Raw genomic sequence first — 243,793 nt, 5'->3', positions numbered from 1 at the left:
GCAGAAATCATGCACTCCACCTTCTCATCAGTAGCTTCTTGTTTTGCATGTAGCCAGTTCTGCTCCTTGAGGCATGTGGGCACATCCCGGGCTATGGAGCTGTAGCCATCCATGTGAGGTTTGGATGGCAGCCCAAGGGCAATGCCCCCCTGATATACTGGGCACCAGGCCTCTTGCGTTGTTGTGGTGCTCAGGCCTGATGCTGTGGTGTGGGCAGTGGCATCTGATGGTGCTCCAGGTTGTGCCTCCTGGGGGTATGAGCTTGGGATGAGTGGGGAATGTGGGTTTCTGGGATCTTGGGCTGGCAGGGGAGGGGATGGGTGGCACACCAGCTGGCTTCTTGTCCTGTGTGTGTGGCTCTGTGTGCCTTCCTCCATGCGTCTTCATCCTATTGGGGGATCGGGCAGGGTCTGGGGTGGGGGTCCAGGGGCTCACCCATCCAATCTTACCTGGGAGGCAAGCTTTTTTTTTTTTTTAATAAGAGGTGGTATTATGACCTGGGGGATGGACGGACTTGCATCATTGTGAAGTTAGCAAGGTGGGAGGAGTGTTGCTCACTTTCATTGTGATGGAGCAAAATTGCTGGGAAACCCTCTCAGCATATCTGGTGATGCAGGACTGAAATCTTTTATTGCCATACATATTAAAAAAAAAAATCTCATCAGGATTTGGAGGAATAGAGAGACTTTCTATTTGCATGTTGCTGTTCTTTTTATAATAAAAAGATATAATATATAAAATATTTGTATATAAGATGTAATAGAAATTTATCATAATAAAAATAAAATCTTGATTTTATTGTTTGCTCTTCTTATGTATTTATCAGTTTCTATTTTTTATAATGTGAACCACCTTTGCATAAATAAAACTCTGTTATGACCTTTAACAGAAATTGCCTTTGTTAAATTAAAAAAATGACAACGCAAATATTAATTATTAAGAAGATTTATATATCCTTTCTTTTGATAGACTAGTCACAAAGCAGTTTACATAGTTGATAAATGGTTCTCTGCCCTCAAAGGGCTCACATTCTAACAAAAAAGAAAACAGAATAGCTACTGGGGGGAAAAGGCCATGACTGAGGGTGAAGAGGGACAGTGCTCTCCCCCTGCTTTAAAAGGTGCCCCTATGCGAGAGCCACCAAAAGGAATTTTATCAGGGGTACATGGTTTCTTTTGGGCCCCTTCCCAAGGGGGAGAGGAAGGGTGGAATAGAGCAGGGAAAAGACAGCTGGAAAAGTCTCTGGAGCCCAGGGCTATTGGGCTTCCTAATGAGGAGTCCAGGTCTAACCCCCCCTCCCCCAGCAGCGGTGTCAGCAGCTAGGTACAGTAATATGGAAAACCACTTTTAAGTCTTTCTAAAATCTTTTAGTTATAGAAAACTGCAGAAAATTAGCATCATCGTATTTAGGCTCACACTAGAATGGAAAGTGTCCTGTGTGCACCAAAAATTCCTTTTGCAAAAGCTGTAACCCCACAGCTATGTCTCTGACCTTCTATACACTCCTTCATGGCAAGTGGATCCACAAGCCAAAGAGCTACTGTAGCAGACCCAGTTTTCTCCCAGATTGGGAGAAATTTGATGCTGTGTTGAGGAGGGTCAGGTATGCATTCCATGGCCTGGCGCATGTGGCTTGTGGCAGAAGATGCAGCTGCACACCTGCTTAGTGTACCCAGCATCCTACGCAGGCAGTGATTCTGGGTGAGATGGGAAAATGTAAGATCCCAGGAAATTTCTGAGCCCCCTTCCTTGGTCTCCTGGGCCTTACCTTTTTACCCAGAGGGTACAAATTACCCCCTACATCCTCCTCTCAGGGGCCCTGCTCTTTGCCCAATTAGCAAGGGTAAGTAGCAGGTGTATCTCGTGCATGTTTGTTCATGTGGTGTAGATGCCACTGATTTTAGTGGGCCTGACTTCCAAGTAAGTAGATAACTTTTTGAAAGAGAAGAAAGATTCATTAGGCAGACAGTCCATCAATCAGTCTCTCTCCAGGCACTTAGAAAGGCTTCACTTCAAGCCACCAACCCCCTCCCTTCACCCAGAGCAAAGTGATTATCTTTCTTTCACATGCTCAGGGGGAATTGAGAGGTCACTTGCCTTGGATTGAAGCTGTTCTAATGTCTGGAGAGAGAATGATTGATGGATTGTTAGCCTACTGCCTTCTCCCGTTATTCTTAAACAACTGTTTTCCTTTAGTTGAAAGGGGCCTTCTCTTTGCATTGAGATAAAAAAATCAACGGGTGAAAAATCCATGGATAATTAGGTTATACCTATAATTGTTTGCATTATTGTCTCTCTACAACAATAAGAAAATAAGTTTTTTTTAAACTGTGATTTTAAAGGGTTGCATTGTTACCTTGCACATGCCTGATCTTAGAAGCTAAGCAAGGTCAGGCCTGGTTAATAATTGGATGAAAGACCACCTGGCAATACCGGGTGCTGTAGGCTTATGCCATAGTCTTTTGAGACTCAAGGTTGCCAACCGATTTTCCCCTTCTCCAGAGATCAGCACATTCCTTCTCATTTGCAGTGGCCATTGTGTTGAGTCAAATTATTGTATAAAAATCCATGTATAACAAGGTTGGATCTGTAGTTCAAATTAAACCACAGGACAGAGCCTTTCTTGTGGTGGCAGGAAGATGCTAGAATGCCCTACCACTTTTCAGTGGGCATTCATTTTTCAATATGGTTTTTTCAATGGGATCCTGATGGCTATTGTTTGAATGTTAAATTTATTTTTTGACTTGTGTAATGCCATTTTAGTGCATTTTAAATTGATAATTTTGTTTGATTTTTTTACACAGTATAATCCCACACATGTTTACTCAGAAGCCTGTCTCACTGGATTCAAAGTAGGGATTTACTCCCAAGAAAGTATGCACAGGATTGCACTACTAATGCAATTTAAATGCAATAAATTTGTCACTTGGAATTTTTTTAATTAAAAAAGCAAGACAAATATGTTCAAAAAAAGTAAACACACACAAAAACCTTACAGTTAACTGCAATGAATACTGCCGCAGGATGTGGTGACAGCATCTGGCCAAGATGCCTTTAAAGGCAGTTTGGACAGATTCCTGGAGGAAAAATCAGTCACATCATTGGCCATCATGAATTGGCTGTGGATGGCAGTTTTTTCCACCTACCCCAGAATGGCAAGGGAGGGAAGGTGTGGTCAGTCGGCTTCATGCATTAAAAATTGATCATTTGTGTTAAATAAAGTGGCCCAAGTTAAACTCAAGTGCAGTCTGGTGTCTTTGTTGGGGGGTGGGGGTCAATAGAATGCCAGATGTAGGGGAGTGGCTGCAAAATGCAGGTCTCTTGTGGTCTTGTGTGCTCCCTGAGGCATCTGATGGGCCACTGTGAGATACAGGGAACTAGACTAGATGGGCTCTGGGCCTGATCCAGAAGGACTTATGTTCCTATGACTCTGCATTTAGTTTAAAACTGGTTCTCTTCTGCTTTCTACCCTACAGGTACAACCAGGAGCATCTGAAAAGTCCAAAGTTTCTTTTATCGAGTCTGTATCAAGTCATGCATCCGAACTGCATCACTCGTTCTGGTGAACTGCAGCTGAATGAGCCATTTACACCCTAAGCAGCATTCATAATTATCTATCATCTGCACGGCTAAGTTAAGTGTAAATGGCACATCCGCCTCTGAAGAGCAAGCCATGCAGGCGGGTGATCCATTTCATTTCCATTAGCAAATGCACTCCTTCAGGGCCTCTGAGAGGAATTTTATCAGGGAGTACAAAGTTTCTTTTGGGCCCCTCTGCAAAGGCAGAGGGGTGAAACACAGCAGAGGAGGGTGGTGACAGAATGGAGGAGGGGAACAGAATGGGGGCAGGGAGGGGCAAAACAGGGTGGGAGGGAGGGTGGAGAGTGGAGACAGCTGGAAAAGTCTTTGGAGCCAGGTCTACCCACCCATGTGGCATCAGCAGCTAGCTACAGTAATATGGAAAACCAAACATGCGCCTAAGTCTCTCTAAAATCTTTTAAATATAGAAAATCATGCAGAAAATTAGCATCATCGTGTTTAGGCTCAAACTAGAATGGAAAGTGTCCTGCGCGAACCAAAAATTGCTTCTTCAGCAGCTGTAGTCTTGCAGCTTTGTCCCTGAGATCCTATACACTCCTTTATGTATATACATGGGGATGGTGGCACGGGGGCAAGCCTTCTCTGTAATGGTGGCACAATTATGAAACTCCCTACAGGGAGAATTAAGATCTACCCCCTCCCTCATGGTGTTTTGGTGAGGGCTTAAAACATTTTTATTTCATTTTGCATTTGGGATGTCTGCCTCCTGTGCCTCTGTCGTAGTTCCTTGAGTATTTGTTTGCCCTCCTCCAATTGCTGTTTTGTCCCCCCTATTTTATTTATAATTTATTTTCTATTGTTATATTGTATTTTTTATTCTATTGTATCTGCTTCAGCAGACGAAAGGTGGGGTATAAATCTTTTAAATAAATAAATAATGGTAAGCAGATCCAAAAGCCAAAGAGCTACTGTAGCAGGTCAGTTTCCTCCCAGATTTGACACTGTGTTATGCATTCCTTGGTCTAGCACAGGGGTGCTCAAACCCTGGCCCTGGGGCCACCTGCAGCCCTCAAGAACAACCAATCTGCCCCACAGAGAGCACCCAGTCTCCATTGAGCCTCTGGACCTCCTGTGACTTGCTGGAGCCTGCACTAGATTGATGCAACTGCTCTCAGCTTGATGGTCAACTGTTTGACCTCTTGTGTGAGCTGTGGGACGAGGGCTCCCTCCACTGCTTTCTGTTTCATGTCTGTGATGTAGCAGTAGCAGCATAGGAAAGGCTGGCTTTGCTTTGTGCAGGGCCTTTGATTTCATAGGCCTTGAGCTATTGCAAGACCTTAATTCATTCAGATAAGTTCCATCTCTAATATATTCATTCATGTAAATTTATTCAAATTTGAAATGCAAATTAATTTTTTTCCCCTTGGCCCCTGAAACAATATCAGAGAGATGATGTGGCCCTCCTGCCAAAAAGTTTGGACACCCCTGGTCGAGTATATATGTCTTGCCAGTAGCTGCAGTAGGTGCAGCTGCAAGCTTGTGGTAGTGTTCCCAGCATCCCGTTTGGGCAACAAGCCTGAGCAGATAGGAAAATGTAAGATCCCAGCAAATTTCTGGGCCCTCTCCTTTGGCTCCTGGGCCCCCTTTTTTGACCCTGGGACTGGGTACAAATCAGGAATGTGTGGTGGGTGAGGAGGCAGGTGAGGCAGTGCCTCCCTATGGGAGTGCTTCAAAGCAGCACTGCTGCCTGTGAGATGCTGAAGCACTCTCAACCCACAAGAGTTGGGTGGGGAGGCAGATGAGGCAATACCTCCTTGCAGGAGTCCTTCAAAAAGCAGTGCCCCTGCCCTGTGAAATGCTCAAGCCTTCTCAACCCATGTGCAGTGGGTGGAGAGGCAGGTGAGGCAGTGCCTCCTTATGGGAATCCTTTGAAAAGCAGCACCACTGCCCTGTGAGTTGCCCAAGCACTCTCAAACCACGTGCTCCAGCATCTCCCAGGGCGGCGGCGCTGCTTTTCGAAGGACCTCCTTGGAGAGGCACTGCCTCACCTGCCTCCCCACCATGGCAGGCCCCTGGTGCAAATGGCCCCCTTCGCCCACCTGACTTGGGCCCTGCACTCCTTAGGGGCTGTGGCAGCCAGAGCGCGCCTGGCACGGCTTCGAGCGCCCCGATGGGAGTCGGGCTGTTCTGTTTGCGCCTCCTGCGCGCGCGCCACGGTGCGCGGACGAAGGGCGGCTGCTGCTGCTGCGCGCCCTCCTCCTCCCCCCGCCGCTTGCTCCAGGATTTATATTCCGGGCTGGCTGGTGCCTCGCCCGCCGTCCCTCCCTGGAGCAAGGAGGCTGTCCGAGCCGCAGAGCAGGAGAGGGAGCCCGGGAAGCGGGGGCCAGTCCTCTTTCCTCCTTGGCGCAGCCTGCCGGGCGCGCTGGGCTGGCCAAGGCTTCTCCTCCTCGGCAGCCCAAGGGCGGCCAGTGCCAGCGGAGCGGCAGGCTCAAGGCGCGCCAGCATGTCCGGCAAGGGCAAGAGGGGCAAGGAGCAGGGGGGAGTCGCCTTCCCCCCGCAGGAGGAGGACGAGGGGGCGGCGGAGCAGCAGCAGCAGCAGCCCCCACGCCGGGGCTGGAGGGGAGTCAACGGGGGGCTGGAGCCCCCCCAGCTGCAGCAGAGGGCGGTGAAGACCCAGCGGGAAACCTACGGCTGCTACCCGCCCTCGCCCATGCTGGGCAGCATGTACGTGTGAAAGGGGGCCCCCTGGGGTTGGGTCAGTGTGGGACTGGGCGGTGGGCGGGCAGCTCCACTCCTGGGAGGGGAGATGGAGACCCGTCGTGGCATCTCTGCAGGTGCGCCTCGAAGTTTGGGCTCTTCCTTCCTGGCTGGGTAGCCAACAGTTAGTTGGTGGTGGCATCGTGGGAATCTGGCTGAGGAGGGCAAGGCACAGTTGGGAGGGGGGTTCAGCTGCAGCTTTAGTGCTGGGAAGCCAGGGAGGTGACACAATCAAGATGTGTACACGCGCACACAGAGGAAAGGGTTAGGACTGAGACTAAAGGTGCAGGGATTCATGCTAAAGTTTTCTAGCTTTTTCCATAACTGTTCACTACCAGTACTTGTAACGGTTTGCTGTTGTCTGCCATCTGGTGTGCCATCCCGAGCAACTGATACCAGTGGGAGTGTGGCCATTGGTATGTGGCTTCCTTTGCCAGTTAGGGTGCCTAGGAGTTCAACTGGGTGTGCCTGCCTCCTGTTGTGCTGAAACAAACCTTCCTGCATTTCATGCAGGTACGCGCCTCTTTCACCCAGGATGGCTGGCTCCACTTTGAAATGTTTTCTTAATAAAGCAGCACATTTGCCCTTTTCGGCGTATCCCTGCCCTAAGTTTGTTCCAGTGTGCTTGTGTGAAAATCTTGAAATGGGCCATGAGGTCAGCAGCTGAGTTCAGTTTCTGCCAAAATAAATTAGTAGGAAATAGTAGGAAAATGTCCCTGTACATGGGGACAAATTCACTAAAAGAATAAGAAAAAAGCTGCTGATAGTGAGTGAGGAGAGGGAGGAAGATTGCCAGGAATCAGGAAAGTGTACAGTTTTTTAGGGTGCATCCAGATGGGCTTTTCTCATTGACTGACATGGCAACCGAACAGCGAACCTGAAATGGGTGGAAAGTTTTAAAGAGGCACTTGTTAGCCTGGCTGGTTGTAATCATGTGATTGTTTAGGTGCTATAGTTGCTGTCTCCCCATCTTGATTCTGCTAATCAACCCAAATTAGTAATTGGTCCCTGTGTAATTGTGAATACTGTATCTGGTGCACTGGTCAGAATGCCAAGTGATCACCCACACTTCATTTGGAAATGCTTGTGGATCAGCCAAAGGGAAGTATGTATCTTCTTAGTGGGTGATAGGAAGGAAAACCAGGACATGGAGTGCTCAGTGCTCAACAGGAACTAAGCGTAACACACTGTGGAGTGTGGTGCAGGCTGGCCACATCCTTGCATGAGTTCCTGTAACTAATAGTGCATGATGAAAGACAGTTGATCTGGATGTACTTTCCAACTCTGACGTCTACTTTTCGTGAAAGTGAAGGATACCGCTGAGAGGGCTGTAGAGGCAGTAAAGGCAGTTCCTGAATAATGGTGATGGAATTGGTGATCTTTCCTGGGAGTTGAATCATGGTTTAGAGTAGATGCCACTTGGTGGAATGAAAAACTGGTTTCCACTTCATCTGAATTGATGTGAGGCGGAAAAATATTGAGACCTGAGTTGGTCAACGTGTAATAAATAGAAGTGCGAGGCTTGAGATTCGGGTAGAAATTGCTGAGCCCTGGAACATGTAGAAAAATAGTTGAGAATTCCTCCATGATAAAACAGTTGCCTGATGCCTTTTACCTCACCACTGAGTCACCACATCCAGTTCCCACACCTTAGATTTCTGGGCATACAGGCTTCAGAAATTTGCCACCAATTGGTGCCTGTTTTCTGCTTTAAATATATTGCAGACTGAGAGCTGGTGTGATGTAGTTGTTAGCATATGGGGGTGGAATTGGGAAGACTGGTTCAAAGACCTCTGCAGACTTGAGGCTCACTGACCTTGGGCTAGTTACACTTGCAGCTTAACCTTCTTCACAGATTTGTTGTGAGGAGAAAATGGGCAGGGGGAGGCCTTTGTAAGCCACCCTGGAAGAAAAATGGGAGGAATAAGCTTGTGATGGTAGCTTATCTCAAACAGAAGACATAAGGCAGTATTTTAAAATTCCTAAACCCCACAGCCCACCTGCCCACCGCAATAAAATGTGTGGGGAATGATTCTGCAGCACCCCTTGGTGTCCTCCATTATCTTACAAACCTCTGTTTGCAGGTCAGCCACTGATCTACTTTTTTTTTTTTTTTTAACATTTTAAGTGCTAGGTCACAGAATTGGGAACATTCAGGCTCGGGTACTGGGAGCCTAGTGATGGCTGACCTGTTTACACAGAAGCATCTTTTCTCCTCTGCTTCTATTCATTTTGAAGAGGCTGTTTCTTCCTTTTAAATAGATATGATACAATTCTTGTGAAAGAGCTGTTTAATATGCCCAAGTGAGATTTTCTTGCCTATCGTTGTGGTTTGATATGTTTCATGAAAATGTAAGAGTGCATCAGTCTTGCAAGTTTTAATATCCTGGTCAATATGTTTAATTGACATTGAAAGCATTTATTTAATGGCAATGGATAAGTCAGGGGAGTTTCTCTCAAACCACTAAAATAGCTGCTGAGAAGCTCTAATTCCTCTGTCAGCCCAGGTCTTGGGAGCTGGTGCATCATTTTGCTCTGTTGCCAATGGGAAAAAAAATAGCTTTCCTCTGAACTTTCTTTATATTTTAACATGGTCAGATTTGTCAGAATCAAGGAATGACATGTGGAAGAAGAGAGATTGGAGGACATTTTTAGGTACATCTTAATCTGTGCCATTTGGCTGTCATAAATGGAACTTTCAAATACCAGTTTCACTGGCATAGCTAGAGGTGGTAAATATTAAGCCTTTTGTTTTATGGTATATACCAGAGGTTCCCAAACTTTCTTGGTTCACAGTGTCCTTAGCATCTCAGTAATTTTTTCACAGAACCCTTAGGCAAAAAAGAGAAAAGGGGAAAAAAAACCCCTAACAGTTCTGTTTATTAAGTAGTTAGGTCCAAACAATTAAAAATATCCCATGGCCAGACCCAGCTTTTCTGGCCCATAACTTACCAACCCCATTTGGTTCCCCTACAACAGTACCTTATATAACAAGTTTCAGGCTGATACATGAAGCCATGACTTCTTTCCTTCTAATGTAGGAGTTGGTACCTAGAAAGAGGCTAGAAGCATTGCTTCTGTATGTATGTCAGACATGCCGAAAACACTACTTCTCTCATCTCTTGGTCATGTTGGCGTAACCAAGACAGGAAGTAGTTTTTCTTCTTTAAACATAAGTGAAAGTGTTGTACATCACTGCAAATGCCACTTGCACATCATAACAGCAGCTGTTGGTTCAGCATTTATCTGGTTGTGCACATGGGCTGCTCTCTTTAAAAATGACTGTAGAAAGGTATTGTAACTTATGGTCTTGTAACTTTTTTTGTTGCCCCTGAAGATGAAAGTTGAAATGCTCAGAGTCTGCAGACTATTTCAGAAGCATCACAGGGACAAAGTACTCATGACGTATCTGGTTGATCATGAAAATAATAGCATTTCCAGGTCACAGTAAGCCGAATGCATGCAAAACTATCAAATAAGATGTGGGTGGGCAAAAGGGAAAAAGCATTGGAAAAAGCAGAAGCGAATCTATTTTTAATTCCTAATATAGCAGTATATGAGCAACATAATGCTTGCTACTCATTGCACTCCCAGTTAGCCCTCTCCTTCATTCCAACTCTTGCTCACGCCGGTTTCCTTGCACATAATTGCGTATTCTCTCAAACAACTCCTTTACACCCACTCCAACCACTTCCTGTGCCACGCCATCTCATACCCAAGGGAGATAAAGATTGTGATTATATGAATGTTTATATGCCAGGCAATACATTCTTTTTCCTTTTTTTGTTTCATTTGTGGAACAATAATTTCTCCCCAGGCTTTCTGTCAACTATAGAATGTTAGAGAGAAGGTTTTTCCTCTGTGTGTGAGAATACAAGAAAATGAACTATCTGAAATTATTCTAAAACCTGTGGTCACATCTCAGTTTTTTTCAAGTATATCCCAGGTATTTTACAGTTTTAGCATATTTTTTCACATTTTTTCATGCTGTCCTTCCTTCAAGGAAATCAGGGTTGTGTGCAAAGTTCCTGTTCTCCTTCTTTTGTCCTTGCTACAACCCTATAAAGTAGGTGAGGTTGAGATATAGTGACTGGCCCAAGGCCACCCAGGAAACCTCATGGCTGAGCTGGGATTTGAATCTGGATCTTCTGAGTCCTACTCCTGAATCATGATTACACCATCCTGGCTCTCATACACTTTTAGTTCTTAATGTTATAATAAAAACTTTCTGACAGTTGAGTTCCTTCAATATCGTTTGTAAGCTAGTGTGCTTCTAAAGAAGCAATTAATTAAACTGAGGCTGGTGACAAATCCTGAATATGAAATTAGTTCAGGGGTTCTCAGACATTATCACTGTGAGTCTTAAGGATGTTGGAGGAGGAAAACCCTGTTTGAATCTTCCCAAGTACAACTAAGACCAAATCAATAAAGGCAGCCTTTGTTATCTGATATTTTGTAGTTAGTGTGCAGTGGGATCTATGAGAAACTAATAACACAAGCACAATTACATGTCTGTTACTGGGTTGTATCTAAAGAAAGTTTCTCACTACAAAGTTCCACTGAAATTAATGGTTCTTAAGATATGGCTCAATCCTGTTCAGGCACCATGCTTGTGGTGCATGGATGCTGGCATGACATCTGTCCTATCCTAAGCCTGTCATGGCAACACCACACCAATGGTGCCCCAATACAAGGGCCAGAAACCAAACCTGTCATAGCAAAACATTGCTGGTGCAGTCCTTCCCAGTACACATCCGCCACATAAAAGTGGAACACAGAGTTCATCACCATGAATCACTGAGCTTTCAGCAATCCTCAGAAACTGAAACAACTATAATGGTTTCACAGCCAATTGCATATTTGGTCTCTTTCCAACCCGCATCCCTAAATAAATGCACATTATTTGTAATTCTCTTTAAATGTCCTGGACAATAAGACCCACACTAACCCTACACAATTGAGTGTGGCCCTTCTCTCAATGTGAGAAGGCATGCAGCTACTTGTTGCTCAATTAAGAATGAGACTGATCCCTTATACTTCTTATAGGAGTTTCATTCACTGTAGCACATCCAGGTCATGTTTACAAAGGCATTTTGGTACATTGCAGCTGTGTATTTGACAGTTGACTATACTAATAGTTATACATTGGCTTCATACCAATTCAGCTTTGTGGGATCTGCACTGTATCTGGGCTCCCAGCCACAGGATCCAAACACATCAGCTACTTCAGTTGTTCTCTTGGGATCTGCATGCCTGAAGGGTGGTATTGGTGCAAAGTCAACACTCCAGGGACAGTGTCAGCTATTGCAGCATATTGCTGTTGCTTTTAGACAGACTAGTTAGTTGTAACTCATTCTCCCATGATGGAGCACCAAGAAATTACTGTAAAATGCAAACCTAACCTAAGAATTGAGCATTAATTTGGAGCGCTAGTGCAACGTGGTGACTGAGGCTGCAGTCCTAGGTGAACCTGGGTGTAAGCCCTGTTGAACTTGCTTCCAAGTCGATGTTCTTAAGATTGTGCTGTAAGATTATGCTCTGTAAACCAGAAGTTTCAGATCATGATATTTGAGACAGACATGGGCAAGTAACTATTTTGTCAGCTTTAGCCCACCATTTGTAAAATGAAGACAGTAAAACGGACCTACCTTACAAGAATTGTCATAAAGCTTACTGAAATGTTCCTATGGAACGAATGGTGCTGGCGTACTATTTACTCCACAGTATGGTTTTCTGTAGGAGACCTTTGACTATTGGAGTTTGCTTAATGAAATGTATTTTCTGCAGTCTGTCCCACTGTGGCGTACCACAGCAGCAGATGTGACTGTTGTCTAGGCTGTTTCTAGTGCTCAATTAATCTAACAGGATGTGCTCAAGCAATAGGACATCAGAGACCATGGGGCTATGGGCACGTGTGCATTAATTTGCTGTGTTCCTAACTCATCTATACATCTGTAAATTATGATAACATGTTACGAGGCAGATGCTTTCCTCTTGGATTGGGTTTTTAAAATTCGTAGCTCATGTGCTCAGCATTGTACAGCATGTGCTAATGAATTTTGTGTGGCAAAAGGTAATACTAAATCCTGTACTAATTAAGTTGCGATTAAGGCCTTCCTGATTGTGCTGTGTGCTGCTCTTGATGTAAATGCATGAAAGTGATCGTGGCAAGGTGAACAAATTACTGCCACCCTGGAAACATTTTCCTGATGTCGTTGTACCATGTTCACTGAAAACACCTACTCAGTGTTCTACAGTAATTCTGCAGCTCAGTCCTGTACCTTGCAGTTCTGGGAGGCTTTACGCTGGCGCGAGTCCTGGCATGGCTTCTAGTGCTAAAGTTACACAGATCTTAAGTTTTCACATTTATGTACTTCTTTCAAAGAACTCTGGCCTGGATATGTGCTCCTTCTCTTTCTTTTATCCTTGCAACAGTCCTGACAGATTGATTAAGCTGAGAGATAGCAAGTAGATCAACATCATTACTTGCTCATGAGGCTCCCTCGTTTTCCTGGTTCCAGTCCAGTTCTGTAAGCGCTATGTTTCACTGGTCGTCAATGATAGCTACTGGAATTGTGCAAATATTGGTGTGTGTTCATGAATTTTCTAGCATTGCCAGCTTTGTGTCATGAGACAGAAACAAAGATGGGAGGGGGGGAGTTTGAGTGAGGGTCTCTTCTTTCTTCTCCTGACTTTCTATTGCTTTAGGAGACTACCAGTCACTAGCAGATGACCAGGGACATGCAGAGAATTTAATTAAAAGCCTTGTTAGTGAGAAAAGACAAACCAAGGGATTATGTTTTTTTATTTTTGAACCAAGCTAATTATTCTAAAATAGAATAACATGGCTTTGTGCATGTGACCTAGATTTAACAGAATGACACTTCCACTTTTCAAAGACCTTCATGTAATGCCTCCTCTAAGCCAGTGAAGCATAGAACCAGGGGAGTGGGAAATCGCATAATTGAGGCATGCAGTATAGTAGCACAGAGCAGGTACTTGCATGCCTTCTCCCTCTCCCAGGTCACAGAATAAGGACCAAATCCAAACATTTGATCCGGTGCAGGCCTCCTGCACCAGCTTCCAAGTGTTGCAGACATGCCAGCTTGGGAATCGGCTGCCCAGTGTGGAAGCCTGAGCTGGCTGTTCAAAGTAAATTTGTGACATGAGGTGGGAGAGGGTGGCGGAAGGGTATTTCTGGTGTGAGGAGGGGCATTTCGAGTTAGGGGAGGGTGGAACAGAAGGTGGATCGGACTCAGGAGTGGGTGGGATCAGTGGCAGCCTTAGACTTACACAGGCTGCTCAGATTTGCACCAGCTAAATAGCCCCATAGGGCAGGCTGGGGATCAACATGTGGTAAGGGGAAAAAATATCCCCTTACCCCAAGATCTGAGGTTCTCAAACTGGGGCATTACAATGTTCCTGCCTGAGAGCCTAAGCCTCTGGCCCCTTAAGGGGCAGGGGAAGGCAGCAATGTGATCCACAGGATTGCATTGCTACCGGGGGGGGGGGGTTACTTACAAGGGGCTGCTGCAATGTCTGGGAGGTGCGGGAAACCCCGTGTAGCCCTCCACAGGGCTTCCCGAGTCTTAGAATATTAGAAATAAGCGATAGCAAACCAAATCGGAAGTGGTTTGTGATAGCTTATTTTCAGTATACGAAGACTCGAGGAGCCCTGCAGAGGGCCGTGTGGGGCTCCCCGCACCTCCCAGATGTTTCAGTAGCCCCCTGTGAGTTAAAAGAAACAGCACCCCTTCTTCCCCATTAGTGACATGATCCTGGGGATTGCGTTGCTGCCTCCCCCTCTCCCCCAAAGACATACCTCAGGAGTTTTACTCTCAAGAAGTTGAGAACCTCTGACAAGGTGACCTCCTGCAGCCTCCTAACCTGTGCTGGATACAGCGCAAGGCATTGCTGCCTGTCTGTAACAGCATAGATTCGGATTGGGCTGCCTATGTTGAACTGAGATCATGGAAAGCTATCAGCTGATATACAATAAAGGCATGTTCAGAAAAGATAGTTCTCAAGCAGTCACATATTTGGAGGTCAGAACTCATAAGTAAGAAACGAAGCAAAGGTATATTTCAAACACTAAAGGTTTAATGCTAAATAGCAGAAAAGCTCAGAAATTTTGTTGTATTAGTTAGAAGAATGTTCTCCAGTGATTGCATTTCTATTTTCCTGAATGTAAAAGTGCAAAGGTATTTATTTTGTTTGAAAGGAGGCTAAAATTATTCAAATATGTTTTTGAGTATCAGCAGCTCTTCATCAGAGGAAAGAATAATCAGTGCCCCTGTTTGTGGATTTCTACTACTTTTTTCATTTGTGAAATGGTGCACCTCTCCTTCTGATTGATTTCTGTTTTCTCTTCCATCTTCTCCTAAGCCCTGCTCTAAACTAAGTGCAATGACATACTTTCTTATAATGATTTCCTTTGAGGAGAAATGTTTAATTTAATTAAAAATGAAAATCCTTGCTGAAAAAATAACTTTAAAAAAGTAACTTGTGCAATTTTGTGTAAGTCCCTTTGAAATGAATGGAAATTTTGCAACAGAAGCAGCTGTTTGGATGTGTTCATATTGCTGAGAGGCAGAATCGGGGTGAATGTCTTCATTCTGTACTGTATCCTTGTTCTTATGTGAGTTCATGAATTCTCATGTATGAGTTTGCCTATACAATTTGTGGTGTACATTTTCCCATGTATCCTGACCCTGCCTTTTTTCGACAATCCTTCCCCCCATAACAAATAATTGCTAAAAAATAAGCAAGTAAAATGCAGAAAATGCAGCAAATGAAATACAGAAGCACTCATCTTTTTATATATATATATATATATATATATAAAGCATACCAACTTGCCTGTTTTGTAGAGCCATGTTTGCAGAATATGCTTTACTGCAGAATTTGAAAGGCATCTAATGCTCTCATATAATATCCTGGTGAAAACAAGTTTCATTTAAGGCCATCTTTAGATCAACTTGGAAAGGAGACGTATGTCATCAAGAAGAAAACAGTAGGAGTTTATTCCTTATGAAATCGAAACAGATTTGTCTGCTGCTGTGACATTTGGTATGGAAGTTTGCTTGTGTGAGGGGTACAAACTGGCAAGCTGTCAGAGAAATGGGATGAAATATAAGAGAATTACAGCAGTGGTTTAAAATGGAAGGGAGAGGGTTACGGTGGGGGGGTATGTGGTTTCCAACATTTTGTGCTGCATGGGATAGTTTTGAATTTCACTTTCTGGGAGTGCAGATATTTTTGTCCCAATCCTATACTCCACCATCCTATGCAATGCTGTCGTGCTGCTGGAGCTCAAACTGCATCTGGTGGGGGGGAATGACCAGGTAGTCTGCAAAAGGTAAGTTAAAAAAAATTCACTTATCTTTCCATAGGCTGCCTGGCTGTCAGTGGGTCTCCTTGGACCTATCCCAACTCTTTTGCTTGCATAGGTTCAAGGAGAGTTAGGTCGTGGGGTACAGACCAGGAATGTGGCATCGGATCCTGGCATGCAGTGCTGCTGCTGAGATCCACCTCCAAACTACCCCTTGCCTTAAACCTACTGCCTGCACTTATCCCCCCAAGATCGCCCACATCACGTCCTCACTACCTCTGCATCAGTGTGGGCTGAGTGGGCTGTTAGCTGGCATGGAGCCTCTGCCCATTTGCTGCAGCGGCTTTGGAGTGCACAACAGTGGTGCACCTTTCAAGCTGTTTTAACAGGGCTTATAATGGCAGATCAGGAGATCTGCTGCCGTAAACCCTCGATAAGATTGGGCTGTTAGAAAAGTCCTGAGGTTTGTTGGTGCCCTGAACTGTGTCTTTCATTTAGTTTTTGAAAATGTGCGGTATACTTTTTCATTGTGATGTTTTCCATTTCTGTGCTTAGGTTGCATTTGTTCTGAAATAGTAGCTTTTAGACTGCAGTCTTGGTGTCCAATCCTGCAGGCCTCATGCCCACAAACTTTTTATTTAACATTAAAGCCTCAGCTTTCAATACTTGATTCAGTTGAGTTGGAATTATAGTATGTGTTGATTACAGCATGCATCCTCTTCAGACATATATTCCGGTGAACTAGTACCATAAAAAATTCCAGCCATGTTTTAGAAATGTCAACTTAAAGTTTAGTAATTAAAGTGCTAGCTGCTTCCATAGTAATATATTTTTGAAGACATCTCAGGCTTATCAGATTGATGACTCTGGCACAAGATATTTAGTGGGCGGTTTACTTATTACAGGCTAAAGATTGTATCTTTGGAAGGATTTGCTTTATCTGCTCCTATAGACACCAAATTTCATCTACTGAAACTCACCCTCCTTTCTTCTATATGCTAAGTGGAATGGGGGATAAGAATCTTACTTCGCAAAGGGAAGAAGGGAGAGAAGCCGGTGGCTTGTGAGTTTATTGCATGGCCTTGAATACACAGTTCATCCTCTTCCTCCTTCCCCATCACATTTGGCCATGGAGGTCTCTGGTAGGAAAACCCATGAAACTTTGACGGGTTTGCTGTAATGGGGTATAAAAAATGACATATTGAAAGTGTGTTAAAATTTGGTCCATTTGGGTGAGCAATAGTTATTGAGATTGGAGTTTACAGCCCAATCCTACTCCCCCCCACCACATAACTAGCATTCTGGTGGCAATGTGCGCTGTTTGACCATCGCAAATGGCCTTTCAAAAGCGAATGGAGCTGGATGCAGCACAACCCATGTTGGTGCAGCTGCATTGGCAGGGGAAACATTGGGTTGGACTGGTAATAATATGTCAGGTGCACAACTATCAGAATCTCATTTTAATAAAAATATTTTTATCCCTACAATTCGCTGAGTCATAGTGTGTTGTAATATTGTACTGGAAAAGTAATAAATGCAATTTCACTATGTTAAAATGTGTGTTTAAGTTTATAATTTTGAGAATGAATTGAAATAGACTTTTAATATGACAGTGGGACTGGTTTCTAAGTGTGTGTGAGTCTTTCTCAACGATGCATGGAAGGTTACTGAAGAAGGCGCATGTTCTTTCCTGGTATTTCTCAAACTGCTTGTTTTGTACGGAGCCTGCAAGCAGAATGGTGACTTTGCCTATCCTATTCATTATTTGTTTGTCTTCTTAGGTGATACATGAAGTCACGGACAGCAGGGAGGCCATACGCACCTGACATCCATGCATTCCCTGTTAGACCTGAACTAGCCTTCTTTTCTCCATGTAACTGAGAACCCTACTTCCCACTCCATGCATTCTTTTTATGTGCTTACAATAGAACACACCCAATGGACCTATGCTACTTCAGTGGCACCTCCACGGAGATGAACATATGGTTTAAAACCCATGTGGTGATGGTGTCTAGATACAAGGGGAGCAGTAGATACTAGGAACCATTGGGATGGAACATATTTGGCTTATAGTTTAATTGTCCGTGAATCACAGGAAGGGAGGGAATTTGCAAAGCGAGGGCCTGGATCTTTTGGGTATTATGGATGGAAAAGGCCTAGTACTGCTTTTTGCACAAGGCATTAGGCCTTGTATTGAGTATCTTGCTAGTCTAGTAGCACCTACTCTAGTTGTCAGTAGCTCCTGGGTGACTCAGCAGGAGGTTTCTCCAACCTTGCCCCATGCAACTGGAGGTGTTAGGTGCATCAGGTCCTAGGCATGAACTCACCACTGAGCTGTGACTCCTTTGAGTCTAGGTGATGTGATTGGTAGTCCAGCTTTTCAGTACAAGGGCCACATTGTATATTTTACACATTTTCAAAAAACAGTTTATAAATGAATAAACATCACAAAAAAAAACAGTCTATAAATGAATGAATGAATTTTAAATGAACAATCTTGGAAACTTTGAGTTTCCATCAAGGAAATTCCTATTAAATGTCCCACAATATTCTTCCAATAAAACATCCCACAATAATTGCTTCTTTTCATAGGTCCATTGATGGAAGCCCTTCTTTGCGGCGCATGACTGTGATGAGAGAAAAGGGTAGGCGGCAAGCAATTAGAGGTCCAGCCTTTATGTTCAATGAGAGGGGCACAAGTCTCACTGCGGAGGAAGAGCGCTTCTTAGATGCAGCAGAATATGGGAACATCCCGGTGGTGCGCAAGATGTTGGAAGAGTCAAAAACATTGAATGTCAACTGCGTTGACTATATGGGCCAAAATGCCTTGCAATTGGCTGTGGGGAATGAACATTTGGAAGTAACAGAACTTCTGCTAAAGAAGGAAAATCTGGCACGGATTGGGGACGCCTTGCTGCTTGCAATCAGCAAAGGGTATGTCCGGATCGTGGAAGCAATTTTGAATCATCCTGGGTTTGCAGCTAGTAAGCGACTGACTCTGAGCCCCTGTGAGCAGGAGCTCCAGGACGATGACTTTTATTCTTATGATGAAGACGGCACCCGCTTCTCCCCAGATATCACCCCCATCATATTAGCAGCCCATTGTCAGAAGTATGAGGTGGTGCACATGTTATTACTGAAAGGAGCAAGGATAGAGAGACCTCATGATTATTTCTGCAAATGCAATGACTGCACTGAGAAACAAAAGCATGATTCTTTCAGTCACTCCAGATCAAGGATAAATGCCTATAAGGGACTGGCCAGTCCTGCCTACTTGTCCCTGTCTAGTGAAGATCCAGTTCTCACTGCTCTAGAGCTCAGTAATGAGCTTGCCAAGCTTGCCAACATTGAAAAAGAATTCAAGGTAAGGCTTCTCTTTCTGTCCCTTCTCTATCTATTGCTTTGTACTTGATTTTATTTACTTGTATTTTATTTGTTCCCTCTTGGGGTTTTTCCTGTGATACCTCTACCTTTCAGAAATGTAGCTTTGCTTAAATGAAAATTCTCTGGTGCTTAATATGCCCTCAGTGTAATAAGAGAAATACATTACTCCCCTTGGAATAGATGAAAAGTTTTGTTCACTGTAAAAGAAAATTGCTGTTTTTATTGAAGTGCATTCAATTGAAATAATGCAATCTGAGCAACTGGCAAAATCATAAATTTTTTTTAAGTTCTAGTTCCTAAATGAATATTCTTGTTTCTCTTCACACCTTTTGAATACTGTTGTTTACAAGTTATGAAAGCTACGTGCATTTGTCATTTCCTTATTAGATCAACTCGATACTCATTTATCTCCTGGAAATGTGCTTCTGTGCTGTGGCCAGCCGTTAAAATCTGAGCAGATGTCCCACTTTTCATTCTGTTTTTCATTTATACCCATTACAGTGTCACAGAATGCTGATTATTCTTCCTTTTCCTCTGATTATTCATTAATGAGACTCTGATAAATAGCACTTGGTCCTGCATACTCTATCCAGGTTCTTTATAGTACCTTGTACAGTTCTAAAGAAGAGCCCTATCTGATGTCAAAACTTCCTCTGTAAAAGAAATTGGGTCAGAGGATACAGGTTGTAAACAAAAACAGCTATACAAATGGCATGCTTCTCCAGCAAACATTTGAACAGGGTTCTTCTGGGTCACTGTTGGATTCTGCTTCTTCGTTAACTTTTCTCTGAATCACTGTGAGGAGGCAAAAGATACATAAATCTTTGTAGCTTGTCCTGAGCTGATAGAGCAAAGAGAGATAAATGTGTGTATTTGAGTGTGAGCCGTGGGGTGGTGGTGGTGTACATTATGTATATTTCCTAGCAACAAGGGATCACTGGAGTGCTACATAATGTGCAGCTCAAAATTGACCAAAGCCCAACTGTAATGCAATTCAGCTCCTTCAGTGGTTCTTCAAATGGAGAGTCTCATTATGGTGAACAGTTTAAACCTAACATTATTACCAGTTGGTATTTGTATGCATGGCATTATATTTGATTTAAAATAGTGTGGTATTTAAGTTTTTTCTTTAATTGATTCTTTTGTGCATATGGTATACAGTCATATGAAACAGTTTTGTTGTTGAGATTTGCCCAGCAACACAGTAGTTTTATGTGTATTATGTTAAAAGCTTTGTGAATCTTCCATGTTTTATAGATAGTGATCCCTTGTTACACTGTATTGTGCTGTGTATGTAGAACTGGAAATCACCTGTCTTCCATGCTAGTCATTCTGTGTGGTAATTCTATTAATAGAATTGGAATGATATGGTTGAAAGGAAGACTACTGTACAATGCTGAGAATCCCAAAATAAATGCAGCTATAATGCAGGACACTTGGATGAACCTCTGTCAAGGCCAGACTCTGGTATCCACCAGACAAACAATCCTTTCAGAAAGATGAAACCAATTTACAGTCAGGCGAATTCAGTGTTTGTGTTTGGAGGAAGGGCCATGAGCACTACCTTAACTCCAGAGCCCAGGTCAACAAGGTGAGTAGACCTGGGCTCCCACCCAGACTTGGAGCTCTGATCTACCTGTTGGTTAAACCTGGGCTCCCATTTCCATTCAGAGTACCCTCTGGAGCCACCTCTTCCAGTGGGGTAGACCTCGGCTCCCAGCTGAACTGGCCTCTGTGGCAGAGGTTTGCTGGGCTGGCAGACCTGGGCTCCTTCCCTTACTTGGAACCCAGATCTACCTGCCAGGTAGACTTGGGCTCCCATTCTGCTTCTTCAGGGTGGGCAGATCTGAGCTACTGGCCATGCTTGGGCTACTCCCCATCCCAGCAGGCGCCCCTCCCCATTGGTGCAACAGTTTGGGGATCTGCCATGGGATCCCCCGTGGATCTGCCTCTGTTTTCAGCCCAGTCCTAACTGAATTCTCTCTGTAGCTGGGGTGGGCCAGCCTAGTCTCCTGGAAAGGGAACATTTGTTCCCTTACCTTGAGGCAGTTTTCAGATCTGAGCCAGCTATTTGGCTTATGTGTAGGTCCAAGGAGAGAGGCAACAGGATTAGGATCCTGGCAGACCCCAGTGCCACTGGGATCCACCACTCCCACTCCTTTCCACCTCTAGCCCTTTTGACCCAGAAACCCCTCCATTCCTTCCAACCCCATTCGGCCCAGCCCCTCCCCTGCTCCTGCTGCCAACTTACCTTCGTTGCTGGAGTTAGCCCATTGTGGAAGTGGGCCTCTGGAACGATTGCTGTTTGTGGCAGCAGCCCCAAAATGGCTGCTGGTGGTGCACCCCGTGATTGCAGCAAACAGAATTCTGCTGTCATAAAGGGATGCATAGCCCTTGTTAGGATTGGGCTGTTACTTAATAGAATAATAATTCTATTATTAATAGAATAAAAATGTATGGTAAGAATAGTCTAGAATAACTATAGACCAAAGCAAATAGTGACTCCACTTCGGAGGAGTATTAAGCTGTTGGCTTTAACTTGCGCTCAGAAAATTCACTGAAAAAATGTTTGATGAAGGTTATAGGATTAGGCTTTGTAATCTTGTTGTAGTGGTGCATCATAGAAACTCCTTTCTTTGTCCTCCTGAATGTTTAGAAAATAATGAAGGAATAATGTAACTTAGGGCGCAATCCAGAGGCAGTAAAGCACGTTTGCGCCTTCTTGGAAATCGGCAAGGCTGGCGTGCAGAGGCTGACACAAGCCTTCACGCTGATGGAGGCACCAAGCCTTGCATCAGTCCAGCTGGGTCGATGCAAAGCTCTGGGGTGGGCAGGGAGGAGGCGGGGAGGAGGCGGGAGGAAGGTGTTGCAGGGTGGGGGGAAGGTGGGCAGTGGATGGCCGGGGGGCGGGCGGGTGGGGAGCGGGAGGCAGGGCTGGAACTCGGCTGTTATGCTAAATCCCTACCTCCATTCCCAGGGAGCTGAGAACGACTTGAAGCCATTCTGCTCTCCTTGGACTTGCGTCACCTCAGGAGGTGGCGCAAGTCCAAGGAGACTCATAGGGGCCAGGGTGCCTTACCCGGAGGTAAGGAAAAAAGTTTTCCCTTACCTCTGGCTGAGCCACTTTGGGCCCCTATCCTGTGCTGGATACAGCGCAAGCCTCTTGGCTTACCTTTTCCAGTGCAGGATAAGATTGTGCCCTTAGTATTCTAAATTCCAAAAATCCCAATCCATAAAATAAGACACTGATAAGGGCCAATGTGATAGAGATGTGTGAATGCCTCTCTGCTCTCATTCAGTGTTTGCAAACAGTTGTTCTAGAGACTGCTATCCAGATTGGGATCATAGCATGAGGAGAGAGGTAGTTAACCCTTTCCCTCGCATCACTTTCCTGGTGAAACTGTGAGCACACGAGCACCCGCGTGTGCACACAAAGCCACTATTCGCATGTATGCTTTTCCTAATGGACCCATGATCATCACCATGTCTTGTTTAGTTCTCAGATTCATAGTTATGTTGGTTCGGTATGTTATTGAAGACATTGGTATATCTTCAAGACATACAGAGCATGTTAAAAGAAATCTTGATTAACAAACAGGAATAATTTCTGTAATGCATACATTTTACATTAATCAGAAAAAAGCATTTAGAAGCTCTATTGCTGATTAAGCACTTAAAGGCGAGAATGGGATTTAATGACTTGGGCCTAATCCTTTCTAACTTTCCAGTGCTGATGCAGCTGCAATGCAGCCCTGAGGTAAGGGAACAAACATTTCCTTATCTTGAGGAAGCCTCTGTGATTCCCCCCCCCCACACACACACATACTGTGGAATGCTGCACATGTCCCGTTGTGCATCCAGCTGCATCCGAGCTAGAACATTGGATAGGACTGGTCCCTTAGTATGATGGCTGAATACTATGGAAGCTGAGAGAGCTGTCTCTCATTACTTCTTGGATTATGTCAGAGTGCCCCTCAAGATCTAAGAATGGTGTGGAAGGCTAGAATTGGATTAAATGACCTTTGAAAGAGCTAGCTATATCCGTGCCTAGTTGTAAGTGAGGAAGACACTTGGTAGGTATAGCTTCTTTCTGCCTTGTGGCATTGGGATGCAAAAAGCTGTAGCAGAAGGATTTCCCTGTCATGCCTCCCAGCTATTAAAGTCACTTGAGTTAAAAGCGTTGGCAGTCGGCAACCCTCGTTAGTGGTGAAGCAGTGAAGATGCCTTTGGGTAATACAATCAGTCCATCAGTGCAATGAACCAAAAAAGAAAATGCAACACATTGACACTACTGCAGCATCACCTGAGAAGAAAGAACAACCAGTCTGCTCCATATAAACATTCATAGCATATAAAGTAGGTCTAATACCAGGGGATGCAGACTATCCCATGCAGGTAGTCACATTTTCCATCCTTGAGCAAACAGTAACTCCCTGAGAGTCTGTGTGGCTCCTTTTGTCAGAATACCAAGTATTTCTATCATCTTACCTCCCCTGGTTTGCCTCCTTCCCTGCCCTCATTCCACTCCTCCAGTCTCCCGTTCTACTCTCTCCCCACTGCTGTTGCACCTATCTTTGTAGGTCCAGTGGTGGACTTCCATTAGGTAGACTGAATGGTGTACAACTCCTGCTGTAAAGCCCTCTATGGACCAACCCAATCCATGATAGGATTGGCCAATAGCTATGGGGCCTTCTATCCAATCTGTGTGAGGAGTTTTTTAATCATTTTCTCCTCTGCCCTCTATCTACCAAGAACTACCCCCCACCCCCAATGGCTATTTTCTTCCCAAGTGGATATTTGCTTCAGAGTTTTTGGAATACCAAAGCTTTGAACTGAAGTACAGGTTGTGCCTCATTATCCACTGATTTGGCATCAAGGGATACCACTGTTACTGAGGTCCACCTTTAAATGCCTTTTAACATGGAAAAAAAGCACCAAAATCCAGTTTCTTGCCGTTGTGCTGTTAAACTGTGCTGGTTGCAAGCTTCTCGGGGTTAAAGATAGCTTTAAATACCCACTTATGGGTTTCTTGCTCCTCCATTGTCATCCCAGAATGCATTGGTATAGAATAAACCAGCAATTTTCAACCTTTTTCATTTTATGGCACACTGACAAGGCGCTAAAATTATCAAGGGACACCAACAATTTTTTGACAATTGGCCAAGGCACACCCATTGGCAGCAGGGGCTTAAATCCCCCAGTGGCCCTTCTAACAAATGATCCTACCCCAAACTCTCCCGGCACATCTGAGAACCATCTGCGGCACACCAGTGTGTCATGGCACAGTGGTTGAAAATGGCTGGAGTAAACTCTATACTGTATTCAGCCCCTAGAATAATGGAATAATTCCACTCCATTAGAGCAGTGATTCTCAAACTGTGGGTTGGGACCCACTTGGTGGGTTGCAATGCAATTTCTGGTGAGTTGCAAGAAGCTGGCGGCTGCCATCTTGGAAGATGGCAAAAGACCTGGGCGTTGCCATTTTAAACTTCCCGGCATTGCGAAGTAACTAAGAGTGGCTTGCACATGCACAAAGAAAGCAGCGTGCTGCTGCCTTCCAGCTGGACCTTCCTCTGCACTCGGAGGCTTCCCGGGGGGGGGGGATTGCAGAACGTGGGCAAAGAAGGACAGGGAGAGACTTGGAAGAGCCAGCCAGGCTTCTCCCCACCAACCTCTGTCAGCTCAGCTGCCTGGACGGGATGGGCTGCCTCGGGGTTGCAAGATAGAGCAGCTTTCTCCCCCCCCCCCAGCTGGACTGGGGCAGACCCGTGTGGTCTCCCCTCTTGAAAGCAGCATCGCCACCGCCACCACCCCATTGCTGTTTGCACCCCTTGTGGTACTGCGCTCTCCCCTCTCTCCCAGCATTTCTTCTAGGGCTCTTTGCAGGAGTCTCCTCCTCTGCATCATCTCTCCCTCTCTGGGAGCTGGTCCTTTCCTACCCTGCTAGCACATCCTCTTTTTACATCTTTGCTGGGGTGAGGCGGGATCCCTGATTGCCTGGCTGCCAAGAGAGCAGCTGGGGGGGAGGGGCAAGCCTGGCACGTGGGGAGTAAGCCCCATTGCTTACCTGGGAGTAAGCCCCATTGCCAATAATGGGAGCTAATTCTAAGTAGGCATGCTTAGGTGAGCAGCTGAGAGGGGGAGGTGTCTCTCCTTATCTTCCTTCTGAGGGGGATACTACTGTTCTTATTTCCTTTATTTACAAAAGCTCAAGCTACTTCTTGTATTGAGGTGCATGTGTAGGGTGCACTTGCTTCTGACCAGTACTGAGCACAGTATCAACATCCACATCAGTGTCAGTTTCAAGTGTAATACAAGAAGTTTTATTATTATTAACATTATTAACAGTATTTATATACTGCTTTTCAACAAAAAGTTCACAAAGCACTTTAAGTAGCTAGAGATTTTGTAAATAAAGACAGAAATAAAAATAGTAGTAAATACACAAATATTTTGTTCCAGATGTTGTTTTATTTTTATTCTTTTTGCTTGATAGCAATAGTAGTGAGAGCAGGGAGAATTGGAAGAAGCTTCTGAGCTGGAATACTTTCACTTGTCATTTACAGTTTGAGTTCCTAGGCAAGAACTTTTTGCTTGACGACATCACTTCCAGCTCTGACATCATAGTGATGTCACTTCCTGTTTGATGATGTCATTTCTGGCTATGAAGCTGCTACTCATTATATTCTCTTGTCAAGGAAATATTGTCTTTTTTTTTTTTTTTAAAGACAGCTTTAGCATGATTAGCAGAAAAAGTAACACTGAGGAAACAGAGTGATTAACAATCCAATGTTAGTCCCACCTCCTTCCATTGGAACTACTATAGTGTTCTGACAGTGTGGAGCGCTTTGCAGCTGTTGCAAACAGCCTGCCAGTAGTTTGTGGAGCTGCTCACTACTGGCTCATCAGTGGTGTGGCATAAGCAGCCCCACACAGAGTGATGGCCAGGGAAAGGACCACTGATGAAGATGTGAACAGTGGAGGCAGGATGGGGCAGAGGAGAGTGGAATGAGGGCAGAACAAAGGTGGAACAGGGCAGTGACAGGGGGGAGGATGGATTGAGTCCAGGAAGGAGGCAGGTTTGGTGGCAACTTTTGTATTGTATTGGCAACCTTCAGTCTTGAAAGACTATGGTATTGCGCTCTGAATGGTGGTTCTGGAACAGCGTCTAGTGTGGCTGAAAAGGCCAATCCGGGAGTGACAATCCCTTCCACACCGAGAGCAAGTGCAGTCTGTCCCTGGTCTGTCTCCCTGGCTATGGGCCTTCCTTCTTTGCCTCTTAGCCTCAGACTGTTGGCCAAGTGTCTCTTCAAACTGGGAAAGGCCATGCTGCACAGCCTGCCTCCAAGCGGACCGCTCAGAGGCCAGGGTTTCCCACTTGTTGAGGTCCATTCCTAAGTCCTTCAGATCCCTCTTGCAGATGTCCTTGTATCGCAGCTGTGGTCTACCTGTAGGGCGCTTTCCTTGCACAAGTTCTCCACAGAGGAGATCCTTTAGGATCCGGCCATCATCCATTCTCACGACATGACTGAGCCAACGCAGGCGTCTCTGTTTCAGCAGTGCATACATGCTAGGGATTCCAGCTTGTTCCAGGACTGTGTTGTTTGGAACTTTGTCCTGCCAGGTGATGCCGAGAATGCGTCGGAGGCAATGCATGTGGAAAGCGTTCAGTTTCCTCTCCTGTTGTGAGCGGAGAGTCCATGACTAGCTGCAGAACAGGAGAAGTGTACTCAGGACACAAGCTCTGTAGACCTGGATCTTGGTATGTTCTGTCAGCTTCTTGTTGGACCAGACTCTCTTTGTGAGTGGCTGCCAAATCTTATCTTCCTTGCCCAGTCCTACAGCCTGGGCCCTTGCAGACCTGCACGAGCAATTTTGTGAGTACAGGTTTGAGTAGAACGCTCCACACCTCTGAGGCTTACCCCTGAGTAAGGAAACAAATGTTCCCTTACCCAGGGGAAACCTCCTGGACTACTACCCTCCACGCACAGGATGCAGCACCAGCCATTTTAGTGAGCTTATACCGGCTTGGGGAGAGGGAACATAGAATTGGTCAATAAAAGGCAGTACCAATGAATTGTGAATTTTTCATTGGCTTCTGCCAAACTTGATGCTTGAGAAGCCCTTTTTAGAACTAGTCAAGAAGAGTTTTTATAAGTACTATCATTTTTAAAGCAATAATAAATCTACCAGCTGAAGTTGAAGCCTTTGCTAGAGGAATAAAAAATAGATGTCTCTGCAGCTGCTGGAACACGAAATTCTTTCCTCATAGTCTCTCCCCCCCCCCATTGTTAAGATGAAAACAAGTACACACTATTTCATTTGTGTGTGTTGGAAGCATGTGTCCCCATTTACTGTTTGTGTTTACTAGGGGCCAGTTCTATATTAGAGGTACAGCAGATCTAACTTGGTCACAAAGGTTTCAGAAGAGGGAGAATTGCTTTCAAACAGCTTTCTAGGAAAAGAAACTGTCAGGTCTGGGGTCAGGATGCCCTGCTATGGATGCAGGCTGACCACTACGAAAAAGATAAGAAAAAAATATTTGGCTTGCTGACAACTCTACAGAACTGCTATGCTTACAACAGAACTTTCAGAGGTTCTGTTTAGGGACTGTCACAGTTGCTATAATTTTGGGTTTATTTACTTCTTGCAGCTGTGATGCAAAGAATGTTTTGTTCTACTGTGTGTCAAACAACATGCTGTGCTACACAAGCAGGCAGAGCTGCACAGATCTCTTGCTTTGAGAACTCTTTCAAAACTCCTGTGTTTCTCATTAGTACTGTGGATTGCTAGTGCAACTTTAACATCAGAACAGCCCCACTGGATCAGGCCATAGGCCCATCTAGTCCAGCTTCCTGTATCTCACAGCGGCCCACCAAATGCCCCAGGGAGCACACCAGATAACAAGAAACTTCATCCTGGTGCCCTCCCTTGCATCTGGCATTCTGACATAGCCCATTTCTAAAATCAGGAGGTTGTACATACACATCATGGCATGTAACCCATAATGGATTTTTCCTCCAGAAACTTGTCCAATCCCCTTTTAAAGGCGTCCAGGCCAGATGCCATCACCACATCCTGTGGCAAAGAGTTTCACAGACCAACCACACGCTGAGTAAAGAAATATTTTCTTTTGTCTGTTCTGACTCTCCCAACACTCAATTTTAGTGGATGTCCCTTGGTTCTGGTGTTATGTAAAGACCATCTCTCTATCCACTCTGTCCATCCCCTGCATAATTTTGTATGTCTCAATCATGTCCCCCCTCAGGCGCCTCTTTTCTAGGCTGAAGAGGCCCAAACGCCGTAGCCTTTTCTCATAAGGAAGGTGCCCCAGCCCAGTAATCATCTTAGTCGCTCTCTTTTACACCTTTTCCATTTCCACTATGTCTTTTTTGAGATGTGGTGACCAGAACTGGACACAATACTCCAGGTGTGGCCTTACCATAGATTTGTACAATGGCATTATAATATTAGTCGTTTTGTTCTCAATACCTTTTCTAATGATCCCAAGCATAGAATTGGCCTTCTTTACTGCTGCCGCACACTGGGTCGACACTTTCATTGAGCTGTCCACCACCGCCCCAAGATCTCTCTCCTGATCTGTCACAGACAGCTCAGAACCCATCAGCCTATATGTGAAGTTTTGATTTTTTGCCCCAATGTGCATGACTTTACACTTACTGACATTGAAGTGCATCTGCCATTTTGCTGCCCATTCTGCCAGTCTGGAGAGATCCATCTGGAGCTCCTCACAATCACTTCTGGTCTTCACCACTCAGAAAAGTTTGGTGTTGTCTGCAAACTTAGCCATCTCACTGCTCAACCCTGTCTCCAGGTCATTTATGAATAGGTTGAAAAGCACTGGTCCCAGGAAAGATCCTTGGGGCACACCGCTTTTCACCTCTCTCCATTGTGAAAATTGCCCATTGACACCCACTCTCTGTTTCCTGGTTTTTAACCAGTTCTCAATCCATGAGAGGACCTGCCCTCTAATTCCCTGACTGTGGAGTTTTTTTAGTAGCCTTTGGTAAGGGACCGTGTTGAACGCCTTCTGAAAGTCCAGATATATAATGTCTACGGGTTCTCCTGCATCCACATGCCTGTTGACCTTTTCAAAGAATTCTGTAAGGTTTGTGAGGCAAGACTTACCCTTACAGAAGCCATGCTGATTCTCCCTCAGCAAGGCTTGTTCGTCTGTGTGTATTGAGATTCTATCTTTGATGAGGCATTCCACCATCTTACCCAGTATAGATGTTAGATTGACCAGTCTATAGTTTCCCGGGTCTCCCCTCTTTTCCTTTTTAAAGATCAGTGTAACATTTGCTATCCTCCAATCTTCTGGCACCGTGGCCGTTTTGAGGGACAAGTTGCATATTTTAGTTAAGAGATCAGCAACTTCATTCTTCAATTCCTTAATAACTCTTGGGTGGATGCCATCAGGGCCCGGTGACTTATTGATCTTTAATTTATCAATGAGGTCTGAAACATCTTCTCTTTTAACCTTTATCTGACTTAATTCCTTGGTCAGGAGGGGCCGTTCGGGCAGCGGTATCTGCCCGAGGTCTTCTGCCGTGAAGACAGATGCAAAGAACTCATTTAATTTCTCTGCCATCTCTAAGTCTCCTTTTATCTCCCCTTTCCCTCCCTCACCATCCAGAGGGCCAACCGCTTCTCTGGTGGGTTTCCTGCTTCTAAAATATTTGAAGAAGCTTTTATTATTCCCCTTAATGCTGCTGGCCATATGTTCCTCATAGTCTCTCTTGGCCTCCCGTATCACCTTCTTACATTTCTTTTGCCACAGTTTATGTTCTTTTTTATTCTCCTCATTAGGGCAAGACTTCTATTTACGGAAGGAAGCTTCCTCGCCCTTTACGGCCTCTAACTTGGCTGGTTAGCCATGCAGGCACCCTCCTGGACTTAGTTGAGCCCTTCTTCCTTTGCGGTATACACTTCCGTTGGGCCTCTATTACTGTTGTTTTAAGCAGCTTCCATGCACTCTGGAGAGATTGGACTCTTTTTAACCTTCCCTTTCAACCTAACCAGCCTCCTCATTTGAGGGAAGTCCGCCCGTTGGAAGTCAAGGGTTTTTGTCAGAGATTTGTCTGGTATTCTTCCCCGTAACATTGACATCTCTAACCAGGTCCTGAGTACCGCACAATATTAAATCCAGAGTCACCTGTCCTCTGGTGGGCTCCATGACTAGCTGCTCTAAGGCACAGTCATTTAACATTTCAAGGAATCTGGTCTCCTTTTCGTGACCAGAACACAAATTGACCCAGTCTATATGAGGGTAATTGAAGTCCCCCATGATTACAACCCTGTCCCTCCTTCTCACCTCCCTGATCTGTTTCCTCATTTCAAGTTCCCCTTCTGGTTTCTGGTCTGGAGGACGATAGTACGCCCCCAGTATTACATTGGTCCTGAGGCCTGATAATTTAATGCACAGAGATTCTATGGTGGAGTCGGACCCGCCTTCAATCTCTACTTCGCTGGATTCTATCCCCTCCTTAACATAAACGGCCACCCACCTCCAACACGCCCTTGCCTGTCCCTCCTGTAGAGTTTATAGCCTGGGATTGCGGTATCCCACTGATTCTCCGCATTCCACTAGGTTTCCGTTATGCCTACTGTGTCAATGTTTTCCCTTGTCACCAGACATTCCAGTTCTCCCATCTTTGCTCGGAGACTTCGGGCATTCGCATAAAAGCATTTGTACATGGAATGCCCCAGGATGGGCTGCTTATTAGCTCCTTTGTCTCCGCATCCTCTCACTGTGCCAAACCGTCTATCACATCCCATCACGCTACCATTCCCAGTTTCTTCTCCTACTCTGCCTTTGTCTTGTTGTTCTCTAACCTCCCCATCCTCGTCCCATAGGGATGAGGAGTCCCGAACCAGATGCCCCTCAGCTCCTGTTGGCCTTCCCCCAGGGATCAGTTTAAAAAAGCTGCTCTGCCACCTTTTTAATGTTATGCACCAGCAGTCTGGTTTCATTCTGGTTCAAGTGGAGCCCGTCCCTCTTGTACAGGCCCCGCTTGTCCCTAAACGTCCCCTAGTACCTAACAAATCTAAACCCCTCCTCCCTACACCACCGTCTCATCCACGCATTGAAACCCCTGATCTCCGCCTGCCTAGCTGGCCCTGCGCGTGGAACAGGTAGCACTTCAGAGAACACTACCTTTGAGGCCCTGGCTTTCAGCTTCCTACCTAATAGCCTAAATTTGGCCTCCAGGACCTCCCGGCTACACTTGCCCACGTCGTTGGTTCCGACATGCACCATAACCACTACCTCCTCCCCAGCACTATTTACTTCACTCATGTGTGGGAGAGCCAGGATCTTGTCAGCCTTTGGCTCCTATGCAAAGGGATATTGGTAGACCCACTTTTTAAAGTAGTATCCTCTTGTATTTAGTGGGTGAGAACAACCCAAAATGATTTTAAAATGTTAAAAAAAACAGTGAGTTTTGATGCAGAGAACTTGCAAATAGAAAAATGCTGTCCTGTCATTGAAATGAATGGAGCTTGCCCAGCAGTGATATATGGCAGACTGCATCTGAAAAGTCCAGTGCTGAATCATACTGAATCATGAGTCCTATTGATTTTAATAATAAATTCCAAAAACAGACTACAGGATTGTGCCTGTTTGGTTAAATTTTATTTTCTACTGACGTTCTTGAGGAATCTGTTTCATTGGAGCTAAAAATGGTTGGCAACCTTCAGTCTCCAAAGACTATGGTATAAGCCTACAGCACCCAGTATTCCCAGGCGGTCTCCCATCTAAGTACTAACCAGGCCTGACCCTGCTTGGCTTCCAAAATGAGACGAGATCAGGCATGTACAGGGTAACAGTTATTGGAGCTACAATTTAACTGAAATAAGCGATAATTGTAGGAATATACCAAGACCTACAACAGCAGTTATAGAATAAGAAGCGTTACTTATTTAGCAGTCCAATCCTATTTTGGACTGGCCCAGAGTGTGCAGCGGCTCTGGTACATCCTCCAGTGCATGCTGTACATCCTCCAATCCATGCTGTGGATTGGCTGAGGACCTGGCAGTGACAGAGAGATAAATAAAATAAATTGTAAAGTTAGGTAAGTAAAACATTTTTACTTCTGTGCCATACTATGGTTCCCAATAGGCCTACTCAGAACTAAGCCACTTCTTTGACTGGTATAAATCAGAATGGGTTGGGGGGGGTTTGAGGCTGGCCTCTACTGCCAATATCTACTCCCAGCCTCCCCTTAACATGTCCCTGGCTAGTCCCAATCACTGCCCTGATCCTCCCCCAGAATGCCTCCCTGCTGACTTTCCTGCTCTGGTGGGGGCTGGATACTCTGTTGGCATGTGCCATTTGCACTGGTGGCCCTGGCCCATGTGCCATTGCTGCAGCTGCTGCACGAGAGTTCTGTCAGTGTAAGGCCCCGATAGGGTTGGTATGTTTGCAGACGACACCAAACTTTTCCGAGTGGTAAAGACCAGAAGTGATTGTGAGGAGCTCCAGAAGGATCTCTCCAGACTGGCAGAATGGGCAGCAAAATGGCAGATGTGCTTCAATGTCAGTAAGTGTAAAGTCATGCACATTGGGGCAAAAAATCAAAACTTTAGATATAGGCTGATGGGTTCCGAGCTGTCTGTGACAGATCAGGAGAGAGATCTTGGGGTGGTGGTGGACAGGTCGATGAAAGTGTCGACCCAATGTGCGGCGGCAGTGAAGAAGGCCAATTCTATGCTTGGGATCATTAGGAAGGGTATTGAGAACAAAACGGCTAGTATTATAATGCCGTTGTACAAATCGATGGTAAGGCCACACCTGGAGTATTGTGTCCAGTTCTGGTCGCCGCATCTCAAAAAAGACATAGTGGAAATGGAAAAGGTGCAAAAGAGAGCGACTAAGCTGATTACGGGGCTGGGGCACCTTCCTTATGAGGAAAGGCTACGGCGTTTGGGCCTCTTCAGCCTAGAAAAGAGACGCTTGAGGGGGGACATGATTGAGACATACAAAATTATGCAGGGGATGGACAGAGTGGATAGGGAGATGCTCTTTACACTCTCACATAATACCAGAACCAGGGGACATCCACTAAAATTGAGTGTTGGGCGGGTTAGGACAGACAAAAGAAAATATTTCTTTACTCAGCGCGTGGTCAGTCTGTGGAACTCCTTGCCACAGGATGTGGTGCTGGCGTCTAGCCTAGACGCCTTTAAAAGGGGATTGGACGAGTTTCTGGAGGAAAAATCCATTATGGGGTACAAGCCATGATGTGTATGCGCAACCTCCTGATTTTAGGAATGGGTTAAGTCAGAATGCCAGATGTAGGGGAGAGCACCAGGATGAGGTCTCTTGTTATCTGGTGTGCTCCCTGGGGCATTTGGTGGGCTGCTGTGAGATACAGGAAGCTGGACTAGATGGGCCTATGGCCTGATCCAGTGGGGCTGTTCTTATGTTCTTATGTAAGTGTAGGGGCGCAATCCTGGAAATGCACTAACATGGCTTCCTCCTGAGGGGTTGCAAACGTGCCATAGTTTGCGATCCTCCTGGGCCGGCGCAAGAGACTTGTGCTGCCCCAGGAAGATCGCAAACTATGGCGCGTTTGCAACCCCTCACGAGGAAGCTGCGTCAGCGCATGGAAATGTGCCGACACACGGAGGCTGAAACCATGGTGGCTTCCTTGCCGAGGCTTGAGTCACCCTGGCTGGGCTGATGCAAGCAGCAAAGGTAGGTGGGGAGGAGGTGGGAGGGAGGCGTTCCTGGGCGGGTGGAGGGTGAGTGGTGGGTGGCCCCGGGGGCAGGCGGGGAGCGGGAGGCGGGGAGAACGGAGGAGTTCCCAGGGAAAACAGAGCGGCTTCAAGCCTCTCCACTCTCCTCGGACTTGTGCCACCTTAAGTGATAAATTGATAAATTGAGATGCAGGAAGAGAGACATTCTGTGAAGAGAAACACGAACTAAGAAAAATAATGAAAGGCATTGATGCATATGAGCAGTGAAGTGCAAAGTGTGTAAATCTTAGCATTGTAGCTAAGGGCAGCATTAACTAGACTAGAAACAGTATTTGATGTAAAAAACAGTGCTCAGTATGGTTGTGCTACTTCCTGAAGGCTGAATATCATACTCAAAAGAGCAATTTGAGCACCTTGGAAGGGAGAGACTTGCACAAATGTATGGATCAGAAGGAAAGACTGTCAAAGGATGCATTAAAGCTAACAATGGGTAAAGTATAAAAATTGTCCCACGCCTGCGAAAATGACTTGGGATGACATAAGGGCAATGCAGCTCTGAAGTAAGGGAACAAACATTTTCTTACTTTGAGGAGGTCCCCGTGACTGCCACCCAACTGCAGGACGCAGCACACGCCCCATTGGCACTGCTATGCCAGTGCTGGAAAGTGGGTTAGGATTTGGGCCTTAAGCTGTCATTAAACTGTTAACAGCTGAATCAGCTAACAAAAAATGTCCCCACTGAGGCAGCAGCACCAAGGAGGCTTGTGCTGTATTCGGTGGTGGTGACATGACAGGTGAAGCAAGTCAAGCAACGTTTTACTTACCCTACTCTGCCATGCTTCCTATGGGTTTACTTGGACCTGAACCAGCCCTTTGAATGGTGCAAGTCTGAGTGACTTGAGGAGGTGCTGTGAGGCCGTGCAGGAGGTGCAAGCTGTTTGTAGCGCTATTGCTGCCAATATCAGCCCCTGGCCCACGCTTGACATGTTCCCCAAAGCCCTCAACCCCCACCTGTCCACACACCACCACCACCCCCCCCGCTGCCAGCCTACCTTGCTTGCAGACGCAGTGGAATCTTTCGGTGAGCCACAAAAACCTTTGCACTTTGCAACAGTAATTCTAAGATGGCCACCAACAGCATGCTGTGCGTGACTCTGGAGGCTGGTTTATTATAGTGAAAGGCTCTTCGACTGTCGTTAATCCCTTCACACAGCAGTCCAGTCCTGGTTAGAATTGAGCTGTTAAACTGATTTAATCCATTTATTTCAGTATGAACCAGTAATTTGTGAATTATAGCTTTTATTTGCAAACAGAGAAATTTTTTGCAGAAAAAAAATAGGAAAGATGCTTCCTTGTTTTTGCAGCAGAAAAACCCTTCAGTGGCGATTGTGTAAGTAACAACTTGCAAGATCTGATAAAGAGTGTTTCCATCTCATCATTTTATCAGAAGTGTCATAGTTGTTTTTTTTTTTTTTTTTCTTGAAACTTCAGTTCCTGCAATCAATCAACTAGAGACAGTTCTCATGTTGAATTTTGGCTGAATGAAACCTACCATAAAGATTTGGTGTATGGTAGGGCAGTTGTGATCTTGTTTTACTAAGTACCCTGCTTGTAAAATGTGCTTGCTGAAGCACATTTACTGAGCCACTCTTTTGAACTGACTTTTGCTAAGCTTGTGGTTGTGTGGGTTTGATACAAGCCTCGTGATTTTAGCACAGAATTGCTTCAAACATTCAGAACCAGACTTGTCTCCATTGCCATCCCTTTTAGCCTACCTGATTGATTACTTTTTGTGCAAATGTAAATTGCTGTTCCTCTTTTGTTTGTTTTGCTTTGTTGTCAAAGAAAAAATGCTTGGTAAAAACAAAGTTTAAAAAAAAGACTAGAGATGCTGTTGACACTAAGGTTAAGACAGTGGGGACAAATAGGAACTTGACATATAAAGCACAGTTCTAAAATGTCTGGGCAAAAAAGAATCACTTTTCAACACTGTTTAGAATTGCTTGAGCAAAAGTAAGTAAGCTCAAGTACTATTTAAATTCCCAATGAGAACAGCATTCTAAAGAGTGCCTGAACAAAAGGACAAATGTTTAAAGGTGACAGACAGTAATAACAGATTTATGGGGAACTGTGGAAGGTAAGAGACAGGGATCACTGACAACTGTAGTAACGGGAATGAAAGGTGAGATCATAGGCAGTCAAGTTTGCAAAGGACCAACTTCTAGCCAAGGTATCAAGCATGCTTTGGTAGGGCAGCTTGTGTTTGCTGTTCAGAAGCCTCTGGGGATATAAAACACGGTGGTCTGAATGCTAGTGTTGTCAGAAGCACATCAAGACCAGTGCTCTAGCACAGCCTTGCTCAATGTTGGTCTCTCTTTGTACCAATTCACATGATCCACTTGTTGGAAGTACCACCGGAAGAAGCTGGTGATGATGTAATTGCAGTGGCATCACTAGGATTCACGTCACCTGGTGCAGGAGGCCTGCGCGTGACCCCATGCAGTGGGTGGGGCAATGCTCCAGGTGGTGGGTGTGGTGATGTACCATCGCCCTGCCCCCACTGGTTTTTTGGCTGTACCTTTTGTTAGAACACAGATATTTCAATGTGGTTTGATTTATTGCATTCTGCATGAAATTACGCATTGATTGATATATAACATGATGGTTTTATTCCTCCAAATTCTGATTTTAGTGATTTTGAAAACTTGTAGTCTCTCTCTCTCTCTCTCTCTCTCTCTCTCTCTCTCTCACTCACACACACACACACACACACACACACACACACACACACACCCCGTGTCAACTTACTAACACCTTATTGCAGCAGTTCTCAAACTTTTAGCACTGGGACCCACTTTTTAGAATGACAGTCTGTCCAGGACCCATTGGAAATGATGTCATGGCCAGAAGTGGCATCATCAAGCAAATTAAAATAAATAATTATAAATAGTTAAATTAAAATAAAAGAAATAATTAAATAAGGGGGAGCCAGTCCTGTTCCACCAAGTGAATCTACTCTGAAGTAAATCCTATTATGGTCAATGGGGCTTACTCTCAGGAAAGTGTGGGTAGAATTGCAGCCTATGATTGTCTACTCTGAAGTAAGTCCCACAGTAGTCAATGGGGCTTACTCTGTAGTCTGCCTGCAATAACAACCCCCGAAAAAGAACCAGTGAGATTTCCAGCCCTCCCCAGTGCCCAGTTTAAAGTTCTTCTTTTTCAGGCATATCAAGATAAAGACCCACCTAGCTTTGCAAGTGCAAAATAGAAGACATTCCCCTTACCAGTTGAAGCCTCTTTCTTTGTCCTTTTTAGTGGAGGGGAGGAGCCTGCCTTCTGGAGCATTTGTTGCACTCCAGCTCCATTGGATCGGGACCATTCTGGTGTCTTCACATTCCCCTTTGCCTGATCTGACCACCAGCCAAGGCAGGTCTGCCTACTCACGAGTAAACACGACCATGAAGCTGCTTTGCTTTCCATAGGGCTCAATAGACTCGCAGCTGGGAGGGAGGGACCTCCTTCTCAGGTGTTTTTGGGGGCTGCATTCATTGGATCAGGACCACTCTGAAGTCCTTGGAGTCCTCTCAGCCTGCCCTTTCTGACGGACTAAGGCAAGTTTGCCTACTCGCGAATAAATGCGGCCACATGGTATCATTTTGGGCTCAACACACTGGGATGGGACCTCCTTCTCGGGTGTTTTTGGGGGGCTACATTCATTGGATCAGGACCATTCAGGTGTTGTTGGATTCCTCTCAGCCTGCCCTTGCCGTCGGACTATGGCAAGTACACCTACTCGCAAATAAACATGCGATACGGCTCACTTTCACTTTCCATAGGGATTCATTCATTTTTTCTTCCCAGTTTTTTGGCCATAACATTTGAAGGAAAGGAGCTATTTCAATTCTGTTTTTTGCATTGCACCCCGCTGAGAATTCCACATCCAACGGTGTATGGCATGATGGGGTAGCACTTAATGCTGCAATTTTAGTGCATCATCCCCCCAGGGCATGTCACCCCCCAGCGCATTACCCCGTGTGGTCCGCACCCCTGCATGCCCCTAGCGACGCCACTGTGTCATTGCCAGTTACTTTCAGATTGGGAGGCCAGACGCAATACAACAAACACTGGTAAGAGGCTGAAGGCAGATGGGAGGGCTTTTTCGAGCATGCGAAAAGTGCATACTTGAGCTCTGCTTGCCAAGACAAGCCTCCTACTGCTGCTTGATATGTTGCACTGCTAGTCTGTCTGCCAGGTAGTGAGGGTCTGAAGGTCCTGTGTGTGTAACACCGGACACCACCTCAAGTACTACTGGTTGAGAAATGCTGCACTTACAACAGTCTTTCAGACATGGTCACAGTGCCACTTTTTAAGGCTTTCACGACCTGAGCCATGCATGCCTTTAGAAACTGTCTCTTCCTGTGTCTCCCAGATAAATCAAGACTTCTGACTGTTACAATCTCTGCAGCATCAGGAAAAGGAAGTGTAGCTGATAACTCCTTCCTAGCTCTGGAATTCTCATCATCTTGAGATATGCTAAAGTTTTGAGCCTGAGGCTGCAATCCTGTACATGCTTTCTTGGGAGTAAGCTCCAATGAATACAATGGGACTTACTTCTGAGTAGGCATGCATGGGATTGCACTGTAAGTATCTCCCAGAAGTGACTGAGGATAAGAGCTGTTTTTCAAACAGAGAATATCTGGATCATATATTTTAATATTCTGTTACAGTTTTTACTGGTTCCTGCTACTCACAAAGTCTTTGTAGATAAGACAGGCTGTTGCTCACATGTTGGGGCCCAGACCCCCCCCCCAAAGCATTATATCAGGTAAACAAAATATGAACACAGACACGCACATGTGCATGCAACAGGTGAGTCAGAACTTAGAAGTGAGATGTGACCTGACCTCAGGTCAGTTATGGCACTGCTGCTGCCATCATTTTGTTCTGAGTCTTAGGGCACAATCCTAACCAGGTCTACTATGAAGTAAGTCCTATTTTGTTGAATGGGACTTACTCTCAGGAAAGTGCGGTTAGGATTGCAGCCTCAGACTTGCACCACTTTGAATGTTCTTAGATGAGGTAAATTCCACTGGAGATTTTGACCAGCCCCTAGTCTCTACCCATCCACCAACTCTCCTCTGCTGCTGCACTCCCTCTGGTTTCTGGTGTGCCTCGCCTCACTTCCTTTTTCTCTCCCACTGAATTGAGAGCCTTTCCACTCTCTGCCTTTCTCTCTTTTCAATTGGGCTGGAAGGAAAGAGAGGGCAAAATGACACAGTAGTGACGCACACTGATTGGTCACCGCTGAGTGGGATAATGAGGAGAAAAGAAAAGGGAAAAGGAGCCACACACTTTCCTACCCCTTTTGAATGTCCGTTCTTGCAAGTGGGTGTGATGTTACAGGTTAGGGCTTGAGGTGCCAAGGTTGCCAGCTGTTGGCAAGTCAAAGACTTCTGATTTGCGCAATCTAAATTAAGAATACATGGTGTCTGACTATCTGTGCACTGCACAGAAAGCACTGAAACAAGTTTTCACTATGCACTGAAACAAACATTGGGAAATATGGTAAACTTCCAGGATGAAGTATTTGTCATTGACTGGTGCCAGTTGAGAGCGGACGTGTCTGCCTGATGCTTCAGTTGCCTACAAAGGGGATTAATTTGGGCTGTGTTAATCTGGGCATCATTTCAGGACCAATTTTCTGTTCCCGGATCTAGCCCTGGAGCATGCTAAGAACTAATTAAGACTACGTGCTTCTCAAAGTGCTTTCACTTACCCTCACTAGAGCGTAAGTACCTTGTCTCACAACAAAGGGGAAGGATCAGATGATATAACTACTAGGCTGGTTTGAGCTCCATTGCTCTCATTCTAGAAGTTAAGAATTTCTTAAGGTGTTAGTGCTGATTGGTAGCATTACTGTACTTCCTGCATACCCCTTCCTTCAGTGCCTTGCTCATTCCTTTCCTGACTCAAATGTTCAGACTGAACTTCTGGAACTCTACAAGGCAGCTCTGGGTATTTTCTTCTGGAAAACTGCAGGTGAAGCAAACTCTTGGAATAAATCCCAAATCCTGGGGGGGAAAACTTGAGTCAGTGGTAAACAGTCAGATGAGAGTTATGATAGAGATAGCAAGGACTATGACTGGCGTTGGTATTGACTTTGAACGTAAAACAATGAATCTTTTTTTCTATATCCCAAAAGATAAACATTGTAGAGTGTTTATGGGATGGCAAAAATGAGAGGAATTTTATGGCTTCAGATACTCATTTTGGTAACTCAGAACTGCACAGTATTTCTTGTAAGTATTCTGCTGTTTTGCAGCTGGCCTCCTAGATTAGTCTCAGATTGGTCTTTATTTCTCTTGTTGGCTTCTGTTAGCTGTATTTAATTTAAATTACTGTCTAATGTTTTTGTGAGCTACTTTAGGGACCTTCTGCCAAAAAGCAGCATAGATATGTCAAAATAAATGATATTGTCCCTACTTATATGTTCTCAGCAATTTAACAGATGCTGGATTATCCATCATTTCCTGTCTCAAACTGTGTGTAGATCTCTGTATCTACCCTTTGTTAAGCATTGTTTGAATATAGCAACAGAAAAGGAGGACAAAAGTCCATACATACGCAGTGTGTGTTGTGTCCTGGAATACAGAATCCAAGAATATAGAATATAGAAACTTGAAAGTACATTGAGATTGAGTACATTGAATGTCCACATGTTAAAAGCATGTTATTGTGTTACCAAATTGATAATGTACTTGAACTGGTGGCGTAGCTAAGCCATTTGCTGCCCAGTGCAAAGAGCATTTTGTAGTCCCCCCAACGTAATCAAATTTAATTAATTAAATTGGGTCTTTTTTATTAATTAAAGTAAGTGAGAAATATTAACTAACATTTTGAAAAAGCAAGCATTTGTTGAAAGTTAGGATTGGGCCACAAGTAGTATGAATTAAAACTAAGTTGAGTTATTTATTTACCTATTTAATTTTTCATCCCACTCTCTTCTGAGGGGCATCCAAAATGGCTTACAACAATTTGAACATATATACATCTAAAATAAAACTGTTAAATGCAATGTAGAAAATTAGCAAACAATCACAGGCATTATGGATGAACACAAAAGCACATAAAATACAATAAATCATAAAACCATCAATAAAAGTAGCAGGTGTCAGGTGCTGGAGAAGACTGAAATTAAAAGGCTTGCTGAAATAGAAATGTTCTTAGAGATCACTGGAGGCTTCTAAAAAGGGAGGAAACCAAAGGGGCCCTCTTTCAAACCACCACCCCTCTTACTTCCACAAATCCAAAAGGCATATCTAATTTAGAGCCCAAACCTGTGCTTTTCTACTCAGAAGTAAGTCCCATTATAGCCAATGGAGCTTACTCCCAGGAAAGTGTGCATATACAGTTTGAGAGGTGCAGGGAGCTGGAGAAAATCGTAAGAGCCAGCAGCTTACCTTTAGGAACTGGAATAGAATAGGGATCCATTAATTACAAATAAATGATGAGATGATGATGATTACTAAGAGGCCAGGCCAGGCCTGCTCTGAGTGCCAGGTGCTGCCCAGTGCTCCTGCAGCTTGCCTGGCATGCCTTGCCTTGTGTGCTCTCCTCTTCAGGTTCCTGTGCAGGGAACTCATCGCAGCCAGCCAGCCAACTGAGAGCTCAATCCTATGCATGCCTACTTGGAAGTCAGTCCCATTATTTATTTATTTTTATTTATTTATTTATACAGGTATTTATATACCGCCTTTCTTTGGTCGTCAGATTTCTCCTCAGACTTTCATCCAAGGCGGTTTACGTAGGCAGGCTGTTCTAAACCCCCATAGGGATTTTTACAATTGAATAGTTCTAGTTTTTCATAGAACTCCTCATTCCAGCTGGATTCCTTCCTGGTCTGGCCTCTCTCTGACCCTTCACCTCCCATGCTCCACTTGACTGTAACTCTTCTCTGCCACCAAGGGTCAGCTCATCAGTATATCAGCATGTTGTCAGTTCTCGGGTACTTCCTGTTGTTTCGAACTGGCAGCAAAAGTCAATGGAGCTTACTCCCAGGAAAGTGTGAATAAGATTGCAACCCTGGTGAGCAACTTAGATTGGGCTGCAGTTGTAGGCACGCACTGGCTAAACTTTTGACCCCCTCCCTCGCGCTGGTCCCAGCACCGAGTGTCTGGTTGCCAGCTCTTCCCTCCCACCTGACAAAGTTTGGAGGGGAAGATCATGGCGCCGGAGCCCAGTGGCACGGGCGAGATCGCAGCCAGGAAGGCAGGGAGGAGGGAAGGCGAGGGGAGAATGGAGGAGGAGCAACATCAAGCAGTTCCCTCTTGGCTGCCAGTCAGCACCTGCAGCTGAACCTAGGCTACAGTCCTATGCGGTTTCCTGGGAGTAAGCCCCATTGACTGTAATGGGACTTACTTCTGAGTAGACGTGCCTGGGCTGGGCTCTCAGGATCCTCTCCTAGCCCCACTTTCCTGGGAGTAAGCCCCATTGACTATAATGGGACTTACTTCTGAGTAGACATGCATAGGGCTGGGCTTCTAAGTCTCTCCTTTCTCCTTTATGCTTCCCTCCTGTGTGACTGTCTGGAGCTAAATTGTTGCCCCCCCCCCAGCAGGCAGCAGAGATCAGTCTTCTTGCTGGACATCACAACAGTCGCGGAGGGCAAGCAGCAGCAGACCACACAGTCCCTAGCTGCTGCTGCTGCCACCACCACCATCTCAGCTACTGGGCTGGCTGCTATGCCCCTGCCAGCACCTGCAGCCCAATCTAAGTCACTGGGGGTGGGGAATGGCAGCGAGGAGCGAGTGCGTTGACTGTTGCCCCCCCAATCTCCTCTCTCCTGCTGCGTGCCTGCAGCAGCCTCTCTCCTCCTATGTATGCCTTGCAGCAGCCTGATAGGCGTGTGGGCATAAGAACATAAGAACAGCCCCACTGGATCAGGCCATAGGCCCATCTAGTCCAGCTTCCTGTATCTCACAGCGGCCCACCAAATGCCCCAGGGAGCACACCAGATAACAAGAGACCTCATCCTGGTGCCCTCCCCTGCATCTGGCATTCTGACATAACCCATTTCTAAAATCAGGAGGTTGCGCATACACATCATGGCTTGTACCCCATAATGGATTTTTCCTCCAGAAACTTGTCCAATCCCCTTTTAAAGGCGTCTAGGCTAGACGCCAGCACCACATCCTGTGGCAAGGAGTTCCACAGACCGACCACGCGCTGAGTAAAGAAATATTTTCTTTTGTCTGTCCTAACCCGCCCAACACTCAATTTTAGTGGATGTCCCCTGGTTCTGGTATTATGTGAGAGTGTAAAGAGCATCTCCCTATCCACTCTGTCCATCCCCTGCATAATTTTGTATGTCTCAATCATGTCCCCCCTCAGGCGTCTTTTTTCTTGGCTGAAGAGGCCCAAACGCTGTAGCCTTTCCTCATAAGGAAGGTGCCCCAGCCCAGTAATCATCTTAGTCGCTCTCTTTTGCACCTTTTCCATTTCCACTATGTCTTTTTTGAGATGCGGCGACCAGAACTGGACACAATACTCCAGGTGTGGCCTTACCATAGATTTGTACAACGGCATTATAATACTAGCCGTTTTGTTCTCAATACCCTTCCTAATGATCCCAAGCATAGAATTGGCCTTCTTCACTGCCGCCGCACATTGGGTCGACACTTTCATCGACCTGTCCACCACCACCCCAAGATCTCTCTCCTGATCTGTCACAGACAGCTCAGAACCCATCAGCCTATATGTGAAGTTTTGATTTTTTGCCCCAATGTGCATGACTTTACACTTACTGACATTGAAGCGCATCTGCCATTTTGCTGCCCATTCTGCCAGTCTGGAGAGATCCTTCTGGAGCTCCTCACAATCACTTCTGGTCTTTACCACTCAGAAAAGTTTGGTGTCATCTGCAAACTTAGCCACTTCACTGCTCAACCCTGTCTCCAGGTCATTTATGAAGAGGTTGAAAAGCACCGGTCCCAGGACAGATCCTTGGGGCACACCACTTTTCACCTCTCTCCATTGTGAAAATTGCCCATTGACACCCACTCTCTGCTTCCTGGCCTCCAACCAGTTCTCAATCCACAAGAGGACCTGTCCTCTAGTTCCCTGACTGTGGAGTTTTTTCAGTAGCCTTTGGTGAGGGACCGTGTCAAACGCCTTCTGAAAGTCCAGATATATAATGTCCACGGGTTCTCCCGCATCCACATGCCTGTTGACCTTTTCAAAGAATTCTATAAGGTTTGTGAGGCAAGACTTACCCTTACATTGTTGCCCGCGCAGTGTTACAACGCATTGTTGCCCACGCGTTGTAGCCCCGCCCACCCTGTAGCCCCGCCCACCCTGTAGCCTGCATGCTGTAGCCCCTCCCACCCAGTAGCCCGGTGCATTTGCTACCCCCTGCACCGCCTTAGCTACGCTACTGACTTGAACTGTACTTTTCGCTGCCTGTTGAGTACATCTGTCTGATATGAATCAAGAGCCATTCTCTTCACATTTCTGCCTTTTAGAATGACTATCGCAAGCTGTCTATGCAGTGCAAGGACTTTGTGGTTGGCGTCCTTGATCTCTGCCGAGACTCTGAAGAGGTAGAAGCTATTCTGAATGGAGATTTGGAGGCTGAGCCACCTGAAGCACAAAGGCACAGAGCATCGCTGAGTCGTGTCAAAATGGCAATTAAATACGAAGTCAAAAAGGTAACTAGCTAGCGCTTACAGGCAGTATATTTGATGGATTGCGTTATAAACTGCACCTATTAGCAATATTAAAATGTTCTAATAAAGCTGTAAAGTAAATCCTTCACAAGCCTAGTCTTCTGCTGTCATGATTCATTGTTGTCAACCTGATGTCGTAGCAAAACAGCTGAGAACCTGGTAATTTTAATGGAAAAGTAATTTGAATCATTGTGCATGAATTAATTTATGTGAACATGTATGCACATTCTTGTCTATAATAGCTTGTAAAGACCAATTAAGGTAACAGTGTGTCATGCTCCCATTCAACATAAATAAGAGACAATTATTGTTCAGTGAGCAGAAGTGATGTTGCATGCTTTTGTTGCTCCTGACTGTACTGACACACCACTACTCGAAAACAAAGATCATGATCGAGCCAAAGTTCAGCATTTCTGTGCCCATTGATTTAAGTGGGATAAAGTGCCATACAGTACTCTGCCATTGAAATCAGTGGTGTTGCAAATTAAAAGTGTTGCATTTTGACTGAATCATGCAAAAGATCAAAGCAGGGCAGATCTGGCTTGTAGATGGGCACCAGAGTGCATCCATAGTGGAAAGCCCTTAGTGCCCTTATCGCCATCAAAGGCAATAGGCTGTTGTTTGTAGATCGGAAGTTCTGATGCTGTGCAAATATCTTGTTCATGCAGAATTATTATCTTCCTAATTTCTGTTGACTGCTAGAGGCAGATTTTGAACCTAAAACAAGGCGGTCTGGCTCCAGTGTGTGAAAAGGTTTCTGCTACCTGCTACCTGTTTCATCCAGGTATTCAAAGATGTGTAGTTTATTTTCGGTGGATTCCACTAACAAAACAATTTTTTTTTAACCAACAATAAAGCATTCTTTATCATTATTATTTTACAATTGGTTGCTTTTTATTTATGGAAGATAATCTTGAATTGTACCCTCTGAGAATTCATAAAAACACCTTAACAGTAGACTACAGGACATGCAGTGACACCTACATTTATTGATATCTGAATTGATCTTCATGGTCACATTTTCGATGACAGCAAGATTTTTCAATGCTTTGGTTATAAATTTGTGTTTAAATAGGACCGCTATTAAAGCCAATTTACTGAATTACAATGATGAGCATAAATTAAGTGTGAGTTGGATGGTTAACTTTTTTTATACTTATTCCCTCATTAATGACTACTTTTTAGAAGCTTGATATATATTTTACATATATATTGTAAAAGTGTTGTAAAGGTGCAGCTGAGTTGTCTGGTCCTTATTCTGGGAGCAGCTGTACTCATGCAATGCCTGTGTTTCCTGGGGCTTCATCTTGTACCTGTTCACATGATTGATGGAAACAATTAACTTGTTGGTCCAGCACAGGCTCTGTGGTGCTGGCATCCCAGTGCTGGTGTTTCTGAGGAGAAAATACTCTTACTTTTTGTGGGGAAATGTCTTGATGGTTTCAAACTACCATTAAGGAGGGTGCCAAGCTGAGAGTGTGGGATGTTACTTTGTGGATGTTTCCAAACGTGAAGGCAGCATGCAGAACATCCCTGGGAAGCTACAAATGTGCTTTTGGTCTTGTAAAAACAATCATCTGGACTGAATTAGATTCAGTCCTTTTCCTGTTTGGCCCATGTGTGTGGAAAGGGTTCATATGTGCCCCTACCCTGTCTCCAGTGTTAATGGTTTTCCAGACAGGGATAAACATATGTGGCTGCCTTATACCACATCAGTCCATTGTATCACCCAGCTCAGTAATTGGCGCTGACTGTCCAGAATTTCAGGTGGTCTTTTCTCATTCCAACCATAAGGTGGCAAGGATTAAATCTGGGAGCATCTGCATGCAAAGCAGTTCCCTTATCTGCTTTACATGTAGGTGCACACATATACATATATTTGGGTGCTACTTAGGTTTATACTCTCTCTACGATTTCTGTACAGAGTCTTCACCTATTAAATGTTTATGTCTAATAAAGGTTTTGTTGACTGTTGACTGCTGCAGTTCCCTTATCCCAGAGCTATTCTTTCCCACAGTACATTTAAATATGATTGGCACGCATAAAATTCAGCACATATTGGCCAATTTTGTATGGTCAATTTCCTGAATAAAATCTGGTAAGTGACTGGATGCATGTTGGATTTAGTGCTCATAGGCCAAATATTATGACACTGTGTGGATGGCTGGGGATGCCAGATGGTGGATGTAAAGGGCAGGTGTGCTCTCATTTTCCTCTACCTGTATAACCAAGATTGCAAAGAGGAATAATCTGATCTGGCCCTCTTAGCTTTTCTAAGTAGGTGGCCTTTAACTCAAGCCCATGAAAATGGTCTCCTGTTGTTTTCCTCTGGTATTACCATAAAGGACCTCTAAGTTTATCACTGTTGGGCAATGTGACCCATATATCAGTTTTAAAATGATCCACATTATGTATTCTGCCAAGGGCACTCAGTGTGAAGAATTCTGCATATATGTGCTGCTTATCCTAGGTGCTGTTGTTAAAAATAATTGGCCTCTGTAGCAATGGATTGTGTGAATGAGGAGGAATCTGAAGAAAGTTTTTAGTGCTGAGACTTTGCTTCATCATTCTAGACACATTATTGCTTTGAATCTCTACATTGTGTGTTTCACCATCTCTCTTTCAAAGTTGCTATCAGAATTACGGAAACCTGCTGAATGAGCTGTTTTTTGCTGCAGCGCCAGAGCAGAATTAGAGTTGCAGGAATAAGGATTTCAGGATATGATTTATTTATATTTTTCAGATAGAAAATATGGATAGCACTGAAAGAATATGCTAATATTCTTCTATTCAGAGGGCATTTTCTCTTTGTGTTTTAACATAACTGAAATTATGTAGAGATTTGCTGCTAGCCATAAAGGAAAATAAAGTAGCCTTTGGGTTGTGAGACTGAGAGAACTATTTGATTCTTCAGATGGAAAATTTGGCTGTTTATCAGTCTATAAAAAGTTAAGATCTCTTGTATTCTGAGAGTGACTGTGTAAAACCAAATTTGGTCTTACTAAATGGATCTGTTCACTGAACATATTCTGAATGAAATGGAAGCTAGTTTATGCTTCACATGATTAGCTTAATAAATGATAGGAGTTACTAGTTAAGGGTGTCTTTATTTGAGAAATTCTGTAGATGCCAGTGGTATAGGTGTTGACTGGAAGACTATTTGACTTGTAGTCTTTTAAAAAGTCTGAGTGAAAGGAAAGCCAGGCTGTAGTCATTGAGGATAGTGATGAGATATGGTTGTTTAAAAAGTCTGTTTGGAGAGGAAAAATGCAACTTTTGATTGTACAAGTCAGCTATAATATGGTTAGGGTTCTTTTCTGAACTGTTGCCAAAACTCAGCTGAATATTCATTGACAAATCTTTTACTTTTTATGTGAATCTCTTCCACTAAGATCCTCTATCTGTAAATGCACAAATTGGGGGGGGGGGGGGGAATGGATAAATGAAAATGTTGCTAGTTTATTTTTTCTCATTTGTCAGTCTGGCATTCTACAATGCTTTGCATTCCTTGGGTTGTACTACGTTAAAATCAGAATTAGCATGTTGCTGTTAGATCAGTTCATGGATTTCATTCATTTTAATTCAGATGAATAGTTATTAGCCATGAGAGCAAGAGTCAGCCCCCACCAATGAGGAAAGATGAAATGGCTACTTCGAATGGCAGGTGGGCACCTACACCCAATGGCTACCTCCACAGCTGCCTCTCCTTGTCCTGTTTGCCCATGCTTATCTCTTCCTCCTAGCTTTAGAGTTTTAAAATAGAGCAGCAGAGTGAAGTTGGAACAAGGAAGCTGGGAGAATCACTGCCCCACTTCCAAAAAAAACTTACAGAAGTGGAGCGGTGCTTCTCCCAGGTTGCTTGTTCTGGTCCTGCTCTGCTACTCTATTTCGAAACAGAATGAGGAACAAGGTAGAGACAAAAGGTGGGCAGGCTGCTGGGGGAGGGGCTGCCTCTGGCATTGCTGCCAAAGATTGAAGCCTGGTTCTACTCTTGTTATGTTCTCTTTAAGTTACATCCCTAAAAGTGACTTTGTTCCCATTGGTATTGTTGCAACCTCTTGACTGTACCTGTACAAGCCACACCTAATGTGTGGCTTGATATTACCTATTGATATTACCTTGATATTACCTATTTCCTCTTTTAACAGCAACAGTGAATGTCGAATCAAGATGGTCAAAATGAATATTGTGTGTACTCCATGTTGCTTAGCTTTGGATCAACTTGCCTTGTTCGTTCTTCCTGTCATAGCCTTATCTCTTTATCCTGCCTTCTGGATATGAAGGCAAGCAGGCAATAGAGCATTATCTTCACAAAGACAAAAACAGCCAATTAGAGAATATTTACAAGCAGAGGCAATTAGTACATAAAGCATTAATTTGTTTCTTAAGAGCTTCTTAATGGAGATTAGTCCATTCTGATCCTTAATTCTTAAATGCACATTTTGATTACATAAGTGATTACTCTTGCTTTTTTATCTGCCATCCCACTTTAGGTCCAAAGTGCATTAAGAAATGATCTTAGTACACTTATGACTCACGCACACGTCAGCATATTTGGATAATTTTTTTTTATGCTACGGAGATTAAAAAGGGAAAGAACACATCCCTGTTTTAAAATCACTCAACAAATTTAAATCCTTCTTGCTGGGAGACTGAAGATTTCATTAATTGCTTGATGTGATTTTTTTTTTTTGAGGTGCTAAACTAAAATTGTGAGCAATTTAAAAAAAATGAGATTAACAATCTAAATGTTATTTTGTTGGCAGCAGTTGTGACAATGGAAAGCATATTGTGCTTTATATTGATTGAAAAACCATTGGAACATATTTAGACTGTAATATCTTACAAACGTGTACTTAATTAAAAACTCTAAAATGAAATCTAAAAACAATTATATATTGTAAGATGTTTGTATCAGGGCTGACTCAGACCTACACATTGATTTCAACGTTACTTCATGTTATGAAATGTGTATGTATACCGTTATAGTTATTTCAAAACCATATTACTTATTTAGCAGCCAATATTAGCTAACTCAACAATTTTACAGTATCTCTATTACTTTAATCAATAACATATTTCAAATGGTTAGCTAATCTGTATTGAATTGTAACCCATAATTTGGCATTTTAAAGATCATTTGTACTTTATTGTGCTATTAATATTGACATCACCTGCTCTGCCTGAATGTTAAAAACTCTTGAAATCAGCTGTTAGTACTCTCATGTTCAGCCTTCTTGGCTTCCATGTACAGTTAGTTCTTGCTATCCACTAGGGTTAGGTTCCAGGAAATCCTACAGCAGTGTTTTCCAAACTTCTTCTCAGAAATTGGGAACCATACAAGTCTTTACAGAGGTGGGGGGATAGCAGCGACACAACTCCCAGGATTGCACCACTGCCAGGGACAGAAGGATTTTCTTTTAAACTGACCTAAGCTAGCACCAACCTCAGAATGACTAAAAATAGTGAGACAAGTGGATTCCAATCACTACTTTTAGTCATTCTGAGGCTTGGGATAGCCCTGCAGAGGTGTCTGCGGGGCTCCCTGCACCCTCTGGAGGCAGACGCTGGCCTAAGCACACACACACAAAGAGTTCTGTCCCTGGCAGTGGTCCGATCCTGGGGATCATGTGACTGTCATCCCTTGCTCCGTCCCTTAAGGGATGAAAGGCACATGCTTTGCAGGCTGGTGGGTCTCGACCCACCACTTAGGGAACCACTGCCCTAGGATAGTGAATTCGCACATAACAAACTATTGATCCTGTAGGATCAGTGGAGTTAGGTACAGGGGCTAGGACTAGGAGTGCCTTAGCTGTAATAAATGCCTTACCTGTAGTAAGCAAGCTGTACTGGTGGGAAGGCCTGTGCCGTCCCACTGGCACTGAATCCAAAGCTGCAGCTGTCAGAGCAGGTAAGAACAGATTGTGTAGCTCAGGGTTGGGGGAGGGCAGAAGGGGGCAGGGAAGCGGTGTTTCTGGGCAGCAGGAGGGTAGAACAGGGGCAGATCGGGTCCAGGAGGAGGGTGGGACCACTGAAGCAGGCTTATGCCATATCTTATGCCCCCTTGAGGCTTCTTGATTTTGTGCCAGCTATTTTGCTGACACAGATCCAAGTAGCCCCATTGGACAGACTGGGGCTTTACATGGGGTAAGGAAACAAAAAAAGAGCAATTGTTAATCTTTTTAGTTTCTGAAAATACATCTCTCCAATCTCATTTTATCCTCTGGAGGTGTTACTGTGATGTTAGCAGCTCAGCTACATGTCAAATAAACAAACCTAAAAATAGCATAAAATTGTATGGCGATAACAAGCTGTACATTCAGGAACCTTTGGAAGTTTAAAATAGCTCATGAGGAAACACCATTTGAGGTGGATTGTCATTTAATCTTTCCTTCTTGAGTGAAAGGCATTGTATTTAAGAACAGTGGCAACATGCAAATAGACTGTTAATATATAATTTTAGTAACTGATAATTTAGTTGGTAAAACAATTGGTGGAGTTATGTTGGCAGTGTCATAATCGAAACGAGATATTTGGTACCATAAATAATCCCCAGGAAGTGCCTGAATGGAAATACAGATGCTTGATGCACCTTCAGAGCCTGAGGGGTCGAATCCTGCTAGCTTTCACACTCTGTAGGTGCCTCCAGTTCAGAGATGTAAATGGGGATGTAATTTATGAGAGAAATCAAAAGTGTGAAAGAGGGTAACTGTTCATTAGGAATGTGCAAAAATATTTGTTCTGGGTTTTCATTGCGTCGTCTGTACCCATGGGTGGCCAGGGGAATTTGATTCTAACGACAAGACTCTGACTGAATGCTATAAGGCAGTGCTTCTCAAACTGTGGGTTGGAAACCACTAGATGGGTCGCGAGCCAATTTCAGGTGGGTCCCCATTCATTTCAATATTTTATTTTTAATATGTTAGACTTGATGGGATGCGGCTGCATTTGGTTACAGACCTGTACTTTTAACAAGCTACTATGTGTATTCTTTTAACAATGATAGTCAATGGGACTTACTCCTGGGTAAGTGTGGGTAGGATTGCAGCCTAGGATTCCTAAAAATTTTACTGCTTGATGATGTCACTTCCGACTATGACATCGCTTCCTGTGGGTCCTGACAGATTCTCATTCTAAAAGTGGGTCCCTGTGCTAAATGTGTGAGAACCACTGCCATAGGGTCAAGGGACCCCCAGGACAGGTCATAGCTGAGTTACAGCATACGTTGAGGAACTCTGATGGATTGACGATGAATAATCCATTAGTTTTGTTATGTCTCAGTGAGGATACCTTTTCATTTGGACAATAACCCAAATAAAGACCACTGGAAGCTGTACATGGTCTCTTAGACTGTTTATCATGTCATTCCCACAGTCCCACAAAATGGCCCTGATGTCTTGGGATGGGGGGACGAATGGTGGCAACACACTCCCACTTCAGAATTTCATTCTATGTGAAAACAGTGGTTCCATGACAAATCATCATAACATCTTTCACCACCTATTTTATTTGTTTGTTTCTTTATCTAAAGTACTGATGTTTGCAAAGAGCATCAGTGTATGGAGCAGATATGCAGGAGAGGCTGATGATTACACATGAAAGAAAAGGAACACTTCATGTGTTTCATGGTAACTTATTTTTTTCTAGCGAGCAACAAGATTTGCAACGTGTTATTGCTCAGGCTGAGCAGGGATTAGCTTTAATGGCTTTGACAAATTTATTCATAGATCTATAGGAGGTCTGGTCTAGAGGGTAGAGCCTCCGTCTGCCTGAAGATAACATCCACAAGGCCGCCAGTTCGAGGCCACCGGCACCGTGCGACCTTGAAGCAGCTGACAAGCTGAAGCCGAGCAATTCCATCTGCTCTGAGCGTGGGAGGATGGAGGCCAGAATGTGAAGCCAGATCGGATTGAAACACCTGAATGTAGTCGTTCTTGAAAGAAAGAACCTTCTTTGAAATTGTAAAAATCCCTATTTAAAATAGGGATTTAGATAAAGCCTGCCTATGTAAACCGCCTTGAATAAAGTCTTGAATAAAGACCAAGAAAGGCGGTATATAAATACCTGTTATTATTATCTGTAAAGGTTTTCGTATAAGTTCTCATTGAGAGTTTGAATCCTCAAGTGAAATATCTGTTTTATTCAGCTAAGTATTTTGTTTGCTTTGCCCACGTTCTTTGGAAAGACGGTAGTTTGCAAGAAGTATAGATCAATTATGTGTACTGCAGTGCCTGTGTAACATATTTTTCTTTTCTTTTTCCTATAGTTTGTGGCCCATCCAAACTGTCAGCAACAGCTATTGACTATCTGGTATGAAAATCTCTCAGGATTACGGGAACAGGCCATAGCTATCAAATGTCTGGTTGTGTTGGTGGTTGCATTGGGTCTTCCATTCCTTGCCGTTGGTTACTGGATTGCACCGTGTAGTAGGGTATGAGTCTTTTTGTCTTTATTTATGTCTTCGTTTATCTCTTTCAATGCTTGTGGCTTCAATTAGGGTTTAAGACTTTTGAAATAAAAACTTTATGGTACTTGTAGGTGGCCTTAGGGTGGTCATCATGGCACAGTCTCAAAGCAGGCCGGGTGGTAGAGTCAGAGGATTATGGTGTTCTGGGGGATTCAAGAAAAGAGCCCAGCATCAAACCCTGTGGATTGTACATATCTATAGAAAGTTGATTCTGGTCAAAAGCTATTGAAATCAATGTGACAAGTTAGTTATGGGTCAAGTAGCTCCCATTGCTTGCATGATTCTTAGCCAGGATTTTCTTTCTCTCTTTCTTTGGATGTGTATTTTTCTCTAAGATATATGACTTGATAAAATGACTTAGGGTGCAGTCCTATCCAATTTTCCAGCACCGGTGCAGCTGCAATGCAGCCAGACCTTGAGGAGGCCTCTGTGACTGCCTCCTCATCTCAGGATGCAGCACATGCCCCATTGGCATTGTTGCACCAGTTGCATGCCTACCAAAGACCTACCTGGGGCAAATGCCCCAGGCGCCGGCTGCTGGGACACCACAGAAGTCTCTCTGAGGCTCCCGATAGGGGCAGAAACTGTGCTTCCAGTTTGCTGGAAGCACAGTTTATAGTGCCAGGGAACCTCACACACCCTGGCGTGGGAGTAGGTTGCGCGAGGCTCCGTGAGCCTCTGGTGAGTAGGGCAGCTGATTCCTGCCGGGGGTGGTGGTGATAGCCCGCGTGGGGGCGTCATTGCGGAGCTTTGCCCTGGGCACGGGGCTGCGGAGGTCCGTGGCTGGGTTGCACTGGCACTGGAAAATTGGATAGAATTGGGCCCTTTCTCTTTTTTGAAAACAGGATAAGAAACAAGCAAGCAACCATGGTGGGTTTTGTAGTGGTTGTTTCTGGTCAGACATGAGTATCGAGGGAAAAATTAACAACATAAATGGAAACTCAATGACATTAATTAATGGTCTTGAATAGTCCAGTGTACTTTAAATCTCCTAATTTTTTGTGGTGTTTGCCTATTTTTGGCTGTGCTGGAAAATGAAATTGGGATTGGTTTGAAAACCATTTTCAAGATTTCTGGCACTGAAACCAGCTTTGGTGCGCTTCAAACTCCTAGCATAGTATTCCCTCTAGGGGTGGTTTTCAAAACTCATTTAGAGGAATGATTATGGCTGTTCAGTGCATATGGAAAAGTATTCCAAAACCGATATATGGCAGTGGATATATGTATTTTCTACCTCCAGGATATGAGTGGAAGCATGCATAGCTGAGAACAAGAACCATGCATGCTGTTTTGTTTTCACAGCTTGGAAAAATTCTTCGAAGTCCATTTATGAAATTTGTAGCACATGCTGCCTCCTTCATTATTTTCCTGGGCTTGCTGATATTCAATGCTTCAGACAGATTTGAAGGTGTCTCAACATTACCAAATATGACTGTGACTGATTACCCTAAACAGATCTTTAGGGTAAAGACCACTCAGTTCACCTGGACAGAGATGCTGATCATGGTATGGGTGCTTGGTATGTATTTGGCCTCCATTTCAGTGTTACCTCATTTTGTTTCTACAGAACTTCTAGGCACAACTGTTTTCCACCACAGCCTCTCAATGCTGCTACAGCAACATTCTGAAACTGCCAGGATTTCTAGTAGTAGATCTCTGCCCAAAGACCAGACACATAAAATTAATAATAAGCACCACTATGATTCAGAGTACAATATGTACAACTTGGGTTTTAGGAGTCTAAAGACTCACATTGCACACAAATCACTTAATTTTCTTAATTATTCAACACTTGATTCACATCTCTGTGTGTAAAGCAGAGAGCGTTGTGTTTGCATTGGGTGATGTGAAAATTCTGTCTGGGGCCATCCTCAGTTTTTGTGAGTTCCTGGCCAGAGATGTGGCATATTCCCCCTCAACTCCTTCCCCATACATACACATGCTCTCTTTCTCTTTGTTGCATGCATACTGATACAAAGCTTGACCTGTTCGTTTCTGTATTCCGATGGTTGGATGGGTAGGCTGGGGTGAGCAAGTGGATGGGGAGTTCCTGTGGTGGTGAGCAGTGGCATTGCTAGGGGATGCAGACCGTACCAGGAGATGCACTCGGGGAGGGGGTGTGTGTGATACCTGTACTGGCAAAAATAGTAAAATCTTGGTATTTCCTAATACCATTGTGTTATATCATTTGAAGCTTAATTTCTTGCAGAATGCAGTGAAACAAACTATGTTGAAATATCTATATTCTATCGAATGTTATAGCCAGTAAACCAGAAATTGAAATCACAACTACCTTATGTAACAAGAAGTGGATTTGCTTAACTTAAAATTGACCAATGAGACTGTTCCAAGAGCCAATGGGGTGGTGTTATGACTCAGCGGGGAACCAGTAAGGTGGTATGCATCAGCTCTTATTTTCATGTATCAGAGCTAATACTAGAACTCTTACTCAGTTGTGTGAGTGTCATCAAGTTGGCCATTGGTTTTTGTTGGGTGACCTGTACTGTTATATATTAAAATAAAGTTTGTCAAGCCTTTGGCATCCCAGGCCCTGAATTGTTGTAAGCCAGGATGTGGCAGGAGGGGCCTTGATGTCCAGGCCTGGTATGAAATGCAAATTAAAGAAAGAGCAGCACTGTATATGTATGCTGATGCAATCAGCTGCACCTGTTGCAGTTGGGAGTCACGTGACTTGGGGAGAGATGAGTGCAGAGTCACGTAGGCTATGGTGGAGTGGTGCAATGCACCACTGGACAGCCAATCAGAGTGGGTCACAAGACTGTCTTGTGACTATGAGGTCGCCTTACTCTGATTGGCTGGCCCCGGTATATATGGGGGCAAGAACAGACACCAAATGTGGGTTGCTGTGGTGGAGTTTCTGCGTGTCGTGCTGCTGGTTTGTTCTGTGACCTGGACTGATTATCATGACTGTGCCTCTCTGTATCCCTGACTTCTGGACCGTTTCACTGACTACTCTTCTGCCTACTCCTTTTACCAATACAGGCTTCTGCAACAAACAAGCCTGTGCCTGCTCCTTTGGCTGTTTGGGATCGCCTGCTTCTTGTGCTGTCTCCCTACGCTCCCGTGCCATTCTGCTATTGGGAAAGCAAGGGCTATCCTCCCCTGATGCCCTGACAAAGTTAATGGGGGTCACACCAATGGGGGTTACACTAGTGATGCCACTGCATTTAAGCTGTGCATATGATATTGTAATTTATTCTGTATGGTTTGGTGTGCGAGAAGGTCCATCATGGGGGTATGATGCAGTGAGCTCTTGTACCGGGTGACACAAACCCTAGTGATGCCTCTGGTGATGGGTGGCAGCTTCCTGCCTCGTGCTCACATGGCAAAATTAAAATGTGTGTCCTTCATAAAAGATTTGTGCAGTTTTCTACATGCAGGTAACTTCCATGTATTTGTCTTCTGTGAAGCAGCTCTGTCTGGGTTCTAAACAATTGTAACTATTCACTCTGTTTCGTTGTGTTTCTTGTTTCAGGTATGATGTGGTCTGAGTGCAAGGAGCTCTGGCTAGAAGGACCTCGGGAATATATTTTGCAGCTGTGGAATGTTCTGGATTTTGGCATGCTATCTATTTTCATTGCTGCTTTCACAGCCAGACTATTAGCGTTTCTACAGGCTATGAAAGCCCAGCGCTATGTGGACAATAATTACAATGAAGTATTGGACCTCTCCGTGGTCACACTTCCACCAAACATAGAATATTTTACTTATGGTAGGTCTGAAGATCTTCAGTGTTTCTGGTATACAAAAATGGGAGAATTAAGAAACAGCATTATTTCTTAAATAGCATTGAGACTACTGTTTCTTAATGAAAGTGTCATACTGATACTTGATGTAAAAATTCCCCATGTGCAGCCTTTTGGTTGCCCCTTAGTGGGCTTTAGGTTTCTGGTCATAGTTCATTGTACCACTTTAATTTACAGAAGGCTAGATGGACTTACAAAAAACAACCATCTTGAACAGCAGTCTCCAAACTGCTGACCACTGTGCTCCAAAATGAACCTTCCAGGAGTGGCATGCAATGGGGAGTCCTTACTGTTTCATACCGCTGCCCCTGGTCTGCACAGGCTTGTGTCAGGCAACTGCTTCTTCTACCTGTCGCCCCAGAAGGCTCTGCATCCAGGTTTCTGGGCAGAAGTGGCTGCCCGATGTGAGTCTGTGCGAAAGCTGGGAGCGACAAACGGACTGCAGTGTGGAGCAGTAAGGCTTTGCCACCACTGCACCAGGAAGGTTAATTTTGTAGCACTGGATCTGGCCAGTGGGGCAGGGTTTGGCAGCTCCTGATCTAGAAAATTATTAAAATAAGAACGATTAATTTTGAAAAAGGCATTTTATAGGTTTAGTTTTAGGTAGACCAGGGGTGTCCAAAGTTTTTGGCAGGAGGGCCACATCATCTCTCTGATACTGTGTCGGGGGCCGAATTAATTTACATTTAAAATTTGAATAAATTTACATAAATGAATATATTAAAGATGAACTTATATGAATGAATGAAGGTCTTGCAATAGCTCAAGGCCTATAAAAGGCCTTGCACAAAGCAAGGCTGGCCTTTCCTTTGCTGCCGCTACTGCATCACAGACGTGAAACAACAAGCAGTGGAGGGAGCCCTCATCCCACAGCTCACTTGAGAGGCCAAACAGTTGCCCTCATGCTGAGAGCAGTTGCATCGGACCAGTGTGGGCTCCAACAAATCTCCGGAGGGCCAGAGGCTCATTGGAGACTAGGGGCTCCCTGAGGGCCGCATTGAGAGGCCTTGAGGGTCGCAAGTGGCCCCAGGGCTGGGGTTTGGGCACCCCAAGGTAGACTTAGGACCCAATAATGTCCAACTTTCTAGCACCAGTGCAGCTGCAATGCAGCCCTGAGGCAATGGAACAAATGTTTCCTTACCTTGAGGAAGCCTCTGTGACTGCCTCCCCACCAAAGGATGCAGTGCAGGCATCATTAGCTCAGCTGCACCAGCAGTGGAAAATTGGATAGGACTGCAGAGAAGACAACTGTTGTTTGACTGGTTCATGGAATACATTGCTGAGAATGTAGGTAAATTCTGATTACCAGAAACTTTCTCTTTAGCTTTATAAATATTTATCTTTCCAAAGATAGATATCTTCCTAAACATGTAGAATGGGGACCCAAACCCCGGCCCTGGGGCAACTTGCAACCCTCGAGGACTCCTAATCCAGCCCATGGGCAGCCCCCCATGGGCAGCCCCTAATCTCTAATGAGCTCTGGCCCTCTGGGGACTTGCTGGAGCCTGCGCTGGCACGACGCAACTGCTCTCAGTGTGACGGCCAACTGTTCGACCTCTCGTGTGAGCCATAGGACAAGGGCTCCCTCCACCGTTTGCTGTATCATGTCTGTGATGCAGCAGTGGCTGCAAAGGAAAAGCCGGCCTTGCTTTCTGCAAGGCCTTTTATAGGCCATGAGCTATTTGAAGACCTTCATTCATTCATATAAGTTCAATCTCTAATGTAGTCATTTATGAAAATTTATTCAAATTTGAAATGTAAATTAACTCTTTTTTTCCTGGCCCCCAACATAGTGTTAGAGAGATGATGTAGCCCTCCTGCCAAAAAGTTTGGACACCCCTGATGTAGAACAATTGCAAGATATGTTACTTTTAAAACGCAATGAAAAATGGGTAAAATTACTGTATTTTTCTTTTATGTCATTTCTTCCAGCTCGAGATAAGTGGCTCCCCTCTGATCCACAGATCATATCAGAAGGTCTTTATGCAATAGCGGTTGTGCTGAGCTTCTCTCGAATTGCATATATCCTGCCTGCAAATGAGAGTTTTGGCCCCTTGCAGATTTCACTTGGAAGGACTGTTAAAGACATTTTCAAGTTTATGGTTCTTTTTATTATGGTATTCCTTGCATTTATGATTGGGATGTTCATATTATATTCCTACTATCTTGGAGCCAAAGTAAATGCAGCTTTTACTACGTAAGTAAATTGCTTTGTTTATGCAACAACAGGGGGCACAAATAATGTTTGTGTTAGATCTGGTGTGGTTAGCAGGAGGCTTACAGTAAGAATTGATTTTCATATGTATGTACAGCATTTGATGACTGATCACTCATTCCCTTGGGATGGTATCATATTATTGTTTTGTTCCTGTGTATACAGTGTCATCAGTGTACATTCTACTTTACATAGTTGCACAGGCAAAAAGTGTCGGATCCCTGTCCACAAGGAGTTTGTAATCTAAGCTAAGTACTCTGGAAAACAAGAGATGGGTATGGGAGAGATCTGGGTAGGGAGAGATGAATCTTGCCTCTTCCATGAACCACATTAGATGGCCTTTTGTAGGGATAAAACTGCCACACCAGAGCCACAGGTACCTTGGAACCCTGGGAACTGATGACAGGCTGTTGAACAGGGTCTAAATCGGTAATGGTGGTCTGCATATGTGAAGCAGAGGAATCTTCTCATGAGATGAACCCGTGGATACCTGATCCTGTGGGAACATGGAGATATGCTTCCACTAAGTCTATGAGTGTCAGGAAGTTGTTTTGCCTGAGCACCAGTAAAACTGAGAGTAATGGCTCCATCTTGAACCTCTGTTTCTTTATGAAGTGGTTCAGATCCAAATATGACCTTGACATCCCTGCTATCGTTGGGAATGCTAGGCACTGTGCCACCTGGTGCTGCTGCCTGCCTTTCTACATCATGCCAGAGAGGGCTAGCCATCTCCATAGATTGTTGGAGTGCTGAAATTTTTTCTCCCCAAACCGTCCCACACCCAATTTTTTTGTTCTTCCCTTCTCCGTGTCAAGGGAAACAAAGAGGAATACAGTGGCCTCATCCTTATCTTCCACTGTACCCAAGGCAGGGGTGGAGGCATAATGGGAGCAAGGAAGATGCAGGAGAGGTGGGTCCAGTGGAAATTGCACGCACCAGATCCTATCCCCCCCTTTCTGCAGTCTCCCCAGTCTCTTTCTGTCCTTGGACTTGCGCCAGTGAAATTGCTAGCACAGGTCTGAGGATACCCATTACAGAGCAGGAGGCTTACAGAGGGGTTAGGATATTAAAATCTTCTTTCACCTCCAAAACCTCCCGATCCGCTGTTTCCCCACTGGGTAGAGTGCATCTGTGTTTGGTGTGGCTGTACCAATGGGGGAGGGGGGAAGAGGATAGAATTGGATCATTAAGCTGCAATCCTATACAGTACCCACCGTCCTGAAAGTAAACTCCATTGGACATAAGGGACTTACTTTTGAGAAGGCATGCCTAGGATTGCACTGTTAGGCTTCAATCCTATGCATATCTACCTGGGAGTAGATCTAATTAAACTCAGTGGGACTAACTGCTGAATAGACATGCATTGGATTATGCTCTGAGTAATTGATGAGGAGCATCCAAAGTATTTTTTCCCCCCTAACGTAGCACAAGAGGAGCACCACAGAAGTTTGTGGCCTTGTTTTCCCTTTTTTCTTCTTCCTCCTTTCTTCTCTTTGTGCTGCAGTTTTATTTTAGTTTACAAGCCATTCTGGTAGGGATTTGTCTGCTTTATTTACTAAACATGGCTACCTATATATTTTCAAGTACTGTACTTAATAAACAAATAATGTGGATGATGATGACGGGCTCCTTTCACAGGCAACAGCTATATATTTGGTGCTCTGCCCTCCCATTTTTAGTTTTCAAACACATTGAAATAATGACTTAGTGTATTTAATGCTTTTTGATTTAAACTATCTCATTGAGCCCACTTCTCCTTTTGTTGGACTGTGGCCATTAAAATTGTGGGTATGCATGCTAATTTCTCATATCAATAAGAATAAATACTAATTAACCCTGCAAAGGGAAGTTAAGAGACAGAATGTCTCCTTTGCTTCCTCTAGCATATCCTGGTAGCTCTTGAGATATTGCCATTTCCTCTATTAAATGTTCAGCTAATCTAAGTTTCGAACCAGCTTCCTGGTGTATGACAAGATAAAAAATGGCAAGACCTTCCTATTTCAAACTTAATTCTGTTGATGGGCACAAACATAATTGGCAAAATGCCAATTAGGTTATGGGGGATCAAGATCTTTGTGAAAACATCTTGCACTGTGTACATTTTGTTCTATCTGCAATGGGACCTTTAAAAATATATATATATATATATATATATATATATATATATATATATATATATATATATATATATATATATATATATATAAATCAAACTAGCATAGGTATTTGTGCTACCATTTATTAATGTTCTGTCCTTCTATGCAGAGTTGAAGAAAGCTTTAAGACGTTATTCTGGTCAATATTTGGCTTATCAGAAGTCACATCAGTTGTCCTCAAATATGATCACAAATTCATCGAGAATATTGGCTATGTGTTGTACGGCATATACAATGTAACAATGGTTGTGGTTTTGCTCAATATGCTGATTGCCATGATCAACAGCTCATACCAAGAAATTGAGGTAAGTTTCAATACTTTATTTTGGTTAAAAAGAATATTTCTCCTTTCCCATAACCTAGCACTAGTGTGCTTTGAAGTTCTTTCTTTATAGTTTCAGTTTTCAAGTAATATATAAACATTCTTGACCAAATGTTTCTATTTTGTTCTTTTGTTATCTTACAGTGCAATCATTATAACTTCAGTGGGACTCACTCCCAGATAAGCATGTGTAAGAATGCAGCATTAATGGTTCTTAAAACGTTTCTGTTGTCCCCCAATCTAATACTTTCTATTTTGTAATCATCGGTTTGAAATTATGGCTATGACATACTACATAACCCATCCAATAGAATCTTGTCGAATACTGCAGATTAGGTTGTAGGTCCCATGATAACTATGTTCTAAATGTTCTGCAGATTTAACAGTGTATCCCATTAAAACTAGCAAGCAGTGCCGGATCAGGCGCTGTGTGTATTTTATGGAAAGGAGTGAATCACTTGTTGCTCCTAGCCCTTCCGCCCATGGATTCTCTCTCTCTCTCTCTTACACACACACACGCGCGCGCACATGCGTATTGGCCACACTCAGGTCCCAGTCAACATGAACATGAAACAGCACAAGTCCAACATGCTGAGGACTCAAAGCATGGGACAAATCCATTCTTATACCAAAAACTATTGTATCTTGATGCACCAATTTAGTTAAGTAGATGTTGGCATAAGCAGTGTCCTAATTTACCAGGAACAATCCCTTTTTTCTGGTACTTGTTCCTGGTATATCACTGTCCATATTTTGCCCTTTGGGGAGATTTGAAGTGTGTGTGTGTGTGTGTGTGTGTGTGTGTGTGTGTGTGTGTGTGTGTGTAAAATGGTATGTGAACACCTTCATCAACTTTTCTTTCATTTTCCTCTCAATTTATATAATAGATGTTGCTGAATATGTTTTCATTGTACTGATTCTATTAGATACTTGGCTTAACCAGACCCAGTGGGCAGTTAGACATTCTGCAAAACGTTCTAAAGATTTTTTTATAAAGGTAGTCACTGAGCTAGGCCTCAGTCCTGAGAATTTGGACATTCTTCTACAACTAGACCCTTCCACCTTTCATGCCATTAGTTTTTTCCTGTGAATTCTTATAAATAATCATGCTGCATGTTATTTACACAGTAATCTTTGCTGTATCAACAGGCCCCCAGGGTGCCACTGATTACATTAATATGAAAACAAACATTAATACTATACAGGTATATTTCAAAACAACAAGGATTCTAGTGGCACCTTAATGACTAACAGTTATATATTGTGTCATAACCTTCATGAACTAGAGCCCATTTCATAAGATGTGTGCAATGTTGTTGGTATAGATGAATAAATGTAGGGGGGGGGACCATGAAATGCAAGGGTTATAGCAGCCATTTTCAACCACTCTGCCATGACACACTGGTGTGCCACGGATGGTCTGCAGGTATGCTGCGGGAGTGTGGGAAAGGTCATTTGTTAGTAGGAGCAGTAAGGGATGTGAGTCCCTGCTGGCCGTGCGGCATGCCTTGTCAATTGTCTGAAAACTGATTGACAATTTTAGCATCTTGCCAGTGTGCTGTGAGTTGTAAAAGTTGAAAATTGCTGGGTTATAGCTTGTTGGTGCTAAACTCAAATGTGTTCACACCAGCAATAATTAATGTTAGCACAATCCTTTTAGCTTTGGTATGCCAGTGGGGGAAAAAATCCATGGTCTTGATTGAGCCCTTAAGAAATAAAATAAAACCTGTTGATAAATTCTAGTGGAGCAATTTCATGCTGGATTCTGTTTGAATTTTTATTATTGGTGTTGAATAATGGTCACTCTGAGGTCAGCAACAGTGTGTCCTGGGAGACCTCCCCCCACCCATTTCAGATATTGCATTGTTTGTGTTGGTTTTGTGTCCATATTTTTTGGTGTTGACTCAGGGCCCAATCCTATCCAATTTTCCAGTGCTGGCGCAGTCGTACCAATGGGGCGTGCGCTGCATCCTGTGGTGGTGGGGCAGTCACAGAGGCTTTCTCAAGGTATGGAAACATTTGTTCCCTTACCTCAAGACTGCATTGTGGCTGCACCGGGACTGGAAAGTTGGATAGGATTGGGCCATCATTGACCTGCTTGTCCTGTGCTGGCAGCAGAGGACACTTGTTGAGCAAGCATCTGTACTGATGTTGAAGCTGATGTTTTTATGTGTTGTAATCATTTCATCTGAGCAGATACGGGGATAGAGTAGTGCTGCTGCTATACATATTGCAGTGCCTTTTTATTACATTGGCTTGGTTTCAGCTAAGCTTTCCTGGTAAAATCTTTAACTTCTTCCTTTTGAGTGGTAGATCTCTATGCCATATCACAAACCGCTTTGCAGATTTTGAAACAACGTCAGGAAGCTAGTTAAAAACAACTTTGCTGATCTTTTAAAAAGCCAGGAGAAACCAGAAGGTCTTGGTCTATTGCTGAAACGGCAAAACTGTAGGCATCAGGCAACTCTCCCTGGGTTATAGCATACTGCTTAATTATAAGCAGTGGATTGTTTTGTGTCCTCTGAGTGACAGCTGACTGGAAATGTGTGTAGGAGTCAGTGGCTTTCCAGTGTAAGGTGAAGCTTATTATTATTATTATTTATCAACAGTATTTATATATCACTTTTCAACAAAAAGCTCACAAAGCAGTTTACAGAGAAAATCAAATAACTAATGGCTCCCTGTCCCAAAAGGGCTCACAATCTAAAAAAATGCAAAAGAACACCAGTAGACAGCCACTAGAAAAGACACTACTGGGGTGAGGAGGGCCAGTTACTCTCCCTCTGCTAAATAAAAGAGGAGCACTCACTTGTAAAAGTTCCCCTTACACAGTTAGCAGGGCTTAATAGACATGAAGCTTGCATCTTTATTGCACAATGAAATACAGGTTGAGTCTCATTATTCAAAAGGGTTCTGTTCCCAGAACTCAAGTGGATGGCAAAAAAAAAAACACCCTAAAGCAAATCAAGTTAAAAAACAAAGTCCCTTTGCTCTGGTGATTTAAAAACAGCCTTGCTGACCTTTTGAAATGCACACAGAGGCAATCAGTCTCTCTCCAGGCGATTAGGCTTCACTAGGAGGCAGCAATCCCTCCCTTCACCAGTAGCCACAGTGATGGGGAAAGAATGGAGGTGATAATCACTACCATTTAGCCTTCTTTCATGTGCTCAGGGGGAAGAGAAGGGTTTGCCTTGTGCCTGGAGAGAGAATGATTGCTGGATTGTCAGCTGGCTGCCCCCTCTCTCTAATTAATGAGGCTGTTGTTAAAGGACTGTTTTCCTTAATTTAAAGGGTACTCCTCATCAGGTTGAGACAGAAAAATCTGTGGATAATCAGGTTATACCTGTAATCACTTGCATGGCTGTCTCTACAACAGCAAAACGTGGCTTTTTAAACTGATTTTTAAAAGGATTCATTTTTCCCCTTCTCATTCCTTCTAGTTTGCAATAGCCATTCATATTGAGTCAAATCCGTGTATAAAAAATAAATGTATAACAAGGCTAGACCTGTAGTCACATGGATTTATCCATACTTAGGCTGGTCATGAGGTGGAAGATGTCAAAGTCTCGGTGGAATTTCTAAAGACCATTTATAGATTCTGTAAGGGGGTTGTGTGTGTGTGAGAGAGAGTTGCAACCCAATCCTACCTAACCCCGCAACCTGCTGAATCCTGTTGGAGAGTTTTGGCCTTAGTATGCCTCTCCAGTGGAAGGTAACATCTGATCTAGGCCAGTGGATGACATCCCTGCTAGGCCAGTGGATGAACTTGGATCACAAGTCCACATTGACCTGTGAAGGTGAATTGAGCCCAGCAACAGGATTAGGATTCAGCAGCTTCTGCTACCATGGAACCCACCACATTTACAAGCCCAATCTTCCCACCCCCATCACTTTCTAAGACCTTCAGAGAGAAGCCATGCACAGCCTCCCTGGGCCTCAGAACACCTTCCGCATGCATTTGGAGGGGTGCAGGTCAGGGGGCAGCCAGGTCAGGGGGTGGCCTTAGAAGGTGTGCCCTGGGGCAATACTCCTGCCAGCTACACCACTGTTAGTCTCTCACTGTTGACTGCTAAGCCTGCATCACACTAGGTCTTGCTTCCTTAGGTTCATCCCTATTATGAGTTGCAAAAATGCATACTCTGTGAGATTAAACTCCTTTTCCGAGATTAATTATTCAACACTTTAGGTAAGTATCTTTTACTGCTTACCATATTTTCAGCTTGATTCTAATCTTAGATGCATATTAGAAACACACTGGTGTTTATTCTAAAACATCCAGGGCTGCATTTACACCTGCAGGGTGGCAGATTTTCAGAGAAGGTTAATGCCCAGAACTTTATCTTTAATTAGCACCAGCCCTTCCGTTGCCAGTAGCCGTAGAGTATTTCATTTTCCAGAGGGCTTTTTGTTGTGTACTGAGTGAGAGACAGCAAAATGTGTCATCATGAAATTTAATCAGTTCATTTTGAATGACATCATGAAATTTAATCAGTTCATTCTGAATGTTTATGTTCTAAGCAGGTTGTGTTTTTAAAAAATGACAATATATTCTACATGTGAAGAAGAAAGTGAAACTGTTTAGCAAAAATATTTTATACTCACGAATCACAGATCTGAGGAAAGAGTTCTGGTTCTAAAGCAATAATTTTCTTTTGCAGCATTCAGAATGCTTAAAATACAAGTTTAAATTAAAAATTAACTATTTTTTTATACATTTTGTATAATGTAAAAAGAGTCACTCATGCTTAAAGAGTGACTGAATTTAAAAAAGTTTTTATGTATGACTTTTTATTCTGCTCTTCTTCCAAAGCGTGCAGTATAATTTATGTCCCTCATTTCATTTCATCTTCGTAACAACCCTTTGAGGTTGGCTAGGCTGAGAGTGCCTGGGCCAAGGTGAACCAGAGAGCTTCTTGGCTTAGTGCAGTGGTTCTCAAACTCTCTGGGAGAGTTTGGGAGCCAGTAAGTCTTTGCGGGGGGGGGGAGGCAGCCGGGGCGGGGGGAAGGCAGTGGCATGATCCCCAGGATTGCGCTGCTCAGGGGGCTGCAGGGGCTTGGGTGTGCTTACCCAAGCTTCCTGCAGCATCCCCGGGGTGCGGGGAGCCCAGTGTGACTTCTGGCAGGGCTCCCCACAGTAGGGAAAGTGGATGCGGAGCGATCGTGCCCTGCCCCCGCTAAAGTGGAAGTGGAGCGCGATCGCTCTGCATCCACTTTCCCTGCTGCGAGGAGCCCTGCCAGAAGTCACACCAGGCTCCCCGCATCCCAGGTAGGCTGCAGGAGGCTTGGGTAAGTGCACCCAAGCCCCTGCAGCCCCCTGAGCGGCACGGTCCTGGGGATCGCGCCACTGCCTCTAGGCTGCCTCCGCCCCTTAAGGGAGCAGAGACCAGGGTCCTTAGGCTAAGGCATTGCGACGCCCCAGTTTGAATAGCACTGGCTTAGTGGGAATTTGAACCTGGGTAAAATTACAAGTGCATGCTAATTCTTCTTTAAAACAAATAGTGCCCTGCCACAGTTTCTAGCCTGTTCAGGCACCGCCCTCTGCACTATTAGTTGTTTTTAAAAAATCTTCTGCAACTGTCAATAGATTGCATGCCCTCCTCTTTCTTCGGTGCTACTTTAAAAAACAAAACTGAATCAAAAGCACACATTTGCGTACATTTGCCGCCTTGGGTGCCCTTCGGGGAGAATATAAATCGAATAAATAAATATGTGATTTTGTGCTTGAGTTGAAAAGCCAAAAAGAAGACAACCAAAATGATCAAAGAGCTGGAGTACCTTTCTTACTATTGATAAACTTGATAATTCCCTCACTTCAGCTATTTCTGATGATTATTAGATTGGGGATATGTTCTAAGACTCCTCATGATCAATTTATTTGTTTATTATTTAGATGTCTAACCCATTACGTTGTACTATCTGGTGACTGTCAAGTGATGATGTTCATAGCAAACCACTTTTAAAACAGAGGAAACAATCCAGAACAGCTTGTGATATAGCCTGGGTAGTGGCGGTCAGTCTTTTTTTGAAGGACAAAAGTCAATCATCTCAGCAGCATTGGCAAGTCCATGGTATTACCTAAAAGTAGCCTTTTGGATCTTGATCATGATCTGTGCTAGTTTTTTCTGCCCAGTTCAAAAATAAGAATAATATGATTCATAAGGAAAAACTATAGTCTGCCAATCTACTTAGTGGGAAATAAATCCCATTGAATTCAGTGGATCTTACTTCTGGGTAAGTATGTTGAGGACTGGGCTGACTGAATTATATAGTTCTGTGAAATGGCACAGTGGCAGTTAGGTGAAATGAGAGCCAATATTTTACACCAATATCATTTGGTGTTTTACACCAACATCACCATCACAAAAACAGTAGTGACAAAACATCAAAAACATCACAAAAACAGTAGTCAGGATCTTTGGAAGAAAAAAAGAGCTCTTTTTGTTTCTGATGTAGGATGACAGTGATGTGGAGTGGAAATTTGCTCGTTCCAAGCTGTGGCTATCATACTTTGATGATGGAAAAACACTGCCACCTCCGTTCAGTCTTGTACCAAGCCCCAAATCCTTTTTTTATTTCTTCATGAGGATCATTAAATTGTTTAAGTGCAGGAGGAAAAGGCTACAGAAGGATATGGAAATGGGAATAGGCAACTCAAAATCCAGGGTAAGTGTAAACCAGACTTTCATTATGTTTCATAGAATATTCTTACTTTCTGATTCTTTCCTGTTCCTTGAATTCTGAGGTGCTTGAGAGGGAGATTTGTAAAACAAAACAAATCATGACTTGGGCATTTTTTGGGAAGGTGTAATAATGCACTGGTATGATATTGTACGACGTGGTTTCAGGCCAGGTTGTGCTGCTACAAGTGTGCTGTTATGTGGGTGGGGATGCAACTTGTGGTGCCATGCTATCACTTCAGCTGAATTTCTTGGGGTGAAGGCAGATGAAATGTAGAGCAGTGTGCCTGATCTGGAAGCACCCTCACTCATTCACACCATTCACAACTTTCCAATCAGTAGGGTTATGTTTTGAACAAGCTGGCATTCCAGTAACTTGCGTAGTTTTGCATTTTTAAAGAACAGCTCTCTGTAAATGAAAATTCATAAGGTAATGAATGAACTAATAAATTTATAAGCAGTGCTTATGAACAAAAGTGAGAAGACTGCCTGAATCAGCAGGGACAAGACTCACAGCTGAATCAACATTTGATTCGCTGGCATGTATATTCCTTATAAACTTTCCTGAGAGTAAGTACCATTAAACACAGTGGGACTTACTTACATGACTTACATGATAGGATTGTACTATTAATTAAATTGCATGATAGGGACTTACATGATAGGATTGTACTAGTAATTAAATTGCAAAGGCAGTTGGGCTCATGCCATGGCCGAGAGATGGTCTTTCTTCACCATTTCATTGCAACCTCCTACTCCCCAGCCTCGTTAGCCTGCCCTCATGTGGCAGCAATTAAATATTTTCATTGCTGGCGAGCGACTCTTCTGTTGTTGTGAAGAAGCATCAAGATTAACAATGAGAATAACAAGCTCCTCTCCTGACAATCCAGTTGCATTTGTTTACAGTATTCATTGAGCTGACATTTTTTATATTTCACAAAAATTATTTACAGATTTTTCTCCGTTTCTCAGGCCCTGTTTAGATTGACCATGGGGGACTGCTAGCAAAGGCAAACATGTTTAAATTTGTTAAATGGTGAACTATTTTCCTCATTCAGGGAATAGTTAAAATATTCAGAGCCCAACTTGTTCCAGAAACTGATGCTGAAAAATATACATTCTTTTCATCAGGAATAAAATGATGCTGATTTAGAGTTGCAATAGCATGGAATTTAATCTAATCAATTGTGTGTTTTCCTAGCTGAATCTCTTTTCACAATCCAACTCGAAAGTTTTTGAATCTCGAAGCTTTAATAGCATTCTCAATCAGCCAACACGCTATCAGGTAAGTAGTTAAACTTTGAGGTACAAATTTATGTGAGTCTAATTCTGTGGGTTATAGCACAATATGAAAACCAAGAAGCCTTCATGACTTCATCACTGCATTATGTCTTTCTGTGTTTCTTTTGCATGCATTTTTGCCAACCTCCTAAATTACTTTTTAGGAGTTTTGAGTTTCTGCAGGGGAACTCTGAGAAACATGCTTGTGAGTCCATAGATGGTGTGCGCATTTAGATCACAGCCCAAAGTGCATTCCTTCATGAATAAATTAAGCCTGCAATCCTGTGCACATTTTCCTGGGAGTAAGCCCAATTGAACACAGTGGAAATTACTTCTGAGTAGATATGCATAGATTGTGCTCTAAATTGGTTATTTAATTACATTGACTTGTCTAAGGATGTTTATGATAATGGTATCTTCATAATAAAATGATAAGAATCGTCAAAAGATTAAATGTATGATATAATGCATTCAGCTGCAGAACATTATTTAAGCAGATAGAAAAATGACACACAGGTGAAATGCAGTCAAATTGTGAGTCTACTCACAAAGCAAAAATCTTGCTTTTTTCTCTAAATACAGTTGCATGGGTTCAAAGAATATTTGGTTCCAGCCCCAAAAGAACATTTTTGTTGTTGCTGCAATTAAAGGCACTGACTGCATTGGATGTTATTGCCACCTGAAACCAGGATTGACCTAGACAGATATTCCGACCAAAAAAGTCAGAATGTTATGTATTCCATCTCAAAAAGATCAGTGAGAAAAAGAGAAATGATTAATTTATTAAGATAGCAATCTGTGTAAATAAACATGAGCACATTATTCAGATGTGGTGATATGAAAGCATTTCCCATGCCCTTCTTTTTTTACTGTTGACATGTGTCTGAACTTGAGCCATACAATATATTAGGCTTTTTATTTACTGAATTAAAAATGCACCGACTATCTCTTTGGCAGTTGTTTCTGTTGAGTAGCAAGAAAGGAATTTGAATTAAGATCCAGCCTAATAATTTTTATACCAGAACTTGAAAACGTTAATTTCTTCCTACCTACAGAATAGTACAGTATACCCCTTTTTGTCTAGTGAACAGGAAAGTCACAAACCTCATTGAGGTTCACTGATTGGCTAAGCTGTAGTCTACCTGAACTGTAATTTGCCACAATCATGTGACACTATGTGACCCTTTCAGTTTTTACAACTAGCTCTGTCCATGTAGATCCAGGCTACATGTTTCAGGGTTCACTCCTATCCAACTTTCCAGAGCTGATAAAGCCGCTGTGCAGTTCTGAGGTTTCCATGGCTTTAGGAGGCTGCCATGGCTGTTCCCCCACTGCATGATGCAGCACATGAAATCACATGATGCAGCACAGACCGGTTGGTACCGCTGCATCTGTGCTGGAAAGTTGAATAGGATAGGGCCCAAAGTGAACACATAAATTGACCTTGAATTTAATTCAATTTTTAAAATAGCACACGGGGACCCAGGAAATGGGGAAAACCATAGTGGGGCTTTAGAACTTTGCTCCCACTGCAGTTCTGACCTTGAATCCCTCCCCCACTATTTAAAGGAGGAAAGCTTCAGCTGGCTGCCCTGAAGACTTCATGCATCTGATGAAGTGGATTGCAATCCATGAAAGTTTATGCTGAAATAAATGTGTAAAGGTGTTACAAGACTCTTTGTTGCTAATGATAGCGAATCCCTGTGTGACTTGAGGTCCCATAGTGCCACCTTGACTAAAACCCTTGCCTTTTGTCATTAGTGGAATCATGGAAGATCTGGCAAGGAGGTAAATGTGGTATCAGCAATGGCCCCCTTTAAGGGTGAAGGCTTGGGTATTCAGCAGGGAGTGTGCTGCACCGATGCAGCCACTTGAAGGCAATAGGGCCCTCAAGCATAAAAGCACCTGATGAAGGGAGAGTTTGGTGTGGGTAGCAGAAGGAGGAAAGCTTGAGGAAGGACAGACTGGATTAATGGACTAAGGAATTGATGGCTAATGGACTGCTGGAACTTCTGATGGACTGATGTGTGAATGGACTTTGGAAGCTGCTGGAGCAGAAATTACTGGAGACACTAAGACTGGTGTTTGGCTGCTGTGCCCAAGACCTGCTGAGGACCAAGGGGCTGCTGTAGTGGCTGGAGGCTGCTGGCAGGAAGGAGGACCTCTGTAGGTTAAACAGGCGAGCTACCCTAGTGGTGGGGTTCAGCAGTACTGCAGGGCAGAACCAGGGTCATTTTTGAGGAAAGAAGGGAAGCTAATTAGCTAGAAGTGGGCATAATTCTCCAGGCGGAGCTTGGACTGGGAATCTAGCAGAACATCTATCAGGACTGTCATTTTACTTGCAGCAGTAAAATGCTGCAAGGAAAGTATTTCTAAGACTAACTACTTAACAGCAGGATTAATTTGTTTTTAACTTGGTTGACATCTGGTGGTGAAAGTGTCGTACTGCACTGAGAGAGAGCTGATCCATTGCAGGTTTGGGATTACAAAAACCTATTCAAAAACCACATCAATGCCTATGTGCGCATATTTCCATGTGGTCATCTAGAAACTATAAAATATAGCTAATACCTATTCATTCCCATAAATGGGAGATGGTATGGGCATTTTTCTTGTGCACATATACGGCAGTGGGGTTTTTCCTGTGTGCAGTTTTCCTGCGAGCTTTTTTTATGTCCTTTGCTATCCCCTTTGTCTGTGCAGCTCTATAAACTGCACACATGGGAAAGGATAGATGTGCCATTGATTTTAAGAATGTAAAAGCTCAGTGCAGACTAACAAAGATCTGAAATCCAATTTCCCATTTTGATCCACAGTACTGAGTCAGGTCAAGAGGTATAACTGGTAGGTAAGATCCAGGTTTCAGTGTGAATATGCTAAGAATGGATGCATATGCTAAGAAAATACATCCTACTATTCTACTCCTATTAAATAGATGTAGTTGGAGAGTCTGGTTAGGGTAATATAGGTGACATTTATAATCCTTTCTTCATGCAAGTGCATTATCTTGAGTTTAATGACACATACCCAGGTAAGAATGCTTAGGATAAAAAGCAAGCAAAATAACAAGATTGTATGAATAATTTTTGAATGTTTATAGAGCATAATAATATCTTGGTGAATTTAATAAAGCTCTAAAAATGTCATCTGGGCAAGAGCAATTCAAGGATAAGTAAGTCATAGGATTTGGGAGGAACTGTAGCTCAGTGGGAGAGCAAATGCTTTGTAGTTTCAGTCCCCAAACCTCCAGCTGGAGGAATTTTTTAAGGTTGGTACTGAAAAGAAGTCCCAAGGTTGAGTTCATACATTCAAGGAAGGAAATTGCTCTTCTCACTACACTACACTTCTCACTACACTGAAAAGAAAATGTGAAAAAAGTATTTGACTGCAGTGTTATGAATGGTTTTGCTTCCAAGGGATCATGTAGCCCGTTCACACAGTATTTACTCTAGACCGATTTAGTGGGATTTCTTTCCAGGAAGTGTGTTTAAGATTATAGTCACAGGATGGCAAGATAATCATCTGATTAATTTGTGTGTTTTTTTGTTCCTCCATTAGCAAATCATGAAGCGACTTATAAAACGTTATGTTTTGAAAGCACAAGTGGACAAGGAAAACGATGAGGTTAACGAGGGTAAGATTCAAGCAGTTGTAGAATTATTGATTTTGTTTTCACAATAGCAGGACTCAAAACGCTGTGTAGATAATAGAATAGTAATTGGTATAGTATAGGAACCGGTCAGTACTGGTTGTTTTAGAGAGAGGTTTGGACTAGCCATGGAACAGTTGCAGACGAATCTTTATTTCCAGTTGTTTGTTTCCAGTTTCTGGAAACTAAGGATTAAACTCACTGTTGTTCCCATTATAACCCATTAACAGCACGTGCATGTTATTTAGAAGTAACTCCATTGCATTCAGTAGGACCTACTCTCAAGTAAGCAAGTATGGAATTTCAACCTAAGATTACTAATTTGCTGAAGAAAGCTGTCGTGTTTTCCTCAGAGTTCCATTGAATGCTGTTCCAATGCTCACATCTTTTGGGAGTCACAGAATGAACTTTGAAGATAGGAAATCAATTCCATTTTTGGTTTCAGCACCCCAAAAATAATCCTAAATTCGTTCAAACGTCCTTGGCAACAAAGTTGTCTTTAATGCAGAAACCTGCCACTTAAAGGCTCTCTCTCTTTCTGAGCACAAAGTATTCCCTCTATTGTAGGTTATGTTAACCCCATCTTTATAGATTAGGGGCAATACTGCACTTCATTGTTCCTGGCCATTCTGTCTCCAGTGAAGCATGCTATTAGGGTCCATGAGGAGAAGTCTACCACCTGACTGAACAGGTTGTAGACCTGCTGCTTGCAAGTAGGAATGCTGCAGGGAAAGTGAATTGTCTTAAAACAAAAAGAGGTAAATGTATCTGCAAGTGAAGCCTTAAGTACAAAAGCCTCTTGGATTGCACCTTTATTCTGAAGAAATATCCCACAAAAAGCAGCTTGTATGTGCCTCAAATCTCTGAAAATCCTCTGATTCGTGGCATGAGTCATTTGAAAGATATGTTCCAATGTAGTTATTTCATTGAAAATTTCAGTGAAATTAAAACAATGTATGGAAAATTTTAAGGCAGATTTTTCAAATGTTATCATGAACCTCAAATTTTTGGGGGGGCGGGGGGAAGAAACCAGTGAACTTCTTCAAGGTAGCTTAGCTGATGGTACTCTTATCTTGAAAGCAAGTCAAACCACAAGTAAGAGAATGCAGTTGAATAGATATATGGAATTACAGGCATGTGCAGCTTAACAACCTTCCGCTTAACAATGGACAACATACATGACAGTGGTCAGCATATTGCTGTGCAGCAAATGGTCCTCAGGTGTGCTGCAGGACTTTGGGGTCCTACCTAGATGAAATTCACCTGTGGTTGGTTGCCACCAGGCTCTCCTTTTACATAGATTACTAGCATAAGCTACTTCCTTTTGCCAAAAGCTTAAATGTTGTTTCTCTTCTATGTGGTACATTCTGTGACCTTTCCTAGAAAAAACACACACACAAATTTTGACCTATGTGGCTTCTTTGCCTCACTTTGTTATTTCCAAGCCCAAGTGAAACTCCAGGTGGCTCAGCAGCACCAAGTTTCTAATCCAAATAGGAAGATGGGAGCTATTTAATATATACCAATGAAAGACAGGAAATGCATGACTGGCAGCCAAGAAAATCAATCAAACCCCCAAAAGAGGAATGATTGTAGCTTTTTGGAAGCAGTTAATTACATTGGAAGACTCGACAAAAATCTTGTTGATTTAATTCTAGAAAGCGTGTCACTGCTGAGTAAAAACATTGAAAAGAATTTTCAACATTGACAAATTGATGTATCATTGATATATCACTTCATGCATCGGACTGAATGAGAGATCTATTTAAGTATGTATGAATCAGCAGAAGAAGATGAGCTGACAAAAGTCAGAAATAATAGAGAACTGAAACGGAAACATTCATCAACACAATGATTAAAATTTTAGTTATTGAACTTTAAACACAATCTTAATACTCATTTTTTTAAATGATAAAATACATCTAATGGTGGGCCTTGACAGTTTTAGTGCCTTGCCAGCCTGCTGTGAGATGAAAAAGGTTGAAAATTGCTGCAGACCAAGAGAAATGAGTCTTTAAGCTACATGAAACATTTTATCAACAAATATGGAACATAATAATTGAGCATGAATGCGCTAAATCAAATCTGTAGAGCTGTAAACTCAGTACTGCTATCGAATCAGACCAAAGAAAATTGATAGAGGGAAACTGGCTAAAAATAGTAAGCCTGCAAATTCTATCTTTGTTTAGAAACATAAACATGAATTAAATTATCTTCTTCTAAAATAGCTAAGAAAATATATGCGACTGAGCTTTCCCAGGGGTGCTGACTTGCTAAAGATAAGACAAGTTCGTTCATCAAATACAGGAAACACATTAACTTGTCAGTTTTGGCTTAGGAATGTATATGTCATAGCGGAGTCTGGAAAACCGTAAAAGTTATATTTGGATTTTAAAAAATGGTTTGTTTTGTGTATTTTATTACTACTGCAAAATACTTGCAAGCCTTTAAAAACTGTCCAGTTGTTTTAAACCAGTATCAAATGTCTTGTTAAGGCATTGTTACCTACTCAGAAATGAGCACTGCAATGTTGAAGAGACTGAATTGTGATACTAATTCTTAATCTTTCTATATTGTTGTGCATCTATTTTTTTTCCTCAGACACCCTGCACTTTTTTATCTGTGCTGATGTCAGGATCAATTAGGACTTCTAAAAAGTTGCTATCACAGCAGTGAAAATTCTGAAATATTAATGCACTGATATCAGTCAAACACAGTGGAATTAAAATGTGCTTCCATTAACAGTTAATATGATTTAGCTACTGATTATTTGCATAGTGGTCACATTTCAGATGTTAACACTATGTTGTTGAGTTGTTAAACAATATACAATTGTTGTATAACAATATACAATATATTGTATTGTTGCTAGGTCCAAAAAGCAAGACTCAGTAGTCAAGGGTGATCATCTGCAAGTTTTTATTTCATTGCTAGCAATGGGCATCTCATGGGACTACTGTCCAAAGCATTGAGAGCGAGTATCAATCTTAACTAGACCCTTTATAACATTTTGGGTCCTTTGTTTGAAGATTTGAACTTCCCATTGCCTGAAGTTTGACATCATAGATGGGGCTAACTCTTAATAGGCTGTAGATAGCCTTAGGGACACTTGATAGGTGAGCTTCAAGTTACAGGTTTCCAAATAAGGTAAAATTATACAATTAAACATATTGTATTACAAAGTTTTCAAGAATCAGTAGAGTGTGCTATAACATTATTTTATTCAGAACTGACCTTCTTGGCAGGACTTCAGACCTATTTCTTGGCATACATCTCCCTTCCTGATTAGGATGGTCCTGCTTGAGCCACCTGTCTTATCTCTCCTGCATTCCTTCTCCTGTGTTTAGCAAAACACTGTGGGGCTCTCTGCCAACCTCTGTTAAGCAAGGTCCTTTAAACTGCCTTTTAACAGTTTTACTCTGTGCCTTAATTCTATTTGACTATTGTGACCAATTACCTATTAAGGGTATAGTGGTGTATATCTTTCTAGAAGTGACCTCTTTCCTTTAGTGGTTGCCCAGCACCTTGAGCTAAGGCTTCAGCCAGCTTCTTGTGATTTTTCTTAATTTTAACATAAAACAAGCCAAACTTTCACTGCATCACAATTTCTTTTTAAGAAATCCTTCTCCCATTTACCTTCAAACAAGTTACTCAGACATTACATGCCAGGCAGACTGCTTTTTCCCTGCCCCAGCCCCCTTTAACATTAATTTCTCCATTTCAGTTGCAATTCAAACAAAGATTGATTCTCAAGAATGTTCTTGCTTATCTAATTAAATGTATTCTTTTTCTAAATTCATCTCTTGCAGGTGTCTGTATCCAGCTAGCTAAACCTATATTAGCCTGCCAACTGATAATACTAAGACTTTTCTTACTACAATGTTGCATATATGTTTTCTCAGCTTGTGATATCTTGGCTGGCCATATACTTCTGCCAAGGAGTTTATCTATCTTTGAGATACAACTCCCTTTTCTAAATTCCAAAGTCTGTGAAACCAGCAAAACAGCTTTCTAAGCAGCTTTTCTGTGAGACTAACTTATGATTCTTTTAGATGAAAATGGCTTTCACTATTCTATATGCTCCTATGCTTTTAAGCCTTATTGCCCCAATGGCATATTACCCTGGTCATTCTGTTACCTTCCATCAGTATAAGTGTGCCAGTTTACAATTGCCAGTAAAAAGATGGGCTGACTGATTACCTGTGTCACCTGCCTGACACTTTTACCTTATCAGTTTCATTCTGAATGGTAAACTGCCTGCTGCTTTGGGATACAAACGAGGAACTCATATTTATGGTGTTCTTCAGAAGCACTGGCTCAAGTAGAAGGAAACTCCCATAGCAGCAGGCCCTTGAAGATTCCAGAAACTCCTGGATTGTTTTGTTTCCACACTCCTGTGATTGTTTATTGCCACACTATAAGTTGGAAGCAAAATTACAGAGTGACTGCAATAAGTTTTGAGTAATTATGCTGATTGGTTCAGGTTTGCAGTCATAATGAATTGGTGTAGTTGATCACTTTTTACATGGTTCTGTCATTTGGGAATTTCAGGTCTTGTTTTTCTGTGAATTTGCCATAAGCAATATAACAGAGTCAATAGCGTCTTTAAAATATCTAAAATATTTCTGCTTATTACCTACACAGGTGAATTGAAAGAAATTAAACAAGATATTTCCAGTCTACGCTATGAACTTCTGGAAGACAAGTCTCAAGCAACAGAAGAGTTAGCAATTCTCATACATAAACTCAGTGAGAAACTCAACCCAAATATATCAAGATGTGAATGACGGGTAGTGATGTAACCTAACTTAATCCTTGGACTTTGACCACAGCACAAGTACTGGCAATAATATTTCTGAGTGACTCTTATACTTGAAAAACGTATTGTAGATTTTTAGCACTAAACAACTTTATGTACAGCTTTGTTGAAAAACAGTCTTAGAATGTTGTATGAATTTACATGCCAAAAATGTTCTGTTTATTTAATGTGTATTTTGCATTTATTTAATTAGGTGCAGTTGTAGCTGAACAATCTTGCATTGCTAATAGTTTTCTGAACAAAAAGCATTCACACTGAACAACGGCAGGAAAACACTGTAGAGAAACAAAGCAATCCTTTGCATGTCTACTCAGAAGTAATCCCATTGAATTCAATGGGATTTACTCCCAAATCATGTGTATCGGATTGCAGTCTCGCTCTGCCATACTGGTGTGAACAGGATTCTGTAGAATATAACTAAAGTTCAACCAGCTCAGTGAAAGTTTACTTGAAATTACTTTGGGCACAATCCAGCCAAAGTTAAGCATTTTAAATTCCCGTTAACTTCATGGGCGCATACTTTTTTCTTCAAAATCAATGGCCTTCCATATACACTTATTAGGAACCAGTCCCTTAAGTTCACTGGGGCTTTCTCTGTGGTATGTGTGCATAGGACTGAAGTCTTTTACATGCTCAACTTTTGCTGGATTATGACTCTTTGTTGTTTATCAGCTTTCTGCCAAGAAAGAAAAAAGCCATGGGCAACTGAATGTTTTAATAGTGGAAATAAAAATGTGGCTGTACTATTAGTAGTGCTGCTTAACATACAATAACGTACATACATTATATATGTGTTGCATCATATTTGCTTTCAGAATAGGAATTAGGGTTTTGTTTTTTTTACTTTGAACTAATGTGAACCCTGTCAAAATATACATTTTCATGTGGTGAAGATGATTTTTTAAAATTAAGATACTATGCAGGGCTGATATTTTGTTACACTGTTCCAAATAATGCCTCTGAAGCTTCCTTGTTAACTAAAATATTCAAACTTTAGTGACTCTGTCTTATTTTGCTTTTTATACCACAGCAGTGGATTTGGGGAAATAGAACACTACAGAGATCCTTTTGTGCATTTATATAAGGTTGAGCCTTGGTATCAAGGAGGGTTCCATTCCCAGAACTCAGGTGCATGGCAAAGATTGCAAATCTTTAAAGCAAACCCATTAAAGCAAATGGATTTGCAAAGCAAATCTAAACAGCCTTGCTGACTTTTGTAATGCATCAGGCAGACAATTTCTCTTCAGGTGCTGAGAAAGGCTTCACTCAGAGGCATCCATCCCCCCCTTCATGGAGCCTTCAGAGCAAGGAAAGAATGGAGGTGATAATCACTTCCACTTAGCATTCTTTTGCATGCTCAGGAGGAAGGGAGGTGCTGTTCTAAGCACCTGGAGAGAGAATGATTGATGCCAGCCAGCTGCCTTCTACCACATTAATGAGGCTATTCTTAAATGGCTTTTTTCCTTTGATTGAAAGGGCCCTTCTCATTATGGTGAGATAAAACAGTGGGTGAAAAATCTTTGGATAATTAAGTTATACCTGTAGTTGAAAATGATAATATCTGAGATATAGATCTTTAAAGTGTGTACAAGTGTAGCTAATCTGTATTAAATGACGCTATCTTCATACCTGGAAAACTGGAGACAGCTCATATAGTTTCTCATGCTGTCTACATCCTTTTAAAAGTTTTCTCCCATTGTTTCCCAGTTTCAGTCCAGTATAGATCCCTATGTAAAAAGTATTCCACACAAAATTAACATCCCCAGCTCAGATTTTGTCTTATTATATTTTGTCTCAGCTTGTCTCATTATATGCAGTATTTCTGTTTTAAAAATACCTTGCTACTATATTATATATGATATAATTTTATTGTTAAACATAGAAAGGTCACACAGTACATCTTAGACCAACCATTATTTCTTCTATACTTTGAATTCCTGGATGCTGCTTCCCTTGTTCTCTCAAGAGGATTTAGAACTTCTGGAAGCAGCAGTTAGTGTGGAGGAAACTATAAATGGAATAAATAATATGAAAAAGCAGGAAAGCACAGAGTTTAGATGAATATACCACGGAATATTATAAAATTTTCTCAGATAAATCAGTTCCACCATTTAAAAACCATAAGTGAAGCAACAAGATTAGGGAAAATATCAGCAACATGGCCAGAAGCAAAAATAGTACTGGCTTCTAAAATGGAAAAGTCTGAATCATTCTGGCATGTATAGGCTGATTTCTTTGTTGAGCCAACACCAAAAATACAGACTGCTATTTAGCCAAATATATTTACATAGATCAGAATGAGTTTATCACAGAGGGAGACCTATGGCTTCTAATACAAGCAAACCAATTGATGTGAACTTATCAAACTTACTGACAGCCCAATCCTGAGCTGCCTGGGGCGTCCAGCCTTGGCGGCACCGAGAATGGCTGCCACCAGATCCAGTGCGCCTCGGGCTACCACAGGAGGTATCTCAGGAGAAGAGGACTTTTGTCTCCTTCTCCCGTGTAAGGTAAGCAGCCCCGCAATGGGGCTACTCACTTTACTGCTAACGTAAAGGTATTTGTGTAGGGTGCCGAGCCCCACTCGCACGCCTTGGATCCTGTGGAGCAGAGCTCCATGGACCCACCTCCCTCCCTTCCCTGGCACGCCTCCCAGCCATCCCCCTCCCCATTCCCTGCCTCCCTGTCATGCCTCCTGCCCGCCCTCTCTCCGCCCCCTGCTGGCCTCCCCCCTCCCTGGAACGCCTCCACTCTGCTCCTGCTTACCATGCCGCAGCTCGGCAGTCCGTGAGACCGCCGAGCAGCGGAGGCTAGCACGGGCAGTAGCACGGCGGTGAGGCTCGCAAATGTGCCAATAGTGCGTGGCAGCACCAAGCCCAGAATTGGGCTCTAAGTTGGCCAACAACTATAAAAAGCATTATGCATTATTTTAGATACAAAAAAAGCCTTTTACCTCTTTCAGCCCAATCATAACAACATAAGAATAGCCCTGCTGCATCAGGCCAAAGGCTTATCCACTCCTGCTTCTTGTATCTCACAGTGGTTCACCAGATGCCTCAGGGAGCACACAAGACAACAAGATACCTGCATCCTGTTGCCACTCTCTTGCATCTGGCCTTCTCAGATAGCCTATTTCTAAAACCAGGAGGTTGCATATACCCATCACAGCTTGTAACCTCTGCGGGACCTTTCTTCTACAAATGTCCAATCCCCCTTTAAAGGCATCTAGGCCAGATGCCATCCTCTCATCTTGTGGCAAGAAGTTCTTGCCACAAGATGTAGGGTAAGATTCCTGACCCTAATCATATGTTGGGTAAGGAATATTTTCTTTTGTCTGTCCTAACTCTCCCAACACTCAGTTTTAGTGGATGTCCCCTGGCTCTGGTGTAGTGTGAGAGAGAACATTCTCCTATCCACTTTATCCATCCCCTGCATAATTTTGTACGTTTCAATCATATCCCCCCCCCCTTTCAGGCCTCTTTTTTCTAGACGGAAGAGCCTGAAATGCTGTAACCTTTCCTCACAAGGGAGGTGCCCTGGCCCAGTAATCATTTTGGTCACTCTTTTCTGCATCTTTTCCAGTTCCACTATGTCCTTTTTGAGATGTGGCAACCAAAATTTCTCGCAATACTCCAGATGTGGCTGTACCATCAATTTGTACAATGGCATTATAACATTGGCTGTATTATTTTCAATCCCTTTTTGAATGATTTTGACAATGGAATTGGCCTTCTTCACCAGCCACACACTGAATCAACACTTTCCTTTAGCTGTCCACCAGCACCCCAAGATCTCTCTTGATCCGTCAGACAGCTCAGAACCCATTAGCCTGTATGTGAAATTTTGATTTTTTTTTTATGTTTTTTGCCCCAGTATGCATTACTTTACACTTAATTATACTGAAATACATCTGCCATTTTGCTGTCTGGTCTCACAATCCTTCTCGAGCTCTTCACAATCCCTTCTGGACCACCACCCAGAAAAGTTCAGTGTCATCCGCAAACTTGGCCACTTCACTGCTTATCCCTATCTCCAGGTCATTTATAAAGCAATCCTATCTGGGCCTTGCACTGCAGGAATTCTGACCCTTATGCAAGCGCAAAGGACCCTTGTGGTGATGCAGAAGCCACGCTGTTGTTGGGCACTTTCAGGCTATGGCTGCAAATGTGCAGAAGTGTTGCGTGTGCATCAGTGGCTCCAAGAGGCCCTGCTGCTGCTGCTGGAGGCAGCTGGGAGGACATGGTTCCTGGCAGCAGCAACTTGTACCAGGATTCTATTCCCTCTTTCCCAGGCCACCCTGTCCCCTTTCTCTTCTCAGATTTATGCCAGCTACATCAATGGTATTAATTCAAGATCCATAGGAAGCCGGAAGGTCTATCTAGTAAGTAAAACATACCTCTGGCTGACCTTCTGGTTTCCCTCTACCACTGGATGCAGTACATGTTTCATCAGTGGAGCTGCAATGAGGACAATGGTTGGTTGGGGTAGGACTGGGCTGTTTGAATGACAATATGTTTTGCAGTAGATTAATCTTGGGGGTCAGTTAAATGTCTGTTTGGAAATATTCAGAATAAATGTTATTAAAAATCCTCTTTTTATTTATTCACATTGTAAATTATTTACTTCCTTTATGAGAAATTATCTTACTAGAAACAACATATTTGCTAGAGTGTCTACTCCCTTTTTACAGCAAGATATACCAAGAGGTCGTTTACATAGAGGCACTTTACATTTATTATTATTATTATTATTAACAGTATTTATATACCGCTTTTCAACTAAAAGTTCACAAAGCGGTTTACAGAGAAAAATGAAATAACTAAATGGTTCCCTGTCCCAAAAGGGCTCACAATCTAAAAAGATGCCAAGGAATTTACATACACAGAGATGATTTAATATTATTATTATGCAGCTAGATGCAGCATTACACTTCATATATGAATCTATGGATGAAATGAATCTGTGGATGCATTTACAATAACTGAACAAGATCTGAGGAGTATTAACTTTGATAAACTCTGATATGTAAAAAAGAAAAACTACAGACTGGACATTTTAATCAATAATTGGAGTTTTTGTAATCTGGGACATATAGAGACCAAGATTCTCCCCAAGAATGTTGTCATTAACATCTCTCTTTCTGAACAATGAAATTAAGAGTGTTAGGATGCTAATGAGGAACAGAACCATTTGGCCAGACTGGGAACTAGAAAATATCAGAAACAACAATCTACAACAATTAAATCTATATCATACGTTGAAAGTATAGTACACTAAGTAAAATGAAGGGAATTAAATCACCATTATTCTATTTTTTCAATTTAGAGGAATTATTCAAGTACTTCTAGCTAAATAGGGCACAATCTGAGACAAAATAAGCTTTTGAAGTCCTACTTGCTAGTCAAGAACCTAAGGGGAATTACTAGTAAAATCTGTTATCCCCTGCAAACAATTAAGAATGATTTAAATGTGATTGAAAGGAACAGGATGCAAAGCCTAACTAAATTTTCAGAAGAGGAATGGATTTCAGTAAGTAATTATGTTATTTCCAAAGAACTTTTTTTTTTACAAAAGTTTTTTAAAGATCATATACTACTGGCACTTATTGCCATATAAAACTGCTAAAGATATTTCTTAACACCAAGATGAATTCTGGTAGTGGCATACTACAATGCTGACTATAAGTATACATGTATGCATATTATTAATATATTCTGGAGTTGATCTGAAATACAGAAGTTCGCGTAATGTACAGCAAATAATTCAAAATATAATTGGGTTTGAAATTGAGGCTGACCAAAGGAAAATATTACTTTTAGATCTTTGGGATGTGGTAGAATCTATTGATTTAGAAATGGTGCTCACGCTGCCATCCCTCATTAAAGTATTAATTGTGGATTCTTGGACACAAGAAGAAATATCAGTCCTTATATTGGCAAAGGAGAGCACAAGAGAGCATAAGTTTAAAAAAATGATTTAGAACTATGTTTCTCAAAAGTGAGCTCCTAGGAGTGTTGGGGCCTCCTGAGACCCCTTCAGAGGCTCCATGAGCACACCATTAGCTGTCCCCTGCCCAGTATACACTGGTGCTCTAGGACTCCCAGACTCCACGCTTGTGCTGGTGGGGCTCCTTGAAACTCCTTTTAGGAGGATAAAGGGCTCCAGAGACCAAAACGTTTAAGAACTGCTGATTTAGAATGTGATGTCATATCACCCACCAGTCTCCTCTCCCACACTTTTTCATCTGCTCTGTTCTCTTCCTTTCACAGTACAGGAAATAGAAAGAGAAAGAAGAGCAGAGTGGAGGAGGAGGGCAGAGTGGTGGGTGCATTAAGAATATAAGAGCCATGCTGCATTAGGCCAAAGGCCCATCTAGTCCATCTTCCTGAACCTCACAGCATTGGCATACCCAGGGGAGGGCAAGGGGTGCAAATGCCCCAGGTGCTGTGCCGGGGGGGCAGCGCTATGATCTGTCCCCCATCCCCTGGCTACGCCAAGGATTACACTGAGAGTGGCTGCAGCAGCTGCTCTGGTTCCACATTGCTCTGAGGGCTGCCCCCTCCCCTTGCTTTGGGGAGAGAGTGCTTTGGGGCTGCTGGAAGTGGCACCCAGGAGGCAAGTACTGCCTGCCACCTGGAAGTGGCACTTGCCTGTGTTCAGGGTGCCACTTCCAGCAGCCCCAAAGTGCTCCAATGAAGCCTTTCGTGCCACTTAGAAGCCTGGCCTGCTTCCTTCCTTCCCCCTTTGTTTCAAAGGCGGACAACAAGAGACCTGCATCCTGGTGCCCTCCCTTGCACCTGGCATTGTGAGGTGGCCTACTTCTGAAATCAGGAGGTTGCGCATACCCATCACGGCTTCTAACTTACAATGGACTTTTCCTCCATAAATTCCCTTTTAAAGGTCAGACCCCATCACCACATCCTGTGGCAAGGAGTTCCACAGAGTGACCACATGCTGGGTAAATAGTTTGTCCTAACTCTCCTGACACTCAGTTTTAGTGGATGTCCCCTGGTTCTGGTGCTGAGAGGGAAAAGAACATTCCTCTATTCACTCTATCCACCCCTGCATAAAGTCTTTCCCCATATATGTGGCAAGGAGTTCCACCAGTTAATATTTTCTTTTGTCTGTCCTGTCTCTCCCAATACTCAAGGTTAGTGGATGCGCCCTGGTGCTGCTATTGTGTGAGTGGGAAAAGAGCATTCCTTTATATAGTGATAAAGGGATGCTCTTTTCCCACTCTATCCATTCCCTGCATAATGTCTTCCCCCATATCATGTGGCAAGAAGTTCCACCAGTTAACATTTTCTTTTGTCTCTCCTGACTCTCCCAATAATCAGTGTTAGTGGATGTCCCCTAGTGCTGGTGTTGTGTGAGGGGGAGCCACGTCCTGTGGCAAGGAGTTCCACAGACTAATCATGTGCTGCCTGTCCTATCTCCGCCAGCACTCATTCTGCCCACGTGGTGCCTGAGGTGGCCACTGCAGCCAGCCTCATGGGTGAGCTGGCCCTGGCCCTTTATTTGCAGAAGCCTTGGGTTTCATTCAGAGCAGCTGTGGCTGAACTAAGGAAGACAAGGGCACCCCTGAGCATACACAGAGTTCCTGAGGACACATCAGTTCTCCCGAGTCTCGCGCCTGTTCTGTCCCTCCAGGAGGGAGAAGGCAGGCTCGGCCCCGCCTCCCCACACCTGCTCCAGAGCCTCCTTCCTGGGGAGCAGAACCACTAGTTCTCTACCAGTGGTATGTATATACAGGGTGCTGTAGGCTTATACCATAGTCTTTTGAGACTGAAGGTTGCCAACTGGTATGTATAAACCTACCATTGAAACTAATGACTGGTGTACACACATTCAACAAGGGAGAGGAAAAGAGAGGATGGGAAGTCTCTTTTGAGCTTTACAGGAACTACCTCCCAGGCACAGGCAGCATACAAGGGAAGATGAATCACGGCCCTTATATAAGAGACAAGGCACAGCATTAAACTCTTTCTGTAGAAGAAAATGGTGCTGTCCAACTATGTTTTGCTATGAGAGGGTTGTCAAAGGGCCAGAATTGCATAGGAACAAATAGAATATTATTGCCTTGACTAGTTTCAAAAATAATGTTGCAAAGACACACACAAAAATTCCAACCCAGTAATTTTTTTTTGCTATTAGTACATTTCATAAATCCTAACAAAGTTAGCACACATACTTGCATTGAAGTGACCAGCGTGGTTCTTTGCTGTGTTTGTAGTGAGGTGTGCCAGTCTGTGCTGTGAACATGAATCCATGCACATACCCTGCTTTCAAAGATAATTTTCTCTTTTAACAAAACGACTTTGGAGGTGGATGGTGCCATCTTGCATTCAGTGAGTCTGAACATGTGTGTGTGTAATGATTTCCCATTTGCCATGCAAAGAAAGTAGCCAGTTAGTGCAAACCCTAAGCTTCTTCCACTGTTAAGTCACTGAATGCCTGCCTCGTCTCCAATGATCTGTCAAGACCAAACTATATAAGACATGGAAGATGTTTAATGTGTGTGTGTTAGATCAGGGCTGTGACACAAGGGAGAGTACTGATTCTCACTGCACTGATTCTCTGATATGAACTCTCCTCACTGCTTTCTCTGCACTGGGGAAAGCAGAGAGGCACAATACCAGTACAGTATATCTTATGTTTTCCTCTTTATTATGCTATCAGTAGTTCAGGGAGAAGGTATGATTTGCATCAGGGAAATTATGCAGGGGAAAGAGTTAGATCCCCCCCTCCCAATGCCACGATCACATCCAAACTGGATTGTGTGCCTCATGTATGGTTTGGCCCTCAGTCAGCATAATGCCTGTTGGGCAATAATGTAATGTAATATATTGGATTCTAGTATGTTGGAATCTCTGGACTGGTGAGGGATTATTCACAGAGAAAATGCACTCTATAGGTACAGGACTTCTTTGCCTTGAGGACATTAAAAAGCATACACAACAACTTTGTTTCCTTAGAGGAAAATAATCTTTCATACTGAGGCACTCAGCCAGAATGACCAGAACTTTCTACATGTCTCCCAAGCAGTTGGCTTTAGGTTGCTTCAGGGTATAGTCACCTAGCTGGATTTTTTTTTTTGCATACTCTCAAGGCTCAGGTGCCAGAATGCTACTTAGCTAATAAATTCATCTGTCTATTAGATAAAGTGACCTGCCCTTTCTTGTGGATGAACTGTGAATTTCACCTCCTGAAGGTATTAATTGCATTTTAAGTGACAGGTTTGAATTTTCCTAAAGTGGAAGCATGTTTCACACATGCAGTGCTTGTTGTCACTTAGGGCCATTTAAAATTTACATTGATTATATACTTTAAATGGCCTTGAGTGAGAAAAGCACTATGTGTATAGAATTAAAAAAATAAATTAAATATTTTAAAGGATTAAAAAAAGAACTGATGCAAAACTGCTGGGCAGAGAAGTCTGTATCTGGTGCAATATAACTGAGAGTGCAATCCTATGCACACTTTCCTGGGAGTAAGTTCCTCTTAACTCAGTGGGACTTGCTTCTGAGTAGACATGCATAGGATTGGACTTTGAAGCACATCATAAGGAAACAGTGCTCTCCAACCTTTCATCCTGCCCTTGTATGGTGATCCAATAGCAGCCTGCAGATAGTTCCAAAGATGCCACCTCCCCCCCACCTCCTCGCCTCTCTCAGATTCTTTGTAGGCCTAACTCACTCCCAGCCTGTTTGGTTTCCACATCTGGGAGCAAAGGACTCTTGTGGCCACTGTGTCCCTGAACATTCCCACCCTCTGTGCATAGTTACACTGGCTGGTTTGTGGGTGGGTTGCTGGGATCCTACAGCCTGCTTGGCGGGCTTTGCTTGCTTCCTTGGCAGCAATACGGGGCTCTTTTCGGTCGACACCTGCTCTGTGTGTGCTTTCGGTTCACACAGTTGTGGGCTAAGGGTGACCAGATGTCATAACCACAAAAGTGGACAAGGCACCCCAAAATGTAGAACATTCAAGAAAAATGTAGGACATGACAAAATAAAAGCTAAAACACTCATGTATACGGATTTCATGTGGTTAATTTAAACACTATATTACATTAAAGAGGAAGTCACGAAGACATTTCAGCTGGACTTTGGACTTTGCTCTCAGTCTGGAGAGTTTGAAGAGTTTTCCATCTGATCTGGTCCGGAGATAGATGCCTTCTGTTGCAGTTCCAAAGGCCTGCTTCAGCAGGACAGCAAAGAAAATCCCAAACAATGTTGGTGCAAGAACACAGCCCTGCTTCACGCCGCTTCGGATGTCAAAGGGGTCTGATGTGGAGCCATCGAAGACAACAGTGCCCTTCATGTCGTTGTGGAAGGAGCTGATGATGCTGAGGAGCCTGGGTGGACATCCAATCTTGGGGAGAATCTTGAAGAGGCCATCCCTGCTGACCAGGTCGAAAGCCTTCGTGAGATCTATGAAGGCTATAAAGAGTGGCTGTCGTTGTTCCCTGCATTTCTCCTGCAGTTGTCTAAGGGAGAATACCATATCAGTGGTGGACCTGCTGGCTCGGAATCCGCACTGTGATTCTGGATAAACGCTCTCTGCAAGTACCTGGAGCCTCTTTAGTGCAACTCGGGCAAACAACTTTCTGGAGCTGGAGGTTGTCCATGACTTTGTGTACCTTGGCTCAACGATCTCTGACACTCTTTCTCTCGATACTGAGCTAAACAAACGCATCGGTAAAGCAGCTACCACGTTTTCCAGACTCACAAAGAGAGTCTGGTCCAACAAGAAGCTGACAGAACATACCAAGATCCAGGTCTACAGAGCTTGCGTCCTGAGTACACTTCTGTACTGCAGCGAGTCATGGACTCTCCGCTCACAACAGGAGAGGAAACTGAACGCTTTCCACATGCGCTGCCTCCGACGCATTCTCGGGATCACCTGGCAGGACAAAGTTCCTAACAACACAGTCCTGGAATGTGCTGGAATCCCTAGCATGTACGCACTGCTGAAACAGAGACGCCTGCGTTGGCTCGGTCATGTCGTGAGAATGGATGATGGTCGGATCCCAAAGGATCTCCTCTATGGAGAACTCGTGCAAGGAAAACGCCCTACAGGTAGACCACAGCTGCGATACAAGGACATCTGCAAGAGGGATCTGAAGGCCTTAGGGATGGACCTCAACAAGTGGGAAACCCTGGCCTCTGAGCGGCCCGCTTGGAGGCAGGCTGTGCAGCATGGCCTTTCCCAGTTTGAAGAGACACTTTGCCAGCAGTCTGAGGCAAAGAGGCAAAGAAGGAAGGCCCATAGCCAGGGAGACAGACCAGGGACAGACTACACTTGCTCCCGGTGTGGAAGGGATTGTCACTCCCGGATTGGCCTTTTCAGCCACACTAGACGCTGTTCCAGAACCACCATTCAGAGCGCGATACCATAGTCTTTCGAGACTGAAGGTTGCCAATACAATACAATTACTTATTAAATTTTACACTATATCACATATCATTTATTACATGTAATTTATTACAATTACAAGAAGGCTATGCACTGCCTGCAGGGCCCGCTCATAGGGAAAAGGAGGATGTTTAAGTTCTTTTCCAGACACAAGGCTAAAAAAGAGGACATGTCCTGGAAAAAGAGGACATCTGGTCACCCTGTGTGGCTTGGGCATGTGTGAACAGGGGAGGGGGAGGTCTGGGCAGCCTGGAGACACAATCCTATGCATGTCTACTGAGAAGTAAGCCCTGTTGTGTTCAGTGGGGCTTACTCCCGGGAAAGTGTGGCTAGGACTGCACCCTTGGAACTAAAGCCCATGCACGTCTAGTCAGAAGTATAGTCAGTGGGGCTTACTCCCTGGAAAGTGTGGATAGAATTGCAGCCTGGATGAGCTTCTGGGACCATCACCACTCCCCGAGGGGGTCTCCAGCTTCTTTTGCGTAGATGTGCACAAACCTCTACCTCAACTGACCCTCTAGGTCGCCCCCCTCAGGCTTTCGAGATACTCTGAGCGCCAATCCGATTGGCACCTCGTCGTCCAATCACATGGCGCGTTCCAAACCGAGCCCGCCTCTCCGCCACGCGTCGCGTCCAATCGTAGCCAGGCTTGGTGGAGACCGCGCAGTGTCACCGCGTCGCCATGGAGACCGAAGAATTAGGAGTAGTTTAGGCCGCGGTTCATAGCTGGGACGGGGTGGGGCACACGGTGACCCCGGGGTGGCTGTGAAGGGGGAGGCCCAGGGAGACCGGCTCCATGGAGCTGAGGAGCCTCGCTGCCATGGACCTCAGTCTGAACCGCGTGCACTACCTGCAGGTAGGGCTGCGTCCTGCTCGGAAGGGGAGGGCGGCTGCTCCTGGCAGGCTGCTGTGCGCCAGGCTGAGGCGTCTCGCACTCTGCACCCGAGGACGGAAGCCTCCTTGAGCCCAGTCCCGTCAGGGGCGTGCGGTGGGTGGGGAGGCGGGGGAGGCAGAGCCTCCCCAGCAGGGACATGTGGGTGGGGAGGCGCCAGCAGGGACATGTGGGTGGGGAGGTGGGGGAGGCAGAGCCTCCCCTGCAGGGACGTGCGGTGGGTGGGGAGGCGGGGGAGGCAGAGCCTCTTCCCACTGGAGTCCTTTGAAAAGCACTGCTGCCCTGTGAGGCGCCCACAATCTATGCGCTCTGCTCCAATCCACATTCTCCGCTCCAACGCTTCATGCTTGAATTGTAGGTGCTTGGGTGCCTCACATGGCAACAGTGCTTTTCGAAGGACTCCAGTGGGGAGGCTCTGCCTCACCCGCCTCCCCACCCACCGCATGTCCCTGGTGGGGAGGCTCTTCCTCACTTCCCTCACTTGCCTCTCCTGGGATGTTCCTGGGACAGTATACATGTTTCTGTCCCTCCTTCTGTTCTTACAACAAGCCTGTGAGGTAGGTGAGGCAGAGAGAGAGCGTGACTGGCCCAAGGTCACCCAGGAAGCTTTGTGACTGAGCAGGGATTTGAATCCCCTGGTGCTGCTCTTGTGTGAGTGGGAAAAGAGCATCCCTTTATCCACTCTATCCATTCCCTGCATAATGTCTTCTCCCATATCAAGTGGCAAAACGTTCCACCAGTTAATTTCTTTTGTCTCTTCTGACTCTCCCAATACTCAGTGGATGTCCCTTGGTGCTGGTGTCTTGTGAGGGGGAGCTGCCTCCTGTGGCAAGGAGTTCCACCAACTAATCATGCGCTGCCTGTCCTAACCCTGCTGACACTCATTCTGCCCACCTGGTGCCTGAAGCAGCCACCACAGCCAGCCTCATGGATGTGCTGGCCCTAGGCCCTTTATTTTCAGTACCTGCTTTGGGATTCATTTCAATTTTTAAAATGGACACTGTAGGAAAATGAAGCCAAAAGTGATAGAAAAAATTCAATTTTCCACATTAGTGACACATTACAGGAAGAGGTGTTTGTTTCCAGTAAGTAAAACAGGATTATAGCCAAAGGCTGCAATCCTATCTACTCTTACCTGGAAATAAGCCCCACTGATTATAATGAGACTTACCTCTGGATAGACATGTGTAGGATCGGGCTCCAAGTCTTACTGAACACAATGGGCTTACTTCTGAGTAAGGCAAATAACACTGTTTTCAAACACCTGTAATTATGGGTCTAGGTTCATGAAGAAAACACAATTGTTTAGTGAAATGTAATTAAAGAAAACCTGTCCAACAGAAGTCAGTGACATTATTGAAAATATTTCAGTGTGTCCCAACACAGATGATTGTGGAAAGCGGTGCAATTTATCACCAGAAGTCCCCTAGAGTGGACAACCCCGGGCTGTGTCCATTTTCATGACAGAAGATCACCTCTTGCGGGAACCGCTTTTTGCCACAGTAGTTTAAGCTATAAGAGTCAGGATGGTGTAATGGAGTTGGACTTAGACCTAGAAGATCCAGATTCAATCCCTGCTCAGTCAAATTCCTGCTCATCTATTCTGAAGATCCACTTGTTTTGCCAAGATGTCACTGGCTGTCAGAGCTTGACTTTATCTACTGCTCTATCCATGTGCATTCCCTTTTTCTCTCCCATCACTGTCTTCTCCATCTGCTATAGATTGTATGGTCTCACCTCACAGTGTTGTTGTGAGGATGAAAAAGAAGGAAGAAACTATTTATACTACCATGAACTCCTTGGAGGAAGGGCAATGTAAAAATGTGAAAAGGTTAAAAAAAAAAGTAAGTAAAGTTTTTTTTTTTTTTCAATTAGGTGGGTGTGACATCTCAGAAAACTATGAAGTTGCTCCCTGCATCAGGACGCAAGGCAACACAGAAGGTAGAGATCTGGTCAGCTTTGCTCTTTTATTTTCTTAATTATAGGAATTTAAGGATGGGTATTGCATGATATGAATGACAAGTAAGGTGAATAATTTTGGCAGTATAGTTTTGAACAGGTTAGAGTTTTTAGTTGTAAAAGGGATGGCTAAAAATAAGAAGACTGCTATAGACAAAACAGGTGATAATTGGAGAATGAAGCAGAGTTTTAGCAGAACAACTGAATTGAAAGATAAATATTTTTTTATCGCAGTTTGACCCGGTATCATATTGGAGAACGAAAGAGATAAGTCAAAACATTGTGTCTGAGCAACATAGAAGGTGGTGATGTTGTTGGTGGATAAGGAGATTAATCAAGAAGAAGGTTTAAGAGAAAAATGAGGTTTACCATCTTGGACAATATCCCACTCCATGGAGCAGATTTTCAGGAGTTCAGTGGGAAAAAGGAATAGCTGGAAATGATGTGTAAGTCCCCCCCCCCCCATCTTGCTTGGGCAGGAAAGGACACTTGTGCAAAACTAGGAAGGAAGGAATGAGATATCCAGGTCATAATATCAAGTAGGTTTTTGGCATTTCAGAGTAGAGGAACAACAGTTTGGAGATGTATTTGTATTTAACAAAGATGATATCTAACTACATTACTTTGAATTCAGATAGGAACTAATAGAGACATACATTCTTGCATTTATTAAAAGGTTGTCATTGGAGATCATGATGGTGTCATTACCTGTTTTGGTACAAAAAAAGGAGAAGCTGTGGTAAGTCATTTCATTGTATACATATTACTTCACCTTTCCCTCATCAATGGTAGCTTAAGTTGCTAACACATTAAGTCAGTGGTTCCCAAACCAGAAGTGGGTTGTGATCGCTATTTTTAGACATTCTGAAGCTTGGGGAGCCTTGCAGAGGTGTCGACAGGCTCCCTGCACCCCTGAGAGGCCTGCTCAATTCTATATGCTGGACTCACTGACAAAACTCTGTACTGTCAGTTTCATGTGTAACTTAGAAAATGCTCCTCCCTATATCAGGTATTTTCAATGTTTTTTTTGGGAGGGCAAGTATAATTTTTGGCAAGTATTGCTGCCTCCAGGCAGCATTGCTCACTACACAGTTGTTCCTGCAGCAACCAAATGACTTTTCTAGTTACTGCCACCTCTTCTACTCATTTCTGCATCTCCACCCCCCCCCCCATCTTAAAGGATAAGGTCTGTGCTGTCAGATATCAGCATCTTACTACTGCCCTGCCTGTGTTTACTTTTGGTGAGGTTGGGCCAGTAGAACTGTGCCATGTGGTCCCCCCCCCCCCGTGGCATTACACACATCTAGTATAATCTACAAGACCAAGTACCACCTACTGACTGTAAAATGCTGTCAGTGGTTAAACAGCATTTCAACCTTCTACCATTAAGATAAACCACAGAAGTCAAGATCTGGTCCCCTTCAATTAAGTAAGCTGCTGGAACAGTGTGAAATCAGCTGTGATATTTGTGCACCTGATGAAGCCCATTCAGGAAAACCTATAAAGCCTTCCTGCGTTATGTTCATAAAGAGCACTTTAGTTTGGGTTCATGTCCAGTTTTTATTTGTTGACTTTTTATTAGTTGGCTTTGGGAACATTTTGCAGCTGTGTACTGTATATTAAATTGTAAATGATTTTGGGATAGTTTACTGATTTAAATTGTACTGTAAGCCACTTTGAATGCAAGATGAAGTGAGCTCAAATTTCTAAAACCATATACAAAAGAAAATAGCAGTATTTAATCAAAATAAAAGCATATCAAAAGGACTATGTATATTTTCTCTGTTAAATGCTACTAAACTTTGTTTTTTGAAGCTTCAGAACATTATTTTTCTTCTCTTTTTAAGCCAGTGTTCAAGACCCTACCAGGGGAAAAGATTGCAAGGCTAGAGCTGGGAGGTGCTCTTAGTACACTCCAGGAGAAAATTTTTGTGGCTGCAGGATCTGAAGTTAGAGGTTTCACAAAGAAAGGGAAACAGTTTCTTTCGTTTGATACCAACCTCACTGAGAACATCAAAGCTATGTATGAATATTCAAAATCAATAACAGTAGTAGTAGTAGCAGTAGTAGTTAAATGTATTAGGGCACAATCCTAACCAACTCCAGCACTGACATAGCCATGCCAATGTGGCATGTACTGCTTCCTGCAGTGGGAAGGCAGTCAAGGGGGCCTCCTCAAGGTAAAGGCATGTTTGTCCTTACCTTGGGGCTGCATTGCGACTAGGTCAGTGCTGGAAAGTTGGTTAGGTTTGTGCCCTTACTGTCATTATGCTAAACTGTTGTCTTAATGGGTAAAGTAAGGATTTATTATATTTTTTGGTCCTTTGAATAATAATTTTAAATGTTTAATAATGTTTCTTTACCCTGAATCTTAAATATCTTTTGAGCATTGTTCTGTTTGCCTGGTTCTGGTCAAAGGAGAGGCCTCAGTCCTCCACTTGTGCAGCTACTTAATTTTGCACCTGGCAGTATATGTGCATGAGCATTGACTTTAATGGAACTTGTTAAAATAATGAATGTGGAAATTAGCTGAGTCATTCAAATTTAATCAGTTTAATTGAATTATAAGACTGAAACAGTATGGCACTTCAGCTGTTCCACAATTAAATTAAATCACAATTAAGTTAAATTAGATCTTCCAACTGTGTTTTCCCACAGTACCATCTGTACCTTATGTGCATATTACTTTAACATTACTGGAACTGGTGAAAATGCAAAATGTAGGGTGGTTTGACATAATAGTGCTCATCTATTAAATATTGATATGCTGGTTTTATTTTTACCAAATGTGGGTCTATGTGGTGTACCCATAATTGGAAATATTGTAGTAGTTAATGCCCCGAACCTTGTTAAAATGTAAAAATACTGTAAAATGCTTGATCTGGGTATTAGATGCGCAGTATTTTTGGAGATTTATTTTTTGTGCTAAGATGATTTTTATAAATAATACAGTACTGTATTAACTAAATACCTGAAAATGTTGTTTTAGATAATTATTAACATTTTGAGTATTTAGCTGAAGGTCTGATAAAATTCACATAGTAGTGATTAATAAAGAAAAGAGAGAGACCAATTTTGTGTATTATGCAGAAGGAAAGGTAAAACTGAATTTGTTGTGACTTCACATCTTTCATTTAATTTGGTGAATTTCCTTTCGGACCAAACACCTGTGTCTTCTAACTTATTATAAGCAAATACAGTATGTGTCAAGATAGGGGCAGCCCAATCCTCAGCTGCCTGGGGCGCCCAGGCTTGGCGGCACCGAGAACGGCTTCCACCGGATCCTGTGCACCCTGGGCTACCACGGGAGGCGCCTTGGGGGAAAGGGATTTTCATCCCCCTCCCCTGGGTAAGGTAAGCAGCCCCGCAATGGGGCTACTCACTTTACTGCCAACCAAAAGGTTGGCAGTAAGGTAAAGGTGCTCGTGTAGGGCGCGGAGCCCTCCATGAGCGCCTTGGATCCTGCGGAGCAGCACTCCGTGGACCTGCCTCCCGTCCCTCCCCCAGGCACACCTCCAGCCCGCCCCCTCACCGTGTCACACCTCCATGTCACGCCTCCCCCCGCCCTCTCTCTGCCTCCCCGCCTCCCCGGAACGCCTCCTCCCCGCCCCCTGCTTACCATGCCATGGCTCGGCAGTCTGGGGGACCGGTGAGCCACGGAAGCTGTGTGACTGCCCCATGCTAGGCTGGCGCTGGGCTAGCACAGGTGGGAGCCCGGTGGTGAGCCTCGCAAATGTGCCTTATGGCACATTTGTGGCAGTACTCAGCAGCACAAAGCCGTGCCACCAAGCACAGGATTGGGCTCTGCAATGGCTACCTTCTAGGACAAGAAGTTCTACTTCTGGTGGGTGTATAGTGCTTAACCTTTTCCTCATCCTGTAAATCTCCTTTCCTGTGACTTTCTACTCCTAAGCACACATTTCAGGCTCCTACAGTGGGGGAGAATGGGGAGCTATTGAAGGACAATTTGTGAGTATGGAAACAGCAGGTAAAGTAAGGGTTAAGCACTGTTTTCTATCCATTCCTGGTTCTGCTCACCCCCACCATGGGAATGCTTTCTGAAACAGCTGGTGAGTTAGTGTTATGCATGCTTGCATTTAAATTGTAGCAGATTATAAGTATCTGAACATCTTTCACATACTGTAATGCAGAAACATGTGTAAATGGATAGAGGTTGGACTGTTCAAAGCTTTAACTTTTAGTAGAAAGGGTAACAGGATAATATTATTATTGTTGTTACTTTTAGGCATATATCTGGATCAGACCTCTTTCTTTGTGCAAGCTATATCTATAACCATTACACTGACTGTAAGGATCAACACTACTACCTATCAAGGGATAAAATCAATGATGTTCTCTGTCTTCCAGTAGAAAAACTGTCTTGTATTACACCAATATTGGCATGTCAAGATAGAGTTCTTAGAGTTTTACAGGTAAACTTATTTATTTGTAAATGATTTACATTCCAATTTTTTTCCTCCAATTAAATTGAGCAGTCAAGGTGGCAGACCACAGTAAATACAAAGTGCAATAATAATAATAACCATAAAGAATGCTACAGTTAATAAACACAATGCAACTACAAAACCCTAGAGCAAATAATTTACTTGTCATTATGCAGTATTGATAGGAATGAAAGCAAAAGCCTGTTAGTTTCATTTTCATGAAATGGGGACTTGCCAATAAAAGTAAAGGTCGGTAACTTTTTATCCTGCCACATGGCTCTGCAGCATCTTCAGGGCAGCTGCAAAGGGCAGTGATAGCTATCTATATGCTTGGCAAGGAGCTGCAACTAGTCCTTACACCTGGGTACATGTGGCAGGAAAAGCATTACAATGTGCATACATAACAGCTTGGTGGATACTCAAGTACAAAAAAGTTTTCTCAGTGATTTTCAATCTTTTTCATCTCACGGCACACTGACAAGGCACTAAAATTGTCAAGGCAAATCATCGAGTTTTTGACAATTGACAAAGCACACCGTGCTGCCAGTGGGGGGCTCACATCCCCCATTGGCCCTACTAATAAATGACCCTTCCCCAAATTCCTGTGGCACACCTGTGAACCATGCACGGCTCACCAATGTGCCACAGCACAGTGGTCGAAAATGACTGGAATAAGTGGCACAGTTGGTCCTATATAATTACACTGGAGCGCCCTTTGTTAGTGTTCAATGATTGAGTTTAAAACTCAGAATTCCATAAACCCCTAGCAAGGATGGCGTAATGCAGTGGTTCTGAAACTGTGAGCAGTGACTTCCCAGGGAGCCATGGAAACCCCCAGAGGTGCCATGATATCCTCATGAAAACCCATCATCCTACACAATGTGTAGAACTGTAGTCCTGATGGGGAGCAATGGCCAGTGGCCCAGTAGGTCAAGTGAGTTGCTAGTCGAAAATGTTTGGGAACCCCTCTTGTAGTGGTTTGGGAGTTAGACATAGACCTGGAAGATTCAGATTTGAATCTTCTCTCAACCATGAAGTTCTTGGGTGACCTTGGGCCTGTCACTAGTTCTCAGCCTCACCTAACTCACAGGATTGTTGTGAGGACAAAAGGAGGAGATGGACTATGTACACCACTCTGAGCCTAGTTTTGAAATAAGACTGTGTTGTTAGGTTAGATTGGCTGGACAAGGCCCTAGGTTTCATGTAGGAACTCAAGTCATAATACTGCTTTTTAGACAGCCTTGCTTAGAAGTCCTTTCCTTCTAATCGTTTTAAAGAAGTTGGGTAAGGGTAGATTGCTGTTTTAAGAGTGTTCCTTTTTAATTTTTTAAGGGGTCAGATTTGCTGTATGAAATGGAAGTCCTAGGTCCACCTGCTGTTCTAGCTTTGAACAATGGAGATGGTGGTAAGTAGAAAGTATTGATGTGCTTTAATGTTTAAAAGACAATGTTGAATATTATATAGATTGTTTCAGTTAACAATGTTGTTCAGAGGATTTGATGCCTTGGAGATATACAGAATAAATTGGATCTGAATTCTTTTTAGAGTTGTAGTTGATCAGAAGTTGAAATATGTTATTGTAACTTTATTATAAGAAATAATTTTTATGTCAGAAATCAATCCTTAATTAATCATGTGAGCCTTGCATGATAAAAATCACACCTGCCTTTCCCCATGTACTCAAAAAGCATCAAGAATCTTGTTTGCTGTCTCAAAAGTAGTGCAGCTACCTCTTCTAACTTATTTTTGCAAATCCTTTTAACCTAGCCTTTTCTTAGATTCATTGTTCTCTCTGTCTGCTCCATCCTGCCATGTGTGGGCATTTGACTAGTTCTTGCTGTTTTTCTTGACACTTTCAATGGACTGATTCAGAGCCTGATCCTGTGCTTTGCTGCAGGCTTATTGCTGGTGTGCACTGTCACAAAAATGCTATAAGGAATGTTTGCGAGCCTTACTGCGGGCCCAGCACCAGAGCTAGCCCAGCACAAGCTTGCGCTGGACCTGCTCCAGCACTGGGCCTGTAGTTGGTGCCTGGCACTCTGTGTGAAGTGCTGGGCGGTGGAGAAGTAAGACAGGGTGGGGAGGAGGTGTTCCTCGGTGGGCAGAGGGCAGGGGAAAGTTTGGGAGGGGGCGGGACTGGCAGAGCTCAGCTCCATCAGATCTGGAGTCTCATGTTGGGCCATTCAGCCAGACAAGGGATTCCTTGATTCTGCACTGGCTAAAGAGCTGCCGCAGAATTGAGTAGCTCCATTGCAGGGCTACTTCCCTTACTCAGGGGAAGGGGATGAATGTCCCCTTCTTCTGAGGAGCCACTGCCAGCTACCTGGTGTGCACAGGATACTGTGGTGGCCATTTTGGTACCATGGCAGCCCCGTATACCGGGCAGCTCAGGATTGGGCTGCTCATTGGCTGGAATCATAACCCCTGCTAATTGGGTAAGAGGCACTTTTTCAAGTGGGTGCTCCTTTTTTTAGCAGGGGGAGAGTAACTGGCCCACCTCACCCCAGCATTGTCTGTTCTAGTGGCTGTCTGCTGGTATTCCTTGGCATCTTTTTAGATTGTGAGCCCTTTTGGGACAGGGAGCCATTTAGTTATTTGATTTTTCTCTGTAAACCGCTTTGTGAACATTCAGTTGAAAAGCGGTATATAAATACTGTTAATTAATAATTAAATTAAATCATGGCTGTTGTTTCTGGAACAACAGGGTTAATTATATTTCACTTTAACTAAGGTTTTCCTATGCTGCGTTTGGAGGAAGTGGCAGTTTTGTCATGAGTCCTTCTTTCCAGGAGGATTTTGAGGACAATGATGATCATGTGGATTACATTGGCATGTAGATCACTTGCAGGGCTGCATCTTCCATTTCTTAAATTTTAAGGCAAACAAATATTTCTGTTATGTGTTTTGAGACTATTGAGCCATTTCATCAGCAGTAAAGCAAATACTTCAGAGGTCTGAATCAATTTCTGAAATCCTGCTAAGTAATACCACTCTAAACATAATTTTAATTTGTATTTTTAGGTGAGTCTGGTGAAGAACTTCTGTTCGGAACCTCTGATGGTAAAATTGGCCTGGTTCAGATCTCTGGAGTTTCTCCAGTAGAAAAATGGAATATTGGAAATGACAAAAAAAGAGGAGGTCAGTGTCTCATTTCCCTGATCATAGTTCTGTCATTATAGTTGAAGAAATGGTTTGAGAAATGGTTTCTTAAAATGGTTTGAGAAATGGTTTTTAAAATGGTTTGAGAAATGTGTCTGGAACAGAAATCAGTCCTACCACCTTTCCTTCTAGTGCAGGCTTTTCCAAACCCTGGGCCAGGGGCCAGATCTCAGGTTTGGGGAAATCCTTCCACTCCATGAGTGTTGTTTACCATTCTGCCACTGCATGGCTTGTCTTCCAAGTATATCTGGGCACTGAGACGCTCTGGGCAGTCATGTCTGCCCTGATTTCCTATTGCACAGCTTTCTGAGATGCTGGGCAATAGATAAGACTGCCCAGAGAGTCTTGGTGCCCATATCTACTTGGAAGTCGAGCTGCATGGAGGTGGAACGGTAAGCTGCGGTCCGAATGGGGACCACATTTTTGTTACACAAGTAGTTGCAAGTTTGGCAACTGCTGTTCTAATGCACTGTATTACATCTATAGCATATATTTATTTGACCACCCTACTATTAGTTTTGTTGCTACTGGGTCCAAATATTCACCATCTGTGAAGGGAGACAGGTGTGGGAGACACATATAAATCTGTATTTGTAGACCTGGGTACCATAAGTGCATTTGAAGCTCTACGTATTTATCACTAATCAGAATTTATGTAAGGCATCAGATAATGTGTGTTTGACATGCTGTATCCATACAGACATACAAGAATCCAGTATAGTGTTGTAAATTGCACCATGTTAAAAAGAAACAAATTTATCTGCTTCTACTTTCCTACTTGTTAAAAAGGCAACTTTTATACAAGCTCTTGAGATACATCAGATCTGTTGCCTTTATGTCAAAAGGATTGTTGTAGCCAGCCCCCCTTTTTTTCTTGATTAGAATTGATGAGAAAATTAAAAATGAATGAAGTCTGACTGCTGTTCTTACTATGCAATCAGTCTTTTCTTTGATTGTGCAATTGTGTTGATTTCATCAGGGAATAAACAAGAAATAAATAAAAAGGACAAGAATAAGGACAACCAAAGCTAGAATCAAGATCTTGGGGATGAGATGATTGTTGCAGAGTGACACAGCTGCATGATTCCAGTTAACAAAACAATGTCCCAGATTCGTGTTACTTCAGCCTGAAAATGCTTGTTCTTTTTTTAGAACCTAATCTTGATGTTTTCTGATAATTTGCCATTGAGGTTTAAAAGAGGAAAAGATCAAACAATTTTGTAAACGCATTTTTTTTCTATTTTCCAGGCATCTTATGTATGGATAGCTTTGACATTTTGGGAGATGGTGTTAAAGAATTGCTTATTGGTCGAGATGATGGAATGCTAGAAATCTATAACTTTGAAAATGCAAACAGTCCTGTTCTCAGATATGAATATGTAAGTTTGTATTAAATGTTTTCCTTTTTCTCTATACGCAAAATGCACATCCTGAATACCAACTGATTTGTAGGTATATTTACATGTGGATGTGTATTTCACCAGCTGAATCAAGGACTACCAGGACCAAGGAATATACCAGCTTCTATAAGCTTAAAGGAGCAGGAAAACATGTATCTATTCAATGTCCCCATAGTAGACAGATGCTGGTGCTGGAACCAGGGTGGCATGCCAAAATGTGGCTGTTTGAGAAAGGTTTTGGTGCTTGCTGATGTGACTCTTAGTTACAATCTCTTGGTTTTTTGCTATTTTGGTTCTGTTTAGGAACTTGGTTTTATATGATGAATTTAATTATGGTATTTTTGCGGCAATACCCTGAGTCCTCTGGAAGAAAGGTGATATATAGAGTTTTAAAACATAAAATAATTGCATGGTCATTTCTGACACCCCTGGCCTCTGGGATATGGAGTAGTAAGAAGCAATTTGCAGTGTTAACACAGAAGCTAACTAAGGCAACTGACCCTTGCATGTATATTGCTGGAAGTTAACTTCTGAAACCAACATAAAACCTTTCCTTAAACTATCAGAGATTTAGGCTCTGCTGGATAGGAGGGTATTTGTGTTTTAATTCAGCAGCCTTTTCAATCCACCCTAGTAATAAACTGTGGGAAGTTTTAACATAGCTTGGTGGATGACAGAGCAACTAAATGACACCTAAGGGCCCAATCCTATCCAACTTTCCAGTGCCGGTGCAGTTGCAATGCAGTCCCAAGGCAAGTGAACAAATGTTTCTTTACCTTGTGGAGGCCGACATAACTACCCTCCCATTGCAGGTTGTAGTGCACACCCTATTGGCGCTGCTACACCAGGGCTAGAAAGTTGGATAGTATTTGGCCTGAAGAGAGCTACTTGCCATGCTATATGGTGGAGAATGCTACTGCTCAGGAAAAACTACAAAGAGGTGGATTTCTCTCTTTATTTGGATTGTACATTTTTAACACAATGAAAAGGAATGTGTGCTTTTGTGTTTTTTTTCCCTTGTTTTTAGGCTTTATCAGAGAGTATCACATCTGTCCAAGGTGGCTGTGTTGGAAAAGAAGGCTATGATGAGATTATTACAGCAACATACTCAGGTAACTTTGTAAATGCTTTAAAACATATCACACATGTAACATGGATAAATTCTTGTGATATTCAAAAGGCTGAGTTAATGAAGTTACACTTATTCATTCTTTCACTAGAAGAGGTTATAAAACTGTAGCATAGCTCTTTTTACAAACCCTTTGAGATTAGGTTACAGTTGAAAGAAAATGACTTGCTTAGGCCATCCTATGTGCATTGTGGTGAGTGACTAGTTGAACTTGGTTTTCATACATCTGAACCAATTCAGCTATCCAGCTCCCACACAGAAGCCTCTAGTAGCTAGATAACAGCTGTGTGGCTGTATCTACTACTGTAGATAACCGCAGCATTGTCTTACATCCTACCAGACATTCTCATAAGAATGTCTGTGTGTAGAGAGAGAATGGGAATGTGTACAATATATATGTTCTACTTTATATAGACTTTTTCAGCTCCTTTGTTTAAACATATGCATTAGGTATCAAATGTTTCAGACTTGTCACTTTAACTTCTTAAATACAGCTGTGGGCTTCCCAATGTACAGTATTAATAGCACACATATTTATTCATATATGTCTTTTTTGAACATGACTGAGATTCACTTATGCATAATTAGTTGAAAGATTTGCCCTGAATGTTTAAAAGCTTGTCTGTTTTAATAATTGTTTTACTGGTTGATGACTCTGGATCCCGTATGTGTTCACTTTTGCTGATCAAAAAGCAAGACCGTAATAAACATTTGATTGATTAATTGATCAAAAAGCAATCTCTGTCAGTCATGTTGATAGATATAAATGTTCTTAAAGTACTGTGGAAGCAACATGTTTAAGTGGCAACTGTACAATTTCTTGTGTTAGCTTCATGTTGGTGTAGGATCTGCATAATACCTTCCTGTCTCAGGTTGTACAACCTGGGGTGGCAAAATGTAACACATGTCTGCATGAGTGCTCATACTTGATCGTGGCATTCCTGTTCTAAATTGGAAGTGTGTGATGTGATACTTGTGGAAATAAGGACTTCACTGCCTGTACTTGTTGAGTGGGTCTCACATCTATAAGCACAAATTGGTGGGTAATTGGAGTGAGCCAAACATGAGTCACATAATTTATGAAAATGAGATTTGCTGAATAAATGCATGTAATCCCCAAATGCCCCCTTGTTCAAATGCAGCCATGTCATTTGAAGTTGTACAGCCCAGGCCAAGATCATAAGTAGGCGTATCTGAATCTTGATGCAGAAAAGCAAAAATTCCTGAGGCTAGACTTGAGGCTTAAACTTCAGAAGTTGGAGCCTGAAGTATAGCAAGAAGGTGTCCTGTTCTATTGACCAGATCTGGCTAATCCAGAGATTTCATATGCTTGTTGGTTGCAAGGGCTGATCTTGCACAGCCAATTTCCTTTCTAGTCCTTAACAAGATTTTGGGTCCATCTTCAGACCCTACGGGCCCAATCTGATCCAACTGTCCAGCATCCATGCAGCCATAATGCAACCCTGAAGTAAGGGAACATTTGTTCCCTTATCTTGAGGAGGCCTCTTTGACTGCCACCACAAAATGCAGTGTGCAACTCATTGGCATGGCTGCATCAGCCCTGGAAAGTTGGATAGGATTGGGCCCTAACATTCCTAGTTCAGTCTCACCCCTTACAGTGATACCCTTTTAATAATAATCTGTCTAGAATGTTTTCATAGTCTTTCATATGTGTCTTTTTAGGGTGGGTGTCAGGGCTGACAACAGAACCTGTACATAGAGAATGCGGATCAGGAGATGAAGTAAAGATGAGTCATGAAATGCAGAACAAGGTCATGTCTTTGAGGTAATTTATAATTTGAGGTAACTTATTTTTTGAAGTTCAAAAGAGGGACAACTATTGCAATCTTTGCCACCTACTGTTTTGAGGGCTTGGATCTTAGCCTACCAGCTGGGTTGTACTTTGCCACTTGTGTAACTTACAAAATGACTATCAGAATCTCTGTGATAATAGTGATTTGCTAATTGCATCAGAGCTTGAGTTGTGCATTTAATTGCATCATTTGGTTTTCTGTAAGCTACTTTGCTTTTCTGTTGTGGAATTGCTGCTGTTCTAATGTAATGCAAGAAATTATTCATGCCTCTTTTAAGACTTATTGAAAACAGATATAGCACATTACTTTGTCTATACTGTTTGGTTATATGCCATTAGGTGACTAATGGTTCAGGCCTATGGGTTATCATACTGTTGGAGACTGGGCTTCTTGATCCCAGCATTACATTATAATTGCTGGACCTGCACTGGAAACACTCTGTTGCAGTTTAAAAAAACCACCCAGAAATCTTGAAGATATGATATATACTTTTCAGTAAGCTATTGAGCTGAGCAGAGCCTTGAGCTCTTTGGAAACAAGTTGTGTAAGTTTGCCAAATAATAAATAAAAATCTAACTTAATATTGGGAAAACTGGAGAGGAGAGATATATACAATCAATGAGCTATATACATGTAATGCAAAAAATATAATCCTATTTTAAACATGCATTTTTTACATAAATGTGTGCTTTTAGGACAATATTTTTTGCACTGAGAAGTATGTTCCTGCAATTATTTCTGATAACTTTATTGCATTCTCATTCAGTCTTGGGAACAATAAAAATCCAAATTATTTTTCAGGCACCGTCTTGTTATCGAGAGCTACATTAGATAAATGTTTGGATGAATGTTTAGACACCATTCTGTTGTTTACTGTAGGAATGAATTGGAACAGCTACAGATCAAAGTCCTTCAGGAGCGTGAAAAATACCAGCTGTCTTCTCGATCCAGTACTGCTATTTCAGCAGTACCAACATTCAGTATAAATGATAAGTTTATGTTAAATACAGATGATGCCAGCTACAGCCTTGTCTTGGAGGTCCAGACAGCTATTGATACTGTCTTGTTGCAGGTAAGAGGTTAATGGTAGACCTGGGCACTTGGGAACTGATTTGTTTTTTAAATCCATAGTGGAGGGTTTGTGTTTTTTCCCTGTGGAGTTCTAGTTATCTTAAAATTGGATAATTTCTCTAAGCAAAAGATAATTTAACTTTTTTGCTTTGAATCTTACATTTGTGCAGAATAAACGACTGTTTCTGGGAACACTAGGTCACACAGGTGCTAATAAGTCTTCATGGACTTCAATATATTGGGCCTACAGGTGTAATCTAGAGAAGGCTGAGCACACCTAAATTTTGCTGCAATCAGTGAGATTAAAGGGCATGATTAAATATTTGAAATCTGGTTATGTCAACAAGATTGCAAATCTTAGGTCCCCACCAAATGTGCAACTATTCTGTGGGAAAATGCATCTGTGAGTCACCTCTATGAATTTCTACTCACGTGGGATTTGCAGTCCAGGTTTTTTAATGGCCAAAAGTCATACTAGTCTCTCCTCCAGCACTAGCAATCATCCTTTGGCAGACTTCCTGTGTCTGCTTGTATTCCAGCAGCTGCTAGCTGAAAGGGGTGGGAGCTTGACTCTGAGAGTTTCCTTTCTGAGTCAGTAAACATTTTACTCTTGCAGGTGGCAGTAGGATTCATATGCAGTTTGTCTTGTTTGCTGGTGTGCATGGAGGGCTGACCTGCTTAAATGAGAGCAAGGTTCTGACAACCCGTTGGAGCAAACAAGGGGGCATAGCAGACATGTACGACTGATTGCCCAAACAGCCATCCTTCGCACCCACACTCAGAAAAGCAGACTAAAGGAACTTAATTCCAAACATAACTATTTGTGTGTGTACACACCGAGAATGCTTTCCTGGGAATAAACCCCATTAAACACAATGGGATTTACTTCTGAGTAGGCATGTATAGGATTATGCTACTGAATGTCTGTGTCACACAGAGAGGTGCCTCTCTCTGTTGGGGTTGGGGGAGGTGCCTGCTGTGGCTTCTCTCTGCCTGGGCTGCTGTCCTATGCAAACTTTTCTGGGAGTAAGCCCCATTTAACTCAGTGACAATGCACTTGGGGTTGGTTGCAACTTGCAATTTGGTTCTTCCATCCACCTGTTCATCCACAGGGGATCATTGTGGCAGGAAGCAATGGGGTGGTCCTATCCACAGCTTTTCTTGATGCCTCTGCACCTCCGTCTTGCACGCGCATGCTCTCTCTCATGCCTTTTTATGGTGGAGGAAAGAGTTGAAGTTGCCTTTTTGTCTGGCTTGTGATCAGAAGGAGCTGTTTTGTGTGAAGCTTTAACGTATTTTGCACAGGCAGCAAAAGTCAAAAAGGAAGCGCCAGGCAAGTCACACAACACACATCTCTTGTACATGTTCGCATGCACCCACACGCACCCACACATGAAATGTTCATGGCATTTCAAACAGCTCTGGGTGGATACCCCACCTGTGTCTTTAACCATGTTTTGTAATAAGGTTCCTCAGTGAGCTAATGGTAAGAAGCCCTGTATTTAACTCAGGCATTTTCATCAAGGAGACAAATGCAAGTTGAGAAGTGGTAGCTTGCAAGACAAATTGCAAACCTCCTTCCCTGCAGCTTAGGCTGCAATAGTATGAATTGTTTGCTGGGAATAAGCACCATTGAATATAATGGGACTTACTTCTGAGTAGGCATGCATAAGGTAAGCCAGGGCTTTTCAGACTGGGGTGTTGCCCTGGGTGTGGGCCCTGGCCTGTTTCCCCTTAAGGGGCGGGGGCAGCCAGGAGGCAGCGGTGCGATCCCCAGGATCACGCCGCTCAGGGGGGCTGCAGGGGCTTGGATACACTTACAAGAGCTTCCTGCAGCCTCTTGGGGGTACGGGGAGCCCTGCGTGGCTGTCTGCAGGGCTCCCTGATGCTTCACAAGCGAAAGTGGAGCAATTTGGAGCGTGATTGCTCCACTTTCACTTGTGAAGCTCATGGGGAAGCTTACTTCCCCATGAAGCTTATTGAAGCTTTACATGGTGAAGCTTACTGTGGCTTTCAAACTCCCTGGGAGTTTGAAAACAGCAGAGGTAAGCAAATGGTAGCAGCTATATGACCTTTCTCCCTTTCTCTCTCCATAAGAATAGGATTGAAGTGCTGATGAAAGGGCTGTCCCAGAAGGGGGCTTCCCCCACAGATCCTAACCAGATTCAAAGAGCAAAAGCTAAAACAAGATCAGCTGTTGTTGCTGTATCTTGTACTTCCCACAAGCAACTGGGTGGAGACAACTTTTCTTTAAAGCCAAAAACAATATCCAAAACCCATGGATAGTGACAGCGATGTGATTTCTGCAACCTTTCAAAACTCAAGATTTGGAACTCACAGAATAAAAACAAAAAAGGTGCTTGGACATTCTGTGCCAAAAAAACTCACAGATATGTCATAGATAAGGAAAACCACAAGGGTTTTGCTTCCAAACATGCAGTTATTCTTAGGGTTACTAGATACAAAGATGGACAGAGTGTCTGAGCAGAGTTGCTGAGGTCAGGCTTTGATGGCTGTGTCTCTGGATAAAACATAAGAGCTTAACTAGGGTGGAGATAGCCCCTAGGCAACCAAGGAGGGTCACTGGGGGAATGTAGAATGTTAGTTCCCAGAGTGAAAGAGCAATGATTAAGCAGTCATCCAGAGTTTGGGCAAAAGATGCCTGTTCAGTCTTGGAGGCACAGCAATCAAGGGGATTATGCATGTTTAATTAAGTTCCAGTCAGAAAGCAAATAAGGTTATCTACATTGGAAGCATGAAGGCTACTCTCCTTCCCATAATTCTCTCCAGGCACATTTTTAGCAAAGATTTGGTTCAGTTTTGACCAAACTTTCATGGCAGTTCATGTCAGGGTAAAACAACAGGCAAAGTAGGCAAGATGGCTGTGTGGCAATGAGTGTTTCAGTCTACTTCTACACCAAGGGTGCCCAAACCCCGGCCCTGGGGCCACTTGCGGCCCTTGAGAACTCCCAATAAGGCCCACTGGGAGCCCCCAGTCTCCAATGAGCTCTGGCCCTCCAGAGACTTGCTGGAATCCACACTCGCCCAACAAAACTGATCTCGGTGTGACGGCCAACTATTTGATCTCTCCTTTGAGCTGTGGGATGAGGGCTCGCTCCACTGTTTGCTATTTCATGTCTGTGATGCAGCAGTGGAAGCAAAGGAAAGGCCAGCCCTGCTTTGTGCAAGTGTATAGGCCATGAGCTATTGCAAGACCTTCATTCATTCATACAAGTTCCTAATGTATTCATTTATGTAAATTTATTCAAATTTGAAATGTAAATTAACTTTTTTTTCCTGGGCCCCCGACACTGTGTCAGAAAGATGAAGTGGCCCTCCTACAAAAAAATTTGGACACCCCTGTTCTACACTAAAGATATGCAAATCCTGCATGTGGTTTGGCTTGTCTCAGGATACAGTTTATTTCATTTTTGCTGTTAAAGTCTTGAATTATGTAGGATTATGGATTATGTAGAGCTGAACTGTTCCTTAGGATGCATAAACAGAGATTTAGTATCTATTTCTCCATAAGGTTTCTCAGGCAGCACAATCTGCATAAAGAAAGTGTATTTAAAATACCCATGTGCTCATCTTTTCTGTTAACTGGGATTGTGTGTTTGTCTCTATAGTGTGATGTTCCGGTGGACTTAAAAGACGTGGAGAAAAATTCAGCTGTTGTTAGTGTTGTTGATTGTGAATCTGAGGTATGTAAAACACCAAAACACATGGGGTTTTCCATGTAGCCCCAAAGGCCTTGCTGAAGATCTATTTTAATTGATAACATAGATTACAATAGAGGAGTATTTCTCAGTTTGTCCTCTGCTATACCACTTTGCATGATTCACCTGTTGGAAGTACCACCAGAAGTAACTGGCAAGGATGTAATCGCCTTTACTTCCAGATTGGGAGGCCAGACATAATGCAGCAAACCCTAGTAAGAGACTCAGGGTGGATGGGAGGGCTTTTTCAAGCATGTGAGAAGTGCCCCCTGGAGCTCTGCCCACTGAACTGAGCCTCTTGGATAACAGCTTTTAAAGCTACATGATATGAAAATTAAGGATTAAGATGAATATTTAAGGCTTTGATATTAAATATGGTCCACAAAATGCTGTAATGATACATGATGTCTCCTTGAACTAATCAAATCTAGCTCTGTAAACTGAGTGGAAGAAAGCCTGGGAAACAGGATGTTGGCTGCTCTGAACAATCTAGAGCAAACAGGATATAAATGTAATTGGTAAATGTGCCTCAGCTAGTATGTGTATGCTTAGGAGAACAGCCTTAGTTAGTAGAAATAATTTATTAGCAATTATTTTAGTTTAAAAGTTATACCCTGCATTTCACGAAAGGTGGATAACAACCAATCCTAATATGACCTTACACTCAGCTTGCAGGAACTAGTTCCAGCAGTGTAAAGTCCTTAATGGCTGTTGCAAAAGGCAGCATGGCATTTCTCGCAGTTTCGAGTGGCCATAGCAGCATGCTAGCAGTCTGTCCACATCCCCCAGCACCTTTAAGGGGTGGAATGGAATTAAGTAGGATTGAGCTGTGAGATAGATTTGGTTATGAATAAAATGAGGCGCAAGTCCACATCCTGTTTCCAAGACTACCTTGTGCTTTTTGTATAATAAGTTATTGTTTTTGTGCTGCTGCGTGCCATGGGCTGGCTTTTAATGTGTATTTTATAGTTTATGTATTTTATTAATTGTCCTTGGGTGCCCTTCAGGGAGAAGGCAGGGGGAAAAATAATCAAATAAAAAAATAATTCTCAATATCCCACAGTCAAATGGCAACTTCCTCCTTGCCACGTATCGGTGTCAAGCAAATACTACAAGGCTGGAACTTAAGGTAAAGTATATTAGTATTTATATGATTCTGAAAAGTATTAAGATTTAATAACACTTATTGTTGTTGGTTGTGTGAACTTGTATATTGGTTATTTTGACATCCATAATTCTTGAAATGTTATATCGGTTTTCAAATACGTGGAGAATTGTTGAAATGGAGGAAGACATTGTTTACCATAATGTCTTATTGTATGAACTACTAAGCAGTCAACATGCAGCACAAGCCTAAGTGTGTCTACTCAGACATAAGTTCCGTTGAGTTGTGGGACTTTTTCAGGTAACTGTGTATAGAATTGCATGCTTAAACAATTGAAATCTTGAAACTGAACAAGCTTACTAAGAGAGGGTGTTCTGTTACGCTTGTGTTCTTACAAGTAAATTGGACATATATTGGACATGTATCTGAAAAGATGACAAAAATGTCTTTTCATTGTATGAAAAGTGTCTGGTAGTGCAGTCCTAAGCATGTCTACTCTGAAGTAAATCCTGTTATGTTCCAAGAGGCTTATTTAGTAGAAAGCGTGTTTAGAATTGCAGCTGAAGATAACCACTGAAAGAACTCTAATTTATCACGATTAGAGTTTGTCACAAAGTTCTTCTATTCCAGTCATCGAATGTCTGTTCTTTGTGAAAGCATTATTAGCAAAAGTAGGTTGCTGACATTAAATTTTTCGTTACGGCTGCATGCCAAAACATCCACTCATGGTATGTGTTTTTTTTTTAAGAATTAAAAGGAAAAAATTTCAAGCCAACCACTTTCTCAGCAAGGTATGGGTAGTACCAGGGTGTTAGAAAGAAAAGTGCTGGGAATATATTTTAGTACCTGTAAGATGAAAATAAATTGAAAGACAAGAGTCATTTCATTTTAAGAAACACTAATTGATTTTAAGGACATTGAAAGGTTATTAGAACAGAGTTCCACAACATTTTCAAAATTTTATATTTGCCTTGAGCAGGTGGGAAATGGCAAATGCCAATATAAGGAATTGAAGCATAGCTTGTCTAAAAGAAATAGTATTCAAAATCCACATGAATGGCAACTATTATTAATAGTTTTGGGATTTTTTATTAGAGGACAAGGCTCCTATTCCCAGCCTCTAATTCAGTGAAGAACAATCCATCTGTACCAACTGCATTTAGTGACCCCACTATATATTCAAGAAGCTGGCCAGTGGTTACAAGTATTCTATATCTAGCAGCCCAGTTGTGTGCAGTGGGGTTTTAGCTCTGAAATCTTCATGTGCTACAGCAGGTTGCAAATTCACTGCTAGGTTTATGGATTGTCCTGCTCCCCCACCCTGTCCCCAGCTGGAAGCATATAGTGCAGTTCAGGGACCTCTTCTCACTCCTTTTTTGTTTGAAGAAGGAGTAGTAAATAATATACAACATACAACAAACCTTTATTAGGCATATAGTTTTACAACTAATATCTCCAGACAGTTGTGTATAAAAGTATATGTTAAAAGAGAAATAAAAATAAGGGTTAAAACACAACAATTTACTTACAGATTTACTCCAAGTTGCTTAGGACCAGCAGCTTATCCCACTTCAAGTTGCTCAAATATAAAAATTTAGCAACTGGAACGGTCACGAGTTCAGATTCACCCGCCAGCAGAAGTTGTAAAAAGGTGTTCTCAGAGAGACCTTTTTTGATTCTTGACAATGAAGGGAGATACTGGTCTCTGAGCCCTTGATTGGAAGCACAGTGCAGAACAATGTGTGGAAGAGAGTCTACCTCTCTGAGGCCAGAATTGCAAACTCGTTCTTCCTTTGGGGCATTTCTAAACCTACCAATTAGGTCTTTAGAAGGTGACACGTTGCAACGGGCTAATGTAAAAGCCCTCCTTGCAAAGGGGCACTCTAAGAAGGTCAGGTACTTTGGTTGTTGACCAAAAGTATTGTTAAGATGGAAATTTAGGGGCGAACATTTTTTCTGTGCTGCATCCAAAATCTCTTGTCTTTCTATATCGGTTAGTCTTGTTGTCAGGAGCCTAATAGAAACCTCAAGTGTAGCAGCTCCTTGTAGATCTTCCTCTACAGAAAATTTGTCTGATTTTCTTATAGAAAAGAGCTAAGCAGGGAGATAACAGCGAGTCAGTCAGTAACCCCTTTAACAATGGGCTTTGGTCAGCCCTGAAGCACACTTTGGCCCAGTATTTTAAGAAACTGGACCATGCTAGGAATTCCAGCCTATATTGGCCTGTCTCCAGACAAAGTGCCACGTAAGGCACGCAATGCGGTACACCTAAGATTTTGTATAGAAAATTTGAATGGATCTTTTCAATCAATTCATTTAATGCTGGCATCCAAACAGGAATGCCATACAAGGAGTAGTAATGGAACAGTGGCTCATATTCTAGGAAAGCTTAAGGCAGGCGTGTCAAACTCATTTCATACAGAGGGCCAAATAGCATTCATGATGTGCGCTGAGGGCCGGAAGTGATGTCATTTGGCAGGAAGTGATGTCATTTAAAAGGTCATAACAAAAAAAATAAGTACCTTAGAATTCATTAGCTTTAAATGACAGAAGAGGAAGTATCAAATCTTGATCATATTTCAAGATATGGGAGAGCACAATTTTCATGTGGGCTGCCCTTTTAGCAGAAACACCTCAGCACTGCTCAGCAATTGAGAGCCTGAGGGCCAGATAAAAACCTTCTGAGGGCCGCATCCAGTCCCCAGGCCTTATGTTTGACACCCCTGGCTTAAGGTATACTTGGTCTACGTTGTGGTAGACTGTAAAATCTATAAAGATAAAGGGCATTCTTTTGTTCAGGTTCAAAAAATCTTAGTTTTGAGATGGCATTTAGACATACATGAAGTTTAACACAGCTGTTTTTAACAAAACTTTTCAGTGGCCCCTCTTATTATAGAGTTTTCAGGCTCTATATAACATAGTTCACCAGGCACTGAATAATAGTTATGACAATCCTTAGCTACTTGGCTTCACTTACAATTTTGTGATGACTTAAGATTATTTTGAAAATACTTTGAAAATTTGTACATTGTCCAGTTAAGTGTGTTAGCAGTTGCAATTTGAGCTGGTTGAGTGTTAACCTACAGTCATAATAAATTCAGCTTTCTTCCCTCCCTTCTTGGACAGATTGTGTCAATTGAAGGTCGATATGGGACAGTGCAAGCATATGTAACTCCAAGAGTTCAACCGAAAACCTGTCAGGTTCGGCAGTATCAGATTAAGCCACTCTCTCTCCATCAAAGGACACATTCTGTTGATCATGACAGGTATTTTCAAGAGCAACAGGCACATTTTAGTTTAAAACTAGGATTTGGTTATGCTTCAGCTTTACTGTGGGTCAGTACTGAATTGAAGCTGATATAGGGCCCAATCCAAACGGGTCATAGCGCCAGCACTGAGCTCTAGTGCTGGGTCTGTAAAGTTGACATAAAGTACGTTTATGGCACCCTCTGAGTAGGGAGCACCAACGCTGGGCCCAGCACTACTAGACCGATGCCACCTGGAGCAAGGTAAAAGCTTCCAGGGTGAGGAGATGGTGGGGTGGGGGGAGAAACCAGCCCAGAAGGGGGGCGGAGATGGCAGCAGGCTCTGCTGCTATATCCTATCCTCCCTCCTGACCTGGGCAGCCTGACATAAACTCCTTGGCTCTAAACCAGCTCAAATGCATGTACAGAACCAAGGAGACCCATTGCTGCTGGCTGCTGTCTACCTGTGATAAGGGAGCAAATGTTCCCTTCCCCCAAGGAGACCTCAGGTGGTTGCCATTTTGGTGCTGCTGGAGCCATGAGCGTTAGGAACCATAGGATTTGGGCTGCCCGCTAGGAGCTCTCCTACAGCATAAAAACACTTGGAAATTTGTACAGGGATCATGGGAATTTGTCTTTGTATGGCTCATACTGCCCTTCTTTAAAAAGGGATAATATTTTCCTGACAAAATTTAATTTTAAAAGTAATTTACAAGGATGGAAACTCTAAGTTAAGCCATTTGTGCCCAACATTGCATATTCACAGCAGGGACCAAATAAGTACACCTGTGGGCCAGGCAAAAATGGGTTATGTAATACTTGGGTGTGCTGGTTGTTACTATATACAGGTTAAGCTGGTATTTTCTTATGACTCTTATGGTCTTTCCCCTTTCTGCTTTGTTTGTTTCAGTGGACACAAAATGAAACTGAATACCAGACAAATTCTAGTTCATAAAGTTTGGTTGTGTTTGGTTACTTTAGGCAAAGTAACAAGCATGAATATGTGCAGTTGTGCTGCTTTACTGAAGTGTGAGGGAATGTAATTTTAAATGTAAAACAAAACGTTTCAGTGGGTCTTTGAATGTGCATGCTTAGCATCAAGCTGCAAAAGCAGATATGACTTGATACCTGTTAGTGTCACTTGAAAAATCAAATTCTTGAGATAATCTTTGAACATTATCCTAAATTCTTACTGTTTTGCTGAAGAATGAGAGGAGATTCATAATCCCTGTTTGCAACTCTATTCCTATGAATTAAGGCACTTTTTAATGAACTGCAGTTTTAAGATTACAATACCATTAACAATAAAATTTTGTTTTAGCTATATGGAAGATACTTACAAGTAACTAATACCGTTTTCTGTTCAGGCCCATGAATACATTGACTCTCAAAGGCCAGTTCAGCTTTGCTGAGGTTCACTCCTGGGTTGTGTTTTGCTTGCCTGAAGTTCCTGAAAAAACACCAGTGGGGGACAGCATCACCTTCTACTTTCAGAACACCTTTTTGGATACACAGCTTGAATGTACTTACCGGTAAAATGCAGCATAATTGCAGAAGCATGCTGATTTTGTTTGAAAGGCAGCAAATACAGGGCTGAAATGTAGATCCTAGTTAAGTATAGAAAAGGTAGTTCTCATTTAGGGGATGGCACTAAAAAGTGTCCAAAGATTGTTCCTATTCCTTAAGCAAATATAATTTTGGGGTTTTGTTGCTTCTGTATGCCTCAATCTTAAAAATATTTTAGTTGGGGAAAGTCCTGTTTTTAATACAACTTATTTTGAAGTAATGATTTTATTATGAATGTTCTGATATATCTCCTAGGTGACAAGAATGCAAATAGGTTTGGGAAAGAGGTTTCAATCCGTGCAGATTTACCTGGGAGTAAGCCTCATAGAACTTGATGGGACTTATTTCTGAGTACACATGCATAGGATTGTGATGTTAAAATTCTGCTCAAAATACAGAGAAATCTTTTGAAAGTGTGTGTGTTAATGTACAGTTTGGAATTATTGTTCATAAGTGTAGTCCTCCAAGTACATCTCAGACAAAGTATTTTTGTGTAAATGTATGAACAGGCAGTAAGGAGATAGCATTCAAACCTTGTAGAACGAGAAGGCATACATATTGCTCCAACAGTTATTCTTTGTAACAGTGGTTCTCTGATATTCTTTGTATAGGAAAGGGGAGGGATACTTCAAATCTGACAATATATCCACAATATCCATTCTGAAAGATGTGCTTTCTAAGGAAGCCACTAAAAAGAAAATTAATCTCAATATATCATGTGGTAAGAACTTTGTTTGCTCTTTCATTTTAGAGTATAATTTGTGTATATGTAAATACACTCATACTGATGAATTCTTGTGATAATTTTCTAGATATAAATGAAGAATCTGTGAACCACACCTTAAAGCTGTTCCACCCAAAAATGGAATACCAGCTGATGTTGGCTAAGAAAGTTGAACTAATAGATACTTTAAAAGTAAGTCCCTAATAGATTACAAAAATTATAGATAATGTGGACAGATGGTATGGTAGTTTGGTTTGGTGTGTTTTAACGTTTTAAAACTATAGGTGTGCTATAGTTAACGCTGTAAGACTGTTGTGTAACAAACCTTTATATTGAAGTGCATGACATAGATAAGTTTGATTTGTATATATATTCTGAAAAAAGTGATTAACATTGAATAACAGCTGTAGATATAGAAATGCTATTGTCCTGTGGCAACCCTAGCAAAATATAATCTCTTAAACAAAGAATGTGCATGCTTAGCATCAAGCTGCAAAAGCAGACAAGATTTATGATACTCATATGCACTAGAATAAATGCACACATGAATCAAATAAATGAAAATGAAAATTTTAGGAAGCTGGTATTCTTCTCAAATACAGTGGAAGCAAAAATGCATTGCACATTTCTGTAGGAGACATAAGGTAGCCCTCCAATGTATTCTGGAAGTAGTTCCACTGAACAGTGGAAACAGCTTTTAAGTAATAACATGCATAAAATCAGAAACTTTGTACAGTCTATCCTTTTTGAAGAGCCAGACAAGTATTTTTCTTTTACCAATACTATGGCACTAGCCCCAATCTAATGTTAAAACAACAGAAAGTATTAAAAGAAACTGGTTAGTCTTTTTAACACAAGCTTCCATGGACAATAATAGTCGTTCCCAAAGTCCTACTCAGGCTTTGGGAGCCCTGTAAGTATTTGCTGGGGAGGGGCAAGGAGCAAGGGGAGGGGCAAGGGGCAGCAAAACAATTGGGACAATCATGCTGCTGCTGGGAGATGAGTTTTTCCAACTTACAGGGCTCTCTGGAGGGTCTGGGAAGCCTGTGACCCCCTCTTTAACCCTCCTTGAACCTTCAAAGTCCTGTAAAAAAGAAAAAAACAAATCACTTCTTGTTTTCATTGCAAAACAGGTTTTTTTTTCTTTTATACAGGACTTTGAAGCCTCAGGGAGGGTTGCAGAGGGAGTTGCAGGCTCCCTGAACCCTTTGGAGTTTAAAAAGAAAAAAGCAGAGTGAATTTGCCACAGAAGAAATGAAATGAGATTATCTTAAAGAAACTACATAACAATGCTGGAGTCCAAATCTTAACACAGCCGCCTTACTGCTCTCACTTATCACATTGAGAGTTAAATGATTTAGAATTGCTTAGTGGCTATCACTAATTATGGATTGTCATGTGCTTATCTCCCAGAAAGTTATCTTGCAGTCTTGCAAATTCACTCTACTGGTTTTTCCCCCTCCTAGAACCATATGTATAATAGCCCTGTCTTCTGATTATTTCACTTAATTTGATTAAGTGGGCTGTAATCCTTGAAAGCTTTTGTGACAACAAACATAGTTCTGTTTATGAACAGAAACCTGATGGAACAGAGGAGGCAAAGGCAGGGTGGAGGGAGGAACAATAAGCCATTTTTATTCTGAAAGGAAACCGTAAAATAGAAAGTTAAAAAGTCTTGAATGATGGGAATATTGCTGAGAGGAATCTGTTTAGGACTTTTTTTCTTCTTTTGAAAGAGCCATATCTAAAAACTGTACCTGCTTTTGTTACACTAGTCCTTGTCATGCTCCAGAGAGGTGGTTTTGGCATGGTGAGATAATTAAAAATGAAACTGTATGCTATGGGCAGTGAAAAGCTATCATATGCATTCATCCTTTGGGGGGGGGGGGGAAGAAGCCAAAGTGGTCTTTCCTGCACATATGTACTATAAATCTTACTGATATACTTGGAGATATAAATGATATGAAATTGCAGTGATAGCATCCTAGCATGCCTTTCATGAGAAACTGGTTTGGACTTTGCAGATGTTAAAAAGAACACTGATAACTGTGGTATGTTATTAAACATAGAGGCTCTTAGCAAAACATTGTGAACATGATGTGTAGATCTTTTCCATTTGTCTTTGTCTTGCCACCTATAGGGTCCATATTTCTGTAAGCTTCCCAAAGCTTGTCTGTTAAGTTTAGAGGCTTGATCTCCTATAGCAGACTTACTGACTTATTTACTTCCATTTAAGGAACTACAGGCTCATGAAGGAAATATGGATTTCCTGATTCCAGAATATCGCAGCATTTTGGAGGATGCTCCACAGCTGCTAAAAGAACATGAGAAACAACCAGCATCTCTTGAAAGACTTTGTGGTTAGTTCACTTAATACAATGTTCTCTTTTTATCTATTATTATTATTATGAGATTTTCATGAAGTCAGGTAGGTTGACTGGTTATTGACTGGTTTGTTTTATCCAGACATAGAGTCTGGATTAGTAGTAGTAGTAGTAGTGAATAGCAGTGATTTCTCAGAAATGTGCCATTCCTGGTTACACCCTGCTGCTGTTTATTCTTGAGCAGTAGTAGAGCAGTAATCACAAAGACTCTGCAGTTTGGACTTCCATGCAGAACTTCCATGCAGAAGCTCTGATGTGTGCAATGTTCTCCTTTGAACTAAATAATATTACTACTTTGAAAACAGTAATGTTCAGTGATCAATATTATGCATTCCTTGATCAGTATCCTTTGTTCAATTTCAATTCAATAAATCTTTATTGGCATAATGATCAGAAGATAAGCACATAAGCATAAAATATCAAATAAGAGAATCAAATTCATTCTTCTCCGTTTTGCCATCATTTTCAAAAACTAGCAACCTTCGTAAGAGTCTTAGCATCCTCCTCCATGAGGATGAACTGTATCTTACCTTGGTCCACCCACTATGCTAAAATCAAATCTAGATGTGATAATTGCAAGTTTTGATACAATGGGCAATGAGGGATCATCTGCACTAAGTTTTCAACCCGCCCCCTCCCCCCAGTTGATATACATATCATCTCTCAGGGTAAGGGGTAAGTACCCTTTGTTAAAGTGAAGGCAGAAGCCCAGTTAAGCATCACAGGCTCTGAATGCAAACAACAGATTTCAGTGCTTGGGCAAGTTTTGTAGTCTCATTACTTTCCCCAGTATCACTGTGCCCATGTTGGGAGCATAATGTATATAGTTTTATATGCAGTGCCACAAGAAGAAAGCATGTGCATAATGAAAATGTGCTGGAAAAAAAAATGGTGGAGGGTGCCAACATACCAGTAATTAAGGTTTGGGACCAAATAGCTTTTTATGTCAGTAATTCTACAGTGCACTTAGTTTTGCTAAGATTTCTGACACATTCTAAAGGTACCGTAGATACTCGCCTATAAGGCAATCTCACAGATAAAGCAAGGGCATGTTTTCAGCCATAAATCATTGAATGTTCCATGACCCTTGGATAAGTTGGGGGTAAAACTTAGGGAATGGTGCTTGTGAGGAGGAACTGCAGTTTGCTCTGAAGCCTGATTGAAAGGGGGGAAAGAATATGAGCCACACCACTGTTTTTTAAGACATTAACAAGGTGCATATGTCATAGTGTGTGCCATCCCCCAAAGCAACAGAATTGGACATTTCATTGAATTCTTTAAAAAAAATCCAGGGTTTGAAACTGCTGAAAAGCATTTGCAGTTTTAAAAAGCTTCCAAAACAAATGCAGCACCAATATAAAGCAACATTAACAGCTTACCTCAGCACAACAGCCTGCTTCTATTGCTGCCAGACAACTTTTTATACTGTTCACTGTCATTTTAAGAGGCACTTCTGGAGCTGGAGTTAAGGAGCATGCTTGGAAGACTACAACAGAGCTCCAAAAATGTAAACAAAGCTGCCTGTTTGTAAGCTGTCTGCCATCACTGAAAGTATTCCTCAGAAGCATCACAGACCCTCTGTAGGCACTTTTAGCTCCTCAGGGCTTCTCCTGGCTGCCACAACAGCCTGAACAACCCTGACCCCTGAGTGACCCACAGATCACAGGTGTCAATCTGTGCTTGATTTAGTGATAGAAATTTCTCACCTTATAGGTGAGTATCTAGGATAATTCTTCTCATTTATTGAAACCTGTTAAAACATCCATAGTCTTGTACCAAAATGTTTGTTTTGCTGATTAAAATACAAAAAAATTGTTATGAAAATAATTTGTTTCGTAATTTTTTTTTAACATTTTCAGGTATGATTACGGATCTATTCATTGATAAATTTAAATTTAAAGGCACTAATGTGAAAACCAAAGTTCCTCTCCTTCTGGAAATTTTGGGAAACTATGATCAAAGTACATTGCTTGCCTTTTTCAACAGCACAGTCTGAGCTTCAAAAATGAGAACAGACATTTGACTCTCCTAAAGAAGATAGTTAATGCAATTGGGACAGTCATTTTTTTTCTTTTAACATTATTTCAGTGTGTTATTATATCTTCAATTTTACTGAATTTCGCAATTAGAAAGTTTTATATTAGGCATTGTTTAAAAAAGAGAGACGTAGCAGTTATCAAGAATACACCATATATAAAATCTTATACAGAATTGTTGCTTTAATGTTGGTTAAATAATTAGCCAAATTTGCAGTGGGATCAGGTATACATATTCCAAAGCATTTCTCATTTTGTAAGCAGTTTAAATAAACTACTCTTGAAATGTAATTTATTTTAACCATATAATGAGAAAATTAGGAAGCTTGAATTGTGAATCTATAGCCATACACAATTATGTACAATATTCTGTGTACTGTGGCATTACTGTAAATCCTGTGTATTATAGAGATGTATATAGAAAGGAAATTGTAACTAATTTATTGCAAATATAACTGTTCTGTTCTAATTTATAATCCTTTTTCAAATAAAGTTTCTAAAAGGCTCTCTAAGTTTCTGAAATACTTCATTTGATTTAGCAAGCATTTTTTTAAAAGTTCACATTATGGACATCTGGGAGGGAAGGCATTGTTTCTCAGTAGTGTTCATATTACAGGTAAGATGTACTTAATGACATTTGAATATAATCTCATGGTAGCTGCAGTTGCAACAGATGAATTGACTGAAAGAACTCTTTCAGATAACTCCCAGATGTGTTTCAGTACTAGAGGCAAATTCTTGCAACAACACTGTAGATTTGTGGGAATATGTCTGTTGTGTACAGACTAGAAAAGGAGAAAGTTTGGACAGATTACACAGCCCTACAAAACTGAGGGTCAGAAAAGTTTTTCCCCAAACTTTATGATGGTTTGATATGAATTTGGGGTGCCGATTCAAAAAATGGCATCCGTTTTAGCCTATCATGTCTAGTTTTGGAGATACAGGTGTAGCCTATTTATCCGCATTAGTTCTGTTCCATTACTCTGAGTGATTCACAAAAAATGCGTTATGCTAAATTCCATAGAGTTACGCAAATACACTGCAGCCTGACACTTCCTCATGGAAGGAAACTAAGGCAGCTGTTATCAATCCCCTCCTTATTCAGCCCTCCCCATTGCCAGCTGTCCTGCTGAGCTTTTAAGAGTCCAGCCCTATGCATTTCTACTCAGAAGTAAGCCCCATTGTAGTCAATGGGGCTTACTCCCAGGAAAGTGTGGAGAGGATTGTAGGCTAAATCACATGCTTTGCTTGGTGGGAAGGCTTGCTTGTGTTGGTGATAGCCTGCACCATCTGGGGGGGGGGTTGCTTGTGTCTTTGATTGCCAGCACCATGGGGGGGGGAATTTGGCAAACACTCCCTTCATTTTTTAAAGCAATCCCCTCTGTTGCTACCACACCTGCCCCTGTGTATGTGTGTGTGAGTGAGAGCAAGCTCCACGTGTTCTGGCTACAGAGGTTTTCTGCCCCCTCCCCCCTCTCTTCAGCCTTTTTGCTGGCTCAGGGGCTCCAGGAATTCCCCTGTTCCTTGCAAGGGGAACCTCTTCCAGGGCTATTTTCCTGCCTGGGTGAGGTGGAGCCTTTTTGCAGTGTTTTGGGCTGCCTGGAAAGGGAGCGAGATGCCAACACAGGGCAAAGGAGGCAAAGGTGTGTGTGACTTTCAGTACCACCACCCCATTCTTGTTGAGACAAATCCTCAGATAAAAAAATCTGTGGATAAATAGGCTGCACCTGTATAGTATAGCCTCATTAGTGAATGGTTCAAGCAGCTTCCTCATGAGGAAGCCATGGTGTAGGCTTTGTCATGAGGAAGCTGCTTGAACCATTCACTAATGAGGCTGTACTATATCTCCAAAACTAGCCGTGATAGGGCAAAACAAGTGCCATTTTTTGAATTGGCACCCCAAATGTATCCAGGAATTGGTGTAATGTTTAAGGAAGCAAAATGTGTGTTGGTCTATGTTATTAGACAGCTGTGGGTAGGTCTGATCTGAATAGTTAAGGTTATGGTGGGAATATAATAGATGTAATAAGCAACCCAATCTTAACTTGCAGTGGAAGATGCAGACTGAGTAGTTGGCTGGAGTGCAACTTGGGGTAAGGGGATTTTTCCCTTAGCCTGCGTTGCATGCTAGTCACCCCTGTGGGATATCACTGGTACAATTCCAAGTGGCCTATGTAAGGCCAATTGGGCCAGGAGTTGGGGTTAGGATTTAGCCTGTGCTGCCACAGTTGATCCCACCCCCCTCCTGGACCCAATGCACCACTTGGTCTGCCCACACCCACCCAAAAATGCCCCCTCCTCACCTCCATTCCATCCTTCCTCCACCATCTTCCCTGCCCCCCATGCCAGCCTTCCTTGACCACCACAAACATAGCCCATCCAGGTCCAGCTCCAGTGTGCATCCTTGTGGTGGCCCAGCCTGCCCCTAAAGAAGCACTTTAAAGAATGTAAAGCCCCAAATAATGCTTCACTACCCCATTAAGGACACAATCTTAACCAGGTCTACTCAGAAGTAAGTCCTATTTTGTTCAATGGGGCTTACTCCCAGGAAAGTGTGGTTAGGATTACAGCCTAAGGGCTGCGACTCACAGTTTGAAGAACACTGCTCTAGGTGGTCAGTGAACACCAAGCTTGATGAAATCATAGCTTGACCTGTTTTCAGGTGAAATAACCTGGAAAAAATGGCTTCTATGGAAGGTTGTACCATTTCAGAGAAACTATTCCTTGTATGCCAGGATTTGCAGATTGGCATGTGTAGGCAGCCTGGAATCTCATATGTTCTCAAAGAAGCTGAGTGAACTACCCATGGGATTAGCACAGTTTATTCTCATATCAGTTCTGTAAACTAACTTGGAATGAGTGATGAATTTGGTCAAAGCCACGCAGGGGGCTTCATACCTGATCAGAAATTTGAACTTTGGTAGCTCTGGTCCAAGTCCAGAACTATTCTAGGTATAAGAAACTGGGCCCAACCTTGCCCCAGCGTATTCCAATTCCAAGCATCCTGCTCTCCTAACAGTTGGAATTCCAGCCCCTGTACGTGGTGTCATTTGTGCACAACAGCTTTTCAGTTTCCTTTCCAGCCTGTCCTGTCCCCTCCCCCACGAGAAAAGCTTCTTCAAGGTCAGGGGTCCCTTAGAGTTGCCCCATAAGGTGTTGCTGTCAGAAAGAAATATTGGCATTCCCCTATTTGCAAGCAAAAACACTTTGTGCTCATGGATAGGGGCAGGTATTTTGGATGTTCCCCTTTATCTCAACCACTTTCTTCCACTGTGACACTTGCAAGGGACTTCTGCAGAGCTAAACATGTGGGCAAAACATTTCCCTTATTGTGTACCTTAACTATTAACTGCCAGGGCACAAGCCAAAACAGGAGGTGGTAGGGAGTAGCTAAAGTACTAAAAAGGAAAGTCAGTACCAAAACCTTGCTGTTTACCTATAGATTTATACCCTGTCCTTTGATCAAAATGATTCCGAAGGCAGATCACAGTAACAGAAAATGATAAGCAACAGTAGAAGAGTTCCTTAGTATCCTGGGTGATTTCTGGCTTCTCCAGAACCTGGGTAGAGCTGGAACCTGAGCCCGCCCATCCATGAGGTCAACTGAAGTGGTTGCCTCAGGCAACATAATGGGGGATGCCCATCTCTGTCCTCCCTCCCCTTCTACTCCCTGGATTGGGAAAGTAAGCGAAAGCATGGAGGGGAAGGCAGTGCTGAACTAGAACACGGGAGAGCCAGAGGAGCCTCCTCATGGTGTAAAGGGGGCAGCATTTGGTATTCAGCCTCAAATGCCAAGAGGTCTTGGTCGAGGTGGACCAGCTCCAATCCAAATGGACTAGAGCAGTGTTTCTCAACCTGGTGGTTCTGGCAGTGGTGTCTGATGGTACACGTGGGACCCCCAGACACCTGCCAGTGGCAGCAAGACCAGTGACATGACACAACAAATAGTAGTAGGAAAATTGGCTACTCCACAGGCAGAGCTCTAAAGCATGCTTTTTGCATGCTCAAAACAAAGCTCTCCCATCCATCCTGAGCTGGATGGGGATACTAGTGTTTGTCACTGACTCAGACGCAACTGGCAACAATGACATCAGCAGTAACTTTTGGTGGCACTTTGAATAGGTGGACCATACAAACTGGTACAGAGAAGGACAAACACTGAGAAACACTGAGCTGGAGAGGGACACGCAGAGGGTGGGGAAGCAGGTGAGGCAGAGCCTCCCCACCAGGGATGTGCAGTGGGTGGGGAGGCAGCCTGGGGCAGGGGCCTCTGGGGGGCAGAGGAGGGGGCGGCCTGGAGCACCCAAGCACCCACAGCCCCTGCACAGAGCAAGGAGGCACAGCGCTGGCACAGCTGCAGCACCTTTCAAAGGCCTCCAGTGGGGAGGCTCTGCTGCCTCCCCAGCCCACACGCACCTGGCGCAGAGGCTCTGCCTCGCCAGCCTCTCCTCCTCCCCACCCTCCGCATGTCCCTGCGGCGAGAACTACCGCGCACACAACGACGGTTGCCACAGGCGGCGGGACCTCGCAGCCCCGCCCACGGCCGCCCCGCCCTCGCCCACGTGACCGATGCCCCCTTTTAAAAAAAGCCGCCGCAGCAGCCGCTTAGCCCGCGTTTCGCACAGTGGAGCTTTCTGATCCTCGTGGCGGCCCGTGCCGGGCGTGACGTCAGGCCCCGCGCTCCCATTGGCGGATTCAATCGTCGCGGGCTGCTTGAACGGCGGAGGCAGAGCGGGCCCGAGAGGAGCGGCCGCCGGCAGGGCTGAGAGCTTCCCTGCGCCGCCGTCATGCTGGCCGCCCCGGACCAGGAGAACCAGGAGAACGTGCCTCCGGGGGCGAAGCTGGCCGCCCCGGGAGGCCGCACGGTGCTGGGGCCGCTGCGGGGGAACCAGCACCGCCTGCTGCAGCCGCAGGTGAGGGTCCGGGGGCGCTGCGGCTCGGCCCCCCGCCCGCCATCTTAGGCCGGGCCCTCTCCCTGCCCCGTTCCTGCTGGGGTGGGGGGGCTCCCCTTCCGCCCCCCGGGACTGCGGGGAGCGGGTCTTCGTGGTCTGCGCGCAGGTGGCGTGGCGGGTGGGGGAAGCCGCTCCGCAGGCGGGGTGGGGCTGTGGGCTCTTGCTGCTGCCCTTCGTGGCCTGGGAAGGCCCCTCGTCGTTCGTCCCGGAAAGGGCGCCAACTGGTGTCGCTGCTCCTGGGGGGCCCCCTTTGTAACTGGAGGGTGGGCGGCGTACGGCAGTCTAGAGCTGTGACCTGCAGGGCGGAGGAGGGGGCGGCCTGGGGCAGTGGGCTCTGTGGGGCAGAGGAGAGGGGCAGCCTATGGCAGGGGCCTCTGGGTCAGAGGAGGAGGCTCTCTGGGGCTGAGAAGGGGGGCAGCCTGCAGCAGGGGCCTCTGTGGGCCAGAGGAGGGGCGCTCTCTGGGGCAGTGGCCTCTATGACCCAGAGGAGGGGGGCTCTCTGGGGCAGAGGAGGGTGTGCTGCCTATTACAGGGGCCTCTATGGGCCAGAGTAGGAGAGTTCTCTGGGGGAGAGGAGGGGGGCAACCTGTGGTGGGGGGCCCTCTGGGGCAGAGGAGGGAAGCAGCATGGGGTAGTGGGCTCTGGGGCAGAGGAGAGGGACAGCTGAGGAGAGTGGCTTTAAACTTTTTAGTGCCAAGGCACCAATAAACAAAGTACAAGACTGGGAACCCACCATTGATCCTGCCCCCAGCATCCCTATCTGCCCGTCGTCACCCACTCCCCACCCTTGTTATGCCATTCCGGCACTGTTAATGGTAGCCAAATATTCTTGCTAGAGAGAACAGAAAAAGTTACCACAAAGCCTGGCACTAGCAAAAGCTGTTTTAGCACAATTGCTGAGAACCTGAGCAGGGCTGGGACACCATCTCCTGGTACCTGAAGGTGCACCAAATGCCTCCCCCTTTACCTGGTGGACCTCTAGTGCAGTGGGCTTCAAGTCTTTTTAGTTTTGGTAAGTTTCTGAGACTCCACAACTGAGGTTTTGTGACCCCGTTGGGGTCCCAATCCCAAGGTTGAAGAACACTGGTCCATAGTGTCTTATTTGAGGTCACGTTAAATGATGTCATGGGCATCTCACTCAGAAGCATGAAAAGCATCTGCATCTCACTCAGAAGCATCTGCACAGTGAATTCGGGGGTGGGGAAGCAGCCCTGGGACTTGCTACAAGTGAGACTTGCGCTAAGATGTATTGCATCCCCAGCCCCTATATTCAGTGTGCTGCTTGCATCTGGAATAGGAGCTTGGGCAGGAGGATGAGAATTTCAAGCGAGGGCAATGGTACTGGGAGGACTTCTGGGGGCTTGGGTTGGCTAGCTTTTCTCCCCTATCCTCTATTTTCCTTATTAAATATGCTTCTGTTGTGGAAAAATATACTTAATGACAAATGTACCATTGACTGGTGGCTCCCTTGACCTATGGGCCATTGGCCGCAGTGCCCCATTAGGACTACAATCCTATACATTGTATAGGGGGTGGTTTTTTGGTGAAGATTTCACAGCTCCCCTGGCTGATTTCAACAGTTCCCCAGGGAGCCATGGCTCAGTTTGGGAACCACTGGACTAAACAAAGGGTGCATAACTTAAGAACACTGCAAGAGGGGAAACATTAAGTGACTGAAATTGTAAATGTAGGTAGATCCTTTTGAAATATCTGTAATAGTTTTTAACACAGAAAGCCAAATTCTGCCAACTCCCTCATAAGGCTTCAATATTCCCTGTGTAATTAAAGCTCAAAGGACTTGGGGTGTGTGTGTACAAACACGTGTTCCTGCATCTCTGATGTCTTTTGGATGGCCTTATTTTGCTTTCCAACTGATTGGTGGTCAAGTACCTATGCCTGCCACTATCATTCACACTCATACAGCACTCTTTAACAGCAGTCTCTTGTTATAGGTCCCCCTCAGTGAAGTACCCTGGAGTACAAATGATGAAAACTATGTCAGCTTCCCTGTGGGCAAAATGGGGAATAAGCAGCCTGCATTTACCATCCATGTGGATGAGCCTGATGACCCCATACCGAAGAAACATGTATCGAAAAAGAATTCACCTAATGAAGAGATTCTAGGATTGAAGACTGCTGTTGCTTCACTGGGAACCAGAAAGCCTCTTACTCCAATAGACAATCCAATGGATTTTAGCTCTGGTGAGGACTACATTTTATTTTACATGAATAGGCTTGCACAGTAGTATCTCCATCCTTTGGTGGCCTTGGTTAAATTAATAGGAATACAGGTCCTGCCTTGTTATACATGGATTTTTTATACACAGATTTGACTCAACAAGAATGGCCCCTACAAATGAGAAGGAATGTGCTGATCCCTGGAAAAGGGAAAAAACTCACCCCTTTAAAATCAGTTTAAAAAACTGCTTTTTATTGTTGCAGAGACAGTCATACAAGTGATTATAGGTATAACCCAAGTAGTCACAGACTTTTTTATTTCAAAGCTGATGAGAAGGGCCCTTTAAATTAAAGGAAAACAGTCCTTTAATAATACTGGCTGAGAATCCATCAATCATTCTCTGCAGGCTTCACTCCTCCCTTCCCCCTGAGCACATGAAAGAAGGCTAAATGGCAGCGATTATCACCTTCTCTATTTCCCCCTTGCTGAGGCTCCTGGTGAAGGGAGGGATTGCTGCCTCCTAGTGAATCCTAAGCGCCTGGAGAGAGACTGATGGCCTCTGTGTGCATTACAAAGGTCATCAAGGCTGTTTTTAAATCACCAGAGCAAAGAAATTTTGTTTTCTGGAATGGAACCCTTGCGAATAATAAGACTCAACCTATACATGAGTTTGTGGGGTCTCTGATCTTTCTTGCAAAAATATCCTAGGCATGGGGTGCTAACATATCTTGTCAATTTCAGAGGTGGGTTTGCACACCTTAAAATCCTAACCTGAACGAATTCTAGAATCTAAAGAACTTTGCTGTTCAAATTGTATTATACAGCTTTCTTGAAGAGCTGTTATCTATTGGACACAGGGCTGTCTGCCTTACAAGTGTGACTTCTTACGACTGAATTTAACCTGTTCGTATATTTTAGGGTCTCCAAGTATTATGGATATGTCAATAGTTCAAGATGCAGAAGAGAAGGTGAATGTTAACCATGTACCAGATTACATTGAAGACATCTATAAGTACCTTAGAGAAATGGAGGTAAGGGAGTTGACATCAGAAATGCCATTAACTCATCTTTGCTTGATCTGAGAAGGGATAGGTAGGCTTGCAGAATCAGGCTGTTTTGACTAGGGGTGCTTTTACTTGTACTTGCAAAGTTATTGAGCCTCTTAGTCCTAGTTACCTTGTGTGGTCATGCTTGTTTCAGGATGTCTTGCAATTCCAGGCCCTTGGTCTCCCAGTAACTTGCATAGCCAGTGCTTGGCACAACTGCATCTAATAGTAAATATTTATTGAGTGGTTGGTGTGTAGCCTCTGCTATTTCTGGCTGCATCTGAGGAGCTCTAAAAGCCAGTCCTTCACAAGTTTGTGCACACAGCTGCCCACCAACTGGATAAGCAAATTTGAGATTAATACACCTATAAGAGCACAAAGTGGGGCAGAACAGCGCTTTTTTGCTATTGGGGAAATAAAGCTTGTCTGCTGCAAGTTTTCTTGTTGTATACAGTTATAAGTGCCTTTCAAAGTGGTGACAGGTAATTTTCACATGCCTTTCATTATAGGTGAAATGCAAGCCTAAAGTAGGTTATATGAAGAGGCAACCAGATATTACAAATAACATGCGTGCTATTCTTGTGGACTGGCTAGTGGAAGTTGGTGAAGAATACAAACTGCAAAATGAAACTCTGCACTTGGCTGTGAACTACATTGATAGGTTTCTCTCTTCAATGTCTGTGCTCAGAGGGAAACTTCAACTTGTGGGAACGGCTGCCATGCTCTTGGCATCGTAAGTAAACTTGGTATCTGCCCTGATGGCTTAGTGTTGTATTTTGTCTTGTGGGAACAAAGCTCTTCATTTATGGAAGCTCCAAGTTTGAAAGAATACCAAGTATATTGTCTCACATCTACTACCCAGTGCTGGAAATAGGAACAAGTACCTTGCAGATATTTCTTAGATCTAAGCACTACCTGCTTTCACTGAATTTTTGTTAGTGTTTTAAAAGCCATTAACTTGTGTTATGACTTGTGTCATGGAGAGAAGACCTTTCCTCGTGCTTGCAGCAAACTTGGACACTATCAAACTTTGCTGGCTGCTACATTTGCCACACTAACCTAATACTTCAGTTATATAATGATAGGGGGGGGGCTTGTTAACATTGAGTTATACATAACATTCCATTTCCCTCTTCCTGTAGAAAGTTTGAAGAAATCTACCCTCCAGAAGTAGCAGAATTTGTTTACATCACAGATGACACTTACACAAAGAAACAAGTCCTGAGGATGGAGCACTTAGTTCTGAAAGTACTGTCATTTGACCTTGCAGCTCCAACTATAAACCAATTCCTTTCTCAGTACTTCTTACACAGCCCAGCCAGTGCCCAAGTCCAGAGCCTAGCAATGGTAAGTGTTGCTTCTGGGGGAAGTGGGAGACCAAGACCTGGGAGATTTTTGGGGTTCCCTTAACTTGCTATCCAAGTAGTGTTTGCATTTCTGTTGTGTTAAGTGGCATGACTCTCATGGTGATGTCACCAGAAGTAGATCTCCTCTGAGAATAGGTCTCTTAGTCTGTTTATATAGTGGAGGCTTGGCACTGCCATATCTGCAGGCTTGGCATCCACTGAGTTTAGCATTTGCAGATGCTGAGCCCACGCCTCAGAAGGCTTCCCAGACTCAACTGGAAGTGACTCTAGTCACATCCAGAAGGCCTTTTGGAGAAAGGCTGGGAGACTGGCATGACCTCCTGGTAAGTTCTGGCAAAACTGGCACCCTGGCCCCACACAGATTTTGGTATCTGCTGGGGGCTGTGGAACTGATCTCCCCACACATACAGAGGGCCCACTGCATGGCTTCCATAGGATCCAAAAGTAAACTTTTGAAGGAACAGCTATCAATTCTTTCTGCAGAAGTGGAGTCCTTGCTTTTGACTGCAGTCAAAAGCAACTTGAGTGTCCGAGGCACCTAACAGAAATGTCTGATAATAATTCCTTTGCCTTTCTGCTGTGCAATGACAATATAGCCTTTCATAGCAAATCAATTCTACCTGTGTATGGTCTCGGCCTCCTGGAAATTATATAATCCTAGTTCAAAATCTACTCCTACTGCATGTTAAACATGATGGTCTTTTCAAGGCTCTCGTTATTTTTAAACCTGGAATAGTCTTGAAGTACCAGCTTTGGGTAATAGAAAATAGGAAAGGACACCTTGTACAGAAATGACCCTGACATTTCTCTGCAGTACTTGGGAGAACTGAGTCTAATTGATGCTGACCCGTACCTGAAATACTTGCCATCAGTAACTGCTGCTGCAGCTTTCCACATAGCAAACTACACAATTTCTGGCAGAACCTGGGTATGTATAAAATACTTGACTCTCATATGTATTAACACTTATACTGTAGGAGACAAGCTGTTTAGCTGGTGCAGGTAATATATAGTTATCCTTTGTTCAAGGATTCAGTGGTGCAATATATTCACTGATATAAAGGCTGACTTTTTAAAAGTATGGTCACTGGTTAAGAGCCCAGTCCTATGATTATCAAGTATCTCATTGAGGTGTATAGCTTTGCAGCCCAAGTGTTCATGGCCATAGCATGTAACTGCACTCTACTAATAAGCAGTTGGCACCGTGAGTTGTTGCAGGGGGGGAATTGGTGGCTCTGATGCACTGCAGTGATCATGGTGCTTCGGGGACCCAGGGACATTCCCATGTACCTGGGGTTTCCTGCAGCCTCCTTTAGGGGGTCCCAGAGGGTTGCAATCACTTCTGCAACCCACCATGCAGCTGCAATGAGCTCTGATCTGCTTGAGGCTCACTTCCGAATTGCACAAATTGGAAATAAGCTCTGAGAGCAGATTGGAGCTCATTGCAGCCACACAGAGGGTTGCAGAGATGGCTGCAAGCCTCTGGGACCCTCATGGGGGCTGCAGGATGCCCCATGTAAGTACATGAGGATTTCCCTTGGTCCCTGCAGCACCATGATTGCTGCAGCACTGGGATGCATTCCTGGGCCACTCTCCTGAAGGGGCAATGGCCCATTTCCAGTGGCTGCAACCCACCAGTTAGGGAACCGCTGACTTAGTGCATCTTAAGTGGGAGACTAAATGGCTTTCTGTACAGCCTAGTTCAAGTTCTAAGAACTTGGGAGCTCCTGATCCTGCCTACATGACATGAACTGCTTAAGGGAACTGAAAGATAAAATCCATTCTGTGGCTCCTCAGCAGAATAACCTTTTCATGACTATGGTTTTGAAAGATTAATCTATGTTAACAAGAAGGGAACTGGGGTAGGATAGCACCCAACTTTAGTGTTCTGCCATCACTACCAGATTATCCATGGCATAAGAGCAGCTTTTGTTGCCTAAAACAACTCAGTTGAATAACCATCTGATGCTTATTTTCCTGGTAGACTGACTCTCTTGCTAAAGTGACAGGATACACAATTGACAGTCTTAAGCCTTGCCTCATGGATCTCCACAAGACCTACCACAGAGCAACACAGCATACACAACAGTCTATACGGGAGAAATACAAGGGCTTAAAGTAAGTGCTCATCAAAAAGTCATGTCTTGCTGATGCAATCCAAACCACATTTTGGCAGTGCAACAGTGTTTTGAAGTAGCTGCTAAATACAACTATTCAGTCAAGGTTTCTGACCAAGATGTGTAATTGCCTCTCAGGCAATTGTTCTACTTGGCTCCATATTATCTACACTGGCAGCAGCTGATCTTAAGGTTTCAGATGGGTCTTTCCCAGTTCTATTGGGAGAGGCTGGCTCTACTGAAATTGCAATCCTAAGCATGTCTACTTAGAAGTAAGCCCAACTGAATTCAGTGGGGCTTTACTCCCCAGAAAGTATGGGCAGGATTGCAACTTAAGACACTGTCCTTTCCCACATCTATTTAGCATAGTATTGAAGAGTCTCTCACTTGTCTTTCAGGTACCATGCAGTATCGCTCATTGAGCCACCGGAGAGGCTAAACTTATAACAATGAAGAATCAGACTTGACATTTCAAATGTATATTGTGTGACCATAAATGTACAGTTTAAAAATATTTTAGACTTAAATCATTCTGGTATATTACCATAGAAAATTATGGAGTTTTCTAATTTTATGGTTTTAATGTAAACTTTTGTAAATGCAATCTTGTTCCAAGTACTTAGATGGAGCTCCACATTTAATGTTTGAACAGGCTTAAACCATGCAGGGAAACTCAAGTGTTCTTGCTTATCACTTAAGGAGGAGCTGCATGTAAGTGGGGATTCTAACTAAATAGCAAATCAAGAGAGTTCAATGCAGCCTATGGCATACAAAGGCTTAGCCCCTCCCCATACCCCATGTATAACTTAAGTTGCTGTAGCATATGTGGAAAGTCAATTACTGATTAACTGTTATATTCTCAGCTATCAACTAAGTACCCCAACTGGCTGCTGAATAAGCACATGCCACCAAGCTTTCATTTTAACCCATAATGGAGTCTGGAAGCAGGGAATATTCTTAGAGGCCATGGGTAGGTAGCTGTGGTTTGAAGTGTTCTGGCTTTGTGTCTACTGACTTCATGAAGTAGAACTAGGTTTATTCTCCCTGCTGTTGGAAGTTTCTTACCTGCTGCTGCTGGAGGCTGCCAAACTGCGTCCTCAATTATAACAGCTCAAGGCCCTTGGTATGGCTGGCTGGTCTACTTTGGGTATAATTAGGAGTACTGATAACAGTTAAAGACTTTTTTATATTTGTAAGGGTAGCTATTTTATATTTTTTTAAGTAGGACCGAAGTCCTGTAAACCAGACTAACACTGCTGGACATGATGTATTCAGCCAACCAATGTATGGAAATCTCAGTGTAAAACCACCTTGAAGCTGGTCAATAAAAAACCTCTAAAAGGACGTGGTGTTGGCAGTAACTTCCTTCCTTGTACTGTGGTATGTCCGTGGAGGTAGAGATAATAAGTAGTAACCTAACTTTTCAGGAGAACTGCCTTGCTCAAAGCTGCTTTGAAAACACCTGGGTCTGTCAGTGAAGTTGTCTTGAGTAACTTACTTGGCCAAGTGCTGAAGGGAGTAGTAGCTGCAGAACAGTTTGCAAAGGGATATGCAAGTTCAGGAGACTTCAGGCTGCATCATAGTAGCCTGAACCTAGCATACAGCATCTTCTTTAGATGTTGCATAAAATGACTTGCCTATAAGAATGTCTTCTATGAAACAAAGGGATGCATGACTCCTAGCTTTGGTAGCAGCAATTACTATCTTACCCTAGAATGAGGTGTAGGCATGGAGTATGCTATATTAGGACTCATTTTTTTTAGAATAAACTTTCTAAATTGGATAGCTGAAGGATAAAATAACTATACACACAACCTTCATTAGGTGCAGACTCTGTTCCCATGGCTTTACTTATCCACAGCAATAAAAGTAAAACCTACATCACTACCTATGGTCTCTTCAAACCCATTCACAATAGCCAAAAATCTGAGATGCCTCAGGCAGCTCTCAAGGCTGAACAAGTCTCCATGAGTTCTTAGTGGTTCTTGGTAGCTTAAGTGCTAACTGGGTCACACTATTTCAACAATGGCAGTGAAGCATAGTACTAACAAAAGTGTCTTGCCAAGATGTTGGAGATGCCCTTGTTATTGCCTAACTATTCAAGACAAGATTCAGGTTTGTATAGTGCAGAGGGTCCACGGGAATCTAACCGCGTTTTTCCCATAAGATCTAATTATTCCACAACCACAAGGTTTTTGAGAAACCTAACCCCAGCAGTTAATGAAAACTGACTAAATGTTTCTGCTACAGCAGGGTAAAGCAGCTGCCTAAAGTATTGTTTTTATGTCAATAAGTAGACAATCCTGCTGCAAGGTTAAAAGTGTTGAAATGAGTTCAGTATTATACTGCTTCTGGTGCTGTAACCCTCATATTAAACCTTCAGTTGAACTTTCTGGCATATGGTTGCTCTTGATGTAAATACACTCACAAAAGCTGCTTCTGAGACTTACTAGAAAGACTGCTTTTATATAAATCACATCACTTAGCCATAGCAGTGCTTCATTTTAACACAATGTCATAACGTGTTATTAATTACATACATTCATTTTAATTAATGTTTTACACAACTTCAATATACACAGAATTTCTCTCAAACAGCTTTTTTCTTCTTTTTGCTCATTGATTTCTTACTCACATTGTCCTGTTTGGAAGAAGACTCTGTCCTGTGAAGCAAAAAAAGCATTTGAATGCAAACTGTCCCATTGTAATTACAGCATCTTAATAGTAAAGTAGGCCAAGCAAATTTACTTATGTGAGCAGCATGTACAAGGATGGAGGCTAAAACTGAGTATGTTTTATAAGGCCCACTGAACACTGGAAATTGTACATAATCTACCTTTGCTTGTTCCCTTTACCACACATAGCCCTTGGAGAGGTCCATAGGTACTACCTAAAGTCTTAAACTTTAAAGAACTTGCCAACTGCCAATGATGAATTCCCTGACCTATATTTCCACATATATATAATAAGTTCTGCAAAATAGATGCAGACCTATTTATTGTTTGGTTATATTTAGGCAGCACAACCAACCCTAGAAACACCAAACTTCATATGCAACCTTTGGTATTAGGGGCAAATGTAGGAAAAGCATGCTTTCTCTCCCTTGCCCATACCTTCAAAAATGGTGAGTCAACTTGGAAGTCCAAAGGAGCAGGGCTGGTCTTAGCTTTCTCTATACTAACAGGAATTTCTTTTAAATAAATTATGGGAAAAAAGGATCCTTGAGATTACCTTTTCTTTTGTGTTTCTTCTGGCTCTAGAATGATAACATCTTCCTCTTCACTGTCTGTTAACACAATTGTCTCAGCTTGAAAATGGAAGAAGATTGTTGCTTGTTAGTATACTTTTTCTAAAAATGGCTTTGCATGCATCAGTTGTCATGTTGGGACAATTTTTCATTGGTAGTTTTTTTTCCAAATCATTTATCAGGTAGTTCTTCCATACTGTGTGGAGTGTTCCCATAACAGCTCTGCCCATTGCCAACAGTGGCTATGGAGCTATGGAAGTTTTCCATGCAACTTAGAAGAACCTCATAATATGCTACATGTTACAGCAGCATGTCAAAGTGTAATAAGTTCACCGCCCAAAGGCTAATCAATCTTCAAAATATTACTAATAAAGTCCAGGGCAAGGTGACACCCTAGGCAACATTTCAGTTTCAACCTGTTTTAGGATGTAGCACTTAAAACATTTTTCTTGTTCTTTTGGAAATAGCCAAATGTCAGTTTGATACAAACTCTTGTTAATTCTCAATAGCATAGCAGGGAGAGGATCAATGAACCCCCCCCCCAAATACACATACCATTCTAAATTATCTTTAAAAACAGACCAATTGTGGGTCATTATTCATAAACACTAACATACATAAACATTATTCAAGGCAGCAATATTCAGTAGCATTCCTCCAGATCCTAGGTAATTTTCTAGTTTAACATTAAGAATTGAAATCAATTACAGCCAATTATGGGTATATGCAGGAAGAGCATGCATGCAGCCAGATGCATTTCAAAAGTGTTCAGTGTAGACCAGACAACTGAAAAATAGCTTCCCAATTCTGCCAATCAACTGTAGTAAAATTTGCAAGAATGCCTCCAGGCTGCCTCAGATTGTGGTATGAACACTCATTTCACTATAGCTAGTATGCATTAAAGTAGCAACATCTATAAAAAGAAATTTCCAGTGTGAAACTATTGCCCTATTCCATTTTACCTATTATTATTATTAACTAGCATTCACGCAAAACTACACTCACTCACTTTTCTGATTTCTGGTCCCAATACGAGCATCTCCCGTTTCCATACTCTGTTCTACAGCGGTAGATTCCTCCTGGGGAACTTCATCCACATCTTCATCCTCTTCCTCTTCAGATTCCTCAAAATCTCCCCATGAATTCTCAACCCCTTCTCCAATCTGGGCCGTGCCAGAAGCCCATAACACTGGCTTGGCCATACTAGACTTATTAAGAAAAAGTTGTCCAAAGTATGTTATAGTATGTCAAATTAGATGAGCCAAAGAGCTAAGAAATAGGCCTGATTTTATGCCACATTATAGCTTGGGGGAAACAAGCTTCAACCTGTTTTGAATACTCTAAGTATGAGCTGAAGAAATCTCATTATACTTTCTGAAAGGACAGGTATGATCACCTACTCATGAGCAGACTGAAGAAGCTCACCTCAAATACAGCACAGTGGCACCCATTCCATCTGCACAACTACTTTTAATGCAATAAATGTGTCGTTATGAATTTGCAGTCCAGATGTCTTTTCCCCTCAAAGTTGTGCTGCAGTTACGTAAGGATAGAACATTTTCTCAACACTAGGATCTGTATTGTATGCCTGGAAAAAATACATTACTGGAAGTGTATCTACACTGCTATGTGGACATCATGATCACCTGTTGATTACGATATATGAAAGTGGTTCCCAAACCGTGAGCTGTGGCTTCCTAAGGAGCCATGGAAACTAGCCAGGGGAGCCGTGGAATCCTTGCCAAAAGCCTGCCACCCTATAAAATGCATAGATTTGAGCCCTTATGGGGAGTTGCGGCCAATGGCCTAGAAGGTCAAGGGAGTTGTCAAGTCAAAAAAAGTCTGGGAACCACTGGTATGAGATCCGTTAGTGATAAGTAACATCAGTTCCCTTTTGTGAAGTCTTAAAACAAAGTACTTCATATATCTAGTGCAGTGGTTTTTCAACTGCTGTGACGAGGCATGCCTCAGGTTTGCCGTGGGATCAGAGGAGGCAGGCAGCAGCCCTGTGCCCTCGTGCGGGAGAAGCGGCTGCTTTGAGCCTCCTTCGGCAGGCAGCACAAGCAAGGGAGCAGCCAGCGAAGGGGCTGGCCATGTCTGCTTTGCATCCCACACAGCAGCTGAAGAGCTTGCTCCTACTACTGAGCACGACTCAGGTTGCAACCTGATCCTCACTTTCCTGGGAGTAAACCCCATTGGCTACTATTGGGCTTACTTCTGAGTAGACATGCACAGGGTTGGGCATGAAGGCAATTGTTGCCTGTCTGTGTGATGATTGACCGACAGGAGGTGGGAGCCGCCAGGAGGTGGGAGTGAGTGAGAAGAGGGAGACAGAAGCGGGCATGCAGGTACATAGGCCCCCAACCTGAGGCCCCTGAGGGCACTTTGGGACTTTTAGAGGAAGGGAGCTGGGCCACAATCCTATCCACACTTACCTAGGAGTAAGCCCACTGACTATAATGGATAGGATAGGATAGCCATGCATAGGATTGGGCTCTGGGAGTGCTATCCCATCCACACTTTCCTGGGAGTAAGCCCCATTGACTATAATGGGGCTTACTTCTGAGCAGGCATAGGATTGGGCTTTTGGTTGCACTCTTTTTTTCTCAAATACACAAGCAGCAATTGGCACTTCTCTCTCCTCTTCTCCCACACCCCACCCCTTTCCCCAGGCATATTTCCCTCCCCCCAAATCTCACAATCAGTTAGCAACTCACCTACTGTCCCTCATCTTACTTGTCTGCACCTTCCAAAGATAAAGAATCACTGCCTCACATTCTTTCTCTCCCCCACCCCCAGTTTAATCATGCACTTGTTTCAATGTCTCCTCACTGCCCCTCACCTGCATTTCTCCACTATGTGATCAGCCAAAACTTAGTCAGTAGTCTTTGCCAAAACTTTCTGGCACTTTTGATAAGAATTTGAACATAGGATTTTTCCTCCTTTTCAGAAACCACATATACTTCCCTCTCCATGCTTCTTGTCAATTTCTTTGTCAGGTAATGATTTAATTGTATTAATTTTATTAATTCCAGATTAATTGTAATGTAGTAATTTAATGTAAGTAAAAAACTGGTAGTGTGCCTTGACAATTTTAGGGCCTTGTCAGGGTGCAGTGAGCTGAAAAAGGTTGAAAATGGCTGATCTAGTGGCTGTGTTTTTTCCCTGCTGTGTGGAGTGCTCATCCCAGTTGTTTGATCTTTCATTGAAGGAAAAGGCAGCAGCAAGATTACAATAACCCACCGCTTCAGAATACTTGTGTGCATGTATTTTGATTTCCTCACTGTATACTTGTCTACTGTAAGAAGCCAGCTCGAGCTCTTCAAACCTCATTTTAAAAAAAGTTTTTAAAAGCCAAATTATTACCCACCACAGTAAAGTTTTTCAGAGTGCCCGCCCACCCACTAACTGCAAGACGTAGCTGCAGCTTGGTTCCATTTGGATTTTAAATCATGAAGAAAGGCTCTTGGAGTCCTGTTCTCTTTCAGAGGCCAACCACAACATTCACATTGTTCTTGAACACTCTTGTTGACATGAATTTATGTAGACTTGCAAAACACACAATGATTTGGGTTGTCTTTGAAACTGGAATGGGAAAATGCATTTTGTTGCATTGGGGTGGGGACCCTTTAATTCAACTCAGGATACTGTGCTCCTATTCTCCTTAGCATTCCCCACAAACGCAGACATTCAACTGAAGGCAAAGTTGCAGTAAAAAGGATACACTTCTGAAGGGGGAGATGCTTTGGCAATTATTTCTTCAGCTTGCTCTTTGACATCATGAGTATCAACTGGGGCTTGTTCTATCTTAAAGGCAGTTATTCGCTGGTTGGAAATAGATTCTGCAAATCCAAATTTCCCCCCTTCTTTCCTATTAAAAGAAACACATCCTTTAAAAAGAAACTTTAAACTTTGCTGTGCTATAGGTTTACATGTTCCACAAAATAAATGCTGCTACTTCTTTCTATGATAACAACTGGGAATGCATTATGCTCCTAGATATAATTTGGAGGTTGTATTTGGAAAAGCAGTCCAGAAAAAAAATTACTGCTAGTAAAATTTTGCACCTTCCTCTCCATTTAAAAACAAACCTTTCCCCCCTCCAGAAGTTATGTTCCACATCTACATGGCAAATGTCAGGAAATGTAACTTCCCAAGAGTAGGCAGACTGATCCAGGGGAGTAGTGAGCAAGTGCACATTCCTTCCTGCTTTCCCTATATTGGACCAGCAGCTGAATGGGGGAAAACCATGGTAGACTGCTACCATCCCAGGCTACAGAGACCAGACAGAGGAGAGCCATCTGGGAAAAAAGCCCTCCCAAGAGAACTCTACCCCATGTGAACATCTGATGTTTCTCAGGGCTCATATGCTCCATGTATAAATGTTAGGACCAGGACCCTGGAACAGCATGAGCAATTAGGGAAGGGAAAGTACTCAGCTATTCGATTCAGGGTTCCTGTTTTGTTTTAGCTTTCTTGCTCACTGCCTTTTCTTTCTCATTTGTTAGCTTCTCTGCACCTTATTTTAATTTCAAGTTACCACCCCATTGTTCTGACTTTTCCACATTTCAATAAACCTTTTGTATTTTTACCTACCCCAAAATAATTACTGGGCTGGGGCACCTTCCCTATGAGGAAAGGGTACAGCATTTGGGCCTCTTCAGTCTAGAAAAGAGGCGCCTGAGGGGGGACATGATTGAGACATACAAAATCATGCAGGGGATGGACAAAGTAGATAGAGAGAAACTCTTTTCCCTCTCAAATAACACCAGAACCAGGGGACATCCATGAAAGTTGAGTGTTTGGAGAGTTAGGACAGACAGAAGAAAAAGTTTCTTTATCCAGCATGTAATTAGTTTGTGGAACTCTTTGCCACATGAATGGCATCTTGTATCTTGCCTGGATGCCTTTAAGAAGGGATTGGACAAATTTCTGGAGGAAAAGTTCATCACGGGTTACAAGTCATAGTTGGTACATGCAAGCTCATGGTTTTAAAGGCAGGCTGCCTCTGATTGCCAGATGCAGGGGAGGGCACCGGGAAGCAGGTTATGTCTGTTGTCTTGTGTGCTCCCTGGGGCATTTGGTGGGCCACTGTGAGATAAAGGGAGCTGAGGGAGAGTCAGCATGGCTTCTGTAAGGGTAAGTCTTGCCTCACGAACCTTATAGAATTCTTTGAAAAGGTCAACAGGCATGTGGATGCGGGAGAACCCGTGGACATTATGTATCTGGACTTTCAGAAGGCGTTTGACACGGTCCCTCACCAAAGGCTACTGAAAAAACTCCACAGTCAGGGAATTAGAGGACAGGTCCTCTCGTGGATTGAGAACTGGTTGGAGGCCAGGAAGCAGAGAGTGGGTGTCAATGGGCAATTTTCACAATGGAGAGAGGTGAAAAGTGGTGTGCCCCAAGGATCTGTCCTGGGACCAGTGCTTTTCAACCTCTTCATAGATGACCTGGAGACAGGGTTGAGCAGTGAAGTGGCTAAGTTTGCGGACGACACCAAACTTTTCCGAGTGGTAAAGACCAGAAGTGATTGTGAGGAGCTCCAGAAGGATCTCTCCAGACTGGCAGAATGGGCAGCAAAATGGCAGATGTGCTTCAATGTCAGTAAGTGTAAAGTCATGCACATTGGGGCAAAAAATCAAAACTTTAGATATAGGCTGATGGGTTCTGAGCTGTCTGTGACAGATCAGGAGAGAGATCTTGGGGTGGTGGTGGACAGGTCGATGAAAGTGTCGACCCAATGTGTGGCGGCAGTGAAGAAGGCCAATTCTATGCTTGGGATCATTAGGAAGGGTATTGAGAACAAAACGGCTAGTATTATAATGTCGTTGTACAAATCTATGGTAAGGCCACACCTGGAGTATTGTGTCCAGTTCTGGTCGCCGCATCTCAAAAAAGACATAGTGGAAATGGAAAAGATGCAAAAGAGAGCGACTAAGATGATTACGGGGCTGGGGCACCTTCCCTATGAGGAAAGGCTATGGCGTTTGGGCCTCTTCAGCCTAGAAAAGAGATGCTTGAGGGGGGACATGATTGAGACATACAAAATTATGCAGGGAATGGACAGAGTGGATAGGGAGATGCTCTTTACACTCTCACATAATACCAGAACCAGGGGACATCCACTAAAATTGAGTGTTGGGCAGGTTAGGACAGACAGAAGAAAATATTTCTTTACTCAGCGTGTGGTTGGTCTGTGGAACTCCTTGCCACAGGATGTGGTGCTGGCGTCTAGCCTAGACGCCTTTAAAAAGGGATTGGACAAGTTTCTGGAGGAAAAATCCATTATGGGGTACAAGCCATGAGGTGTATGCGGAACCTCCTGATTTTAGAAATGGGTTATGTCAGAATGCCAGATGCAGGGGAGGGCACCAGGATGAGGTCTCTTGTTATCTGGTGTGCTCCCTGGGGCATTTGGTGGGCCGCTGTGAGATACAGGAAGCTGGACTAGATGGGCCTGTGGCCTGATCCAGTGGGGCTGTTCTTATGTTCTTATGGCAAGATGTGCCTTTGGCCTGATCCAGTAGGGCTCTTCTTATGTACCTGCCTGGTCTCAGTTCACTTGGGAGTGGGTTGCCATGGCTCTCAATTGGGTCAGGTTCTGTTACTGGCAAGTTTTAAAGGAGACCTCCTAGCTTTTGGGGCACATCGTTCTGGGGCACACACTGGGGAGAAAAGCTTTCCCATAGTGGTCTCCTTGTGATTGGCCTTCCTAGCTTTGGGTGGTGGCAGTAGACTACCAGTTTCCCTACCAATCCCAGTCTCCCCACTCAGAGAATGAAACAAGGAGGTAGAAGCCATTGTTACTAGGCATTGCAACCATTTTACCCTCAGTCCTCCTTTAAGACAAGCCTAACATAGACCCTGCTTTGAGTCCTCACCACTGATATACATCAGGAAGGCAAAAGGGATGGGAGAGGTGAAAAATAGGTACCTAATCTCCACTGTGTTTTCTGATTCGAACTGTAATGGGACCCAAATTTCACAATAGACCAGATTTAAGAACCATTTCATTTTTAAAATAAATTGGGTTTATCAAAGTCCACTCTGAATCAAGGTAGAAAGTAACAGGAATGCTCTCCCATCTCAACATGATTACTATGTTCACAGTTTCCCATTAGCAGCTGATTTTATAAAGAGAACAAGTTAGTGATGTACATTAACACCTGAAACACATAGCATTCTCAAAACTCACCTGACTTTCTGATCATTCTCCAAGGCTTTTTGAATTAACTCTGTGATTTCTGCTACTTTAACTCCTGTTATCTTACTGCATCTCAGAACCTGTGGCAAACAAATTAATATTGAAATATGAGCAACTTAAAAAGATTTCTTCATAGGACACATTTACATATTGGGGTGGCCTGGGATCAAGAAGCAGGAAATATATATTTGCCTCAAAATTCAGAAGGTGAGGGGAGGTCAACTCACAGCAAGTAGGTAGGGTAAAGATAGCATGGACTTAAAGCACACCCCAGGGGCTTTTGCACTATTACCAATACTGAAAGTGGGCACAACATTGTGGACCACACAACAGAAGCTCATTTAACATTCAAATTTCAGGAAGCCACATACTACCTGATCTTTTAACAGCATAATACCACCACTGGATTGAATTGTGCAAATCTCACGGTGTTTATTCATGGCAATCACAAGGAGGCCATCCATTACACGTTCCTCCTGTTCACTGGGATCCACTAATAAGTATGTTCTGAAATCATTTTAAAATAGACAATAAGAATCTGTGAAACACATAGGACAGATGAGGAGCCATACAGCCTAAGAGGCAAGGTAATTATAGGCAGAAGCTCAGGATGATTGAGGGCCCAATCCTATCCAATTTTCCAGGGCTGGTGCAACCGTGCCAAAGGGTCATGCGCTGCATCCTGTGGTGGAGGGATAATTACAGAGGCCTCCTCAAGGTTTGGGAACATTTGTTCCCCTACCTTGGGACTGCATTGCAGCTGCACTGCTGCTGGAAAGTTGGATAGGATTGGGCCCTTAATTCAGTACATTTCACAAGTATACCTTGAGGGAAGTGTAATGTGCTGGTCCCTTTAAGATTCTGACTGGGTTTGTTGAGGCTGTAGTTATTTTGCCCCAGCTGATGTAAAGTTGTGATTGTTGAAGACAGGAATGTGGTCAGCTGATTTGGTTGGGGCATTAAAGAGAAGGGAAAGAAGGAGGAAGGAACTTCATTGTTAGCTAGGAGGATGATTTTTCCTTGGTTTGGAACTTGCAGGTGAAAATGTGCCTCTCTTGTATTATTTTAAACAGCCTTTCTGTGAATTTGGAATGTGGGGGGTTTTTATTATTGAGTTAATAAAGTGGGGGATATTTTGTAACCCTTGTTGATTGTTTTTTCATTTGTATGTAGGAACTGAGCACTCCTTACCCCATCCAGCCCTTCTCTCCTTTTTTTTGTGAAGGGAGCTTAAGGTCAGTAACCCAGGAGATGGGTCTAGGACTGTCACAGAGAGCACTCATAAAAATTAGTCAAGTTAAACTATGCAGTGGGAATTGGTTTTTCAAATTAAGCAGATTATTACTTTTTAAAGGAACGTTTCTATGGTCCCTTTGGTGTATTTGTCCAAATTCTGATGCTGACAAACCATTTTCTGCCCAAGGAACAATTACTATATTTACTAATTTTAACTTCCACAGCAATAGTAGCAGAAGAACCCCCTACCAATCACTTTAAGGAAAGGGCTGTCCCACTCTACACTTAGCCCAGCTCCCACTTGGGATCATGCCAATGGACCCCTAATTTACCACCTACTTAATGCACCAGCTCTCATTCACTGAGATTACAATGCTAACTTACCCTTCTTGGAAGAAAGCAAAGCTTACACAAATGGGCATATGGTGGATGCTCAGAGGGACAGGATCTCGTTCTTCAGGAGTATACTAGAGAATCCAATAAACAATGCATTACTTCAACAATTACACAGGTAATAGGAAAACAGAAAATAAAAAACTCAAACTTTACTGGATTAAATGCTATGAAACTATGTTTTTGTATTGTATAGCAACGAAGTGCAAACACTGCTTTTATTGCTGTAACAAAATAATCTCCGACTGTATTAAGAACATAAGAACAGCCCCACTGGATCAGGCCATGGGCCCATCTAGTCCAGCTTCCTGTATCTCACAGCGGCCCACCAAATGCCCCAGGGAGCACACCAGATGACAAGAGACCTGCACCCTGGTGCCCTCCCTTGCATTGGCATTCTGACATAGCCCAATTCTAAAATTAGGAGGTTGCACATACGCATCATGGCTTGTAACCCGTAATGGATTTTTCCTGCAGAAACTTGTCCAATCCCCTTTTAAAGGCGTCCAGGCCGGACGCCATCACCACATCCTGGCAAGGTGTTCCACAGACCAACCACACGCTGAGTAAAGAAATATTTTCTTTTGTCTGTCCTAACCCTCCCAACACTCAATTTTAGTGGATGTCTCCTGGTTCTGGTGAAAAGATTATACCATTAGGTTGTGACACAAACTGGAGCGGATACATTTTAGGAAGGGTTACAATTCAGTGGTGGTCCCAAATTCAATTCATGCTGTCTCCAGGCAGGGCTGGGAAAGCTTTGCCTCAAACCATGGAGAACTGCTGGCAGTCAGGATCAAATACATGGTTTGTTACCTAGTTGTTAACAATACATGATGGACGAATGGTCTGACCCAGGCCATTTCCAATATAACCCTTTGTATAAACAGGTAAAAGTTTCTTCCCCTATTCCATATTTTATGCACTTCTAATATACTGCACGAGTATCCCAAGTCCAAAATCAGTAGGATATATTTTAGATGCAATAACTAGGGATGAATATGAAGTTAATTGTGGCATGGTGACCCATTTTTAATAAACAGCTTGCTAGGATTATTGCAAAGAATGCTAGACTCAGTGGCTCTTAAGCATGAGTGCATATTCAGGATCAGTTAGCACATTAATGCTTTAACAACTCAGTAGTCCCAAGTACAGTGATGTCTCGCAAGACGAAATTAATTCGTTCTGCGGATCGTTTTGTATTGCGAAAATTTCGTCTTGCAAAGCTAAACCAAACAAACCAAAAAAAAGCAAAAAAAATTCGTCTTGCGAAGCACGGCCATAGAAAAATTAGTCTTGCGAGTCACCCAAAAAATCGCAAAACGCTTCTGCCTTGCGAGTTTTTCGTTGCGCAAGGCATTTGTCTTGCGAGGCATCACTGTATATGCATACCACTGGGATGCTAGTAAAAAAATAAAAGCAGTCCATTCAACACCAGTGTCAGTCCACAAATGCAGTAATCATCCAGTTCTAAATAAACATACCAGCATTACTTCTTCTCCCTGCACAGACACATCTGGCCTTCGAAAGTGGCACAATGCGGCTATTGCTGCTATACTGGCAGCATCAATAATGTTTCCATTATGATTCAATAAATGTAGGTCCACACGAATTTGCCACACCTCAGAAGAAACAAAACAAGCGTTTTCAACACCAGCTCACCGCACACAGCAACAGTACATTTTCACTGCCTAATAACTGTCAGCGTAAAAACTCCGCTCTGTCATGTACTGGCCATACATTTATCTAGTAGGTCATTGTTAAAACTAGAGAAAACAGGATACTCAAAAAGCAAAATTCACAAAAATTAGAGAGGCACATTTCTGGTGGTTCTCAAAATGTGATTAAAAACATCACTTTGGAAAATCTCTGAAAATGCAGAAGTATGTGCAAGGTGGGAGATACAGTAGTAGCACTTTACTACCCGGGCAAAAAAATGCAGACAATTATGTAGGTGACACTGTGCTACTGAAAACCTTTACAAGAGCAACAGTGAAGCCTTGTGTAGTTTTCAGTCTTAAACAGCATATATATGCCAAGAGTATAAGTCTGCAATACTATGCTCTCATATTAGGGAATAAGTACCATTTAAGAGCCCAATCCTGTGCTTGGCAGCACGGCTCTGTACCAGTGCTAGGCTAGCGTGGGGCAGTTGCCCAGCTTTCGCAACTTGGCGGTCTCCTGGACTGCCAAGCTGTGGTACAGTAAGCAGGGGTGGGGACGGGGAGGAGGCGTTCTGGGGAGGGGGGAGGCCGGCAGGGAGAGAGCAGGGGGAAGGCATGACGCAGGCATGTGACGCAGGGAGGGGGCAGGCTGGAGGCTGCCAGGAGGAGGGAGGGAGGCGGGTCCACAGGATCCAAGGCACTCGTGGAGGGCTCTGCGCCCTCCATGAGCGCCTTTACTCCCATTTACCCCATTGCGGGGCTGCTTACCTTACCAGGGAGAAAGGGATGAAAGTCCCCTTCTCCTGAGGTGCCTCCCTTGATAGCCCGGGGCACGCAGGATCCGGCGGCAGCCATTCTCCATGCTGCTGAGCCTGGGTGCCCCGGGCAGCTCAGGATTGGGCTGTAACTTGGCATGAGGAATCAGGCTGTTGAAAACTAATTTGAAGCAATTAGCTTTCATACCTATTATCAGTCAGCACTTAGTTATTCTGTTGATGAACAGGTTGAAGACAAAGTAAACCTTGCGTTTCAGAAAATCTAGTTACATCAATGCACAAGTTAGACTGCTGAATTAGTGTTTAATTTTTAAAATAAATTGGATGGTAATAAGTACATATTCTAAAAACATGACAACAGATGTCCTAGCATTTATTCTTCAAAAAACATACAATTCCATACCTTTTCACCAGCAACAACACACAGAGATTCAGTATCTATGCACTTGGAATTCCGTAGGCATCTTTCTAATAGCCGATTCAGTTTTATAAGAAGCTCAGACTGTCTGCAAATTAATATATGAAAATACTAACAAATATAGAAATGGGAACAGTAATTTCCTAATACTATTTTAAAATGTTGTTTAAAAAGTTTAAACTGTTAGGGAGAGAGGAACTTGAATACCTTCCAGGTTCAAAAGCAGGCGATGCCATAGGAGAGAGCTCAAGATTAAAGAAAAGTATGCCCTCTGTTGCACGGTTTGGCTTTGGGGCAACAAGTTCACATGAGACTTGTCCAAGGACTCTGCAAAAGATAACCCCACCAGAAAAAAAACAACACAACCTCTTAGCAAGATATTGGAATGCTATTTCCATTTATTTGTATTTCAAAGCACGTCTAACAATAAGCTATTTGAAAATTCCTGTTTGCAATACAGTAGCTCAATTTACCTTCAGCAACTAGCAAAGACAGGGTTGCCAGGTTGCAACTTGGGAAACCGATGCTATATCTTTGCATTGCCTATGACAGTGTTCTTCAACCTGTGCACTGTGACTCCAATGGGGTTGCAAAGTCTCATTTTTTTTTTTGGGGGGGGGGGAAGTCCTGGCAACCTTTCAAAGCCTGTGCAGGAGAGTGCTTGAATCCAATTCAATAATGGTGCTGCCTTATCAAAACTGAATATAATCCTGCACAGCTTCTTCTCACTGCCTTGCCCCATAACTCCTAAGGTTGGCCCTATTCAGCTGCTGCATCACAGGGTTGTTGTGAAGACAAAAGAGTTGGGGAAAGCAGGTTCTGGAGAGTGGGTGGGATCTGCTTCAGGTCCCCAGTCTCATACTATTATTGGGGTTGTGGCACAAGAAAGGTTAATTTATGAAACAGGTTGATCTATGAAAAGCTCTTGTTCTTTCATCTATGCCTCTCCCATGGTACCTGCTGTAGTAAGCAGGACACCATATGTGAAGCACAGCATTATTTCTAGAAGAGGCAAGTTTACTATGTGAGGCAACTGAGCCAGAGGCAACAAAACGAAAGCAAGTAAGGTTTTCAACTATGGGCAGCTGAATTCCCGGTTGTGAGATACCTGGTTTTCCCAAGCTCCACAATACAGCAGCCATGATCAGAGCCAAAGGAAATACGGATATTTCTGTAGTCGTAGCACTGTCGTCCATCCAGACGCTACAAAATCAAAGCAGAACAGTATTACAGCGGCGAAGTTGGAGAATGAAGAGGGTGGCAACAGGGGCTACAGAAACCTAACAGTTCATGGTAAAAAATGACTTCATGTAGTCATCTTTAACACAGTTCAGCCTTTCTGCACACAAGGGCTGCCACCTGTTTACGGACAGGATTTCTGTGCCCTGAATAGCTGTACAACAGCCAGAAGTCAACAAGGTGCAGCTTTTCCTATCCTAGCTTTACCTATGCCAAACAAGTGTCACTGCTTGACTTCTTCCCGACACGCAGTTTTTAAAGACAGAGATGCCCTACCATCTAGTCCAGCCTCCTGTATCTCACAAGGGCCTACCAGGTGCCTCAGGGAGAACAGAAGATAACAAGAGACCTGTATCCTTGTGCCCTCCCTTGCATCTGGTGTTCAGAGGCAACCTACTTCTAAAACAAGAAGGTTGCATGTTCCCTCATGGCTTGTAACCTGTGATGGACTTTTCCTCCAGAAATCTGTCCAATCCTCTTTAAACGGTATCCAGGCCAGGTACCATGACCACATCCTGTGGCAAAAAGTTCCACAGAATGATCACATGCTATGTAAAGAAATATTTCCTTTTGTCTGGATTAACTCTCCCAACACTCCATGTTAGTGACTGTCCCCTGGAGCTGGTGTTGTGTAAGAGGTTAAAGAACATCACTCTATCCATCCCCTCCATATCATGTGGCAAGGAGTTCCACGATTAATATTTCCTCACTCTCCCCACACTCAGTGTTAGCAGCTGTTCCCTGGTGCTAGTGTTGTGTGGGAGGGAAAAGAGCATCCCCCGTCTATTCCCTGCATAATGTCTTCCCTCATCAAGGAGTTCCACCAATTATTATTTCCCGACTCTCCCCACACTCAGTGTTACCAGCTGTCCCCTGGTGCTGGTCGAGAGGGAGAACATGCCTCTATCCCCCCCTGCATCACGCCTTCCCCATCAAGTGGCAAGGAGTTCCACTGTTTAATATCTCCTTTGGTCCGTCCTGACTCTCCCCACACTCCCTGTTAGCGGCTGTCCCCTGGTGCTGTGCGAGAGGGAGAACATGCCTCTGTCCCCCCCTGCATCACGCCTTCCCCATCAAGTGGCAAGGAGTTCCACTGATTAATATCTCCTTTGGTCTGTCCTAATTCTCCCCACACTCCGCGGCTGTCCCCTGGTGCTGCTGCTGTGCGAGAGAGAGAACACGCCTCTATCCCCCCCTGCATCACGGCTTCCCCGTCAAGTGGCAGGGAGTTCCACCGATCACTGGCACCTGACTCAGCGCTGGTGGCTGCCCCGCGCTGGAGTCGCGTGAGGGGGAAGAGCCCCTCTCCGCCCCCTGCCCAACCCTCTCCCTGAGCGCGCCACAGGCGGGTCTCCGAGGCGAACCCCCTCCGAGCACCTTCCTCTCCTCGATGGCGCGCAGCAGAAAGCGCTTCTCGCAGTTGGACAGCGGGGTCTCCTTCATGGCGGCCGCGCCTCTCGTCGCCAAGCTCTACGGCCCCGCCCCCTTCGGGCCACTCGCCCTATTCTTTCTCCGGCGCGTCGTATGACGTCATAGGCAAGCGACGTCCCCCGAGGCGCGCACGTGGAGAGCGTCCAAAGCGGCTCTCCCGCTCTCGGGCTGAAGCTGTAATACCAGGGGGCGTCGCTAGAGGGCGCGCGAGGGCTCGTGTAGCTCTTTGCAAAGGCACCTGCGCTTTGGAGAGGCTTCTGTTTCTTGAGACATCCATTTATTAATGGCATTTATTATTTGTTAAAAGTTAAATAGATTTATTGATATGTAAATAATATAAAAATATACATAAACATATTTAAAATATATATAAAATTTATTACCTATTTCTTAAAATTTATTATTAATGATATTATTTAATATAACCATATATTATAATTAATATATTTTTGATATATAATTCATAATATTAATTTTAATATATTACACTTTATTATTTATTATTTGAATTTAAATAAATTGATAAAGGTTATTATTTTTATTATTAATAAATGAATGAATTTATTTAAATTTATTTAAATGAATGAATTTATTTACGTTGGTGTTTCATTTTTTTTTACCGTTTCTACTTATAATTTGTATTTTCATTAACCAAAATACAACACAAAACAAAAAAATGTGTTTTTGTTTAGTTTAGACAGGTAACAAGTGATGAGCCCAGGTGGATAGATTTTGTGATACTGTATTTATTGTATTCCCTCCCCCCCCCCCAAGAAAAATTAAATTACATTTGATGGGGTAGCAAATAACCTCTAAGAAGAAAGGGGAGGGAGATTAAATTTTAGTATGTTGATGGTGATTATAATGCAGGTAATTTATTTAAGCCACTTTTGCCCAGTTTTGCATATACGCAACAGACACATAATAGGTACACCTGCGGGCTGGGCAAAATTGGGTTAAGACCCAATCCTAGGCATGTCTACTCAGAAGTATGTGGCATTGTCATCCTGCCATTGTAGCAGTGAGTGCAATTACAGCAGTGGCCTTTCATGTCATGACCCCAATAAATAACCACATAAAGTATGAGACTGGGGACCCACTGCCAATCCCACCCCCCTCCCACCACCCAATCCGCCCATCCCTGCCTTGGTCTTCCAGATAAGTTAGGAACAGGAAGAGAGTAATGGTGATCATGGGACAGGCTTTGAAATATTACCATGACCCCACAAAAGAGGCTTTGCGACCCCATTGAGGTCTAATCATGATTAATCTATGTAGCAAGGCCATGTTCAGTTTTTTGTGTTGTCCCTTTGCAGGAGGGGGGTGACTATAATAGACCATAGTGCCATAGAATCATTGAAACAGAGTTGGAAGGGACCTAAAAGGTCATCTAGTCCAACTCCTGCCTCTAGCAGGAAATCCTCCTAGAGTATCTCCAGCAGGTGCTTGTCAAGCCTCTGCTTGAAGATTTCCAGTGAGGGGGAATCCACTGTTAGAGTGGGTTCTTGCTGGCAGAGGGATCCCAGGTCTGACTGATGCCAGTATCCCTTCTACAAATTTGAGCAACGTTTATCAAATCTTAAGTATGCTCGGTGCAAAGGAGGCAGGACAAATAAAAGCCTGGAGGTGCACCATTTCCAGTAATGTCCAGTAATGGACTTCCACTGAAACATCAACACTGCATTCCAATAGTGTAGTGCTTGGATAACAACCCCATGTGGGCCAGAAGTGCAAGGAGCCAGTCACCATACATCAGAGGAAAGCACCTCCAGGATGCCCACATATCCAGCTCCAATGCTGGTGGACAGGGAATTCCAGGCAGGATGGCAGGAGATGCAAGCCTAATTGGCGGTGGCCACAAGCCATCATGAACAGGAGGATCTAGAAACAGTCAATGTTGGTGGGAATCGAGTGCTCTGATGTCAGTGTGCTGTGATTGGCTGTGGTGTGTAGTCAATATCCTATGCTGTGTTGTAGAAATGTGCACAGGGAGAACAAGGTGACATGGAATGCCCACCCAGTAGTACTACAATACAAACATACATAAACTGCCATCTGTTGAAATGCTTCATTTGCATTTTGTGCAAAAGGCATTTTAAAACTGGTGAACCCAGATAGACTTAAAAAATAGAACAGAAAAATAGGTAAGTGCTTTCCCTGTTTCAGAATGACAGCGTTGAAATTTATGGATTTGCCATACTGTAGTATTGAAACATGTATATTGTTCTGCTCTAATAAGTCAACAATAATTTATTTTTCCTACCACAGAGTTTGCACCATTAGTGCAACCATTAGCAATTGGTTTGCTTTTTTTTTTTTTCCTAATCTGCTCTGCTCTTCCACTGCACCAGTCATAACCTCAAAAATTGATGAGAGATCACATTTCAACTATTTATGGATTCAGTAAGCAAAACTGCCTTCTATTTTGCCAGGTCAGGCATCTAAAACTATTACTGTCATCAACTCCTGAACAGAAGCGACTCTGCACAGTCACAGGCTTTTTGAATTGGAAATGCCAGGAATGGAACCTGATGCCTTATGTAAATAAGTGCTGTGCCATTAAGCTGTGGTCCCTTTCATGGGTACATATTTGTTGTCACAGACTTCCCTGAAGCAACTGGGATTGGCCAACCCTTGAAATGGTGGACAGGACAGTGTCCACTTCTGTCCTCCCTTTTGCCTCCACTGCAGCTGCTACCGTTCCACCCACTCCCTGAATTGGAAAAGGAAGAGGGGGTGTGGAGCAGAAGAAGAGATATGGAGGAGAGGAGAGTGGTGGGCTAGAGTGTCAGAGACACACAGCCCAATCCTGAGCTGCCCATGGCGTGGGGCTGCAGTGGTGCCAAAAATGGCTGCCACCACGTCCTTTGCACTTTGGGCAGCTGTCTCCTGCTCCTCTGCAGAAGGGGACTTTCGTCCCCTTCCACGTAAACTGAGTAGACCCCCAAAAGTTGGTGGAGAATCAAGAGACTCCATGACGGGGAGTGAACCCGACACAGAGGCTCTGGATCTGGTCCCACCTCCCTCCCTCCCTTCTCCCCCCCCGAACACCTCCCTTCTGTCCTTTCCCTGCCCTCCACCTGCCCCCCTGCAATGCCTCCTGCCCACCTCCCCCCACACCCTCATTTACCTCTCCGCTGCTCGGCCGTCCGCATGACCACTGAGCAGCAGAGCTCTGGCGGCTGCCCGGCACTAGTCCAGCGCTGGCCAGTGCTGGGTTAGCACCAGCGCTTGCTTGGCAGTAGGACCCACAAACATGCCTTACTGTTTAGGATTGGGCAGTCAAAGCACTAGCCCAGCAGTTCTTAAACTGTTCTCAAACCAGCGGCTCGTGACCCAATTTTTGTTGGGTCATGAAACTGAGGGTAGATTAGGCTATGTGCATCAAGGGATAATTAGCTGCTGCATAAATGTTGCGTATACACAATAGGGATCAAATGTGTATACTTATGGGCCGGGTAAAAATGGGTTGAAAGAAGCATAGATAGCAAGCCAATAGCTGCTTTACAATTGGACATTTACACTGTTCTAGCATTGTTTTAAGTGCTATACAAAGGAGAAATGTAGTTTAAGAAGCAGTCTGGTAGAAACTCCATTGAAATTAAGGAAATTTAATACTTTACTAATGTAAATCCATGCTGAATACCCAGCAGGTTTATAATGCAATATAATGGCAGAAAAATACAGCTTAGGACAGAGTATCTGAGGGACCACCTTCTCCTATAAATTCTGACTTGACCCCTGAGATGGTCAGAGAGGGCCTTCTTGCACCCTGAAAAGGTGATGGCAAGAGAAGTAGGGCATTCTCAGCCATGGCACCACAATCATGGAATTTCTTACCCTGTGAGTTACGAACTGCCCCCTCCCTTGAAGCATTATGGCAGGGGCTAAAATGTTCTTATTTCAGTTGGCGTTTGTATAGTGATGATAGGGATTTTTTTTTTTTTTGGTACTATACTTTATTTATTTATTACAGATACAGGTAAGGAACATTGGATAGACTTAGGGCTAGGACTACATAGGTTACACACAAGGATACTGGCCATCGATTACAACATACATTAATCCAAATGAAATTATTCATCAATACCAATATTATCATATTCATTAATCTACTGTTTAATAGTTTAACTAAACAATCAATATTTTTTCTCTAACCCTCTCTATCCAATCATAAAAAGGCTTCAGATTTTTTACTTATACACTCTTCTTACCACTAAACTAATATCTAAAATAAAATCATTCTTATCTGATTCTTAATTTCTAATAGCACATCTAAAAGGAATGTCTCCAACTACGAATTGGAGACACACTCTCCAATTACACAACACACAACAACTCCCAATTACAACTCCCAATTACACAACACACAACAACTCCCAATTACAACTCCCAATTACACAACACACAACAACTCCCAATTACACACTTCAATATCTCTTATAATACATTATGTATCATTTTCCAAAATTTCCTTATTTTTTTGCCTATCCACCACATATCATAAAAAAATCCCTCAATTCTTTACTCATCCAACATTTATTTGATAACCCAAAATACATATTTACTATTTTCTCTAAAATAAATTGCCCTCTATAATTTATTTTTATATAACTTCTATTTTTAAAAAACAACCCTTTTATTTATCTTAATACCACTTTAGTCTTCACAATACTTATATTCCAAATTTCCATTTTCATCTACTTTAATTTAATATAATTAATAAAATACTCTTCATTTCTAACAAAAAATTTATACCATTAATAGCTACATAAAAAAAAAAAATTCTACTTGCTATTCAGCCATTTTAACTTCTGTCTTGATACTTGTTTAGTTCTCTGTCTTCTTGGGACTTTCCTTCTTGCTTCTCCCACTACTCCTTCCATTTCTTCTTTTCCTTAAATCAATTCTATCTTTGATGAGGCATTCCACCATCTTACACGGTATAGATGTTAGGCTGACCGGCCTATAGTTTCCCGGGTTTCCCCTCTTTCCCTTTTTAAAGATTGGCATGACATTTGCTATCCTCCAATCTTCTGGCACTGTGGCCGTTTTGAGGGACAAGTTGCATAATTAGTCAAGAGATCAACAACTTCATTCTTTAATTCCTTAATAACTCTTGGGTGGATGCCATCAGGGCCCGGTGACTTATTGATCTTTAATTTATCAATGAGGTCTGAAACATCTTCTCTTTCAACCTCTATCTGACTTCTAAAAAGTCTAAAATGTCTAAAAAGTCAAGGGTTTTTGTGAGAGATTTGACCAGTATTCTTCCCCCGATGAGCATGTCGAAACAGATCACAGCATGATCACTGTTCCCCAACGGCTCCGTAACATTGACATCTCTAACCAGGTCCTGAGTACCGCACAATATTAAATCCAGAGTCACCTGTCCTCTGGTGGGCTCCATGACTAGCTGCTCTAAGGCACAGTCATTTAACATGTCAAGGAATCCGGTCTCCTTTTCTTTTGTCAGTCCTAACCCTCCCAACACTCAATTTTAGTGGATGTCCCCTTGTTCTGGTGTTATGTGAGAGTGTAAAGAGCATCTCTCTATCCACTTTATCCTTCTCATGCATAATTTTGTATGTCTCAATCATGTCCCCCTCAGGCATCTCTTTCCTAGGCTGAAGAGGCCCAAACACCGTAGCCTTTCCTCATAAGGAAGGTGCCCCAGCCCAGTAGTCATCTTAGTCACTCTCTTTTGCATCTTTTCCATTTCCACTATGTCCTTTTTGAGATGTGGCGACCAGAACTGGACACAATACTCCAGGTGTGGCCTTACCATCGATTTGTACAACGGCATTATAATATTAGCCGTTTTGTTCTCAATACCTTTTCTAATGATCCCAAGCATAGAATTGGCCTTCTTCACTGCCACAGCACATTGGGTCGACACTTTCATCGACCTGTCCACCACCACCCCAAGATCTCTTCTCTGTTCTGTCACAGACAGCTCAGAACCCATCAGCCTACATGTGAAGTTTTGATTTTTTGCCCCAATGTGCATGACTTTACACTTACTGACATTGAAGCGCATCTGCCATTTTGCTGCCCATTCTGCCAGTCTGGAGAGATCCTTCTGGAGCTCCTCACAATCACTTCTGGTCTTCACCACTCGGAAAAGTTTGGTGTCGTCTGCAAACTTTGCCAGCTCACTGCTCATCCCTATCTCCAGGTCATTTATGAAGAGGTTGAAAAGCACCGGTCCCAGGACAGATCCTTGGGGCACACCACTTTTCGCCTCTCTCCATTGTGAAAATTGCCCATTGACACCCACTCTCTATTTCCTAGTCTTCAGCCAGGTCTCAGTCCAGGAGAGGACCTGCCCTCTAATTCCCTGACTGTGGAGTTTTTTCAGTAGCCTTTGGTGAGGGACCATGTTGAACGCCTAGAATGTTCCCAAAGCACTGGGTGTCCCAGAGGCCATAAGCGCTTCTGCGTAAAAAGCCCATGCTAAATCCATCAAAGCTCTTATTTCAGTATTTAACGCAAATCTTTAATATGGTTATCCTGGGTGCCAGTTTAGATCTATCACCAAGTTTACCCCTCAGCTGTGGGCCCAGTCTGTTTAGTACTAACAGGATTATGCTCCAAGTCTGATTTACATTTTAATGAATTTCTGTCTGCCTTCTAAATCTCAGTGATTACAGCTTGCACAGTAGTCACTTGCAAAATAGACATGTTTAAAGTGTGTGTGTGGTTATACAGGTGCTAACTATGCTACCTGAATAATGTCCCACAATATCTCTTCAGATATGCTGTGTTAAATGGGGCTTACTCCCAGGAAAGTGTGTTCAGGATTGTGGTATGTTTTTATGTGGTATTATAGGATTGCAGTATGTATTTATTATAATAGCACTTGCAGCACAATCCTAACCTAACTAGGGCTGATGCAGCAGCGATACAGCTCCGAGGAAAGCATTCCTTTACCTTAAGGAGGACTCAGTGACTGCTCCCCCCACAGGATGCAGCATGCACTCCATTGGCATGGCTTGAAAGGTAGGACTAAGCAGTTAATAGGATTTAGGAGGATCCAGGTTCTGATTTTCATATGAACGTTGACAGATCAAGGGTTAACATGTAAAGAAGAGTTTATTTAAAATAGAAGACAAGTGGTTGAAAAATACACGGAAGAAAAAAATACAACAATCAGGCTTGGAAAATGGCTTGGGCAGTGCCCTGGTATGGATCTTGGCAAAGTCACAAGCAGGCAATTACAGGCATATGCCCCAATGTATCTAAATTTCACTGTTTCATATGTGATACTTATTCCGAGGTCAGCTTGAAGAATCCATCACACCTCTTTGATCTCCAGGAGGCAGATGCGATCTCTGAGGGAGCCAAGTTGAAACACTCTCAAGCATCCTTGTGCTTTACTTTCCAAAACCTAGGGTTGATTATCTGATTGGATAGTTTATGATCTCCTGAGCTTCTTGACATAGTTAAGGGGAACCTGGCTGCCCGATTTATGCATGCCAATTCCAGTAGGTGAGTTGGCTAGGGCTATTGTTCTGACTAAACTCAAAGAAAACAGTGAATTCTCATGACTGTCTGTCTGGTACTGATTTCCAAGTGTTATAGATGGGGGGGGGGGGAACAGGGAGCCAAGGGAGCTCGGTCATGACAGTAGCTAAGAAGTTGTTTCAAAGCACTGAAAGTACCTGCTGTGGCTAGAACATTTCAGGAACACTTACTTTAATAAGTGTCAACATGACGCTTATTTTTAAATGCTTATAGCAGTAAAGTGTAGCACAAGAGTACGACAAATTCAAGATCTTTTCCCTTACCAGGGAACAGTTTGCTGGGGGGTTCTGCAAGGAGTGCTAATTTATCTGTCCCGTGGCGAGGCTTGACTCCAAATAAATGGGCATAGGATTGGGCTGATAATTATACATTCCAATTTATTCCCCTATAGCGCAGCTATTATCTTTTTCATCATTGCTCTTTCTGCTGTTTGTACTTTGCCAGGTGACTTTTATAGTTTGGGTTTTATGGGTGAAAATAACCTCATCATGAATGTGTGAGCAAGCATGATACAAAAAAATTAAGGTCTGTGGCTGCAATCCTAAACATGCCTGAAGGTAAATCTCAGTCAGCTCAATGAGATTTAAGGCAAATAGTGGCAAGACAGGGGGCAATTTTCATCATGAAAATAGCACAGGGAGAAAATTTACCCCATTCTCTAGAGGTAAGGCCACACCTGGAGCATTGTGTCCAGTTCTGGTTGCCACATCTCAAAAAGGATATAGTAGAGATGGAAAAGGTGCAAAAGAGAGCAACCAAAATGATTACTGGGCTGAGGCACCTTCCCTATGAGGAAAGGCTACAGCATTTGGGCATCTTCAGCCTAGAAAAGAGGTGCCTGAGAGGGGACATAATTGAGACATACAAAATCATGCAGGGGATGCGCAGAGTGGATAGACAGATGCTCTTTTCCCGCTCTCATAACACCAGAAGCAGGGGACATCCACAAAAGTTGAGTGTTGGGAGAGTTAGGACAGGCAGGAGAAAATATTTCTTTACCCAGCATGTAATTAGTTTGTGGAACTCTTTGCCACGTGAATGGCATCTTGCATCTTGCCTGGGTGCCTTTAAGAGGCGACTGGACAAATTTCTGGAGGAAAAGCATTATGGGTTACAAGTCATTGTAGGTATGTGCAAGCTCATGGTTTTACAGGCAGGCTGCTTCTGATTGCCTGATGCAGGGGAGGGCACCGCCACTTTGAGATACAGGAAGCTAGACTAGATGGGCCTTTGGCCTGATCCAGTGGGGCTCTTCTTATGTTCTTAAGTCCTTATCTGGATTGCCTGTCTTATGGCTGCATTTGATGAAAAGCAAAGCATGGAGAATCCCAAGCACAGTGTTCAAGGGCATGTTATGTGTCACATTACCATAGTTTAATCAAATAAACTGAGTTAAGATTTACTATAAGCCACCATTGTTATGAAGATCAAAGCAAAGCAGGGAGGGGACTTGTGGAAATGTTTGAAACTGAGAGCACAATGGAGAGGCTTCTTTTCATTTAGGAGAGATGCTCTGGGAATAAATCACTGGCACTTAAGCTTCAAGGCAAAATAGCTGAGAAGAAAGTGATGATCTGTCATGGACCCTGCATATGCATTGGTGGTAAAATGAATATTTTAAATCGAGCAGTGGAAGAAAATCTTAGCATGCCAAACCTCCAGCAACTTCAGTTTTATGGGCTAATAAAAAATATTGTTGTGTCCTACTTCAGGCAGCCTTGCCCATGCTAATTCGTTACCACGTCAAACTTCCCAAGTATCTCTTGGTATAGTGTGCTGCATAGAAAACACATGATTTTGGTAGTACAGGTGTACGCCACTTAATGACGGGGATATGTTCTCCTATCCCCGTTGTTAAGCAATTAGGTCATTAAGTGAACATTCAGTCCAGTCTATTGCCTTTGTTGTGTACACAGACACTCCCTGCCAGACACTAGCTGGCTGCATAGGCTACTGGAGATAGATTGCCTTTTCTTTGCATTAAGAGTCTCTCTGTTGTGTAAACAGGCACTCTGCTGTAGGCTATGGGAAATGCAATTGCCTCATTAAGAGCATCTTAATTGTGCTTTGACCACTGTCATATATGTGGTCTGTCGTTAAATGAACGCTTGTTAAACTTTGTTAACTATCACTTATTTGGTTTTAAAGGCAAACCCACCCGGGCTTATTCAAGAGCCTTCAATAATCATTGCTAAAAATACAGGCAACTGAGAAGCAGTTCCGTTTTTCATTGAGGTTTCAAGGCTGAGCACAGGTGTTCTTTAATATTATATATTTAATGAAGCTTGAGTGTGGGTAACATCACAGAATTGTAAATGAATTGCAGTAAGGAGTGGGTTTGCTGGGCAGCTGCCAACAGCTCAAAATCCTCAAAAGGAGCTGATGCTTATTCCTGAGACCCTCTCTGTGCCCACAGCCTTTGTGTGGTGGTGATGGACAAACTGTTTCAAAGCCCACCCAGGTAGGAGGGGAATCATGGAGGGCAATTGATCAAGTGCCCCTAAAACCCGCAGTCCTGAATGTCAGCATAAAGATAAAAAGTAACCAGCCATGTTAACATTCTTTTCTTCCTGATGCTGGAAGAGTGTCTTGTAAACACTGCTGGCTTCACACTTTGGGAGCAAAGATCAAGTGGGACTCCAGCCCTCTCCATCAATGGGTCTATTTCCTCGCTGCCTCCAGCTACTGTTATGGCCTTTCCTTACCCTCATTGCCTGCTTGCTTGTCAGGAAGATACAATAGCTAATGACACTATCTACTTCGGAGGCAACCAACCTTTCATCTTTAGACTCCTGGACCTTTAACAATTGTGTAGAGGTGGGAATTTCAGCAGGTGTGGCTTGTTGCAGATGACAAGCTGCACCTGCTGAAATTCCCTCCTCTGCACAATTGTTAAAGGCCCAGAAGCCCTCAAATTGAAAGGTTGGCCACCCCTGATCTACTTGCTTTCCCTGTCTAAGCCAGAGGGAAAGGGCAGGGGAGCAAACAGTTGGCAATCAAAAGCAGCAGTAGTCAAGAGCTGTTAGTGGTGGGTCCCTGAAAGGACATGTTGGGTTTTAGCAAATGCTCAACCATGTCAACCCATGAAACCATATCTGTTGTAAAGCAGCAATAGCCAATAGAGTTTACTCAGAATCATATTTCAGTTTCATTTGTATAACTCTGTTATGGCTTGAGTTTGTGTTACTTTTTCCACATTGTGTCTGCTATAATCCTGCTTCGGCCCAAGATATTGATAGTTCTGAAATCAATAATCTTCGTATATGATCTGTTCTACATACACAAGCAGCCACAGCCTCTTGCCCAAAGACATTTAAGTGAAAGCCTCTCAGCATGCTACATGGGTCATATGATTTTCAAAAGCTGCCTGCTGTGGAATAATAGCAGTGCTGTGTGCAGCAATGGAATTACTCCAGAGTAAATGGTTTCCCAATTGAAACAAGCCACAGCTTTGTGGCTATTTAGAGAAAGCTGCCTGTAGAATGGAGGGTTTAACAGAAGTAATGTAAAACAATTCTATTTCTATCTTGACACTGTCCAGAAAGCAGAATTATACACAGCTGAAACAAAAATAATTTATAGCAAAGGAAGCAGATTTCTTTGGACTCTGATTGAGGTTTGTCTTGAGTGCCAGGGCAACACATAACATTCTAAATTATAACAGTCACAACACAATCTAGAATATCACCATCGCTTCAAAAGACACTGATGCAAAGATGATGCGAGTTAAAAAATTTACATTAGGCAATGATATTGAAATGCCATTTCAATGTTAAGCAAGACTAAAAAATGTTCTGTCACAGCAGTTCACTGCTCTTTATTATTTATATCGCACATTTAGTACAATTGAAAAACATCACTGAGAACAGCCCTGCCACAGTCCAAATTGACACAAGAAGGGTTTCTGGGTGACCTCTTGCAATAAAACCAAAAGAAGGAAATGTTTTTTGTTGCTGAAACAAAATAACTACCGGTAATTGAATAGCCAATTGGTGCTGAAGTGTAAGTGCAAAACTCACTGTTTGAAAGTGAATCCATATGAATCTTGTGTATGTATTGATTAAAAAGTCAGAATGAGGTCTTCCAAAGAAAGAAAAGCTAAATGATCACAAACCTTAAATTGCTTCAGTTAATTTAGTGGACTGAATTGTTTTTAGATACAGTTTATCGCTGTGCTGCAGGGATAATCTGTTTTCATGGAAGAGTCTGCTGCACTATTGATTTCTAAGCAGAATGAATGTGGTTACAATTGGGATACATTTTCTAGCCTGATGGCAACAATTTTCCAGAACTTAACATTAATGGTAGTTAATGTTACCATTAATGATTCTATCTGTACATGGGAAGTATAAATAATAAGGCAATCAGCATGACCTGTTTTTAACTGCCCCATTTCCCTTTCAGAGAATAAGGGGTGGTGGTGGTGAGTGACAGCTTGACTTGAAATTAAATATATTGGTATAAGATTCATAAATAAGGCTTTAAGGAGCAACTGTGTACTTCCACTCCTTCCTTCCTGGAACAAATTTATGCATATGGCATGATTTTGGTTCTCTGATTTCAAAATGGCTATTATTATTATTATTATTATTATTAACCATATTTATATACCGCTTTTCAACTAAAGTTCACAAAGCGGTTTACAGAGAAAAATCAAATAACTAAATGGCTCCCAGTCCCAAAAGGGCTCACAATCTAAAAAGATGCAAATGAATACCAGCAGACAGCCACTAGAACAGACAGTGCTGGGGTGAGGTGGGCCAGTTACTCTCCCCTTGCTAAAAAAAAGGAGCAACCACTTGAAAAAGTGCCTCTTACCCAATTAGCAGGGATAAAATGTTAAATTTTTTTAGCATGAAATCCCAGTCATTGTCATCATCATCGTCCCCAAGTATGGGACCCATTCCCGAAGCTGTTAAGTCAACTGTCCCTCAAATTCCACTGTCTTCAAATTTAGCACTGTTTTAGGCAGGGTGACCAAATACAATGTAGGAGAGAGTGCCTATACCTTTAATTATAGAGAAGAGGAAATTTTAGCATGTGCAGCTTTTAAAACCCTTTAGCTGCACCTGCCAAAACTCCCTCTTCTATACAACAGTTAAAGGTACAGGCACTCTGTTCTCCACTCTATTTGGTCACTCTGGTTTTAGATCCCAATTCTAACCAACTTTCTTGTACCAATGCAGCTGCATTCAGCCCCCTGGTAAGGAAAGAAACAGTTCCTCAAATCCAGCAGGTCACCATGGCTGCCCTCCCAACACAGGATGCAGTGCACACCCCATTGGTACAGCTGCATCAGTGCTGGAAAGTTAAGATAGGATTGGACCCTCAGTTAAGTAGTAAAGATATTAAATCAAACATGAGAAAAGAGAGAGGATGTGCTAGTACTTACACACTGTATGTTCTGCAATTCCCTTAATGAAAACCAACAGTTAATTTTTCAACTTAAGGGCTTTGTTCTGTACCCAAAGTGTTGTGTTTATCATTGTAGCTGTAACTGACTCTGTTGAGAAGGATCATTCCGTTCTGCCCCATTTCATGCAAAAGAAATAACTTCATTTTTACTAGTGGGAAAGAAAAAAATATTACTTTAGTCTCATCAAATTGGATCATAGCTAATTAGAACATAAGAACAGCCCTACTGGATCAGGCCATAGGCCCATATAGTCCAGCTTCCTGTATCTCACAGCAGCCCACCAAATGCCCCAGGGAGCACACCAGATAACGAGACCTCATCCTGGTGCCCTCCCTTGCATTCTGACATAGCCCATTTCTAAAATCAGGAGGTTGCACATACACATCATGGCTTGTAACCCATAATGGATTTTTCCTCCAGAAACTTGTCCAATCCCCTTTTAAAGGCATCCAGGCCAGGTGCCATCACCACATCCTGTGGCAAGGAGTTCCACAGACCAACCACACGCTGAGTAAAGAAATATTTTCTTTTGTCTGTTCTAACTCTCCCAACACTCAATTTGAGTGGATGTCCCCTGGTTCTGGTGTTATGTGAGAGTGTAAAGAGCATCTCTCTATCCACTCTGTCCATCCCCTGCATAATTTTGTATGTCTCAATCATGTCTCAGGCATCTCTTTTCTAGGCTGAAGAGGCCCAAACACCGTAGCCTTTCCTCATAAGGAAGGTGCCCCAGCCCAGTAATCATCTTAGTCACTCTCTTTTGCACCTTTTCCATTTCCACTATGTCTTTTTTGAGATGTGGCGACCAGAACTGGACACAATACTCCAGGGGTGGCCTTACCATCGATTTGTACAACGGCATTATAATATAATAATATATTATATAATATATTATAATTATAATAATAAAATATAATTGCTCATCGTGTTGCTCTGATTCTTGTATAAACCAAGCACCAAATGCAGTCTGCTTCTCTTGTAACAGATATATTCATGTTCATTTATTTTGTCTAATAGAAGAGATGGATTGACAGTCTAATAGGCCTTCTCTTAGACATTGCAATTTGCCACCTGTAGCAAATGATTATCAATTTTACTTTTTTGGTCTGTTATAAGCAGCTCTCTGTAGTAAACAGATACATTTGCAGTTGCAGTCACTACTTGTCATACATTTAGAATAAGAGCCATCGATGGATTAAATATCTTAAGTCACTCTCAGTTTTGTCCAATGTTGATCAATTAACTGATAACCTCAAGTTGAAAACAGTAACATCCCCTTCCTCAGATGATTTGACTCAATGCTGGTCCTTTTCAAAACAACTAGAAGTAACTCATATGCACCACTTTGGCCAGTCTACAATGCCACTTCTCAAGCAAAGGACTTCGCTTCTTTCAGATCAGTGGAGAGAAACAGTGAGTGGAGTAAATGCTGCTAGTGCTTCTAGTGGCAGCTTGAGAGGATAGAGCCTTTAAGGGGCAGTTTAGCAAGCAAAGGAGTGGCATAAGGAAGGATGACTGAAAACCTTAGCTTGCTCACTGCTTCTGCCTTACAAGAAAGGATATTGCAATTTTTATTAACCACCTCTGATTCTCACATTGTTTCTCAGATAGCTAAATTTATCACAGACGCGTGTGGCCTCTGGGAACCAAGTGCCTCTGGGAACTAAGTGCCAGGTAAGGCACAAGAGTTTAGCATCTGGGCGAGGAGAAGGCAAGGAGACCTCTGAGTTTTGGAGAAGGAGAGGAGGAGGAGCAGCAGGAGGAGGAGGTAAGTGTACTCATTCTAACGCTTTGTCTTTCTAACTCCCTGTCTTCTAACCTTAACCTTACCTTTAAAGCAGCCTTAAATCAAAATTGAAAGTTAGCACCTAAGGGAGGTACATAGGGCTACTCTGAGCAGGAGCAGAGTCCTACTCGTGAGTAAGAGCAGAGTCTTACTCGTGAGTAAGAGCCCAAGGGTCAGGCATTTAAATCAAAGTTGAAAGTTAGCTGTGCCTAAGGTAGCACTTAATCGAAGGAAGGGAGGAGGATAAAGTGGAAAGCAGGTTTTTTCTACTTGTTTAAATTAAACCTATACTTAACCCAGGTTAAACCTAATCTAAGTTAGAACATAACCTAAACAGGTCAGTAAAGTGGGACACAGGATCTAGAGAGCAATAAATAATTAAACAAACCCAAATAAAAACTAGCTTGAGGTTACAAAAACAGTCCAGCCTAAGAGAACAGAACTAGGAGGGAAAGGACCTAGGAAGGGCCAGTTCCCAACCCATTAAGAGCCCCATTAGGCTAATCCAAGCAGTCCATTCAGGAGCCTGCAGAGTAGGTCACGCCCATCAGCAGCCATTTGCCTTCCTGAGCTTTTGTAAACTCACCTGGGAAGGCCAGCCCCCTTTCAATCAGGAAGGAAGGAGGGGGGAGGAGCCAGCCAGGAGTATAAAGCTAGGTGGGCCATCGCGTGAGGCTCTCTGCAGACGCGTGTGGCCTCTGGGAACCCAGTGCCTCTGGGAACTAAGTGCCAGGTAAGGCACAAGAGTTTAGCATCTGGGCGAGTTCAGCAGCAGGGCGAGGAGGCCAGGGCCCCATACGCTGCCCTTCCTCTTCCCTAGAGAAAAGGGCTGCTATCCAGTGTACGGTTTTTAAAAGTACCCCTAAATAAAACAACAACAACAACAACAAAAAAGCTATGCAGTCAGACAGCCAGCAGCAGGGTGGGGGCTATCCAGTGTTCTGCATCGAGTGCCACATGTATGATTATATGCCTCTGGGGCATAAGTCATGGGTGTGTCCTCGGTGCAAGGAGCTCCAGGCTCTCAGGGAACGCGTCCGCTCCCTTGAAGCCTTGGTGGCCGACCTGGAGAAGCGCAGGCAGCCAGAGGAGGACCGTGGGGAGACTTCTGGGGACGATCAGGCTTCGTCCCAACCTCAGACGTGCAGCTCCTCGGCTGCCCGGGTGGGAAGTCTCGGGACTGGAGGACGTCATCCTGGAGAGGAGGGAAACAATCCCCTAGGGGGGATCCCTTCTCCAGGGGATGGGCCTGTATCCGAGCGCACTCAGGATACTCCTCGGCGGGAGGGGGGTCGTGGGCTTCTTGTAGTGGGGGATTCGATTATTAGAAACATAGAGAGGGGGGTTTGCGACGGATGTGAGGACCGCATGGTGACTTGCCTGCCTGGTGCGAAGGTTGCGGACATCACTTCTCGTCTAGACAGGCTGGTAGACAGTGCTGGGGGAGAGGTAGCGGCTGTGGTGCATGTCGGCACCAACGATGTGGGCAAGTGTAGCTGGGAGGTCCTGGAGGCCAAATTTAGGCTTTTAGGCAGGAAGCTGAAAGCCAGGACCTCAAAGGTAGCGTTCTCTGAAGTGCTACCTGTTCCACGCGCAGGGCCAGCTAGGCAGGCGGAGATCAGGGGTCTCAATGCGTGGATGAGACGGTGGTGTAGGGAGGAGGGGTTTAGATTCGTTAGGCACTGGGGAACGTTTTGGGACAAGCGGGACCTGTACAAGAGGGACGGGCTCCATTTGAACCAGAATGGAACCAGACTGCTGGCGCATAACATTAAAAAGGTGGCAGAGCAGCTTTTAAACTGATCCCTGGGGGAAGGCCGACAGGAGCCGAGGGGCATCCGGTTCGGGACTCCTCATCCCTATGGGATGAGGATGGGGAGGTTAGAGAACAACAAGACAAAGGCAGGGTAGGAGAAGAAATTGGGAAAGGTAGGGTGATGGGATGTGATAGACGGTTTGGCACAATGAGAGGATGCGGGGACAAAGGAGCAAATAAGCAGCCCATCCTGGGGCATTCCGTGTATAAATGCTTTTATGCGAATGCCCGAAGTCTACGAGCAAAGGTGGGAGAACTGGAATGTCTGGTGACAAGGGAAAATATTGACATAGTGGGCATAACGGAAACCTGGTGGAATGCGGAGAATCAGTGGGATACCGCAATCCCGGGCTATAAACTCTACAGGAGGGACAGGCAGGGGCGTGTTGGAGGTGGGGTGGCCCTTTATGTTAAGGAAGGGATAGAATCCAGCAAAGTAGAGATTGAAGGTGGGTCCGACTCCACCGTAGAATCTCTGTGGGTTAAATTACCAGGCTTGTGCAGCGATGTAATACTGGGGGCGTGCTATCGTCCTCCAGACCAGAAATCTGATGGGGACCTTGAAATGAGGAAACAGATCAGGGAGGTGACAAGGAGGGACAGGGTTGTAATCATGGGGGACTTCAATTATCCTCATATTGACTGGGTCAATTTGTGTTCTGGTCACGATAAGGAAACCGGATTTCTTGACGTGATAAATGACTGTGGCTTGGATCAGCTAGTCACGGAGCCCACCAGAGGACAGGTGACTCTGGATTTAATTTTGTGCGGTACGCAGGACCTGGTTAGAGATGTAAACGTTACTGAGCCATTGGGGAACAGTGATCATGCTGCGATCCGTTTTGACGTGCACGTTGGGGGAAGAATACCAGGCAAATCTCTAACAAAAACCCTTGACTTCCGACGGGCGGACTTCCCTCAAATGAGGAGGCTGGTTAGAAGGAGGTTGAAAGGGAGGGTAAAAAGAGTCCAGTCTCTCCAGAGTGCATGGAGGCTGCTTAAAACAACAGTAATAGAGGCCCAGCAGAGGTGTATACCGCAAAGAAAGAAGGGTTCCACTAAATCCAGGAGGGTGCCCGCATGGCTAACCAGCCAAGTTAGAGAGGCTGTGAAGGGCAAGGAAGCTTCCTTCCGTAAATGGAAGTCTTGCCCTAATGAAGAGAATAAAAAGGAACATAAACTGTGGCAAAAGAAATGTAAGAAGGTGATACGGGAGGCCAAGCAAGACTATGAGGAACGCATGGCCAGCAACATTAAGGGGAATAATAAAAGCTTCTTCAAATATGTTAGAAGCAGGAAACCCGCCAGAGAAGCGGTTGGCCCTCTGGATGGTGAGGGAGGGAAAGGGGAGATAAAAGGAGACTTAGAGATGGCAGAGAAATTAAATGAGTTCTTTGCATCTGTCTTCACGGCAGAAGACCTCGGGCAGATACCGCTGCCCGAATGGCCCCTCCTAACCGAGGAGTTAAGTCAGATAGAGGTTAAAAGAGAAGATGTTTCAGACCTCATTGATAAATTAAAGATCAATAAGTCACCGGGCCCTGATGGCATACACCCAAGGGTTATTAAGGAATTGAAGAATGAAGTTGCAGATCTCTTGACTAAGGTATGCAACTTGTCCCTCAAAACGGCCATGGTGCCAGAAGATTGGAGGATAGCAAATGTCGCGCCTATTTTTAAAAAGGGAAAGAGGGGGGACCCGGGAAACTATAGGCCGGTCAGCCTAACATCCATACCGGGTAAGATGGTGGAATGCCTCATCAAAGATAGGATCTCAAAACACATAGACGAACAGGCCTTGCTGAGGGAGAGTCAGCATGGCTTCTGTAAGGGTAAGTCTTGCCTCACAAACCTTATAGAATTCTTTGAAAAAGTCAACAGACATGTGGATGCGGGAGAACCCGTGGACATTATATATCTGGACTTTCAGAAGGCGTTTGACACGGTCCCTCACCAAAGGCTACTGAAAAAACTCCACAGTCAGGGAATTAGAGGACAGGTCCTCTCATGGATTGAGAACTGGTTGGAGGCCAGGAAGCAGAGAGTGGGTGTCAATGGGCAATTTTCACAATGGAGAGAGGTGAAAAGCGGTGTGCCCCAAGGATCTGTCCTGGGACCGGTGCTTTTCAACCTCTTCATAAATGACCTGGAGACAGGGTTGAGCAGTGAAGTGGCTAAGTTTGCAGACGACACCAAACTTTTCCGAGTGGTAAAGACCAGAAGTGATTGTGAGGAGCTCCAGAAGGATCTCTCCAGACTGGCAGAATGGGCAGCAAAATGGCAGATGCGCTTCAATGTCAGTAAGTGTAAAGTCATGCACATTGGGGCAAAAAATCAAAACTTTAGATATAGGCTGATGGGTTCTGAGCTGTCTGTGACAGATCAGGAGAGAGATCTTGGGGTGGTGGTGGACAGGTCGATGAAAGTGTCGACCCAATGTGCGGCGGCAGTGAAGAAGGCCAATTCTATGCTTGGGATCATTAGGAAGGGTATTGAGAACAAAACGGTTAGTATTATAATGCCGTTGTACAAATCGATGGTAAGGCCACACCTGGAGTATTGTGTCCAGTTCTGGTCGCTGCATCTCAAAAAAGACATAGTGGAAATGGAAAAGGTGCAAAAGAGAGCGACTAAGATGATTACGGGGCTGGGGCACCTTCCTTATGAGGAAAGGCTACGGCGTTTGGGCCTCTTCAGCCTAGAAAAGAGACGCTTGAGGGGGGACATGATTGAGACATACAAAATTATGCAGGGGATGGACAGAGTGGATAGGGAGATGCTCTTTACACTCTCACATAATACCAGAACCAGGGGACATCCACTCAAATTGAGTGTTGGGCGGGTTAGGACAGACAAAAGAAAATATTTCTTTACTCAGCGTGTGGTCGGTCTGTGGAACTCCTTGCCACAGGATGTGGTGCTGGCGTCTAGCCTAGACGCCTTTAAAAGGGGATTGGACGAGTTTCTGGAGGAAAAATCCATTATGGGGTACAAGCCATGATGTGTATGCGCAACCTCCTGATTTTAGGAATGGGTTAAGTCAGAATGCCAGATGTAGGGGAGAGCACCAGGATGAGGTCTCTTGTTATCTGGTGTGCTCCCTGGGGCATTTGGTGGGCCGCTGTGAGATACAGGAAGCTGGACTAGATGGGCCTATGGCCTGATCCAGTGGGGCTGTTCTTATGTTCTTATGTTCTTATGTTCTTATCACACAAATTGTGGCGACCAATTTGAAGCGTGCCCCTATTCTCTGAAGTGCTTGGGTTATAAGTGTCATTCATAGTCTGCTATGTTGATAGCATATGTATTTTCTTTTCTTTTCTTTTTTTTGGCTTCCCCTAGCTTTTTATGTATGAATGTTCTCAATGTGTTATAATTGTATGCCAATAAAGGTGCTGAAACTGAAAACTGACTACAAGAAAGGATATCTAATTTTTTTAATTTCTTGGTTAGTTAATTATATTTCAGGGTGAATAGATGGGGTGGAATAGGGGGTTGGCAAAGCTGGGGGGCCCAGGCACCATTAGAGCAGTGTTTCTCAAACTGTGGGTCGCGAGCCACTCAGATTTGTGCTAGTGATTTTGCTGGTGCAGATCTGAGTAGTCCCAGAGCAGTTGCTGGGGACTACCTTTTTCTGAAGTAAGAGGACAAATATTTCCAGCAGCCTTGTCTCCCATACTGGATACAGTGGTGGCCATTTCAGCACCACTGCACTGCAGCATGGGCAGTTTGGTTTGGTTAGGATTGGTCTGCCCTTGTCTTTTACATAGTGTGATGCCTTCCCATCTCTATTATTATTAATTATTATTAACAGTATTTATATACCACTTTTCAACAACAAGTTCACAAAGCAGTTTACAGAGAAAAATCAAATAACTAAATGGCTCCCTGTCCCAAAAGGGCTCACAATCTAAAAAGATGCAAAAGAACACCAGCAGACAGCCACTAGAAAAGACACTGCTTAGGTGAGGAGGGCCAGTGAGGAGGGCCCCTGCTAAATAAAAGAGGAGCACCCACTTGAAAAAGTGCCTCTTACTCAGTTAGCAGGGGTTACCTGCTATGTGCCCCAAACTCACACTCCAGTGAGCTTCCCCAGAAGCAGGAACAGTCTGAAGGAACTGTAGGAAGTAGAACAATTGGAGAAACTGGTCAGATCCTCTAGGGCAGGGGTGTCCAAAGTTTTTGGCAGGAGGGCCACATCATCTCTCTGACGCTGTGTCGGGGAGGGGGGAGGGAAAAAAGAATTTACATTTAAAATTTGAATAAATTTACATAAATGAATATATTAAAGATGAACATATGATTGAATGAAGGTCTTGCAATAGCTCAAGGCCTATAAAAGGCCTTGCACAAAACAAGGCTGGCCTTTCCTTTGCCGCCACTACTGCACCACAGACATGAAACAACAAGCAGTGGAGGGATCCCTCAATCCACAGCTCACATGAGAGGTCAAACAGTCGCCATCATGCTGAGAGCAGTTGCGTCGGGCCAGTGTGGGCTCCAACAAATCCCTGGAGGGCCAGAGGCTCATTGGAGACTAGGGGCTCCCTGAGGGCCGCATTGAGAGGCCTCATGTGCCACAAGTGGTTCCAGGGCTGGGGTTTGGGCACCCCTGCTCTAGGGTGGTAGAAGGAAAAGGGGCTAGAATTGTACCATCAGAATGTTTCCTCACAGACAATTGGGTACAGTTGATAAGGTTTGTTTTTACATTCAGACTCTGATACTGGATAGGGAATACTTTTTACTTTTAACACCGTTGTGTGTTCATGTTCATAGTCCCCGCACGACCTGCAGTTCTGGTCAGCAACGACTGTAGTTGTGATTGGAGAGAAGCAAGACTGTAATCCTACTTTGGAGAGAAGGAGGTGGTGGTGGGTTATTCCAAACATTATGGAATGAAGAGAGGGAAAGAAAGAAGCAAATGAGTAAGAAGGAGGGAGGGAAGATGAGAAAGGGCATGTCTTTGTCCCTTCCCAACTTTCCTTCTGTACAGTTCACTGCCTCCGGTATGGTATGGCTGTAGTCTCTATATGAAGGGCAGACCATACAGATTCATTAGTACCTGACAAAAATTGTTCAGTAATTCAGAAACTGAAGTAAAAAAGCAGCAAGCATAACACCAGCAGTGATTTGGCTCTAAGGGGAGTAAAAACAGGACACCAGACTAGAAGAGGGCAAAGTATTTTCTAAACACAGCAGGTTTTAAAACAAAAAAAGAGAGCATCAATCAATGTTTGAGACTTCCATTTTATCACCCCATTACTGAAACACAAATCAGATACAAATACAGCACATGCCCATGGGATTTTGCGCATCCTAAACTTAAATGTGATGATGGATGTGTTAAAACACACACACACACACCATCAAACCACCTTACCTGGGCAGAGTTTCATACACTCAGCAGAGCGAATAAATTGGGTTGCTTATGCCTGCTGCACATGCAATGTGAGCATTCCAGTGTTGTGTATTCTTGGGCCATTGCTCCCTGGCACACTAATGTTGCTTACACAGTCTCTCCTGTAACCTCAGTTATCTGTGATGCAGAATATGTGAAAGTCCACAGAGGAAAAGTGGGTTTTCTTTTGTTTTCTATGAGATAGGAAGCTGCCTTTTATTGAGTCCATTTAACTAATAACCCTATCCTATGGTCCTCCCCTTGCTGATGCAGTGATGTCAAAATGGTTACAGCTGTATCCTGCAGGGGGTCAGTCATGGTGGTCTTCTCTGGGTAAGGAAGCATTTGTTCCCTTACCTGGAGGTAAGCCTCTACGGCGTGGAGGAGTCTACTTAAACCTGTGCTAGTGAAATAGCTGGTTCAGGTCCATGTGAACCTGGGCAGTGGGACTGGGTTTGGAAAGGAGGCTAAGATTTAGCAGTTGCAGCTGCCACTGAACCTGGAGCGGATCTTCCTTCCCCTGCCTCCCCATTCCACCTGCCCGCCCTCACCACCTCATTTGGTCCTCCCTTGCCCCGTTCCACTTCCCCCCACCCTGACCTGCTCCCCTGCCAACTTACCTACATCAGTGGGTCTTGACATGGCTGCCACTGCACACGGAGGTGGCCTTCCTGCCAGTGCTTTGGCAGTGCGTGCCTCTGCACACTGTCAAAGTGTGTTTCACAGATGCCGTAAATCAGTTCATGCTGGTGGAACACACATTCCACTGACCTTAAAGCCCAATAGGATTGGGCTGTTAGCATTGTCTACACTGATTGGAGCAGCTCTCCCGCATTTCAGACAATAGCCTTTTTCAGCCTTTTTCTACATGGAGATGCCAGGGTAGAAGTAGTATTCATGCAGAATACTGTGGTGCGCTACCGCTGAGCTGCAGCCTCTTATGGCAGGGGGCTCTAGGAGCAAGTGAGGGCCCAATCCTATCCAACTTTCCAGCTCCGGTACAGCCACAATGCAGTCCTGAGCTAAGGGAACAAATGCTCCCATACCTTGAGGCAGCCTATACGACTGTCCCCCCACTGCAGGATGCAGTACACACCCCATTGATATAGCTGCACTGGCCCTGGAAAATTGGATAGGATTGGCAACTGTGTGAACCACCTAACTATACTTTCTTACAGACATGGTCCAAGATGTTGCATTTGGGCAGCAGCTGAGGGCCAGATCTGTCCCTTGCATGGACCTGGACCTTGCTCCTGTGCCCTACAAAACCTCACACGCGGTAGCTCTTGCCATGCACCAGAAAAAGCCTGTTGAACTTAGTACAACTGCAGTGAATGGTGACTCATTTGCCTCACTGCTCTCAGAAGACCCTGGGTGCAACAAACTTTCTTTGGAGCAAACCTTGTGGAAACAAATCAACCCCACATCCAAAGAGTGCCACAACCGAAGAGCGAGGAACAGGCATGCTTCAGACTCTTGGCACCCTGCTTGCATGCACTGAACAGGGATGAAAGCATGCAAAAGAGTCACAGATCCCTGTGGTGTCATTCAGAGGTTGCACTGTCAGTGTCGGCGAATCCTTCCCTCCATCGTGTCGTGCCACAAGATGCGACTAGAGGTTGCTCTGCTCTGTAGGAGGAGAGTTTTCGAGGAGTTAATCCAGTGGGCAGAGACGCTTCCCCACCGCTTGGCAAGCTGTTTCCTTTCCAGAGGGACAACAAAGGCCCAATGATTTCATTTCTCCCTGTAATTGAAATGGCTTAATTTGCAGGCAGAAATCACAGCTTTGCCCCAGCCCTATTAGTTCCTGGGGTGCAGCCCTTTGTTCTATGGGGTTTCAGGAAACAGCAGCTCTCTCCTCTACATCCCCCCCTTTTTTAGGCTGATCGAATCGAGGGCTGCACCTGCTGGAGTCTATTGTTGGGTCTGATTTTCCACTCCCCCCCCCCAAACCTTCGCTTCTCCAAGCTTTCCTACGGGTTGGATCCCGGGAGCCTGTGGACGCCAGTCCCTGCCTCTTTCCCTTGCAGGGGCTGATCAGAGCAAGGAGGGGAAGGAGGGATCCCTGGCAGGGGGGTAGCTGCGCTTGCCTCGGGACGCAGGAGCATGTTGCCAGAAGCCCAGCCAGGGGATGCCAGGGGAGGCTGATTCTGGAGGGGACGGAGAGTGAAGCCCCCGCAAGGGACCCATGGCAGCCCGGGGGTGGGGACCAGCAGCAGCAGGGGCAGCATGGAGTGGGAATTCAACCTGCTCCTCTACCTGGCGCTCTTCTTCCTCCTGCTCTTTCTGCTCTTCCTCCTCCTCTTCGGAGTCATCAAGCAGCTGAAGAATTCCGTGGCCAGCACGGGGGCTCTCCAGCCCGGGCGCCACTCGCTGCGGGAGCCCTGGGGCTTCTGCCGCGAGCAAGCCTTGTGAGCCCCCCACCCGTGAGGGGGGGCAGGAAAGGGCCACAGCCCCGGGCCGCCTCTAGGGGGCGTCCGAGGTCCAACGCTTGCACCGATTCGCCTCTGCCGGGCTCCTTGGGGACCCTCGAAAGCGCATGAAGCAGAAGATCGCCCAGGTGGGTCGGGGGGGCTTGGTTTCTTTCCAGCGGAACCAGGGATGCATGCGGGGAGGGGGGGGTCTGTGTGGTCCAGCAGGGGACTTTGATCTAGGGAAGCCTCTGCCATGCATGCCCTTGGTCATGTCACCCCCCCCCCCGCTAGACCTTCACTGCGCATCCTCAGAGGTCACGACCATACACAGGAACTCAGCTTCCCAAAGTCCCAAAGGTAAAATGTGACCTGTGACGTCCTACCTTACAGGGTTGTTGTGCATTTTAAAAAAATGCATGCATGGAAATCGTTTTACTGACAATAAAACTAGTAGACTGATAACTGCTAGTAGTAAAACTGCTAGTAGTAGCTATCTGCATATCCAGGATGGCCAGCTGTCATAAGCGCCAAAGAGGATGAAACGAGGCAACCCAAAATGTAGGACATCCAAGAAAAATGTAGGGCATGGCAAAATAAAATCTAAACATTGATTTCATGTGGTTAATTTAAACACTGGATTACTTAATATTAAATTGAAAACTCTTTCATATAATTTATTTATTAATTATAAATTATCTTTCATATAATTTATTACATATAATTTATTAATTACAAGAAGGCTATGCGCTGCCTACAGGGGTCCACTCATACTTAAAAGGAGGACTTTTAAGTTCTTTTCCAGGATAAGAGGCTAAAAAAGAGGACATGTCCTGGAAAAAGAGGATGTCTGGTCAGCCTGTGCGTACCGGTGTCTTCTGTCTGCCAAATCCATTTTCTGGGGAGCTCCAGAATACCAGTTGCAGGGGAGGACTGTTGGTTGCCCACTCCTGGTTGTGGTTTCCCAGAGACCTCTACTGACTAACTAGAGAAGGCAAGCAGAAGCCAATAAGAATGCTTCTGAACCATGGAATAATTCCTCCCCCCTCACTCCAGGAGAGTTTCTATCAACTATGGAAAACCCCCACTGCATTTCTTTTAGTGTCAGAGAAGTTGGAAGTACATAAACTTTCCAAGAGCTAATTGCCATGGCTTAATGTGAACCAAGCTGCCCCTCCATTTGAAGCACAGACACAGTGGGATGCTTGACAAATGTTCTGTGGCCCGACAGGGACAAGGTTGTCTGGACATCATCTCCCCTTGTCTTACTAATTAACTAAGATTCTCACTAGTGTCAGATATGTGCTGATGGAAAAAGGTATTCTGCAGATGCTTAAGGGAATAAGCCCATATAAACTTAAGTTAAGCCCTGATGGGGTCTGGCTCAAACTGAGCCATGTTGGGCAGCTTCTAGTAATTTTTAGCTATCACCAGGGTTACCAGATACATAAGAACTTAAGAACAGTCCCACTGGATCAGGCCATAGGCCCATCTAGTCCAGCTTCCTGTATCTCACAGCGGCCCACCAAATGCCCCAGGGAGCACACCAGATAACAAGAGACCTCATCCTGGTGCCCTCCCTTGCATCTGGCATTCTGACATAGCCCATTTCTAAAATCAGGAGGTTGTACATGCACATCATGGCTTGTAACCCGTAATGGATTTTTCCTCCAGAAACTTGTCCAATCCCCTTTTAAAGGCATCCAGGCCAGGTGCCATCACCACATCCTGTGGCAAGGAGTTCCACAGACCAACCAAACGTTGAGTAAAGAAATATTTTCTTTGTTCTGTTCTAACTCTCCCAACACTCAATTTTAGCAGATGTCCCCTGGTTCTGGGACAGATACAAAGGGGGACAGAGTGCCTATCCATTGAACAATAGTGTAGAAGAGGAACTTTTGGCAGGTGCAGCTTTTTAAATCCTTCTGTGTTGAGCTGCACCTGCCAAAGTTTCCTGTTCTATACAATGGTTAAAGGTAAGGCACTCTGTCCCCTTTTGTATCTGGCAACCCTAGCTATCACATCAAGCCCTGCTGCTGTTGAAAGCAGAATGCTGGATTAAAGCAACATTTATGTTATTGCAGACAGTGTATCAAAATACTTTTCAGGATTTTCCAGGATCCTGGTTTCTCTGGCCCATACTGCTAGGTGCTTTCTGCTGGTTGCCATTGTAATGAAGCTTGGAATGACAATGACTGTGGATTTGAATAAAGATCATTTTCAAGGTTGTTTCGGGAATACTTGTGTCTGCCTGCAGTTTGGAGAGGAGCAGACGGAATAGGTCGGAGGCTAACGGTTGTTTGAAAGAAGAATTACATGCATGGTTAAGTGGTCTCATCTGCAAGCTGCAGATGACTCCTGGCTACTTTTAATCTTTGACTGATGACTAAACTGTTAATCTCCTTGTGGGAAGGGAGCTTATAATCAAGTTCTGACAATGAGTTCAGTGGCTGTGTTCTGACAATCATCATTTTCAGATGCAATCCACTAGGGACAAGCAATCCGTGATCAAGAGAGGCTCTAGGAACTAATTTTTGCCATATAGTTTTGCACCTGGTGTAGGTGTCTACAAGCCACGGAGCTGCAAATGATACCTAGGAAGCACTGTCAGAAGTGTCCTAAAGCAGTGGTTCTCAAACTGTTTATTATTATTATTATTATTATTATTATTATTATTATTATTATTATTAATAGTATTTATATACCGCTTTTCAACTAAAAGTTCACAAAGCGGTTTACAGAGAAAAATCAAATAACTAAATGGCTCCCTGTCCCAAAAGGGCTCACAATCTAAAAAGATGCAAAAGAATACCAGCGGACAGCCACCAGAACAGACACTGCTGGGGTAAGATGGGCCAGTTACTCTCCCCCTGCTAAAAAAGGAGCACCCACGTGAAAAAGTGCCTCTTACCCAATTAGCCCACTTTTTAGAATGACAGTCTGTTGGGACCCACCAGAAGTGTTGTCATTAACCTGGAAGTGATGTCATGGTTGGAAGTGACACCATCAAGCAGGAAATTTTTTTTAACAATCCTAGGCTGTAATCCTACCCACACTTACCCAGGAGCAAGCCCATTGACTATCATTGTTAAAAGCATATACATTGTAGCCTGTTAAAAGTACAGATCTCCCCAAATGCAGTCACATACCACGTTGGCATCAAGTCTAATATACCAAAAATGAAAGATTGAAATGAATGGGGACTCACCTGAAATTGGCTCGCAACCCACCTAGTGGGTCCCACAGTTTGAGAAACAGTGTCCTAAGGTGTATGAATTCGGTAATCTCCTCAAAAAATATTTGTCAGCATCTAACTTTGTGTAAACTGTTTATAAACAAGATTTGCTCTCAGTAGGTAGATTTGGATGTGGGATACCTGATTTTAAATACCACTTCAGCAACAAAAATACTGGGTGGTCTTGGAACAAGTCACTGCTTGTCAGTTCTGTCAAATAGGAACCTCCCTGCCACAAAGTCTGTTCCTGCAAACATTGTAAAGCATTCTTCACATTGAATGAGGTTTAGAAATTAAATGATGGATGACCATATTTGAATCTCAGACCTGAGGCAATCTTAGAGAGATGCAAGTGATGTATTTACATTTGAGAGAAGCCTTGTACGTGAAGTCCATTTCACCCTGCAGAACTATAACTCATACTCTGCAAACCCAATATACAGGCCTGGCAGAAATTCAGTATCCAGTGGGCTCCTTCTCCTTTTTTATTCTGCTTCCAGCAGTGGCTTGTGAGATGCCTCTGGAATTCCACCAGTGGACCATGATGAGGATGGCCATCACTTGTTGTTTGATGGCTACTTGGAGGGATACCACCACAAAACACGGAAGTTTCATTCAGTTCCCATGGATCGGGCAGACTGTCATTGATAAACCAGCTCTCTGTAAATTTGCCTAATATCTTTTGAAAGCAAGATAAGTAAGTGTCCATCACCATTTAAGACTCAAACCCTGTTGGGGATCTGCACCTGCCAGGAAGTACACAATGGTATGTGACAAAAACCTCTGTCTTTTCCCCTGGTACAGGGCTGGCCCATCTATGAGACCAACTGAAGTGGCATGTCTACTCAGAAGTAAATTTACATTTGCTTTTCAAATTTTTATACTCCATGAAGCTTAGGGTGGTATACATAGTTCCTTCTCTCCTTTTGTCCTCACAACAACCTTGTGAAGTAGGTGAGACTGAGAGATAGTGACAGGACCAAAGTCATCCCAGGAGCAGGGTTCTGAACCTGGATCTTCCAGGTCTAAGTCCAACTCCAGAACCACTACACCAGCCTGGCTCTCATTGTATTCCTGTTGTAGCTTACTCCCTGGAAAGTGTGGATAGGATTGTAGTCCTTGTGTGACATGGAGGTTAGTGTTGGACCTGGACAGGAAGACCCAAGTTCAAGTCCCCACTTGGACAGAAAGCTTACCAAGAGGTCACCACCTCTCAGCCTAATTTACCCCAAAAGATAGTTGTAAAGCTAAAAGGAGAGGAAGGAGTCATGTATACCACCCTGAGCTCTTTGGAGGAAGAACACCATATAAATATGAAAAGTAAATGCCTAGAAATGTCAAGGGAACAAAGTCGGTAATGAGGACTAGTGACCAGTTAGATCTTAAAATGTAGAATAGAAATTAATGTGCTGGTTAATGGAAGATGGAAGTTGAAGTCAATTCACTTCAGCTCTAGCAGAGCAAATGATGCTATGCATCATTATGAACAGCTAATTGCTAAAATAATATTGACAAAGCACAGAGGAAAGGCGCAAAAGAGGATAGCATTGCTTGGTTCGCTGACAACTAAAGAGAACACACTGATCTTTTCTACAGGAGCAGAATTATTTTTAAAAGTGTGTTTGTTGGGAACTCCACTAGTTATCTGATCTAATTCCCATCCTTTCAAAATGAAATGGGTGAGCATATTTAATTTAATGAATTTATTTCAGTATATCTCCTTCCTTATGGTCCCAGCAGGACTTTTAAAGTGACTCAGAGTCCAAGCCTATCCAGCTTTCCAATGCCGATGCAGCTGTGCCAACAGCATTGGGGGGGGGAGTCATGGAAGCCTCCTAAAGGTACCTCAAGGCTGCTTTGTGGCTGCATGGGAGCTGGAAAGTTGGATAGGATTGGACTCAGAAAAAATATTAAAATCAATCAGTCTTTATATCCCCATGCCCCTGTACCACACTGCGCCTTTCCTGCTTGCGCCAGTGGCCAGGAGCTACGAAAGCAGCGCTGATGAGGCAGCATGGGCCACTCCTCCAGTGCTGCTTGCTTGTGAAATGTTGCAACGTGCCTTAGGGCTAGCTCAGTGCCAACTTTGAACTGGATTCTGCATTCTGCATTCTGTAGCTCACCAGTTTTTCTAGATTACTACAGAGGGGTTGTGGCCATATCTACACAGGCCATATCTATACAGAAATATCAGTCTGCTTAGATTAGGAAGGAAATGGCCAATATTTTGAATATTCAGCTTTAAAGCAAAAGGTATGGAAAGGGCAAGGAACTTTTACAGTCGCAACCCTGTCTACATTTACTTTAAAGCAGGAGTTCTCAAAGTCCTATTCCTGCTTTGGGACCATGGTAAGAATTGGCTGGGGTGTACCTGGGGGAGGCTCTGATCACGCCACAATGATCGCAGCACCGCTGGGAGCAGGAAGTTTTGTAAACTTACCTGGAAGGTTGTGCTGGCCTCCAGGAAGGTCCAAGAGGCTCGCAGCCCCATCTGTGGGCCTACCTACTTCTGGAAATAGTTCTGATCACAGATTTTCATGTGAAAACCAGAAGGGGACTCCGATCACTGATTGGAGCTATTTTGATAGCTATTTGGAGGAGTGAGGAGGTCCGTGGAGGGGGCTCTGAGCCTCCTGGATCCTCCCAAAGGTCAGTGAGAACCCTCCAGGTAAGTTATAAGACTCCTTGCTACTGGCAGTGGTGCAATAGCTGCGGCGCCATCGGGGCATCCATTTCTGGGCCACTTCCCTTAAGGGGGAATGGCCCTCTTCTGCTTCCTCTGGTGAGTTGTGATCCACCAGTTTGAGAACCACTGCCTTAAATTGATGCCAATGGCTTTAGTGGAACAACAACCATACTTAGAATTGCCACTGAAGCAAAACACAACTTGTTTTCCTTCAGAATGCATGCATTTAAATTTTGCACAGTTTTTGGAAAGCATCCTGAGACTAATAAACTGAGCAGAATAAATTGTCTGAGAATAATAAACCAAGCAGAAGATAACATACTAACAGTGCAATCCAAACCTACTTCGTTGGTGCTGTGGCCACCAAGAGTGTCACAAACATGCCATAAACCATGTTTGCAGCACCTGGAGGGTAAGCAGCGCTGGTGGGGAGGCCTGCACCTCCCCACCAACGTGGCATCCTGTGGATCAACCACTGGCAGAGATAAGAGTTTTGATGGGAGGGTGGGGACAGGGAGTTTCTGGGAGGGCAGAACAGGGGGTTGAACAGGCTTGGGAAGGAGCAAGATTGGCGGAACAGGCTTCTGCTGTATCCTATCACCCTCCCAAGCCAGAATGCCCCACATGGGACTGCTTGGACATGTGCCAGCTAAATAGCTGGTGCAGATCCAAGTGGCCCCATTGGGCAGGCTAAGGTATTACTTAGCATAAGGGCAACATAAGAATATAAGAACAGCCCCACTGGATCAGGCCATAGGCCCATCTAGTCCAGCTTCCTGTATCTCACAGCGGCCCACCAAATGCCCCAGGGAGCACACCAGATAACAAGAGACCTCATCCTGGTGCCCTCCCTTGCATCTGGCATTCTGACACAACCCATTTCTAAGAATGTTCTTTTACCCTGAGGAGATCTCCAGTCTGCTCCTGAGTGGCCCAGCTGTGCTAACACAGTTTAGGATTGGGCTACCTGAAAGGTGGCAGCCTTTGATCTTGGAATTTTGCTTGCTTAGTATCAACCATAGATCTAGGACTACCACTCTACATATTTTGCATAGCACATTTACAGTGCATGCCTACTCAGAAGTAAGCTCCACTGCGTTCAGTCCTATTTGTAAAATTGAATTTACCCTCATAACACCATTTTACGGTTGTTGATAGCAGCTAATGTTGGCTATCCCCAAACTGTACAATGAGGTAGAAGTTGAACCCAGGTCTTCTGGACATATTAGTTGCTCCTTACAGTGGCTTAAATAGATTCTAGGCTGCCAAATCCTATTGTCAGTTCTGACTATAGGGTGGGGGAGAAAGAGAAAAGAGTACGAATATGTTCACTCAGTGCGCCACTTGTCTTTGCCTTTGTCTCTTCTTCTAGAAATCTAGCCTGAAGTTTGCAGATTAAACATTCCACTGTGTGTTCTTTTAGTTTCAGCTATCTGCTAATTGCACAAGACATAGTATTGATGAATTGCTCAGGTGAGATTATCTTTTCTTTCCAGATGGGCCTCCTATCCCACTGGGCATCAGTACAGAATGTCATGTCACTTGTCCTTGGAAAAAATGAGACTATGCTCTTCAGAAAAAGACAATCTGGTTGAAAAGGCAGCTGTTCCTGGAGATTGGACAAGTAGCAGATCAACAAATGAAGACCGTGCATCATAGCAAAGCTGAATGTGCTCTTAGTTGAAAAACTATAACCGGTGTTTTAAAATGCTTGTCACGTTCTTTTTCAAAGTATGTTTTCTCCAATTGCCAGGAACCTGGTCAACCCACAAATAGCTTTTCTTCTTGGAAAGGTGTCCATAACAATGTCTGAATTTCAGGCAGATCACAACATAAACAAGAATGAAAATCCATACATCAATAACCAGTTTAACTTTATTTTCATTCACACAGCCTGCCCGCCCTCCCTCCACAATCTGTTTGTTTCTTTGTTTTGCAAATGAAATGTGTGCTCTCTTGTGAGTTATGTATCTGTTTTTTCTGGAAACACTGAACTGAAATAATAAAATTTGGACTGGATTAAAGAGCACTGACCTTCACCACTGATGTTGAAGAGAACGGAAATTCTTATTTAATCTTTATTCCAAAAGATCCTTTAAACCAGGACATCAATCAATGATGCATCCACTCTGCAGAACTTACAATGCATGCCAGAGATTTTAAATTGTGAACTGTAGTGTCCCATAGACGCAAACAGCCTCAGTGTAATTGAATGCAACAGACTTAAAAGCTAGTTTCCATCATATTCAAGGATGATCATGAAAGAGAATAAAAAATGTGGTTATGCACATTAATTGAGGGGACGATTAATCTTTTAAAAAGTAACCTGTACATAATTCCCACAGTAATGACTTTTGTAGAAAAGGAACTAATTATTGTGTTTATACTAGGACTATATCTATTGGGAAAAGCAGTCTAGCTTTATAATTTATCTCTCACTGAATTTATTGGAAAAACTTCCACTGGGTAATAAAAGAGCAGGGATGCACCTTATGAAGGCTTATAATTTTTTGTGCTGTTTAGGATAAATTAATGTGTAGATAATGTGAAGTTCCACAAAGTCCTGTGAATTGTAAACTGTGCCTCCCTGTGTACTTGAAAATAAAAATCCAAAGCAATATCTGTGCATAGCAAAATCTCAAGTTTGCCATCATCTGGTGAGTGTGCTTTGTGTTCTATTTTGTTGGTCATTTAGGTATAAAGGAATAGATAGAAGCTGCTGAAAAGCTCCTGTGTGCAGGTAGTAACTCTTTGGATCCCATCCCATGTGTGGGCAAGCCCATTGTGATACTGGGTATGCTATTCAGAGAAAAAAAAATCCACAATATTAGTACCATAAATGGAACAAGAGGTATTGTAGTACTCCTTTGTTGCTGTTACATGAATTGGCACTCTATGGCAGAGATTACAAATCACATGTGCATTTTCAAGCACTGTAATGACCACAGTTGGAGATTTCCCCCTGCTTCAGTTAATGAACAGGTATGCACCACTTAATGATAGGGATATGTTCTCTTATTCCTGTTGTTATGTGATTAGGTCATTAAGTGAACATCCAGTCCAATCTAGTGCCTTTGTTGTGTACACAGGCACTCCCTGCAAGACGCTAGCTGGCTGCACAGGCTACTGGAGATAGATTGCCTCTTCTTTGCATTAAGAGCCTCTCTGCTGTGTAAACAGACCCTATGCTTCAGGCCATGGGAGATGTGATTGCCTTATTAAGATCATCTTTATTGTGCTTTGACCACCATCATATATGCAGTTGGTTGTTAAGCAAACAGTTATTAAGTGGCGCATGCCTTTACATTATTACTATACACAAATGATGCCTTTTCTGTCCTGTCACCACTACCAGCTAGTATAGGAGAAGACACTACCTGCTTGCCTAGCAAGATGCTGACCTTTACTACCCTGCAAGTATTATCACTAACTATGCCCTTCCTCCTTTTATTACCCCCATGCCGTCTTCTGAACGTCTCTAATTGCCTTCCCTTGCTGCCTCTGCATTTTTCCCAGGTGCCTCTTCAAACTTATCATCCTGCCACCACTGTTCTCCTACTCCCCTTTTTTTCCTGCCTCAGAGAAGGTGGGGAAGACAGAGAGGAGGTAGGGGAGGAGAGGAGACAACATGGCGAGAGCAGTTCCAACTTCCGCTTGCCCTCCCCTTTTATAAAAGTCAAGGAACTGGGTGTTTGGTGGTAATGGCATGGAAAGGTGAGATAAGTGAGCATTGGAGATAGTGGCTGCTGTGGATCTGAAGTGCCGCTGATTCCATTTAGTGCCCTGGCCGAGGAACAGATAATGTGAAACCCTGCCTTCCATCCATCCTATTGCCATTTCCTCCACTTTGTCCCCACCTTCAGAGTTGGGTGAAACTGACAAGGGCATGGGAAAGTCTTGTCAGAATCACTGATTCCCATCATTTTTTTTTTCTTGCACTGGTGCATAGGTGCATGTATATATTTCTTTCTGAAGGGGGAAAAAAACAATCCCACATTGTAAGGCTGTCAAGCCAGGGATGGAGATACTGCGGAGCCTGCTGCACCAGTCCTGTCCTGTCCCAGACCTGATCCCTGACCGTTCCACCCTGAAATGCCCCTCTCTGCATTCCACATTTCCTGCACTGTTTGGCGTGACTGCTGGTGGCTGATTTGCAGGATGCAGTGTTAGTGAGGCAGCGCAGGCCTCCCTGTCAGCGCTGCTTACTGCGCTGTTTTACGGCATGTTTTACGGCAGGGGTGCCCAAACCCCGGCCCTGGGGCCACATGTGGCCCTCGAGGCTTCTCAATGTGGCCCTCAGGGAGCCCCCAGTCTTCAATGAGCCTCTGGCCCTCCGGAGATTTGTTGGAGCCCGCACTGGCCCGACGAAACTGCTCTCAGCGTGCGGGCGACAGTTTGACCTTTCGCGTGAGCTGTGTGAAGAGGGCTCCCTCCACTTCTTGCTGTTTCATATCTGTGATGCAGCAGCAGCAGCAGCAGCAGCAGCAAACGAAAGGTCAGCCTTGCTTTGTGCAAGGCCTTTTATAGGCCTTGAGCTATTGCAAGACCTTCATTCATTCATATAAGTTCATCTTTAATATATTCATTTATGTAAACGTATGCAAATTTATTCAAATTTTAAATGCAAATTAATTCTTATTTTTCCCCAGCCCCCAACACAGTGTCAGAGAGATGATGTGGCCCTCCAGCCAAAAACTTTGGACACCCCTGTTTTACAGAATGTTTGCGATACCCTCAGCCAACACAGGGACCACTGTGCCATTTTAAGGCCATGTTTGGTTTGTGCTGAAAGATCTTTTGGAAATATACGCTTGATTTGATGGGTATGCAATTATTCAATTTTCCTCATGAGGAATCCTTTTTCCTTCTTACCTGCTCCATCTGGGCTGCATGTGAAAGTCTCTCTTGGGTGATTTGCAAACTTGCTTGTCCATACAACTTCCACCTGAAACATGTAGCTGGTGTGCAGGTGTGCCACTTTTGCACCTGGCTCCAGCATTATTCATCTTTGGTTGCCAGAGAATAGTTCAAAGTTCATTCCATCCCTAAAAAGTTAGGAATAGTTGACTCTCTTAGAACAAAGAAGATGGAACTCTGTTGGTGTGCTTGTGCCTTCCACAGTTTTTGAAACCAAAGGTGAAGTCCTTTTTCAAGTACTGCACACACAAGACAAAACACAACCTTTTATATAAAGTATTCGTATTTCAAGCTTTATGTGAATAGAAAGCTCTTTTTTTGTTGGTTGAGCAGATAGAATTTTTTCCAGTCAAGGTGACTGGTTCAATAAGTAAGAAACTTTTGATCATGCTACCTCTTACAGTGTATTCACATGATCTCACCTTGTAGATATATGGAATATACAGGTTGGACCTTGTCATCTGTGGATTTTGCATCTGTGGATTTGACTCAATGTGGGTTGCCTGACCTTCCTTGAGGCCCAATCTCTACCCCCTGAACACGTCTGGAGCTGTGCTCTGTCCAGAAAAAAACTAGAAGTGTGCCTTTCTAAGGCCTTCTGGAGGCCTTTGAGGGCATTCTGAGGGCCAAACAGACTGCATGAGACCTCCCCAGGCCTCTGGGTGTGACCAGAATGCAGCTCTAGTCAGGTTGAAAGGTCTGGCATGCCCTGACCTGCGGATTTGTTTATCTGTGGATTTCAGCATCCATGAGGGTTTCTGGAAACAGAACCCCCACAGATGCCGAGGTACTACTGTACACTGACTAACTCTTGGAGTCAGATAGGAAAATTTAACATTACTTTAACAAACAAGAAATAAAGGAAGGGAAAGGGGGAGATTATCTGGGGCTGCTATGTAGACACACTCTCCCATCCATCCATCCTGGTAGGCAAAATTTACTCTCCATTGCAACTCTCTCTCCACTTAGCATTCCAGAAATATACTGTACTCTTTTCTTGTATATGAGGCCTGAGACTATGTACAAACTTTAACCACCATGAATGGTTATTAGCTAGGATGAATTCCATCCAGTAGTATTCCTCCTGGTATACGCTATTTCCCTTCCCTGCCCTATTATGGCTGTTAAATTGACCAATATTATCTCACTATGTCAGATAAATGCTTCATCAGCCCTTCTAGTGACTCATGATATGAAAATGAAAACCTTCTAGTCTTCTATGCATCTCCAGTCTTCTCTAATTGGGCGATCATTTATTGAACACATTTGTTTCTATTGGAGTGGGCTATATGAAGGCTCTGTTGTACCATAGATGAAAAAAGAGACATGTCAGCCCCCAGTTGACTCTTTTGGTGTAATTATCTAAAGATATCAATGATTGAGTCCTAGAGACATTTAAATGATCCTTATAAATGGAATATAGATGTAAGAATTTTTAGAATTTTTTCAGGTTGACTTATTCTGCCCCTTCTGCTTGATGTTTTCCTTTTATATGCCAGTTCTTTCCCACTTTATTTTGATGAAATGAGAGTATTCTTTCTTTCCCTTGGGGTCTAGCCTCTACTGTTAAGAATTCTTAATGTAGGAGATCCATATAAAATACATCTTGGTGGGCAGGGAAGTGAATATTACTGATAGCTTTGGGTTGAATTCTTTTCTTAAATAGTTCATGCCTTGTTTGAAGAATGAAGAATATAAGAACTTCGATTCTGAATCAGACCAACATCCTACGGAGGCAGTATTCTGCCTCCAACAGAGGCCAGACAGATGCTTATAGGACATGATGGTGATGGCCATTTCCTCTTGTTTTCCTCAGCATCTTGGAATAAGAGGTATGATGCAAGGGTACCAGTGAGTGCATCAATCCACCGCATCGTCTAATCACCTGTTACTAGAGGAATTTTACTTACTGCAGGCCTAGGATGTGGTCAAAGGACACGGAGAAGCATGACCTGCCACTTCTACATATGCATGGCCCTTCCACTTCATAACATCAAGCAGGGGTGGGTTGATTAGCCAGGTCTCAGAAGTCATAAATGCCTATTTGAGAGAGGAAGTGGTTCAAATTAAATGAAGGAGACAGTTGTGAGATCACATCAGATAAAATGTGGACTCTGGATTCTTCTAACTTTTCGCTGGTTGCAAACATAGCATTTGCAGGGTTTATGCAAAGGTATATACTGGCTTTTGGGGCCAGGTGGTTACTGTGCAACTTTTGAATGCCACCAATTACCTGGTAAATCTGGTCTTCAGCTTGCATTCAGCACTGCAACAGCTTTGGTTGCTCTGAGGAATCACCTCTGTTGAGAGAATGACAAGGAAGAGTGTGGCCCTCTAATTTTCCTGGACATCTCACTGTCTTTAGTAGCATCAACCATGGTGTTGTTCTGGAGTATCTGTCCAAGGTGAGAGTTGGGAGCACTGTAGATCCATTCAATCTGGATAGTCATTTCCTAAAGTTGACCTGGGGGATTTCTGCTCTGCTCCATGGCAGTGGTGTTATATTGTTCTGCAAGGTTCTATTTTGTCCCTGTGCTATTTAACAGTTTACATGAAGCCACTAAGTTTGGTCATCTGGGGATTTTATGTGTCATCAGTATGCTGGTAATACTCATACCCCACCAGATTTGGAGGAACTGAGTAGTTGCTTGGAATCAGAACTAGACAGGATGAGGACCAATACTCTGAAGCTCAATTCAGAGGTACTATTGGTGTGTGGTTTGTCTGCTCTGGGAGGTAGCATTACTTGGGAGTAAGCCTCATTATACCTAGTGGGACTTTCTTCCAAGTATACATGCATTGAAGTGGGCTGCAAATTTATTTCATTACCAGCCAATTTATAGTGAATGACTAGATGGAATGCATCACATTCTGTCTTTACCTCTCTGAAAGGTGGTTTATGATTTGATATTAGGAGGGATACTTTCAGAAGCACTTAACCAAGCTGATCCCCATCTGGGCAAACAATAAAAGCAATTTACTGCTCAGAAAATAGGTTTTTTCATCTTGATATAGGTTATTGGGGCAGCAGGAAAACATTGCTATTGTGCTCATTTCGAGAAAGGAAGAGGGAACAATGGGTTGATTTCAAAGGCTCTCTTCTTGCAGCAGAATGAGCTCTCTCTGGAGAAATTTCTTTCTGCTGGGGGAAGAGGATACAGGATCTGGCCTACAGCACTTTTATCAGTTCCATTTCTGACTTTGCTTAAACAGTCAAACTTATAGGGTGCTTATTCAGACCAATAATGAAGCAGTTTCATAGAAAAATAAGAGGTTTCTTATTTTATTAACAAGATGTTTCATTTGGAAAAATACTTTACTCATAGTTCACAAACATGTACGTCTTTGTTGGCTATGCAGGTCCTAAACTTGGAGCAGAGACTCCTAGAGCTATTCTCCTTGCATGGTGTGAGAGACCTCATGGCATGATTGACTCCATGTGGTTGGTCAGAGCTGATGGAGACAGGTTTGCATCTTTGGAGGATCAGGAAAGAGGAAGAGAAGAAGGAAGCCAGGTAGGACACATCCCCACATGTCAGAGTCAGATATAGCCTTTGAGTCATCTGCCACTTGGACAATACACAATCCCCTAGGTAGCATTGTTTCTATATTCAAACAATTCATACACATATAAATGGCAAATTTCTTTAATATGGTTTTAGCCCATGCTGAAGAAGGAACACAAGGCATGGCTGTTTCTGTCTGATGATTTGAATTCCTCCCTAGGAAAGTTGTGTACTGTGCAGTATGTGTATGTGCTATGGTGCTAACTTGAGGAGACCTTTGTAACTACCCTCCATGAGCCAACCCCTTCGTGACTACTCCTCAACTAGATGGGCCTTTAGATCTTTCCATTTTATTGCTGTCTATCCTTTCTTTAAAAAAGACAACAACAATACAAACTTAAAGGACCCAAAAATTTCTCTATGTGTAATTTAAATTGAAAATGAAATGTAAATCAGAACAAAGGGGGGGGACGACAGTGGGGAGAAGAATTTGTGGAAAAAGACAGAAGGGTAAACTTCAGGGCAAGGAAGAATAGGGATGTGGGGAAGTGAAATAATACTGTACAATATTTGTATTGCTAGTTGGCCCAGTGATTGTTTGTTTCAAGTTGAAAAATGAAGCTACTTGTCTCAATCAGTCGTGTAGCTGATGACCCTGCCATCCTGGGTCACACCTGCTGCCCTGCCACCCACTTGGAAGTAATTTTGGTGGTGTGATGATGTCACTGCAATTACTTCCGGTTCCTGCTCCCCTCACATCCATTCGAATAGAGCAAGTCGCTGCGAAGAGGAGCAAGGGCCTCCCACTTTGCTTTTTTCCAAAGCGGACGAAGCAGCCAGCATCTTGGAGTGGCACACAAATGTCTCGTGTGGCTTTTGCAGCCGCTTGCGGTGGTTGCATACTGTTCCGAGAGGCTGTGCACCACCCACTTTGATAAAAAACCTGGAGAAGGGCCCCACTGCTGCAGGAGCAGCATTGTCACCCCCAACAGAGTGCCGCCCAGGAGCACAGCATTCTCCCGGCCCCCCCCCCCTTAGATATGCAAGTGGTCTCAGGACCTGGTGTTTTTCACAATGGGGTATGAACTGTTGTGGTTTCCCCTTTAACACTCCCTGGAGCACTTTGCACTTCCCTCTAGCAGTGCACATGTTACGCTAAACCTTCTATATCCAATATGTTAAAACTTTGTCAGCTGGTATCATAAAGTGTTGGATTTTTTTAATGAGAAAGTGACTTTCTTAGAATAAAAAAAAAGAAAGAAAATTAGCCTTGCTTTGTGTCTTTAATAACTGCCTTATGGCAGAAATTTGGCAGGTGAAACTTTACTTAGCATGTAGTGATGATACGAAGGTGCCACATGCCTCATTTCCACACTCAGGCTGCTGAAACTTGGAGAAATTTGCCGTTGTGTGGGGTTTCTGAGACATACATATATCATAGATACATAGTCTGGCACAAGCGCAGTCTGGTTATAGTTGGCACAGTTGGCTAAAATTGAATCAGTACTAAAGGAAGTCCAGAGAATGCCAACAGAAGTCTTTTATAGAAATAGTTCAGTGACCATTACATCAGGTTTTGTCTTCTGTTTAGGAAGGTGCCTATGGTTGGTAAATGTTGTTGTGGGCTCTTGCAAAGCAGATCTTTCCTCTAGGTCAGACTCTGGAATAGTCACACAACCACCTAGTAGAGCTGCACTTTGTTGAGCATAAACGTCCCTACTTAGAGACATATGACCACCTTTGGCCAATCGATCATAGAGCAAGATTATATGTTTCTTCAGCCTATTAGTATCCTTGGAGATTCTCAACTGATTGATAAGAATCAGAGCACGTTCTTTTAAACTCTTAGACAAACATGTTTTCAGCAAGTGAGAGACAGAAGCATCCACATTTTTTTCCCAACCCAGCTCTTGAGTATCCTGTGTTAATGGCAAAAATGTGGCTTCCAGAATAGCAACTTGGTCAGCATTCCGCTTCTGCTACAGGCTAATCAGGAGAATTACCTGGGTGGGTGGCACTTTTTAACTTTGTGAAAGCCTGGAACATATGGGCTTGGTTTTCCTCCGCTGCATCTGCTAGAGCTATTATCTGTCTGTAGGTTCCTTCTAACAAGGTGTCCAGATGTTGAAGAGGAACTAGAGCAGGGGTCGGCAACCTTAAAAACTCAAAGAGCCATTTGGACCCGTTTTCCAGAGGAAAAAAATCTCAGGAGCCACAAAACCCTTTTGACATCTAAAATGAAGATAACACTGCATATATAGTTTTTTTTTAACTTTATGCTCTTATAGGTCCCATTTTTATAATGTAGCCCCCTCTTGTAGCTTTTAGTTAGTTTTGTCATACATTCTTGTCCTGTGTTTTCAGGCCCCTGGTCCTCTATGGTGTTTTGCCTGATTCCAAGGCCATTCTCTGCCTGGAGAATTATGCCCACTTTAAGCAAATTAGCTCCCCTTCTTTCCCCCAACAAATGACCCTGGTTCTGCCCTACAGTCCTGCTGGACCCCACCTCCAGAGTAGCTTGCCTGTTCAACCTGCAGAGGTCCTCTCACCTGCCAGCAGCCTCCCACCACTACAGCAGACCCTGGGTCCTCAGCAGGTCTTGGGCACAGCAGCCACACACCAAACTCCAGTATCTCCAGCAGTCCATTAGTCACAAAGTCAGTCAGAGTATCCAGGGCAGAGTCCAAAGTCAATAAGCCAAGTCACAGTCCAAGCTCAGATTCCAAAGTAAGTCAGTCAAATCAGTCAGAGTATCCAAGTCAATAAGCCCAGTCAGTCTCCTTTCCTACCTGCACTCCTTCTCCAACCCACACCCCCCTTCCTGCCTCAGGTGCTGGTTATATCCCTGAGGGCCCTTTTGCCTTCAAGTGGGTGCAGCTATGCAGCACACTCTGCTGGATGCCCAGGCCTTACCCTTAAAGGGGCCACTGCTGACACCACATCTACCTCCTCACCAGATCTTCCAGGATTCCAATACATATGGCGGTTATGACATCTGCTTATCTTACATGGATACTAAAGAACTCCCCCCACCTTCCAGAGGCACCCTGCTAGAAGGAAAAAAGGACACAGACTCCAGAGGTGGGGAAGAGAAGCGGGCAGCCACAGGCCAGCTTCTGCCCTGCCTGCCTGCCCTCCCTCACTCAGGCTGCAACCCTCTCCACACTATCCTGGGAGTAAGCCCCATTGACTACAATGGGACTTCTGAGCAGACAAGTTGGTTGGAGCTCTCAGGTTGCAGTCCTCTCCACACTTTCCTGGGAGGAAGCTTCACTGATTACTTGTGAGTAGACCTGCATAGGAGGGGGCTGAGGCTGCAGCCCTCCATACCTTCTTGGGAGGAAGCTCCACTGACTACAGCAGGGCTTACTTGTGAGTAGACCTGCACAGGAGGGGGCTGAGGCTACAGCCCTCTACACCTTCCTGGGAGTAGCCCAGGGAATACATCGGGGCTTGTTTTCGAACAGACCTGCGCAGGCTCCCACTTACCTGTCCTTGTGCTTGGCCTTGAGCAGGCTCCAAGGCTGCCATCCTAGGCACCCTTTCCTGGGAGTAAGCTTCATCCCCTGTAATGGGGCTTACTACTGAGTAGGCACACAGGATGTCTCCTCAGCTGTGGAGGAAAAGCCTCTCCTTGCACTGAGTGGGGACCTGCTCAAGGAAAGGCAGGCTGCAAGGGCTCCCAATGGCTGAGGAGGGCGTCCTGCTGGAGAGTTGGGGAAGGGAAAAACAGGGAGCTTAAGCCTGCAGAGAGGGCAAAATTGAAAAGGGAAACTAATGTGGGGCAGGTGGGGGTGAAGGGAGAGGAGGGAAGCAGCCTGCCCTCCCAACACAGGTGCCTCCTGTTACCCCCTTTGCCACTTTCACCAGGAGGAGCCGCAGCAGACAGCTGAAAGAGCCACTTGCGGCTCTAGAGCCACAGGTTGCCGACCCTTGAACTAGAGTTTTATCTTTAAATTGTGCCAGCAGATGTCGTTCAATAGCTCTAAACTGTATGGCTATTTCAGGTAATAGTTACTCATATTTTGCAGCATTTGAGCACAACTCAAAATGATGATCAGTTATCTCAAAATATTCCTGTAAAGGGACTGGGCCAGAAAAACTACATGTGAAGTCTTCGGCGTTTTGCTTTTTGATGTGTTCTTTAAGCCAAAGAGTGAGCTCTTTCGCAATTAGCCAAATATCTTCTAACAGGTCACTTTGAATTATGTTATGCTGTGATGTTTTTGAAGCAAGTAACATCACCCAGCTAATAACTGGAATCCTAAAGCATTTTGTTGATCTCCATCAGTCTGATCAGCAAAGTCTGGAAAAAGTGTAACAAGGCTGACGGGAGGCTTGTTGGTGTCAATAGTTAATCTCTGGTTTGCAGTTTTTGATGGCTGAGCTGTAAAGCATACTAACCACAAGAGTAATCAAAATCTGCACTGGGCAAATTTTGGTATACCTGTTGGTGTGCTATATGAAACTAAAGCATAACCATCCAGATCCGCTGGTGAGCAGTTCCTCTTTAGAAAGGCAGAGAGTGCCACTGTCTTAGATATACATGAATCTGATTCGAGGATAAACTTGTCATGAGTCAATGCTAATGAAGATTGTACATGCACTGATAATTTGGTCTTTAGTGCTGTCAGTTTACTCTCCTACATGATCTTTACTGTCACTGAAAGAACCACCTCTGCTCTTACTTCAGTGTCAGCAACTTAAGATACTGATCAGACAAAACTTCAGATCAGACAAAACTTCTACAACAAGAGCTAAATCTTCATTTATTTTATTTCATTTTTATTTTTTCAGGTTTTGGTAAAATGTCTTTGGTTTTTGTGGCTTCTTTGATTGTTTTCTGAAGTTTATTCATTTCAGCATCATAGTCTTCATAATTTATATCCCTAGCTTCAACTTTGGGAGCTCGAAATAAAGAAGGATCTGTACCAAGGTGAGAGCATTTTAGGTGACCATCATCACTCAGTGTGACTATTGCACCTTTCAATTATCTACTTCTCCTAGCTGTTGATTCATGTTATTTTTGACATTTATCGTGGAAAGTTCAGGGTCATCCGAAGAAACAATCACATTGGACATTAATGCTCTTCTGTTGGTTGTAACAGTTGGTTCCAACAGGGGTTGAGGCCCCTCCACAGAGGACAGTCCCTTATTCTTTAAGGTCTCCTTTGACAGATTGTAAGCAGAAGAACTAGAAATAGGCAGGTGAACACTGGCAGTAGATGACTGTTTGATATCTTTGAGGGGAAAAACCAAAGATACCAGTCGTGTGATTATAGTATCTTGTTCTTCAGGAGGTAGGAAACCAAATGAAGACAGAAGTTTAGCATCCATCTCATCTTCTGTCATGAAAGGTTGGAAGTCAATCTTATCAAGTTCGTCATTAGAAATTAGGTGGGGTGGCAGAGTGGGTTTGAGAGTTTTACATTAGTCAGCTCCATTGGCAAGGATGGATCTAATGGTGCAGGTTGATCTAATAGACTCCATAGGGTTCCAGATTTCTCGTTTGAAGTCCACCCTTGGATCTTCAGTTGACTCTTTATGGCTCTCTTCATTTCTCTTGAAATTTGGAAGAGCAAGCCTCTGCAATGAGGAATCATAAAAGTGTCGTCGTAGCCTGATCCCAAAGTCCATTAACTCAGGAGCCTGCGCAAAAAGCAACCTTGGAACACTATTCGCATGAAAGTAAAGGAGAAAACGCTCCTGGCTTCCCATGCTGGGCAGTCTTTACAGCTTCTGCAGATCTATCACTGAAGGAGCCTTCCTGAGGAGAAATGCAAGGTGTTGTCTAGCCCTCCATTTGGTGGACCAATCAATGTGTTTCCCCCTAAAGGGGGAGATATTGATGGCTAGGCTCTTTGTATCATAAATGAGACAGAGTCTTTTCCAGAAGCTGTCTGTAAGATGTTACCATCTGGCTGCATATCGGGAGTAACCCTTCTATTTGTAGATCTGCTTTCCTTATCACTCGCCAAAGGTTTCAACAAGTTGTCTGGCTGAATGTTTTTATCCTTCTCCTGGAGCAAGTCTGTAATACACTCAGGCTGAGTAGTTATTACCTGAAATATCTCAGCCATGAGGAAAGTCTGGTGTATTAAAAAATCAGTGTCCTTATTTTCCCTAAATTTATTAGGGCTTGATAAGCAACTAGCCACCTGGGTAACCTTAGGGGAAGTTTGTCTTAAAGAGCCCAGAGTCTCTGTGAGAACAGCCTCCAGACGGTCAAAACTGTTCTGCTTCTTTAATGGTGACTTTGCTGGTATAAAGAAATCATCAAGCTTGGATTGTTTGCTTGCTGGAAATAACTTTTCTCTTTCCTCACCCTCCTGAAGGTAAGTCCTCTTCTGTCCCATGATACTTCTATCTCTTTGTTTTCAGTTGGAATAACTTACAATTAATTATCTGTCACGTGCGGCAGAGTGATCAGATGAAGATTGTAGCCAGCCGCAAACGCTTATCACTGTTTTTCCTGTGTCAAGGTCATTTCAGTTTTTTTTGTTTCTCTGTGCTATTCTTATAAGACAACACCTGGCAGCAGATGAAAGAAGCTTCTTCTGCTCTTATTAAGGAGGAAAATAATATTAAAAAGGCCTCATTGCTCTCAGAGCTCCTCACAGAGCATCTGTCTCAGCTCCAGTGGTAATCCTGTGCACAGTTACAAGGGAATAAACTCTACTGATTAGAGTTAGACTTACTTCCATGTAAAAATGCATACAATTTTGCTGTGAGTCAATTATCAATGCTGGGTCTTGGAAAAGTACTGTCATTGTAATAACATATGGCAGTGATTTTCAAACTTTTTCATCTCGTGGCACACTGGCAAGGCACAAAAATGGACAAGGCATACCATCAGCTTTTTGACAATTGACAAGGCACACTGTGCTGTCAATAAGGGGCTCACATCCCCCAATGGTCCTATTGATAAATGACCCTTTTCCAAATTCCCATGGCACACCTGGGGAGCATTTGCAGCACACTAGTGTGCCACGGCACAGTGGTTGAAAATGGCTGACATATGGTATAGGTTTGTAAGTGCAGTACCTGAAACCTTCCACAAGGTGTCTCCTTTTGTGTAAAAAGGCTTATTTAGTGTCACTTTGAAAAGGATTTTGTACGTGCTTGAACAGAAAGGGAAGGCTTGCTTATTTGAAACCAGAGAATGTGTTTCTGTTATTTTGAAGAGCAGAGATCCATTAGTGGGATATCATTTTTTCTGGGAGAATTTGTGATTGTGGCTTTGTGATGTACTTAAACTGAGTTGTCCGACTGCATGTTCCAGGATCCTACTGCTTCCATAATGCAGATGCCCACTCCCAACAGATATTAGTTGCTTCAGGTTTTACCATGAAATTCAATGGGATGTGTTGTGTTTTGCCCTGCATGTGTTTTACAGACACTGAGCCAGTTTATACAATGACACAGATTTTTTTTTAAAACATTAGGTTCAAGACAAGCAAATCCTGATTTGGCTTGCAAATATTATGCAGCCTTCAGTATCATGAGATTCGTTATTTAAAAATTGCCCTGTCCTTCTATCAGATATGGCTCCTGAGGTGCCTTGCAAAATCCATAAAAACAACAATAGTCAGTGACTTGAAACAGAGATTAGGAACAAAGTAACATTTGGGAATCAATACCCCATGGGCAATCAAAGATAGGAATATGTATGGACTATGATGTCAAAAAAGTGACTCAACCTATGGGGGGTGGGGAGGAGAGCCCTCCCTAGCAACATACCTACTAAATTTCAGTTATGGTATTAGACACAGTTCAGAGAAATCTAAATATATCTTCGTCTCACCCACTGAAAATCTAACACATGTTATCTCAGTTAATTCCATTAATTTTGATGGGATTTAGATGTGCTTTACTTTCTCTGGATGCCACCCTTTTGTCTACAAAATGGAATATCTGTGGAAGCAATTTGAGTGTGGTTAGTGGCTTCACTGATTCATCCAGGCTTCATCATACTCAACCTAACTCATGCTCTGACCCAATGTATGATCCGCATTTTCCAGATTCACTCAGTATTGTAACTTATAATTGTGAAACTAAAATGTGGACCGCTCTCAGATTGACTGAATCTCTGCTGTTATTTTGGAGCATGGTAATACTCTTTTTTCCGCCTTTAAAATGGTTGTCCAGAAAGAAATGTATGAGAATTGGCTTCTTTAAAAAACGGTGTGGATGAAGTAAAATAATTTTGATGTGTTTGCAGTACAGCCCAAATTAGAAACCTCTTCCGTAGGAAAGATTGCTTGTATGGGTGGAATTACCAACTTGGGAGTCTGCCACTGCATACTGAAATGGTATGCTGGCATTTAGCCTGTACTTTCCTGTATAGTGCAGTACAGTTTCTAGTGCTTTATATTCATGGTCCCAGGGCTCCTCCGGGGCCCACCACTAATGTCAACTCTGGAACCCCTTTGAAAAATTTTTCTTCTTTTAAAACCAGATGGCTGGGAGCCACCAGATTAATTTGCTACAATGCCTCCAATGTAGGAGGCCCCAATGTTTCCCTCATAGTGCCCAGAGAAAAGTGACATCAGGAGTATTGTGGAACATTAACCCAGCTGCCCTGTGCTGAGAAAAGTACAGTTGTTGCCCACCACCATTTACTCCTGCCAGCCAGGTAAGCCCACCGGTCTAGGAGGGAGCTCATCGGAAGGCCCTTTTCCTGGGCTCCTAATCAAATTCCTGTATCACATAGATTCCTCTTTAATATTTTTCACTTGTACCTGATGATATTCCTGTAAGCTGGAACAGAGATCTCAACTGCATGGACAGAGCCCTCCATACTGAGCCCTCCTTGCGTATATACAAGGTATATGCAAGGTCTCTTCAGATCTCACAAATGTATGTGTTCAGGCACACCCAATGGCATTCTTCCCCTCTACATGTTCAAATCATTCCTGAAGAGGGCTTTATTAGTTACGTGTCATCTTTGCGGTGGGTTGGATACTTAACTTTACAGGAAGATCAATAAGAGAACGTCTGTCATTAACTACTGAAACTTTGCCCAATGTTTTTGTTAAAGTTATACCAGTTTGTTGATTTTGAAAGATACTCAGGCTTGGCTTTGGTGAACTTCCAGAGAAAGCATATTCTACAATAGGAAAGCAGCTGTCACATATGTTTGCTATTGACCTCACTGTTTATATTTAGGGAGAAAGTACATAACATTTACGGGCCCAATCCTATCCAACTTTGCAGTGCTGACGCAGCTGCAATGCAAACCAGAGGTAAGGACACTGGTGATCCTGGCCCCTGTGCCACCTGAGGCCAGGACCACAGGGTGCCCCCCTGCAATCTGGAGGCCTTTGGAGAGCCAGAAAAGTCATACGCTGCCTCCTTGACCCTCTGAGGCCTCCAGGATGTCAAAAATCACTACTTCCCCACATCCATGGGATACAGCAGTTGCCATTTTGGGATGCAGTTGGGATACAGCTGTTCCTTAGGGTGCTGGGAAGCTTGGGTTTGGGCTGTTAGCAGATAAGGTATCAAAAATGTCCTGATCGTAATCCACCTAGATGGTCCCTAGTTTAGGCTCCTTACTTTGCTCCTTACTAGTCACTGTGTTGGTGGGTGAACAAGTGGGTGCTCTTTTCTGAGCTCCCAACAAACGGGTCACTCAGGTAATTGATAGAAATCAACCTGCGTTTTGTGTGCACAGGGAAATTTATAACTGTGCTTGGATGCGGTCATCACGTTGCCTGACTGGAGGCGTGGAACCCAGCTGGTTACTCCATCCCACCCCCTTGACCTAGATCAGGGGTGTCCGCACTTTTTGGCAGGAGGGCCATATCATCACTGTGTCGGGGCCAAGAAAAAAAAAACCAATTAATTTACATATCAAATTTGAATAAATTTACATAAATGAATATATTAGAGATGGAACTTATTTGAATGAATGAAGGTCTTGCAATAGCTCTATAAAAGGCTTTCAACAAAGCAAGGTCAACCTTTCCTTTGCTGCTGCTGCTGCTGCATCACAGATGTGAAACAGCAAGTAGTGGAGTGAGCCCTTGTCTCTCAGGTGAGAGGTTGAACAGTTGCCCTCATGCTGAGAGCAGTTGCGTCGGGCCAGCACGGGTTCCAGCAAGTCTCTGGAGGGCCAGAGGCTCATTGGAGATTAGGGGCTCTCTGAGGGCCAGATTGGGAGTCCTCGAGGGCCACAAGTGGCCCCAGGGCCAGGGTTTGGGCACCCCTGACCTAGATGGACTAAGCGCATGCCTATCTCAGTATTCCAGATATGGAGGAGTTTCCCCAATCTACAAAAGCATGTGGGGCTAGATAATGGAGTTTCAAACAAAGGCTGCTTGTGAAGGATGCCCCAAAAGGAGCTTCAGAAGAATTAAGTGTCCAAAATGTGTACAGAAAAGTAGGCAAAAAAATATGGGGGAAACAGGGCATTTGTCATGTTTCATTAATTTTGGTTCTTCTGTTCCTTGCGGTCTTAAGGGGGTACAGCATACCTCAAGACTGCAAGGCACAGTTCTTAGCCAATTAAACAAAAAATTACCAAATCTTAGTAGGACTGCCACTACCCTGAATACACCAGAGCTTCAGTTCAGGGACTCTGATGACTTATGGGCTTACACCAGCCCTTGCAAGCCCTGGGCTCCCACTCACTCAGGGACCCAGGCCTCAAGACTCTGGACCAGTGATTTTCAACCTTTTTCATCTCACTGCACACTGACAAGGCTCAGTATCAATTTTTTTGACAACTGACAAGGCACACTGTGCTGCCAGTGGGGGGCTCAGATCCCCAATGGCCCTACTAATAAATGATCCTCTCTCAATTTCCTGCGGCACACCTGTGGACCATTCACACACTCCAATGTGCCACAGCACACTGGTTGAAAATGGCTGGACTGTAACTTAGACTTTTCTTGGTAGCTCAACCAAGCAGCTAGACTGGAGAGCTGACTCCCATTCTCAGTACTCAAGACCAAACTCAGGCCTATAAAATATATTTTGATTTATTAAAAAAAAAGTTAAGGTTACACAAACATATCAAGGCAGCAATTGAAACACATACAGACTTCCAAAAATACATCAGTTCTAAACTAACAAAGCTAGCTTTCAGACTACACTTGTCTACATTTATGCCTCATTTGGGTGCTTCAACCACTAGAGAACAAATGGCCCTCAGGTTACCTGTCTGGCCAGGCAACCATAATGGAAATCAGAGACAAGCTGCAGGCAGGGCAATGCCCAAGGGAAACACATCACACTCCTGAGGGTCTTTTTAATACCTGAATGGTGTCCTTGATGCAAGAAGCATTCCTCTCTGTGATTGCCTTCCTGCTGCTCCTGGCCACTGAGAAGCAGATAATGCATTCCTTTCTCACACTAATTACCTCCTTTCCCACCAGCTGCAAGAAGGCAGTTGCAAACATAAGATGGATTCAGACTGGGGCTAGATTTTACCTGTTCATGACACAGGAACACAAAGAGGTGCTACAAAGTGACCTTGAACCTTATGGAATGTCATGGAGGAAGTATCTCCAAGGTGTGCACCTTGGTTAATCTTTGTATAAAGAATTGTGCAACAATAATGGGGGTTATCATCGAGCTTGCACCTTCTGACTCCTACTTTCTGTAATGCTTAAAAAAAAAAAAAAAAAAGCCTGTTACTGTCAAAGTCTAGTTCAAAACTGAGAGATCTGACCTACGTTCCAGTTCCATGGATGGACATTTAGTGCTTCCTCCTTTTCACCCAGAAATATAGTAATTTTGATGCAACTATAGAAAGATACATAGGAAGAAGAATATGGCTAGCTGCCTATTTCAACAGGGATTATTTGCGAAATGTAAGAGCTTAATCACACCTCAGTTTATTTACTCCACCTCCCCACTGCATGCTATGTATAAGTTTAAAAAAAGTCTTTTACTTGACATTTATGAACCTGGACTCTTCTGCTCTTAAATTTTTTAGGTTGCAACCTGATGAGTACCTTCCAGGGAGTAAGCCCCATTGTACACTGTGGAACTTGCCCTGGGTAGACAAACATAGGCTTGCACCATTAATCTCATATCTGGTTCATTATTTGCTTCTGAATGACATCAGGTAGCATCAGAACATTTTGAAGGATCAGCTCAACAGGCTCAGCATGTGCACCAGCAAGAGATAGACTGGACCAAGATCCTCCAGCACACTTGGTATCTGCTCTTATAGTACGACTTCCTGTCCCTGCAGTTTAAATGAGGCAGTAGCAGGGAAAACATCAGCAAATAGCAACTAGTGACATTATGTCAGTGTAGACCAGCAGGCACCAAACCCCAGCCTGCAGACCAGATCCAGCATCCTGCAAAAGCCAACCAGGCACAGGGTGGAGCTTTCCGTTCCACAGTGCAGTCTCTGTTTTTTGCAGCTGAACTCCCCCCAGTCTCTTGACGGCCAGCAACCTCCGTGTCCTGTTGCCCCAGATGCCTCTGAGCCCCCATTTCCCAGGGGGCGTGGCTGGCCAATGCAAGGCTGGGGAAGATAGGGCATGTGAAACAGAGCCTGCAGCGTGGAATGGAAAGTTTTGCGCTGCACCCAGATGGTTTTTCAAGACGAAATGATCCATGGTTTAGAGACTGCTGATGTAGACAACAGTAGCAAGTTGTTGAGGTCCTAAGAAGTACCTTCCCCACTCATCCATCTACAACAGGGGTGTCCAAACTTTTTGGCAGGAGGGCCACATCATCTCTCTGACACTGTGTCAGGGGCCAGGAATGAAGAGAATTAATTTACATTTCAAATTTGAATAAATTTACATAAATGAATATATTAGAGATGGAACTTATATGAATGAATGAAGGTCTTGCAGTAGCTCAAGGCCTGTAAAAGGCCTTGCACAAAGCAAGGCCAGCCTTTCCTTCACTGCCACTGCTGCATCACCGACATGAAACAACAAGCATTGGAGGGAGCCCTTGTCCCACAGCTCAAGTGAGAGGTTGAACAGTTGCCCTGTTACATGAAAATCCCCTTTTTCCTTAGTTGTGATTTTATATCTGGTTATGTACTATGGCCTAAAATATCATGCAGGTTAAATCTCAGCATACAGGCTACAATCAGGTCAAGTCACAAGGTTACAAAACCTCCACCTCCCTGTGGTCACACATTATGGGAGGAAGTCTGGCATCTTAAATCATTGTTTAAGTGTCTCCTATTCATTGTATTGTTTTAACCCAATCACTGCTTAAGTACTGTATGCAAACTTGAACTGCCTTCCTGAGTTGATGATTCATTATATTGTTTAAATTCCCTCAGCTAGGAAGCCAGCCATTTGACCCCATTGAATTTTGCTGATAACATCCTGATCCTTTCAATGTTTTACATACCCTGCTGTGTGGTAGTAAGCATGCTACCATCCAGCTCAGCATGGTCTGAAAACCCCTTTTTTAAAGAGAGGGCTTCCCCTCACATGCTCTCTCTGGCTCTCCCTCCAAGGACCAACACATCTGTGCTGGGTCAGAGGGTCCTATACACAGGACTCTTCCCCCCCAACTGCTCTATAGGACAGGTAACTATCTTGCGCCTGAAACTCTTTCCCTTCTTCCCCCCCTTTTTCTCCCCTTCTCTCCCCATCTTTAGTTAGCAACTGGGTTTAGCAGATCAGGGACCCCTAAAATCCTTCCCTACAACCTTTCCCTTTTCTAATTTCCTCGGATGCACCAAATACTCTTTACATGCAACCACCATAAAAGCTAGGTACACTAGATTCAAGTACTAGGACCAAGAAACATACACTTATCATTTCTCCATGTGCATTATGTTTACCTTTGTGCTTTTGTAATAAAACTATAATCTTTTATTAAAAGTTATCTTTCTCTCAGTCTCCTCTTTAAGCTAAAGGGAATTTCTCTGCATTACGCCGTCTTGCTATCCAGCCTGCGATCCTAAGGTTCCAATAAGGGCAGTATAATAATTCCCCTAAACAAAACAGCCCTTTTGGTAACAGCCCTCATGCTGAGAGCAGTTGTGCTGGGCCAGCACAGACTCCAACAAGTCTCTGGAGGACCAGAGTCTCATTGGAGACTGAGGGCTCCCTGCGGGCCAGATTGGGAGTCCTTGAGGGGCACAAGTGGCCCCTGGGCCGGGGTTTGGGCACCCTGATCTACAATTAAGCCCTTTTCACTTGTTCAGTTGCATGAATACTGAAAGTATGGAGGGAAGGGCACAATTGCATTTCCCAGCCCCAGAAGTAAATGAAACAGACTGATCCACTCATAGGATCCCCCTTCAGCTTCCACTTAATAATGGAGGGGTGCCATCCAATTGGATGCCATCCCACTCCCCAGTCCATGTATTTGAGTTGGTGTTTTAGTTTGGCTTTCATTCCACAAAGAGATTGCAGGTAGAGTCCTGTATTACTATATTTTAAACTGACTGTAGCCGACAGGCTTCTGCACAACTCTACATATTTTATTTTCCAGTTCTAAACACTTTTCACCTAAAAGGAAGTTCCATCCATGATGTTTCGGGTTACAACCATTAACTTTTAAGGCTGCTGTCCAAAGCACTTGGACAAAAGCATGACTGATATTATTAAGACTTGCTTCTGGGTAAACATGGTTAGGATTGGCAGTAACTTCCTTAAACAGGGCTATTAACTCTTAGACAATGTTCCCTAAGCACAAATATTACACCCTTCCACTAATGTCACTGTAACATCTACTAGAGGTATGTACTACTGTTTGCCAATGGAGTAATCCAAAGTTCACCAGTTTGAAGTCGAGGATCCTTAGTATTAAATATACTGTGACATTGTTGTGACAATTTATTACCCATTGTTCTGTCTGGGATCAGATCCACGCCTTAAATTCATGAACGTAAGAACAATAGCAGCAATTTTATTGGGACCAGCAGTGTACCATGGGTGGGGCAGGTGGGATGGTCGGCCCTGGGTGTCAAATGTGCCACTGGGCAGTCAGTGGACCAGGCCACCACTAGGGGACTCTGAAGGCAGAGGTCAGGTCTACCTTTCACTTTGAGTAGCTGGTAGCCCTGGCCTCCATTGAGATATCTTGAGGCAATGGTCAGGTAGCTTTGAGTGGCCCACTCCAGGCATCAAATACCCTAGGTATGCTGCTGATGGGATGTATCTATCATGTGATCATGCAAATGAAGCAGCCAACTGTATATCTGACTGTGTTCCCCTCCACCATTTGTATGATCCTCTTGCAAATCCCTCAATGACAGAAGGCTGTATCCAGCCCCAAGGGAATGCCAAACTAGCCTTCTGGTTCATCACATTTGTTGTTTTAGAACAGGGGTGCCCAAACCCTGGCCCTGGGGCCACTTGCGGCCCTTGAAGCCTCCCAATCTGGCCCTCAGGGAGCTCCCAGTCTCCAATGAGCCTCTGGCTCTCTGGAGACTTGCTGGAGCCCGCACTGGCCTTATGCAACTGCTCTCAGCCAACTGTTTGAATTCTCACATGAGCAGTGGGATGAGGGCTCCATCCACTGCTTTTGCTGTTTCAGATCTGTGATGCAGCAGTGTCAGAGAGATGATGTGGCCCTCCTGCTGAAAGGTTTGGACACCCCTGTTTTAGAAATAGGCCCATCTAACTTGAATGGTCATAAGTTTGGAAAAGTACAAAGATGGTGATGCTAATAGCCTATAAGGACTTGCTTAAAAGTTGACCAACTTTTAACTTAACTGTAACTTTACTGTTACTTTAGTTATCTGTAACTTGAAACAATTAAATTCATGAAGACAGCTTTTGTTATATGAATATGAAACAAACTGCTGGCTATCTTGGGAATTATATTGATTGCTAACTGTAAACTGTAACTTAGCAGTCTTAATGTTCCTTTGAGCTGGTGCCGCCCTCCCTATGCCAGCTCTGAGCAACACAAATGTGCAATAAGATATGCCTGTGACTACTCATGAGCCACCAGTGCTGGCACAAATGTATGTGCCAGGCTGCTGGCGTGACACCCTAACAGCACTGGCTGGATCAGGTACGGCAACAGACACTAGCCAGCTGCACAGGCTATTAGAGACAGATTGCCTCTCTTTTGCATTAAGCGCCTCTCTGTTGTGTAAAGAGACCCTCTACTGCAGGCTATGGGAGACGCGATTGCCTCATTAAGAGCATCTTTATTGTACTTTGACCACTGTCATATATGTGGTCCATCGTTAAGTAAACAGTTGTTAAGCAACACTCACCTGTATAGGGAGATGAATTTGTTTTAGCTGATGCCCCCAATAATGAATTCTAAAAAATTCAAGAAGATTTTATGGTGTTTTTTTTTCCCTGGGGAGAAATGTGGGAAAGAAAGGAGAGCATTCATTAAAGTTCATTAGGGCTGTTTTATTATGAGAAATGGATTGAGCCTTTTGCAAATAAACAACTAAAATGTTATTGGGAACCATTGGGCTAGATTAATCGGTGGCTCAGATAAAAAGATGAGACATGGTGTTTTGTTTTGTTTTTGGGACAGGCAAGGTTTCATTTCAAAAAGAAGTTCACTACTTTCTAACCTGTTAATAAACATTCTGAACAGCATTCTAAATGGTGCATTTGCTACACTCTACTGCAAGAATAGGTAATCGCCAATGCACAAAAAACAACTGCGGCTTTCCAAAGCAACAGCAGCTATACACAGACACACAAAATAAGTGCTGAGTGCCTATGTAACAACAGGTTATTACAATCACAGCTATTTACAAGGGCACAGAACACAAGTGCTGGCCACAGAAGGGGACTCATGTGGCCCCTCAATGACTCAGCCACTGAACTTCTCCCTCCCTAAGCTTGTGCACACACCCACACCTACCCAGGCACTCTCTATCTATCAGAGAAGACAATGGCCAGAGAGGAGCAAGCAGACCAGAAGGCTTGAGGCATTGTTTACACCTAAATATAAACATCTTTCTGTTAGCTGACCTCTGTCCTAAGCTGATGGTTGTTTCAGAACCTCACTCTCATTTTATTCCTATAATGTAATTTTTTCCAAGTGCTCAATCAATGGCAGGGGGATTAGAGACAGCATTTTCCCAGCAAGATAACTACAAGGTCAAGAGATGCAACTGCGGGAAACTTCATGCTTTTTTTTTTGATGTTGTTTTTTCCATTAGCAGTCTGTTTCTACACTGGGGACTGAAAAAAAAATGAAGAATTTTCCAGTAACAGTAATTTGTAATAGGCTATGGTTTAGATGTAATTATTCTCTCCTACAGGGTACTCTTTTCTGGGATTCAAAATGGGTTCAGCTTTCAAATTAAGTGTGTGCGAGCAGGAACAGGAAATCTCCTTTCCCTAGCCATCATGGGTAATCTGGGTAGAACTCATCTTTCCATATATTTGCCATCTTTGCCATTTAATTATTTGGTTGGCTGCTTTATGAACTTTTTTGTTGAAAAGTCGTATATAAATACTCTTTAATAAATAATATTTTGGTATATGCAACATCAAAATAAACATCACTATGGGCCCACTACGCTGCTGGAACTTGTGTTCTGGTGGTGCAGTGTGCTTTATGGTAGTCACAAAGTGCAACCTGACTGGGCCAGCCATAGGAGCCGCAGGGCCCAAGGCACAACATTTTTGTGGGGGCCTCCACCCCGTTGGGGCTCCCCTATGACAGTGGCAAGGCACCCAGCAGTGGCATCACCACCAACTACTTCCAGGAGGCCAACTTCAAGCCAATTAGACCCAGGGGTTGGTGAGAGGGAGGACCATATGCTCCCTCTCACCACGCTCCACTGTGGCAATGCTCCACTCACCACGCTCTCCTCGTGACGCCTCGGCATAGAAGATTCCATTCCAGAGCCTCAGTTACGACCAAGACACTGGCTGCAGTTGCAGACGCTCTGCTTGCCACCTCAGTGTGAGTGCCCCCAGGTGTGGGGCCCAGTTTGGCCAAAATGGTCACATTGCCCTAAAGCTGGCCCTGCAACCTGACATTCCATGCAGTCGATTCTTGGTCCACTGTGGTGTTGCATCTCTGGCCTTCCCCTGGCTGGGGAAGTGCATACCAGGCCAACAGCAGGCTATTGCTGGACCAACGTCAGGCTGATATCAGGATCAGTGAGCTGTGTTGGGGTTTCCATAGAAGCTGGCAGTGTTACTGGGAGGGCTGCACCAGTGCAGAGTTGCCTGCGCCATTGTTTCCCACTCCCCTCTGTGCTGGATAGACTTAGGATAAATTGGACATCGTGTCTACATTGCACCAACGCAGCAGCAATGTCAGCGCAACTGTGACATAGGATTGCACCATAACTTTCCTCTCTGCCTTTCCAGGGTTTCTACTGTACAAATGTGATTCATAAATACTGTCTGACTCAGTTTCATTTTGCTGTGTTCCCACAGATTTTGGTTGTGGCTCTTCTGTTCATGCAGTCATGCAGATGTCTACTCTCAGCTCTCTCTTGGGGATTTAGAAAGTGTTTAACTTGGCAAGTCTAGATTTTGTGGCACGCAGGTTACCTGGCTTTCTCTTATCAGGAGTCTAACAGTCTGATTCCAAAGTGATGTGAAGCTGGAAAGTATTACAGATAATATTTGTGGCGGTTGCTTTTATGAAGTAGGTTGAGCACGCATCGAGATCGATTTGGGTTTTACAAAAGCTCAACTTGAACTCCCTGGAATGTTGTTGGAAGCAGCAGTTTCACAGTTTTTAACACATTGCAACCCCTTATTCCTAACTGATAGAAGCAAATTCCTATCCTTAATGACAGAAGCAAATCCATTATACCAAAACAATGTGTTGCATATTTTTATTTGTTTTGAAATAGTTCAGTACTTCCCAACAAAAATGAATGAATCCTATCTTCCACTGGCACACAGGATTTAGAGCTGCCAGTGCAACTTCCACTATATCCCATGTACCAGTAAGGACTAGGTTGGCCAGGAGACATAAGTGTTAACGTATCTCCTCCACCATTGCCTGGGTCCCTATGTGCCTTCTCAGATCTATGCAAGCTCTTTTGTTGGCATAGATTTGTTCCACCACAGGGGGCATCAGGCCTGGGACAAGGGCTCTGGATTCCACAGATGCTGCTGGGGCTGCCGGGAGAGCTGCAGGCGCAGGTGTCTAGAGCTCCTGCAAATACCACCAGCTACTACCTCGGGTTCCACTGGTACCTGTAACACTGGTGGAGAAACACTGTCCTATGTCCATTGGGAGATAAATCTCTTGCATTTCAGCTATATTTGGACCCAAGGCCTCCTGGGTATGTTTACCAGGAAGTCTAAAAAAAAAGTAGAGGGGAACAACCTCTACCTTTTCAGGTATGTGCAACAATCAGGTATGTGCAACCTCCTGATTTTAGAGGTGGACTACCTCAGAATGCCAGATGCAGGGGAGGGCACCAGGACGCAGGTTGTATTTTGCTGTCATGTGCTCTCTGAAGCATTTGGTGGGCCGCAGTGAGATACAGATGGGCATATGGCCAGATCTGGCAGGGCTCTTCTTATGTTCTTATGGGACGGTCGTCTTTCCAGGCAAGTATGCGCGTCAGGATCCCAGGGTTGGTTTGCATAGCAACCTACAGTCCAAGCCTATGTATGTCTACTCCCACAAAACTGCATCCTGAACAGGGCTGCAGCCCCAAGCTGTTGCAATGAGATAAAAAGAACAGGCCAGAAACCATCCTGCAAGCTGAGGACATTGCTAGTGATTATATTAATTATGATCATAATTTAATCCAGTGGCACTCAAACGTTTTATCGCCTAAAAAAAGTTTCACTTTACCAGCTGCTCAAGCCTCTGTGGCAATAATGGTGATTGGGCAGCAGTGCCCCCCCCCCCCCCGTTTAACCCTTGATGGACATAGCCTCATCTGCCTTGTCAGTTTCACGACCAACTAAAAACTGGGTCATGACCCATGACCGGTGGGTCACTGGCCCACAGTTTGACAACCGCTGAGTTCATCAACTGAGGAGAAGCCTTGCATCCTTCCAGCCCTCCCCATCCACGCTGCTAGCATCCTTGGGGAGTAACAGAGGGAAGGCGTCCCCTCCCCAGACCGCGCCCAGGGGTGGGAGGATCCAGGCTCGGCCCCCGCAGGCAGAGAACCCGAGCCCAGGGCGTGGCGAGCAGCTACAGCCGCTGCCTTTCCGCTGCGCCCTCCGCAAGAGCAGGGAGCTGCCCTCGTTGTCTGCATCCGCCCGGGTTGCTCTCTCCAGCGTCGGTGAGTCTGTCGGGCATCCGGCTGGGGGGGGGGGGTGGCGGCGATGCCCCTGGATGTGCGGGGAGGCTCCCTGCAAAACTCAGAGCTTTGCCCCCCCAGCTACGCCACTGCCGTAGAAGCGCTTCAGGTTACAATCCTATCAACAACTTCCTGGGTGTAAGCCCCACCGACTATAATGGGACTTACTTCTGAGTAGACATGCCTAGGATCGGGCTCTCAGACACTTCCTGACGCTGCTGGTGCCAGTGGTGGGGAATCCGGGGCAGGAGTGCCCTTTCCCTGCCTGCGATGGGGCGTTGGCTCCCCATTGGGACTTCCCTAGCCCAGCTGGGGAACGTCCTGCTGTCGTTCCTCGGGTTCTCCTTGTGACGCTTCCCAACCCGCGGGCAGGGAGTTGGTGGCAGTGGCGTAGCTAGAGGGGGGGTCCAATCAGTAAGTTTTGCAAGCAGCCTGACCACCGAGTGACTCCGAAAGAGAGGGCTTGCACGTGGTGAAGCTCCTTGCAAAACTTAGTGCTTTACCCCCCTTTAGCTACGCCACTGGTTGATGGGAAACTTTTTGGCTGCCAGTTCTCATTTAAACTCTTGCTAACGTCTCTTGCAGAGTCTCTTCCTGGCCTGATCAGCTTCCCCAGGAGCCATGGCAAAGGTGAGCAATGCCGGCGCTTCCCCTCCCTTGCATTTATGAATGAATGGAGAAAGAAGTGGCAGGAAAAATAAATAAATCCCCAGCGTGCTAATACCGGTGCCATTTTGCACACCGTCTTATTCATTTATTACATTTTCATCCCACCTTTCCCCAAAACCGGACCATACGACATTCATGGTTTCAGTTTTTTATCCTAACAACAACCCTGTGAGGTAGGCTAAACTTCATGACAGTCACAGGCACCAGTAAAGTTTTGTCACTGGTAATTGCAAAGGGGCTTTGCTGCTGATGGTTGATGATGCTGATGATGGGGCTTTAGCCGCCTTGGGTGCCCTGCGGGGAGAAAGGTGGGGTAGAATTTGAACCTGCTTTTTAGCAGGTTTTTTTTTTGTGTGTGTGTGTGGGGTTGTAAGTGTAACAGAGTATGTCATGGTATTCTGGAGTTAATGTTATTTTCCATCCCTTTCCCTGCGTACTCTCAGTCCTTTGAACAGTACTATCTGTCACCATTTGCTGCTCTTACAGCTTATCTGGGTGGAGAAATGTATTTGTGAGGAGAGGAGGGAGATGCAGGAAGCTAGGTCAGTGCTGGGTTCTGTCTCAGAAAATCATCTAAATGTTTAAAGAGAGGCTGAACCAAGAACAGTGTGAATCATCCAAATCATGTGAAATCCACGTCAGACTTCATCCATTTTCTGCCTTTTTAGCCAAGTTCCTGCACTGTAAATTTATACTACGAGTGGGTGTAGCCTGTTTCTATTGGTTAAGAGGCAAGGGGGGGGGAAAGCTTGTTTGCCCCTTCCATTTCGGTTTTTCCTTTCTTTTTTTTATGCTGGGATTTTTTCTCTTCACATACTTTTTGCTTTTTAAAAACTGAAAGGTATTTTGAGTTACTTCTTTACAAACCTGGAAGCATCTTTTTTTCCTGAACTTTTAAATGTCTTCTAGTATCTTTGTCAGCCAGTGTGCATTTGCACATGTGCTAGAATGAGATCTGACAACTAAACTCTGAACAATCTCCCACTTTAAAACACACGCGCACACACAGGGACTGAGGTGTGAAAACTGTCTTTGTTCTTGAGGACTGAAGTAGAAACTCTTCTTGTGAAATTTTTTTTCTCTTTCAGAATAATGAGTGAAATGCTTTTCAAAGCATGGGATTTAAAATACTGTAATAACAATGTTCATGCAAACTTATTGGTGCAAAAATGGACTTGAGTTTTCTATTGCTTGTTGATGCTGAAGTCCTCCAAGCTGTTTCTAAGCTCAAATGTCCCTTCTGTTTACTACCCTAAACATTTGTCTCCATGGTAAGATAACAGTATGGGCTGTTCACAAGAATAGGTTATGCTACCCACCCCCCACTTATGTGATCTTCCAGGGTAGCAACCCTGGGAACAGTTTCAGCACTTGTTGCTGCAGACAAGTGCTAATCATTGAAGGGAGAGCAAGTCTAATGTGCAAACACTTTAGGAGTAGAGGGCTTGGGCTGGCACAGCCCACTGTTATGATCAACATGGCTGTTGACTTGCTTGTGGAGGCAAATGCCTGTGCAAATGGTTTTGACTTGGGGACTTCTGGATAAACATGTGTGGTATTGAATTGTTAAAATGATAAATAAGTTTAGATTTATTGAGGAAGCAAATATTGCATACTTTCCCTAAAACTGCCCTCCCTCCCATTCAAAAGGGGAGTTGAACAGGCAAGATTTTTTGTTCTTTAGCTTCAAAAATTCTGGAGATCTTACAGGTTTTATGCTTTCTGTCATGCTTCTCTTCTATTCCTGCAATTGGCTGTAATATAGGAGAAAGGAGAACATTCTCCAGTGTGTTAAACTGAAAAGTAACCGTGCTGCAGTTATGAGTGAAAGAGGAGTCATGTGCACATGTACAATCCTTTTTCTTTCTGCCGGTTTCCCCTCTCGGAATCACCCATCCCAGTCTGCTCTGTTCCTACACAGGACAGAAGGAATAGAACTCTTTGTCACCTCCCTATGGGTGGGGAATTGGATTGGAAAGGGCAGATCTATGGGGAAAGCGGCAAGAAGTAAAAAGATGAACTGAACACTAGAAAGGGGAAGGAGATGCTTCATGTTCACAGTCTCAATGCCACTTTGTAGTGTGTGTTTTTTTTTTTTAATCTTGGGAGAATATTCTCCCATCTCCTGCATAATGAGTCTGCTGTGCACCTTCAGAGCAGCATGTTTGAAAGCACAAAAATTGATGTTGGAGGACAAATGAGGACTGATAGTAAATGAAGTCTGTAATTCTGTGTTATGGCACGCCCCAGGTTAATAGAGCTGTTGTAAAAGTTGGATGCTTTGTATGCGCTTAGTTTTGCTGTACTGTGTAGTTTGTACAATGGATGTAATGTTAGATTGCAGTGCCCTCTCTAATGTCTAGAATAGCCTGCCTGCTGCAATGCTTACCTGGCTGCTTCTGTTGTAATTGGAGGTGTTTTCTTGACCTGACTTGCCTTGACTAGCAAAGCTGTTTCTATAGCAGCACTTGCAGATGCCAGTGTGTGTGGGAAGAGGAGGAGACAGAGCACAGAGTGCAGCATGGACTGTGCCGCCTCTTTAGCCAATCCGGTGTAGCAAATCATACTGACTCCCCACCCCCAATAGCTAGTAGTTTTTTTTCAGTTTTAGAGAGAGATGTATTAGCATGATAGCAAATGTTGCCAAAGAATAAGGAAGAGGGAGAAATTAGCAACTGTAGCCCCCTTCCTCTTTGCATTTTTTTACTGGCAGTTGTCCTGGATACTGTACTGGTTGCTGCCTTAAATGCTCAGGCTCTGGTCTTTTAAAAACCCTAGTAGCAAAATACATAATGAACTGTCTTTACTTGGAATAATTGCATAACAAACACTAAGCATATTTGCACTTGCAAGATCAGGGCCTCAAATAATCTAATTTGTTTAATTGGGGTTGTTTGTGTGAATAAGAATTTGTTGCAAGACTCTGCATGCAAGATTAGTTTTTCAATTAGTATATTTTTCCTTTTCCTTTTGAGATTTCTTTCTGTTGTAAGACTAACTGCAGAGATGAGCCAGCATGCAGTCTGGGAATCGATTTATGAATGCCTCCACAAATGCTGTGTACTTCTTTCTGGCTCTGCAATCTATTGGAAGCCACCTCCAAATTTAGTACTAGTCAGGCTTTTCTTCCCGCTTGTAAATTTAAACGTTCTTCTTCACCATAAAAAGGTTTTCTAGAATTAAAGTTAGGGTTAATTACATAAGTAGGTGGCCAACTGGGTATTACCTTCCTTTTGGAAGATGGAAGTTTGAGATAAGACTGAAGTCTGAGATTGTCATCTTGGCATGGACTTGACTACATTAAAGGCAATGGATTTGTTTTCAATGAATGAACTAGATGACCAAGGGACTGTTCAACTCTAGTCCCCTGTGAGGAAGCGGAGGCATATCCTCCTGTGAGGCATGTTATGTTCCAGTGTTTCTTAAATTGTGGGTCAGGACACTAGGTGGTTTGCGAGCTGATTTCAGGGATCCCATTCATTTCAATATTTTGTTTTTAATATATTAACTTGATGCTACCATGATATATGAATGCATTGGGGAAATGTTACAGACCTGTACTTATAACAAGCTACTATGTATGTTCTTTTAACAATGATAGTAAATGGGACTTACGCCTGGGTAAGTGTGGGTAGGATTGCAGTTTAAAATGTTCCTGCTTGATGATGTCACTTCTGGTCATGACATCACTTTTGGTGGGACCTGACAGATTCTCATTCTAAAAAGTGCTAAAAGTGAGAACTACTGTGTTAGATGTTTTATGTTATAAACTGAGCACAACTGAATATCATTGAATTGGCTTTAATATAGTGGATTTTAATATGGATTTGGGGTGGTGGGAAGAGTTGGGAAGAATTCCTTTTCTCTTTGTTTTAGAAACAGCCAGAGAAAAGGCTGTAGCATTTAGTGCAAAGCTTGATGTGATGGGGCAGTGAGGTGCCTGATCTGTTCACATAAAAAAATAGGTAGGGGAAAACTGCTCTTGAATATGACCTCTCCAGCTTTTTTCTAGGTTGATGCCCTGTTTTCAGCCTTAAAGAACTTATAAAAGTGGATTTCTGTGTGAACAGGGCATGTGCATGTAGCCCTTTCTGTCTGACTCTTGCATTAAATGGCTGAATTCTCTCAAATCAGTTCATTTGCTCAGGCTTCTTGTTGTATGTTAGCATAGTGTATATGAAGTACTTTGAGATGTTTTGTTATTTTTATATTTGCTTCATAATAATGGCTATTTATATTGAAAACCAAGTTCAGCAGGGTAGGTTGGTGTGATGAAAGTGGAGAGATGACCACTTTGTTTTTTGTTCTTCAGATCCTATTTAGTGATGGTTTGCAATTGGCTTTAAATTATGCTAGACCTTTGCTGTAATTCACTTGCTTAATACTGAACCTTTTGAAGTCTTTGAGATTGCTGCTCTGCAAAGTGTTAAATGAACAGGTCTTGTAACTGAAATGGCAATCCACATGGTGTGGTAGTTACTTTGCCCAGAGGCTACTATGTGATGCAGCATGGCAACTGTCCCATTGGGATGCAGTGATTTAAACTTTGGCTTGTAAGGTTATGAAATGCATTGACTGCCAACTGAATTATATTTGTTGATCCAATGCCAATCTTCTGCTTTCCTCTACTTTGTCCTGCAGTTGACCTCAGTGCTAGGCCCTTCCTGCCAATTTGAAACAATGGAGCAGGTTAATTGAAACTAGGGAATAGAGTTAAGCTTCCTTGCTGAAGCTAAAATATACTACCCCAGTGTGTGTTGGCATCCTTCAGTCTCGGAAGACTATGGTATTGCGCTCTGAATAGTGGTTCTGGAACACTGGGGCATTTGGTGGGCCGCTGTGAGATACAGGAAGCTGAAAGAGATGGGCCTATGGCCTGATCCAGTGGGGCTGTTCTTATGTTCTTATGGCTATCTTGGAACGCTATAAATTGTTTACTGTTTAAAGAGCCCTGCAACATGATGATTCTTGTGGTTAGTTTTCCACGGGCACCAATGGAAATCTATTTCCATTCTGACCATCCTTTTGGAATCTTTGTTGGGTGGGTATTTTTTTGGAAAGCTGTTGGGAGTTGGTTTTTTCCTCATTTGTTATCTACAGATCTCCACATCTGGTGATGTTTTAGATTGTGGTTCTAGAAGCCTTTCCCATACTGCCTTCCACTCCCCCCCCTCCAAAAAAAACCTGCACTCAGTATTTTAGACCTGGTACAAAGATTGAAGCTGTGCTGCAATTTGTTGGCAAGCATTCTACTTAAATTAAGCTGGTTAGTAAATGTGACTACTTTGCTTACTAGAAAAGGTTTTCAAAGGTTCAGGTTGAAAGGATAGTGTATCTTAAGTGCATTTTGGCTTCTGTGCTATCGAGCAAAGTAGCTAATATGAACAGATGAGCAGTTCACTCATGCAAAGTGCTTTTTTCTTCCAGCTTAACAGAGGCACTGTGAAGGACTTCCCCGGCTTTGATGCCAGAGCTGATGCTGAGGTTTGTCGTAAGGCAATGAAAGGCCTGGGTAAGACCTAGTTCTCTTTCAAACTAGGAGGAGTGTTTTTGGAATGAATCACTTAATTTTGGGCCAAATTCTGACTATTGCTTTCTTTCTTGATTTTGTGATTAGTCATTTATCTTTGAATAAGTAAAAGTTGATGTGACCTTGTGAAAAAGCAATCAATATTTTATGAGTGTCAGTAAAAGGTATCTGTTAATTTATACGTTTACACAGGAGTTCCATTGTTCCCTATAAAACAGTTCAGGAAATAGTGGAACTTTTGTAGATTAATAATTACTTCTCACTGAGCTGCATGATCTGTTAATAATTGCTTTTTCCTCTGAAGATTTGGGGCTAACAAGAGTGACCAAAGCAAAAATGGGGAATGTGTTTCACAAAAAATTGGCCTCTGTGAAAGGCAAGCCCCATCTTGATGATTACTCAGAGGTACTTGCAAAAGAGGAACAAAATGTTGGAGGGGAGGGCAGGAAGCTTTGGTGTCATGATGTCCTCATGTGGGCAAATCTGGCTCCTCAGTGTTATCGGTCTCTTTGGAAATAATATGATTTGGCTTTTTGATGTCATCTAAATTGTGGTGGTATCTCTGGCTGAAATCCCCTTAGGAATTTTTCAGTTACATCGCTGAAGTAGTTAATGTGGTCGTAGTGGGAGGAGAAATACTTATAAGCTAAGCAACACACACACAAAGAAAAAGAAGGCAGGTTCATGAAATTTTTTGCACCCTGAAAGCCTTCTCTTTAGAATACATTTTTGCCCACATTTTATCTTACTAAGGTTACATGAGTTAATTCATTTGGACTGCAAATTACGTAGTTGGGTAGACATTTATGCAGTATTTTCTCTGTAACATAGCCTACTTTTTATGATAGTCACCAATCTAGAACAGTGGTTCCCAGTCTGGGGTATGTGTACCCCCAGGGGTACTTGCCAGGACCTTTAGGGGTACTTGAAAAAAAATTGAATAATGGCAGAAAAAGGCAGGGCTAGCAAGGCAGGAAGGAAGGCAGCTAGCTAGCTGCAAAGCAACTACTAATCTCTGGTCATCAATTTGTGTATTGATAGATATGGATCAGTAGTTGAAAGCATATGAATTTGAAATAACAGCAGCTATATTAATTATAAACATTTTGCTAATATGAGAGATGCAGTTTATGGAAATGGGCTGCCAAGTCAGTGAAGAAATGTTGGGAACCACTGATCTAGAGAACATTGATGTTCAAATTCTTACTATAAATCTGGTTTTAATTTGCATAATTTAAGGGACTGATGAAGAGTCGCTCATGAAGGTCCTGATACACAGAAGTAATGCTCAGCGCCAAGAAATTGCATCTGCTTTTAAAACCTTATATGGCAGGGTAAGGAGACTATTTGGGATCAGCTGTTGGGTGTGTGCCCTCATCCATGTAACAGGGAATTTTGTGATGGATAATAAGTGTTGTCTGGCTATACATTTTTATTTCTTCATAGGTTCCCATATTAACGCTCTTTAATTGCCAGTAATTTGCTAGTTTGTATGGTTGAAGGTTTAATTTTGAATTTCTTTTCTCATTAACTGGAGCTCCTTTCATTTTACCAATTAGGATCTGATGGATGACCTAAAATCAGAACTTACAGGCAATCTGGAGAGACTGATGGTTGGACTGATGAGACCTGCACGGCTATATGATGCCCATGCACTGAAGCATGCCCTTAAGGTAAAATGACTGGCATGAAATGAAAATATTGATGACATTTGTGCTCCTTAGGGAGCAAGTCTCCTTTCTTTGAAAGAAATTATCATTTTTATTATAATTACTTTGCTTGATTATTTATGATTGCTTCCATTAATGACATCATGTATTTCCTTATCCACCTGAAAAATTGCAGTGAGATTCTGTTTGCAGTGGTCTTCTGTTTTCTGAAGGAAGACAGTATGATTGGCCACAGAGTATATGCAATAAGCCATATATGTCACAGTTAACTTGGAAGAATCCAAGATGCCTTTATGTTAAATGCTGCCTTTATTTTAAATGTATGATGAACCCCAATGGATGCTCCTCTGCTTCTAGGGAAGATGTTTAATGGTCACTAAGCAGCTCTGGTTTGTGCTTAAATATGTTCTGTGCAAACTGCTTCTTGGACAACCAGATATGAAAGTAAGGCTGCAATCTTGTACACAGCTTACCTGGGAGTAAGTCCCATTGAACTCAGTGGGACTTACTTCTGAGTAGATAGCCATAGGAGTGCACTGTAGGATAGTTAGTTAAATTCAGTAGGTTCTTGGCATCTGGAACCAAGAAGTAGGTTCTTGGATTCAGTTCCTGGAAATAATGAAATCTCTGGATCTTGGCACATGTACAGTACCCTTGAGAGGCAATGGGAGCTGTGCTCCTGTCACCTCTGGAGGGTCTTCTGAGGCCCAGCAGGACTGTGTGTGACCACCCCATGCCTCAGATGACCCTTCAGAGGAGACAGGAGTATAGGTCCCATCACCTTCTGAGGGTACATGTTGACTGACCCTATGGATTTGGAACCCACCAAAAGTAAAATTTGGTCCCAAATCCCAAATCCTTGGGTAATGAGGCCTGCCTGTTTTTATGTTTGGCAATTTTTTCCCCCTAAGCCTATCTGACAGCTGTTTTTTTTTTTAAAAAATGGAACAAAGGTTTGAAGAAAATGTTGAAACTTCTGATTAGCTCAGAGTATGTTCGGTTTGCCTGCTGCACTGTAACCTGACAAACACAAGGTCCTGAGATTTTGGTTTGCTAGTACGGTCACCATTCAGTTATGTAAATAGGTGCAGTTCCACTGGCCGAACTACTGTGAAGAGAGTCTTCTCGCCAAATGTTGACTTTTCAGCTTGGAATTTGGCAGGGGAAAGGAAACTGGTGTTTAACTTACTGGGGTGACTGAGACAAGCAAAAACCCATGATTTCATGTTGACTTAAGAGATAAAACTCAATATGCTGGCTGAAGGAAGGGCAGAGTTGGACAATTCTGGTGTAAGGTTTTCTATAGCACCCTTTTTTGTCCCAGAGACAATGACAGGTCACTTTTGAAGAAAACTTTGTTTTAAAATATTTTAAAAACAGTATTTTGTGTATTGGTAACTCAGGGGCCTCTTTGTACAGGTGTTGGCATGTGTTTTGTTCAGTGCATGGATCAGTGTTGCATTTGAAGTCTAGTGATCAGCAGGCCTTGAGTGCTGGTCCCATATATCCACCTTTTATAACTCCATTATCTTACTTTCCTGCTTCCAAAGGCTGGGACAACCCATTTGGAAGCAAACTCTAGTCTGGGAACACAGTCTGATGAATTCCTGGAAACTGTTGCAAATACACATCTGGAGTGAGATTGCAGAAGAAGCGGCTGACAGGGAAAGGTTCAGCACCCTCTTCCCTCTGCTGCTTCACCAGTGCAAATGGCTAGAGATGCTTTTGGAACTAACTAGTCTCCGTTCTGCCCTGGATTTTATGGTTCTGCTTTCCTGCCAATGTCGTCTGGAGCAGAACTCCAAAGCTCTGGAGTTCATTATTCTTTTGGTATATTTCCAGAATTTTGAAGTGTGGAACAGAGGGAAAAGAGTTAGGCGATTCTTTCCTCTCTCTCTCTCTCTCTCTCTCTCTCTCTCTCTCTCTCTCTCTCAGCCAGTGCTTGATTCATAGAGTGTGGAATAGGAGAGAAAGGAGGGAAGAGAATTGGGTGATTTTTCTCTCTCTTGTCCTTGAGAAATCATGAGTTTGACTTAAATGTTTCTGAAAACCAGGAATGGCAGATGTGACCTCAGATCGCTGAACAGAATTCAGCTGGAATAGAGCCAAAGGGATGTAAGAATCTGAGAATAATTAGTGGAATGCAGCTGAAGGAATCTGTTCATATATACAGGTTGAGCCTCATTATTTGTGTGGGTTCCATCGCACTATAGCAAATCAATTTAAAAAACAAAGTTTCTTTGCTCTGGTGATTTAAAAACAGCATTGCTGACCTTTGTGATGTAAGATAAGAGTCATTAAGAAGACAATCCATCAATCAATCGTCCTCCAAGCGCTTACAAAGGCACTTCACTTAGCCCCTCCCTTCCCAATGCAAAGTGATCACCTTTCTTTCACATGCTCAGGGGGAAGGGAGGGGTCCACTGGAGATAGTAGGATTGATGGATTGTCAACCAGCTGCCCCCCCCCCTCATTAAGGAGACTATTGTTAAAGGACTGTTCAGTTTTTTAAACTGATTTTAAAGGGATGCATTTTTCCCCTTCTCCAGGGATCAGCACATTCCTTCTCATTTGCAAGGGCCATTCCTGTTGAGTCAAATCCTGTATAAAAAATCAGTGTATAAATAGGCTGGACCTGTAGTTGCATGACAAGGTGCATTACATAGATTGAAAACTCAGGTTGCCATCATAAGAACATATGAAAAGCCTTGCTGGATCAGGCGAAGGGCCCATCTAGTCCAGCTTCCTGTATCTCACAGCAGCCTACCAGATGCCCGTGGGAGCACTCCAGACAACAAGGTTCCTGTACTATGGCTTGTAACATGTGACAACATGTGACAACATGATAAAACATGGGTTTTATCTCCATAAATCTATCCAATCCTCTTTTAGAGGCTAGGTTCCATCACCACACCCTGTGGCAAGGAGATCTTGTGTACTCCCTCGGGCATTTAATGGGCCACTGTGAGATACAGGAAGCTGGACAAGATGGGCTGTGACCTGATCCAGCGGGGCTCTTCTTATATTCTTATGAGGTCCACTGATTAAAACCCATTTTTGCACAGCCCACAGGTGTATACATTTGATCCCTGTTTCGTATATGCAATGTTGGGCAGAAGTGGCTTAACTGTGCATCCTGAAGGCGAACAATCTATAAACATAAAAGATAGTCATTCCTATAAACATGGTCCCTAACAGAAGTGCTTCTGCTCAGGCGCCAAACTGCTGGGACAGGAGTTTTGTAGCGTTATTTGGATCTCAGAGGGGAAAGGAAAAATAACAGCTTTCTTCCAATCTCTTCTGAAATCTTCACAGTGAAAATAAGTATAAATTTAAACATGGTATCCAATGCTGGGTGTAAAGTCACACCTTTATAAGTATAAAAATGCAAAATGTGAGTATATATGATCCTTAGGGAAATGGCGCTGAAAACTTCAGTCCCTGCTAATCTTACCATAGGTGATGATTTCTTAATCCTAAATTATTAATCACATTCTGTTACAATGATAAGCAACCTTGAAATCATTTATTTGAGTGTCTATTTATCCTTGAGGAAATGAGGCCATTCCGGACCTTCAAATCAACCTCCAGGTTATCAGGAGCTACTGAACCGATCACTGGACCCTTTTAAAATCTCCTGCTTGTACAGGTTTCAAACTTTGCTGGAGATAGTGGTATACATGGAAAGAGGAGATAGATGGAAGGTCGTGACTTCCTTCATACAGCAGAGGAAATGGTGTGAGCTCAGTGTATCCACTCCACAGCTGGAAGTTTGCCATCTGGCATTATGACTGATAAGAAGTGATGGCCTACCAATAATTGTAGGTTTTTTGTTTTTTGAATTGCAACAAGCTTACTAAAAACACATTTCTTTTAGGTTCATTAAAAGGTTGTTAGTGCAGGTTGCCCCTTTTCTCTGCTGTTAGTTTTCCCACATGTTTCTTGTGTGAGTCACTACAAATTCTATTTATGGGATATCATGATCATGTGACATCCAGGAGGGAGAAGTGCTGGAGCATTACAGATTTTTTTTTAAAGTAAAAGTCTTGCAGGCGTTTAAAAATGAAATGTTAGCTTTTTTAAAGAAAAAACCTTGCTATTGGAAGGTACAGAAAGGGATGAACCCATTCGCTATTCAGTCTTAAGGTGTTATTGTCGTTGTGTTTATTTGAGAACAAAACCTCACAACTTTATAATTCTTTGATCAACTGATTCCATCAATGCCTCTCTTGCAGGGTGCAGGAACTGATGAAAAAGTTCTGACTGAGATTCTTGCATCCCGAACACCTGCAGAACTCCGGCATATAAAGCAAGTCTACCAGGAAGGTAAAATATTGTAATTGTTTAGCAGTCTTTGAAAGCCTGCTGTCTTGGTGAGTTTTGAAGTAGGGGAGATGATGATGATGATGATGATGGATGAAATTGAAAGGAGTGGAAAATACGCAGAATTCATCAGTTCAATTCTTGCTGAGATAGAAGAGTTTTGAATGTCCTTTGACATTTGCCTTACGATTTCATCCACTCAGTGAAATTTTAACAATACTGTACTTGAAAGGAGATTTTTGGCACCACTCTGACCAGGCTTTTTGTTGCCACTGGTTGTAGATGAGTCTCTGCACTCTAGTTCAGTGTTCCATTAAGCCTGCCTGTTCTCTTGAGAAATCATTTCTGTTTGTAGGCTTTATTCAAGTTCTGACTGAGTAGTTGAGGTAGTTGAGGATGGGTAGTTGAGGATGGCTGTCTTTTAAGAAGTAGGGCAGATGACAAAGTACTGTATACCTTGGAAGTGAGAGAGACAGACAATTCACCCAAAAATATTGTGCTACAGTTGATCTTTTGGACTCTCTTACTTGTTAAAAGTTTTGTTTACCACCCATCTGCATTCAGATGGCAACCAAACAATTACCTTGATAGTCCTGCAGTTTGGACCTGCAGGGAACCTTAGAGAGAGTGTCACAGGCTTGCAGTTTTTGGATACTTTGAATCTACGTCTATCCCTGAAAAAAACCACTGCCTGGAAATAGCTTTAAATGAATTTCGAGGATACCAGAAACTCTTCTAGTACTGGGCTTACTATAGTGCTCCCACTTCTTCTTCTAGACCTGCATGTGTTTCTCTGTGCTTCTTACCTTCTGTCATTTCATTTTTCTGGTTCTCTGAAGCCCATTTTATAGCTGCTTCTGCTCTGAAGAGACTTGGAACACCTTATCAATATAATTACATTATATATGCTTTCATTTATCAGCTTTTCCACATACCATCCATTGCTCTTCCCTTTATTGATATCTCTTAAGAGAGACAACTCCATTACATATCCTTAAGAAATCTTTACTATAGTTCATATGGTAGGCATAGGTACTGTGAAGTAGCTATGCAACCTTCTTGAAATAGGATTGTCTATCCTTAATCCTCTCTGCCCATTCTCACACTATATACTACTTGCAGGCAGGAATACTTATTTCATTCAGCATTATAAACAGATAGTACTTGTTAGTAATTAATAGCTTATACCCTCTTGGGTTTGATGCTGGTGTTTTGGATTTTATTTCTAATTTTATTATCTATGTGAACCACTTTGATGATCTTGATTGAAAAGTGATACATAAATTAGTAACAAATAAACCCTTTGGTGCTTTAAGGAAGCTCAGATTTTGTTCAGTGGTAGATGTGTATTTTCTTATTGCAGAATATGAAGCCGACTTGGAAGATGCCATAACATCAGACACCTCTGGTTACTATCAGCGGATGTTGGTAGTCCTCATTCAGGTAAGCTTTTGCAGCAGAAGGCTGGAATTTATAATTCAAGGCAAGAGTCACTTTATCTAAATTATAGACAAGCTGGAATTTCTCTAGTGCAGTTCTAGGTTAGATTTTTCTGTTGCTATGCTTCCAACTCCATCTGTGTCCAGGGGTGCTGCTTCTCTCTAATAATATTCTAAACATGACATTCACCTGCTCAATAATAGCACCCATATATTTGATCTTGGGTAGACCTTGAGATGTTGCATGCAGCTAGCAGAACATGAGTAATTGTGAATGTCACTCAATTTCTGTGATTCTTCTCAAAACAGGTGGACGGGAAGTATAACTTGGGTGCATTCTGCATACATTTGTCTGGAGACTTGTACTGCATGCGTTTTATGATACTGTTTGGTGAGGGCTTGGAGAACCTCCCCATTTCTCTGTAGGCTGTTTATTGGAGGGTGTACGCCACCTGCAATGACCACAGAGTTCTAAAGCAGGGAAGGGAATAGAGTGGTGAATAGTGGTTGGGAATAATAACTTCCCAGTAGCAATCAGCATAGAGGTTTTTCACATCTTGGTCCCGTTTATTCACCATCCAAAAGCTGCATGCCACCCTTGTATGACTTGATCAGTCTCCTAACCATCCAGGAAGCAAGCAGGAAATCATATGGGCTTTGCACAGGATGCACAACACACGTCAAGGAAAGTCAAGGTCTTCAAAAAATCCTTGTGTGCCATTGATTCTTTTATGCTAAGCATGCTTGTAGTTTTGTTTCATATGCTCATGAACTTTTGCCTTGTATCCGTTTAGGCTAACAGGGACCCTGATAGCCGTACTGATGAGAGGCTAGTTGAGCAAGATGCTCAGGTAGGTAAAGACTCATCTGCCCTTTACACCCAAATATTTTAAAATAATCATTAAAATAACATGCAAATGGGGGTTAACTGGATGGTGTGAATGCAAGGTGGAAATATTTGCAGCTGGTACACAACTTCCTGAAAATCCAGAATTCCTTGTATTCTTCTCTCTCTTTTATGAAGAACATTGCCATTGTACTTTTATTAGAATGCTGCAAAACCCTAGGCAAATAAATGAACCATTGTCTGTACCATGATGGCTAATGTTAAAGGGAGATCTAATGTCAGCTCACTCAGTGGGGGCATGTTCACTCTAGCATTAATCTACATTGCTGCACAGCTATAGCATGGAAGGCATCAGCTGTGTATTGACTGCATGTCGATGTGTGTCCAATTTGCAGGTACCAAAAGGCAAATAGTTATCCTGCTGGAAGAGTTTGGTGTAGCGCACATGGTTACTCCCACCATGTTAGTCACACAGTAACCCTGTGCTAAAGGTTAGACTGAGAGATGGTGGCTGGTTCAATAGCCCCCAGTGAGCATCATGGTTGAGCATGGATTTGTATCTTTGACTCCTTTATTTTAATATTGCTCTGTCTGCTAAATAACATTGGTTCATGGTGGTATATGCCATAACATGGCTGTTGTTGAAATTATAAGAGTGAATCCTAAGAAGGTGGAGTGCTGAAATAACTTGTGTAATGATATTGGAGAGCTTGTCCCCACACATTTTACTGTCTCAGAGATCTTCTGGAGAAACAGATATTTCTCTGATGAATGATATTTTCCATGGCTGTACCTTTTTTGCTCTGGCTTGGTTTACAAACTGGAAAAAAAGAATGGTAGCAACAAAATAATCACTTAGGTCACACTGTATTTAAATCGGCCTGGCTCTAGTTAATTATAGTGATCCTGACTGTTTTGTACAGAATGAATTCCATCCCATGTAATATCTGAGCTTTTTGAAAGGGTGTTTATGATAAAAGTATAAGCCAAGAGATATGGGAAAAAATACATTTTAGTATCCCCTCCCCCTGGAGAATGCAAATTATAAAGATCAGATTGGAGAACTTTGGGCTGGACTTGTTGAGCAAATGTTTGCAGTGTGGGCTTCTATGAGAATTTTCTGAAGTTAAGCTTCAGTTGTGGCTCTGGAAAATAACTGACTGTTAGTCAGTGGCTTAAATAACTCTGTTTCCCCACTGACCTACAGGCCTTTATCAACTGGGATCTTTTGGATCTAATTAGATAAAAACTATGTTATAGTTGCAGAGGTGGTGGCTTTTAAATCAGAGTGCTGCATGAGTCAACAGTTTTCTCAGAAAGATTCATATCTTTTCAGCCCTATCTACAGGTGCAGTTCTTTATTACAATGACTGCCTGTCATTGGGGTCAAAGAAAGATGGGGTCCCAAGCCAGCAATTCAGTTTTCCACTTACAAGTTCGCCTAGTTGAGCAGCATTTTTGCTGAATGAGTAGCTCAGTGGTGAACTGCATCTATTCCCAATTGTGTAAGAGGGAAGAAAGTGTCTCACAGGCAGTGTTGTTCTGTCTTGTAGCTTCAGCCCCCAAACTGGACCAACCCCTAAGCTACAGCGATAGTAATAGTGCCCAATGAGCCATCAAGAGATAATGTGAGGTGCCTCAAGTACACATCTCACAAGTGTGGATGACGCAGTGTAGCTACCTAAATATTATTGAGAGATAAGTGATGTTTCTGTAGGACCTCACCAATGTCCCAGTTTGAAGAATCCTTGGAAAATCCCATGTGATGTAACTTATGACTTATTTAAGACTGAAAGCCCATGCCTATGTTTGTCTACTCAGAAGTAAGTCCCATTATAGTAAATGGGGCTTACTCCCAGGAAGGTGTGGAGAGCATTGCAGCCTCAGAGCCCTACCCTGTGTATGTCTACTCAGAAGTCATTCCCATTATAGTTAATGGGGCTTACTCCCAGGAAGGTGTGAAGAGACTCCTCTGCTTAATTCAGATGCAGTTTCAGAGAACAGATGCCCAGGGAAGCGGGCAGCCACCCCTCCCCACCCAGCTTGCCCCCTTGGAGCTCCCAGTGACCTCACTCCTTAACAGCCCTGCCAAGACCTTGTGCCAGCTGCCACAGCTGTTGTTTGCCCAAAGCCAAGGGCAGCAAGTTGGTCAGGCAGCCTACTCTCCTGGGAGCTCCCAGCTGCCTTTCTCCTCGGCTGCTGGCCTTGCTGCCCATCCACACACGAACGGGGGAGTGGCGCTCTCTCTTTCCCTCTCTGTCTCGCTCCCTTAGAGCAATCTGCGCCGCAGCCCCCACCACAAACCCACTGCCTGGGAGAGTTTGGGGGGGACACACATCCATATTCCCCCCCCCTGGATTTGCCACTAGTTTTATTAGCTATCCATGAAAAGACAAAACAAGTTTATTTGATAAGGATATTATCAAAGTGAACCTTCTAACCTTCTGCATGTTCACATGTTCACTGTGCTTTGTTATTAGGAGATGTACAACAAATCATTGGAAATAGCACAATAATGTAGTCCTAGTGAACCGTTAGAAAGAAGGGTGCTAGTATTTGGGCTGACCAATCATATACTTGCTTATCAAGGTGAACTTGGTGAGAGTTCCCTCTGGCTAGCTAGAGATGAACATCCATCCTCTTTCCCACCAAGCCATGGAGGGGGTCTTGTCCCTGATGGCTTTCATGCTCCTTGATGTTCCTCTGAAGTGGACCATGATTGTCCTGCTCTACCTCCCAGCTTTGAATAAGGGAAGAAGTCTAGAACTCATTCTTGCTTTGCTAGAACTCATGCTAGCTTTGGAGATATTTGGCTTCTGAAGCACAGCATGATGTTAGATGCAAGACCTCAACTCTTCCTTGGAGTTGAACACAAATTTTGGCTAGCTGTATAGAACCAGTCACAGTTTGTGGATTCCTGCAGATAATTGCCCAGATCTTTCATGGAGTTTAGCTTGTGAGATCTGACAAGGTGCTAGCCTTTAAAGCCCAGCCTCTTAATGATGTCATTCAGATGAGCATGTCCCATATTTTAGATTGGAATAGACAGCCATGAAAATGATTTCTTTGCCACATTGACTCAATTTTCCTTTGCATGCAGGATTATTTACATGGTAATTAATGGATGCAGCCTGCACAATTTTATGTGTAGCAGGGGCCTCTGTATAAAAGCAAACTTAACTACTATCTTATCCTAAAAACATATGGTAGTACTTTCCAGGAGGTGGTCAGAATTTTCTTTAGCTCAAAAGACAAAATGAATTACCATTGAGAGTCATGGCTTTTCTATATAAAGTTTTTGAAATGTTGGTTATGAAACCCTTATGTAATGCATTACATGTGGAATGCTATATGTGAAGTACTGTAGTTGGTTCATGAGAAAACCAACAGTCCTATGCATGCTTAACCAGTAGTAAGTTCCACTGAGTTCAGTGGGTCTTACAGTTCAATCCTATGCATGTCTACTCAGATTTAAGTCTCAGTGAGTTTAGTACATCTTACTTCAAGGTCCGCGTATACAGGATTGCAGTGATAGCATCTTATAGCAATGCATAAGATTGCTGTCTTAGGGAAACGCCAAAAGGGTGTCTGTGTATGTTTGCATAATGTTTTAAACTTGTTGGTCCTGAAGAAACAGAATGTACAGTCTCCTAGGAGAGCTATGTGGAAAAATAATGAAGGCAGGAGAGGTGGCTGATAAGGTTTTTGCCTCGATAGAATGGGCTTGCAGGTGCCCTTTGTAGTCCTAGCAGAGGTATTGGAGCAAATAATTATTGGGGACATTTCTTAATCGACTCTAAAGAAATAGCTGGACTGTGGCTAAATAGCTTTATCGAGATTACAGGAAAGCTTTTGTATTTACCTTCTGGAAAGGAAACATACCTTCCTTTTTCTTCTCACAGGAGCTGTTCAGAGCTGGTGAGCTGAAATGGGGAACTGATGAAGAAAAGTTCATCACCATCTTGGGAACTCGAAGTGTTGCTCACTTAAGGAAGGGTAAGCAGACCTGAATGTTTTGGACTCTTTTCAAGGGCAAGAATCCAGTGTACTATGGATGTGGCTAGTGAGGGCAAATAGTGAAAGACTCTAATGCTTGGTTTTCAGTTTTTGGTGCATTGGTTACACTCCACGCCTGGTAACTATTAGGGCCATCTTGCATATTATACAGCAGGAATCCCAGAGTTGCCATTGAACATGTAGGCAACAGAGAGAATGGAAGCCCCCTGGCTGTACCTACTTTTCACATTTTTAGGTTTACTTTAAAAACAAAACAAACCTTGTGCTTAGAATGCTTGTGGTGAATGACGTGTCTGAGCACTTGGAAAGCTCCTGCACATGGAAAGCTGCCTCAAGGCTGTAGCTGACCCTTCAGCCTCCCCACCATGCTAGTACTCCATTGATAGAGAATTCTTGACATGGGAGACCATTCAGACATGCAGTTCAGCACTTGCTCTCCAAAGTGGAACTGTCCTGTGCTTTTCCTGAATGTTTGAATTAGTTCTGACTGTGGCCTGTTGTTAAGTCCATACATGAGAATGGGATTGGCACACATACTTCAAGAATGCTTGTGCGGAAAAGCCGGACATAAGTAACATGTAAATATACTAACCATCAGCACATATATATCTTTCTTGTTTTTCAGTCTTTGACAAATACATGACCATCTCAGGCTTCCAGCTGGAAGAAACTATTGATCGTGAAACCTCTGGAGCACTAGAGAAACTGCTTCTGGCAATTGGTAATGAACAATTCTACTACCAATGCACTATTTATAAGAGCTGCAAGTGAGGTCCTTGGGGGCAAAAAGCATGATGCATCTATTAAAGGAAATACAATAGTGTTTTGGTAACCTGATGAAGAACCTGAGTAGGAGACGATGCTTGTTTTTTTGACCCTAATGATTGAATGCTAGACTTTCCGAAGAGGACAAGCGAATTAGTTTTGGTCCTGTCTGGTTCAGAATTTCAATACAGTTAGTTTGTGATTGAACAAAAGTGCTCAAGTGTCTAATGCTAGGAGTGATCTTTCCTGTGCCTAATAAAGGGGTAAATGTCATTTGTGTGATACAGCTAACCACTGAATACAATCACTTTTCACTGTGCTTCATAAATCAAAATGGATTGTGTTCCTCCCCCCAGTGAAGTGTGTTCGAAGCGTGCCTGCATACTTTGCCGAAACGCTCTTCTACGCAATGAAAGTGAGTGCTCATTTTTATCATCTTAAAAAAATAAAATAAAATAAAATGCTTTCACAGTTTCCAAACCAGTTCCAGTTAACTTTTAGCTTGGTTTTTCTTAAATTCAAGCTGTTCAGCTACTTTGCAGTCTAATCCTTTGTTGCATGCTTGCTCAGAAGTAAGTCCTATTATGTCTTGTGGGGCTTACTTCCTTGTGTGTGTGTGTGTGTGTGTGTGTGTGTGTGTGTGTGTGTGTGTGTATAGGATTGCAGTTTTAGTTTTCTTCTGGAGATACTTGAAAACAAAAATGCTGATCATATCATGGAACATGTTCAGGTTATTAAAAAGTACATTTTCCTCTTGGGTATAGCCAGTTGTGTATAGCCTTGGTAGTGACAATTGCTGTTCGATGTGAAATAAATGCCTTGATGATGGATAGATCCCCTTGTGTTACAGCATTATAAGGTTAATGGATTGTTCAAAGTGTGGCCACTTTTGTTTTAACCAGGGAGCTGGCACAGATGATGATACACTAACCAGAATCTTGGTGTCAAGAAGTGAAATTGATCTGCTGGACATTAGGCATGCATTCAGAAGGAATTTTGCAAAGTCTTTGTACCATGCAATTCAGGTAGGTCTACTCTTTAAAAGCAAATGTATTTCATTTTCTTTTTTGAATGGGAACTATTATTAGTTCATACAGCCATTTACTTTTTCTTTTCTCTATTATAACATTGTTACAAAACTAGAAAAATTTTATTTGTAGCACAGTCCTGTTTATTCAGAAGTTAAGTCTCACTGTATTCAAAGGGCTTGCTTTCAGGTAAGTATGGCTAGAGTTGCAGCCTTTATAATACTTTGATCAATCCAAAGATGTGAGGGCTGTAGGCCTATGTGCTATGTTTGGGATTAAACCAAAATATGAAAAATCTAGCTAAATGGATTTGACTTGGAAATCCTCCTTTGGAACTTGCATTTGCTAAAGGGTATCAGAATTGTTTATATCTTTGTTGTGAAGTTTAGATTATTCTCCAGCTGAGGATAACATAATGTTGCAGCAGACTGGAGATGGTTTCTATTCTACTTTTCCAGATTTTTGATTGTAAAAATTAAGTGGCCTGCTGGAAAACATCCATGTATAATTCCTGCCTAGATAGTCATACTAGTGGATTTTCTGCAGTGGAAAACCTGTGTCATTGGTCCCTACTGACTCACTGTTGTTTGATTGTATGTTTTATTTGTAGAAAGATACATCTGGTGACTACAGGAAGGCCCTTTTACTGCTCTGTGGTGGAGAAGATGATTAATGCCTACAGGGACATCAAGGACAGACTGTTAACTCCTGCCTTACGCTTCCTTCTCTTTGTATTGTTCAGCTGTATTTGCATTTATAGTGACAAGCATCTCTGCATTCATGCTTACTTGATTGTTAAAACCAGGGGTCTCCAAACTTTTTGGCCAGAGGGCCACATCAAATATCTGGCACAGTGTTGAGGGCCTGGGGAAAAAAATTTAAATATAAAATGTATATAAATAAATCAGAGATGGAACTTAGATGAGTGAATAAATGAATGAGCTCATTCATTCAACCTCTCTGGCCCTTCAGACCAGACGCAACCCTCCAGATGCAACCAGAGCACAGTTCCAGTCATGTTTGGCCAAGTGGGCCAGAGGCTTTCAGGGGACAAGAGGCTAGCCACGGGCCAGATAATAATAATAACTAATAATAACTAGGTATTTATATACCGCCTTTCTGGTCATCTGATTACTCTTCTAACTTTATTCAAGGCGGTTTACATAGGCAGGCGTTCCTAAATCCCTCAAGGGGATTTTTACAATCATAGAGGTTCTCTCTTTCAAGAACCACACATTTCAGATGGAACTTCCTGGTTTGGTCTCACTTCTGGCCTCCCACGCAGGCTGACAAGCAGCTCCACCTCTCACATGGCGGGCAGCCAAGATGCTTCTTGCTCATACCAAGAGCAGGTGGAATCTCTCAGCTCAGCTTGTCAGCTGCTTCAAGGTCTTGCCATTCTCAGCTGTTCAGGGAGCTGCCGGTGTCCTCGAACTGGCAACCTTCTGTTAACTTTGGCTAACGGAGGCTCTACCCTCTAGACCAGACCTCCTGCCCTCGGCTCGCAGCGGGCCACATCTGGCCCCTGGGCCGGGGTTTGGAGACCCCTGGTTAAAACGAATGTGCACATTGTTAGCATGCCAGTCTTGCTTCCTGCTAAAACTTTGTATTGGACACCTGCACAGGATTGCCAATTCGGAGAACTGCCCGTTCATTCTTCTGTGTGGTAGTTTCTACATAGTTTAACGTAAGGCTGCTCTTAAAAAATTAAGCCAGTTGGTTGGAAGTTTTTTATGTAACAATTTCTTAATCCAAAGAATTTTATTAAAAGTGCTTCTTAAAAAAATACAGTAATAGTGATAGTAATAAAATATAGGAAGCTAGAAAGGGTTTGCCTTTATTGAAAACGAAAAAGTAAAATACATTCCAAGAAGTGAAACTAAATTCTTATTAGCTTGAATCATATTTTGCACTTTATATGTAGCTATTTGAGAAAGCTTTTGCTAATGGCTTTAACATTGTGAACTCTATGTAACAACTATCTTCATGCATCATATGTATTTCTTTGGTTAAAAAAACAACTCTGCTAAACTGCTTGAGTTGTTATTTGAAAACTAAAGGACAAATAAAATGCAAACAAAGCTATGATGATTTGAAGACCTGCTACATATTAAACAATTGTTCAGATTTTTTTTCCTGTTTCGCCTAACTTATTCAACTTCTGCTAGTCAATGAACAGGAGCAAGGAACTAATATAGCACTGAAACCCTGCCTTAGTACTTGAGGTTATGGTGACTGGCCTGGACGTCTTTAAAAGGGGATTGGACAAGTTTCTGGAGGAAAAATCCATTACGGGGTACAAGCCATGATGTGTATGCGCAACCTCCTGATTTTAGAAATGGGCTATGTCAGAATGCCAGATGCAAGGGAGGGCACCAGGATGAGGTCTCTTGTTATCTGGTGTGCTCCCTGGGGCATTTGGTGGGCCACTGTGAAATACAGGAAGCTGGACTAGATGGACCTATAACCTGATCCAGTGGGGCTGTTCTTATGTTCATTTGCCCCAAAGGGCTAAAAACATTGTGTTTGTTTTTTTTTAAAGCCAACACATTCTGGGTGTTGAATTCTGTTCCTTGGATCATATCCTGCACTTTTTGTGCTTTTGAAAAATTCAGATACACATAGCCCCATCTGGTTAAGGACATTATTATACTGTGGCTTAGTTATTGACTTGGGACTCAGTCCAACAAGACACTTATGTTTTTAAAAAGGTATGCTTAAACCTGGAAGTACCTCTTCATTCACAAAAAGCAGTCATCAGGATTGGTGTTAAGATGGGCTGATCCTCATCAGGGCAAGAGGCAATCCTCCCATGGCATTTTCCCCACTGTGAAAATCCTTTTCCCACCCCCATGCTCCTGTTTGACTCCGGAAGCTACTTAGAGAGGAGACTACTTTTGGTAGAAAAAAATGGTATAAGAGGAAAAAAGGAGCCTCCCTGGATGTTGTGGTCGCAGTCAGGACTAGTCACCACCAAAGCAGTTCTGACAAAATATGAGGTGCTTTGGAGATAACAAGTAAAAGTACTGCCAATTTCACCCTTAAGCCGTTTCCCTCTTGATACTTCTATTACACAGAAATGCTTCTGAGATGCAGATACTTACTTGCCTGAAACCTGGTGGAGTCTGGAGAGATTGGTCCAGTTAGGTTGATCATAAATTCAAACGTCTGCACTTAAATTTGAAGATGTGAGCAAGTTCTTGGAAAGCTCAAGCTTGTATGTACCTAGTCATCAAAAAGATACTTCTAGCTGTGGAAACTTGTTGCAGTACATTAGAGACTGGTGACTGCCATAAAGGTCACCAGTATCCAGCTGGACTGTGAATTCCACACATTGTGTAAGTTTGCTGTGGGACTGGGGCATAGGTTTTGAACTAGATTTGTGTTAAAAGAAACTTGCTGCAATATTAAAATAATATTTTAATTATTTAGGTGTTGGTTTTACAGAGAGTTTGAATATTTTATTTGTCAGTTTCAACTTACATTTCAAGATGCATCTCTCACAGTGGTGGGATCCTCAGATAGGTTGCTGCTCCGGAGATAGGGAAGACTGTGCAGATTTGCACTACTTAAGCCCCCCAAGAGGAGCTACCCACTCCAGTTCATATCTCAGATCAGGCAACTAGGCAATAGGCTTACTAGTCTGCTACTGTTAGCATTATGACTTGATGTTCAGAGAGTGGTACTAATCCTCAAATCTCAAAAGGGAGAGGTACAACCTTCAAAGGGCTTCATCTCTGGAGAAGCCACCTAGTGGCAGCAGTCTCCCTGCCTGAAGATCCTTCAGCCCCTGGAAGGGCCAAATTCAGAAGGCTCAGATTAGCTGCACATGCCAAGAAAGCTAGCTCCCAGACAAACAGGTCCAGGTACAATGAAGCGGAGAGGTATCCCTGCACTTCTGAGAAGTGGCACTGTCAGCATTCGAGGAAAGTGCCTTCCCAGCAGACAAACCAATAGTGTTCAGCTCCCAGCACTGCAGAGAGGACTTCTATAGACTCCATCTCCAATTCTTGGGTCTGGCCAGGTCAGGTCACACAGCTGGCTAAGCTGCTGTGACTGCTCCCCTCCTGGTGCCAATGGGTGGAGTCCACATGACCTGGCTTCACTGTTCCCTAGACCCTGGATGGGAGGAATTCCCCTGCAAAGGATCTTTTTGCCTCTCGTGCTATATAGACTGATATCGTAGTCTGAAGAAGACTTCGGCTAAAGAACTGGCCAGTAGGTAACAGCCTAAAAGCTAGTCTGGCTTTCTTCCCCTTTGAAGATGGGAAATTATTCAGAGAACCACTAGAGGCAGCTTTTATAGAAACCAAGGTCAAGGAAAAGGCCATGCCCTCATCTACACATGGTAGGAGAGCATTAAGCTCCCCTCCCATTGCTTTTGTTCCTTCAGAGCTGTTTGTACATTCAAAGATTTCTGCACACTCAGACAATAGCTGCCACATCTCCTGGAGCACACACTGAACACTGGCCACTAACCAGTCTTCCACAGGGTCTCAAATCAGTTGTTATGCCTGCCTTTGGGGATGACTACAGATGTTTTATCAGGCTTGGGAAGACTCAATGAAAGACAAGTGGGTTCTGCAGGTTTTCAAAAAGGAATACTCTATGGCAGTGATTTTCAATCTTTTTCATCTCACGGCACACTGACAAAATTGTGAAGGCACACCATCAGTTTTTTGACAATTGACAGCAGGGGCTCACATCCCCCACTGGCCCGACTAACAAATGATCCTCTCCCAAACTCCAGTGGCACACCTGAAGACCATCCATGGCACACCAGTGTGCCATGGCACAGTGGCTGAAAATGGCTGCTCTATGGATCCGTATCCAATCTCCATGGAGCAGCCATTTTATTGCTACCTCACAACCAATTCACTATGGTTCACTTCTGAAGTCCAGGAATGCCAAGAAGCCCTAATGCATTCCCCAAGAGATCAGACATTTTCTGGATGTTAAGAACATGGTCCATACTTCCAATGCCAAGGTGTACTAAATCTATTCAATGTTATTTGTGACACAAGTGAAAGAAGGCAAACAGAGAGCCATGAAGGACCTCAAGCAGTTGAACTAATTCATCAGAAAAAGGAGATTCCAGATGGAAAATTCCAGATTGACCATCATGGACAATCTCCAGCAGGGGTGGGGGTGTCTTCTCATTCACAGACCTCATAGAGGCTGCATTCATATCTCAGATAACCTCTGACCTAGACAAATTTCTTGCTTCTTATTTGTGTCACAGGTGTTCACCAAACTGATGATCAGTGGGGTCTAGAGGCTTTCCCTGTCTCAAACATACGCTCCCTCATCCCAAAGGGGCTGCCAGGGTATATATATAATCCTCTGGGAGTGCGGTTTTCTGGTCACAATGGAGTGTTAATTATGCCCAGCTCTATATGACTTCTCTTTAATTTCACGGAATATGTACAGCTGACCCTAAAGTTCATACACAATATGAGCAATACACACACACACACACACACACACACACACACACACACACATACACATAAAAGGGATGTGTGGTGGAGGGTGGGGGGCATTTGAGGCACAGCCTTCTTGCTGGAGTCCTTCAAAAAATGCCGCCACCATGTGAGGCACCCAAGCACCCACAACCCATGTGCTCTGCTCTGTGCATGGGTTGTGGGTGCTTGGGTGCCTCACACAGTGGCAGTGCTTTCCAAAGGAGTCTAGTGGGGAGGCTCTGCCACACCTGCCTCCCCACCCCCTGCATAAACCTCCCCACCCACCACACATCCCTGCTGAGGAGGCTCTGCCTCACCTGTCTCTGCACCCATCGGACATCCTTGCTGGGGAAGCTCTATTTCACCTGCCTCTGCACCCATCCCATGTCCCTGGTGGGGAGGCTGTGTTGTGGCTGCATTGGTTGGCTAGAATTGGGTCAAATAGTCTCAGATAGTAGGTGTAAGGTGGTTGGGCAACTTGTACTGGGTGTAAAGACCAATCACCTTTTCAGATACTCATTTTTTTAATAGCCTTATGGCACGTGTTCCAGGACAGATCACATGCAAGAAGATTCTAGTCTTCTAGAACAGGGGTGTCCAAAGTTTTTGGCAGAAGGGCCACATCATCTCTCTGACACTGCGTTGGGGGCCGGGGAAAGAAAGAATTAATTTACATTTAAAATTTGAATAAATTTACATAAGTTTACATAAATGAATATATTAAATATGAACTTATATGAATGAATGAAGGTCGTGCAATAGCTCAAGGCCTATAAAAGGCCTTGCACAAAGCAAGGCTGGCCTTTCCTTTGCTGCCACTACTGCATCACAGACATGAAGCAGCAAGCAGTGGAGGAAGCCCTCATCCCACAGCTCACGCAAAAAGGTCAAACAGTTGCCTTCGCGCTGAGAGCAGTTGTGTCGGGCCAGTGCAGGCTGCAACAAATCTCTGGAGGGCCAGAGGCTCATTGGAGACTGGGGGCTCCCTGAGGGCCGCATTGAGAGGCCTCAAGGGCTGCATGTGGCCCCAGGGCCGGGGTTTGGGCACCCCTGTTCTAGAATCTAGTGTCCTAGAATCTCCTAGAATGAGAGTCTATAGCTCTGATTAGGTCCCATTTTCAAAAAATCCTTTTCCTCCATTATTGGTGTTGACAAATATCATAAAATGCCTCTTCTTCTGCCCTTTATAAATCTTGCAGATGCTTCCCTGAGCCTTTGTGGTTCTAACTATGGGTTCTCCCCCTCTGACTATATTTTCTACAGACTTTTATTTCATAAAATAAAATAATTCGGTCAGTTAACAGGTCAGTTAATAATTCGGTCAGTTAACATTGCAAAACTTCAATGAGCAAACATTTTCTTGGATGAAAATGAAGCTCTCTCATTTTTTCAGAATCCACCACCTCTCCTGTCCCCTCTCAGGACCCGATCCGCCCACCCCCATTGCTGCTCCCCATGCCCCCACCCACCCCATTTCCCAGTATCATTTGATTCTTCAGCAAAAGCCTGCTGAAACAGGAAGACAAGTGGGGAGGGGCTATCATTGAGAAGTCCCTCTTATTGGCCCTCTCCTATTGGACCTTAAAAGCTTCAGCACACATTTCTTCTGCATGTGCTGCCCTATCAAGCAAGGGAATATAAACCTCCTTTGCCGAATAAGGGAGATAATATGTGTCTGTGGCATATAAAGAGGGTGACTGGGGGGTGACCCCGGGTGCCAGGCTGCAGGGGGGTGTCTTAGAGGCCACCCCAAGATGTTTAAACTTCTTTTTAAAGAAGAAAACATTTCTTTTAAACTTAATGTTCAGTTGTTAATTGATTTGATTATATAAACAACGTTATAGATAAATGTACAAATATATACAAACTTACAAAGTTAGTATACACACACACACGGACAAAAAACCTTTATGCATACACTGTCTTTGTTTTATATAACTATTACTATATATATGACTATTACTGAAACTAATTTTGTAATGGGGGGGCAAAAATTTATGGGCCTCAGGTGCCAAATAACCTTGGTCTGCCACTGATATGCAGTGATGGACTTCCCCAGACCCGCACCCAGGACAAAGGTCCACAATAGAGCCCCCCTTGAGATACTACTGCCCCCCATGAATGAATCCACCCCCCTACTTACCGCAACAAAATGAAGCTTTGTGTGACTCTAGGACGAACTGAGGAAGCCTCAGAAGGCTTCCCTGCAGTCTTAAAGTGTGCTTCCAGCCAACCGGAAGCACAATTTCCAACCGCATTGAGAGCCTCAAGAAGGTTTCCGCCTGGTCCTAAAGGCGCGTGGGCATTTACCCCTTTCAGTTAATGGCAGGACCACTACTGCTGCTATATGTTAGCATAGCAACGATAGCATATTGACTGATGTGTCACCGCAGTGTCACAAACATAATGTATTTTATACCGGCAGATGTTTCAGTACAAATGTTCTAAGATGGAATTGCAAGTTCATCCATTCATGAAGACCAAAACATTCTCAGCTCTGGAGATGATGCACTGTTTATGTCCCAACGCCCAAGTTATTTTAAAAGGATGTAATTTTCTCCTCTCAAAATCAGCTCTCTCTTGAATGCACCAAATCTCTGTCTAAATGAGGGCTATTCTCTATCAAATTTCATTATTCTCTAGCTATGTTAGTGCCTGGGATGACTTTTGTCTTGTTTACAAGAATGGTTTCAACTGAGGGTGGTATTCTTGGCAGAAGCCATTTGTTTTCAAAGGAACTCATTCATTTTGCCTGCCTTTAAAAATGAAGAAAAATCCAGTGAGTTTTTGAATAAATGGAAGAAAGGAAGTTGAAATAAACTTTGAAAAGTTTTAAACCATGAAGAGGATTAGTAGTGGCAGACCATTGTGGTGGAAGAGCATTCGGGGGGGCAGGGCCTAAACAGCTGCAGTGACTAGCAGTTACTGATGGCTCTTTCTCTTTCCACTGATTGCTCTGGGAGTTATTGAAAAAATTAATAGCTTCTGATGCTGCCACTTAAGACTGAAGGAAAAATCCAGGCAAGAAGTAAAAACTTTCCCCCAATTAGAAAAAAGAAAAATCCCCCCTGATTTGAGGGGGATTTCATTAAAAACCCAATAATAGTGAGGATTGAGCCATCTGGGAAACATGGCAACTTGCTTGATCTCCTTGATTAACTGAGGTCAAACAGGTAATCAGTGACCTAGAAGGAGCTTATTAAACGAGGCAAGGTAAAACAAACAGAGGGGAGATGTAGAGGATCAAAAAATTAAGAACAGTCAATGATAAAACAGAACTGACCAAGATGAGCAGTTGTCCAAAATGGGCACAGGGCTTCAAAGTTCCTGATGCAGGATACCTGGATATTGCCCTATTTTTCGCTGCTCAGTTTGTCCATGAGAAAAAAAAAAGATGAAATCTAGTTCATGCACACCTAAGGGGAGTGGTGAGCCCTTTCATTAATACACAGGAGCAGCACATCAATGAATGAATGGAACCAGTGGTTCTCACACATTTAGCACCGGGACCCACTTTTTAGAATGAGAGTCTGTCAGGACTCACCAGAAATGTTGTCAAGACCAGAAGTGACATCATCAAGCAGGAAAATTTTTTAACAATCCTAGGCTGCAATCCTACCCACACATACACAGGAGTAAGTCCCATTGACTATCATTGTTAAAAGAATATACATAGTAGCTTGTTAAAAGTACACATTTTCCCAAATGCAGTCACATACCATGGTAGCATCAAGTCTAATATATTTTTTAAAAAAACATATTGGAATGAACAGGGACCCACCTGAAATTGGCTCATGACCTACCTAGTGGGTCCCAACCCACAGTTTGAGAAACACTGACCTAGACTCTGGTCATAACCAGATAGAAAGTGCAAGGTATGCCTGTTCCTGTTTTGGCACTTTGCTTGGGAATGAATAAATAGGCTAGGTAAGCATCTGGAGAGTACACGTGGTTAGTGTGCTGCCTTTGACTATCTGGGTCACAAGAGGGTCAGGTCTGCTCTAACTGAATAGTGATGTCACCTAACTGTGAGCTGTCCTTTTGGGGTTCTTCTTCCTCTTCTGTCAGGAGCCTCAGAGCTTGGGTGGGGAGGGGTTTTACATCACCCTCTCCTCCATGCTCCAGTGTTTCACTTGAGAAATAGCACCCTCTCCTCAGCATCTGCCCTCTTCTCTATTGCCTGATCAACAACTTCCCTTTTATCTCCCCCCAGGGTCTGATTAAGCCCTATGAACTGCTATAACGAATTTGCTATCTCTCCCCCTGCCAACCCAAGGTTGCCCCAGATGTGTCAGCTCCTGATTACCAATAGGCCTGTTGTTTTGCTGGAGTATGTCCAAGGAGAGGAAGGGGGCAGGCCCAGGCCAGGAAAGGGGTATAGGATCCACTTGGTCAACTGTCATCGAGTTCCTCTCCCTCATATCTTCTGAAGTGCCCCTGCTTTCCCCACCAGAAACATCCCTGTATCACCCACAACTCACCCCCACTGTCACCTTACCTGATCTGCTGTGCATTGGGTCCATGGTTGGCAGGTGCATGGAGTTGACATTTGTTCTAGTAGCTCCAAGGCACTTGGCAGCAGTATGACATTTGAGGTACCACTGTGACCTTTACACTAGCTGATTGCAAGATCTGGTATCATAAAAGCCCCATAGGATTGGGATGTTAAACTCTTCTCCACTGTATACCTTGCTAACTTCTAAAGACATTTTATGCATCTGATAAAAACAGGCTCTGACTTACAAATTATTATTATTAACAGTATTTATATACTGCTTTTCAACAAAAAGCTCACAAAGCAGTTTACAGAGAAAAATCAAATAACTAATGGCTCCCTGTCCCAAAAGGGCTCACAATCTAAAAAGATGCAGAAGAACACCAGCAGGCAGCCACTAGAAGAGACAGTGCTGGGGTGAGGAGGGCCAGTTACTCTCCCCTTGCTAGAAAGAGGAGCACCCGCTTGAAAAAGTGCCTTTTACCCAGTTAGCAGGGGGAATGTCCTGCCAGTGTTGGTTGGTTTGTAAGGTGTTGTATGAGACATTTTGTCATTTACACAAACAGGGAGTTGGAAAGTTCTTTCCTCACAGAAACGTTTTAATGCATAAAGTGGTCCTTCTGAAGTTCACAGAGGAATCTCACACTTTTGCCTTGTTGAGGCCAGAAGATGGTGCTGGTGGGTTACTTTTGCTTTATCAGGCTTTCTAAAGAAACACCTCAGGTCATTGGTTCATCTCTGTCAGTCTCATCTCTGCTGTGTGGCAGTGGCTCTCCAGGGTTTCAGACAGGAGTCTTTCCTAGCCCTACCTGCAGATAATAGGGAGTTAACCTGGGACCTCCTGCATGCAAAACATATACTTTGCCCCTGAGAGTCAGTCCCAGTTCCCTAGATGTGGCACTCTTCTCTGTTATGGTTTGCTATTAAAAATCTTTGTAAGATGTATCTGGTGTATGTTGTCCCTGTTGTTCTGGTATGGCATTGGCATATATTCTTCCTGTTCTTAACCACAGAGCACATGTTTGAAATGAAGGGTATTTGTTGCTGTTGTGAATTAGCACTGTACTGCAATTTGAACTTGCCTAGAGTTTTCATTTCTTCTTTTAATAGCTCTTTTTTTTGTTGAAAACATGGAGTGACATAATCAACCTTTGTACTTGCAACTGATGCACACCACTGTTTTGCCAAATCCCCAGTCCAAGCTTCACCTAGAGACCCTATGCCCAGTTTAAGCTAGTTATATCCCCTGTGTTCCCCAACAATGGCCCTAGTTCTGCACTGCAGCACTGCTGGACCCCATCACCAGGGTAGCATGCCTGTTCAACCTGCAGAGGTCCTCCCCTCTCCTGCCAACAGCTTCTCCAGCCATCACAGCAACAATTTGGTCCTCAGCAGGTCATGGGTATGGTAGTTGTTGGCAACCTTCAGTCTCAAAAGACTATGGTATCGCGCTCTGAATGGTGGTTCTGGAACAGCATCTAGTGTGGCTGAAAAGGCCGATTCGGGAGTGACAATCCCTTCCACACAGGGAGCAAGTGCAGTCTGTCCCTGGTCTGTCTCCCTGGCTATGGGCCTTCCTTCTTTGCCTCTTTGCCTCAGACTGTTGGCCAAGTGTCTCTTCAAACTGGGAAAGGCCATGCTGCACAGCCTGCCTCCAAGCGGGCCACTCATAGGCCAAGGTTTCCCACCTGTTGAGGTCCACTCCTAAGGCCTTCAGATCCCTCTTGCAGATGTCCTTGTATCGCAGCTGTGGTCTACCTATAGGGCGCTTTCCTTGCACGAGTTCTCCATAGAGGTGATCCTTTGGGATCCGGCCATCATCCATTCTCACGACATGACTGAGCCAACGCAGGCATCTCTGTTTCAGCAGTGCATACGTGCTAGGGATTCCAGCACGTTCCAGGACTGTGTTGTTTGGAACTTTGTCCTGCCAGGTGATGCCGAGGATGCGTTGGAGGCAGTGCATGTGGAAAGCGTTCAGTTTCCTCTCCTGTTGTAAGCGAAGAGTCCATGACTTGCTGCAGTACAGAAGTGTACTCAGGACGCAAGCTCTGTAGACCTGGATCTTGGTATATTCTGTCAGCTTCTTGGGTGGGTATGGTAGCCAAACACCTATCTCCAGTGTCTCTAGCAGTCTCTGTGCTAGCAAGTCCATTCATCCATCTGTCCATTAGTCAGTTAGTAGGTCAGTTAGCAGGTCCAGTAATCTATCAGCCAGTCCATTAGTTCCTTAGCCCATTAATCCATCAGTGTAGTTCTCTCTCCTCCAAACTCCTTCCTTCTACTCTCTCAATCTCTCCAAGCTCCTTCCTTCTACACCCACCAAACTCTCCCTTCTTCAGGTTCTGTTTTTTTTTCCTTAATGCAGGAATTCAACCTAATTTTCAACCTTCTCCATCTCATGGCACACTGTCAAGGCACTAAAGTTGTCAAGACACACCATCAGGTTCTTGATAATTGCCAAGGCACGCCATGCTGCCAGTGCGGGACTCACATCCCCATTGGCCCTACTAATAAATGACTTCCCCCCCAAATTCCTGTGGCACACCTGTGGACCACTTCCAGCACACCATTGTGCCAGGGCACAGTGGTTGAAAATGGCTGCATTAATGACCTGTTTGATTCTTGTGGCCACAGCTGTGCAGCATACCCCACTGCTAGTTAGAGCCCTGGGGTTAACCCTATGCTTGCCTGCCAGAGCAAGGGGCCACTGTTGACACCACACCCTATCTCTTCAAGGGATCTTATGCATTTCCATTACAATCATCATCTTTTAAAGATGCGAGGAAGAGCCCAGGTGGTCTTGAAATGTCAGTTCTTTCCTCCCTTTATAAGTTTTAAGACCTGCACTGAAATCCACAACTTGAATGCTCTGATTGTACAACAAGTTTGGCTGCCAGCTTGATTTAACAATTTCATCTAGGACAAAGCTCTCCTTAAGAAAGGCCACAAGGTTTTAGTTGTAAAAATGACCAAGGACATTGAGCACACATCTTGCTCCACTGAACAGGAGAGACTGTGAAATACAATCTCCTCTGGTAGTGTTAAATACTAAGAAGGATTTTGTTGGTGTTGCCATCCCAGGAAAATGCTCAGCGTAACAAAGCAAGAAACATTTTAAAAGCTTTTGTAGTTGATATGAATTAAGTTAGAGAAATAAAGCAAATCTCATGAGTCAAGTTTCCCCAAAGTCCGCAGTTCAGATGCAATAGGATTTTTTGTCCATCCAACTTCAGCCCCTAGCAACAGCTATATTTTTCTGGATCTTGTTCAATATCTGTTTTCACTTTATCTGCGCTGGGAATATCTGTTGAAAATAGGTGAGTGGAGCAACAGCAGTAAGACGGATATCAAACAAGAGATGGAATAGAGAGAGAGAACACTACAGATGTAAATCCCACTCCCACTCTTAGGCTGCAATTCTATATGCACCTTCCTGGGAGCAAGTCTTACTGAACACATTGGGACTCTCTTTTGAGCAGACATGCATAGGATTGCACCATTAGCGAGTCTGTGATCCACCTACAGGCACAGAAAATTCATGTGATACAGTCTTCCTGGTACTGTATCAATTCATAATGCAGCCAGGAAATGGCACACTGTATTTGAATGCTCCCTGAAGTAAAAAGTCTCCCTGCCTATGGAAAGCTAGTTCATCACAGAGAAGGCCTTCTTCCTGAGGCACTACTGTTCACATGTGCTTTCAGTGCTCACTCACCTGCATTCTGAACTAGTATAATCCTGGATGCGCCCAGGGTGCCCAGATGTCATCACCACAAAAGAGGACAAGGCATCAAAATGTAGGATAGCCACAAAAAATCTAGGACAGGACAAAAGAAAAGCAAAAAACACTTGTATTGATTTCATGTGTTTAAGGAAAACACTATATTACTTACTATTAAATTTAAAGTTATACTAGATATAATTTATTAATTATAAGCAGGCTATAAAGAAGGCCATTTAAATTCTTTTCCAGGACACGAAGCTATGAAGGAGGATGTTTCCTGGAAAAAGAGGACGTCTGGCCATCCTGGCTGTGCCGTGTGATCTTGCTGAATGTATAAAAGCAACTCTTGGGCCCCTCCAGCAGTTAAGCTTCCCCAAATTATAGTTCTTTCCTTAGAGCATCTATAGATGCTCACTGCCTGCTAAACAGACATGGAAGCATGCCAGAAAAAAAGTTATCCAGCCTGCTTGATAGAAACTGAGAAGATTGATTTAAAATATTTATATCTTGCTCTTCATCATGAAAACAGAGCAGCTTCCAGCAATTAATCCAATATACACAGAGTGGGTAAGCATAATCAATTCTGATCTCACCAGGTTCGAGGTAGCTCACAAGATTGCCAAGGTTTGCATCATGACCCCAGTAAAGTGGGCCAGGGTGCACCTAAGTGTTGGTTCTCTTATACGTATTTAGCAGGGGGAAAGGAACTGTCTGTATTCATCACAACACTCTCTCATGGCTCTTTACTAGTGTTGCTCTTGTGGGATTGTGAACCCTTTTGAGACAGAGAACCATCTTCTTATTCATTTGCTACAAAAACCATTTTAAATGTTTTGTTGAAAAGCAGTGCATAAATAATCATAGTGATGGAAATAGAAGGCACATTCTTAGTTAATTCCTTATGTGCATTGCTTTTCAGTGTGATCTCTGCATATCCATCCCACTGCCTTTGTGATGTACTAGCCAAGAGCCAAATCTCTATGTGGTCCAATGCTAACATCATATCTCAGCAGGGGTTTTTCTGTCTGATAATTATGCCATGGATCCAGGAAGCTCTTTTGCCATTATCTGTTTGTAGCATATGGCAAAGAAAAGACAGCTGCAGTTGATTGATTTAATTGCTTCTAGAAATTTGACATAAGGTATGCTGATACATTTCTTTTCAAACTTCCTGGAAAAGGAAGAATAATGTAAGTTTTCCCCTAATAGCTTAGAGCCATAACTCTTAAAGAATTATGATTTGGCTGCTAAAATTTGCAGCTAAAAAAGAAATGTAAAACCCTGAATTCAGGGTTTTAAAATGTTATCGTTCTCTCTTCTGCAGCTAGTCACTCTGTTTACAAATCTATGGGGATGCAAAGAGCTGATTGTGCCTTATTTTACCAAATCTGCATTTTATTATTCAGAACAGAACCTCAGTGATTTAATAGGAATTTTCTTGCAAGTAGCCCTTACAGCCATAATGTACACCCAAGATGGTGAAGCATGTCACATACAGACTTTCAGCTCTTTACATTCATCTACTCCTGGATCTTTGTTCTTTCTCAAAGGGTAATGGAGTTTGTTTTGCTGCAGGGAAGTCCCAATTTAGTCCTTGATCCCCGAGTCCCTGATCTCATCTTAAGGAGATAATGTCTGAAGGCACAAGACCAATCTAAGTGCTTATTCACATCCTTGAACAGAAGGTCATCCTTAGCCTGCCTTATAGATTAAAGTTTGAGTCTTACTTGAGTTGGGTTCCATTCTGAACCCACATGGATGCTACATGGATGTTACATGGATGCTACATGGATGTTAAAAGAAATCCATTTAAAAAACAA

General features: G+C 43.4%; 6 protein-coding genes and 1 pseudogene across 9 annotated transcripts; 5 read left to right on the top strand and 2 right to left on the bottom strand.

Annotated features, from left to right (window-relative positions):
* Positions 1–6,043: 6,043 nt before the first annotated feature.
* Positions 6,044–78,737, top strand: TRPC3 (transient receptor potential cation channel subfamily C member 3). 4 transcript variants are annotated; one of them, XM_066631883.1, is made up of 12 exons: positions 6,044–6,264; positions 18,221–18,992; positions 44,254–44,439; positions 52,724–52,888; positions 54,227–54,443; positions 56,421–56,657; positions 58,624–58,888; positions 61,172–61,367; positions 67,838–68,047; positions 69,263–69,346; positions 72,901–72,976; positions 77,636–78,737. In XM_066631883.1, the coding sequence occupies exons 1-12, from the start codon at positions 6,044–6,046 to the stop codon at positions 77,776–77,778; spliced, it is 2,772 nt and encodes a 923-aa protein (XP_066487980.1). In that variant the 3' UTR covers positions 77,779–78,737. The 4 variants fall into 4 exon arrangements, with proteins under 4 accessions (XP_066487980.1, XP_066487982.1, XP_066487981.1 ...); XM_066631885.1 differs by lacking the exons at positions 6,044–6,264; positions 44,254–44,439 and having other exon boundaries at positions 18,261–18,992; XM_066631884.1 differs by lacking the exons at positions 6,044–6,264; positions 52,724–52,888 and having other exon boundaries at positions 18,261–18,992.
* Positions 78,738–89,915: 11,178 nt separating this feature from the next.
* On the top strand, positions 89,916–120,344 carry BBS7 (Bardet-Biedl syndrome 7). The gene is made up of 19 exons (XM_066632113.1): positions 89,916–90,081; positions 91,993–92,058; positions 92,753–92,815; positions 93,924–94,099; positions 96,323–96,509; positions 97,854–97,926; positions 99,543–99,659; positions 100,929–101,059; positions 102,108–102,192; positions 103,893–103,995; positions 104,903–105,095; positions 108,724–108,798; positions 109,877–109,942; positions 113,045–113,184; positions 114,531–114,695; positions 115,341–115,450; positions 115,542–115,645; positions 117,690–117,813; positions 119,697–120,344. The coding sequence occupies exons 1-19, from the start codon at positions 90,022–90,024 to the stop codon at positions 119,831–119,833; spliced, it is 2,175 nt and encodes a 724-aa protein (XP_066488210.1). The 5' UTR covers positions 89,916–90,021; the 3' UTR covers positions 119,834–120,344.
* Positions 120,345–124,660: 4,316 nt separating this feature from the next.
* On the top strand, positions 124,661–132,851 carry CCNA2 (cyclin A2). Its single transcript, XM_066631790.1, has 8 exons — positions 124,661–124,786; positions 126,778–127,027; positions 127,923–128,035; positions 128,560–128,783; positions 129,193–129,397; positions 130,232–130,345; positions 131,402–131,535; positions 131,933–132,851. Exons 1-8 carry the CDS (start codon positions 124,661–124,663, stop codon positions 131,979–131,981), a joined length of 1,215 nt encoding a protein of 404 aa, XP_066487887.1. The 3' UTR covers positions 131,982–132,851.
* Positions 132,852–133,980: 1,129 nt separating this feature from the next.
* Positions 133,981–149,208, bottom strand: EXOSC9 (exosome component 9). The gene is made up of 12 exons (XM_066631789.1): positions 149,092–149,208; positions 147,584–147,678; positions 146,683–146,802; positions 146,461–146,563; positions 145,102–145,239; positions 143,609–143,691; positions 142,363–142,495; positions 141,980–142,068; positions 138,506–138,652; positions 135,791–135,984; positions 134,766–134,841; positions 133,981–134,197 (listed from the first exon to the last, which is right to left on the bottom strand). Exons 1-12 carry the CDS (start codon positions 149,155–149,157, stop codon positions 134,125–134,127), a joined length of 1,317 nt encoding a protein of 438 aa, XP_066487886.1. The 5' UTR covers positions 149,158–149,208; the 3' UTR covers positions 133,981–134,124.
* A 24,109-nt stretch (positions 149,209–173,317) lies between these two features.
* SMIM43 (small integral membrane protein 43) lies at positions 173,318–173,503 on the top strand. Its single transcript, XM_066632048.1, has one exon. The coding sequence runs from the start codon at positions 173,318–173,320 to the stop codon at positions 173,501–173,503; it is 186 nt and encodes a 61-aa protein (XP_066488145.1).
* A 15,881-nt stretch (positions 173,504–189,384) lies between these two features.
* LOC136656043 (protein PTHB1-like) lies at positions 189,385–192,827 on the bottom strand (annotated as a pseudogene).
* Positions 192,828–208,548: 15,721 nt separating this feature from the next.
* ANXA5 (annexin A5) lies at positions 208,549–230,418 on the top strand. Its single transcript, XM_066632325.1, has 12 exons — positions 208,549–208,628; positions 214,095–214,179; positions 215,437–215,531; positions 215,757–215,870; positions 220,103–220,193; positions 221,554–221,633; positions 222,424–222,480; positions 226,379–226,472; positions 227,119–227,214; positions 227,615–227,673; positions 228,161–228,283; positions 228,897–230,418. The coding sequence occupies exons 1-12, from the start codon at positions 208,620–208,622 to the stop codon at positions 228,957–228,959; spliced, it is 966 nt and encodes a 321-aa protein (XP_066488422.1). The 5' UTR covers positions 208,549–208,619; the 3' UTR covers positions 228,960–230,418.
* The last annotated feature ends 13,375 nt before the right edge of the window (positions 230,419–243,793 follow it).

Source organism: Tiliqua scincoides, chromosome 6, assembly GCF_035046505.1.
Source record: "Tiliqua scincoides isolate rTilSci1 chromosome 6, rTilSci1.hap2, whole genome shotgun sequence".
NCBI classification, from domain to species: domain Eukaryota; kingdom Metazoa; phylum Chordata; class Lepidosauria; order Squamata; family Scincidae; genus Tiliqua; species Tiliqua scincoides.
The sequence above is the reverse complement of the archived record's forward strand: the minus strand, read 5'-3'. Positions and strand labels throughout refer to the sequence as shown.

Coding starts and splice junctions, on each gene's coding strand:
- TRPC3 (XM_066631883.1), top strand. CDS start 6,044: ATGTCCGGCAAGGGCAAGAGGGGCAAGGAGCAGGGGGGAGTCGCCTTC. Junction 44,440..52,723: donor TTAAATACGAAGTCAAAAAG/GTAACTAGCTAG, acceptor TTTTTCCTATAG/TTTGTGGCCCATCCAAACTG. Junction 68,048..69,262: donor TAGGCAACTCAAAATCCAGG/GTAAGTGTAAAC, acceptor GTGTTTTCCTAG/CTGAATCTCTTTTCACAATC.
- BBS7 (XM_066632113.1), top strand. CDS start 90,022: ATGGAGCTGAGGAGCCTCGCTGCCATGGACCTCAGTCTGAACCGCGTG. Junction 105,096..108,723: donor TTGATACTGTCTTGTTGCAG/GTAAGAGGTTAA, acceptor TTGTCTCTATAG/TGTGATGTTCCGGTGGACTT. Junction 113,185..114,530: donor CATTCTGTTGATCATGACAG/GTATTTTCAAGA, acceptor TTTTCTGTTCAG/GCCCATGAATACATTGACTC.
- CCNA2 (XM_066631790.1), top strand. CDS start 124,661: ATGCTGGCCGCCCCGGACCAGGAGAACCAGGAGAACGTGCCTCCGGGG. Junction 127,028..127,922: donor TCCAATGGATTTTAGCTCTG/GTGAGGACTACA, acceptor CGTATATTTTAG/GGTCTCCAAGTATTATGGAT. Junction 131,536..131,932: donor GAGAAATACAAGGGCTTAAA/GTAAGTGCTCAT, acceptor CTTGTCTTTCAG/GTACCATGCAGTATCGCTCA.
- EXOSC9 (XM_066631789.1), bottom strand. CDS start 149,157: ATGAAGGAGACCCCGCTGTCCAACTGCGAGAAGCGCTTTCTGCTGCGC. Junction 143,692..145,101: donor AGGGAGAAGAAGTAATGCTG/GTATGTTTATTT, acceptor TGGATTCTCTAG/TATACTCCTGAAGAACGAGA. Junction 142,496..143,608: donor TTTGCTTTCTTCCAAGAAGG/GTAAGTTAGCAT, acceptor AAATGATTTCAG/AACATACTTATTAGTGGATC.
- SMIM43 (XM_066632048.1), top strand. CDS start 173,318: ATGGAGTGGGAATTCAACCTGCTCCTCTACCTGGCGCTCTTCTTCCTC.
- ANXA5 (XM_066632325.1), top strand. Junction 214,180..215,436: donor TAAGGCAATGAAAGGCCTGG/GTAAGACCTAGT, acceptor GCATAATTTAAG/GGACTGATGAAGAGTCGCTC. Junction 215,871..220,102: donor CACTGAAGCATGCCCTTAAG/GTAAAATGACTG, acceptor CCTCTCTTGCAG/GGTGCAGGAACTGATGAAAA.